General features: G+C 38.7%; 3 protein-coding genes, 1 long non-coding RNA gene and 1 pseudogene across 6 annotated transcripts; 3 read left to right on the forward strand and 2 right to left on the reverse strand.

Annotated features, from left to right (window-relative positions):
• Positions 1–13701: 13701 nt before the first annotated feature.
• On the forward strand, positions 13702–52133 carry LOC120539253 (ras-related protein Rab-1A-like). The gene is made up of 6 exons (XM_039769154.1): positions 13702–13960; positions 33465–33537; positions 40226–40321; positions 41436–41531; positions 43028–43159; positions 47111–52133. The coding sequence occupies exons 1-6, from the start codon at positions 13947–13949 to the stop codon at positions 47303–47305; spliced, it is 606 nt and encodes a 201-aa protein (XP_039625088.1). The 5' UTR covers positions 13702–13946; the 3' UTR covers positions 47306–52133.
• LOC120539849 lies at positions 45501–45619 on the forward strand (annotated as a pseudogene).
• A 4415-nt stretch (positions 52134–56548) lies between the features above and the next one.
• On the reverse strand, positions 56549–152668 carry peli3 (pellino E3 ubiquitin protein ligase family member 3). 3 transcript variants are annotated; one of them, XM_039769157.1, is made up of 7 exons: positions 152639–152668; positions 93574–93802; positions 90595–90724; positions 89998–90099; positions 87339–87536; positions 80950–81138; positions 56549–59066 (listed from the first exon to the last, which is right to left on the reverse strand). In XM_039769157.1, exons 2-7 carry the CDS (start codon positions 93750–93752, stop codon positions 58494–58496), a joined length of 1371 nt encoding a protein of 456 aa, XP_039625091.1. In that variant the 5' UTR covers positions 93753–93802; positions 152639–152668; the 3' UTR covers positions 56549–58493. The 3 variants fall into 3 exon arrangements, with proteins under 3 accessions (XP_039625091.1, XP_039625090.1, XP_039625089.1); XM_039769156.1 differs by having other exon boundaries at positions 152495–152657; XM_039769155.1 differs by having other exon boundaries at positions 152468–152657.
• Positions 152669–183492: 30824 nt separating this feature from the next.
• Positions 183493–257478, forward strand: bbs1 (Bardet-Biedl syndrome 1). The gene is made up of 17 exons (XM_039769158.1): positions 183493–183636; positions 192868–192944; positions 200219–200253; positions 206859–207131; positions 207594–207640; positions 207929–207967; positions 211687–211759; positions 225571–225702; positions 227240–227346; positions 227452–227572; positions 232028–232186; positions 232461–232530; positions 236644–236802; positions 242988–243121; positions 253306–253440; positions 254757–254843; positions 254955–257478. Exons 1-17 carry the CDS (start codon positions 183611–183613, stop codon positions 255039–255041), a joined length of 1761 nt encoding a protein of 586 aa, XP_039625092.1. The 5' UTR covers positions 183493–183610; the 3' UTR covers positions 255042–257478.
• Positions 224948–231743, reverse strand: LOC120539256. Its single transcript, XR_005635578.1, has 2 exons — positions 231654–231743; positions 224948–225473 (listed from the first exon to the last, which is right to left on the reverse strand). It is a non-coding gene; the product is annotated as an uncharacterized LOC120539256 (long non-coding RNA).
• Positions 257479–271361: the final 13883 nt, after the last annotated feature.

The raw sequence follows: 271361 nt of genomic DNA on the forward strand, positions 1-271361 counted from the left end.
GGTGATGAGTGGTGCCTGGTTTCCTCCAAACGTGACGCCTGGCATTCACACCAAAGAGTTCAATCTTTGTCTCATCAGACCAGAGAATTTTGTTTCTCATGGTCTGAGAGTCCTTCAGGTGCCTTTTGGCAAAATCCAGGCGGGCTGCCATGTGCCTTTTACTAAGGAGTGGCTTCCGTCTGGCCACTCTACCATACAGGCCCGATTGGTGAATTGGTGCAGAGATGGTTGTCCTTCTGGAAGGTTTTCCTCTCTCCACAGAGGACCTCTGGAGCTGTATCAGAGTGACCATCGGGTTCTTGGTCACCTCCTTGACTAAGGCCCTTCTCAGCCGATCGCTCAGTTTAGATGGCCGGCCAGCTCTAGGAAGAGTCCTGGTGGTTTCAAACTTCTTCCACTTATGGATGATGGAGACCACTGTGCTCATTGGGATCTTCAAAGCAGCAGTAATTTTTCTGTAACCTTCCCCAGATTTGTGCCTCGAGACAATCCTGTCTCAGAGGTCTACAGACAATTCCTTTGACTTCATGCTTGGCTTGTGCTCTGACATGAACTGTCAACTGTGGGACCTTATATAGACAGGTGTGTGCCTTTCCAAATCATGTCCAATCAACTGAATTTACCACAGGTGGACTCCAATTAAGCTGCAGAAACATCTCAAGGATGATCAGGTTAAACAGGATGCACCTGAGCTCAATTTTGAGCTTCATGGTAAAGGCTGTGAATACTTATGTACATGTGCTTTCTCAATGTTTTTATTTTTAATAAATTGGCAAAAACCTCAAGTAAACTTTTTTCACGTTGTCATTATGGGGTGTTGTGTGTAGAATTCTGAGGAAAAAAATGAATTTAATCCATTTTGGAATAAGGCTGTAACTTAACAAAATGTGGAAAAAGTGATGCACTGTGAATACTTTCCAGATGCACTGTACATTAGGGCCACACCAGAAGTGTCCACTTAGACCATGTGCAGTCATCTTCTTAAAGTAGGATGGTGGTCACAAGTTCCCCCAGCACAACTGCAGTGATACCTAATTACAGGGAGCAATTGAGGTCTGTCATCTTCAGTTATGATGGGAGATTTTGTGAGTGAGCGATGGTCGTGTACTTGTCTGTTAAGACAACTCATCAACAGCTATATCCACTGTGTATACACCAACAACACACAAGGCATACAATGGACATCGTGGTATGGGGTACTATCAGCTACACTGCTCATTCATATCTAGTGTTTGGTTAGAGGACACTGCATCAGGGACATCTTCCAGCCGGTCTTGATTCTGTACCTGTGCAACGTAGGGGAGATACTCTTCCAGTAAGATGACACTTACCCACAATCCACCCGTGTCACTCAATGTGCTTTACGTGCTGGTCACCAACTCTCCTGGCAGCACACTCACCAGACCTCTGCTCAATTGAGAAGGTGTGGGACAGGATTGGACACCATATGTCCTGCACCCAGCCATCATCGATGAACCAGTTGAGCATACAGGTTGAAATGGCATGGAGCGTGACCTTCCATTGAAGGATACTCATCAGCTGTGTGTTACTGCAGTTGGCATGCCAGAATCCAGGTTTGTAAAGGGCTGTGGAGTTGGTACACAAAATCTTCTACTCCGCCTCCTCTATTTGTAATTAGACTAATATACAGTGCTCAAAAAATAAAGGGAACACTTAAATCACACATTGGATCTTGATGAACAAAATATTCAAGTGGAAAATCTTTACTGAGTAATACTGTGTAATTCATTGAGGACAAGATGTTGTTGCAATTGTCAATCACCAAATCATGGAGAGCTGGATTCAACATCCCACTGAAAATTAGAGTCAAAAACTGAAATGACAGGCTGTTCCAACTTAGTTAATTTCATCATGGAAACTCATAACATGACTCAGTAGTGTGTATGGCCCCCACATGCCTGTATGCACTCCGACAACATCTGGGCCTAATAAGACAGCAGATTCTGTCCTGCGGGATCTCCCCCCAGACCTGGACCAGCGCATCAGTGAGCACCTAGACAGTATGTGGTGCTACTTGGCTGCGTCGGATGAACATCTTGTTCCAGAGGTTCTCAACTGGATTTCGGTCTGGGGAACATGTCGGCCAGTCAATGACATCAATGTCTTCATCATCCAGGAACTGCCTACACACACACACACTCTGGCCACATGAAGCGAGGTACTGTCCCACACCACTGCATCAGCGTATTATCTTACAATGTCCCTGAGGATTTCATCCGAGTACCTACAGTAACAGCAGTCAGGGTAACGTTGCCTAGCACATGGAGGTTTGAGCAACCCTCCAAGGATATGCCTCACCAGACAATCACTGACCAATTACCACACTGGTCAAGCTAGATAATGTTGCAGGCTGCATAACGTTTACCATGGTGTCTTCAGACTCTTTCGTGCTTGTCACATATGCTCAGTGTGAAACTGCTCTCATCTGTGAAAAGAACGGAGTGTCGATGGCGGAGCTGCCTATTGTGTATTCTCTGTCAAATGCTAATCAAGCTGCATGGTTATGGGCTGTGAGCACATGTCCCACTGGAGGACGTCGGGCTCTCATGCCCCCTTCATGGAGTCTACTGACAGGTTGGTCAGCTGGAGGTTATCTTGTAGGGCTCTGACAGTGCTCCTCCTGTTCCTCCTTTCACAAAGGAACAGATACGGGTCCTGCTGCTGGGTTGATGCCCTTCTACAGCCCTGTCCAGTTCTCCTCATGTAATGGCCTGTCTCCTGGTGTCTCTTCCATGCTCTTGAGACTGTGCTGGGAAACACAGCAAAACTTGTGATGGCACATGTGGATCTGACATCCCTGAAGCTTAACTGACTTGGTGTTAGATGTGGTTATAGGCTGTGTTTTTTTTTATTTTGTATTATTTATTAAAGTTGTTAAAAGCATTGAGTGGGGCCGAACAAAAGACAAAACTTAAAAAGTTAAAAAACAGACTGTAGTTTTATTAAAAAAGCTAGAGGAAAATATGGTTTAACCCAATTATTAACCCAAAATTAGAATTTTTAAGACATTATATTACAATTTACATTTAATTAGGGTGGGTACATTTTTACCAACTCCGACTCCAGTAGCCCGATAATCGCTTCTGAGTCCACAGCCATGGGTCTGCATTGAAGCACAATGAGGTAACAATTAATATTAAGGTTAGTGTGCTGTAACATATGACACTGTCTGACATGTGTGTGGTCACGCTCCTAACGCACTCCGGTGATTCTCCTACTTTAATCTCAGTCCTATGGTGCAGTTTCTACAGGGGGGTTTCTTTTGCCCTTTCCACAACTGTGTACTATTTATATGGGCAGCATGGTGGCACAGTGCTTAGTGCTACAGCCCATACCTGGTTGCTATCTATATAGAGTTGGCACATGAAATTTGTGCTGGATTTTTCTTCAGCATCCTAATGGCAAGCCTTTTAAGTTAACCAGAAATTCAAAGACTTGTTTCACGCTACACAAGTTTGAGTCAGAGAGCATGTCACACTTAACAAAATAAAGTTGCTGGATCTTGTTGCCTTGAGATGTCAGATTGCATGACACCCTCACAACTTCAAAGCAGTTTTAAATTCCCAAAGTGTTGTGACCTTGCTGCCTTTTAACTGCCAACTACTGCTGCTGACAGCGCTGGTGACTATATGAATCTTTTCCGGGTATGGTGAGTTCAGCCACAATTCAGGCTGTTTATTTTTTCATTTTATATTATCTCATGATACAATATACATAGAACATTCGACAAATATGCCTTTCTTCTGTTTGTGCAGTTCAAAACTTCTCCTTTCTTCCTTTCCATGCAGCTGCACTCTACTTCTGGCTGAGCACTCAATGACGGTCAATTCTTAGACACACAGTAGCATGACTTTACAATTAGCAACAAAATCAAACGTTTCATTTTGTTGTTGCTCATTGCTGACCACCATGAGTGAATCACAGAGGATGTCGCGCTGCACTACCAGCATTTGCTGTTTCTGACCACGACTCGTTAAGATTATGTAAATAAAGGTACATCTAAAACTGCTGAAAACATCATGTACTGCTGCCAGGATAGGATCTAAATTGGATTAAATACTCCACCAAAAAATATTTTTTTATATGTTATTTAGCCCATGTTGTTTGTAGTGATGGCTGCAAAAAATGTTAATCCCATGTGTTTTTGGGCAATGGCCATAAAATGCCTGATAGACTGGGACACAATGGTGACCAATGCTAGACAACAGCAAACAATATCAAAAATGTCTATGAAACAAGTCTTGTGTCACGTAACCCACATGTCAAGTTATCCATTCTTATTGTATTTTTTGTTTAAAATATTTTTAAATAAATTAAAGCAGTCCACAAGCAGGGTATTGTCCACAAGGGATTGCGCTTTTGAATCTAAGACAAGACTCTTGACCAATAAATGATGGTCCAAGGGATTTTCTCGAGTTTTTGATGTCGGTTGCATGGAAATGACCGGTCTGGAACAACAATTTTGAAGTCCAGGAACAACAGATGGACAGGGAAACAGACTGCAGAAAAATCCCTCTAAATATTCATTCACGTGGACCTTGATCTAATTGCTGCTGCAAGTAGTCCAAAAGAATTTTAACTAAAAAGAGAGTATCCGGCCACATCTCACCAGTGTTATCTTCACTGCATTGGCTGCCGGTGTCCTTTAGGATGAATTTTAAATTACTTTTAGTTATATTTAACGCTCTAAACAAACTACTGCTTTCTTAGATTTTGGACTGCTTGTACCCCCTACATTAGTAATTATAATCTTAGATCTTCTAACATTTGCTCTCAGAATTTCGAAAGTGAAATATGAATGAACTAGTGAGTTTTTTTTGCTTCTACACACCAAAAATCTGAAATACTTTACCATCAGAGGAACACTGGGCTAGTACAGCTGAACACTTGAGGGGGAAAAAAAACTACTAACACCCCTCCTCTTTAACCTGTTTTTCTCTTGATCTCTTAAATTATTACTACCACTCGCTTTCCTTCATACAGAGGGCAAAATTAAATTGGTTCTTTCCATTAAATGTAATTCTACTTGCTGTTTTATAGACTGGTCACTAGTCACTACTTTTGTCTGTTCCAGTACTTTATGGTGATACTATTATTCCACTGCCCTCTGATCCAAGTAAAATCCAGGTGCTGTACAAGCAGCAACATTTTAACAAAGGATCTGTATTCTTTCTGTTTTTCTTTTTGTTTCCCAGTCTTTACTAAGATTAGATTTGATCTGGCTTTTGGCTTGTCATTGATAGTAGCCACTAGATATCAGATAGATGGACTTTAAAATTACTGATGATCTGCACTGTATTATCATGATATTCCCCTGTACTTACCTTTTACTTATTTTCTTCAGGGATAAGTATACTCACCAGGGTCTTAAGAATAACACACATATACAGTACATAGATCTACACATACACAAAGACCCTAACAAAAAAGTACCGTATGAATTGACATATACACTGCCTGTTATTTTCTAGTGTTTAATCCCCACAAGTGCCTTACGGATAGCACATGCACAATCCATAATTCCTTAGTACAGTACAGGGGTCCTCAAACACAGCCCTGGAGGGCTATGGACTCATTCAAGCCAGTGTCCTAATTAAAGTTGGTGTTTAACTTTATGCCTTGTTAGTACCTTTATTCATCAAAGACAAATTTTAGTTACTTTGTAGATCAGAGGTCCTCAATTACAGTCCTGGAGGTCTACTATGGCTACAGGATTTCACTTTAACCAATTTCTTAATTAGAACCCTTTTATTTACTACTAAAGCAGTTTGTGTTTTGGGCTTAATTTTAGTTCTCTTGCCTGTTACCATTCAGAACCCTTATTTGCCTATTTTAGATTTTAGCAGCTGCATTTAAATTTTAATTGTTGCCTGTTTTCTTAATCAGACATTAGTTAATAATGAGATGCAGATAACCAATAAACCAGCAGCTCTCCAGCTAACGTGCTTACCGTGAAGTATCTGTGACAAAAAATGTTTAGAAATGAATGAGAGGAGAATTGGAAGGACCATTAAGTTTAAATCTATTCTGGTCCACAAAACACACGAATAATGTTCGGACAGAAGGAAACCCGACAGTGCAATTAAAATTGCTCTTGGATGAATGCAAGCACTAACAAGCTAAATAGTTCAATACCAAGTTTCATTATCAGCATGGACTGCTTTCTAATTAGGAAACTAGTTGCAATAAAAACCTGCAGCCACTGAAGCCCTCCAGGACTGTGACTGAGGAGCCCTGCCCTAGTACTTCAAGAAACCTACTTATTATAGGCATGAACAACATACGATGTCAGATACACAGTATCTCAGACCTAAATATTACTTTAGTCTCCAAGAATATATTTAAACATGCAAAGGCTCAACATTCTTGGCTATAGTCCATTTATCAACCACAGATGTCTTACTTTAACGCACTGTTCACTATTGGAAAGAGCTCTTCATCTTCAGCCCGATAAATCCTTGCAGTTCAGATCATACGGCACTTCCTTAGTGCTCTAAATATTTACCTTATTATTAAATCATTCTAGATATAAAGACAAAATATAGAATTTTAAAAGTATAAAAGAAAATGTAGATAGCAAAGTCTGGATATATATATATATATACTGTATATATATATATATATATATATATATATATATATATATATATATATAATATAGTGTTTAGTAAAAGCTTATGAAAACTGTATAAGATGAATGTCGTTGGGGAGCTTTTGATCTAGCAATCGATATTGTTCATGAGATGCTTTAGCTGACAATCAGATGAAAACAGTCTCATGTCTCTTGTTCTTTCCTGACGTCACTCTCTGGTCGACACTGTTTTTTCCTCTGATGTCGCCCTGCCCTCTGTCCCACGGACAAGCTATATTTATTTTAACATTCCACGTGGGATTCCGGAACATGTGATGTTGCACACATTTGATTGGCTGGCTGTCAATATGATAAATGACTTTGCTTAAAGTCTGATCTTTTAAGTATGTCCAGCATTTCTTCAATTTCTAATTCTAATTCTAGGGGTGCACATCTTTTCGCAATTTATAAAGTAATCAGTACAGCCTGTGGCATCATCCTGGTCTTCTACGTTGTTTGCACAGATTTTGTACAAATGAGGTACACTTCAGGAAGAAAAGATGCTTTGATGTTAATTACTTCCTTAAGTGTTAAGTTCACCCTGTCCTTATCCAACTTGAGCAAAATATTTTTTGTAAGGTGATACAATACAGGAAGAGAAGGTTTTGATGTTAACTGTCCTTGTAAGATTAAGTTAACTTATGTTTGTGTGGGCAAATAAAACATAAAATTTAAAATTCACAACACTGCACCACTCAATGTAATCCCACATGCAAGCTCATCTTTACTTCCCTTCGAATGGGCTGCAAACCTGGGAGGAGTTGTGAAGAAGACCAAGAGGCTACCTTATGTCTGCAACACCAGGGGAAGAGTAAGTAAAATAGGGTATATTAAAGACTCCCATAAGCAGGCGTAAAAATAACGTCAAGGTGAAAAGGAGTCCAAACTTTTCTGCCATCCATTGTAATGGCCAATGTTCAATCATTATCAAATAAGATAGATGAGCTGTCTGCTCTCGTGGTGAGTCACGGTGCATACAAGTACATTAACATTTGTGCTTTACGGAGCGCAGGCTTAAACCCCAATATAACTGACTTTGTTTTAATGCTGGATGGAATCAGAGATGCAATTGGGGGTGGAGACTGGAGGGGAACTGGTTATTTATGTGAATGAGGAATGGATTAACAGTGAGCATATCTCAATTAAAATTACAGTTTTGTAATTCACACATTGAAATACTGGCTTCAGAAATCATCCACAGTATTTGCCCAGGGAGGTCAGTTACATCATCCTTATTAATGTTATATTCTGCCCTCTGCAAAAGGGAAACAGGCAACGGAAATGATTCACTCAACATCAACACTTTAATGGAGAATCACTCCGCTCCTGCAATTATGTTAACATGTGACTTCAACCATGTGATTTTGAAAAGAACAAAAACAAACTTCCATAACATCCACTCAAGGAAATACTGTACAAGCTGGATCTGTACTGTTCAAAAGATAAAGATGCCTTTAAGTGTAAACTTTAGTACCTTTGGGTAGATCTGACCACAACCTGGTTTATTTTATTTCCAACTACAAGCTTCTCTTAGGTGGCATCCTGTTACCACCAGGATAATGAGGAAGTGGAGCCTAGTGTCTCAAATTGTTCAAAATGACTGCTTCCAAAAGACAAACTAGGAAATATGTGAGTCACATGGGAATGATAATAATGGATGTAGTCACTACATCACTGTCTATATTAAATTTTGTTTGGACACTGTGGTTCCCTCACAGACAGTGTGCTGCTTTCTATACAAGTCCTTGATTACTAAGGAGCTAAAAAGTCTGCTGAATGCAAAAAAGACAGCAATCAAATCCAGTGAACAAGAGGCCCTAAAGGACGTACTGTATGTGCCAAAGGAAAAACTGAGTGAAAGAAAGGAAACTTACAAAGCTTGAATAGAAAACAAGCTAACTCAGAATAACATAAAAAGATGTCTGAAAAGGACTGTGCACACTTACTGGACACAGACAATCCAAGGCTCCGTGCTAGAAGGGGATGTGGACAAAGCTTAACATCCTGAACCAATTTTCTAATTGGATTTCCCTTCCACTGCCACCTTCTTCAAATGACCAGTCCCTCCATACCATCCCTACTACATCAACATCTCCTACCGATTTACAGTTGTGTTCAACAAAATAGCAGTGCAATGTTGGTAACCTGATGAATCACTGTTAGTAGTAGTAGTGCTATTTTTGTTTGGCAAATAATTTACTTGGGGATGTAATAGTGAAATAAGCAAGCTGCTTATTCTGAGTAACTGACTCATGCATTGTGTTCAAAATAATAGCAGTGTGGAGTTTAATTAGAGAATGCATTCCTTCTGTGAAAAAGCAGGTGTCATTAATTGTCCTTTATTAAGGTAGAAGGGAAACAAATGTTTCATACATTGTTATAAAATATATTTCCTTCTGAATTACTAAGTACGAGGGGTGTTCAATAATTTATCTACCTGAGTATGAAAGAAAGTAGCAAGCATGTTGAAAGAAGTCTGGGTATGGTAAGACATGTCTCAAGGTTATTCATGCACAGTTGTCGCTCAAAGTCTAAATTCCAAGAGACAGGATGTCAGGAGAGTCCTCGTGCAAATCAAGTGAGAAAATGCAAGATTTGGAGCAACGATCAGTGATAAAACTTCTTACAAACAAAAAGAAAAAGCCAAAGGAGATCCATGAACACATGACTGCAGTTTATGGTGAGTCTGCCCCATCATCCTACAAAGTAAAAATTTGGAGTAAGCAGTTTAAGTGAGGTAGAGTGTCCATTGAAAATGACCCTCACATTGGACTGCTTATGGAAGCAACTTCCACAGAAATGTGCAAGAAAGTCGAGGATTTAATTTTGTCAGACAGACATCTTGGCTAGTACAGTTTGGAAAATAATTCATGAAATGTTGGGTATGTCAAAGGTCAGTGCAAGATGGGTTCCAAGAATGATGATGCCATAAGGCTCCAGTGCTGTCAGGAGAACTCCATGAAGACCAAGTTAATTTTTTTCATCATTTGATGACTGAAGATGAGACTTGGGTCTATCACAGAGATCCTGAGTCCAAAACTTAATCTATGCTGTGGAAGCACAAGTCATCTCCACACCAAAAAAGTTCAAGACAGAAAAATTTGCAGGCCACTGTCTTCTGGGATATTGAAGGACTTTTGTTTCTGGAATTCACAAGACAACCAAAACCGGGGAAAGTTATGCCAACACAATGATTGCTTTGAGGGAGTCAATCAAGGAGAAAAGACGAGGCAAACTCACATAAGGTGTGCTGCTTCTACATGACAATGCACCAGTTCACATGTCACGTCAATCACAGACTGCCATCTGAGAATATGGGTTCCAGCAGCTGAACCATCCACCATACCAGTCCTGACCTGGCTACCTCAGATTATTTCCTGTTCTGAGTTTTAAAGAAATCTCTCCACGGACAGTGATGAAGATGTCAAGGCAGCTGTGATGTCCTAGTCTGATGGTCAAACAGAAGATTTTTTTTCAAAGGGGTTAAAGTTTATGGAGCTAGTATCAGGAAACTATATTGAAAAAGAAAACAAAAAGTTTTTGAAAACTCTTTTCTTTCCTACTGAGGTAGATTAATTATTGAATGCCCCTTGTAAAATGGGCCATACGAAACATTGTTTGGAGGAACAATGTAAGTTGATTAAAAACTTGATTGGAAACATAAAAAAAAGTATAAAGAAGTGCAGCAACGTATAAAGAAAATATATAAAGAAGTGCAACAAATTATAGGATGCTCAGCTAAAATGATTTCAAATACTTTAAATTGGCAATAGAAATCCGAAACACATGGAAGAAAACAAGCAACTACTGTTAAAACGGATCAAACAATCGTCAGTGGCAAACATTCAGCCAATCACCGCCTCCAGAAAGTTTAAAGATGATCTAAAATTTCCTCTAAGTACTGTTATGGTCTGAAGACGTTTGACCGAAGCTAAGCTATCAGCAAGAAGCCCGCATAAAGCACCACTGTTGAAAAAAGGGCATGTGCAGAATTAGTTAAAATATGCCAAGGAACACATTAATTGGCCCAAAGAGAAATGGTGTAGCATTCTGTGGACAGATGAGAGTAAAATTATTCTTTTCAGTTCTAGTGGTCATCAACAGTATTTCAGACAACCCCAGGGTACTGAATTCAAGCCACAGTACACTTTAAAGACAATGAGGCACAGTGGCACAAAAATCATGGCATGGGGATGTGTTGGGCCCATTTATTGCATACCAGGGATCACAGATCAGTTTGAATACATCAGAAATACTGAACAATTATGAACAAAAAATTGAACAATTTATGTTGCCATATGGTAAAGAGGAAATGCCCCTGAAATAGGGGCTTCAACAAGACAACAACTCCAGACACACGAGTAAGTGAGCAACATCTTGGTTCCTGACTAAAAGAACTGAAAACTTGTAGGGTGACATTAAAAATGCAGTTTCTGAAGCAAAATCCATAAATTCACAGGAGGATGAAGAGAATTTGAGTTTGAAGAGAAAAATGTTGACACTATTTTTTTTCTGAACAGATTAATATTCATTTTCTTTGCTTCCTGTAAAATAATGATGCAGACTTGATCAAATGTTTTAATGCTTTGATTAGGAATTCCACTACATTTCAATTATAGAAATAAGCTATTTAAATATTTATCTTTTTTAACACACTGCTACTTTTTTGTAACACAACTATAACTGGACTGGATTGGACAATGACAAGTCCACCTCTGACAATCAGTGTAGGTTGTCCATTAGTGAAGACTAAGTAAAGAGACAACCGAGGAGGCTACCTGTGGTATCCTTTGTGAGCTGTTCAGTCTGTCCCTAAGGCTCCCGAAAGTGCTACTGCTGTGGAACATATCCTGCATTGTTCCTATTGCAAAGAAGGTAGGTGCCTCTTCATCTAATGACTATAGACCACTGGCACTAATGTCTCACATCATAAAGACCTTTAAAAAGACTGGTCCAGGGCTATATGAGTCCTCTTGTGGTAAACCATCTAGAGCTACTAAAGTGTACCAGTTGGACTAAGACTGTAGTGGAGGATGCACTTATCTCTCTTCTCCGCAAGGCTTATTTCTCCATTGCCTTCAGTACCATCCAGCCATCTCTGTTAAGAGGTAAACTCAGATATATGCAGGGTGATGAGCCTGTGTGTCCTGGATAATGGACTATCTGTCAGGCAGACTGCAATTTGTGAGGCTCAAGGACTGTATCTGTGATATGAATGTGAGCAACACTGAACAGTCCTGTCTCTTTTCTATTCACTTTGTACACCTTGGACTATAAATAACACCAGGTCATGTCACTTGCAGTCCAGTTACTATTCAAGGAGTGGATGTAGATGAGGTCCATTCCTGCTAGAACTTGGGGGTCAACATCAATGACAAGTGGGACTGGTCTCAGAACACAGAGGAACTGTATAAGAAAGGGCACGGCAGGCTCTTTTGCCTTAGGAGACTCTGTTCCTTTAATGTGGGAAGTGACATTCTTCACATCTTCTATAACTTTGTGATGGCCAGTGGGATTTCCTATGGTGTGGGGTGCTGGACTGTAACATCACTTCAAGAAAAACCCATCGAATCAGCAAGCTAATTAAAAGGGCAAGCTCAGTTATAGGACACCTTCTGGCCCCACTGGAGTTTGCTATGAAGGATAGAATTAAAACAAAACTGAGTTCCATTTTGAACAATGCTACACATCCTCTCTCTGACACACTAACACACTGAGGACTTTCAGCCTACAAATTATTCAGCAGAAGTGTGTCAAGAAACACAACTGGTGCTCCTTTATACCAACAACAATATGTCTACATAATGCCTCACTGTGACTATGACAGCCAAGTCGGATGTTTTTTGTCATTCTGGTTTGTGTATATGTATTTACTTTTCTATTTATTTAATGGGCTTCTGTAAAGAGCCAAATTTCTCCCTGGAGACAAATAAAGTTTTATTTGTCTATGCTGCAGCCACCTGATATGCCAAGAAAATGAGAGCTCCACAAGAGTATATTGTTAGTGGTGACACATCCATGGACTGTAGAATGCCTGGTTCAGTTTTTTTGGACTAAGAACTCCAAAAAAGGTTTTTTTTTCTTTTCCTTCCATCCTCCGTGTCCATCTGAACACACCATCAGACATATCTTACAGTCTTAAAAATTAATCTGTATATAAGGACTTTAAAATCCGCCCTTAAAACTATTGAAATCTAACTCTTTTCCATTCATCTGTTTCCTACACTCACACCTTACCTGAATGCAAACCCACATTGTTTTTGCTGACAATAGAGCAAAAAATGCCAGCCAAAAACGACTTTGAAAGACCTTCCCCAAAAAGCAAACCTATTCAATTGTACCCCAAATCTTCCACTGGCGACCCTTTGGAACATTAGGGAATATTATTTTTTTAAATACCCCCTAAGACTTAAGGCAATAAGAAATTAAAACCTCCAGGTCCATATACTGTGAGAATGAGCCAGCAGCTCAGGGGCATTTATGAAGATGGATTTTTTGCTGGGGAACCAGACTGAGTGTGCATGTATGAGACAATGAGGGTTCCTTTGCCTTCCCAGCTTAAGATGGCAGAAATACGGAGCGGAGCTATCCTTTGCACTTTTATACTTCTCTTCTTTGTCAGATCTTGGTTGCAATAAACACTTCTTTTAATAGGTTAACAATGTATAGTGATAGCTTAACATTTACCTCTATGTACAATGACAGTCTATACATAATCATAATGCTTAAATACATGGGGACCCTCACAATAACTAACATTTTCCCTTAAGCAATGCAAAATGCATCACTCAAACTCTATACATTTTTTGCTTGCACATCAACAAGCTCATAAATTAAACAAATTCTAATGGCTTCAACAAATTGAAATACCTTAAAACGCCCGCTTGGATATTCGAAATACCCTCAGTCGGCCATCTAACTTTGAAACAAGAAGAGGGTAGTGGAACTTGAATTCCCAGCATTCACCGGGCTCCACCCCCTCGCCTTTCCAGTTGGCGCATGCGTACATCTTTTCCGGCCGTCCTCCGGTAACGCCACGTCTTTTGACGTCACTGCCGCACCTGCGCAGCCATCTTGTATTTGAGGGAAAAGGAGAAAGCTGTCTTGGGAGGTAAAGGGGGGAAATAGAAATTTAGAAATTTGAACGTGCACTCAGATAGTTTGTAGTGATAACACTTCAGACAGTTCATAGGAAAGCCTAGAAAAAGGTGACATTGTTCATACGCCTGAAGACGGGACGAGGAACCGGACAGAAGAAAGCGAGACGGGTAGCCGGAATCGTTGATCACCAGCCATGAATCCTGAGTAGTGAGTAGCTGCAATGGTGTTTGGTTTTATCTCCCCCTGGTTGAGAACAGGCGGCGTTCACAATAGTATATGTCATCTTACTGATAAATCAATTATTGATGGTGTTCACGGGGCCGGCATGAAGCTGGCGCTTGTGACAGCTCTTGGCTGTTCTTGCCGAACGACGCCGGCTGTAACGCCCCGCACGCTTGCCGGGAGGCGCTGGGCTAGCGGACCTGACGCTTACTTTGTCGCTCTCAATCTCCCCCAACACGTAGCAAAAAAGTAGACACGTTTTTCGTTGTATGTACAAAATAGGACTTTGTGTACGTTTATTTAATAAGCGGTTCGTTAAGTATTTTCAAATCAAGATCGAAAAACTATCTCTACTTTTGTGTGGTAGTGTTTAACTTCAACTATCAGGGTGACGTAATCCTTCCGATGTTTCAATGACACGAAATCGAAACGATCTTGCAGCTGATTCAGCAATAATCAAAGACATGTAACATTTATTCTTTAATTGTTTTCTTTTGCTTTCTGTTTTTACGTTTTGGGTAGAGGTGACCAAAAACGAAATGAGCCCAGTGCTGCAATTACAAATACGCAAACCTGGGCTTGTATTTCTTCTTGTCGCCGCTGCCAGTTACCTGGCCTGCTCGCTCGCCTTTCGCGTTTGAAGTGCAAAATGCCGATATGCACCTCGCTCCCATGTGTGTATAGGTGGTTATGAAATGTGTTAGCCCATTTTGGAGTTTGCGTATTTCTGTAGTGATATATGAATAGTACTTAGTGAAACACGTTTGGATACGATGAATAGTAAATTATGGCAAATGTGTGCTTATTCTTAAGGACAACCTGCTCCAGTCTAAGGTGAAGCTAAGATTGGAACTAACTGTAGTTCATCAAGAATACACGAATCCGACCATACCAAACTGTGTAGAAGAAATATAAATATAATTGAGTGGTTTGGCTAAGGGCCAGACTTAAATCTATGAGTAGTCTATAAAAGACATTTAAGACTGTCATTCCTTAATGGTCCTTACCAAGCCCAAAGAACTGTAAGCAGTTTTGCAAAGAAAATTAGACACACAGTCCATTCTCCAAAAGCCCATTCAGTGTTAAAAGGCTTAACTGTCATCACTACCTAAGGTTCCTCAACAAAATAGTTGCTTGTTATTTCAATGCTCTTATGATGGTACTTGCTATGTTACCTGTTGGCGACAGGTACTAGAATAAATGTAAAAATATTTTATATCTCTTGCCCTATATATACCCTTAGCATTTCTATTACACTTTCCCTTGATATACTTGGGTGTCTCAACCTCTCTTGCCCAGTACTACTACTACTTGATCATGTTCCCAAAAAACCTGCTTCTCGGATCTTGTCATTTCGTGGTGCCTTGCACTTCTGCTGTTCACACAAATGGTAGATGGGCCCTAATTGCCAGATTTGGAAACATTGTTCATATTATCTTTTAAGGTGACTCGGGTTACGCCTTGAGGTGTTCAGTGACCAAACATTGCTTGGCACCTTATTTGCACTCTTGTCATTGAAATGCACCATTTTAAACTCCTTTTTTGTAAATAAATAAATTGCAATTTTGAATTGAATTTTGTATTGCTGGCATCCCTACCACTAAGCTACCAAAGCCAAACTGACCATTCGGACCAAAGCCAAACAAAACTGACTAATCAGACTGCATGGACAGACAGGAAACACACACAGAGACAGCAGCATTTTAGTATATATTTTTTTAAAATAAATTAACTTATGACAATTTTTTTTTTTTTTAAGAATCCCAGTACATCTTAGTTAAATGGCTAATCTATGGTCAACATAAGATATTGTAAAGTTACAATTTGTATGATTATGTTTGTTTGAGATAAGTAATCTGTATGGATTATAGAGTTGTAGCATTCATTTGCAGGTCCTGGGAGAAGCTATTGCTGATCTGCTTGTAGCCCTGTGGATCCTTATTAGTGGCACCACCTGTCCTCCATTATATTTTGCCATTAGTGAGCAAATTTGATGTGACTTACTGTATCTAAAATGTTTTGGGAGTAATACAAGTTCTCATCTTCTTGTACTTTCCTATGCTGTAATCTAAAATGAAGGCATCATAATGCTTCATTAGTTTCTTTTTATTTGTCTGCTCTCACCACATTGGTGTACAATATATTTATCAGCTTAATGCATTAAGAATACATTTTCTTTTTTTAGAAATCCATTAATAAGAGAACACTTTTACTAACAAAGCAAAAATGTGATTGAGCATGAGTGACCAGTTTGCAAGTAAGATCAGGAAAACTGTTCAAATATTGAGGTATAATTGGGGTCATCATGGTAGTTGGGTTTTTAAGAAACAGAATGCATTAAACAAAAAAAAGTTTGATAAGATTGAAATTCTTACATTTTTATTTGAAACCCCTTCATGCTGATGTCGAATGCTGACACAACCCTAGTGATTTATGAGTGTTCAGACTTTGAAACATGCTTGGCACATTTCAGCATTAAAGCATATGCTTCATCAGAGCCACACATCAACCATTCTTGATTCTACAGTGTCTTTCACAGCTGGCATCCTATTAATGCACTTAAGTGGCAAACATGATTGCAAAGTGGATAATGCAAAATACAGGATCTTCACAATTCAAGATGTCATGGAAAATAAAAATAGGAGTGATTGCAGATGTCCTATTGTCCAAGTTAAGTTAATTCTTTACTTCGCCTTATACAATATCTTGTATTAGGAGTTTATTTTTTCCCACACCCCTTGAGGGTCAGAGGGCAGGGTTAGCCATTGTACAGCACCCCTGGAGCAATTGCAGGTTCAAAGGTCCAGCAGAGTAGGATCTCTTTTGGCAGTAACAGGGATTCAAACTGGCAACCTTCTGGATACCAACACAGATCCATAACCTTAGAGCCACTTCAACACACATAAGAGACTAATGACAGTAAAATAAGAGCCAAATAAATTACGGCAGGCATTTTCAAAGCAAACTAAATATAAGAAAATAACTTTAGACAAGACTTTGAAATAAAAGGTATCTTTGAGCTTTCAGCCTGACAGGCATACTGAGAGAGTTCCACAAAGCAGAGATATCAAGCTAAAAGATTATTCTTGAATAGCTGTGTGCAAATTTGTCTTTAAAATAGTGAGCCAGCCTGTACCACAAAGTTTTGAATGCTTTAACAGTTTATATAACTTTTTATTTTATCATGTGGATGTGGTGATTTCACCTGTCTGTAGCTCAGCCTTTCAGTATACAAGGCAATGAATCTGTGGTTGTGATCGTTCAAAAAATGATTTAAATATGGCACAGATGGAACACTGTATCATGCTAGAAACCTCCTGATTTTGGGCAACATTGTTCCAGTAATTTTTGGAACCCCTTGTCATCTCTAATGAGACTGCAGTTTTGGTTGGTCTGAAAATATTGTAGGCTTGTAGCATGCACACTTTTTATCTGGAGTCATGCAACCTTTTATTTCTTTCCGGGAAACAAGACCACAGCAGTCTGCAATGTAGTATGAAAGGGTTGCCATTATCACATTTTCTTTTTTAACTTGATTCTAAAAAAAATTAAAAAGTTGAATAATATACATTGACATTCTGTATTTTGTTCTTTGCTCTAGGTTGCAGTTATTCTTTTGTGATTTTAAGCTTGCATAAAGTTTAATCATCCCAAAATAATCCTTGTAGTGCTTCTGTTGTGTCTTTATTGTATTGGGTATACTAAAAAGTTTAAATTTTTTGAATATCTGGGCCAGTCTGCAGCCACTAAAGGTTAGATGCACCATTCCACCCAACAAAATGCATAACATGCCCACTTTATTTAGTCATGTCCCCTCTTTCACACTCTTAATGGTCCTCCCTACCATTATGTCTATTATGGGAGTGTCCAGGTCATGGTCCTTAATAAAAACCAGGCCTCCAGATGACAACTAGGAACAGAAAGATAACAGTACGAACGCAACTATTGATTCTATTTTAATTCTTACATGCAGTCCCATAACATTTGCAGGTCATTGACAGTGCTGACCAATCCCTTTTTAAGACATAATTTAACTATAATTTAGAGCCTTTGTTCAAGTCGCTTTATAAATCATTCCAGTTCCGTATTGCTAACAGTAGTATGTTCTACATGAAAATCACTTTGGGAAGATGTTTACTATGGAAGGTTATATATATTATTATTATATATATATATCTCTATCTCTTTTCGGCTTTCTAGCAAAAACTAGGTTGGCATGATTTAAAACATTTTATTATTTTTAACATTGTTTAGGTGCATTCACATATAATGTGTGAAGCGCCTATTGCAAAATTCCATGTCTGTCTGTCTGTACAAATGAAACAACTTTGACAGCTGTGGACCAAATTTGTTGAGATGTGGCACACTTAATCTTCAAAGAAATTTGTTGCGACATTTAATATTTCGGTTAAGTGTCTTGAGCAAGTTGTGCTGTATAAAAAGTTTTAAAATTTCAAAATTTCTTATTGAAAAGCTGTGGCTAATTTGCATACTCGAAAATCTTAGGAATTAGTTTCAGTTTTTCAATTTTACCTTGAGAGTGGTTTCTTGAACATATTTTTCTTTTTAATTCATGTGACAACCACTTGGGTGCCCAATGCAAGTGAGTCAAATGCCAGGTAGAGCGCACTTGCACACACCCACACATACACACAGCAGCATCGTCTCCTGCTGCTTTATGTAAGTTAACTAATAAGAGTACAAAAAAAAGCAACTTCTCAGCAAATAAGTGAAAGGGGAAAACAGTTATATAAGCATATATTAGACTGAATTAATTGAATGATATTATCTGTGAAGAATGTCATCAACCTGCAGCTAAATGGTGCTTGAACTAATTAATAACACAGAAAAGGTATGACTGTCCTAAGTGATATAAACACACAGAATGGGTGTAAAAATGGACTGTGTTGTCAGGAAGTGGGAGGCTTCAGTGGCATAAGCACCTGATTCTTCAGTCCCAGTTACACACATTCTCAGCAAGCCCCTTATCTTCTGGCCCATTGTGTAGCATTCATATTATGTAATTTTAACAAAAGATTGTGTTTAAACTAATATTAATAGCTAGTTGGGGAACTTATTGCATTTTCTTTTTTCCTTTCATATGTTAATATTGATACTGATTTTGTGGTAGTATTGGTCATATTGTATTAATAGATATTTTTCTATTGCTAATTACTTTCACAAAAATTATGCTTAAGAAAATGAACAAAAATTGGTCACAGACCCTCCACAACTAACGCACATCAATCAATGCCATTTTCACATATCTTGAATTGCAGTCTGCTGTGTATGAAAGCTATTGCACCACCTACAAACCTGTTTGTTCCTTGATTTTAATTCCAATGTAAAATGCTGTTAAAAAGCACATATTTAATGTAGTCTACTAACATATATAATTGCATACTAGTGTTGATATTTCTTTTCAATATGACTCATTGTTATAAAACAATTTAATAATCAAAAATAACTTGACCATTAAATTTAAGTAAATAAATAAAAGTATGAAATGTGCCAACTTTCAAATCTGTTAACTTGGTCACTGAATGCACCTGGGTCTTAGGCCTTGCATACATTGTTTTACTTGTCTCATTTTTAAAATTTCTTTTGATAGAGGACAAAAAAAGCCATTGTGACAAAGAATAATGCTTATATTTATACGTTTGCTCACATCTGGAATGACCTTGTTTACAGTAAAACTGGCAGAGATATGGGAAATCCAGCACTATAACTTTTAATGTCAAAAATCATTATTTGGGAATGGACTCGGCTAGTTGTCAAAACTCCAGCTCTGGAATAATAGCACATACCGATTGTTAAGTGTCAGCTTTTTTTTTTTACAGTTTAGTTAGTGATCTATCTTTGCTACAAATGAGAAATACCATTTAAACTGAGCATCATTTTGGTAAAAAAAAGAAGAATAAAGTTTGGTTTCTAGTCAAAAGGTAAGATTGTTTGATATGAAAACCAATATGATGAGACATTAAGTATTTGACCTAGAAGAAAATGTAGTTATGGAATGACATGGTTAGCGGAGTAAAATATTATTGTGATACTTTATATTTAAGTAAAACTTTCATTAATATTTTGCATTGTAGCATTATATATCAAAATGTGGTTTTAAAAACATATTTTAAAACCTATTGAAGTGATCAAATCTTCACTTTTATGACTTTCATTGAAATCTCCATTAAAAAGCACCTGAAGAAAATGTGTATAATATAATCACTAATCTTTAGTTTACATAGCACCTTTCATAGTAAGTATTATGAGAATCAAAAATAATTGAAGTAAAATAATGTATCAGTTATTTTAACAATGTCTTTTTGTAACGTGTTGTGTTTTTTTTTTTTTTTAAAGACTGTAATATCTGTTTTGTCTAAAAGATCTCCTGGAGCTATATAGCCTATCATGATCATATCTAGCCTAAGGCAGTAGCCAGTCCTGGATTGGACAGCAGACATCATGTTGCAGTGTCTGATTTTAACCCACACTCTCTTGAATGTGAATAGTTTAGAGTCTTGGGGACATGGAAGGTCTCTGGAGTATTTGAGCAAAGCCTGCATAGACACATGCAGAATATGGAAACTCTGCACACAATTTCCAGAGTAGAAATTAAACCCAGATCTCCTGGAGTTTGGGAGCACCAGAGCTAACCACTGCAACACTGTGCCAACATGTGAACCTTGGGTGTTTTCCCCTATTACTTGTAACTTGAAATCAATTGAAATATATCTGCCTACATTTTTTTTCATGATTCTAGGTGAAGAAATATGTATCTAGGTCAAGATGCATATTTAGGTGTGAAAGTGCCCTATATTTCATCCTTTTCAAAAATATTTCCCAGTAGCAGTGCACAAAATGTGAATTAGCTTGTTTTTCAGATACAAATGAAGCTGTGCAGCATGTTTGTCACCCTATGCGAGTCTACTGAGAGAGGAGTGCAATACTTTGTTGTAACAGCAAGCATTGCTTGACAGTTATGGATGGCCTATGCTTCATATAATGTAGCAGACTTTTCATAGTCCTCACCCTGCACTACTAGTGGTTTACACCTGTGTCCTCAAAATTATTATCTGCAATAACTCGCTGTCCCGAGGGTGAGATTAAACTGGAAAATTCACATTGAGTTATGTCCTAATAATCAGAAAGACATCATATGCAAACTGTCTTTAGACAATATTGTAGATTAGAAATTACTGCAGCAATATGCAAGGCACATTTAAGTATGCACAGCCTATAGCATTGTAAAACAAGTAGTAGCTCAAGGAATTCAGTTAAGATTTATGCCTATATCATAAGTTTGACCAGTTAACACAAAGTCCAATTTCTTAACTACATAAATACATAAAGAACAGTGTGAACAATCAATGTTTCTTTACTAATGCTTTATAAAACTGTATCTACATCAATGGGACAGAGTGGTGGCTCTGTGGCTAGGGATCTACGCTGGCAATTGGAAGGTTGCCCTTTTGAATCCCGTAAATGCCAGAAGCAATTCCGCTCTGTTGGGCCCTTGAGCAAAGCCCTTAACCTGTAATTGCTCCTTCTTGGGTATGACATTAAACTGCGTCCAGCCCTGCAAGCACATTCTCCAACTTGCAGAGAAAACTCAGGAGTTGGAGATGGGATTAGCACTCCAGCCACTGCAAAAAACCTCACACTGTTCAATTTGAAGTAGTGTGGTGCTGAGGTGTCATCCGTTGTATGGCTGCACTCGGGGCCTAATTTTGGACCCTGAGTTGGTTTGTCGTGTGGTTGGTGTTGCAACAAAGTGTATTAGTGCATGCTCTCAACCTAAGTCATTGGATCTGTTTTGCTAGTTAACCTGTGTAGACTGGAAGCATTGCTTATTGTTGTGTTAGCAGGTAAGTACATGGCAATCAGTATGACATCACTGATAACTCATAGTCGCTTTCACTCGGTTGTATCCCTTTGACTTCTGCTTGCAGTTGCCACTTGCATGGCATAGTTAAAAAAAGCAGTACACACTACTTAAGCAAAAAAGACACTCTCTTTTTACATTTAATAGTGGTAATGTCAAGCTGAAAATGGTCCAGCAATTAAGAAGACTTGCCCACTTGATCCAAGCATTGTTTTTATTCTTAGCCCTTCCGAACTTTCTTTTGATCGTAACCAGAGAGCTTCTGATGTCAACTGGTGCATACTACTAAAGACAAAGGTGAGCCTAAATAATCAAGTTCAACTTGATGTCAAACTTGTACTTTCAGGGTAGAGCTGTGCCAGTGATAAGTGATCTCGTCTATCACCAGTTGGCTGTATGCATCATCGATGTAAATCAAAATTGTCAATTGGCTCCAAACATTTGCAGAAATTTCTTCAAAGCACCAAAAAGCAGCTGTCCCTTTACTTTTTCTTAATCTTTTGTGCCTGACAAAAAAACTGTCCGGCACACTCACTTTCACCGCAGGAGGCATGCAAGATTACTGTGCTCTGCTAGTTTAGCAGAAGTACACTGTACCTGAGGGAAGGCAGCGTGATCTATGCGTCCTACACAAAATTTGAATGAGAAGAGCGTGTGTATATTTGTAGCGCTGTCCCACCGTGCTGCTCACAGACTCTCACAGTACCCTTGTTTTCTTGCTGTTTATGTCACTCTTTTAGGTAGCTGACTGTCCTTAAAATGAGCACTCACTGTGGCTACACAAGTTGGAATTCTTTTGCAACTCTGACAGATCTATTTTTAGGTATTAAACAGAGGTATTATTTTTACTTATGCACCAAAATGAAAATTCTTGGCAGATGTCAAATTTCAGAGACTGTTAGATCGAATACATTTTTGCTCATCTGTTTTTGTGCTACAAATATAACTTTAACTAATTTCTCGTCCAGTGCTTTTAAGATAAAATTAATAACAAAGATCAGCATCCCAACCATTAAGTGTGGTGTTGAAATTTTCCCCACTCCTTGCTCTAAATGAGCAAACTGTGAATTTTGGTTTGTACCAGAAAATTCCACATGACAATATTTGGTTATCCATTAATGAGGTGAAACTTAACAGAATTTGCTTGTGTACCCAACAATGATTTGCTTAAAAGTAAATCTTTAAAAAATTAAGTAAAATGTGTTTTGAAAAGGCACAGTTAAAGATCCACTGTTAATTACATTGAGCAGCTTTTCCAGTCCAAAAATACTAGCTAGATAAAAACAATAGAGAGAAACCTCTGTTGTTCTGGTATGTGAGAATGCTCAACAAATGCCAGAATGCTAAGCAGTTGTTTTTAAAGTAGTCACTGCCATTTGATTAAATTCAGGGGGTTCATATCATTTTTCTTACATAGACAATGGATGTTTCTATAACCATTATTGTGAGGATAACCCACATTTTTGTTAAATCATGAATATAGATAATTGTAAAGGATTCAGAAAGTTGTTCTCACCACTAAATATAAACTATTTTCACACAGACAGTTGTATGTTTTGTGGGCTTTTTATTACCTATGTGTACAACTTTGTATCAATTTTGAGAGTAAATGACAGATGGTGCATTGAAATTGAATCCTAGTGTTCCATCAAGTATAGATATCCTCTGTTTCTGTTGCCAAGGAAACATTGTTCCAGCTTGACAACAACAGTAGAGGCAACCCTGAGAATTAACATGCTTATTTACATGTTGCATTCTCATTGCCCAGTTGATGATCCTGTAAATATTGACATAAAGTTTGGTTTTGGTTGTGAACTGAGGTTGTTTTCAATCACAACTGATCAACCCACACCTCGACCTTCCATTTCTACCTATTTGCAAATCCAAATCTCAAAACAACTACCAATTTACAAACACCTGAGGTTAGTGTAGGTTTGATCAGAAAATTGCCATCTTGTTGCATACCAATGTTGGACCTTATCTGAATGAACCATCCATTAGAAACTGGGCTGTTTGTTTCAAGATAGTTTGTTGTTTTTGTGGCTAGGTATTTTAAAAGATGAAGTGGTTCTTTTTACAGCTTTTGTGAACAGTGCAAATGGAGTAGCATATATCTTGTTTACTTGTTTCTTTGAATGTGTTCTACTTTTCTTCAGTTTCTCCCTTACAGTATAGTTTATGCATCAATATGTTTTAATGATTGTGCAAAATAGCAAACCTAATGAACGCAGCTGTTGACTATTTTTGCCACAGTTCATTTTCTAGCAGATAAGAAAACCTTTTGGGATTCCAGCCCCCTTACCTGGGATGAGATTTTAATATGTGATCTTTTCAGACTTTTGTCTTCCTGGCATAAATAGTCCTCAGTTTATACTTTCTGTATGTTTCTAAAAGGTGACAGGCCGGGTAACTTATTTTGTTTAGAGTTCAGATAACAGAAATGAACACTTCATCACACCTTTACATAATGTAAAGATGACATCATTCAGACAATATATAACTTTTTTTTTTCCTTATATCCTTTTTTCCTTGCACATGTGCAAGTAATTATTCCAGTGGTGTGTTTCAGCTATTGCAATATAGTCATTTCGCATGTATCCTGTATACCCTACTTGTTATAAAACTTGCAAATGCATGATATCTCTAAACAGTGCTCACAACTTCTAAAATGTCCACAAATAAAATCAGGTATAACATTTATACAAGCTGTTACTTTTGTTTAATAACCAGACTTAAAGAGACCCCTTCTTTGAAATAATTAACAGAAACTTGCACTTTTGTTTCAAATATACTGAATTTTTTACTTCTTTCTTCAGAAGTGTAGAAGCCCAATAAAATGTTTGACCTACTTTTGCTGGGTGGAGTGTTTTCCTTTTCTACATGGCTCCCTGGCTTTAACATTAATGTAGAATAAAATAGTTTTATTACCTTTTTATGGTAGGATTAAGAATCTCCAGATGTATTTAATCTGCTATATAAATATTTTATGTCTATGTTTTGGAATTTTATTTGTAAATATGTATGATATTCCATGCTTGTGTAATGAATTCCAGGCCCACACCTGGGTAAACAACCATGACACTTGTCAGGGGCCTGAGCTAGATAGGGGCCCACCCTTTTTCGAATTTTTTTTTTTTTTTTTTTTAAATATACGCACATATTTGGAACACGAAAGGGGCCCGAACTCTGTCAGTTGCCTGGGGCCCAGAATTTCCTAGGTGTGGGCCTGTGAATTGCATGCTGTGTAATAATATACTAATGTGAATTTTAATTAATTTCCCTTCATTTAATGAACTGTACTTTAATTGAAAAAGGAACCCAATAACGTAAATTTAATAAAAACAAAATGGAAACTTTTTCAGACAGAAAATATTTAAACAACTGCCAGGTTAAACTTTGTTTGCAGCAGTGTAGGGCAAAGTTGAGCCAGTCTTTAAAGTTCCCTTAACATTTGACAGTCATTACTTTGAAAATCACATGTCTAAATGATCAGTTTTTGGCACAAGTTAGCATTATCAGAATATGTAATCTTACAAACTTTCTATTGTCTTGTATTAATTTAAATGTACTTGTCTACTAAACTGTGTACACACTGGTGTTGCTTGAAGTATATTTTAGAATTATTTTAAAATGTGTCCGTTTTATTAAAATAACTATTAACACATCTACTGAAACTGAAATGCCAGAAAATGTTCCTTTCTGTTTTTTTATACTAAATATTTAAATACGCTATGAAATGCAAGTAAGAATAAAATTGGCTTTTTTTTTATCCTGAAAATGTAATTCAGCATTTGATTTCTCCCCTGATGTCCTGGAGGTGTTTATACTAAACTTGACAGTGCACACCCATAAATCCGGATGTGAGGGTTTATTTCTGTTAGTACAGTCAAGGCTTTGTCTTTCTATGCTTGTTGTATGTTGAATACTTTAATCCTTCTTCATACATTATTCTGGAGATTGTCATTTTTCTGTTTTTTCTTTAAAAATTTTTCTTTATGCTCTCAAGTGTACCGTCTCCATAATTGGTATGTGTAAAATTTAGAATTGTATGCAAAATGTTCCTAAAAATAAAAAAAATATGTAAAAATATCAGTAATAAATGGCGATACAAGGTGGATTTAGTCATGGCTCCCTTGGACTTGCTGTGTTATAGCCAAGGATAAGTTTTCAGGGTCTTTGAAACTTACATTGGTATTTGGAAACCTGATGATCCAAATGCAAACAGACTACCTAATAAAGCAACTGTTTGCTTTTAATCATATTAGTTCACTGTGACTGGCTAAGGGTGTGGATTCAGGCCTGTCTTAAGATATGCTTAATACTTTTTGTCTTATTTTTTTATATTTTATGCACCCATAACCTCAGCTTATCTACTGTAGTTTTGCTTAAATTATTGATTAGGATTGTGCTGCAAATGCCCTTCACCAGATTTTTTTCAAAAGTTATTAACATCAGTGCCCTTTTAATATTATTGCCAAAAAGAGCACCACTATCATATGATTTAAGAGTTAAAACTTTGGCCTGCTTTAGATACGTGTCTCAGTGTACCATTTGACAGAATTGTACCTCACGGAGGGTCTGCTTTACCTATTATCCCGAATTAAACGGGTTCAAAACAGAATTAGTAGATGGTAGAAAATTTTCCATCACAGATCTGACACCAACAGTATTTATTTATATAGTACATTTTCATACAGGTGTGTTTTACAAATAACAATATACAAACTGCAATAGAAAGAAAAAGTCCAATATTTCAGCAGCAAAAGTCTGTAACTGTTCTGAAAAGATATATTTTGGGCAAACTTAACCAAATTTTATATATATATATATAATTTTTTTTTTTCTCTAAACACATTATTCTCTTAACTGCATTAACCTCAACTTTTCTATAATTAATGGCATTATAACAGCCCTTGAGATGTATACTCAGAGAGCTGCAGTGCCCTCCATAATGTTTGGGACAAAGACAAATCTTTGTCCCTCTGCTCCACCGTTCAAAATTACAAATCTAACAATTCAGACATGATTAAAGTGCACATTGCAGACTTTAATATAATGGTATTTGCATACATTTTGGTTCCAGCATGTAGAAATTAACAACCCATTTTATAAGTGGTCCCCACATTTAAGGGCACCATGATACTTAGGACAATTGGAATCATAGGTGTTTATGATTACTCAGGTGTGTTTCATTGCTTCTACCCTTTTGGATTCAGCAGCTGCCACTGTTTAACATGAGGACAAGAGCTGTGCCAATGAAAGTCAAAGAAGCCATTATGAGGCTGAAAACCAAGAATAAAACCATCAGAGATATCAGTAAAACTTGAGGATTGTCTAGATTGTCTGCCAGGAATATCATTAAGAAAAAAAAAAACGCAATCTCAAAGGGACAGTAGACCATGTATGACCTCTGCAGAAGAGTCCTCACTATAAAGAAAAAGCCCCAAATGCTTGTCTGTTAGTCTTCAGTAGGCAGATGTGTATGTGTCTGAGACTACTGCGTGCGGAACACTTCATGAACTGAATTACAGAGGCCACGCTGCAAGATTCAAAGCACTAGTTAGCCACAAAAGCAGGTTAGCCAGTGTCAGGGATGCCAGGGGCCACGACCCGGCCGGGACGCCATGAGGGACCGGATGTGGGTCTGCGCCCACCCTGGATCACGTGGGGGCCGCCTTCCTGGTTGCTTTGGGGGCCATGGGTTGAGGGCATGGAAGCCCCACCCTGTAGGGGCCCGTGGTCACTGCCAGGAGGCGCCCCAATGCCTTGGGGACCTGTTACCTCAGCACTTCCGCCACACCAGGAAATGCTGGGAGGAAGAATTAAGAGGACACCCAGAGAGCTGCCGGGAGAACAGCCGGCATTTCCGCCACGCTGGGGCGTGGGCATTGGGGGAGTATTCGGAACACCTGGAGCTCATCCGGGGCTGTTATAAAAGGGGCCGCTACCCTTCATTCAAGGCTGGAGTCGGGTGGAAGAAGGACGAGGCACGAGAGAGTTGTGGAGGCGGCCCGAAGAAAGGCATTGTGAGGCCAGGACTTTGTGTATTTGGGGTTTGTGCACTATTTGAACTGTATTCTGAGTCTGAGTGACTCAATAATTGTAAATATTAGTACATAATAAACGTGTGGTGGTGATTTACATGTCCGCCTGTCTGTGTCCGGGTTGGCTCCACACCAGATAACAGTTTGAGAAAAAATAACTTATGAGCCTGCAGAGTTCTGGAAAAAGGTCTTGTGGACAGACAAGACAGAGGTGAACTAGTATCAGAGTGATAGCAAGAGTAAAGTGCAGAGATTAAAAGAACTGCCCAAGATCCAAAGCATACCACCTCATCTGTTAAATATGGTGATGGGAGTGTTATGGCTTGGGCATTTATGCCTGCTATGGATACTGGCACACTAATGTGGAAAAAGTGTTGGAATTTGTACATGGTGTGACCCAAAAAGTAAGCAAATACCCTTAAATGTGCACTTTAATCACATTCGAATTGTTTGATTGGTAATTGTAAAGTGTGCAGGTAAATCAAGGAAAAAAATGTCTTTGTCCCAAACATTATGGAGGGCACTATATGAACTTTGCCATATGTCCATGACATTGTTGTAACACTACATAGTTATGGTTGAGGCGTTTTGACTTGAAAGTAAATGTTGAAATTGTGTACTTAACTCTTCTAAATAATCATTTTCTAAAACTATTCTTTTTCTTTGACTTTCTCATAGTTATACTAGGTGCCAGGAATTATCAATGAACTGGTGAAAAAAAGTAAAATTGTGCTTACTGTACTATGTATAATTGCTTTCCAAAAAATAAAAACTAAAACGTTATGTGAATATTTGTACTTGGGATCCATTTATTTTTGGACTTTGATCATGGCAAGTGTGTAGGAAAGGCACATACGTTTAGCCTAATAAAACGAGAACATCCTGCTGCTCTTTCTTTGCTTGAAAGATGGATTGCTATCCTTTAAACACCATTCAAAGCCCCCACTAAAGGAATTTGGTGTTTGTCTTCATCCTCAAAATGTAATATTTGTAGCTAAGGTTGTTTACCTACCCATTTGTTTATTCTTCTTGCAGCTGGGTTGCTGTGAGCCAGTGCCTATCTTGGCAGCAGTGGTCACGAGGTGGGAACCAATAGAGTTTGGTCTCTCTGTCTCTTATCACAGGCCTCACAACCATGCACATATGCTTACTCATGTGGGGAAGGGTACAGTTCAGTATGTGTATGTATATGTGTGTCACAGAATTTACATACAAGCATTTCCATCTATATTGTCAACAAATTTCGGACCACATGATTTTGTCTATACTTGCTGCTAGACTACAATGATGATGAAATGAGGTACACTGGCCATTTTGCTGTGGTTGATGAAAAGGAACCACTGATGTCTGCAGTAACTTCTAATCTAGTATGTCTTCTAATCTTATATCACAGCTCCATTTGATTCAAAACTCTGCTGCAAGATTCCTTACTTGAACCAGCAACAGTGAGCACATCACACACATCCAGCTTCGCCTTCATTGGCTCCCTGTGTCTTACAGGATTGAATGTAAAAATATATTAATAACTTACAAAATTTTAAATGGCCTTGCACCAGACTACATCAGTGACCTTCTAAATCACTATGCTCCTGTTCGCCTACTAACGTCCTCTGATTCTGGTAATCTTGTTGTGCCTCACACTAACCTGCACTCTATGGGTGGCAGAGCATTCAGCTCCATAGCACCCAGACTTTGGAATGACATCCCGAAATTAATTAGATCAATTGACTCCATTCATTCTTTTAAAAGACAACTTAAAACTCCTCTATTTAGGAAGGCTTTTAAATTAACATTCTGCCCTTTCTTTCAGTTTACCTCTCTCCAGGTGCTCAGGATAATGTGTGTGTCTGTTATATCACAAATTAGGTCATTTGTTAGGTTTTTCTTTTAGTATTGAATTTAGTATTTTACTCTGGTTTATTGTTCTTTATTCCATTTAAAGCTTTATCTGTTTCATTGTTCTATTCAGGAAAAACATTTTTATCCAATGTTACATATACCCTGCTGTTTTTTCTAAGATTCTGTGAAGTGCCTTGAGCATGGGAAAGGTGCTATATGAATAGAATGTATTATTATTATTATTAGCACAAAATGCGCTTTCACATGCAGCACCAAAAACTTGTGCTATGCAACAAGAACATTAAGCCTCCCCCGAGCGTTGATTGTTAATTTCACAAATCCATTTTTATGAATTTTTTTATTGTTAAAATGTACTGCTGTCTTACATAAAAACTACAAGGATTTTCGAGTTTACAGTTATAATTGTATTACATTTTGCATAATACATTATTGAGTGTAGTGGAACCTGACAAACATTTACCATTCTGGACAACCTAAACTGACTGTATTAAATTGATGCAGACTTATTGAGCATCTGTTTCTGATTAAATATAACTTTCTCTCATACCATGACCAAGTTTAATGTATACTGGCTTGTTATAGAAGAACAAAAACATTTTATAGGAAATTAAATACATACACCAATAGTAATTCTGTATAACAATAATTTTCTATAACCGTGAACATGCATTTAAAATGTTGATTTAGGAATATTACAGTGGTACAGTTGGGTCCATAAGTATTTGGACAGTGACACAATTTTTATAGTTTTGGCTGTATATGCCACCACAATGGATTTGAACTGAAGAAATAATTACATGATTGAAGTGTAGGCTTTTAGCGTTAGTTCAGAGGGTTTAACAGAAATATAGTATAAACCATTTAGGAATGACAGTCATTTTTATACATGGTCTCCCTGTATTCGGGGGCTCAAATATATTCGGACAGTTGACTGACAAACTGTTCCATAGCCAGGTGGGAGTAGTTCCCTCATTATTTCATTAACTATTAAGCAGTTAGAAGGTCTGGAGTTGATTACAAGTGTAGAATTCACATTTGGAAGCTGTCACTGTGAAATCTCAATATTAGGTCCAAAGAGCTGTCCATGCAAGTAAAAACGGGGCATTATTATGCAGAGAATACAAAACATACCCTTCAGAGAGAGAGAGATAGTAGAAACGGCAAGGTCAAATGTACCATCTGGTACATTTTTTAAGAGAAGGAACACACTGGTGAGCTCAGCAACACCAGAAGGCCTTAACAACCATCAAGACAATTGTGCTTGATGATAGCAGAATTCTTTCGTTGAAGAAAAGCCGATTCAAGACATTTCGGTAAACCAAGCACACTGTCTGGGAGGTTGGCCTATCATTATAAAAGTCTACAATTGAGAGAGAAAATTTCATGAAAGTAGGACAGAGAGTTTACCACAAGGTGCAAATCATTGGTAATCCACAAGCATAGGAAGGAAAGATTCAACTTTGCCAGAAAATAGTTTTAAAAAGCCAGTTTTCTTTGGACAAATGAAAAAAATATTAATGTGTACCATAAGTGATTCCTTCTCTTCTCTTTCCATCATTATGATCTGTAGCATACCACATCTGTGAAACATGGTGGAGGCAGTGTTATGGCATGGGCATACGTGACTGCCAATGGAGTGTGTCACTGATGATTATTGACAATATGACTGCTAGCAAAAGTTGCAGGATGAATTCTGAAGTGTACAGGGATTTACTGTCTTTTCAGATTCAGACAAGTGCTCTAAAACTGTTAGGACGATGCTTAACAGTACAGATGGACAATGAAATAAAACATACTGTGACAGCGAACTAAGTGCTTTTCAAGGCCTTGAAGTGGGATATTCTTCAGTGACCAAGGCCTGGAAAATCAGTAGGGGGGAAACTCAGCACTTGGAGAAGGCCTTGGGTTCCAGACTTCAGGCAGTCATTGACTGCAAAGGATTTTCAATTAAGTATTGAAAAGGATTATTATATTCATGATTGTTTGTTTGTCCAAGTACTTTTGAAAATGGGGGGATGGGGGAGAACCATGTATAAAAATGGATGTTTTTTCTAAATGGCCTGGTTTTGTTAAACACCTTAACTTTAAACTAAAAGTCTACACTTCAATCATATCTTGATTGCTTCATTTCAAATCCATTGTGGTGGTGCACAGAGCCAAAATTATCAAAATTGTTTCGCCGTCTAAATATTTATGGATCTAACTGTATATGGTTCCTGGCTAGTTTGGCTCCCTGGTGTTACCGTTTTTATATGACTATGATACTTCTACATTCCAAAGGTATACTGTATGAGTTTTGGTTTGTTGGCAGCTATAAACTTGCCTGAAAAGAATTAATCTGGATGCAAGTGTGCCCTGCAATGGAATAATATCTGGGGCGCTTGCCTCGTCCTTGATGCTGCCAGGGAATGCTCTTTCTCACTGCCAACTTGTAATGGGATATAGTAATTCAGATAATGGGATGCAAGCCTTCATTTCACATAGCATACACTCCCCTCTGCCCCATTTTATTAACCACCAAGTCTTTGGAATCTAAACTACCAAATGATCATCTGTTACCAAATGATCTTTAAATGTTAGTTTTTATTCACTTTTTGGCATGTACATTTCTAACAGTGTCCGTTTTATTGTTTTATTTGTTAAAATGTTCAGGTTTATTTTATTGATTACAACAAATGGTTTATTTAGGACTAGTCAACCCGCGGCGTACCATACGCCACATAATCAGGCTGCTTTTTTCATGGTTTTTAAGCACAGGGAGAAAATTAACATTTGAAAAATCGGTAATGTAATAAATCAGCAAGAAAAGCAACATTATAACAATGCACAGAACGAACCAACACACAATCGTCCGTGACTGAAAACTGGTGGACCGCCATCACTCATGTGCCCACCTCCAACTCGTCACTTGAGTCGTTGTCATCTTTGCACAGTCCATATGCACCTGTGACTCACGTAGACTTTCCGTGTTCCTGCAGGAGCATCTAAGAAGACGCATGTTTGTCGCGGATGCGAATTGCTGTATGTAGCGTGTAAAACAGTTTGCTATGGTGCACGCGGTCGTGCGTCGTAACCAAAAACTCGGTTTTTAAAGACTGCTTACTTCATTGTGTTTTAACCTCAGTTGTAAAGGATTGTTTTAAGGATCCCATGGGATACCCCTCGCAAACCGTTTTACACGCTGCATATGGCGATTCACCTCCGTGAGAAACATGCCTCTATGAACAGTCAACGTGGCTCGGAGGTGCCAGGAGTTGGTGGGCGTGGCTCCTTCCTGCATACTCCATAGGTGTCTTACTTGTCGGCGGGCTTTCCATGGTTGTCTTGCCTTAGTGAATTATATGTATAGATTCCTGTATTATAAAACATGGATGTGTGTGGTCTGTTTTCTTATTTTGCTAGGCTCTTCTTTTGTAAATGCCCTGAAATTATTAATATTTTTGTTTTCTTAAAAGACTATCTGGTTAAAGGTGATCAACAACGTATGTTATGTTTTACTAGTTTAATGCACAAAATAGCTGAATGCCAGCAATGTCTTGCATTTTTAGTAATAACAGCTAGTTAGCCAAGTGATTTCACTTTGAGGTTGTCTTGTTTTTTTCATAAATCAAAATTAATATAGATTTTTGTGTATCTAATGTGCTTCTTGGTAATAATTCTGTATTTTTTTTTTTTAATCTTTTTTTTTATTAAATCATTTCAGTGATTACCTGTTCAAATTGCTGCTTATTGGTGATTCTGGAGTTGGGAAATCATGCCTTCTGCTACGATTTGCTGTAAGTATTATTGGTGTTTTCTGTGAATATATTGTTAAGATTTTTTTTAACTGACCAATAGGACTTACAGAACTTGATGATTGTAAACATTTACTGAAATTATTGCTTAATTTATGTACTGTATTTTTCCCTTTAAAATATGTTTGCATTTCCCCTAGTGGTTTTGATTTTAATCATGCCCCACTTTTGATGCCTTTTCCATTCCATTTTATAAGGTTGCAGCCTTCATGTTAAGGTCCTTTGAAATAATAAATATAGGAACAGCAGTTAACAGTAATAAAATCTTTTTTGGAAAGGCATATATCAAGTAATCTTATTCTTTGCACGAAGGTTACCAAAGCGCACTGTGATTTACTAGTTTGTTTTGCAAGTCATGTACTGGATACATAAGTTTTTTTTAATTCTGCTTTGTATTTTTGTTAACTCCACCCATGTATTTTTAGGCATTCCCCTTAAATTCCTCAGCTCAGTCCTGTGAGTTTTAGATGTATGTTGTTATCCAATACAGCTGATACATAGACTGTAGCTTTCTGTTGGTGTGGTATGACTTACTTGCTGTGTCTCAGTTATTTTTATCCTTAACTACTGTTTTCATGCTGTGTTCCTATTTAATTGTTTCACTTTGTACAATACAGGTTTGCTGGTAGTTCATAATTATGTTTGTCACTGGCACTACTGCTTTCAGAGTGCACCATATTGAGTGTTTTTGACCTTAGTCTACTTGGTCAGTATATGGCATTTAATGTTCAGGTTGTGTACTCTCTTGTCTCACTTAAAGTCAACACAGATAGTTCTCTTTTTACTTTATTGCTCCAAAATTTTAAGTTTGGGTACCTTATTCCTGCACAGATGTTTCTGGCTGCTCTTGAACCACATTCACAATGAGTGTGTTCTAAAAATTAAGGTATTGTTGGATTTGAGTTTTCCTTGATTTTGTTTAGGAGGCAGTGACCTTGGTTAGTAATTCTATTGTCGGGTGCACTGTATACCTCCGTAGCAGTTTCAGTTTATTCTTGCTAGCTATGTAATATTCCAGCACTCCATAATAAAAATTAATTTTTTGTTTATGTCATAATTAAGCACTATATACATACTAAACAAATATTGGACTTATTCTGTTTATTTTACAGCAGGTTCCAATGCAAAGTTGAATTTGAAATACATTTTTCTTCTAATGTTCCTCTACACCCAGCAATATGAAATGGCATTTGTGATTAAATTAAGTAAAATGCATTGATTATTCTTCTTTGATACTAATAGTTCAGCATATCTTGCATTGCTATTTTTGTAATTTGAAATGCTGTTTTGTTTAAACCACTTTTTGCATTCTTTAATTTCTTAGATGTGAGTATCTGAGATGAATGCTTCTCATTTCCATTAACTTTTAAAATCCCAAGATTTTTTTCTTTTTTCTTGGAAGAAAATTGTTTATTACTTTTACTGAAAAACTAATGGTTCGATGCTAGATTTAACATTTTTGAAAGTGTTGATGTAGCACATTATCTTGATGTCTGTAATGAAGCTTCTGTTAAATTTAGTGCTCACCTTGTTTACAGATTCACAAATAAAGTTCTGTCTGTTTCTAGGTATTTAAAATAATAAATAAAATCAGGTACAAATAGGACTAGAAAGTCTGGAATTCAATACCTTTGTAATGTTTTAAGCAGATTTAATTCTTGCCAAAATTATTACTCCCCCCACATCACAGCTAGTAAAGCTAATCTTTTGGCAGTTTCATTTAGGCACAAGAGTAGACCATTCTACTTACACTGCCTTGGTTCAAGTACTGAATAATTTTTTTCTAACGTGTGATGTTTAATTCTCCTCAGTTCTGCTTGGTTTTGCCCCAGTTAGACTTTTGACAGTTCCTAACACGATTAATCATTGTATTCTGTTGTTCTTTTTTAAACTTTTAAATTTTTAATTCTTTAAAGAATTAATATTTTTGACTTATTTAATGCCATTGTTTTGTGGATTCCTAGTAAATCTATTATAGTTGTGGCATTGTATGTGTAGTAATTGCATTAACTGCCTTGTACACTTTTTGTGTAATCTTATATTGAAATAAAAATCTTGAAACTACTTATAGGAAGTTCACATGTTGGTGAAAATTTGTACCACTTTATATTGTAAGGTCCTGTCCTTTTTATTCCCATGAGCTTTTTTGTGTAAGTGTTGTTCAAATGAAAGGGAGAGGATTTTGTAGTTCCATTGTCAAACAAAGTACTAAATAGATCTAACAAGTCCCTTGTATTGCTCTGTATTAAAAACAAAAATAGTTTTATTATGAGCATTTTACAAGGGTATATTCCATACGTTATTTAAATTCTGTGAAACTATTGGAATTGTTAGCTAATACTGTTTTAGCTGCTATAAAGAGCAAACTCTAATCTCAGCTCTAGTATTTTAACAGGTACATAGATGAGACAGTCTCTTTATTTCTTCTTGTGTGGTAGTCAAGCAGCTGCAGAAAAGGAGGAATAGTCCAGAGGGATCAAAACTGCATTCATTCCATCTTTTTTAATTATCGTGAGTGTGTATTTTCTGCAGTTATTCAACATTTTAGTGTTTGTGACCTCCGTTTTAATCAGAGTGCAAAACAGCATTTAACATATAGCAGCGCTCAGAATTTGTTCAACAGATTTCAGGTACCTGTACTTGTCTATTTGAAGTTATCACCTAATAAAGAAGTCAGTAAATCTAGTTTTACAATACTGTTTTATAGAGGGTAGTATATTGAGATGCTTTAAAGCAGAAAAGAATGCAATTTAAAACAACACAGTAATAAAATATATGCTAGTAAGTAACAGAAGTCATAAGAGTATAAAGTGAAATATTAAAAGAGTTATGAAGGAGGACATTGATGGTAAGATTTCAGGTATATTACCATAGTTTATAGTCTGTATTGCTATGGTGACTACTGATGGGTTGTTCAGAAAAACACATTGACATAGCCAATCTGAAATGCTAGAGAGAGAGAAAATATGAGCTTAAGATGCAAAATGAAAACTGAACATGAGGCACCCTGACAGAACATTTAGGTAGTAATATCTAGAGTTCATGAGACTTGAAACTTTTTTATGCATTCATTACACTTATGGTGCTTTTTATTGTTCCACTTGTTCCAGTTAGGCGGTTGATTAATGAGCTTTCTGCAGTAGTTTTCAGGATTTTTAGTCAAACAGTTTTGTAATTTGTTACTGAGGTGTAGGACTCAGGAGCCTAAAATCACAAAGACACAGGTTTAGCTTAATCATGACTGGGTATAGTGTAAAAAGCAAGTCTGGTGGATGAGAAGAATATACGTTATCCTCCCTAAAGATTTTGTTAGACCACAGAAAGTCAAAGAAGGAAACTTGGAAAGGAAACCTTGTAAACAAGGATGAACTTAGATAATACTCATTAACCTAGTTCACTTTGCTATCCATCCAGATTTCATGACAATTCATTGGCTTGGATCTATAGAAGTTCTTTAGTTCAGGACCTTATATTTGTGAGTTGCAGGGGCTAAATTGTGTAGAATTTTAGTCTCCATCATTAAATTTGTGCATAGCCTAAATTTATTTTACTTGTTTACAAAGAGTGATAAAATAATCCATCTGTGAAATATCCACTGTATAATAAAACACTTAGGTCTGTGTGTCTAATCATTCTGAATAATCTGATTGATAAGTTAGCTTTAGAGTGATTGGTCAGTTTGGCTTTGGTGACACAACAAAAGAGGAAATGTGAATGTTAGATGCACAAGGATGAGTAAAGGCATATGAGGCATGCTGAGAGAATCGCCTTCAAAGACGGGAAGTATAAAACTAGACAGGGGTGAGAATGGTGCCATGAAAATGTCAGTATCTGAGAAGCCAGCTTTAGGGGAATGTGCTGAAGAGAGGTAACACAGTTTAAAAGATGTTCACACCCGCAAATACAACGGAATGGCGCTGCAGGTACATGCAGGGCAGGAGAATGCAAATACTTTTAAATTATTCCTGTCTTCAAAAGTAATGGAGCTATTATGTGGTCACAGAAGTTTATGCCATTTAACAATTAATCCTCTTGTTCATTCATTAAGTTTATTTTTGTATAAAATGCTTTACTCAGTATGAGCATAGAGCACTTACATTTTTACAAATGTTGTGCATTAGTAGTAACTGATTAAACCATATAACATTTGTTTACATTACTACACAAAATAAGTTAAACGGACAATAAAACAAAGCTGATCTGTATTATAAGTAACTAGACATTAAGCCTGTTACAATAATGGGCGCTAGAACAGTAGTGCATAAACATTAGTAGGAACAGTCTGTATTAAATGGCATGGGACCTTGTATGTGGCTGTAATATACGTCACTGTATTGTGTGCCTTTAATTTTCTCTCTCGGTAATACTGGTTTGTATTTCCTTAAAATGCCTATAATTTTGTCTGACAGTAATACAGTGGAACCTCGGTTCATGACCATAATTCGTTCCAAAACTCTGGTTGTAACCCGATATGGTCATGATCCAAAGTAATTTCCCCCATAGGATTGTATGTAAATACAATTAATCCGTTCCAGACCATATGAACTGTATGTAAATATATATTTTTTTAAGTTTTTAAGCACAAATATAGTTAATTACATCGAATGCACAGCATAATAGTAAACTAAATGTAAAAACATTGAATAACACTAAGAAAACCTTGAACAACAGAGAAAACTAACACTGCAAGAGTTCGCGCTATAGCCTTGCGACCCGCTCGCTAAAAACACTTTTTTTTTTAATGAGTTTTAAGCACAAAAAAATGAACAAAAAAAAATTAACAAAAATGAACATTTGAAAAATCCATAATTTAATGAACAACCAAGAAAAGCAACAATGCACGTGCGCGCCTGTGTGTGTCTCTTGCGGGCCTGTGTGTGTGTGTGTCTCTCTCTTAAGCGCGCACCTCTGTGTGTGTGTGTGTGTGTGTCTCTCTCTGTCTCTCGCCTCTGTCTGTCTGTCTGTCTGTCTGTCTGTCTGTCTCTCTCTCTCTCGCGTTTGTGTGTCTGTCTCTCGCGCGCGCCTTTGTGTGTGTGTGTCTGTCTGTCTTGCGCTTGTGTGTGTGTCTGTCTGTCTTGCGCTTGTGTGTGTGTGTGTGTCTGTCTTGCGCCTGTGTGTGTGTGTGTGTGTGTGTGTCTGTCTCGCGTGCGCCTGTGTGTGTGTGTGTCTGTCTCTCGTGCGCCTGTGTGTGTGTGTGTCTGTCTCGCGCTCTGTCTCTCGGCGCCTGTGTTTGTGTGTCTGTCTCGCGCGTGTGTGTGTGTCTGTCTCTGCCTGTGTGTGTGTGTGTGTCTCGCGCGCCTGTGTGTGTGTGTGTGTGTGTCTCGCGCGCGCCTGTGTGTGTGTGTCTCTCGCGCGCACCTGTCTGTCTGTCTGTCTGTCTGTCTGTCTCGTGCGCGTGCGTGCCTGTGTGTCTCTCTCTCTCTCTGCGCACAGGGAATGCACAGGAAGAGACTGAACACCTGCTGTGTGGCCCCGCACATGCGCACTTCACCAGGTGACACGGACACCTGGACGCACACAGGGGTTTTATTAAAGAGGATGTTATATGGTCTTTTTAACTGAGGTATGGCCAGTTGACAACAGGGGAGAGGAAAACAAACTCCCAATCAGCAATAGATTTAATGATGTTTTATCAGCTGATTTATGAATTTTCATTTCAATAATGGATGATGAAAAATTGAAAAACCATCCTTCTATATAAAAGCGGTCGGAATTGTCCTTCCGTCCCGTGAGTGCTACGCAGGCGCGGAGTTTCACACACACCCTGTCCATTTTGCAATGAATGATGGGATTTGTAGTTTCGTTTTTCCAGGTAAAAGATGATTTTGGTTTTGGACTGTGCGATTATCTTCTTCTTCTTCTTTCTTACTATATAAAAGCGGTTGGGATTGTCCTTCCGTCCCGTGAGTGGAAAGCGTAGCGGTATTCTGCTTATCACAGACTTACTTCTTGCAACTTGCGGTACGAAGCGACATGATGTGAGCAGAGTTCTGGTGCTCCCATCGTTCCCTTGCTTTTGTGCGCGATGCGCTGGAAAAATAGACAAAATTATGTCTCTGGAAATAATTAATGTTGATGGAGTACAAATGCCTCACCGCGTAGTAAATATCAGGGGGGTTCAAAAGGGTGACCTCAATATAGAAAAAAAGTTTAAATTTCATTACAAAAATAACAAACTTTTTTATTAAAGTAATACCGCTCAAATGCAATATAGCCAAATTAATGAATTTGTATAAAATATCAAATTGATCTACATATTGAATTGCCTTAAGAAGTGGTCAACTTAAAAGGCGGGTCAGTCTAGTAGCTTTAATATTTTGGTTAAATTTTTCCCTTGTTATTAGATAAAGCAATAATCATACAAATTAGGAGTTTTTTACTTTTGCCTCCAAAATGTGTAATATGCCAAATGATCCACTTGATATCTAGTGCACTTGAGTAAAATAAATTATTTGTATTTATTGCTAATACTATTTTTAAGAATTTCTTAAATTTTCACAGTAATTGCTTGATCTATGCCATTTCATTCAAAAGTAGTATATACGTGATATCCTCCCTTCACTACAAATTAGAATTGAGTGTTGATAAATACATAGTAAAGTTTTGAGGCTCTTTAATTTTGCAATGGAATTGAATATAGTTTTAATCTGTCTCATCCTTTTTAATTCAGGATGACACTTACACAGAGAGTTACATAAGCACTATTGGTGTAGACTTCAAAATCCGAACAATTGAACTGGATGGAAAAACTATCAAGCTACAGATTGTAAGTAGTGCTGTTCCTTCTAGCTATATGAAATTTACAGAAACCGAATATAACTCCTTGCAATTTATTATATACCCCATTTTTTGTTTGTTTTGTTTGAGACATATCACATCTTATTTTGAGCTAATACTTAAGATAAAATTAAATTATTCAAAAATAAAGCTAATTATGGCCTTGAGTGGGCAACTTGCCAAATGATTATTTAATAACCACTCATTTTTGACTACTTTGATATATTGTATTATTGTTTTAAAAGCTAAACTTGTTTTTAGTCCAGAATGTCAAAAGCTAAATTCCAGTCCAAGTTAACTTAGAATCATCTTCATGACCTTGGCAGCTAAGCATTTCTGTGAAGTTCTTATAAATTATGAATAAGTAAACTGTTTTATGAGAAAACCAATGTGTTATGATTATGTTGTATGGAAGCTCGGAAATCAGACAGTTTACATTTCAGTTTTATTCTTTTTGAATGGATACCATTTCTAGTAGTGTTAAACTAAATGATGTTGCACAGCTGTCTTCTGTCAATGGGGTAAGGGAGGGTTTCATTCTTAAAGTGTACTATCCATGCAAGTGTAACAATAGTTTAGCAAAATGTTTTTCGAAGTATTAATTTCACACTGTAAATAGTACATAAATCAGCATTTTTTTAGTTTTTGGACATTACATTTTTGTTATTACTGTATGGCACTAAACATCAAACAGCAGTAATAATTGATCACTAGAATACATCAGTCTATTTCATATTTTTGTCCAATTTATGACATGTGCATTGACTTGCTGTACCTCAGCTTATTAAAAACAAAAGGACTGACCATAACATTTTGTGATCAGGCATCTGGCAACATAGAAAACTGGACTGCAAAATACAAAAAAGATTGAAGACACTATGTGAAATTGTTGTTTGTCCCCAAGGTACTTTGGTCTTGATTTATTGACATGGGCCCTGATTGTGTTTGATCTTGGTTCAATGAAAAGATCACAGTCTTAATATGAATATAGCTCTAAGTTATCCCTTTAACACAGCAAGGTTTTTAGCACCACCTTGACGGTTGCACCTTGAGTAAATCGCTTAAATAATATAATTTTACATTTATTTTAACGTTCTTTACAGTGGGATACTGCTGGACAAGAGAGGTTTCGCACCATTACATCCAGTTATTACAGAGGTGCCCATGGAATAATCGTTGTCTATGATGTTACAGATCAAGTAAGAGTTTTATGAAGGGTGGAATGAGCCTTGGCCATTGTGGGGGTGTTTTTTGCAGTATTGTCTAATTTCAGTAACTTAGCTATGTATAGATTTTATGATAATATGACATCCTGTAATTAAATGTATTGTTTGCACAAATTCTTTTTTTAATCACTGTAATAAATGTTCAGTTTTTTGTAAGTGTAATTGAATAATACTGGGCTTTTATCCAAACTGTACTTTTATTTAGTGTAGCTGATTAACTGTGCAGTTGCCAAAAGTGTCTTAAACTGTACAGGACAAAGTGAGCTTTGTTTACCTTAAGGATTCTTGCATAATAAAAAGATGTGATAGTCACGTCAGCCTTCATATTTGAATCCAAGATGCAATGTCCAATAACGTATTTTATCTCAAGTATGTATCATTTTTGTACAACAGAATTAAGCATAAAACATCAGAAATGTGAATTTGTTGTTAGAGAGTGGTTAATATATACCTTTTTCTTGAAATCATCCATACTTTTAGCAGAGTAAAAGTTCAGTACTTAAGAATTTAAGATTGAAAAAAGATGGGGATACATCAAAATATTGCAGTTCCTGGAGTTGATACCTCAAGAAAAAAGGACAAAAAAGCCCTGGCTTAGAGATTTCACTTGAAATTGTCAATAGCCTGCTGTAGTTAAACATTTGCTTTGATTTATAGGTCTACTATTATAACAAGTAATGCTTTGTGACTATAGTTAGCAACCAAGATCCAAGATCATGCTCTTCTTTGCATCTTTGACTTTATTTTGGGAGCCTTTTCCAGATTGTATAACATTTTGGGAGACTTTGGCGTAAAAATTTTGAAACCCCAGATCTAAGCTGTTTGTAATGGTGGCTGAGAAAGATGTTCAAAGGACAAAATTGTTGATGCTTGTAAACTTAGTGTGGGCAAATTTTAATATCATTAGATGTACAGCATCCTTGGCTTGTCACTTAAGAGTAAACCATGCATGATGCTCCCGTTAAAAACGTTAGGCAGTATAATCTGCATCAAACTAATTCATGAATGTAAAACTCAACTTGCGTCCATGAATGAAATAAAATATAAACCATTAACTACTGCTGTTTATTGCAAAATGGATTGCATCAAACTGTATTCCTCTAAATATAGCTAAAGATACAAGTGGTAGAGACATCATTTAGCGAGGTCTGATAATTCTCACACATTAACTTCACATGGAACAATTGTGTCATACTGTATATCAAGGATTTATATAGAGACACAGATCTTTACAGTTTGAGCAGCAAAGTTGCACAGCAGTCACATTCACAGCACAGGGCACTACTAGACATTCATACTTTATAATATAAATTATTAGTTTTAAATTTTCACTGAACTTTTCTTAATTAGAGCTGATTTACGCCCTATTACTCTGGATTAGATTTTGCAGGCTTGAGAATGTTGTGCTATGATCAGTAATTTTAGGTTGTCTCAACTTTTTTTTTTGTCCTTACATTCATTCTCATCAGGAGTCATACAACAATGTGAAACAATGGCTGCAAGAAATTGATCGTTATGCCAGTGAAAATGTTAACAAGCTGCTAGTGGGAAACAAATGTGATCTGACAACAAAAAAAGTTGTTGACTATACCACAGCTAAGGTAAGAAATATGCTCATTTAACACAGGCACACACATTTATTTATTACTCATTAGATTTCTGTACTACATCTTCAGCAATTTTCCAAGTTTTTCCTCTCATTTGCCTTTAACATGTAGTAGAAAATGTTGTGGTAATAACGGGCTATAGAGAGAAGTCCAGACACCCAACAGTTCTGGAGAATTCCATAACCGAAGGATGCTATTTATTCTTTGCCTGGTACACCAACTGGACAGGCATCTCTGCAGCATCCTTAGTAGATGCCAGAACCACCTTGGTTGTCTCCTTTTGATCTGGAGCAGTAACTATAGCTGTACTGCTGAGTTTTCCCAGATTGTCAAAATCTTTAACCTATCACAGAGAGCAAAACTTACGATCGTGTATAATAGTCATATTAACCTTAACTTGCTCACTTCCGTTGTACAGCTCAATGGCCACAGTACTGCTGCCTTTGTACCAATCCATTAATTGATTTCACAATACCCTCCAGGAAACGGACTCCTTCATCGGGCAGTTTTCAAGTCTCTTCATCTGCTGAGATTAAGCTAATATTTGATGGTAGAGAACCTTTACCTCAGACTTGGGAGTACCGATTGCTGTACTGTATATTCTATCTATGTCATGTGAGTCCATGAGGTGCCTTGTTGTCCTGTCCCTAAAAATCTAGAATAGGGAAAAAACTATGTAAACCTTTAGCAGAATCCTACAGCAACCTTAAAACATGACATAACGAAGTCAGTATTTCTGTTTTCCCTTTTGTAATATCATCTTTTTCCTTCTTTCACTGACAAAAGGTTTGCCAGAACTGGTTTAAGGTCATATTTTGTCTTACATTCTTAGTGCACTGACAATTCCTGCTAACACTGCATGAAAGGCAGAGGTTTACTTCATTGCTGGTTTCTACCAGTAGGTGTTAGGGAGGCCATATAGCAGGCCTCAGCCATGGATTTTTACAAATGACTACACTAGTGAAGTCTGGGACATTTACACTGTATTTTCAAACACCCTTTCACATGTTTCCTTATGCGAGAAAAGCTGTGTGTTAGGTGAGCACTTAACTCTGCCTATAAAGAAGCAGCTGAAAAGCATTCCCAGGACACTCATACTAACAAATAACCTGGCTATCTCAGTCTACTGACCATCCAGTGGTGAAAAGTAACCGCTACATATGGCCAAATATTAGATGATGTAGCCATATCCTCAGCTATTGACTTTTGAACCCAGTTGCTCTAGTACCTGGTAGAAGTTTTTAAATATAGTTTTGGTCTCTTTTAAAGATGATTTGCATATGTTTTTAATACTTGACTGCCAGGTCTGCTACAAACTTTCCTGCCTCTCAGGATATCTTCTGAAAATGAAGCGTTATGGTTTATATTGACATCATGAAATCAAAAAAATTATTTTCAGTTCTGTTAATGTTCAGTATAAGTCAGTGTTTGTCTCCTTTTTTTTATTCTGTTTATGTACATGTTATAAAATGATAAAATGGGGCAGGGTAGAAGGAGTCAGTGGAATACAGTAAATATTTTTTTTGTCAGGTGAAAGGAAAGTTAAGGTATGGTATTTTCAAAGAAAGTGTGGTGGTTGTGCAAAATTGTAACATTTGGAGCCAGTTTGACACAAAAGATGCTCCTAGTGGTTCAGTGCCATTAGGTGAAGCACAATAAAATAAACCTATTGATCCAAAAATGGAAGCTCAGGCCTATATCAGTGCACTCACTGTTTGAAAAACTGATCATTACAGCATATATGCACATTGTATGAGACTTGTTCATGCTGACTTAGGGTCCACCTTCAGATATTCAATATGGCTTTTACTGTTAATGACTGGGCTATGGCATGAAGTTAATAAATAAAAGTACACCGTAACTATAGTTGGATATGGTGGAGTTTAGGTCTTGAGTATATTAAGGGAAATTGGAGGATTACCAATGCTGTTTAGAGCAGAATATGCTGCCAAGTGTTATAAAGCCTTGATATGGTTCGAAGATCATGGGTTCTCAAGCAGAGGAATAACCCAAAGCACATATTCAGAAACAAAAGAATGGTTAAAATGGAAATGTAGACTTGTTAAACTGCATGGCAAAAATTAAAGGAATCCTACAAACATTCAAGAGCTTACAACATGTTTAAAGTTAAGAGTTGGAGAACAATGGCTGCAAGAAATGTTTGGAGGTTGGCTGTCATCAGTGCCAAATGTTGTGCAACCAAGTATTAGAACAGGGTGCTTTTAATATTATGTAGGTCTTATTTTGATTTTATTCTGGGGTGGGGGGGGATCGAAGCCTACATACAAGTTGAGCAGAAATCTTTTTGTAGTGTAACTTGGGGTATCCTGTTAAAATATCTGGGGACCATATATTAAATTGATTTTTGGAACAGGGAGATGGAATAGGGGCTTGCTCCGTCCACTCCACGCATCGACCTGGTATTGCAGTACTTCCAGGAGCGGTGCAAATGGTCAAAAGTTGATACTTTTACAGTTTTTTCTTAAGATCTTGTATAGAATATCCCAAAAATCCAAGGGTACCAGTAATATTGACCACAATTGTGTATGTATCAGATACTGTTTTGGCTCTGAGTTTAAAACTTTTGTTTTCCTTTTTTTTATTAGTTTCAGTCCTCATTAGTAAATAATTTACACTAGACATTCATCAGGCTGAACGTGAAGCAGTTAGGTGTGAATTAGGTTATATAGTAAAATGCTTCTAATATTAAAGTATTTCACCTAGATCCATTTTTTGTAAACACGCCCTATGAATTTTATTTCTAAAGAGGGACATACTAGGCTTAGAGTGTAAAAATTCTAAACTTTCATTTTGATTATGAATAACACTATTTAAAAATATGAAATCCATGCAAATTAAATCCTAATTTTGTGAAGCTACATTACATGATGAATAATAAATAGGTAAAGGATTTTCATATGGCAGTCATTAACTTTTTTTCTTAAAAATGTAACTGCTATGTTATCTCTGAACATTTTAATGTTGCGATATTATATGATATTACAGGAGTTATTGAATCATGGGTAAATAAATTCAGGATAGGAAATGAGAAGGTGTAGTGCCATATCAAAAAAGATGTACAAGTTCAAAAGATCAACACTAAAGATGGTAACATGTTGGTCACTCTGGGCTAGATTAGTAAGGAAGTAGTCTAGATATTTTAACAATTAGATTTTTCAATAGACTTCTTAAATTGTGATGTTGCTAAAAAGTGTTAAACATGTGATAAAGAATATATCTATTGTATCTAATTAAGCAGCCCAGAGCAGGATTTTTTTTTTTATTTAGAAGACAAAGACCAAAAATGAAATGTCCATCCTTGGGTTCATTTGTTGAGTTGAACAATTGGAGCAAACCCCTCACACTGAACTCCACAAAGCTTGATGACATCCAAGTTTAGCTACTGAGAATCTCTGGTGTTCTACACATTTTTAAAGTACATGCAGCATTGATAATCAGCTTGAGGCAAGGGTCATTTTTTCGACCTTTGTTAGTGTAGCAAACAGTCAAATCTTGAGAATAAATAATGGAATGCTGTGTGATTATATTGTATGCTGCAATTAATGCACCACTAGTCATTTCTCCCATTAACTTATTTTTAGCTGTAGTGCTTAATTGAACACTGGACTGTCTATCTGTTCTGTATACCACAGTATGTAATTCAATTAGAATAAGCTCTTCCCAAGTAGTTGGCACACCATCTCAAGAGACGAACTTAAAGCTGCTAATGTTTTATCATTTTTGTGAAATCCCACTAAATTATATTGCTGTACGCTGATTATATGAAATGGTAACAACAGATCACTAGCTGGGTACAGTATTTGAGTCAACATTTGTCTTCATGCTTTTGTTGGTGCACCATTATAGACATTTATTTAAAACTTCAAAAAAAATTTTGGGTACTGTTTTCAAAAAATCAATCAATTTTTATTTCTGTTTTCACAGGAATTTGCGGACTCTCTGGCAATCCCTTTCTTAGAAACAAGTGCCAAGAATGCCACCAATGTGGAACAGGCTTTCATGACAATGGCGGCAGAGATAAAGAAACGCATGGGCCCAGGAGCAACTGCTGCTGGAGACAAGCCTAATGTAAAAATTGACAGCACTCCTGTGAGGCAGTCTGGTGGTAGCTGCTGTTAAAACACAATGAAAACAGTTCCTTGCGCTCTCTCTCTTTTACCTGGAAGAATGATGGAGGAGGTTGGAAGGGTGGGTTTGGGAGAACATGGGTATGAGAAAATGTGGCTTGGACAGCATCAAACTGAAAAAAACAGAAGAGGGAAGTGACAAAATTAATGGCAATATATTTGTCTTAATTTTTTTTTCTCTTTTGGGTTATTCCTGTTGTGTGTGCATTTTTATTTTTTATTACAGTTTCCTAACTATTGCTTGTCCTTGAAGCCTAAAGCATATTATCATTGTTGTCTGATGGCTTCCTCACTTCAGGCCTTTTTGTTTCAGAAGGGAATGTGGAAAGACTGGTCTCCAAGCATGGGCCGGATATGAACTCCTGGTTCCCTTCTAGTCAGCTGTTGCTTGTTTGCAATGAAGCACACCACAGATTGTAGTTTCTGTTTTACTTTGAATTTCAGTTTGGCTGTTTTTGTCCAAAAGCATTACTACTTGTGAATTTCTCTGCATTGCTTTATGAAGCTGTGATAGTTTTTGCTTCTATAACTCATGTTCAAGCTCCTTTTTTATCTCCTTTTGGAATATCTTCTTCATATTGATGGCCTGCTGCTTACTGTAAGTATTGCAATGACTGTAACCATGAAAGAAATTCATGCTTTGCAGATCATGCTTTTTACCATCCTTCTGAAACAATTCAAATAACCTTACATCCTCTTAAAAAAAAAAAAAAGCAAAAAAAAACACCTCCACTTTTTCTGTCACGCTACTGCAGTTACCACATTTATAGGTGCTCTGCACTCAGAGCTCCTTAGTTATGTTTTGCATTGACAAAAATACACTGCTTGCCCCTTACTATTGCTTTATTTGGGTTCTTTCAATGGCTGCAGGTTTCTTATGTACAAATATACAGTTGTAAAATAAAAAGTATGTTACTTGTTAACATGATTACTAAAGGCGATTGACATTTCTTTAACAATGTTTCATTGAAGTCTGTGCAAGTATATCGTATGTTATCCAGAGGAAGCATCTGTTTTCTCAGACTCACCTTGTTTTTTTTTATGTGTGTCATTTACACACATACTTTGTTTAATATTATAGATAAACTAAGAATTAAATCTATTGGGGTTCAGCTTTAAGCTTGCAGCCAGTGGATTTTCTGTTCCCTGAATCCATGTTTGTGATTCTGTCATCCTGTATCAGAAATATAAAGCTCCTTTCTGGATACCTCTTCTATTGGTGCCTCACTGCTCAAGAGTGCCTGTGCTGGCTGGTGGACTTATTAAACACATGATTTTGAAAGATATTTATACTTTCCTTTTGTGTTGCAGTGCAATATCTGGTAATTGTTTAGGTGGCAACAGAAAACTGGCCAGCCAATCTGTAGATCAGAGTATTGCAGTGAGAGTGAAATTGAACCATTGTGACAGCTCATGATGTGCTTCACTAGTGGCTTCGGATGGCTGTAGAAAGATGTTTTTCCTGTATACTTCTATTTTATACTTTTCTCAGTATTCTTTTGAAGACTTCTGTTATGTGTGTGATAGGTTCATTGAACGTATCATTAAAAATCTTTAATTTGCCTTTATAAATTGCAAGGGAGACCCATATCTACCCAAAATCATTTTTATAAATTGAAGTCTCTTGTCTAAAAGGTAGTCTGATTTTAGTGTAAAAGATCTTAGTATGCTTTTATTTTTCCCAGTGTGACTATATGCATTATCAAAAAATTGAATTGCCTTTTGCCAGGGCTTCATAGCAACTCACTTTTATTTATATTAAAAACAAAACAAACAAAAACACACACTCTGCACCTCCTACACTAGAGTATGCTATTCTTATAGGTAGGGATACTAGTTTAGATAGTGGAACTTAATAATGCACTTAGTAGCTTAATAAGTTTCATTACCTCTCTCAGGAGGGTCACAGTATGGAAACGTAATTGGAAAAACCCAAAGTAAATTGAGCATTGGCAGTTAATTACACTCACTATTTAAAATAAACATCAAATTACAATATGTGTCCTACATAGACCCACAGAGCACAGTATGAAGTGTGATCCACTGTATAATATAGATTTTTTAACGCTTTATCGTGAATTTTTTTGTTTTGTTTTTTCTCCCAGTCAAAGACATTTCTGATATCAATATTACAAACACAATTTCAATTTTATACCTTCCATCCTCATCCTCCAAGCAAAATTTTGAGAAAAGTCTTAGTTTAGCAGATGCTAAAGTTTATCTTAAGTTGCCTGACTTAACCTTTTGAATAGAATACCAAATTATATTTTAATTCCCTTGAGAAAATAACAGCATGACACTAGTTAGGTAAGATGTAGTGATTAGAAGAGTGATTAAAATCGTTTTTACCAAAAGTATCCCTATTTCTGTCAACAAAAACATTAGTTTGCCTCGTGTAAAATGTAGTTTTGTTTATTGTTCAATTCCAGACACTGGCAATTTTTTGGCTCAGATTACGGTGGTGGGGGTCTGTTATCCAATATAGTTTTAATTTAAGATTTAATTTCTGATATTTGATTAATCTGTATAATATTAAAGTATATTTAACTTCAGATGTTCCAGTGAAGTGTTGCTATGTTCAAATGGAGCAGCATGGCTGATGGCAATAATATAACCTCCCAGGGTTAGCCTTGTCCCTAGAGTATTAAATTTACACAAGTCCAGATGTACTCTAGACCTTATGTCTTTTGCTTTTTTTACTCCTTGTTAATTTTAGTTTATCAGGTTTTGACATCCTTAGTTGGAATTGCAACAGTTCCACCTAAACTTTTTATTACATCTTTTTCTACAAGCTTTCTATCCCTGTGGGAGGGCATATTTTGTCTTTAAAGATATTATTAATTTATTTGAATAATGTCATTATATTTGGCATTTTCTAGACCAAAATTTCCTCCAGAAAAACTATGGGGCTTTTTATAATGTTCAGCAAAATATCATTTTGTTTAAGTATTCTCCCGGCTTAATATTCCATTAGTTTCTGTGCATTCAGGTTCCTGTTTTGCCTGTTTACATTTGACACGTGAAAGGAGATGCTGTGGCCTCTGAATGTTATATTTTTATATATTATTTTAATATGTTAATATATGCTGTAGTCATTCCTTTAAGTTCATATCCTTCAGTTAAAATTTACTGATTAACAAGTTAATATTTCACATTCTTCTAGGGATTTCATACTGTATTCCTCAAATAACCAAACCATTCAAACAAAGTAAATTCTATAATGTTTATTTTCACCAAATGACACTGGGGAAAAATGACCATGTAATTTTTTTTTTTTATCTCCCCAGTTAAATTTTATATACCAACATTTATTGTTAGACCTTGAGATAAAATACATTTTAGACAAATGTGTTGGAGTAAGTAGCTGCTGCTAATATTTAAACTCAAACAGCAGAGCCCATACAGACCACTTTTGCTGTTCGCCAGTTTTCCTCATTATATACAAGTTTAGGCGGTAGGATGTGTTTAACCATTTTTAATTAATCTGCAGTCTTTTTCCCTATCTGCCGCTAAGATCCTAAAATCATATAGCATTGGAGAAAAAATGGAAATAGGCAATTTCAGACATTTATTTTTAGAGAAGAATGTCAGCCATCTCTTCGACATTTTACCCACTAAGTTCTCAGTACAGTTATGTTTTTTGTGTTTGAGTTTTTGTGCGTTAACTTCTTAAAAACACTTGGGGAGCTATGTGCAAAACCTTTTTACATGTAGTTATTCTATAGCACTGTTGTGAGAATGTATTAATGTGCAGTTTGGAAGAAATTGTAATGGGAGACCACCACTTCATTTGTATATTCAAATTGATTACTATTTGAACAGTCCCCCATGTCTATTTTAAGGAGTTCTTCTTTTTACTGGCTATTTTGTGCAGCTTCAGATATGGGTCTAGCAGTGGCATGAATATTAAAATATGACTTTGGAACCATAAATAGTTTCTTTTTATAGCTGAAACAAAAAGCTGTTTTGCACTTCTGACTAGAGATTCAACTCTAGTAACTTCTACTGTTCTTTTGTACACTTCCTTCAGTTCTCTGTTTCCAGATAAGCGATGTTTCTAATGTTTTGCATTGATTATATTGGGGATTTGGTTATTTTTGTTTTGTTCTTGTCATTCAAAAAAGCTGTTTAAAATTTAAAACAAAGAATCATAAGCCTCATCCCTGGGAAGCCCTTTGTAATAGAATGTAATTTGTGCGTATTGACAAACTTTTTTTTCTTGTTTGTCTTATAAGGTAATATATATGAATAAATATTTTTTGGATTAAAACAGTACCAAATTGATTTTCAACGCTACTTTTACTGCTTTAAAAGTATTGGTAGCTTTGACATAACCCTTCGCTTCATCTGAGTGTGAACCAAGGGCTGTTGGGGTTTCAATGGACAAGGCTTGGAAAACTGTATGTATTTGCCCTAAAGTAAAGTTTATCGAAGAAAGATGCATTTTTAATACAACAGAAGACCAAATAACTTTGAAGTCTTTACAACTTATAATTTCAGTGTTCTTTGTGTGAGGGAAAATGCAGCAGTTGAATGATTTGAAATTATTTGAAGGACTGTCCTGATTTTGCATGGATTTGGAGCAGTTTTAGTAAATTTGAAGAACTGTTAATTTTTGTTCCTGGGATCAGTGGATGGAGAGGGAGGGTGAAATGGTATACCTTATTCTTAATTGTAAAGTTATAACAAATTTGTTATTGCAAAGTATTTATCTCTTTACCCCCATTTTCCGAACACTAACTGTTCATGTAAAGAAAACATTGTTGCACAGTATAATGGGTTTTAAAAATAAATACTCCTGTGATTATTACAAAGTGTTACTTTTAGCATCTGAGGTTTTCTCTGTTTTGATTTTATAATAATGTATTATGTTCTTCTCCAGTCGTCTGTTTTCTGAGTGAAAGAACCTGCAATTATGGGTATTAACAGGACAGACTGTTTGATAATGGTGTGTGGGGTGTTTTTTCCTGGCTGTACAATGAGGAGGAGAAGGTTGGGAGTCTGCGCTGATTACAGCGTGTAGCCACACCACCTGGATTGGGACCCGAGTGCAGCAGGTAACACCTCAGCACCACACTCGAACAGTGGGAGGTTTTTTATGGTGCCAACCCCCAAGTTTGGTGGCAGCCACTGTTTTTATATAATAATAATAATAATAATAAAAAAATAAAAAAAACACCTCTCACTGCTCCAGTTCAATACTCCAAACTAATCTGAATATGCAGCCCGTCATTACAACTGCATACAACACTTCATGTCACAAGGTTCTGGAATAGTTCTAGGAAAATGACAATGAATTCAACTTTATGTAGGCTGTCCATTCACCATTATCACAATATGGTCAAAACATCCATGAAGTAAAATGGAATGAGCTGTTCAGGGTGAAGAATTTACAATAACGGGGCAATATTACAATAACCTGTGATTCACTTTGGAGCATCATTTTGGTCTATACTGTGATGAGTTCTGGTTGTCCTGGGGGAAAAAAAGGGGGTGCGCGTGTGAGCGACTCCTTATAAGGTAAATAAATATATCTAACAAAAATGGCCAGGACACACTACCTATTAATAAGAACTTGCAGAGTGGCGAGTTTATACCTGCTTCACATCTTGGATTATGCCAAAGCTTGTGCCAGCTTTCTAGCAATTACAGTACCAGACTGGTCTTCCTGGTTTGGCTTTACGTACACGAGCAGTTAGCTCTGAGTGTACCCTTGTTGGGACAGCTGCAAAATGAAACGCCATCAGTTCCTCTTTCTGGATAAATCTTAATGCCCCTGCTGAAATTAATGTTGTGACATATGGTAACTTTAACAATGGGGTCTTGCATGTGGTTGTCTGTTTTGTATGATCTCATAGGGTTGTTTGAGCAGCAACTTTCATCCATTTGTTTTTTTTTTTTTAATAAGTATTTTGTATGTCAGTTTAATAATTGATTTTTCTTGTGCAGCACTTAGGCACAGTAGTTTAACATGATCTTCATTGATAGTTGTCTGTATGGAGTTTACAGTCTTGGCCGAAAGTGTTGAGAATGACACAAGTGTTGGTTTACACAAAGTTTGCTGCTTCAGTGCTTTTAGATCTTTTTGTCAGATGTTTCTTTGGTATACTGAAGTAGAATTACAAATGTTTCATAGTGTAATCTGAAGCAGCAAACTTTGTGCAAACCAACACTTGTGCAGTCATGGCCAAAAGTGTTGAGAATGATGTTCTCATTTTCATTAATTTTACATTAGTTGTAAATATTCACAGTTTAGTGTTTTTGATACACTACTGAAAGTTACCGAATCATTGATGGGAGTTTTTAAAGAAGAAATTGTATTTTTGTTTTCAGTTTTAATGTTTTTCTATAGTAAGTTCTACACATGATTTCTGTTGAGTTCTCTTTTGGTGACATGCTGGGTAAATATGGTCAAATTATTAAATAAGTAGATGAAATATGTATTTTTTATAACTCTAACTGCTTTATCTTTTCCTGAAATGCATCACTTGGTCTATACTGCAGATGGACAATTGGGATAAGATAATATGGGTTGGCGCTTGTGTTGTGTGGTCTTTATTCATAGGGCAAGTTACTGATTGGTTCACCGCACATCGAGTTGTCCTAAAAACAGGAGAATTTGATTATCATCTAGCAGTGTTTGTTACAGCCATTCAACCAGGAGAATGGAGAAGGTACTAGAAAATAACACACAACAATGTTTTGTTTTTTTTTTTTTTTTGCAAATCCTGAAGGAGCTGCAGTCCTTGAGATTCTCCCATCAAATCACCGGAACGTTCAGCTAATTCCTCAGTAATATTGCCTTCTTCAACCAAGTAAACCTTAGAACGAACATGCAGTACGATCGGAGCGTATGCTTTCACTCTGCATAGTCCGTTTCGTTTTCATCTCCTGTTTATAAAGCTATGATCCTTAGCTGCAGGTTTTTGTTCCAACCAGTTTAACAACTAGTGGATACATTTTACCTTTTAACTGATCTTTGTTTAGCTGTCATTTTCTTCCTTCTCTTAGTTTGTGTTACGAAAGTTGTAGCATTGTATGATGCAGGTATAATAAATTATTTGTAGTAGCTTTTACCACCCATCTGCAATCTAAATTCAACATAGACCACAGTGTTAATGTTTGCAGGACACCAGCTATTGGAATGGATGTATTTGGCAGTGCATATAAATAGTAAAATACATTTGACATTCCAACAGATGGTGCATCACAAACATTTGCAGTTGTGCCGCCTTTGGAATGATAAATACAGTGCATGTGTGTCTTGGTATGGAATAGGTCAAAGCATGCGTTAATGTTTATGTTGTGCCATCTGTTGGAATGACAGACACTTGTCCTTTTGTTAAGGTGGATTTTTTTCCCATTAACTTTGAATCCTTAACTCAAGTCATTTTGGTATTCTTTTTCTGTAGAGTTTGCTCTCTAATTGTATTCTAATATTGACAAAGATGACCTGAGGGGGACACCATTGTAAGTAATGAGTACTATAGAACAATGGTTTGTTTTAATATATAAAAGCTTCAGTAATAAGAATGTTAAAAAAGGAACACAAAATTATTCATTCTTGATCCATATTATACACTCAAATTCTTGCTTTATTCAGTAAAATGTTTGAAAATCCTTGACTGATGGGCTTTTGATTGGCGTGGTAGACCTTCAGATATCACTGCTTGCTTAGTTATGGTAGAAGTCCATGCCAAAAGGAGAAACTGCTTGGTTTTAGTCACAGGGGCCTCAAGACTGTTTCAATCCTGTCCCCTTGTTATACATGCTTGCCTGTCTCTGCTTGTAATCCAACACCCCACAATCTGTGCATCAGGCACATTGGTTTTCTATAAACGTTATCTGGTGCTGTTCTGTCCAAGTTGCTGTATGAAGAGAAGACCAAAACAGCCAGGATTGTCAGACATGTTGTCAGCTCATTTGCCTTGTGGTGATGCTCTCCCTTTTGGGTTTTTAGCTTCTTGTGTTTCTTGGCCACGGCTCCAGTTCCAGAGCAAGATATTACAATATAGTGTATACTAAATGTCAGTCAGTTGTAGTGCGTCTGCAAGCTCCACTATCCTGAGAAATGGAGAGATGATGTTTAGTTTCTTGTGGTTCTGTTTTTCTGAACAGAATTTAAAAATCTGATCATTGGCAAAACTAACTTGCCATTCATTTAGTGCCCAGCAGCCACGTGGAACATAATCTGAAAAAGACTTCCTACCAGAAGTGTATCTCAATTATCCACTCATTCAGTCCCCTTGCTTGCTTATTGCAGTCTTGAGTTGTTGATGGTCAGAGTCTACTCTGGCAGCATTGGGTTCAAAGTGGCAATCGGAGTTAATGGATTTTAATTCCCACCATTAATCTTGCTGATCTTATGTCCATCTCCTCTCGTGTCTCATCATTGCTTAGAAATGTTTGTAACCCAGAAGGCACTGACTGACAAGCCAAACCTTGCCCTACTGGTGCTTGGTACTAGTTAGCCTGATGCTGCCATCCATTTAAAGAAATAGATGTCTTGTACAGACCAGGCATCACTGTTAGTTGGCACCGAGTAGGATCCACAAGTGATCACCTCTGCCCGCGGTCCACTATGTGTAGTTGTGTAAATAAATGATCCAATGATCTCGATATGACAAGATCTCATTTCTCCGGTTGTGCTAACACAATTTTAAATCGGCTTTAATATCTCATCCATTATGTTTAAAAAGAGAAATACTTCTTTGTGGGAGGCAACTTGAGCAATTCGAGCCAAAGACCTCAGTAGTTCCTGCCAAACACCGGTGGCTATTACTGACGGAGTACCAGCAGTATAGTAGTGATGTCTGCTGGAGGTGAAAAGCCACATCCTCATTATGAAAGAGAAAAGAAGTTGGACAAAGTGCAACAATAACAGCCACTCCAGTTCTTGAATCACAGTATTTTATTTTTTCTAGTAAAAAAAAAAAGCAAAGATTCACGGAGGCATACGTACTGCAGCATCACTTGTTATAAATTTGACACAGCAAAGAACAAGAGAAGAGGGCAACACTAGCAGAACAGGAACCACAGAGTCGAGCCGATGGGCTGCCGGTGAGTCCTAACGGGGGGTTTGGGAGTGGGCGAGCCATTTCTGATGGGACTTGGGCTTCTGGCCTGTGTGGTCACCTCTGCAGACGGGCTGTTGGGTTGATTTTTTTTTTCTGATGATGTGAAGATCTGAAGTATTGAATTCAATTTTTAAATAAAAACAATGAAGGCCAGACACTTTTTTTTTTTTTTTTTGGAACGGCTACACCACACGTTTTCTTTACTGATGCAGGTGGGTAATAAATAATGTATATGTGAAATATATTTAATAGATGTTTTGTTCTATAGTATGCTCACATCTAAATACACAGCCATACTTCAACAGTGCTGACAATAAAAGAATGTTTGTTTTGACGGTTCAGCCTTCAGCAGATGAGGCCCCAAGTTAGGCATTTGTGAAAATTAAAGTGAGAATGGATGTGGGTGACAAGAATATTTTGGGTATACAGCAGATGTGAGGAACGTTCTGCGTTTGGAGCGAGCGAACCCACTCATCAAAATGTAACAAGTGCCAGGGAAAGCTCAGTAAAAGCTTTGGTGACACATAAAAAATGGATGTGCAACACAGTCCGGGTAGAGGATAGACCAACTCAAAGGGGAGGGCATGTTCAGAAATCACAAATATCACCCGGGTCGCCTGTTTGTCATGTCTTAATTTCTTCTTGTTCTAAGGAGACATGTCTGCCAATACACAGGCTTCTCGTACCCATGAGATGCGTTCTTAGCATAATCGGGCTTAAAGCATGGGCAGGTGTTGATATAAGCTTTGATTATTTTTGACATAAAACTTAAATGTTCTTCCGCTTCAAAATATCAAAAGTGGGCTCGCTTTCTGCTCTTTTGATTAATGGTGTGTGACATTCTTGACAAACAACTAAGAAGTCTAGACATGGATTGACACCCACCCTGTATTGTCACAGGATGTGCACACACAGATACGGTATGATATGTGTGCATATGTATATATAGAATATGATATGTAGCATTAATGGGTCAATAATTTAAGACTTTGGATGTTTATCCTAGAGGGTGACATTCGAGCCAAGCTTCTCGAGTCCCCATCCATTCCAGTATCTCTTGTTATCTTTCGCCCCTTTGTTCTCGTTCCCCTGTAAATCCTCTCCATCTTTTCTGCCTAAGTGGATTTCCAATGTCGTTGTTTCCTTTTCGGTAATTGTGCTCTAAGCTACGGAGTAGATGACCCGTTGACGTGTGGTGCACTTTGCTATCGCCGCTAACTCCTAGATTATTTCTGCCCATTGGATGTGGTCCGATCTTTAGCCCCGCCAGTTACAAGTTACTTGTATGGATATCAGATTAAAATTTCTTGACCAACATCCTCTTTCCTTGGCCACAGCCCTGGATTGCCATCTTGCCGCACAGTATGACTGGGGTGGTCCTGGGGGCTATGGGATTAAAGTCATGCTAGACAGAAAGCACTTGTGCTGCACGTTAGCCATGGCAATACAATAGTGGGAGAGTGGAAAAACAAGATCAAAAAGGAAATCTGATTAAGCATCATCTCCAAAGAATGTATTTAAAAATGTTACTAGCAGCCTATTGAAAAGTTTGAGGTACACAGGAGCGTTATTGACATTCTAATGCGTCGGCCGAAACCCGTCAGCGGGCTGCGCTTTTTCACATCTCCTCCAGCGTGGCTGTCCAGAGCAGAGTTTACATGACCACGGACGGATGAGTGCCCGGTGTGCTTTAATGGCCTGACCGCAAATCCGTAAGCGAGCAGCAAAGGGTGAGCTCTGGAAAATGCACAGTGTTTGACAGGAACTTCTCTCTTTACAGAGGCGTAATTGAATAATGCCTAGTTATAAATCCCTTCTTCAAAGAAAGCTTTTTTTTCTCATTTGATTCTTATTCTGCAGGTATAACTACAAAAGAGCTTGAAGCAGTTTTCACCATTCTGCTCTGGGTTTTGATACTTGGTCGCGTACAAGCAGATAAAGAGTTTTCCATAGGTTGGTCTCAGGCTGGACAGTGTATACGTTTTTTGTTTTTCTCCTTTTCTCCAAAATCTAAAAAAAAAGAAACACAGTTTCCCTCTCGTCTTATTGTCTGTATTTGCAAGTCATCCCCGTTGCTCAAGTCCTTCGGTGGATTCTCGCAGTTCAGTCTACGGGACCTTGAAAGATCAGTTTGATGTAGCCTTGCTCTCCTGTCAGCCACGTGCCACAAAATGGGCAAGCGGCGTGAAAGGCGTGTGTGCCGTGGGGCAAGGGGATCTGCGACCAACACTTGGCAGTCTTTTCCGAGCACACATGGCCACAGGGGCAGAAGGCGTGGGTGGGCTGTCCGGCGTCAAGGTAAAGGCCCCCTTCGCACCCCAGCCACAGGGGTACGTAAGGGCCAACCCGCCGGCACATGGGACACTCCCTCTCGTTCCCGCTGCCTCCCTTTTCTTTTCGAAAGCCCCAGTTGTGGTAGCCGTGCACGTGCCCACAGTTGACGTAGACCCACGGCTGCTTCTTATCAACAATCTCACGTTGTGCTAGACTGGGGAAGGCCAGTGTGTTGAAGCCCACGGGGCACTGAGGGCGAGCTGCATTCATCTCCTGCCTTAAGGACTCGAGCTGCTTGAGCGTGGGTGTCCGTCTCAGCCCCTCGGGCGTGCGCCAGAGCAGCGTGGCGCCACACAGATCGATCAGAGAGCCGTCCTGAAGCGTGTTCGACTCGTTCTCCACCTGCATAAAAAAAAGTGGGTGACAAGATCGGGAAGTCAGAAGCTAAGCCAGCCACACTTCTCCATCTATTTAAACACCACGGGCCAATACAAGGGTCCTCGGGTTACAACACGGTTCCATTCCTACAACAGTGATGTAACCCGAATTTTGGTGTAAGTCGAAACACACTCTAGAATAAGTCACTTACCGATCTTAACACATTTGCAAAATCATAATCTAGAACATAAAAACACAAAATCTAAGCCTGAGAAAAAAGAAAAGGACATAAATATACTGCACTGTAGTAACATAAAAAATGTGTGTAAAAAATGCTTACCTTTATTCCTTCTCATGTCTTAATTTTTTAAGTTTTTAAGAACCTGGCAGGATCTAATCAGTAATATTTTAGAATGAGCTCTTAAAGCACAGAGGAAGCAATTCTTTCCGCATTTCTTTTTCTTCTCCATTCATCTCTATTGGCTTATCAAACTTATTAATTTAGGTATGTTTACAAGCCTTTTTTACTCCATTGGCCATGCTGTCTTTCTTAGTGGTGGGGGTTAATTTGTTTACATCCTATTTTTTTTTTTTGTAAAAATTGATCTATTTGTATGGAATGAGATTACAATAAAATTAAAAATAAAAAGGGGCTGACTACTAATTTGGGGTCTCCCAGTCTGAAGGAAATGCTTATTACGCTTTGCTGAAGGGAACGTCTAGTAGACCCAAAGGCCAGATCTGTTTCTACCAATGAGGCACATCTTGCATTCAAACTGGTTTTCTCTCTCTCTCTCTCTCTCTCTCTGCTTCTGCTGCACTCATCTTTCCTGTTTCACTTTTCCATTCGTCTCTCCACTATCCATCCTCCCCGAGAGCGAGGCAGCCGGATTTGAACTCGGGACCTTTGGATTATGGAGCAGCATTTTTCACTTCTGTGCCACTCTTTAGCAAAACTGGATAAGCAATCACCCCCCTTTGACCTGGAAGCCTGGGGTTCACGGCCCCCCTTTATGTGTGAGGACATGAAGCAGTAGGACAAGGCCCTGTGGGATTTCTTGCTGGTGATAATGGAGGGTTAACTCATCAACCACACCACGCATCTCCACTGCTAGGCTGCTGTGTGCCCAAACCTGCAGCCTGTGGTGGATATGCTGTAATCCGTCAACGATAATCTAGTCCTCCAATCGACATAAAATTATCCAAGAACCACTTACCTGCATTGTGAGGGAGTGTCGGTTATGGGACGACGGCCATGCTGCGTGTTTCCTGGAGGCTAATCCAGCTCACAGAATCCTCATTGTTGAGGACCCGAGAGGCTGGACCAGTCAAGGAGGACACCCACGTAACACCTAGCAGCGCCAGATAGATGGCCATTTTTGGAGAGTGGGACTGGACTGTGCGTATGAAGCTTCAAAGGGTTCCTTGACATTTTGAAAACATTTCTACTTAATGTCACCCAACTAGGGTCTCAATCTTAGCTACCAGTCTTGATAAATCTGGTCTTTGTTCACAAATCACAACCCATTGCCTTCTTTAAACGTGTATTTCATAGTATTTTCTCTTGTGTTTACTCTTTTGTACGGACTTTTAACATCCTAATTAGCACCGCCTGGTCTCTCCAAGCAAGACTATTCCGACTAAGCGTAAGTACTTTGTACACTTCCACTGGGATTATTTTTATTCTACTGGTTAGAATGGTGTTTGAAAGTGTCCTTATTAATTTTACTGAATATATGGAATTAACACTATTATTGATTTGTCTGTTAGAGATTCTGATTGATACTTGACCTGGGCACAGAAAATTGACCGCGTGCACACTCGCGTTCGGCAGTCATTTGAATTTCATTGACGACTGGGTAAATCAGTGTCGAGAAGTCTGACTTTTTGTTAGAAAACGGCTCTCTTCATGTACCGGCAAGCGCATTGGCCCACATTTATCTAAGGCCGGGGTTATACTTCACGCGACGTGACGCATGCTCCAGCGGACGCTCCTGCTACGCAAGTGTTTTACTGTTTATACTTGCGTGCGTACTTTACGTAAATCTGGAGGAATCCACCAGGTGGCAGTGTGAGATATTATCACGGTGAGAACAGGTTTGGCTTCTCTGTGTAGTGAATTGTCTAGAACACCTATTAAATTCCGATGAATTACCACAATATCTCTGAAAAGGATGTTTAATGATTAAATCCATCAATCCAGGGATGTGTCCATTCCAGCAAGCATTGGGCACGAGTGAGAAACAATCCCTGGACGAGGCCTCGGCTCATTGCAAGGTGAATACAAGCACTCGCATACACTAGCTTCATTTTAGCAGGCACCAAATCTGCATATCTTTGGAAGGAAAGTGGAGCACGGTGTGGAATACAAGCAGGAAAACATGTAAACTCCAAGTTGGGAATACCAGTAACTCGACACCCTGCGAGACAGCAGTGCTACCACTCCGCCACCATGTCACCCCCATGTGTGTAATTATTAACAGTATTCATTATTTAAATGAAATGAACGATTTATCTGTAAGATGTAGCATACATACTTTAATGCATTTCATCATGAAAGTGATATTAAGTATAAATCTAAAGATTCTAAATGTGCAGAGAGTTGGAATATCATACATTTAATGTGTTCTGTGTGATGACCTGTTGCTGCTTGCCATAGCGATTAAAAACTGGGATGACATTTACGACGGTCTGCTTTAATGATAAACTACGAGGTTAAAATGGACATTTCGAGTTTAAAGCCGAAATTTCAACTTTAATCACAAAATACACGTTTTCACCAAGTCCTTTATTTGTTTTTTCAGTGGCCCAAATACAGCGCCGTGCATTATGTTGCTGTTGTGAAGTTGCAAAAAAAAAAAAAAAGACGGCACAAAAGATGGTATGCGAGACATTTAAAATGCATCGTGTCATTTCCATCGGGAATATGCGACGCTTGAATATAAAAGCACCACGAATGCATCTGTATGTCGCCATTTTGCTTCACCATTTCGAACCATTCATCAAACATCGAAGCCCGCACAACAATCTCAAAGGATCCGCAAAGCGGCTTTCTGTCGCATGTAGATAGTAAGCAGAGACTCTGACGTCACATTCCGACTTGGTACTGCAACTCGAGCACGTGTCGCGGTGTATTGCTCAGAGGACGTGTCAAATGAACGCTGGGAACGCGTGGCAGCCATGATGCGGGCGCGTACGCGTTCTGAGCGAGAAGTATAAGCCGACCCTTAAGGAGCCCTAACTTTAATAACTGCGGTTTCATGTACTTCAAATGGCCGCCAGTGCAATTGCGACTTGCTTTGGTTGATACATTTTATTCTCTGGATTTGACTATCGTACCATCTTATAAATAGAGAATATTAGACTTTCTGACTAACTTGATGTGAAGATTTTCTTCATAAATGTTGTTGTGTAAAATTAGGTAACTGTAGCACAAATTTTGCAGTTTGGCACTTGTTGCAATTGAACGTCAACAACGCGATATTTGGACAGCCGATATATGGGAATGGACGGCTGAATATGTGGATTTTAATGTTCACTAGTCTTCAGGTTAAACCGAAAAGAAAAATCTGTTTTCCAAACCGCATTAGCATTTTTTCTGTTTTGTATGGAGCCCCGGAGAGGACATGGGTAGTAAAAAAACCAACAGAAACTTTCCCTCTATTTATGTGATTCGCACTGATCAGCAATGACGTGAACAACTACTTCGGCGATGTCACGGCGATGTCACGGCGCTGGCGGTACAGCCTGTTAGCCCCGAGAGTCCTTTCCAGCTGCGGCCTGCTCAGTGTTGCCTCCTAAAGCAGGAGTCCCTACAATGCCGTCATAAGCAAAAGGTAGCGTTATCGCAGTATCTCTATCCACTTCAATGTCCTTCCGTATGCAACAACACACATGGCCGAGCTCTGGGGAGCGCGCGCATTAACTCAATCGAAGGAACAATTTAATTAAAACGTGCACACAAATTACATTGATAAAAGCGACAGTTTTAATTAAAACATGTGAACAAATAGTAAATCGTTACCACAATTTATGATATTTTTCTACCCATGTTCTCACCGGGGCTCCGTAGTTTTGGAATATTACGTTTAAAAATTAAAATCAAATCTCCGTTAGGATTGTCTCGTGTACTCGTTAACACTTGTATTCCTGTAAAGGAAGTCGGGTATTTTTATCAGGGAGTATGGCATAGCGGTTACGCCTTTGGACTTCAAATCCTGAGCTTGCGAGTTCAAGGCCCGCTTGCTGACACTGTGTGACGCTGAGCAGGTCAGTTCACCAGCCTGTGCTGCAACTGGAAAAACAAAAGAAGTGTCACCAGTTGTATCATAAAGATTTGTGATGTGGCTGTGGGGCTCACTGGTATGCTACGGGACGGTGCCAGTACTCTATGCTGAAATAGTCACAGGTACCACTAATGTGTGATGTGTGCCAATGCGGCCCACCTCAGGTATTGGACAGAAGTAACTGAACGTTTTAAAAGAGCTGAATAGAGCAGCATGGCCTTAAGAAAAACAATAAGACAATAGACAGCAGAAACTGAATTATTTATAAGGTCTGGAAAGCGCAGGTAGCAAACACTTTGAAAAGCTTAATGAGCTTATTCAGTCTGAGCAGTTCAAGTGACACATGTACCGCCTACTAAGTCGACACAGCAGACTATTTTTACACAGCTTCATCTTTGTAGCATATTTGTTGTTTCATAGGATAGACAATGACACCGAAACGGCATACCAGAAAGATGATGTGGAAATGTGTGGTACGTTGGAGCTAAAAATGATGTGCAGTAGCTTGAAAATGTGAAGTTTCAGTTCAGCTTTACTTCAGTGCAGCACAGCAGCCATCGTGGACTTTACATTTCCTTTTGTTTCGTTTTAGAGAATTGTCGTTGTGGTGCCAGGTGAAGAGCCATACTTTAAATAAATAAATGGCCTGCAAAGTTTCATGGCCTTTGGTTTTTAGTTATTAAAAAGTAAAAATGCAACTAACACATCTCCATAAAACCCTCACAGATTATTAGCTGCTCAGAATCTGCATCTGTTAGTTTTTATAATTTGTTTGGGATCAGAACTGCATGTTCAGCACTACATCTCAGCCCCTCAATGACTGGTGACATCATCTGACATTCATTGTCCAAAGTGGATCTGCAAGGGGAAAAGCATAACTGCATGAGAGTCATTTTAATTCTAGGTGAGGCAAAGTCTCGAGCAGTTGTGGTTTTGGACTTGGCAAAGGCGGTCTCCACCCTACTTAAAAGAGAGCACCCCTCAGGAGCAGCAGTCACAAGAATTCAAATCAAGCAAAAATTGAGAAGTTTGGGATGAACATCAATGAAAGGAGACAAGGTATGAAATAATCCAAAAGACAAAGCCCACTCACTGAGCTCAGTCAGCCCCTCTACTGCTGTCCTGCCCACATTGCACATCTCTCCCATTTCTGTGTCCCATCTTCCTCTGGGTAAGGGGTGTCAAACACAGCCCTTTGAGCTTTTTAAAGCAACCTGCCTCATTGGTATCCAACACCTGCTACATATGGCCTAGGATGACACTTTGGCAAGGGCCCTGTGCCAGGGAGTGCCCGACACTCAGTTTGGAAGGTTTACTCCCTAGTAGTTTGTAAAACCGAGGATGGACACGGCAGGATGTGAGGGTCTTTAAATAACAGGTCTTTTGGTATAAGAGCTACAGGGTTTGTGTAGGGTCAGTAAATCAATCGCTAAAATGTTCAAATTAAGGAGTGAAATGGGTAAAATCACAAGTTACAAGTCTTCTTTAAGACAAGTTTCTTTTTATAATGAACTAAGCAATCACAGACTCACTGCAGCTACGCCAACACCTGAACAGGCGGCCCATAATGTGAAATACCATCCATACGGTATCTTCAATGGTGAGCGCTCTTCTCTGCTCTAGTCGGTCTCGCTCCGCCATCCCTGTAGTCTTCAAGGGATTCCAAGCAGCATCTACCACTGTGCCGTGGAGCAGCAGACTCCCTCACCTCACCCATGTTGTACCGCCACTGATTACTGACTCTTGTTGACCTGTCCCTGTGCCACATTCCCAGTAGGATTCCCACACCTCTCCCTGCTCTTCACCTCCTATTCTGATTGTGGTCTTCCATCACCACGATCACACCTGTGGCACTCCTCTTCATCTCAGGTTCTTCTCGAAACCTCCAAACTGACCCCTCACTGCACCTGCTGCTGCGCTTAACAAGGCATTTCTGTCCACGTTGGCCTCACCTGCTGGTTGTTAATTACTAATAACCTGCTCCCGTCCCATGGTAATCATTCAATAATAAATACGGGACTGCTAGGGGCATTGCGCCTTCAACACGATGTGCACCTCTTTAAATTTGCTAAAAGCAAAATGAAAAACGTTGCTGATCCCATGATGCAACTTGCTACATACATTGCTTGGAAATGCTTGAATTCTCCAGTGTCCAGTAGCATTTATCGGAGAACTGTAGCTACTGCCCTGTAGTTAGAATGGAAATTGGCTGCTTATGATGACCGAACAAGAAAATGTGAGAACTAAGAATCCATACTAAGCCCTACTTTTCTCTGCTGTTCTTTTTCCAGTTTTTCTGTGGTGGTGATCTGCTCGGCCACCACCATCTGATCAGGGCACCCTACATTGATGGATTGAAGGCCGGAAGTCCACATGACCATCATCAAGTTCTTCCACATGAAGCCTGAAAACCATGAGATCATTTATGTTAGGTAGAATGCCTAGTGGGGGCTGAGTGGTCTCGTGGCCTTGGAACCCCTGCAGATTTTATTTTTTTTCTCCAGCCCATCTGCAGTTTTTTTTTGTTTTTTCCGTCCTCCGGGCCATCAGACCTTACTTTACTCTTTGTTACGTAGTATTGCCTAATCTAATTTGTGTTTTTTCTTTTATAAACTTTTCTTTCTTCATCTTGTAAACCAGTGGTTCCCAAACTTGATTCTGTGGACCTTCTGTGGCTGCAGGCTTTTGTTCAAACCAACTTCCATTTGTCATTGGACTCTTAGCCTAATTAAGTGAGTCATTATGTGTCAGTTTCTGTGTTTTGGAGTCGATGTAGAATTTTATTAAAATGTAATATGTACTTTTTTTAATTCGTTAACAGTATTTTTAACCTAATTTTCATTCTGCTTCTCCGGGTGTTCTGGTTATTTAACTGATTATTTGTTAATCTGACACTGAAGTCGTTGCTGCTTTCATCATCCTGGGTGTCTGCTGTGCTGGTTGTCACTGTTAGGGAGCAAACTACACAGGAAAAGGGGAAAACAACAGGAAAATAACAAAAGAGAGGTAAGCATTTATAACTTTAGAAAAAACCGAAGTATTTCTAAATGTCTTATAAATGCAAACACCATGCTGTTGTGTTTTTCTGAATGCAGAATAAGAGACGAGTTAAAAAGACCAGCTTATTAAATGAGATCAGTTGTTATCGGTTATTATGGCCGATTGTGAATCTGGGTGGAACAAAAACCTGCAGCCACAGAGTTTGGGAACCATTGTTGTAAAGACTTCGAGCTACACCATTTGTATGAAAACGTGCTATAGAAATAAACGTCGTTGTTCCACAAAGAACTTTAGTGTTTTCTTATCATGCCAAATATATGATCGTCAAACAGAAGACATGGCTCAGCACACACTACGGCCACTCGGGTCACTTTTTAAGGTGTCGGTCCTGGTCATCCTTCCGCAGTTTGCCTGACGGCTGCCACCACCCTGCTCGATTCTTTCGTATTTTCTACTGACTTGATTGTTGCACGTGGGTAGAAAGCACATTTGCATCTCCACGTGTGTTCAATGTGATCAGTAGCAGTGCGGTTTGTGTGCGCCATCAGCAGCGTGTTTAAACATTTTTTTTTGACATGCAGCTGTAAACAGATGCAGATTACTTCACCTACAAATGTTCTCCTTTATCCCGACTGCTATTCTCAATTGACTTTTTGTACCGAGTGTAATTATTTCAGTCAATGCTCATGTTGGATTAGTGGCGGCTGCTGGTAGCTTTTCTAAACTACTAAAAAGCCCAGAAGGGGAAAAGCCGATAAAGAAAGCAGAAAGTTTTTAAGCAAAACATGAGGCAGAATATGAGATTGTGATGAGCAGAGGGGTGCCTGCACGGCTGTAGTTGTTTGCTGATAAACCTAAACAGTGAATTCATGGACAGACTTTGCTGGGCTTCATTTATATGAACAGTTTGAAATGTTGTTGTTTTCCTGTTAGTTTAAATGAATCTGTTTCTTCATGTGTACTCCTCATATGACTGCTAAAGTTTTACAGTTAGGAGACCCGGGTTCGCTTCCCAGGTCCTCCCTGCATGGAGTTTGCATGTTCTCCCCGTGTCTGAGTGGGTTTCCTACCACAGTCCAAAGGCATGCAGGTTAGGTGCATTGGCGATCCTAAATTGTCCTTGGTGTGTGTGGGTGTGTGTGTGGGCCCTGCCCTGGGATTTGCTCCTGCCTTGCGCCTTGTGCTGGTTGGGATTGGCTCCAGCAGACCCCTGTGTTAGGATACAGTGGGTTGGAAACTGACTGACATTTTACCTAAGAAGTTGTCACAGCACTCTGGAATTTGCTGTACTAAAATAAACAGGACAGAACAGAACTGAAGATTCCAGCCCTCACCCGGTATGTAACTGTGGTGTAGCGGGTCCACAGCTCATGTAAAGAGCCGCCTTTTTAAATTAATAATCACCGTGCTCGCGGCTTAGAGAGGGAGCATGGAGCCAAACCCGCATCGTCACACTTGGTGGCAGCAGTGGGATGAGCTAGAAGTGGGGACAGAAGAGGGGACTGAGCAGCAAGCGGGATTGGTGACAGACTTATAAAGAACCCACTGACCCAAGCCGGAGGAAGACATTTAATGGATGGAGCTTTTTATGACATTTATTTATTGATGGTTTTATTGGTCTTTTAAAAGTTCTTATTCTTTTAATGTCCTGTTTTTACGAAAGGGGGGCTTGGGTTGGTTTTACTGTGGGGATTGTTTTAGTGCTTTTATTGTTTTAGTGCAGTGTAGGTGTAGTGTGGCCGAGCTGTGGACCTGGGCCGCCAGTTGCACTGGGTTGGCAGTGGCATGGAGCCTTCCCGTGTAACTGGTGGCTTATGGGGGGTGGAATGTGGTGTAGCGGGTCCACAGTTCACGTAAAGAGCCACTTTTTAAATAAATAATCACCGTGCTCGCGGCTTAGAGAGGGAGCATGGAGCCGAACCCGCATTGTCACAGTAACGTGTTATTTTTGGCAGTTTGTCACCCCTCTAGGCCAACTCAGGTTCTGATTCCAAACCTAACTCTACCCCGTCAGTGTTTACTTCAAACTCTTGAACATCTTGAGTCCTCCTTCACTTGTGTCCTCCACCTACGCTCAGTCCGGACTCGTCAGCTCCCTACGGGGCTCACTCTTCTCTTTACTGGGCAGTGGGGTCTTGTTCACCTGACCTTTGCAGGCTACCTCTGCCCACCCAGGGAACTGGAGGAGCTCCATTGAATTTCTGCAAGTTCTTCCTGGCTGCTCTTCCTTCTAGGACCCAACATTTTAACTGTGGATTTCAGTCTTTCACTGTGGCCCAAGGCAGGTGTCAATGCTCTCCTAGGCTCAGTGACCCCTGAAACTTCACAGAGAGACTCCCCAATTTCTTTTTTATAATCATAGAAATAAATCACAGGTGGGTGCCAAAACTATGAAATGCCTACTCGTTAATTGTCCCAAACGTGACAAAACTAAAATAGGGTCGTCACATCTTAGTCATGAAGCTGTAAGCACACAAAAGAAACACAGACGGATATGCAATTACCTGTTCTGGCTTTGGTTCCTAAGAAGCAGCTGGAAACCATGAGGCTTCAAAACCTGAGCTGTAACCCGAGCTGACAATGAGGGAAAGAGAAAAAAAAATAAAAATGGGCTGCAGTTACAGCCGCTGCCTTCAGATTAGGCTGTCTGTCTACAGAGGAGTCCACACCAGCTGCTGTAGTGACAGTTTCACAATGTCCACGGTCACCTAACCACTTCACACTCGTTCAGCTGCTTCATTTTCTAAGATCTACTCACTTAACCAGCCCCGGATGGGACTCCATCACAGGAAACAATGACACTGTCTCAAAAGCAGCAGAGTGCACTAGCTGGCCTGTGCTTGTGTTTATTATTATTTTTCTTACTAGGGGGTTTGTGCCCTCCTCGTTTTGCTCACCAACCCCACAGCCCAGCCTGTTGTACGCGTGCCAGCCACTTTGTGTCTCTGCCACTCGTGTTGTGAAGAGGTTGGCTGAATGCACCCCAAAACCCCCTCTTGAACGGTGATACAATGGCAAACAAAGTTTTTTTTTTTTACCTCCTCTTTGCACAATTAGCTGCTGCCGCCGTGCCGCATGATCTGCATTTTGTGTGGCGCTTTGAACGTTTAAAAGCCTATACAGCAGTTGTCCTACTCTTTGTCTTTTATTTCCGGCACCGGCCGTGGTTAAATCTCTTGGCACAAACTCTCATCTCATGGTATGTGAGTTCTTGATATTTTTTAGTTTATAATTTCAAAACGGAATCTTCTTCTTTCGGCTGCTCCCGTTACGGGTCGCCACAGCGGATCATCTTCTTCCATATCTTTCTGTCCTCTGCATCTTGTTCTGTTACACCCATCACCTGCATGTCCTCTCTCACCACATCCACAAACCTTCTGTTTGGCCTTCCTCTTTTTCTCTTGCGTGGCAGCTCTATTCCTTAGCATCCTTCTCCCAATATACTCAGCATCTCTCCTATACACATGTCCAAACCAACACAATCTCGCCTCTCTGACTTTGTCTCCCAACTGTCAAACTTGAGCCGACCCTCTAATGTACTCATTTCTAATCCTGTTCATCCTCGTCACACCTAGTGCAAATCTTAGCATCTTTAAGTCTGCTACCTCCAAATCTGTCTCCTGCTTTCTGGTCAGTGCCGCCGTCTCCAACCATTATAACATAAACTGGTCTCACTACCATCCTGTAGACCTTCCCTTTCACTCTTGTTGATATCCATCTGTCACACATCACTCCTGACACTCTTCTCCACCCATTCCACCCTGCCTGCACTCTCTTTTTCACCTCTCTTCCACAATCCCCATTACTCTCTACTGTTGATCCCAAGTATTTAAACTCATCCACCTTCGCCAACTCTACTCTTAACATCCTCACCATTCCACTGACCTCCCTCTCATTTACACACATGTATTCTGTCTTGTTCCTACTAACCTTCATTCCTCTCCTCTCTAAAGCATATCTCCACCTGTCCAGGGTCTGAAAATCTAACAACATCACATTAAAGTTCGATAAATTCTGAAAAGAATGATACCAAACATATATATGTAGGTTTTAAAATAAGCCCAATTTAAAGCGTGACAAAAAATGTGACATAAAATCGTCGAACTTTTAGGCTTAGGATTTTATATATAGAGTAGATTTAAATAGATACCTTTATGATGATATACAAATCACACCACAATATACGCATTCAATATAAATTATATTTACTGCATTGTTGACCACACAAAAGCCAGAGTGTGTCCATTGAAGACTGAAATATGCAGGAGAGTAGGAGTCTTAGGTACGCTTTTTTTGGAAATCAAGCCGGTCGACCATCCAGTGTTGTGTGTGCACTCATTTATGTCTCTTTTACAGTAAAGCTTTTTGGGAGCAAAACCTTTAATGGCAGAAGGCTGAAACTCATCCATTTGCTTTCTACCCATTTTATAAGGAGCCAGTGCTCCTGTGACATTTCTCATACAGTCTTCCCTTGGCAGTTGTTCTTCTATTCCTTTTGTCACCACCAGGGGTCAATGGTGCATAATGTTAGGCACACTGTGCTGAGGTGGCCGGCTTTATTCTCACCCAGACATTTTCTTCTTTTTTTTGGTGTGGTAACAAATGAGAGAATGCACTGTAGGCTACTTAATTTGCTAGTAGGCCACTAAAGTTTGTAGAATATGATAAGAGGACCGTCTATTTCTCCTAGTGTGACAGGGTGACTAGGGATGTTAATGATCTTTTTGTTCTATTACTTTGATAAAAGTTTGGTGAATTAAATGTAAGCAGGCAAATGGTGGCTCCGTGGTGCAGTGGTTAGTGTGCAGTTCCCTGCTTCGTTTTCTTCTGTCCGTTGCGTTTTCTCCATGTCTGTGTGTTTTCTGTTTTTCTCCTGCATTCTGGAGACTTTTAACTATAAATTAATATGACGTGAGTGTGTGTGTGTGTTTAAGAAAGTGTCTTGTGGTTGTGGTGGTGAGGATAATTCATTTTACTTAATGTACAATTAAGAATTGGTTCACTTCCTAAATAACTCATTACTGATGAAGAATAATTCTTTTATTTTGTGCTTTAAAAGACATTTTTTCCAAGTGCATTCCCCTTCTGTGTCTACCACTATAAGAATAGTAGGAGGTTTAAAGACCCGGCCTCGCCAAAATGAAAGCCTGGCTCCTCAATCAGTATGACTGTGGTTAAGAGAGCACTAACAAGTTCAACCATAATTTGGATCCGGTATTGTAAATTACAAGCATCAAAGTAACACTGAAAGCAACCCAGCCCTGCAGCAGTGATTAATGTGAACCTTAAGAGCGTGTTTTTATTCTCACACATTCACTTCTAATTCCCACAAGTAGAAAATACAGAAAGTAAAGCAAATCCTCTACCCTCTACCCTTTATAAAGTTGTGATCTGTCAGTTGAGACAGTTTAATTACACCTTCACAGTTCCATGAAAATGTCTGCAAACATGTCAAGAGTCACCTGGATATCTGCATTAATTACTCATAAAACTTGTAGTTGTTGAGCAAGTCTGAGGAGCAGCTAAATGGACTCTTTTATGGATGTGTATTGCTGCTAAAGAGTGCTCTACCAATTACTAAATTAAGTGGTTCATATACTTCAGACTCTGAATGTTTGAAGAGTGTGCTCCCTTTTGACGAGAAATAAAATTGGTTTGCTCTCACGACAAAGATGTACGAGGGTGTGAGATACAAAAAACACAAATCGGTGCAAATGTCACTTTGGAATAGTTTGGTTAGTACCGTGTGGTCATGTAGGCACAATACATAGAAAAACAAGGCAGTGTGCTCCGTGGTTACTCTCTCAGGTGGGCATTAGAATTTCAATCTCTTGGATCAATAGCGTGAGTTTTCTGCATTCGACATATACAACGACATTATAAAATACCGGAAATTATACGGTAAAATCAAGCCCCGACTTATCTGCGGGAGAACTTTAAAACGCAAGTATACACTCACCTAAAGGATTATTAGGAACACCTGTTCAATTTCTCATTAATGCAATTATGTAATCAACCAATCACATGACAGTTGCTTCAATGCATTTAGGTGTGTGGCCCTGGTCAAGACAATCTCCTGAACTCCAAACTGAATGTCAGAATGGGAAAGAAAGGTGATTTAAGCAATTTTGAGCGTGGCATGGTTGTTGGTGCCAGACAGGCCGGTCTGAGTATTTCACAATCTGCTCAGTTACTGGGATTTTCACGCACAACCATTTCTAGGGTTTACAAAGAATGGTGTGAAAAGGGCAGTTTGCGGCAGTCCTGTGGGCGAAAATCCCTTGTTGATGCTAGAGGTCAGAGGAGAATGGGCCGACTGATTCAAGCTGATAGAAGAGCAACTTTGACTGAAATAACCACTCGTTACAACCGAGGTATGCAGCAAAGCATTTGTGAAGCCACAACACGCACAACCTTGAGGCGGATGGGCTACAACAGCAGAAGACCCCACCGGGTACCACTCATCTCCACTACGAATAGGAAAAAGAGGCTACAATTTGCACAAGCTCACCAAAATTGGACAGTTGAAGACTGGAAAAATGTTGCCTGGTCTGATGAGTCTCGATTTCTGTTGAGACATTCAAATGGTAGACTCAGAATTTGGCGTAAACAGAATGAGAACATGGATCCATCATGCCTTGTTACCACTGTGCAGGCTGGTGGTGGTGGTATAATGGTGTGGGGGATGTTTTCTTGGCACACTTTAGGCCCCTTAGTGTCAATTGGGCATCGTTTAAATGCCACGGGCTACCTGAGCATTGTTTCTGACCATGTCCATCCCTTCATGACCACCATGTACCCATCCTCTGATGGCTACTTCCAGCAGGATAATGCACCATGTCACAAAGCTCGAATCATTTCAAATTGGTTTCTTGAACATGACAATGAGTTCACTGTACTAAAATGGCCCCAACAGTCACCAGACCTCAACCCAATAGAGCATCTTTGGGATGTGGTGGAACGGGAGCTTCGTACCCTGGATGTGCATCCCACAAATCTCCATCAACTGCAAGATGCTATCATATCAATATGGGCCAACATTTCTAAAGAATGCGTTCAGCACCTTGTTGAATCAATGCCACGTAGAATTAAGGCAGTTCTGAAGGCGAAAGGGGGTCAAACACCGTATTAGTATGGTGTTCCTAATAATACTTCAGGTGAGTGTATGTGGTAATCACAAAACAAGTAAGAACTGCAGCTATGGGTTTAAATTCGGACTTCTCTGTATTATTAGGATTTGTATTTTTTTGTTTAACTCCAGATGAAAAAGTAAATATGCTAGGGCTGAACGATTAATAATAAATAATAATACTTTTTTTTTTATATAGCGCCTTTCCCATGCTCAAGGCACTTACAGAATATAAGAAAGAACAGTAGGGTATAAAGTATATAGCATTGTACAAACCAAATAAATAAATAAAGAAGATTACGACAGTGAATTCAGAGAAGAAAAAAAAGCCTAACAGACAACACAATTGATGGTTTAGCACACACACACACAGGTTACATGAGCATCTTGACAGAGAGGTAAACTGAGAGAAGGGTAATAAAGTCAAGTAGAGCTAAAAGCCTTAATGAACAGATGAGCTTTGAGTTGTTTTTTTAAAAGAATTCATGGAGTCAGCTGATCTGATTAATTTTGGTAGGTCATTCCACAGTCTGGGAGCTATACAGCTGAAGGCCGTGTCACCCATGGAGTGTAGATTAGTGCGGGGCACAACAAGATTACCAGAATCAGAGGACCTTAGTGGGCAGACAGGCACATAGTGATGGAGAAGGTCACTGATGTAGTTTGGCACGAGGTTATTTAAGGCTTTGTAGGTTATTAGTAGGATTTTATATTCGATTCTGTAAGGTACAGGGAGCCAGTGAAGACGGAGCAGGATGGGTGTGATGTGCTCGCTGCTGCTGGTTCAATTAAATGATTTGAACCCGAAATAGCGATTTAAAACAATGCGATTAGCAAATTGCAAAGGCTTTGATTTAGGACATATGTTATCCAGAGTGTCTGACCAATAGGGCCGTTAGATTGATTGTTGCTATTCAAATGTAATTTGAATTTATTATTAAAAACGTAAAGGCAAAAGCTGACATTCAACTGTAAAAGAACGGTTGTTTAATTTTATCCCCATTATTTTTGGCATAATTTTACATAAAGCTGCAGTGTTTTACAGATGTTTTTGCATTTCACTTCCACAATCGGCCTTTTTTGTCATTTTGAATAGTTAGCTAACTTGTTTTCTTCATTAGTAAAACTCACAGCTAGACCACTTCAAAACATTTGTTTTCCCTGAAATGCTGTGTTCTTTGATCCACAAGACACACTCGTCACTGTCGAAGGGCTTCCAGACCGCAAGGACTATCCATTGATATTTTTTTTAATGAGGAAAAATACTCTTTTGTATAAAATGTACATATTGTACGTAGTTGTAGATTCACAAAGAACCGAATAGGTGATTTTTTTTTTGTGTTTTTCTTTTTCATTGATGGATGCCCTTCTAGCGAGTATGATCACATATCATACCCAAACTGGTTAACTGGCGCAGACATTGCCTTCAGCAGGAGGTCATCATTGTGGACCATTTATAATGACAAAGTATTATGCATTACTTTCAAAACATAATGTTGCAGATATTGCAAAACACCGGGCATTGCCCTGCTCCTTAATTACAGGTCTACGTACCTGATTTTCATATTGGCAACAGAGTTCAGCAAACAGTATGAGCAAAAGTACTAAACAGAGTCGGGACTGAATAACGTGCCAAGTTTGATTACTGTAGTTGAGCTGGGCATGGACAATCCTAACCAAGTTGTAAGGAGGCAGCTCCATATGGGAAACAGTTTTAGTTTGATCTGTGGGCCTGTGTCGCACAGTTGCTACATTGTCTCTTCTGTTTTATTCTGTCTGGCTTGGTGATGATGTACTGTTCTGATGTCAAAGTGTTATTAGTATAGTCTGAAGCACTCGGTTAATATTCTAAAGCCTGCAATGCACTTATTGGCTGGTTTTATTATTTTCAAGGCCTTATTGCTGTTCTTCTGTTAACTCGATTGTGTGGCGTCTGAGCGAGAGGTCTGCTCTGTTGATGTGGGCTCATCTGCTGCTCAAAGTGGCGCCAACCTCTCCTTATAAATCATCTCTTCCAACTAGTGGTTGATTGATTAGCACATCAGCATCTCTGCTGTTCACTTATTTTGAAATCAGTGCTTTCTTTTTTTTTTAAAAAAAAAGTGCAATAGATTCTCTATATTTAAAATTACAAATTCATATTGACTAGTGCATTGCCACAGAAATGCAAAGGCCCACCTTAAGATCAGTCTGGGTGATGGGTTCAAAGGTTTTCCTTTTTTCTGAATGCTGTGATATTAAATGTACCCTGCCGCTGCCTACTGTGCAGTGGGCACCTCCGAAATGTTAGAAGTCTGCTTTCAATCTGCCTGCTGTTTTAATTCTTTCACTATTCTCACACTGTCATGGTCTTACTAACTGACTTGTCTTGATCCTCAGGACATCAAGCATAAAGGCAGCCATGAAAAGGAGCCTAAATCTTTACAAAGCGCACACACTGGGTGAGGGATAAGATTGTGCTTTCACGCCAAACAGGCTCTATGTGCAGCTTAAGCTTGTACATCTAGCCGTCAGTAATAGACTAAAAACTACATGGCGGTGCTGATGCTTCCCTTTTATAGGATGCAGCTACTTGGGATTTTGATTGCTCGTTTGATTTCTTGTCCAAGTACCGCTGGAATTTTTTTTTTATTTTTATAAGTTGGTGTTTGTTCTTGCTGTAGCTGCTGCCATTACTATCGTAGAAAAGTATTAAAAAGTAAGCACAAGCATACATGTTACGCCCAGCATCGTCAACTTAAGTTCAAATATATTCGAATATTTACTTATTTTTCATTTCAATATTCAAAACTTATTTTTTGGCTAATTTGACACCTCTTGTACACAATGTTAACTTTCCGATGCTGACCAAACTGGCTGGCAAATTGTGATGCATTTCAGCCACCAGACTGTTTAGTGCTGTAGTCACGTGTCAGCATACATGTCTAAAACCAGCAAAGGTTGACATGCTGGTGTTCTTGACAAGAAAATCTGTAAAGACCACAATGAATTTTGAGAAGAAGTTGAGATGTCAGTAAAACAAGTTGTGATGGACGGCCGGCAGCTCATCCCGACCAACACATCCAGGCCGCTAGATGGCGTCTTGCCTGCAGCATGGAGGTGCCCCGTATTCCCACCGGGCACAATGGGAGATGGAGTTTGGCTTCACAGCCCTGCTGGGAGACGTGGGGATTTTTATTTTTATTTATTTATTTTCCCTGTACTCCCAAGTCACGGGGATGGAAGAACAGAAGTACTTCCAGGCTGAAGAAAAAAATATAAGTCTTCATCTGACCCGGAAGTGCTATTGAATCACATGGACAGACGGACAGAAGCACTTCCGGGTCAAGGACTATTTAAAGGACTATGGGAAACCCAGCAAGCTGAGTCGGAGTTGGGAGGTAGAGTGACGGAGCTGCTGGGAGAGGAGGATTGATTTTTTGTAATTATTGATTATTGATTTGTACATTGTGGTGGTGGAGGTGCTTAAAGCACAATATATCAAGAAGAAAAGAATTAAAATTATTTCTAGTGCTTTTACTTGGTGTCTTGGATGTTTGTCTGAGGGGTTTAAGGAGCAACAGTGCCCTCTAGTGTCACAAAGTATTATGTTGTTTGGACTCTTCTGCACTATATCTTATAGCGGAAGTGTTTGTGAAAAAAAGTTAAATGCTGTTACTCTCCGAATGAAAGTTTTATTTGAATGTGCAATATTTAAATATTTTGTGTAACATTTAGATTCTATTTCTATTATACAGTATTTATTGATCACTTTTTGAAAATTATTCTGTGGTTTGTCAAGTTATATGTGTACATGCTGGATGTTCTATTCATTACAAATTGTGCAATATGTATGTGCTGCTCCTGAGCCACAAGTCACAGCTTTGGTGACAATTGCTCCTTGTTTGATTGTTCTAAGCTCTTTGCCAATTAAATATGCCATCCTTGCATTAGAATTTAAAACATTATTTTGATGATATCTCTTGTGGTAATGGTCCATCATGTTTTAAATCTATTACACAGTGAATATTGAACTGAAGCTTGACTTTAAAAAATGTACCACAAATCAAATTACAATCGCAGTATCTGTTAGAAAAATTGCATTTACATTTTTTTCCTCAAATCGTTCAGCCCTACAATACTCCATTAGGAGGAGGAGGTTAGGAGTATGCGCTGATCTCCATTAGCTCTAAATCAATAACTTGAAAGGGAAAAAATTAGCCTAGCCTTCTAACCATTTCATTTCTATTAGCAAAGGCTTACTTTTAATTTCATTATTAACAAATCACACTTTTGTTAATCTACATGTATTAATAAATTTCATTATTAATACATTTGGTATCACTTTTATGCAATTTTAATTTAATGTTCATATAAAATATTTCAAGTTACTGTTGCATACAATAAGCGCTTTCACCACCATATTTTGAAGCCTTCCCAGGGCGGATCCGGAGTTGATCCAAGTATGGCATTAAAGCATAGGAGGAGGAAGAGGAGGAGGTTAACATTGCTTCTCACCTGTAGAGGGCCAAGATGGTTTGTTTGGGTGCACTGCAGGTGAGAACTGGTTTAGTCTGGAGCTGCAGACTTGAGCTCCATCCACACTACTATGTCTTCGTTTAAAAACATAAGATATCAGTCCCCTTTGTTCACATAACCCTGGCATTTTAAATCCAAGAAAAATGAGACTTTTGAGAACACTTCTGAAAATGCTAACATTGCAATGTGTGCAGGCAGAAATGTAGTTTAGAATCATGCGTGGATTTCTTGTGCTTATTAAATAGGCCTTTGATGAGTGGATCCTTCTCTTTCCGTGTAATTGCCTGATTAGTCATCCTTCACGGAAGAAAACCACATACACCAGTATAGCCGACATACAGTGGAAGAGTTGCTTTCCATGGTGCTAGTTGTGTTGCTTACCTGTGTGCATCTAAGTTGGATTTTGGACATTTCGAATGCTGCATACATGTGCAAAAAGGCAAATAATTTACCAGTCGCTTCAAGGATTTTTCTGCAGATGCATGCATGCCAGGTGTAGGCAAACATCTAATGTCATATACGTTTTCACTCATTTTTGTGTGGATTCTTTTGTAAGCTATGTGAAATGCTGTGTGGGTGAAGATGAAAATGAGGTAGTGTGGATGTAACCTTAGCGAGTTAAGGTGGAGCACAAGTTTAGTCTTCAGTTGTGTACTAACCATAGGTTGAATTCCTCGTAGTATGCAATTTTCAGGTCATTGCTATTGACTCATTATGTTCATTATTGTGGCTCTTTGAAGAATAGACCTCGCTTTTATACGCAATTAATGCAGAAATCCAGGTATTTGCAAAGGAAATAACATTTGAATGGCGGAAACAATTTATTCACAAAACATACTTCATATGTGCAAGATGATTTACAGGAATGTCTCAACCTGTTCGCCATCATGTTCAACACATGTACCATCTGTGGCACATACATTGTCCACAAAAATGGCATATAAGTATACACATAGCAGTACCATTAGTGTTAACATAATTTTGACTCACCCTATACTCCTGTGCTTTCTAATGAAGTTGATGACATTATGGAAAAGCAAACAAAATAGGAAGGCAACATTAAGCCATTAAAACAAACAAATATTTATTCAACCATGGCCAGGAGCTATGATCTGGAATGAAACTGTTGGTCAATCCTTCACAACTACTCCTTTCTAATGAATCCTATCCTTCCACATTTTCATTCTGTAACTTGGCAGAAGCTGAAATGTTGATAATGTCGCGGTCAACCCAGAAATGCCTGATGGGTTTTTTTTTTCCTCCTTTTCTTTGCCTGGCTTTTATTTTCTGACTTTTCAAAGGTGTGTCTGACATCATCCTAAAAACACCCAACGCCTTAGTCTGAAAATATGCGAGGAAAGAAAGCATTCCCTTTCGAAAACAGTTCAAAACTATGGAAGCCAAGAGAGGACGTGCATTATCGTTATTTTTAAAAATTGTTTCCTCGAGATAAAGGACTAATTTTATCGAGATCTCAAGAAAACGAAACTTAACCTTTGCTCCTGGCATCAGGCTCGCTTAGTTTGCGACGCCTATACAGCTAAAGCCTTGCTAACCGTCTTCTTAAATGACAGACACTAACGTTATTATTTTCTAAACTAAGGCATAAACATATTTCAGCCTGCGTCAGCCCTTGATTGAACAAAAATGTGATGCGCTGATCAATACAGTCCTGCTCTTCTGCCATTTCAAACAGGATGTGGCTTCAATAAGCGAAACATTAAATGTTAGATACAATTATTTCATCATTTTGAAAAAACAAGATCTTTTGTTTAATTGAGATCTCAGTTCAATTATTCAGTTATTTTGAGAAAACAAAGTTTGTTTTCTCAAGATCTCGATAAAATTAGTATGTTATCTCGAGGAAAAATTAAAAAAAATAACGATATTGCATGTCCTCTCTTGACTTCCACAGTTTTGAACTGTATGGCTGGTTTTCTTATAAGGGAATGCTTTCTTTCCTCGCATATTTTCAGACTAAGGCACTCACCTTGGGTGTTTTTAGGATGATGTCAGACACACCTTTGAAAAGTCAGAAAATAAAAGCCAGGCAAAGAAAAGGAGGGAAAAAAAAAACCCATCAGGCATTTCTGGGTTGACCGCGCCATTATCAACATTTCAGCTTCTGCCAAGTTACAGAATGAAAATGTGGAAGGATAGGATTCATTGGAAAGGAGCAGTTGTGAAGGATTGACCAACAGTTTCATTCCAGATCATAGCTCCTGGCCATGGTTGAATAAATATTTGTTTGTTTTAATGGCTTAATGCTGCCTTCCTATTTTGTTTACTTTTCCATAATGTCATCAACTTCATTAAAAAGCACAGGAATACAGGGTGAGTCAAAATTATGTTAACACTAATGGTACTGCTATGTATATACTTATATACAATTTTTGTGGACAATGTATGTGCCACATATGGTACATGTGTTGAACATGATGGCGAATAGGTTGAGACATTCCTGTAAATCACACAAATGTACATTATTGCTAGTAGAATCATTTCATGAAACAGTAATATGTGTGAATGCTACAAGTCTGGTCCTCACTATAACCTGTTCTGTATGCAGCTGTTCTGAGAGGTTGGGTGACATTTGATATGCACAGTGAACACCTCTACGTCTCTCCGTAGCTCCAAGAGCATGTGAGGTCTTCTGAGATGTCTTCATATACTGTATGCTCTAAGCAGGTGATGTGCTTATGTGGACCACCTTGTCTTTTCAGCAACGTTCTCAGCTAAACCAGCAACATATACCATTGTTTTCACCAGGTACAAGAGACTTAAGGGTCACCTACTTCCCTCAAATGCACAAGTCTGACATTAGCACAGCCAATTAAACAAAACATGAATGCAGACTTTATGTTCAAATTCACCAGAGGAAACACCTGATGAGTTTCATTTTCTGCTTTGGCACTGCCTGGTTAAAGGATTAACTCTTATGAGACCATATCCTCCAAAGCACCCAAACACTCACCAGTTTTCCCCTTTGCTGTGCCGAACGGGTCTCTCGAAGGGCGTACACATTCCCACAAACAGAGATCTCGCGCCACACACCCGGGGAGGGGTCATCACTGAACCCACCAGTGGGGTGCATTACCAGGACGCCATTCGTAGTCAAGCCATCCATCAGGCCATCTGAAGTCCGCCACTTTGCTGCCCGTTCCTAGACAGTAGAAGTGAAGAATTAGAGGATTACAATTAGTTAGGAAACAGTGCGCTACCTTTCTGACTGGACACCCATTAGGATAAAACTCTCTTTTGTAGTGGAGTCTGACCCATGCTTTTTTTTACATTCCATATGTTTTTTTTAATGATTTTGAATGTAAGAAAGCATATATTTATATACAGAAAGTAAATTTTGTTTAAAAACACACATATACAAAATGTTTACCACAGTCCAGAAATATTGTGATGCCTTTATTCAAACGTTTCTCATTTTTTTGGCTACTTGTCCTTGTGAGATTACATGATGCTGGCATCACCTCATGCAACCCGACACCATTTCTAGTCAGACAAGAATTCAAATGTACAGTGGTGGCTGAATCATGTTGCCTCTAAACTATAAAATAGGAATTGCCAGGGGGTGACTGATGATTCAGTTACAACTTTTTAACTTAGATTCAAATTTCACATTATATCACAAAAGTTTACAGGATCATCTCATTTTTGCCAGCCAATCACCATGAACATCCATAGTTAGCCTAGTGACTGAACCAGTGCTTACTGGGTATGTTGACTTCAATTGCAATTTCGGCTCATCTTTTTTTTTTATCTTCGCTTTGTGCTGGCTCCAAAGTTTGAGCCTCTCCTCCATTTGCATACTCTGAAACACTTTCATAATATTCTTGCAGCGACTCTAAAGGCTGATAGGGCTGGAAAATATTTATAATATAATATTGATAATATTTTAATTTCAATATTTAATAAAAATTAATACGTAATAGCCAATGTTGCAACTTTCAGCACTTTTACTTCATTTTCCATAACTTCTCCTGAACTTTAAATAAAATCCACTCACTCTCCAGTGCTCTTTTCTAAGCATGTCTGCGTCGACATGTAACCTGGTGATGCCAAGCATGAAAAAATAAAAATAGAGGATCAGAAGAGGCAACGCTTAGATGTACAGCATCTAAAGATAACATATGTTATGGCACATGCAGCGCTTGCAGTGTGCTCTTATGCGTCCTTGGCAAAACAGGTCCCTGCTAAGCAAGGTTCCATAAAATATTCAGCAGTAGAGGGTTGGGGAGTTAAGGAACTGCAGTGACTGCCATATTTCTAAAAGCACGTTTGCCTGCTTAAATTGTGCCCAGAAAATACTCATACTTTGTCAGTGTCAAATCACCACACAAATGGTGTTAGCAGTTCACCCTAATTCACATCAACCAGTAGTGAGACATCCGCGAAACGTCTTAAGATCCCATTCCTTCATTTCACATACTCCCCACTACTAGAACATTACAAACAGGAATAAGAACAGCATCCTTCATTGTGTTTTTCTTTCCTCAAAGTTATGGGGTAAACTGCATTATTTTCATATTGATTTTGTATTTTTGTTTAGTAGGTGAATTTAGCTTTGACTGTGAGAAAGTCTGTCCTTAATGATTAAGTTACGGTGCTGTGTTATCTTGTTTAGTGGTTTTTTTTGTCCTTCTGTACTCACCATTACTTTGCATTTGCCCCCTTAAGAAACAGCACTTTGCAATGTTTAACTTATAAAGTTTTCTAGGTAGAGTGCATCAGTGATCAAATGCAAGTATATCCGGAGTTAAATAAAACACACAACTGTTCCAAAAGATTAGTTAATGTCTATACAATGTTTATCTTTATTTATATATTACCCTTCCTAGCAAGCATTCTTTCACATCTTTAAACTCTGGCATGTGGCATTTGTTTGGGATACAGCAGTGAAAGGCAACCTTTTTCGAGTTGCGGCGCACTAAGTCCAACAATTTTCTTTCGTGGCGCACCTGAGGGACTGCCCATAAATAAAGTTGTGACGCCACAATCTATGGACAATCGCCAATAAAACCAGTTAATTTTACAAATTTGAAACACATTGTATTAATAAAGGAATCAAAGGATAAATCTTAAAATTTAATTCATGTGAACGTTGAGATTGTTTTTCAGCACATATGAGATTGATGCGAGGATCAATGTTCGAAAGACATTCGCGCATTTCCTTGTCAATCATTTGAAGTCTCTCTCGTTTCTTAGACTTCATTTCCGTAAGTGTTTCGTTATCTGTCTTTCCAACATAAAATATATATTTTTAAACATTATCTTTTTAATCAACCAAAAGTTCAAAAACACTACCAATTTTAAATACTGTATTTTACAAAAGTTTTCACGGTGCCCCTAGAAAATTTGCCCAACAATGGGATACAGCGATCCTTCACATGCCATTGTAGATAAATGCAAATTTTTTTAATATACAGTAGCTTCTGTTAATTGTTAATAATTGTTTTGTAATTCTGTTTTAAGAATTGGTAAAAGCTTTTTCAAAATTGTTAACCTGAGCTGTCAAAAGCACTGTAAAGATATTGCATTTTAGTCACCATTTGGTTCTGTTTCATTGTTTATTTTACACCACTCATGCAAATGTCTTCAAACTGAAGAACTGGATTATGTTATTTTAGTATTTGGCATTTGGCACACTGTATTATGTTTATAAAATAGCTAGCAAAAGGATTAGATATACTGTCGTCCTCTGTGACTCTCAAATCAGTCAGAAAAGGCAAGTATATGCAAATACATAATTTGCAACAATTACTGATGATGTCAATTAAAAGAAAATATATTTATAATGTGCACCATGTACTGTACATGTATTATGATCAGTGCTTTGCAAGGAAATGAATTAAGAGCTTTGTCTTTCTTTATATAAAACAGTCAAATGACGAAAAAGAGATAGCAATATTTACTGACTGACAGACACTGATGCCAGCAATGTTCTGAACGCAATGCATTCAAAGGAAAGTCAAAATTAAGTGAAGACCAAATAACATGCTATTTGAGGCATGGCTATTCATGAAATTGTTACATTGTGTGTTTTTAAAACAGTTTCCTTTGCTAGTCTTATATATAAACGTCTACGAGTGGAAGTGTGTGTGTCTCTCTGGCCCGGAAGTGAGAGGCGGAATGGGAGTAAGGGCGAGCACATCGGCAAAACGAAACCGTAGAAGAAAGACAAAGTCGCTTAGCTGCTAACATTGGCAAAACGGTATCCCTTTTACTTTTCCTTCCGCCGCTAACGCACAAGTGATGCAAGCACATCGGCAAAACAAATCCTCCTAGGAGAGAGATGCCCAGAGTAGTTCCTTTCAATTACCTGACATCTCTACATTTCAGTTTTTTTTTTCTGATGATTTCAATAGTTTCTAGGACCCTGGGATTTTTACAGCATGGGCTTACACAGCTAGTATTTTATAATATTAATGTGTCTATAGTAAATATGGTGCTGAACTTTAGTCTTTAAGGTGTTTTGAAAACATATCAAGATTTATCAAATAATGCAGTTTTTTAACTTTCAACATAATCCTACATATCCAGATTGTCGTCACCACACCGTCCTGTCTATGTCAACTAAGCCTGCTCCAGACGAGACACGGGCTCAATCGAGGAACAGTTGTGTGAAGTGATTTGATGCAACAGTCATCTATACAATCCAATATTAAAAGCACACAGAGATGGGCAAATGTGTGCAAATTCATGGGGAGAAATCATCCACACCCTGGGCAAAGATGAAGTTTGTGCAGGCAGAAATGGAAATATCTGTGAGATCGATACATAAAGGCAAAGAAAAAAACAGGGGGGGAAAAGACTACAACTGCACAGTGCTGCACACTGAATGCTTGAATTAGAAAAAAAGCAAGTGCACGTCCTCTGTGCACGACTATAAACAGGCCTTTACTCTTCACTGTGTTTTAGGCATTACAGGATATTCATTGCTTTTATGTTTGTGTGTTCGCTGGCTATCAACTCTTACGCTCTTAAGCAGCCACCACTATATCTAGTGACTTTGATATAATTAAGTCATAACCGTTTGCGGTAAAACTTTACATTAAGTGTCCATAATTACACTGTAACTACTATGTAATTACCTGTATAAGTACAGTGTAACTATGAGTTATTACTCCATACTTACTGTGTAATACAAAGTAACGCTATAGTTAATTACTCAGTTGTCATTGTTATTCCACAGTTAATATAATTACAATGTAACAATTTATCACTGATCCAAAAACAAGTGTACTTACATACTGTAGTTACATTGTATCTGTACTTTCAAAATGTAATAAAAACATCAGGGTATGTAACTACAACTATGTAACAGATGTTCTATGGTCTGGGCAATTGTAGCGGAAAATTGTAGTGATAACTGCATAGGTTTTCAATGATATTTCAAAATCTTTTCTAAATGGTGAAAACGCCTTTGCAAAATGGTTAACACTTTTTCCCAGAATCTAGAGGGGCACCACCTTCACATGTTTTGCTTAAACAAGCATTTGTCACATTCTTGTACTTGTGTTACACTATTTATTGTTGAATTTTTTGGGCTATTATTATACCCATCCCTAACATAATACTGCCAAACTCGCATCATTCAATCAAGGTACACAGGGTCGCAGAGCCATTACGAGCATCACCAGGCACAAAGCAGGAAACAGCCCAGGATGGGGAGCCATCCCATTGCAAGGCCCACTGACAAACATACTAGCATTCACGCTATCACACATATGGCCATGTAACCCAACCTACATGTCCCTGGGATGTGGCAGTAAAATCCATGAAGAAGACATAGGGGCACATGGGTAGAATATACAAATTTTACACACATATCCATGCATCCATTATCCAACCCATATATACCAACACATAGTCACGGGGGTCTGCTGGTGCCTCCAGACAGAATTCCATCTCAGGATAATGGATCTGAAAAGCGTTAACTATTTTGCAAAGGTGTTTTCACCATTTAAAACAGATCTTGAAATATCATTGAAAACCTATGCAGTTATCACTACAATTTTCCGCTACAATTGCCCAGACCATAGAACATCTGTTACATAGTTGTAGTTACATACCCTGATGTTTTTATTACATTTTGAAAGTACAGATACAATGTAACTATGTAAGTACACTTGTTTTGCGATCAGTGATAAATTGTTACATTGTAATTATATTAACTGTGGAATAACAACGACAACTAAGTAATTAACTATAATGTTACTTTGTATTACACAGTAAGTACGGAGTAATAACTCATAGTTACACTGTACTTATACAGGTAATTACATAGTAGTTACAGTGTAATTATGGACAATGTAAAGTGTTACCCAGTTTACTTTCAACTCTTTATGACAAAACCAAAATGCTATGACTTGGTCACTGGAGGTATCACAAGAAGCAGCTGACAATCACGGGCACGCGCCACGACTGTCCACAACTCTCTGTACTTTTCTAAATACTATGTAATTGAAGGCTGTGACTTAAGATCATTACAAAAGTCGTGAAGTGTGATGGTGACTTAAACTGAGTGAGGTTTACCAGGCCTGTCCCATTCCAAGCAAAAGACAATCTCACCCAATGGCATTCCTGAAGAGGTTCATTCCAGGATGTTCTGGTCTGCAATTTAGTGACGGGCCCACAGGAGGGACTCAGAGGCACCCTAACTAAATGTAGAAAGCAGGCCATTTTGTTAAGGATTATCAGCAGCTCTACTCTGAAAACTGTCTTGAATGTTGAACTTTTTGCTGTCAAGTGTGTTAAGCTTTATTAAATAAAAAGATGTAAAATGTGTTTTAAATGAACAAAATAAAAAAAGATGACAATAAATCAATATTTGAGTATGTAATTGTTACAGTAGTTATGTTAAATGATTTGTTAATTTTTTTTCCATACTTCGGGAAAATTGTTAAAGACAGCCAAATTTGAGATCACGGATGGCTCACAGTTTACTGAAAGATGAATTAAAATTTTTCACAATAGCACATGAATTAACTTAATGGGACAACAGGAATTGGACAAAGGATATATAATAACTAAGATTCACTTATTTCAGGCCTTTTTTTCACAATTCCTTCAGTGTTTGTGAGGCAGCAGCCTTGACAACTGTCAAGTCGGTAAGATTCTAAACATTTTTTAATGCAGCTAAAAACACATGAATGAGATCACTTAGCCTTTCACTCACCCATCACTCTAGATTTCAAAAATTAAGCATTTAGGTGTTTTCTATTAAATTATCATGTAAAATAAATTGGCAATCAGCTTTGGTGGGTATTGGGAGACATTAAAATACTGTTCTCAGGACAACACCCCAAAGCATATTGGTGATCACAGACTTGACTCTTTGTGGCAACTCACCCCAAGGAAGATGTTTTTCGACGAGTCAAACCCAGCAGCGTAGATCCTTGTAGTGTAGGGTGGGTTGCGTTCACAGATGATGCGGCAGGCATATCGTGAAATGGTACTCTGGGCTGACTGGCCCTCATTAGCACCCTGGCTATTCGGGGATGTGTCTGTCACCACAAAGTCAATCATACTTTCTGTAGAACGCCCTATCTGTGAAGAAGAAGAACACAATAGGATAGTATCAGTCCTTGAAGTCCACTGGACAAGGTTTTCATTTTGTTTTTTATTTTGGAAGTTTATCAGGCAAAGTCTATACCGGGGTCCTCAATCACAGTCCTGGAGGGGCGCAGTGGCTGCAGGTTTTTGTTTTAACCCGGTTACTTAACTAGAAAGCAATTCTTGTCAATAATTTAATTTCATGGCTTGTTAGTGTTTTAACTCTGCTATGTCAGGTCATTCTCATATCCTAGATTTTCTTCCCCTTTCAAAGGATATCATCCAAACGGTCTGAAGGCTAAAATGGAGGAGTAATTCTCAGTCCTTCACTTTTTTCTCTTCATTTTCTTTCCAAGTATTTAATTAAACCCAAATGTGCATGATAAATACACACAGGTATCAATGGTAACAAGTTAAATGGAGAAATGCTGGTCTCTCTTGTCATTTGCATGTTATTGCTAATTAGGAGCAATTAAAAACCAAGAATACAGAGGATTAAGACTAAAATAAGCAATAAGGGTTGAAAATCTTAACGAGCGAGACAACTAAAGTGAAGCAGAAGTGTTACTTGAGCAATAAGTGCTTCTTATTAAGCAATTGGGTTGGAGCAAAAACCTGCAGCCACTGCGGCCCTCCAGGACCATGATTGAGGACCCCTGGTCTATACTCAAGAAGACACACTCACAATGGATCAATTTAGGGCCTTCTGAGGGTCTCTGGGATATGGTAGCTAACCATCATCCAGACAGACATTGATAGGGAGCAGAATTCAAACCTTGGACTCTGGAGGGATGCTGGCCAATGATGATGAGAATAATAATTTGGTAGTAACTTCGGAAAAAATGTTACCCAAATAAATGTACTGCATGCACAGCAAATGAGTAGACAAAAGAGCCGACCACTTCCCAAATCTTTACAAATCTTGCACTACTGTTTTTGACACTTTGGCATTAATCCAGTCAGCTAGCTGGAGAATTTCATCTCCACACTTGACTAGCCTCCCTGAAGAGCAGTAACTGATGATATTAAACTGACCTTGCAACCTGTATCATCATGTAAGAAAGGCATTGATGTGTTCTGAGGGTTCATCAGTAACTTTAAGGGAGTTTAAGCTGATGAATACGGATACTGTATATCTCAGGGGATGCCAACAGCTTCTCATTTCCCATCACCCTCTCCAGAATCAATAAACCAGTTCTTTAATTGCGCCCCTGGTGAATATCCTTTTCAGTGACTCTTGGTGCCTCTACTACCCTCGCGACTTTTAAATGGTTGGGTGCTGTAGGGGACCTTCTGAAGTACTTTTATTGGTGGAACCACTGGATTGGATTATTATTAAGTTAACAATACTCATCTTTTAAAACATAAGTATGTTAAGGTTACTTGTATTTTATAAAGAAATACATTTCCTTAGTCTTCCTTTTCTTGAGTAGGGTGTCAGGGAGTTGAAGCCTTTGCAAGTGGCATTGGGCAAAAAGAATGAACCATGGAGGCTGCCTGAAACATCCAGCCCTTTAAGGGCCATGATGAAGGAACAGCATGGAGTGCTATAGGGATTTCTCTGTTGGTGTCCTTGTAGTAGGAACACTCTTTAACAGACAAATGAGAAACACCAAGTAAGCAAGAATATTAAATCCTTAGATGTGTGTAGGTGAGTGTGACACTGGGGGCAAACACCATGTTGCAAGGTGTGGGTAAGAAGCAGGACACATCAGCCACTTGTTGTGTAGCATTTGTGTGTTTCAGCCATATACTATAAGGGTGTCCATTACAGCATTGCTGCCTGCCTTGTACCAGGTGGGCTGCAGCTGCATGTAAAGAGTAAATTCATAAAATGGCTACCTGGACATTTTGGTTGACTTGCTGAGATGAACAGACATGCCTCTCATATTAATTTCTTATGCTCCGCTATCAGCCAGACTAAAACATTTTGATCACTACCTGCCCCTTCCCACACTAAAATGGTTTCGGTCTATTATAGCTTAAATAGACAATCACATCCTTTGTCTTTGAAAACTACAGATACATTCAGTTATTTACAGTATACCAAGATAAAACTATTGAACTAATCGGTCCGTGCCAATTATTCTAGCCAGCACACCTCAAACTGTTATGATGATGATGATGATGATGGGATTTTAACAATCTGACTACCAATACAATCATCACTGTTCAGTAGGAATTTCCAGCAGGTGGCATTCTCTTACCATTTGTCTGCAGGCATTTTGTGTCAAGACCATTGACAGTAGGTCTCATCGTTTTTTTAAATGGTGTTAGCACACTTGGCACAGAAGAATAACAGTAAAAGAATTGCCATTAAGTCTGCTTGTCCATAAAGATAGTGACCCAAACCCAGTGAATGTATCTTATCTCATAAGAGGTAAATCCTAAAGCTGTGTCCGGCTCAAGTACAGGGTAGCCCTATCTAGTTCAGTTTGCCCAGCTTCCCTTTTACCTGGAACATGTCCGTGTTGGTGTCATGTGTGTACTCCACGATCACTGAATGGCTCCTTGATAATGTATACGAAATGCTGTGCTGACTCTTGTTGCTGAGCGCCTGCAGGTAAAAAAATGGCAATAAATACAACCAAATGAGAATGGCAGTCATGAACAATGGAAATACAAACAGGCTTTCTGGTCATTAGGACTTGGGTAAGACACTGAAAGATTGCTTACTGGAAATGTTTTTCCAAACAGAAGGGAACACTCAGCAACAGCTGGCAACCTTTCATGGGCCCAGTAATGAGACAGTCATTTTCTTTTGTGTGTTTTCCCATAAGAATTCAAATGCAGCGACACCCCGGGGGATGGGGGGGATCACCTTTAATTCCTGTTGGGAAATACAAGGGATGCTTCTTCCTGGAAGAGCTTTAGCTGGCTGTGGTTTAAGATATGGTTGAGGTACAGGAAGCATCAGTCAGCCATGTAAAGGTACCAGGTGATCAGTGCTTGACCATTTAGGACTCAGAAGCATGCTTTAAAGGTTAAGGTTCTTGCTTTGATCAATATTCTCAAATCATATCTACCAATTCCAGCTATCTCCTTGACCTACCTTAGATACAAGTGGGGTCGATATATTGTGAATAACGTCTGGCTTCACGCCATTTGCCTTGGGCCTCTTGTAAAGCGCTAGTCTACTCCGGCGTCTTCCTTTATCTCCATTAGCTAGAGAACCGTTGTACCTACAACCAAAGAACATAAGTCTTATGATGAAGTCGATTCAGACCACTGCCGCCGCAGCTGAGCTGCCATCAGTAAATGGTTTGGCAAGCTCTCCTTTTACCTTACTTCACTTTCCAGCGTGCAATCTTTGTGCTAAGTGGAATTTGAAGCAGCATTTTAACTGATGGAACCATGGGCACATCAGCAAAGAAGGATATATGACTGACTTCGAAATTATAAAGGAGTGACAAAGTGCCACACCTCAAAGACAATGCCTACAGCTTTTATGTACAAACTGGACAGATGGGGTGAAACAATCAGGGAAGATTTTATTAGAGGGTGAAACAGATGAGCTAACGCCTTAATAAGTGGAATAGGGAAAGGAAGGGTTGCTACATATTAGGGGGATTTTACACAAAAAACAGGCAAATTCGGTAAATAAAATTTGCATTAAATCTTTACAGTAAGGTCTCAATGTTGTTTTTTCTATGCGTATTAAGTCCAGGGAATTTCTTTGCGTGTTGGGAACCTGGAACCTTTGGGTTACAAAGAAGCTTCTCCATGAGCAAACTTTCACCCAGTTCCCCAACTGCTACTTGTGCCAGAAGCACATGACTGGCATGGATGTCATTGCTATAAATATGGCCATGCTCACAGAAAAATAACCATAGAAAACAGTGACCTGATGACATAGGTCTAAATAATGATGAAATTGTCAAGTTTTACTGTATTCCGCTTTTTTCTTTTTTTTTTAACACCACATATTGTCTTTCAAGTCTTCTTGTCAATACTGTAATTACAGAAGACCAGAAAGACATTTTAATTCCTTCAAAAACTTTTGTTTTTTCTTATTTCCCGCATCATGATATTTTCACTTGTCATTCAGATCTTTAAGAAGCAATGTAAGTTCTAAAACCTGTCAGCCAAAGAAGACTTGATGGGATGTAAATGGGTGGACGTTAATTATTGGACATTTTTTTTCTGATTCAGTTCCCTGTTAAAAACTAGCTTCAAATGTTTAAATTAATATAATATCTTCTACTGTTATGACTGCAAAACAATATGAATCCTGAAGGCTCAATTTTGGAAGCTGTTAGCTCAAATGTACTGCTTGTTTTGTTAGTTTTTTGACAGATGTGTTCCAGTTACCTGCAGTGTGCTGTCGCCCTGCCCAGGGTTTGTTTCCTGCCTTGCGCCCTGTGTTGCCTGGGACTGGCTCCAGCAGACCCCCATGACCCTGTAGTTTGGACATAGCGGGTTGGATAATGGATGGATGGTGTTCCAGTTACTTGTTTTAGATGTACTCTGCTGTTTTTTGTAATAATTGTTAATACTGCAGTGGGTTTCTTTAATGAGATAGACAGTGCTATATTAGTGATATTTTCACTGTCAGGACATACTGATTTGAATAGCTTTAAGTCAGATTTTTATTCAATATTGTTAGGGTTTCAAGTTTTTTTTTAGAATTCATTTTATTTAAGATCTGTGCAGATAAGTTTAGTTTTTCACTTGAAGTATTTTATTGTTATTCAGTTATTCTGGTGGCATCACCATGTTGCCATTCTGTTTAATTGTGAGCATTCATGTGTTATTTTGCATAGGTGCCAGCATATTGTTTATAGCAGCAACTAACTATAGGGTACTGATCATCACGTCACCATTATAAAACAGGAGCAGAACACAATGTCAGAGGTTTTCAACAAAAGGGGAAGATTCAACTAATAAAAGCAAACAAACCAATTGCAAAAAAATGAAATCGGGGTTTGATTTTAGATTTGTTCCGGTTTCTGATTTTGGCATTCATGTTTATGTTAGTTGATTCTTTGTGTTTCAGTCCAGGCTACAACTGACCATTTTTTTTGTCATGCCCCGTAAACTTGTTTGCATCTCTGCCATTTACAATCCCTTTCTTAAGAAACATAACAAGTTATGACTTCTGAATGATTTTAATCTTCCATGTGTAATGATGGCAACAAGCGGGGTAAAGCCATGTATGAATATTAAAAACTGCTCTGGATTTTACTCAGGTGGTGGAGGAAAAACTAAGAGTGAAACAGAAACAGAGTTTGGTTATTAGTTAACACCAACATTAACTAACATCATTTTAGTTGTACGTCTTAACTGCAGATAAAAATTGAGAATTTACTGCTTTCTGCGATTGCAGCCATTCCCAGTAATAGATACTAAGAGGACAGCCTTGCAGAAAGCCTCATTTCTCACCACTAGCTTGACCATAACTGGCTTACATATCCTTTTGTTTCTACGTAAGTGCAGAATATAATGTGGAGACAATAATGTTAACTTGGCACATAATAGATAAACCATTTTTTTAAACAGTGCACATTTATCTGCATACAGTGAGCAGTGCTTATTATAAACATCCATCCTCTCCTGTTATCTCCTAAACTAACCATAGATACAATATGTAACCCATCCAACTTTTTGTTGAGCTGTACTGCACCCTGAGTGTGAATGGAAGGACAGAGCAATTAAAATATAAAAGAGGATAAGGGGGTTGAATATAGAGAACAATAAATCATTCTTGCCCCTATCTTGTAGAGTATGGGTCAAATCTTTAATGCAAAAGGACCTCAGTTGTCCTAGCAAATCCATCTGCCTCTTTCTCTGAGTCCTGTGGGTTGTGGTGTTTTCTGCTAGAAGGCAAATTCATATTCAGACATACATTGCAAACAGCGAAAATAGTCAAGAGTGAATAGGTAGTGTGTGTGTAATGGATTCATTCATTCATTAAACCATCATCCCACTGCATCATATCATGGATCAGTTCAACATAGATCATTCAGATAGCTAATGTAATTCAGAAAGCTGTCACTGAACTGCAAAGAGATGCAAACTGCTCAAGTCTTACCCCAGTACAATGAGCTCCCCATATTTGACTGGATCCTTGTCATTGATGATGAGGTTGTCGTGGTGCTGGGAGGCGGGCACTAGAGGTGACGAGGAAGAAGAGGTCGTCTTTTTGCAAGACTGACGCAGATCCAGGGAAGAAGGGGGACATAGTGCCTCGGAGCTTCCCTCGAGAACCATCCCGCCCAGGGCCCAATCAGGGCAGGGCACCACAAGGACAGCCTATTGCTCTGCAAACAGAGAGAGAAGAGAGACACGGTTAACCTTATGTGCATTGTATGACTTGCAATTACCCCGTTAATTGCTGGAAAAAATATCCATCCATCAATCCATTTTCAGACCGCGCTTTAACCATTGTGGAATGGCAGTGCACCAGAGACTCCATTAGCAGCATGATGCACAATCCGGTATCAGACACCAGTCCACAACAAAGCATGTTAGAGTCACAAAAAAACTGCATGTCTTTGAGATGTGAAAGGAAGACACCAGACTAGGTTCATGTACGTGTGACATAGCACTGCATCAGCGAGCATCAGTACTACAGAAGGGAGCTTTATAAAATGACTGCCTTGCTAACTCTTGAAGAAGCATGGTGATCCAGTGAGTCACGGCTTCAGGAACCCTAGGTCCAATTGCCAGCTTGCACATTTCCCTCCAGTTTCCACACTCATCACAAAGATTGGCGAGTTAGGGTTAATTGAGGTGAGCTTGCAGTATGAAGGACTGGTGATTTGTTATAGCGAAGCAGGAAATGGACAGATGAATTTATGGTTTACATTGATGAATATTCAAGGTTATAGTGCAGTCATGTCCAAACCTATTCCCTGTGGATACTGGTTTTTGTTCCAACCAGTTTCACAATCACAGCCTCATTTTACCTAGAATTGATCTCATTGTTTAATTTGCTGGTGTTTATAACAGAGCAGCAGTTGGAGATTTACATTCGTAAGACATTTAGAAATATTCATATTTTTGGCACCATTTAAAATTCATAACTCACTTTCTTCATATTCCAAGTAATTCACCTTTTTTTACTGGTGTTTGCTCCTTTAGTGGTATTATAATCAATGACAATTACCAACCAATGAGTGGAGCAGCTTCAATGACAAATGGCACAGAATGATGACCTGTTCCCTGTCAGAGCCACTATAGGTAAGGGGCTTAACTGACCAGAACACCTGGAAAAGGTGAGGGCAAATGATAGTAGTGGCGAAGACAAAATTCTTAAAAATCAAGATAAAAATGGTAAATTATCTTCATGTAACACAAATTGTTGCTACATTCTAATAAAATTATTTAGCTAACCCAGGTTTGACATTTCTGGTATCAAGCCTTTCAACATTCTGTGTCGTTTGCTACTCTGTCTACTCCAGTCACAGAATTAATTGGACAGTAATAAAAAAAAGAGTTGAGACCTTAAAACCTTTAGAAAGTATGAACATTTCTAAATGTCTTACAAATGTAAACGTCCAACATATACACACCATGCATTGAACAGGGCTAATTTATTGTTATTTATTATTTGGCTGTTGTCTTTTGTATTTCCGGTTGGAGCACAAGCAGGTGACGTGACTTGCTCACGATCACCCAGCATCACTAGCGGGATTTAAACCCCAAATTTTAACCACTGCACCATATTGCCTACCATATACAGCTTGTGCAATTGTTAAGCAACCATCCTTTAGGGAACAACATGTCTTGCAGAGTGTGGCTGTGCTGGGATTTGAACCCAGTACTCTGAAAATGTAAGTGCTAAACATGCTGCCACTGAACTGTAAAATTCATTTGAGTTGCTTTGTAAGTACTCTTGGGAAATGCTTTTGTATAAGGTGATAGTGGGAGATTTTAGTTGTGAGGCTTTCCTGAGCCATTGCTCATGCATTCTGTACTGCAGTGTTGTTAAAGGTGTTATACAAATGAAAACTAGGCTGTTTGTTTGGTTTTGCTGTGTGTTTAAATTAGATTGTGTTTTTGTGTGTGCATTATGTAATTTGCAAAGATTGTAATTGTATTTACCCTTAAATCTGTTATACTGCTGTAAGCCTGTGCTCAGTGAAGACTGCTTTACAAAAAATAAATTGAATCAACAGGAACTAGAAGAATAAGCACCCTGCTCTGGCTCACAAAGCACCAAGTCATCCCTTCTGTCTGCAAAAGCTGCCATGACTGATTTACTTATTCCCACAATGCTTTGTTTTGCTGAAATGACCAAAATGGAGTAGAAGTGCATTACACGCCCAGGTGAGGTTTAAAGTTGTCTGTTTTTTGTATCAGTTTCACTCCATTCAATGTTGTGGGGTGCCTGTGCCTATCCAGCTCGTTTAGGTGCAGGAAACAATCTTTGTTGGAATTATCAGTTTGCCAATGGGCAATCATAATCATACCCTGGCATGTAAAACTGGCAATTGAGTAAAGAATAAAAGGCACCCAAAAGGAAGGAATAATGAAGTGGATCATGTTACGCAAGATCCCTGAGGGACGGGGGATTAAGCAGTAGCTGCATCTGAGAAACAGAACGCGGTGTCTCTAATCGCCTCTCTATCTGTCTCTCGCTCTGCTAATGACTCGCACAGATGCTCTGCTGGATAAGCCACCCGGAATCTGTACAGCGCTGGTTCTCTCCCACTGTGGATGAGCACTGCACATTAAAATTTGCAGAGAGAGGGTCAGTTTACTTTCTTCGCTCACAGGAAATTTAAAAACCAAAAAGAATGCCCCTCTCATATGGAGGGTCCCAAAACAGCAGCAGCCCATCTAAAGTTGTCCTATCAGAGCCACACTACAGCATGACACAAGCTACAAGCGCTCACGCTCTGGTTATGGCTCTGGTGCAAGAGGCAGGTGACACAGAAGCTCCTCTCTTTTCAGAGTTAACCTCATTACTGACAGAGAAGCAGCTGTGATAGTCGGCAGGATCCTGCCTGAATGTAATGAGCAGAGCTGGAAACAGCCAGTTTTATTTTTCCTAGTACACTCATTACCCACGAGGAGGGGGGTGGGGGTGCCGGGTCAGTCTGTAGGTGTGAGTGGGCTGATAAGCCCTTGTGTTGAGACAAGTGGTGTACTTTGCTCACCAAGTTCATTGTGAGCCAGCTATTAATAGCTTGTTGCTGGCTGGACAATTTTTCCTCATCTTTTTTTTTTTTTTTATTTGGCAGAAAATAAAACTCACCAGCTAGAGTGGGAGAGAATTGGGGAAGCAGCCAATTTTCAAGCACTTATTAAAAATATCTGAGCCCTGGATATTTTCTTCCGCACTGATAACATATAACAGTGCATAGATGAGTGTAGAAATGGAGGACTCCAGATGGTGCTAATCCTCACCCGCAAGGTCAAGGTAAACATCAGCAAGGCACATGCCATAAAAGGGACTGCACCAGGAACAACCTTTTCTGAGCTTTAATAAACTGTTTTATATAGTGCCGTGCACCAAGTGTATTACTAAGAAATGTCAATGAATTAATTATAAACAGACTGGATGGACTAGATTTGCCTGTCTAGACAAAAGGGAGGTGACCATGTTTCAATAGCCAAAGGCCAGTATTCATCCATGGGGGGTCTGGTGCCAGTGTGGAAAGAAACACATGGAGTCTGTGAATAATAAAAGTGCTGCCAGCTGCTCAGGTCAAACCGAGGTTATTAAAAAAAAAAAAAAAAGACGCAAGCCCAAGTAACATGCAGTTCTGTTTTGTAATCTGATAAAACTAGTGGACGTTTCCTGAGGGCCAAATTGAATGGAGGTAGGTAAGGGTTAATGAACGATGTCTTTCACTTTATTCTGTTATTTTAGGTCACACTGCTTGGAGATACAGCCAGAAAAATACACTTGTGCAGTTCTGAGGCCCATCGTCTCCAAATGCTGCAGTGTGACTCTGAATCATTCCCATCTGTCAACCATCAGCCATAAATCCCTGTAAATAAGTCCTCACACATAGTCCTCCTTAGCTATTTGCTGAATCAAAGACTTCAAAACTGTTCTATTTATTTTCTAGATCTGCTTTTGTTCACACTGAATCAAAGCCTCTTTCACCAGTGTCGTGCCCTGCAGTTCATGAAGACCTCATGAGTCAGACAGTGCAGTGCCCCACAGTCCATGAGACCCCATGAGTCAACATGTAGGTCCAGCTTGGATTCTCCCAATTGACTCAGAAATCTGTATCTGAACACAACACATTCATCTCATCCATTATCAGACATTCATAATTCATTCACGGATGCAGGGGTGGGTAGGAACCAATTTGGAATAGGGTGCCAGGTTTGTCAGTATTAATAAAGAATGGGGTACTGACCTGTAAAGGCACATCTTAAGAAACACTACCAGCAGGTCACCTTTACCTGTTCTTTCCCACCCACTTCCAATGGCAAAATGATTCCGTCCATTGCTGTTTCTCTCTAAACGCTTAGCACAAGATGGAAGGCACTGTGTATTACTTGCAGACAATCAACCAACATCTTCAAGCCCACTCAGTGCCAAGCACAACCTCAACAGGCTACATCAACCAATGCAAACCTCAACATTCACATTTGAATAATGGCTATTAACACCAAGATCTGCCACCAGGGCAGGTCCTCTACTATTATCCCCCAAGTGTTTGTGCCTAAAGCAGCAACCAGCCTCCTTGTCTTTGTGTAACCAGTAATGGCACCTATAAAATGGACTTTTGACGGTGTAGAACTAAATATTTGTAAGTAGTTTGTTAATTTACCACATATTGTATATCGTAGTGATGAATAGATAACAGAGTTGTTAGTGCTAAAGCCTCACTGCTCTGCAGGACTGCATTTTGGTTTTACTACAGTAACTGTACTTTGCATTCTTCCTCATGTCTTTGTGGGTTTTTCTACAGATTCTATGGCTTTACTCCACATCTAAAGAGGTGCATGTTTGGTTAATTGCTGCATTTCCCAGTTTGGTTCTGCCCTTACATCCAGTGCTTCCCACAAATTAAAATGGATTAAGTGGGAAATAAATATTAGATATTGTTTTTATATTAGTTAATATAAATTGTTTTCTTCTGTGCTTGGTGAATAGTGCAACACTAATTGACTCTGCTGTTCCCCAACCTTTTTTTAAAGTAATTCTGTCCAATCGTTATGTGCTGCTGGGTTTTCCCATATGCACTTAGTGATGGTTATGTGAATCATTAAATACAAGAGTGCTTGATGTCCCATATGCTGAATAAATGCAGCCCACACTAAACAGGGGCTTCTATATGCAGACTGATTTGTAGTGGATAGATTCTGCTCTGAAACCATTATCATGCACATGCTATGACAAGCATTTTTTTCCTACAGTATATAGTCATCTTAATTGCACTCAAAAAACCTGCAACTTTCTAAGCCATCAGCTAATGTGTCTATATATTGACTTAATACTTAAGTGACTGTGATCTGTCCTCTGTAATTAAGAGCTGAAAAGTGTACTTCATCCTCTTTCCGCTGCTCTAATATCATGCCAACCATCATTTTTCAAAAGTACCCTTGTCTTTGAGGCTCCTCACACTCTTTCAGCCCACCCTAGGCTGTGTACTGTACTGATAGCTGATACCAGTTTAGGTCACGTGTGAACTAAAAACAAAAACTTAATTTAGCTACTTCCCAGGTCAAGACCTATCATAGTACCAAGGAATCTACTGCATCAGCTTACAGTATATGTGAACAAAACCATAAAACTTCATAATGCATGAGTGAATCAGTTGATTGTGTTTACAAGTCGAGTTTCAAAAACCAAGTGCAGACCTAGTGCTGGTTGGTTTGTTTTTTCGAGAACAGCTATTTGAATAATGTCTGGCCTCTGGTCTGCCTCTGCAATTCAGTAGCTACTGACTTGTCTGAATCAAATTATGCAAATTCCTGGAGCAGTAAAAGATACAGTGGTTTACACCAATTTTATAATGTTCCTTATTACACAAGGCATACACAGAGATAGAGTCTCTGATTATAATCATCATCATAAGAGCTGTTTATGACGTTCTTCCAACCTCCGAAAATCTAAATCATTGGCTTGGTAAAGACCCTGCTCATCCACTGTGTGGAGCAACAGAAAACCTCAAGCACATCATCTCATCTTGCAATGTCAGCCTCACTCAAGGAAGATACACAGCCAGGTCCTTAGATGTTTGGCATCCATTATGTAGAAGCAGAGCCTGAAGAACAACAAAGTGCCCCTACAATTGGAATAACTGAAATCTCCTTTGTCCAACAAAGACAGTCACTTCCTCCAAGAGTGACACAACTGGTATCAAGCATACTGAAACCAGCTAATGACTTGAATATGACGATTGACCTTAATAAAGGGCTAAAATGTACACCAGATATAGCTACTACAAACCTCAGACCAGACTGTAGTCTAGTAATCTGAAGGCTATAGTAATCTCAGAGCTCACAGTGCCCAGTGAAGAAGCACTATGCAAGGTATATGAGCTGAAACATCTAAGATATGCTCAGCTGGCTACAAATGCTAAGCAGCATGGATGGAAGTGGTAGATTCTCCAAATATAGGTTGACTGCAGAGGGTTTGTGGCTACTTCCATGCTAAGACTGCTAAAGGGGTCGAACGTCTAAGGCCATTACTATCAACAAGCTATGAAGCAGGTTGTGGTGACAGGTAAGTGAAAGAGCCACTGAATATGGATGATAGCTGGGCAGGTGGGTAATCTATGGGTACCTATGGTTATTCAGATGTTAACGGTGGTGCACCTGGGACTTCATGGTACACAGTTTAGCACCCTGGAAATGTAGAGAGGTACAGTCAATAAACATTTAAGAGGGCAGTGTTCAACGGATTATCCCTATGTAAGCATTTGTCACCCTTTGATACCCACATCAAGATCCCCATGCTTGTAACCCATGTTACGATCTGCTCATTTCAGGGAATGAAACATATAGTCCTATGTGCTTGAAGATATCTTGGGCACTGTTACTTATGGACCTTTAATATATATACAGTATATATATATATATATATATATATATATATATATATATATAGATAGATAGATATAGATAGATATTTATAGGCATATATTATATATAACTTCTTAGATCCCTACCCTACAGACTGGGTTGAACAGGTAGAAAATTAGCTTTTATAGGTACAATGCCTATGACACCATGTGGGTACCAGTGCAGCAATGCATCTTACAACTCTGTTGGAGTTAAGGCCTTCATTCTTACAAGTTATGTTTGTTTCCTGGTGTTCCATTTGATATACCCACTGTTGGCATCTGTGTTTCATTCTGCCGCCTTTGCCAATGGTCAAGAAATTAAAATAAGCCAGTGCATTTACTGTACGAAAAATGAGGGTGCATTATGTCTTCCCATTTTTCCAGTGTCACACTACACAACTTCAGGTCAGAGAGCATGCCACATTAAGTAACTGCGATTGATGGATCTTGTTGCCTTGAGTATGTCAAATTACATAACAAGGAATCTTAATCAATAATGGATTATATGACTCAATCTCAACTTCTAAGTCGAAATTTCTTCACTGCCCAATTAAAGCCTGCTTTATACTAGATTAAAACACTCAATTCAAGATCTGCAGGCTCAGGTTTTTCCTTATTTTACAGTTTAACAACTATAGGTACTATAGAAGTTCAGACCATCAGGGTCAAAAACCATGCTGACACCCAATAGTACGTGTAACAAATTGCAGGCTTATTGCTACCTGTTTTCACCCTGACTGTACACTGCTGTACACTATTTCTTTTCTGAAGGTCACTCCATATTTTGGATATTGTATGATCTTCACTTTTCAGAAGTCATTTTTTATGATTGCTTCATATCCCTTTTGATTATTAATTTTTATGTATGTGTGTGAATACTGAAAATATGATCCAATGGGAAAAATAGGGTTAGGTTCCAACAGGAACCCAGTTTAGAGAGAGGCCCAGAGAGGGGAGACACTATTGGACGGATAAGCAGGCCCTAAGTTGTCATCTCTTAAGGCTTGGTAATGATCGTTCCACAGGTTCACCTATGGAAACCTTAAGACTTTTTCTTCCTCTATAGTCAAGTTTGATCATCTTCTAGGTGCTTTGCCAGAGGCTTCGAGTGACTATAGCAGGTCGATTGGAGGACCTCACTAAACCATCTAAGCAGTAGTAGCGAGGGGTGGTATGTACAAAGGGCAGGCACTTAATCAATGCAAGCTTATAACCCCTCCTTACTGGGAATTCCTCATTTGTAGGGAACAACTGCAAGCCCCGGTTCTCATCCCAAATGGGGTTTGATGGCTAATTCAAACTTCTAGGGGCCAGGTAGACGCTCATTGTTCCATTCAGTGTTGCCCATGTACAAACACGGATATCTAAGAGGCATCACAGACCTGTTATTGCTCAGTCTCACAGGTCACTAATGCACGATAGGTCCCTCACAAATTCTTTTTTCTGCTGTTCATGGCTGCAAATACAACCACTGATGTCTGTCCACAATCCATTCTGTAGCTTACAGCAAGACCTTATCTATGAACTGCAGCAGTTAGACCAGAGGTGTTGCAAAATGGGTTACGCTTTTATAATAGTGAACAAATGAATCCATAGGAACTGAATCCACATTATTTTTACCTTAAATTATGTATATTTGCTGTTTAAGATTATTGAAAGGTATTGTTTAGGGTCTGGGATCAGATTAATTCATTTTCCATTATTCCTAATGGAGAAAATTGATTTGGTCTTCGAACAATTCAGAGTTCAAACAGCCTCCTGAAACAAATTAAATTCAATATATGAGGCACCACTGTATTTAATTTATGCTGCTGAAAATTTTTGTCTGGTTGCACTTTTGTTTTGGTGACTTGGCCTTAATGCTGTTCTTTGGTTAACTCAAGTTTGGAGAATGAGCAAGTCTAATCTGTTGACATTATTTGGAGTTTAGAATGTCTGTTCCTAGTGGTGCTGATCTCTTGTAACAAACCCTTTCTTCTGCCTAGTGTTTAATTGATCCATAAATCAGTATCTCTGTCATTTACTTAATCTAAAATCCTATGACACCAGTATTTAAACAGTTCTTGGGACCAAGATTTGATGATGCCAAGATAGGTGGATTAGCAGATAATTTGGAATCCATCCATCCATCCATTATCCAACCCACTATATCCTAACTACAGGATCACGGGTGTCTGCTGGAGCCAATCCTAACCAACACAGGGCGCAAGGCAGGAAACAAACCCCGGGCAGGGCGCCAGACCACCGCAGATAGCATACAGGCTTGGGTAGATTTGTGGCAGATGAAATTTAATGTCACTAAATGTAAAGTATTACACATAGGAAGTAAAAATGTTAGGTTTGAATACACAATGGGCGGTCGGAAAATCGAGAGTTCACCTTATGAGAAGGATTTAGGAGTCATAGTGGACTCTAAGCTATCGACTTCCCGACAATGTTCAGAAGCCATTAAGAAGGCTAACAGAATGTTAGGTTATATAGCACGATGTGTGGAGTACAAGTCCAAGGAGGTTCTGCTCGACCTTTATAATGCACTGGTGAGGCCTCATCTTGAGTACTGTGTGCAGTTTTGGTCTCCAGGCTACAAAAAGGACATAGCAGCAGTAGAAAAGGTCCAGAGAAGAGTGACTAGGCTGATTCTAGGGCTAAAGGGGTTGAATTATGAGGAAAGATTAAAAGAGCTGAGCCTTTACAGTTTAAGCAAAAGAAGATTAAGAGGTGACATGATTGAAGTGTATAAATTATGAAGGGAATTAGTACAGTGGATTAAGACTGTCATTTTAAAATGAGTTCATCAAGAACATGGGGACACAGTTGGAAACTTGTTAAGGGAAAGTTTGCACAAACATTAGGAAGTTTTTCTTTACACAAAGAACAGATGCTTGGAATAAACTACCGAGTAGTGTGGTAGACAGTAAGACGTTAGGGACTTTCAAAACTCGATTTGATGTTTTTTTGGAAGAAATAAGTGGAGAGGACTGGCAAGCTTTGTTGGGCTGAATGGCCTGTTCTCGTCTAGAGTGTTCTAATGTTCTAAAGACTAGGGCTGTTTGATTTTATATTGGAAATTTATATTGACTAGTGCCCATCCACGGAAATCCAAATCTCTAGCTTAAGATTTCTTTGGATGATGTATTTTTATCTCAGGCGCTTTGTGGGGACAACTTGCATGTGGGGTGTGCTGCCTGAACAAAAATAAATGTGGAGACACTTGTATAGAAAGAAGATTGCTTTCTCAGCTGAAAGCTTTTACTTACTTTGTCGCTTGAGTGAATTCCAGTGTCTGCCATTTTACCCAACGTAACTTTGCTGGTCAGATATGTCTGTAATGCTATTTTACCCAACGTAACTTTGCTGGTCAGATGTGTCTGTAATTTTATAAGTGTATAGTATCTTTGCCCAGATCCAAGGCAAGGGGCAAAGGCCATCTACATAGTCATCAGACAGGTTTCCTTCTAAAGCTAGAAAAATGGCCAAATGCAAAACTTTATGGCTAAAACTAACGTAACAGGCTTTCACAGAGTCAAGAGCCCCTATTAATAGAACTGAAGTAATATTATGGATGTGGTGATCCTCATCATCAGATTTGATCCTTTATGCACAAGAATGACTCCCCATATCTAGTTCTGGACAACACTTTACAAATTCTTTCAAGGGAACGACTGCTTATTTGTTTGTTTGTTTTTAAAGTCTATTTGAAGGCATCCCGGATTTAGAAGAATCCATAAGAATGCCTGAAAGTGCACTCAAAGGGGGGTTGTTTAAGATAGATCTTGATGTTTTCACAACCATAATGGCTGACTTTAAAAACACTGAATTTTGTCTACTATGTTGACACACTGACAGAAATGGCTTCCTCAGTCAAAGTGCCCTGACATACTTCTTACAGGGAATCTGTGTGGCAAATGACAGTTGACCACAGACAGGGTAAATAGCTTCATGAGAACTTGAACAGATGGTCTAGGTCTCAACCTTCCGCCCTAATAAAATGTCAAACGATCAGGATGCTGTTCTGACATTTTTCTGCACAGATCAGGATGGACTGGAAATACTTCAGACCAAGCACTCTGCATAGAAGTCACTTAAAGAAAAAAAAATACGGTTTCGGTGTCTGAAACTTTGAAAATCCACTGCACATTGGTTATTTCAGAGAATAAAATTTTCCATAATGAAGTTTTCATAAAAAAAAAATCTGTGAAATGATAGACTGTGTAGGATTGCTGCACTCTCTCCTGGTTTATCAGTCACGTTCTGAGGTCATCAGGGTTGGTTGTTTGCCCCTCTCAAAGAGGGTATTTCAACAGAAATTTTATGGCCAGATGCCCGTTATGACGTCAGCCTCTTCCAGTTTCCTTTTAGAATACGTAAGAAGGACAGTGGCCTTATTCTAACCCCAGGTCACATGGGTGAGAATTTCTGCTGTGGTGCTATATAATATCTTTTATAATAATTTCTTATTAGATCACTGTCAAAGTGGAGGATGTTGCACAATTTAGACTTTTAATGCCAGCTTCAGATTGCCAAACAACCAGAATGTATGACAAAGTCTCTGACATCAATCCGGCATGTTAAAAAGATTGTGAGAGATATCAGGGTCATAGTCTTTCAGCCAACAAACACACAACTATACAGATAAAGAGTCACTCATAGTGAGCCAAACAACCTTAGGACTTAGGTGAGTATTAATTCTCACCATAGATGCTGTCATGCATAGTTGATTTTTGAGTAACAATTCCACTGAAACTAGTTTAGTCACATAGCTCATCTATATCCAAAATAAGGGTACCGCAAAGTAAAAAAGACCTTCTCCGAATCTTTAAGGTGCAGCTTGTCAGTTCTCAGCCAAACTATGGTTGCCCCATTTCCCATTTCACAGGCAACAGCAGCCACTCAATTTGTCCCATGGTGGCAATGCTAAAAGTTTTTCTGCAACCCCAAAATGTGAGAATAGAAGAATTCCCAGTTTTGAATTGAGTATCGGTTCTCCCATTAATATTTAAGATTGAATTTTTAGTAATTGTATACTTAGCCTTTGACACTCAACATAAAAAGCATTGGAGATCCAAGGGACAACCATATAATCTTTAGAATATAAAACAGAAAAGAAAGAGTTTAAACAACAGCAAAAAAAAAAAAAACAGAATTACTTGCTACATACTAACCTACACATCACCAAGGTGTTTTTAAAATAATGGATACTTTTTTGTACCCATCAAATGAAGTATCTTTCACCTCTTAATAATAAAAAAGCAAAGAAGAGTAGCCTGATAGTAAAAGGAAAATTCATCCGAAATTAACCATTGAACAGCAGATCTCTGTGTGGTTCCCACTGTCTATATAAAGTAGGATACATAATTAGTATATAAATTGTGGAATACTGGGGTGCACCTGCCGCCCCAACCCTGACATAGACAGTGAAAGACACAAGTGCAGCACACAACACACTTTTATTTGTACACTTGGAGCTCTCTTTCCTTGCTTCTCAAAGCACAACACAGCAGAATGCTCCTTTTGTAGGACACCAGGAAGCAAGCCAGGTGTCCAATGAGCTTCTTCCTGCAGCACTTCCATGGGCCCCAGCAGGGTTGAGCTTCTGTGCTCCAAACCTGTGCCAGATGGGCTGCCCTCTAGTGTTCCGGGGAAGGTAATGTCCTGAATAAACTCTCTCCCCCGGTCCTTCCACTATTGAGGCATCCCATCCGTGTAAGGGCCCCAGTCGTCCTATACAAAATGTAATTAATTAATTATTAATTGTAGTCCCAATGTCCTTAAACTGAAAAATGCTCCAGGGGTGCTTTACAATGGCTGACCCTGTGCTCTGAACTGCAAAGGTCATGCGAAAAGACAATTTGCAGTAATACAATAAGTACAGTTCACTAAATAGCAAAAAAATATATACCATTACACTAAAAGAAAACTTTAAAGTATCCCAACTGACAGGAAATCTGGGGAAGACCAAGTTAATGTGAGACAATAACAAAGAGAGTTAATAAGCTGTGTGCAGAATACTCCATTGTAATCAGGGAGGCCCATTACTGCTCCATTGTTAGGTTAACACTGAAATCTTACTCTGGTATTAGGGAACATGCAATAAAATAACTATGGGGAATGCTATAATTTAGGATATGCATATCTAATGTACAGTAGACGACTCCCATTACACATTGATGTATAAAATGCAAACAGAGTCATAGCACCTTAACTGTCTGACCTGCATCACGCTGAACAGCCAATTTAATGACATCCTAGAAACTAAAATGGCTGTTTCATCAGGCAGATTACGATAACTGCATGCTGTGAACTGATTTTCCAACCTACCACATACTATGGTTATTTAATAGCACAGAATGCAAAAACGTCATGTAAACTTTAGGTATTACTGACATTTGGTAAAGTTTAAGTAGCAGGAGGGGTGCTTTCTGCAAGGATTTTACACATAGGTACCCATGGGTTTGTTCCAATTTCCTCCCACTGTGAAAAGACTTGCTGGGTAGGGGAATGGGTGATGCTAAATCGCCCCCTGATGTGTTTGTATATGTATGTATGTTTGTGTATGCATCCTGCAATGGGCTGATGTTCTGCCCAGGGGTTGTTTCTGCCTGTGCCCTTTGCTTACTTGCTTGCTGGGATAGGCTCCAGCTGTCCCCTACCCTGGATAAGTGGGTTTAGAGGATGGATGAATCAAAGATATAATCTGTCCTGCCCACATTCTACAATGTACAATTTCAGTTACTATTTAGTTCATTATTTTAGATTTAGCTCGAGATGGGTTATTTCAGCTTGATTATTTTCCACTTTTACATGCCCCAAAGAAGTTCCTGCCAGCAAGCAGATCCTTAGTAGTCAGCAAGAAGGATTACACTGTAGTGCACGTGGATGCAACTTTTGCCCTTCTGTACAAACAGAGCCGTGGGGGAATGTGCAAATCTCACTTGGGTTGGGTATTAGTACTGATGTCTCAATTTGATTTCTGTTCACAATTTCCTGATTCAACTTAGCATTAATTTTATTGTTATTTAATTAGCATGCATTGATATATTTGAAGTATTTGCTTTTTTAGAGATTACTTAACCATGCATAAAAGAACATTAATATAATGTGACAAATTTCAGTAACACTTTATTTGAAGGGTGTCTACATAGCGACTTCATAACGTTCAGGTATGCATAAAGCATGAAATGACAATTAAGAATCAATAATTGATTAGTAATGAACAGTTAACATCAGTATTTCCAAGATGTGGAACAAAATATTACTGCTCTTTAAAAAAACACTTTTGACAGCACTGCACTCGTGCAGAATTCACCATAATTTAGCAAAAATATCTATTGCCATATCAAAGTCCACATATATTATTGGGGGGGGGGGCTCCTTGTTTTAATACAATGCAATGGCATTTACTTTATAAAATATCTACATAATCTATTGAATAATATTATTAAACATAATGAAATATTGCTTCTTAAATAATAAATGTTACTCAATAACTTATTTATTAGCCAAATGTATTCCCCTATTGGAACATTTAAACTAATCTTGAATTAGTTGAAATTAAAGAGACCGCAGGAAGACTCATGTCTTTCTATAATTCTTTCAGTTACATATATCTTCAGTTGGTCACGTGCAGCAGTTGTGTTAATCAGCCTCAAAAATGTGTCCTCACAGATCTTCCTCAAACAAAACAGGAAGCGTTTAAAATGAGGATATAGTGCAGGTGCATGTTGACAGCAGTGTTGGATGGATGGAATACAAAACACAAAGAACCAGCCACCGCGACTGACAACTCCGCTAATAGGATCCGTGCGGTGCAGCTTATGGAGTTACTTCATGCAGCTTGCTTTGTGCACATGCTCAATTTGGTATCACAGGCTGCTCTGGACATTCCAGCAGTTGCCCGTTTACAAGGCTGGGTGACGCTTGTTGCAAACTTTTTCTACCATAGCAGTACAGTTAGCCACGGGCTAAAAGAGAAGTAATGTTTATTGGACATTGGCGAAACACAAACAAGTAATTGATGCGGTCATGCAAAAGAACAGCCCATTGGAAAAGCTGGATAGGTTTTAGAAACAGCAGCCAGTCATCTCAGCAGCTCTTTATATAGGCAGCGAGGCTGCTCCCTGTGTGACTGACATGCAGTTCTCTTGTCGGCAACACATCCGCCACAGGTGCCCGTTTCTGTAGTGACATGTTAGGACTATTCTCTCCCCTGACCTGAGAGATGGGGAGATGGTTTTGCTTAAGATCTTCATTAAGCATAGGTACAATTACTTTACTCATTTGCTTTCTGGTTGGTATAGCATACTGCAATTCCAAAACATGTATCATTTGTCGAAAGCCTTCGTTTTCAACCAGAGTGCAGGGTCTCATATCTTTACAGATAAAAACTGCTATCCATTGTTATTTATTGGGCAAGAAGCACATTAAATTATGTAATTTAAACTATGGAGCTTAATGCCATCTCCAGTGTGAATTGTTAAGGCTCTACTCATTTGGATGTCAACTGTGATAACATTTCTGGGTGACGTTGGGTTAAATGATTTCTCAAATTTGTTGTGTTACAACAATAATTAACATCTGAGTTGCACACCTTACATATGGCTTTGCTTTTATGCAATTGTTCTTTACCAATGTACTATATGAATCCATAGTAAGTCCACTCATCTGATTTAAGCGTTGAGAAGTTTCTGGAAGATTAAGGAAGATATGCCATTTTGTGCGAGATAGTAAGGCACTTTTTCTGTAGAAAGCCTTAACAGGGGGCATTAGCAACATCTACTGGATCGCATGTCAAAAACAAAGATAAGCAAAAATCTACATATAGTAATACAGCACTAGATCCACTAGATTGATCTTGAGACTTTGAGAATCAATATTGAAAAACAACGATAAATCGGAAAAATCGATATTTTTACCCAGGCCTACTCATCACACATAACCCTGTTGCAACTGTCTCATTGATGAAGCAACTAATTAACAAAAAACGCTCCTGAATGTTACGCAATGCGTAAATGTTCTAACATCTAAAACTAAGAAAGTACTTATTTTACCACAATTGCAATATGTAGACAAACAAACTTAAAAACATGTTTTCAGTCTTTTAAACATCATTCATGGTATTTTTGTCCTTTTTTCGTGATGATTGCTGACTTGTAAGCCAATTTAAATATCCTAGCGCTGTCGTCTTGCTGAATTGGAGCCAACATTACAGAAATCACATGATCCCTGTTCCAATTTATAGCAGATAGTTTTAGAAAATGGATGGATGGACGGACATTAAAATGATGCGTTATTGAAATATGTAATTAAAGAAGATTTCCTGTTCACTTCCTTGCGCTGCCACCTAAATCGCTAAAATACCAACACTTATAAAGTCTTATGGCACTTATGGGTGTATCAAACCTTTCTGTAACTTTGTGTTTCATAAAGCCTAACTTTTGTGTAAGAAATGCCCGATTCTTATTTATTCTTGTATTCTTATATCCTTTGAAGCCTACACCTGCTTTCTTGCATCATCATAAAGTTTGTTAAAGGGTGCACTTCCTTCCCTGTTGTATGGGTGGCCGCCACTCAAGCATCTGACTCTGTCCATCTTATCAGGAGTTTGTCGACAACAGCCTTCCTGCCCAGTCTGTATAGTAGTATTAATATTATTGTGTGTACAGAGTACAGTAAAATTGTGGACTTGTCTGTCCAATCAACATGTAACATGTCACCATTCTCCATTAACACAGCAAATGAGAATTTACTAAAATACAAAATTCATCTTAATTGGCAGAAAATAAAAAATTATCTGGAATATTTTCTTTCAGACAGAGCAATGGACAGTAATGGGCACCAAATGATTTATAGCACCATCAACAGTAATTAATATTTCTTTTCAGGTCTCTCCCTAATTTTGACTTTTAAGCTTTCAGTCAGTTCAAACAATTAATAAGAGGGTTCCAGACACCATGGGACCCTCTCCAATTACGGACACAATTAAGTCTGCACACCCGTTCTTGAGGTCAAGGATCTAGGGCTGAAATCACTTATGACTCACTCCAGGTAATACTTTCAATATTTATTGTAAATTTCTACATTTAGGAAGGATTTTTTGATTTCATCTGAATGATAAAAGATAATCAATTAGAGTAAGATAAGCCTCATTGTTGTTAGTAGTGTCCACATCTCACTTGCACTCAGCAGACAAGTATTCACCCAGTTGAGAGTTAACATGGCCCATTCCATAGTACTTTTGGGAGATGGAGAGGACAACAAGGTGCCAGAGAATGACTGAATGTCACAGGAAGGGCTGTTCTGAGGGTTGCTTGTATCACCCTTGTCACCCCACTGTTTTATTCTCCAGACTGAATCACAGGGCAGCTACGTGATTCATGCTGACGATGGATGGCTGGGTAGATGTTGGAATTAATTTATCATTTGGTCATTAAGCTGCCTTTGCATTAAATAGTGCAGCATCTTGGGCTCTTTTTAACATATGAACAAGAGTCATTTGCTACAGTTTCCTGGCTCAGACACACCCAGCACCCTCCACCCCACATTTATGGCAGCATGTGGTTTACAAATACAGGGTTAGCAGCTCTGCTGTGTCATTAAGTTAAAATGGAGCCTGGAGAATAGATGCTATTGCACAGCAGGTGGGAGCTTAAAAAAGCGGTGCCTGAATGGTGCCCGAGAAAGAGAGAGAGAGAGATGGCAGGAACAGCTGCCAAGTAGAAAGAAATGGGTGACTGATGACCTCCATCTCTGTCAATCACTATTTAATAGGGGGTTGCTGCTACTGAAGCCAAAGCAGGCACCTAAATGTGTCGTATATGCCAGCATGCAAAGATTAGGGAAAATAAATACGATCATTTCTTTTTGCTGAGGGTTGGTGTAAGAAGGCACAGAAGCCAGGCCATCAGTCTCAAGGGGAAGGCATTTTGTACAGTGCATATCCATTTAGCGGCTGTGGCACTCAAAGAATTAGATTATATTCTACTTTACCGGGTCCAGAAAGCATTCTGGAAACGCCCTTTATGTAGGCAGCCATCTTTCTTGAGGACGCTTGCCTTTTCAGCAGGCTCACTCCCTGCCACCAGCACCAAGAACCCCTGCCCCCACTTCCCTCTTGACTCCATCTCTCCCTGTCCTCTTTTTCAGCCTTGTCGCACAGTAGACCATCATATTTCACTTAGCAAGCACCATTCTGGCACACGAGAGGAAAAATCAATCTCCTCTTTCCCATTTACAGTCAGTAAAAAATTAATAAACTACTAAATATACATTGATCTGCAGATCACTGCAGCTTTGGCTTGGCCTTCACTGGACTCGGCAAAGAGGGGAAAGAGCAAGGTGGGGGCTTGATTTTCATGAATCACACTGACATCTCTGTTTTCACAGCACACTCTCACACAGACCTGGGAGAGCATGGCATGTTGAAGACGTGAAGCGGGTCAAGTTTCCATTTCATTCATAAATGGCTAATTTCTCCTCATCACAAATACGCCCTTCCATGTCCTGGGGGTGAAAATGGGCCTAATAACTGGTTCAAACTTCCCATAAAGCATGGAGAAGAAGCTGAACTGATTTGAACCGTAACTGTTTTGACCTTTAGTGACATAACTTGTACACTTTGTATGCGACACAATTACTGTAAGTGCTGAATTACCCTGATCACTTTGCTATCTGCCTGAAATGGCTCCCCAGGAACCAGCCTGACCAGTGTGTTGAACCCACAACATTGGCTAACACAAACCAGAACTTTCCTGTTATCATTAAATTTCTCCTTGTGTACATGAATTTAGGTCTTAGAAGTTGCTTCATATTAAAAACTAGCGAAACACACTAACCCACAGCCCTAAAATAAAAAGCAAATACAAGCAAAGTTAAAGAAGCTGTTGATACATCTTATATTTTTGAAACTGTTGCTTCTTATCACTTCTTGTGGCTCTTCTAGAGCCAGCAGAACCTTTCTATTTTGACAACACATTCTTTTGTTGTAAACATGAAAAAGTACAGCTTGACACTGATCACATATCATAGTCTTTGTCTATATTCAGGATTACTTCTTGCTTGTGAGCGTGGTTTATACTCTTGTCTTATGATAGGAAGCTGCTTAGATATAAACAACAGCTTAGATATAAAATCTTCATACAATTGTTGGTATGCTTATCCTCATTTTGTTATTCTTGAATTCTGTATTCCACACTTGAAACCCAGCAGATGACACTGCTCTTATTGTTATTTTTCCTATTAGGGTGTTCTTCGTCGCATTATCAGCCTGATTTTCTTGACGCTCAGCAGATGTTACTGCTCTACTTTTTCTTCCCACCATGCCAATTGGTTTTGTGATAACTTTGCCATTATAAATCCACCACCTCAGGTCACTTTGCCAAGGTTGATGCTACTTGAATTTAGTTTTAATTTTCCAGAATAGGTCATAAGCTACCAAAAGGACTACGATCAAGGTTCTTGACCCAGTACTTCACAAGTAATGGTATGACAGACGAACAGACCTAAGCATTCTACAGTGTGTGTGTGTGTGTGTGTGTATATATATATACACACTAGGGGCTTTGCTTGCCAGCCCCACTGCCTGCGCTACACACCAGCAACTTCGCATATCTGCTGCACGTGTATGTGGATTTCACTTTCAGCAAACAATAAAACTTTTCATTCTCGCGAATAGGCCTCTTCATTGGGAAGAAACACTACTTTTCCATGATGGCAATATGAATTAGACAATCTACAAGTCTCCGACTTAAAGTTTAAAGCCAAACAATATCTACATATTTCTGTCATATCACCTATGTCCATATATTCAATCTCTTTTCGTTTTTACCTTTTCATCAATGTATACACACACACGCACACAGGGAGAAAGAAGCTTGTGACTAAAACAAGTTAGCCTCAAGGAGAATCTTTCTTAGTCTCTGTGACTATTTAAACTGTTACATCCAAGTGTAGACATTCCTCAGACTTGCTTGAGTCTACAGTTTCCTGCAAAATGTGCTTTATTGCCAGAAAGGGCTCAACAGCAACCAGCTGAGGCAGTCAGTTCACTACAGGTTACAGCACTGATGTTGCGGACTTGCACATGTCTTGTGCTTCTTTGTCACCAGTTCACTGCTTCTTGGAGATGTTAACACAGGCCCTAAAGGTTGCATGCATAGACAAGGAGACTCTCCCTTAGACTGTGGAACTATTTGAGCTGACAACTGCAGGCCGTGGCATCAGTTGTATAGACCTATGGACTTACTGGTCTACGTGGAAGGGACCATACTTGGTTATGAATTATAAATTAATTTCTCTTTTGGAATTTGTGACTTGTAGAGTTCTTTTCTCCTTATTTTCTTGGAATTGTATAATGGAAGATATAGTTGCTTTATTGTGTATTTCTAGTCACTACAATCATTAACACCTATATCAGCCTCAGACTTGATGACCATCCAAGTAAACATGAAAATATAAGGTAGAACATTTAACAGCCTACTTTGGACAATGGGAACCAAATTGGAAATGGTTACATAGAAAGACTATGAATGAACAGTCCGTCACCATCCAATAACCCAGCGTTAGAGTCACAGTGACCACTGACAACTGTTCTATCATAAGGTGCTATAAAAAGTAAAGGGAAATGCACAATTTATTTACATAACGGGAGGATTCATTGTGAGCTTGTTCTATGAATATCACACCACGGCAGAAGCCTCCCAAACTAAAAATCTGGTTCTTCAGTCCAACAGGCCTGTCATTTATATTTGCCATCCTTTAGCCAATGTCACATTACACAATGTTTAGTAGTAGGATATGTCAGACTTTCTGACTGAAATTGCTCATCTTCTTGTCAGACCATGTCAATTTAAACAACTGAAAATCATTGGGCATTTCAGATTTACTAACTGCATGCTGACTCTCCAGCACAGTCATGCTTGCACCTTTTTGTGACAGTCAATACTATGCAGTCTGTCGGAGCTGGCACAGTTTGAATGGTTAACAGCTATGGTGATTTAAGCCATAATCCGTTCGCTTGTGGAACGTAAAACATCTGCTTGTGAGGTCCAAAACATCTGTGTTTCTTGTTACTAATTTGTGCATTATAAGCATTGCACTTCTAAATGAGCATTTATTGTTTGTCGCCTTTCATGCATACAAAGTCATCCCTACAACTACAGATCTTTGGTTTTTGACCATGTCTATCTTCTGGCCCCTACTATCTTTAAAATGTACTGCATTCTGAAGACATAACAGCTCAGAAACCACCAGCCCTACTAAAACTTACAGATCTGGGCTGAACTATCAGACTAAATGTTGTACATGCCTTGACAGGCAAGAGATTATCAGTGGTTGAGTCATAAACTCCATGTTTCATGAGTAATTATGAGTAATTAGTGGTGTTCTTATATAAGAAGGCATTGTGGGGCTGGCTTCATAAAACATCTAATGTAGGAAATATCATTGGAAATTCTAAAATATCTCTACTAGAGCTTGGGAGATGTTATGGTTGAGTGGTGACATTAGGTTGTACTCTTTCTCCCCGAAAGACTTTTGAGTTTTCTTGGGTGTAGCATAACATTACAAATTATAACAACCACTAGATACCCTCAGTTGAATCTCAGGCACTGAGTGACCAACAGAACCTAGCAAATAAAGGACATGTGAACAACAGAGAGAGTAAGCACTAAATCTAAATCTGAATGTGAGACACTTGAAAAATAAAAAAATAAATAAATGAGAGATAGCAAACAAAGTAAAAAAAAATAAAAATAAACACATGTCAGAAAATAAAGTAGTGGTTAAAACATAAGCGAAAAGTGGCAAGGGTGGGGTGTCTATGAAGAAAGAGCTCACATGAGTAAGAACTGCAACTGTCATGCTAATGCAACAAACACAGCCAGTTTTGTCCAACTGTGTGCACAATTGGATACGAATGAAACTGGCAAACTACAGCAACTGTTAATCAAATTGACATTTTTTCGCCTAGATATGCATATGAGTAGCACACCGAAAAAGCACAAGCTGGATGGATGACCAACCACTTGTTTCACCACTTCCCCTTCCCCGTCATGCAATATTTTTGGTTTTGGTTTTATGTACTCTTGAACATACGGAGCATCTGGCTAGTACAATCTACACCGTTCAGCGCTCCTAGCAATGCCCAAAAGACCTACTGCCCAACAGCTACAGATTGAAACAAAGGGGTCATGGGCTGGGTCTATAACTGTGGTCAGATTCAGTCCAAAGCGATTAGGCAGCTCTAACTAAGTTGAAACATTGCCCAGTAGGGTGCAAAATAAATCACCTGCTGCTGAATGTGCTCAATAATGTAGAATACTTTTTCCACTAGATGTTTCTTTGTCTTAAGGTGACTTCATGGCTGTAAATACATTTATAAGGGTAATAAAAGAATGATACAGGTAGGCCTAAATTCTATATCACACCTCAGAGAGGTGGAGAGAGTGCTTCACTAACAGCAGAAAAGGGCCTACACATGCCAGTGTGGGAAAGCAGGGACTTGATAGATAGATAGATAGATAGATAGATAGATAGATAGATAGATAGATAGATAGATAGATAGATAGATAGATAGATAGATAGATACTTTATTAATCCCAAGGTGAAATTCACATACTCCAGCAGCAGCATACTGATAAAAAAACAATATTAAATTAAAGAGTGATAAAAATGCAGATATAACAGACAATAACTTTGTACAATGTTAACGTTTACCCCCCCAGGTGGAATTGAAGAGTCGCATAGTGTGTGAGAGGAATGATCTCTTCAGGCTGTCAGTGGAGCAGGACGGTGACAGCAGTCTGTCGCTGAAGCTGCTCCTCTGTCTGGAGATGATCCTGTTCAGTGGATTCAGTGGATTCTCCATGCTTGACAGGAGCCTGCTCAGTGCCTGTCGCTCTGCCACAGATGTCAAACTGTCCAGCTCCATGCCTTCAATAGAGCCTGCCTTCCTCACCAGTTTGTCCAGGCATGAGGTGTCCCTCTTCTTTATGCTGCCTCCCCAGCACACCACCGCGTAGAAGAGGGCACTCACCACAACCGTCTGATATAACATCTGCAGCATCTTATTGCAGATGTTGAAGGATGCCAGTCTTCTAAGGAAGTATAGTCGGCTCTGTCCTCTCTTGCACAGAGCATCAGTATTGGCAGTCCAGTCCAATTTATCATCCAGCTGCACTCCCAGATATTTATAGGTCTGCACCCAGTCATCTCTGATAATCATGGGCTCCATGAGGGGCCTGGTCCTCCTAAAATCCAACACCAGTTCCTTGTTTTGCTGGTGTTGAGTTGTAGGTGGTTTGAGTCGCACCATTTAACAAAGTCCTTGATTAGGTTCCTATACTCCCTCCTGCCCACTCCTGATGCAGCCCACAATAGTAGCACACGTGTGTGTAAGATGGACTGAACAGAAGCATGCAATGTTTCCCCAGGCTGACTAGAAAGTGACCCAGCATCGTGCATATCTTTATATCTGAATAACATTAACAAAGGAAGCCAAAAGCAACACTGACTTTAACACACTACACTTGAAGTGAAGCTTATACTGTACTTGTCAATTAATAAAAGCTGTGTGGGGATATGAGCCATCCAAGAATTGTCTTCACTGTGAGTCCTCTAAGTTTTCTAATATTAGTACCTCCATAGAAATGTCAGGCCTTTTGAGTTTATTTACTTATTCTTATTACCTCTTAATGTATTTATTAGTTCATCAGTTTGATGGCACAATAAAAGTACATAAGTGAAACGCAACAACTTTGCAATGTTAACCTCGTGCCATAGTCTTTGAAGTCTGGTATGAAGGATCATCTCAATATAATCTTTAATGGGGACTTTTATTGTGTTTCCATGATGCCTGTAACATTCAAAGGTTACATTGGGACAACAGCTTATGCTATTATGTGGCAACGTTTGCTCTTTGTATCTTTTAAGCTGAGCAGTAGACCAAGGGTATGTAAAGAGTAATCAGAGAGAGACAATTAAGGGAACCTTTACTATTGTTAACAGTCAGTGTCTGCCATGCAGTTTGATTGAGAAGCACCTCATGTAACTTGTATAGGACTTTCAAGTCCTCCCTTCAGAAAATGGGGATGGCTTTATGGTGGGTATACTCCAAACATGATGGTGTAGAATTTTCTGGGTATTTAAAGAGAGTCAGGTTTGGACTAATCCATTTAGAAATTTATATAGGAATGTGGGTGCCATTTTATGCCATGTTTACTTTGTAGCGTCTTTGTGGTACTTCCTAAGAGGAACTTTCAATTTACTTATTTTGACAGAAAATGGACACATCACTTTTGTTTTAACTGACATTGCCTTAAATATTTTGCTGAAAACATGGCCGCTTTTTATGATTGAATTAGACTTGTAGTGGAGAGGGAGCCCAATGTATTCTCCACTCACCTGCGCTTCACTTCTGCTATGACAGATGCTGCGAGAAACCCAAAGCGTCAGAGGCTTCACCACAGAGGACTGGCTGCACTGTTTTTTTTCTCCATATTTTTACACATACTGTACCTCCCACCCATTGCCTGCATTTGCAAAAATAATTGTTTTTATTCATCTTTCTTGTGGGGCTGCTTGAATATCAATGTACAGCAGCACTGAGAATGGGCAAGTGGGGTAACACCCATCAATCAGCAAGCCTAGGATTGCTTTTCAAGTCTGTCACAGTATATGGTTTCAGACTACTGCTGTAATAAGTTGTTTTTAACACTGTAGTCTTTAAAAAGTAATAGAGATACACCAGCAGCATGTGTTTTGTTACATGTCACCTTTTGCTGATACAGCCTCTTTAGACAATGCAGTATTGTGAAGACAGAATCACTCAGGAAAGACCTGTGTGATACATACATACAGTGCCCGTTGTACACTATATTGTTGGCCAGGGTTTATGGAACAGGACAGAAGGGCAAGAAACCAGCAGGCAATTACATTTTCTTTCTGGGATCTTATCTTTTTTTCCACTGCAGGCTCATTCCCCCAAACTAGTAATAATTAAGCCAAGAAGACAGTGATTGAGGGAGGAGTGAGAATAAACGGCTGCTTGGATTAAAATGCCTTTGAAAAGCAGAATGAATGAACCAGGGTGCTGTGAATCACAATAGCACAATGGCTCTGCTACCTAGAAAACACTTTCAGATTACTGCAACACAGCGTTTGCTCCTAGCTGGCTCATTTGCTTGAATGTTTGTGGCCATTAACTTAGCACTTTCCTGCATGGTTTTTACAGGGCGGTCGTCTTATGTGTTACTCCACTTAACTGCCTGATCTTTGCACTGTATACTGCAGCTTATAAACCTCTTAGTTTAAACAAGTAAATGTCCAAATAAAAACAAGAAATGATATGACTTAAAAATATCACCTATAAGCTGAACAAAATATATATAATTATGTGTCTAAAGTCAGGATATATACAAGTCAGTCTATCCATGGGAACAATCTGTATACAATCAGTACCACTAGTGAAAACACGATTTTCCTTTTAAACTGACTTCCACTGGTATATATATGTTTGAATATCCAATATGTATTAACACCCACATCACCATTTTTGGAATGCCCAGGCCACTACTAAGATACAACACATTAAACACTATTTACAAAATGGTGTCCCTGTATGCTCATATAAAAAAGGTCCACAGTGAAATATCTTTTGCAGTTCATTAATGACATAGAAACATAATACATCTGACAAAAAAAGTGAGCCATTTAGCCCATCAAATGTGCTTGGATAGCTAATAGCGAAGTTGTCCACATACTTTTAAGAGCTGTTAATGCTTTTACTTCATCTGTGTGATTCTGTTCTTTGTTTTAGATTCCCAAATTTCTTTCTGTGAACAATAGCTTCCTGGATTTTGTCTTTCCCGTAATTTATAAAAAGGATCGTTAAGTGCTTTTAATATACAGTATGTAACAGTTTCTGTAATTCTGATGATCTGATTTGTAGACAGATAGAAGCTTCACATCACATGAAAGTTGACAATGATATGTCATAACGAAGACAGGTTTTCTGACTTTTCTTAGATTAATGTGTAAAAAATAAAGCATTAATGTGGCATCTGTTTCAGGACTCAAGTGTGAATAAATTACATGTTTTAAGATTATAAGACTGTGGTGGGCTGGCGCCCTGCCCAGGGTTTGTTTCCTGCCTTGCGCCCTGTGTTGGATGGGATTGGCTCCAGCAGACCCCCGTGACCCTGTAGTTAGGATATAGCGGGTTGGATAATGGATGGATGGAATACTCTAAGAGCTTTCACTCCACAGCTCAAAAGGAACACATACCAGTGACATGTTGATTTACAGATATGTTTTTTTTTTTTCTGTAACATCCAGTAATAACAGGCCACTCGATTACTGTGTTATTGAAACACTACAGTTTTTCCTTGGGGTGTGCACATAATACTGCATTACTCCAATGCTGAAAGGCCACTTTGAATTTTTTCTGGTGTCACTAGATTAATTGTACATCACTTTGAAACAACCAGTTTCACTGTACGTCACTTTCTCATCACTCATCTGTCTGTCTCTCGTGAACCCCCAGTCACTTTTATATCTTTTTGACCTCATCCACCTCACTTTTGCATCGTTTGAGCACTACAATAAATATACCAAAACACACTGTAAGCCCTTCATCACCCCAGGATGACCAAATCACTACATCAATCCCCTAGGTCCACTATATCATTCTGCAAATCTCAGAGGTCACCAGATTACGTCAATAATATTCTGAACCTACAGATCTAGTTTTGATTTCTCCATTAATGCCACCTCCCTCTGGGGACAATACATCATTTCCGCACCCTTTCCTGTTATCATTCCATAACTGGTAATCTTCTACCTTTCGATTTATTTCAATTTATTTCTAGTGGCATAACTTCTAAATCCTGAAGCCATCAACTCCTGATGTTGCCCCTTCAAAACTAGCATGTCACTCCTGAACATCACTGGTGTCCCCACCCATCATTTGTGAAGTAATGGAACTATAAAATAACAATAATGTGTGGTCTGTGGATGTTCACATCATTAATGGTCTCCTGTTGTCATGATTCAGCACTAAGACAACAGCTGAATAGCTAAAAAAAGAGATGAGTGAAAGAGACGGACAAAACAGATAAAAACAGTCTGCGGTGTCAAATCCTAAATGACCCTAAACACAGCTGAAAAAGGGAAGCTGAAATGGGGCCTAACTGCAGATCCTGTGGAAGATGGTCATGGGTGCCTGTCATAAATATAAAAATACCATGGAATACCTAGAAAATGACAAACACAAAAGTTGTTAATTTATAATAGGAAATTGTCTGATGATAGTGGATGTTTTACACAGAGCAGAAGTCTTAATGTGGTTGGTTTATTTAGAAATCTGGGTAGTCACATGCCAGAGTGTGCCCTTACATGAGTACAGCATGCCATGCAAAAAGACAAATTCTGAAAAGTGAGAAATACAAACAACACACAACAGTATGAGAACACACTCCGCCAACTGCTGATGCCAGTTTTTCCATTAATGAAAGCCAACTAAGGTTAACGGGTTGGGTTGAGTCAGTGGACCTGGTCACTTTCAGAATAGAATTGATAACCCCACACTCTGGCAACTCAGATTTTAATTACTAAAAGGGCCACAACAGTGATCAGATCATCAGAATTTCCAAGCAAAGAAATGGTAATTAACATTGCCAGGAATTTTTAAAGCTAAATAAAAATTTCCAGGATCTGAAAGTGGCCATTCCAGTTTAGGACTTTCAGAGTCATTCAGATGGTGGGATGGATACTTGGGAGAATTAGCTGTCTCAGGTTTCATGCTTTTAAAATTCCTTCAGGCAACAGAAGAATGTAACTCATTAGGACACACACATTCACAAAAGCTTTCACACCAGCTCTAATACCAAGAAAGAGAGCAATTGCTGCAGGTTAAATTTCTTTCCCTCTAAAACAAAGGACAAATGTAACTATAGTAACATCTTTGCAGTATACAGCTGCCTGTCGTAAATCTTTGATCGTAAATGACTCTCAGAACTGTCTGCTCCTAATCAGGGTTCTCCTGTGGGGGCAGTGAAGCATGGTCAGACCAGGGTACATGTACTGCACATACACAAACACCAGAGGATAAACCAGCAACACCAACAGCAAATAAAAAACCATTCCCAGCTTATTACTCAGTGCAGAACTCTACTGCACCAGATTCAGGATCCGCAACGTAGAAGTTCTACTGCTTTCTAAATGGGTGCAGACCAAACTGCAGTTGTTGCATCTTCTCTCTTCTCTCTCTCTCAAGTCTTATTTATTTTCATAGCTGCTTTAGTCCTTTCCTTTGACCCAAATAAAAACGTCCAGTGTTATGAAGCTCAGCAAAAGTTACCTTTCAGGTTTAATCATCTCTGAGAAATTCCAAGGTAGAGCTGTAGCTGTTAATCCAATAGATGACAGGTTCTAGTGGTACAACCTTTAGATTTCAACATATTCATGTCAGGTTGAAAACTGGGTGATATTAGGAGATTTTATTTGAGGTTTGTGATCAGCTAATGAAAACAGGAACTGTGGAGGCCATTGCTTGCATTGAAAGAATATAGATCTGGGCACAATATTAGTATATTAGGAAAAGACTGCCTTGAGTGGCAAAGCTTATGATAAGGTAAGACATATAGGTATTTACAATGAATAAATACAGACTTTATTGTAACTGGGTAGCAGTGGATGACAGGATGGAAACCTTGTTAGACAGGGCAGCAGTCATGTATATCTATGGTATTCTCACACTCACACCAGGCCAGATAACCTAGTGCACACATCTTTAGGGATGTGGTAGTAAGTCAGTGTAAACAGAGAAACATTGTGGCCACAGAAGCCAGGACTCTGAAGTCAGCAGCAACTGCTCATTATGCAGCTATGCTGCTCATACCCAGAAGCAGTAATCAAACTGGTCTTACTTAAAACTGGAATACAGAACATATGACACATGAGTAAGAAATTATTCTAAAACCAGGGTAAACACACATTTTATTATCTGAAAAATTAGGCTGCTCATCGGTGTCATCAGTGTTGGGTAAAACATCAGGGTTGGTGATACAAAGAACGTGTGTTGCAGTATGGAGTCATATAAGTGACAGATGTTCTGTGGACCTACCAAGGCATCAACAAACCAAAGATAGTTGGTAGTGGACTATTGATACCTTCCCAGAATGATCTACTCATGCTCTATCAACAAGATGGAAGGATGTGTCTCTCATGTAGGCATTTGTACAAGAAGAAAGCCATGTGTAATAAGGCATTGTAAAGTTTGAAAAAGCACTGGATAGACTTTCCCTAAAATGCTGTTTTACGTGTTCACGATCTCTACAGAGAATCTTCACATAATCATATTGCTTCTAACAAGATGTATTCTAGATGATAGCAACACCTACCGTGATACCATCTGTGAATCCTCTAGTCAACAGCTCTAAAAATGAAGGCAAACTTATTACTCACTTCAGTTCACTTCAGGCTGGAAAGCATCATAAAAGAGGTAGAAGTGGTGCTTATAAAATGTATTCATTCAGTAAGGCTTTTTTAGTCTATAACACTAAATCTTAATATATTTACCTGAGATTATACATTCATGTTAAAGGGAAAACAAACTTTTAAAGATATTTCTAAATGAAATTATAAAAAATATACAATTTCCCATTTGCTATGGCACATCTTTAAAGTCTCTAATTGTCCTTGGAGTCTTCTAATTGTTGTGTTCAAATTGAGTGGACTGAGTAATCCAGTCAAAGAAGTTTTACATTTTTAGAGCATGACAGAGGTTAGCCAACATCTACTGATGTGGAATTAGCAAGGAGTTTTTAGTAAACAGGCTGAGGTCTGTGACACGCAGAGTGAAATCTTTTGTCAAATCCAAAATGCAAACAGAAAACAAACTCAAAAAGTGATATTGGAATTTATAGTTGAAAAGCTTCCTAAGTAGTCCAGCAGACCCCCGTGACCCTGTAGGTAGGATATAGCGGGTTGGATGATGGATGGATGGATAGCTCAGTTTCTTTTTCATAATCATGTTGTAACAAGGGTTTGGTCTTCATGGTTGGGACACTAGACTGTGTACCACTAACTTTTTAAAGTGTAATTGCACCAAGGTCACACTCTGCACAGTTGCATACCAATTTCCCAGGTAACACTCTATGGCTTCAAAACATCACCACCAACTGAAAAACATGGGCAACGATAAAATATTTCTAAAGGAGAAAATAAAAAAAAAATGAATAACATTAGGACACACAACAAAATGAGCGATACATACATTTAATGTATCCTTAATACTAATTAGCTGAATGGAGTCCCCTATGTGGAATTAGGTGGTCTCACACATCGCCAGCCTAAACACACACATCTCCAGGAAGTCACAAAGCCGTTTTAGACAGCACCAAACAAAAAACAGGACTAAAGAATATTCATAGCAAATTATTGATGCAAATACTGAAAAGTAATCATCTCAAGAATTGGAAAAAAAATCCAAGACCTTCTTCATATCTCAGTAACACCGATAAAGTTTGTGTATGTATGTGTGTCTCCGGAACATGGCAGAAGTAGCTGGGTGGTGGTAATAGTAGTAGTCGTAGGAACATTGTCAGGCATGCACTTAGAAGATCAATAACCACTGAGGCTCTAAAGAAATTGTACATACGGCATAAATCAATTCTACAACACTTATTACTTAAAACATTAAAGAAGCTGTCATGACATAAAGATAATCTTCTAAGAATTACTGAATACAACCAAAGCCAATTAACTAAACAGAAGAATAATGGAAATGAATACCTTGTTATATAAAGAAGACAACACAAAATTAGAAAGATCAAACCAATTATTAAATCAGAAAACTTAAAACAAGGCAGAAATTCTAAAAATGTCCCAAATTTAAAAACACATTTTCCAGAGAAACTGAGATAAGTTCATTGCTATAACCAAAATATCTAAAGAATGGGAATATTTATAAAAAGATATTAAGACTAAGGTAAAAACAAAAAGAGTCAAATATAATCAAAAAGCACTATTACAAAAACTCAAACACATAGATAGAAATATGTGAATTCTTGAGAGTGGAGGAAGTGTTTTATTGAAAATTTGTTAGGGACAAGAACACAAGCCAAAAGAGCCAATGCCACCACAAACTGCAGTGGCCAAGAGAGCTACTGAAACAGTCCTCTCATGTGACAGCTGTACCCGGCATTAATTGAAAATAATTAAATGCTAACAAAAAAGAAAATGAGGATAAGGGAGTACAAAAAAGGATAAAACTTAAACCATGTATTACATATGGTGTGGGGATTAAAAAAAACAAAACAAAATTACTACCCTAACAACCGGGGCCAATGACACTCAGAAAAACTGTACATATGACTACAAATAATTATGCACTTACAAAATGTGCCATTTTCTTTTGAGGTCATAGTACTACTGATACATTTAGGTGAATTCACTGTTCCTTACATTTGATCAAAATCTGTTACATGCAAGTCTTTTTTTCTAATAAAAATGAAAAGGAAAAAGAAATGAATGCCTTCATTCTAAACCAAAGCACAGACATCATCCATCAATGCCTCTTTGTCAAAATCTGCTCTTCCTGGCCAAAGTCATGGAAAACCAAAGTCAGCTTGACATGTGGCAGGTCAAGGTAGTAAATGGTGGGGCCAGCAGTCGCACTGGGGTGGTTAAGTAAACAGCGGCTCAGCACATGGTGTACTTGTGGGTGTGAACGGGGTCCTCACAGTAAACCACAAAGTGTTCAACCAAGACATCCCAGCCTGTAACCAACACAGGAACATGCAATGTGAGAGTGCAACATTTATTGAAACAAAAACTGCACACCTATTTTCTAATGAAAATATATTACAGCCTTCTACAATTTTGATTTTTATTGTTGAACATTAGAGCAATGGTTTCCAAGTTCAATCCTGGGGGATCTAAAGTCTGTGGAGTTTTTATTGCAACCAGTGCATCCAGTTTAATTGATCGCATTGTTTAGTCAGCTGTCCTTTCTTTCTTCTCTTATTCTAACAACATTTGAAGTATATGTATTTGCCAAAAGTTGAAATGCTTACATTACAAATACACTGTATTTGTAATTCTCCTTTTTCGATATAGTTTGCTCCATTAATTGTATCCAAATGCTGACAACACTGAATGCTAAAGGGGAGTAATTACTGTGCTGCCATTTTCACTTGTCTGCTCATTTGTAAGAAATGTTTTTTAAACAGCTGACAAGTGACCATGCCGGTGAAGTCATTTATCCCTTTTAGCATTCAGTCTTGTTTGCACCTGCGTCTGCACAGCTGATTCGCATCCTGAACATTTGGGCAGAATTAAGGTAGTAAATCTAAAGAGGAGGGCAAATAAAAGAAAAAACAGTAAAAGAAACAAATGCATTTAAAGTGTTGGCAGAGAATACAAATATATAAGTAAACAATGAGATCAAATAAAAGTAAGAATGACACACTGATTGTGAAACTGGTTGGAATGAAAACCTCCTGTAGGACTACATTTGAAAACTACTGATCTTTCACTTATTAAATATGATATATTAATGTCAAAAATCCAAATGTACATGGACATGTTCTTTACCAACTTAAATAATCAGCATTACTTTGCAAACAGGCACCTCCAGAACGAGTCACAGAGCACAGATAACTGGTGCTACATAACCTCTATTTGCTCAGGACACATTAGCACCTGTACAAGTTTCTTAATAGTAATAATACATTTTATTTATATACTGGGATACTTGCTGAGGTTTTTGTAAAAAAGCCATCTATTTTCCAACCCAGCTTAAGGTTGCAAGGAACCACAGCCAGTCCAGTGAGGATCCACTAACATTCGTGAGGTGCTAGTGTAGAGTTACCAGTTAACCTAACATACAAGTCAACTGAAAGTAGGAACAAAACTGAATTACCTAGAAAAAATTCCATACAGACACGGGGAGAATGTGCAAAACACACACAGGTGGAGCAGCACTACAAACCACCAGACCTAATCCTCCTCTAAAGATCTGATTCATATCTCCAAGCCACATTTTATTGATGATGCATTCCAGCAAGTGCATCGTCATCATCCTTTTTGACCTTGTATAAGCTAGGTCACCTACAAACTGACACCAGTGGACACCCTGCATAGCACCACTTCACCGAGTCCTGCAGCAAAATGGAACATCTAGAAGACAGTCCAAACATGTGTATGACTTGCGACACGTTCCAATTGAATGTCATCTGGATTGTGAATGACTGGAATCTGGAGAGTGAATGTGTTTTGAATCTATGTTTGGTATCTAAAGGATTAAGTTGGCGGCATAATTTTGTTTATTTTTAACAAAATAAAACACTTATTTTTTTGTAATTACTTTGGAAATGTCACAATTTTGTGTTTGCAGTATTCTTTCTAGATTTTGATACCAGTATTGGAATTTTGTGGGAGCATGAATTGTGATATATGTCACAGATATTTAAGATGTTTTTTTTTTTAAAAGTCAGGCTCCATTGCAACAGCTAATTTTCAACTGTGATTTTAGGTTATGCATTGTACTTTAGCATTCAGCCTTTCTGGCATCCCATTTTGACTGTTTCAACAAATAATCTTTTGTGCTCTGTTTCCCAGTTATTATTTGTCCTATTCACAACAAAATGAATGCCAAGTTGGGGCAGCTATCACAATGTGCCGAAAGCACAGCAGGTGCCCAACTCCTACTGTATATACGTAAATAAGAGGCATATGGTTAAAGGGGTTCATTAACTTTCTCTTTCATCTTGAAACATTGCCAATTTAGAGGACTCCTCAACATCAATTAAGAATCAACTACCAACAGCTGCCTCTGTGACAGTATAGGGGACAAAAGAGTGGCAAATGAGGGTTCAGCATCTGTCATGCCAAAACAGAAATCAAATTGAACAATGCAAGGGCAAATCGAACAAGGAGTCTTTAAGGACAACTGGCTATAAGTGAAATAGAAAGATGGAGGCAGAAGAGATTAACTGAGCCTAAATGTACAGCCACTAACAGACTCTGCCTTCCTTTATGTGTCTCTTCTGCTTTGGTCTTCCAAGAATTACTCCATGGAACTAAAACCCAACTTGTTATCATGATGCAGTTATTCCAGCCACTAGTTGAAGCACATAAGAGGCAGATTATTTCAATCAAACCTTTTTTGTTAGTTGTTCATTTTTAAAACAATTTTGTTCTACCTGTCCTTGTACAGTTTTCCTACTGAACCCCTAATATCCACATAAAATTCAAAATATATGTAGTCACTCTGAATGCAAACAGTTGCTTTTGTGCACCTACGTGAGTAAGCCCTGGTACAGACCCATCTATAATGTCCCATTTATACCTGCTGTGTCACAACTGGCCCTGGTACACTGCAACCCTGACTACTTTTCATTACTATTCATACTATTCATTCTCCAAACCCAATTAACCCAACAAAGGATTACAGTGGCTAAAACTGTCCAATTTGTACTGGGCATCAGTGCATCACAGGGCACACTGAAGGGGTCAATTTACAGCAGATGCCTAGAGTGATAAATATCAACCTAAACCGCATGTTTTTGGATTTTGAGAGAAAAAATGGGTGTACAGTAATCCCTCGGTATATCGCGCTTCGACTTTCGCGGCTTTACTCCATCGCGGATTTTAAATGTAAGCATATCTAAATATACATCACGGATTTTTCGCTGGTTCGCGGATTTCTGCAGACAGTGGGTCTTTTAATTTATGGTACATGCTGCCTCAGTTTGTTTGCCCAGTTGATTTCATACAAGGGACGCTATTGGCGGATGGCTTAGAAGCTACCCAATCAGAACATGTATTACATATTAACTAAAACACCTCAATGATATACGATGTGCTTCCCGCGCGATGCTTGATTGTTTGCTTTTCTCTGTCTCTCTCACTCTCTCTGCCTGACGGAGGAGGTGTGAGCAGAGGGGCTGTTTGCACAGAGGCTGTTTGCCTAGAGGATACGGACGCTCCTCTACAAAATGCCGCTTTATCACGGTGCTTCGGCATACTTAAAAGCACGTATTGATTTTTTGATTGTTTGCTTTTATCTCGCTCTCTCTCTCTGACATTCTCTGCTCTTGACGGTGCTCCTTTGAAGGGAAGATATGTTTGCATTCTTTTAATTGTGAGAAAAAACTGTCATCTCTGTCTTGTCATGGAGCACAGTTAAAACTTTTGACTAAAGGGTGTTATTTCATGTCTAGAGGGCTCTAATAATGTTAACAGTGTGGGAGAGTTTATAAGGGCTTAAAATATATCAAAATAACCATACAAACATATGGTTTCTACTTCGCGGATTTTCACCTATCGAGGGGGGTTCTGGAATGCAACCCCCGCGATCGAGGAGGGATTACTGTACCTGGAAAATGTGGTACTTAGCCCAGTCTCTATACAGAGATGTCATCTCCCCAAGTCCCCATATTCGCAGTCCTCTGGTACTCCCACATTCCAAGAATGTGCAGGTTAGACTGATTAGTAACTTTAAACGGGCCCAATACAAAGTGGGCATATGGATAAACATGTCATGTGGTAGTTTTGGTTTGTGCACTGCATTTTAATGTCACTAAGTTATGGCAAGGGACCTGTGCAGTTTTGAAATTTCAAATGGACCAGGAGATGAAATCAAAGTGTAAAGCCAGAAACCACTCGTTAACCAATAAATCCAAATTACTGACCTAAGCCCAGATGCTAAGCCAAAAGGGATTTGTAAAGAATTCAGTGAAAAGCATCATATAAAAGTAAGTTGTATTTTATTCATGACCTGCATTCTCTATAATCACAAGCTCTTTGATTCAAATGTATCTGTTGCTGCGGCTTATAAAATATCAGGCAGGTGACATCACCCACCACAATTTCCAGTACCACACCCCTAATAACTGGGAATTGCATCCTAAAAACTACAGTGCCTACAAGAAAAACAAGATGGCATTGTGATAAATTAAAAGAGAAAAATAACTTATTAGAATTGGTTATAATTTGATTCGAACAAAACAGTGTCAAATTATTCCCTGAAATTCACAACATTCAAAATTGCAGAAGGATAGCTTAGAAAAAAATACTAAATTCTTATTGCATGTTTATTGGCAACTACTTTGTAACAACTGAAGCTACAGTGATAGGAACCAGTTCTTTATAAACTTGTAGTGGACAAGCTGAAAGTAGTATGTGCCAGCATCGTTAACCACTGTGCTAATGTACTTTCACTAGCAAGCAGGCACAGACATGGCTCGACTCCATCCCTGGGCACACTCACGAACACCCAGTTAGAATCTCCTACCCTAAACCTTAAGAGAGATTAGATAGATAGATAGATAGATAGATAGATAGATAGATAGATAGATAGATAGATAGATAGATAGATAGATAGATAGATAGATAGATAGATAGATAGATAGATAGATAGATAGATAGATAGATAGATAGATAGAGTGTAAAAGCTAGCCCAGCCACAGACAGACACGATGACGCTGTGTCCACAACACACATGTTCATTTGTACAACGACTATTGACATATGTTTACACAGTCCAGTCCTCAGTTCTTCTGGCCGCCTGCACTCCTGTCTTGCAAGCTCTGTCCTTCTTCCACCCGACTCCTGATTCTGGCTCCTGGAGTGGTGGCTGCTGGCCCCTTTTATAGTTCACCCGGAAGTACTCCAGGTGCTTGATTGCCATGTTCCAGCTGCACTTCCGGGTGTGGTGAATACGTTGCCCATTGGGGCTCTGCCTGCGGGACCCAACAGGGCTGCACCCAACTCCAATTCCCATGGAGCCCTGCGGGAACCCGAGGCACCTCTCCAACCTAGGGGGAGGGGGCATCTAGCGTCCAGGGGGAGATATTGCACCGTCCAGGGCTGCTCCCCCTGAAGATACAGTGCAGGGGCGTCCTGGCTAGGCATGAACCCCTGCCGCCTGCCACAATAGATAGATAGATAGATAGATAGATAGATAGATAGATAGATAGATAGATAGATAGATAGATAGATAGATAGATAGATAGATAGATAGATAGATAGATAGATAGATAGATAGATAGATAGATAGATAGATAGATTCTTCTCTGTCTATTCCAGGCTGCCTGTATTTCAAACAGGGGCATGGTGTTTCAGGCATTGCTAATGCAAAACTGTTTCTCTGTTCAAGCCACAGTTCCACACACAACTTTTATACTGAATGTGCATTTCATATGTATATGTATATGACAAATGGTAGGATGATCAGCCTGAATGCACTGACAGACTCTCTTTTTGTGCCTAGTCTGGCATGCACTGCACATATTTTTGTACTTTGTTTGCCTAAAAACTGGATACTCCAAATGGAAGATACCTGCTCTGCATTCATATTATGTGATGAATGGGCAAAAGGGTATATTTTGGAGCAATGCAGGAGACAGACTGTGTCCTAAAATCTTTTTTTCTCCCAAGGACTTTTTTTTAATGTTGCTTATTGTGGGAGACTCTTTTTCAAGGCTGCTGCTTTCATTCAGTAAGGCAGGGAGAGGCTGCAGGTCCTTTATGCAACCCAAGTTGTGAAAATTTACCACAGTATCACAAGAGTCCATGACCCCCAACAGTGATAAAGCACTCTAGGCAGTAAACTCTTTATCAGCATTTACTCATCTAGCTGCCCATGCCATGCCCTTTACCACTCTATGTATCTGCAAACTGTCAAATGCTCAGCCGTGCTTCTTTCTGCAAAGCTCTGCAACAGTATAGACATTGTTTCTACACTGACTGAAATGCTTATAATAAGCAATCAAAACAAAAGCTTTGCTGAAGAGGTATCAGTCATCTCTGCAGGAAAATGATCTAAAGGAAAAAAATGTGTTTTCAGCTTAGAAAAGAGAAAGAAAATCATGGTTTTCTGCATGCAATCTATACTCCAATTTTGAAGATGAGTAATTACGGTCGGCAGAGCAAGCCTCTATCTAATATCGCACCGCACCAAGTCTGGCTGGTGCAGGGTGTGACACTTTTAATTACATCCACTCTGTCTGGCCAGCACGCGGGTGAAGCAGAGTTCTCCAGCAAATGATTCTGGCTGCTCAGTGCCACACAGCACAATGCAGACAATTTGAGGTAGCCTCTCTCTTTTAGGCAACCCATCAACCGGCTGTGCCCTCTGTCCAGGTCCACCCAGTTAGGCCTACAAGGTAGACACATATACATGGTGTATATGTCAAGAGTAGAGACAGTGTGAACCTCTTCAACCTAAGGAGCTGATCATCACATTAGCTATGTAACTGCCAAAGCCAGACTACACTGAAACTGAAAACATCATTCTGCCACTTCTTACAAGCCCCTAACCTTGCAGTAATATGTTGGGTTGTCATTTGACCTCAGGTTGGCACCTCGGTCAGCCATTCTATGAGGAATGAACACATCACTAATCTCACATAAGTCCTAGAAAGGAGGTTAGAAGAACAGAGGAAGTAGACGGGATATACTGCAGAGGAGTAAAGTGCTGTCATTTGCGTACTTAACTAATCCTTAATCGGTAACATTGGAGTTCATTGAGTAGCACGATCAAATCTTACACATGGTCGCTGTCAGTTTGAAGTTTGCATGTTCTCCCTGTGTTTTTTGTTTTTCAGTTTTGTCCAGTTTTCTTCCTAGATCTAAAACATGTACATTTTAGATTAAATGATGATTCAAAAGTTACTCGTGATTGTCTTCATGAATGAGCTCTGAGAAAGGCTGGCGACCCGCCCAAGGTTGGTTTTTGTCTTGTACTGGTGCTGAACTTGATTAACTGGGTTTAAAAATATGACGTTACTAATTTCTTTTTATTGCCTAAAAAGGAAGAAGAATCTGAGATAGAATAAACAGAAGTACTAATTCATTAGTCACTTGCTGAATTGTAGCCCTACATAACAGGAAATTTACAAAGACTTCCATAGAAACTACAGCTCAAAGAAGAGGCCCACTAGACATTAAGGTGGGCGGTGGCCACTCACACAAATCCAGATTACATTTGCCTAAGTACCAGAATTGTGCAGACACATCAGGACTGTCTTCAGGCAGATAATTGGTATTGTTCTTGTGGCAAGAAGGGGCAAGATGATAGTTGACATCAACATCAAAACCAGTATTCAAATGTGTCTGAAGTAGTGTACGCTCATTGCAATAGAAAACCACCCAACCAGATTCATCTCCTCCGGCAGGTGTTTTAGTGTGAGAATCCTCTTGTTTCCACAGGCTTTTGCTCATTAAATTAACTTAACTTTATGGAACTCTTTTCTATAAGGCATGCCATCCCCAGACAATTGATAGATTTGCAGTCTTGTATAGCACAATTGTTTTCATATTTTTTGCAATTGGACACAAGGTGGGTTAAGTAACTGGCTCAATTTAATACAGAGAGTCAGAAGAAGCAATTGAACCAGTGGAAAGGTCCAAAACTTTAGCCAAAACACACCCCCAGCACATGACTATATTAATCCAGCTATATCTTTAAAATGTAAAACTGATGGCCATTCATCACTGATCAACAGTTTTTTTAGGCCAGACATTCACCAGAAAACATCTCCTTTGATGTTGCTTACCAAAAACAGCTTCCTAGCCACTTAGTTCATGTATACATTAATCATTTTTACTTTCTTCTGAAGTAAATCCATTTCACAAACAGTTGCATGGCGAGGAGCATTATATGAACCATACCCTCCACAAAAGACTTCTAACACACTTCTAAATTATTCAAGTCTATTGTGAGTTAGTATGTCCACATCTGGATTTTGTGTGCAGTTCTGGTCACCACCCAAACAAAATAATAGAACAGCAGCAGCAGCAGCAGATGAAGTGCCTGACTGGATAGAAGGGAATGTCCTACTCTGATAGAACCAGCAAGTGACAAGTGCTATAGGACAGAGGTCAGCTCCCCACAGCCCTAAAAAACTGGTGGCTTGCAGGGACAAGGGTTGGCACTGCTTACTCACAGCTTGGTTTAAATCACAGTCCAATTGCCGTATCAATTTTGTATGTTTACCCAGCGTCTATGTGGGTTTTTTCTGTGTATTCCTCACAGACTTGTTAATGAACAAACTCTGAAATGGCTCTTTCTGCTTGAGTATACATGATGACCGCCTGTATTTAACTGGTATCACACTCAGTAATAGTGGTAGAAATTCCAAAGCCACCTTGTAACTCCTAACTTAACTAATAGGGTCCAGGAAAGAGATGGATAAACTGTCACTAAAAATACTAACAGTTTAAACATGTAGCAGGATTTTCAACGCAATTTCTGACACAGCACTTCATTTAATCGAGTGACAGAGATTTTTGGGTTGTTACTAGAAAGAAGGCAGACATACTGTAACTAAGGTTGAACTGTAAGACAACAGATTTAGAGTCACATTAAATGGAGTGCACTAAATTCATTCAACTGGAATTTTCCCAACCAAAAGCAATGTTTCTGAAGTCTTTCCTTTATGTATTTTTCACAAAGTCCACATATTGTTTAATTTGTGTGGTCATCTTTTATAACACGACCACCACACGCAACAATACAGCCAGAAAACTCGAAACACAAAATGCCAGCACCTTTATAAACAAATACAAAAATTAGTAGCATCCAAATAAAAATATTTTCTTTCTAAAAGAGATAAAATGGCATCACTAAATTAACACAAAACACAGTAAGTATATTATTAAACTAAAGGGGGATGTTTTATGTACAATCTTGATATATTTAAATTCGATAGATGCATTTTTCTGGGTTTACTTGACGTGTTTTTAGATCTTCTAAATTCTGACAGTCAGAGCCATTGATACCTGTCAGCAGTGATTTTTCTATTATGTCAAGATGACAAGCTTTTGATTGTGTGCATATGCTAAGTTTTATTGCTGTTGATCTTTGCACTGCCGGTGTACTTCCAAGATGGCTGCACTGTGGTTCATGCAGCCAGTCACAGGCACACAATCAAATATTGCACCATGCTGTGTGTTCACCTGTCATCACAACAGTCAGTAAAATATGCAGAGGTGGAAGGATTGGATTTATCTATAAGGCCTATGTAAAAAGATATTTTGTTTTATATTGTTATGAACACATTGTGACGTGGAGTTGTCCTGGAGAAAATAGTAGTGAGAAAAATGGCTGGCCAAGAGATGGAACTGAAGCAGGCAAAAGTGTAATCTTTAAACAAGCTAAAGTCAGAATACTAAAAAAAAAAAAGATCATCAAAAGCCAAAACACTAAAACCAAAGTTATAGTCGGAAAATATGTTGCACAAAAAAAATCCTAACTCAGTCTCAAAACATTTAGCCTTCACTCCAGCTGATAACTAGTACTGATTCCAAAGACTTAATGCGTGAAGCCATGTGCTGCCATCTTAAATAGGCAGAATGCGATGACATAATGCATTATGTGGCTTATGTGCCACATGCCTGGCAACTTGCATAAAAGCAGTAAATAATTTGGTTTAAGCCATGCAAGAAAAGATACAAAATGATGGTAAAAAAAGATTAAACAAAACATCCAAAAATCAAACTGATATGCCAGAATAATTGATAAAAAGGGTAAACAACCAAAAACAAGTCTAATAAGTTCAAAAATGATTTAAGCTTGTTATAAGGATGTCAAAACACAAGTTTATCACAATTTGCAGAAATATTGAGCCACTAACAGAAAAACGAATTCAGAGATGTTTCCAGGAATCAAACTAAATATGCCAAGGTCAAAACCAAAATTACATGTGAGAAAAGCAATCCTCCAAAACAAAATGTAAAACAAACATTGTAGTCAAAAGCCGAGGCAGACTCCTAATCTATTGAATGTATGCCTAAATAAACTAAAGACATTCATAAATTCTTTGTTTTAATTCAAACCTTGGACCTGGGGAACGGGTGTCATCATCATGTAACACATTATTGTCAAGATGTCACACAATGCAATATGTAGACGTTAAATTATCAATGTGAACTGTTTCTACAAACAAAGTTGGAGGTGTTCCCACTAGCAAAAATACCAGTGCTGGTAATCCATCCATCGATTATCCAACCTGCTATATCCTAACTACAGGGTCACGGGGGCCTGCTGGAGCCAATCCCGGCCAACACAGGGTGCAAGGTAGGAAACAAACCCTGGCCAGCCCACCACAGCAATGCTGGTAAAAAAATCATATTGATAAAAATAAACCACTATAATAAAAACAAAACTGCACTCTGCAATCCGGGAGAAAACTGCAGAGTGACAGCACCAGAGAAAAAAGATACAAATATACATATAACAAGATTTATAATAATCTCCAAATAAACATACAATAAAAATTACCTATATTAAATTAACAAAGTATAGGTATTTACTAAGTGTAAAATGACTAAGTTTGCACATACTTATTAATTTACCATACAGGATGTCAGTCACTGGTACAGTATGTTGTGTTATTGATTGTTAGGATGTCTGTTAGAACAGCTCAGTACCCTATAGCACGCTGGAACAATACCACCTTGGCCGAGGGGTGACTCATTATAGAGCCTGTTGGCCGAGGGTAGAAACAACCTCACATTGTTATCCTTGGAGCAACCCAATTGTTTCAGTCTATTACTAAATGAGCTACTCTGTTTAGGCAAAACTTCATATAGGGGGTAAGAATCAGTGTCAGCAGCTTTCTGATTGACCTCAGTTGTACCACTTTCTAAAGTTAGTCCAACCTGACTCCCAAGATTGAAGTAGCCTTTTTGGTTGGTTTATTTAGCCTGTTTCCATCACTAATGACATTTCCCCAGCAAACTACCGCATAAAAAATACACTGTCCACTACAGAGTGTTAGAAAACATGTAAAAGTGGCCTACAGACACCAAACAACCTCATCCTCCTCATGAAATAGAGGTGACTCTGACACTTCTTGTATACAGCCTCTTTATTGGTACTCCACTCAAGCCTCTCGTTCAGATGCACCAAAGTATGTGTATGTCCTCACCATGTCCACATCCTCACCATCCATGAGAACCAAGGGCAGGGCAGACCCTTTGTCTTACTGATGTTAAAGTATGGGTGCTTTAGTTTGCACCAAGACCTTCACTAGTGTCCTGTATTAATTTTACTGCCCACTGCTGTAAAATTTAGACTGAAATGATTCTTTGGATGAGAAGGTTCAGATTCATAACAGACAGGTCCTGTCAGGGTGTCTTGCACCATGTGTTTTTATTCTGTTCATGTCTTGCTTTGTCTAGGTAAAGAGTGGAAAGTGTTTTATATATATATGTACATATTCTTTTAAGTGCCCATTGGGCGAGACACATTATCTACTTTAAGAACATTTTTTTAGGACACAGTAAATATACTAAGACCTTTCTCTCATACAGGGTCTGGCCTTGATGTGAAATGATCTGTATAAGAAGATAAACAACCTCTGCTAGGCCTTATAATGTCACCTTATTTTTCTCCTGATCCTGCTCTGCACATCACTACATAAGATTTTACAGAAAACAAAAACACTGAATTTTTTAATCAGGTTTCAGCTGAAGAAGATGACCAGTATAAGCAGATATTAGAGATGAGAGGATAAAGTAGGTGAGGTACCAGGCTCAGTTTCATGGCACTGCTAGTGAAGTACGGTATCTGATAAAAGTGATGTGGCAATGAAATAATAAGGTAACTGATAGTTCGTAGTTGACACAACCAAACTGCAAGCACCCAAAAGTGCAAAATAAATTATAGATGAACCTGTGCCCTTTTGTCTGGTCTTCAGTGTAATAGGTCATCTTGTCAGGGCTGCTTAATAACAAAGGCTTCTAAAGGATATGAGTGAAGTTTACTGTATGAAACCAGCACACATATTGGATTGCAGATCAAGTGGCAGCCATGAATAAAAAAATGACAAGAGAAACGAATGGGAACCACTAGGGAGGACAAGAAAATATCTTGGGGAGCACATACACAGCTTCACAAGAAAACAAAGAGATGGAAAGCTAATGATGCACTCATGGATGATCTGGTGTATGTTTACCAATGGTGAAAAGCAAGTCAAAACTAGCAGATCAGTTTGTATGCAAATGATCACATAATCAACAACTAATCCAAACAGCCAATGTGGTAGACATTGCTGTTATAGGAATGGGTGACTACTAAATGACCCTTCCACAGAGTACTGGATGGCATTGTTCATTTGCAGCTTGAGAGATTTTCACAACCCACTTCATCTATTATAGATTTGTGTGAACTGGGTCTAAACCAGATACAAACCTGAAATGTGACACCAGTCCAGTCACTCCCACTCATTTACACTACATTTACTTGTCAATTTACTTCACTTGAACATTTCTGGAACACAGATTGCCAAAGGAGAACCTAAACGAACACTGGGAGAGCATCCAAGCTCCACATAGTTCCTTTACCTTTAAAGCAGATGGGCTGTGCCATAATATTGCCCGTACAAGTGTCAAGTCTTTTGCTCCCTCACCATAATTCACTCAGTGTAATCTTCTCTGGATATGGCAGTGAAATAATTGAATTTTCAGCCATCTGTTCCATGATGGGAAGTGCTTAAATCAGATTTAGTGTAACAAGAAATGCTATAGGTGGTAGCACTGCTAGCTGATGGATCCAGCATTGTGGGTTCAAATCCCACACCCAGTTGGTGTCTGCATGAAATCTGCACAGTCTCCTTTTGTTTTTCCTCCCACATCCCCAAAGACATGTAGTTTAGGTTGTCTGGCAATTCTAAATTAGCCCTGTGATTGTGGGTGTGTATAAATCAGGTTTATTAGAGACTGGCACGTTGTCCAGAGCCGGTTCTAGCTCTCGTTACCATGAATAAAATTAAGCTGATTTCAGAATGTTAAACAAGATATCATTTTGAGTCCAACAGTCACTCATTGGCTGATCTTCCCTTATCTTTTCCAAAGCCTATCGTTTACAAAGTTATTGGTGGAGGGGTGGGTGGGTGTGCAGCGAAACTGTCAGATGAACCCTAACAAGCTAATGTGATTAACTTACCGTAATCCTATCTGCACACTGATAGCCATGACAGGTGACTCGGCACAGACAGTGTTTTCTCAGTCATCTCACAACAGAAAGCAGGCTTGAGCTGTTTGGAAACTTTCATGACTAAGAAGCCCTCCCAAGTAACTTGGTGGGACTGGCTGCTCATTCCTATATTTAAAATATTAATAACAGTAAACTGATGGTTAGATAAAGGTTTGTTTTTATATTCAAATTCAGTTTCTACTCCATACGACTATACTATGCTATACAACTCTGACCTAAACTTTAAATCACACATTAATCAGATTACTAGGACTGCTTTCTTTCACTTAAGGAACATAGCAAAAGTTAGACCTCTAATAACTTTACAAGACATTGAAAAATTAGTTCATGCTTTTGTTTTTAGTTGACTAGATTATTGTAATGTTTCCTAACAGGATTACCTAAGAAAGACATCAATCGGTTGCAATTAGTGCAGAATCTTAATTAGAAAAAGAAAATTTGAGCACATCTCACCAGTTTTAGCATCATTACATTGGTTGCTGGTGTTATTCAGAATTGACTTTAAAATACTATTAATGGTTTATAAAGCCTTAAATTATCTTGCTCGGTCCTATATTTTGGAATGCCTGTCTCCCTACGCTCCAAGTTATAACCTCAGATCCTTAAATAGTGTTCAGCTAATTATTCGTAGACCTAAGCTTAAAAGAGGTGGTGAGGCAGCCTTTTGCCATTATGCACCTAAAATCTGGAATTCTTTACCTATAGAAATTCACCAGGCTAACTCTGTGGAACATTTCAAAAAACTGCTAAAAACTCATTATTTTAATATGGCTTTGCCGTGGCTACATTTTAGTTGTATTCCCAGTAGAATATATTGGCATAGACTTAGCGTATTCTTTACAGATCTGCACTCTGTCATAATATCCACTATTTTCTGTTGTTTTCTCTGGTTTTTCTGTGGTGGCGATCTGTGACACCACCACCTAATCAAGGCCTCCCAAGATAATGGAATGAAGGTGGGTCCATCAAATCCCATCATGTGCATCATGAAATCTATGAGATTTGATTTAGGAATAATTATGTTAAGCAGACTGCCCAGTGGGGGCTGGGCAGACTGTTGGAGGTGGAACCCCTGCAGATTTTTTATTCCAGCCTATTTTGTTTTTTCAGTCACCCCAGTCATCAGATCTTACTTTGTTATGTTGTTATTTATTCTTTAATATTACTGCTTATTTTTAATTGCTTTTTCTTCGTGTAACTTTCTTTTTGTCATCGTGTAAAGCACGAGCAGGCTACACTGCTGTATAAAAATGTGCTATATAAATATGTTGTTGTTATTGTTATCTACAACAGGCTGTCAAAAATAGAAGTGCTCTTCCTGTCAAACACTCTCATTAAACTTGGAAAGAATACAAACAAAATCAGCAGGACTACATAATAAAAAGCCATAACTGACAATGTTGTAGATTTTTACTTTTGTGCTTCAATAAGATTTTCACATGCTATTGTTAGTGACAGGCACTACGCTTACAGTATGCACATGTTTGGAGTTGGAGTAGATTACTCCAGGGATGGCAACCTAAAGCAGTTCTCTGCCTCCATCTGAAGACTTCTGCTCCTCTTCTATGTTAGACCTGACTATCGATCCAATGCCTACTCCAGTTCCTTATGTGGTCCTTTAATGCTTCAAAACGGTCACATACCTGAGGATCATGGAATCCATCAAAACTGGTGGATAGTTTAAAGGTATTGCATTCAGCAGCTCCCTAATGTCACACTGCAGTGTGCCTGTTTCGCTGAACTGTCTCACTTTTGAGGGTGATGTGCCTATCCTCTCCCTATGATTTAGCTTTGCAAGTAAATGTGCAGAGAGACGTTATGCCAGAGAAGAGATGTAGGATGCCAATAATGATGTTGAGGTGGTGCAGGTTTTTTGATTTTTTTTTTTTTGCATTTCCATCTAATACGACGGCATATCCGTTAGAACACTCCGATGTGGATGTAGGCCTCAAGGTGCCCTTTATCCCCTTCCCCTTTTAAACAGAATGCATTAGGCAGGACAAATGAATGGACACACAGATAGCTAGACATGAAGGTCAAGTCATTAAAGGTTTTCCCATCTAAAATGATAAAAATTCGGACGTGAACATCAGTAGGCTTTGCGCCCTAGGAACCAAGTTACATGAACTATACTATAACACTTCATTAATTATTTACTGCTCTGATGATGATCTTTCTGATCATAAAATAGGTCATTATGATAGCAGTTGATTTCATAAATAATTCCAGAATTACAGTATTTGAGGGTTCCTCTAGAGCATTGGTTCCCAACCTCTTTTGGGTCAGAGCCAACTTTTTAAAAGAGTGATTCGATAGCGCCCCCCTTGGGTGAACAATACTATACTATATATTGAAAAAAAAGGACAGATTTTAAAAATTATTTTATTAGAATATATTAACAATATTGGTGTATTACTCAAAGTATGATTAAAAATATATATATTATTAAAAAAATGAATATAATATTATTAGTGAGAGGGCTGAGCTTGGTGTGATGACACTAATTTTTCGATGTTTGGTACCATTTTTGTCATCAGCAATATTAAATCACCGCATTTCATTATTGGCAATCTGTTTCTTTTCTTTGTTAAAAGATTGTTGACCATGCTAAATCCTCTTTCGGCTAAATATGATGATGGGAGACTTGTAGATTGTCTAATTTGTGTTGCCATTAGGAAAAAGTAGTGTTTCTACCCAATGAAGAGGCAGATCTGCAAGAATTAAAAGATTTGTTGTTTGGTGAAAGTGAAATCCACATACGCAAGTGGCAGAGACGCCAGGGGGTTGGCGAGCGAAGTGAGCAGGGGGCAAACCCCTCTAGTTTTTAATGAGTAGGTCCACGCAAGTTTTCCTTTGAATGTGACCTGTAGGTACCGCACTGTAATTTTAGATTTACACTTGCATCGAAGGAATTCCGAAACAATCTGGTATTGATAAAAAACTTCTCACATATTTATAGTAATGTTCAATGAACTTGTCAAAACATGCATAGATTCAGTCCTCTGCAGGTGCATTAATCGTGTAAGGACTTGCATGATCAGAGAATGCATGCCTTGTGCAAACTTTTAAATATAATGTACCAATACCTACTATTTAATACGGACAGGTCCTTTTTAATAGACGTTTAGAATAATTGGTTGAAACATGTGTTCGATGATTTTTAGTATTAATTAAACTTTTTAGTGTGCTCTTCAGAGTATTGCCCAAGGGGGCGGCGGCTGGTCCTCAACGCCCTCTTAATATGTCTTGGACCAGAATTGCCCCCTTAGATTTCATCAGCGCCCAACCTAACCTCTAGAGTGCCTCTTTCTTTTGCACGATTTGGCACAAAAACTAGTCAGCACATCGTCATCTCAGACTTAAGTTTAGATCAAGACCATCCTCAATAAACTGTGACACACAGACAGACATACACCCATCATTGAGATATTGCTGTTTTTGGTATCAGGGGACCCAAAAACATCGAGATTGGTTGAAAACCGGTGATGAAAACTTTTGACAAATCTACAGCTTTTGCTCCACCCCCATAGATAACAGGCTATGGTGGGGGAGGGTGCAAAACAAAAAGCAAATATTTTACATTATCATAATGCTACTCTGAACAATTTTTCCTACATTTACTGTTATAGCTTGATTAGAAATTCTCATTGTTCAATTTTTTTTTGTATAGCGCTCTATACTGAGTGCAAGCTCAAAGTGCTGTAACAAGTTCACAAATAAAATATAGGTATAGATTTTATACATTTCTAAATACTGAATTAGAATACATAAAGGCATGGATTAGTTTAAATACAAATAAATGGAGCTCAGCAATATCTATATCCATCCATTTTCTGCTGTTTATCAAGGTCATGGGATAAGCAGTCTAAGCAATGATGCCCAGACTTCCCTTGTCCCCATCACCTTCTCCAAATCCTTCAAGGGATATCAAGGTGTTCCTAGGCTAGCTGAGATATACATTGACTCCACCATGTCCTAGGTCTGCACCAAGGTCTCCTCCCAGTTGGATATGTCTGAAACACCTCCCCAGGGAGTCATCCGGGAGACATCCTTATCAGAATAAGGCTCCTTTTGATATCAATAGCTGTCTGTTAATAAATTGTTGAACTATTGAATCAGTGGATGTAATATACAAATATATAAAGGTCAGATTTCTGTACAGGAGGAGCAGTGGTGGCCTGATTGACTCACTCCAGATTACCCAGTAAGTCAGTGACAGCCTTCTGGTTCACAGTTCAACTCTGCTCACTAGGGCATGTGTGCATGCAGGCAGATTAGTCATGTCAAGCCATTTTAGTTTTGTAGAGTGGCTCAGACTACAATAGCCACCCCACAATTACAATATAAATTGCATGAACAACAAAGAAGTTAAATTCAGTCATTACAAACTAGGCAATTTCAAGTCTGTAAACCAAATCAGGTTCTGACTATATTAAGTCCATTAATTTTATAATTGAGATTAAGCTGGCTGATGATGGAGGAAAGGAAAACAAGAAGTCCAGTCTAAATCATTTCTGGGGGTCAGTTTTAAAAGTTAGAGTCACAATTAAAGTCCACTATTTATATTAAATTATCACAAACAAGCAGCTTGACACTGCCCCTTTCTCTAAGAATAATTCACAGCTCCTTTTAATTCTTTGTCATATAATTTGTTTATATTTTCCTCTGTTATTTTATGACTCCTAGCACAAGTTATTTGAAGAAAGTTCTCAGCTCATATTTGTGATGCCATTATCAAGTATGCAATTCAATTTTATCTACTTTGATGCTGGTCAGATTATTTACATCAAAGCAGCTTGCAGACAGATGGGCTTCTATGTGCCCATTAGGACTAAAAACACTTCTTGATTGCAGTGCCTCAATTTATGAAGCCGCCCGGCCACCTGTGGAACCCACAGCTAGCTTATCTCTTCTGAAAAGTACTACCAGGCAAGCACAAGGGTGGAGCAGATTTGGAGGGTATACCATGTGAGCACAGAGTACCACTAGAATTTCATTCATAGTTATACCAGACTTGGCAACAGTGCCATTTCTTCACTGAGGGTGGGTGGCACATCAGATGCTTAACAGATGTTGTTGTGCAAAATAAGTAATAATCTTCTCACAGTAGTTTAAACCATTATTAAAATGTTTATAACAACCCCTAAAGATGCTATTTTTTCCACTTTACCTATCATGTGCTCAATGTAACTTACTGTTTAGAAAAATGTTGCTTTTTGTATTATGTAAAATTGTTTTTACATCTGATGCTACAAACCTGTTTTTAGTGTCCTTTGACCATCTGGACATGCAGTATTCATGGCCTTCTCTGGGTGCCTTTGTACACGTGCAGCCTGAACTTTCAGCATAATGTTAGGTCTTTCTTCTTATTTTTCTCTTTTTTTATTGCATATTTGTACTTCCGTTTTTTTCCCTGTCAAAGCAGCAAAGATATGTAAAAAAATCAAGTACTGTTTGCTCTATTAAACGCACTTGCCAGTAGTATATTACCCTGATCAGAATGGGACTGAAAAGAAGCTTACTGATCTTCACTAATTGCCAATACTGAGAGAGGCCACCACCTGTGCTACACCGCACTATATTTGAAAAAGCCACCATGTACTCTTTCTGTTTTCAGGAGCAAGCGGATGACTACATCTACCTAGAAATGTCTTGCCAGTCGCACACTGTCCAGCAAGCCCGTGGTCACAAGGTGGTTAGTGCTGCTATTGGACAGTCTCAGAGTCTCGTGTTCCAGTCTTATAATGTGCTTATTGTTTATATTTTCATTCTATGTCATTGTGTTTTTGCCTTTTTCACCTCAAATCCACTTGATTCTAAACTTGAGGTGATACTGTTTCAACTTGGGCAATCCATGGCCAATTGATTTTCCTGGGCAAAGGGTGGCTGCCAGACTTAGACTTAACTAGATTAAAATTTAAATCTATACTGTGTATCTTGTGAGATGATAATGACAGTACAGATTACAATGGCATGATAATCAAGTCAGACCAGGAACCAACATCGTATGATTGTTTTTTTTTTGAGACACTACGTTTGTGGAAACCTGCACATCTCACTAGTCATTAGCAAGAGAAGGATGACAAGAGATTATTAGTTAGGTAAGTTAAATTTAGAAAAGTCTGCACACATAAACGACTGGTGGGCCAAACTTCTCTTCAAAGTGTAAACTTAAATCGGTGATTTTATTCTTATACTCACAGACTGATTGATGTGCTGGCTGTTATGTATGGAAATTGAACCATTTACTGCATGAATACTAATTTGTGTTGGGTGTCCTTATGGTATTGAGAATTTGATATTGAGAGAGCTTTTGACATGTTGCTTTGGTGGTTGTACTTTTTATATTCACAAGATGCACTGATTGATCTACATCGTTTGTATTATTCTGTTAAAATTTAAATTTTGCAATCATGGGTGCTGGTAGTCTAATCATTTGGTAATACAGGAATGCAGTGTTTCTCTATCCCTTGTCACTAGTGTTTGGTTGTTTCCTGATTGTGATTCAGCTCAGTGGTGTAAGTTCTAAGTTTGGTTGCATAATCAGATTTTCTTATGTGAATATTCTGCGGTCCCTTTTCATGCCAAAAAAAAGCCACAGACCAGGAAATCCCCAAAAAGAGGGATGCCCCAGTGTCACTTTCAACAACCAATGTCAGTTCATCTTCTTTTAACTAAGATCAAACCAAGACTTCTGTGGGTTTGCTGTGAAAAGTTCAGAAGGGTGAATGGCAGAGCCCACCATTTCTAGGCCTTAACACAAATGGCGGTGCAAGAATTCTAGTGGTCTGAACAGAGGAAGTTATAGTGCCTCCACAGCCCACCACAGTGTCTCGCTAACTGAACTGGTTAAGCCAACTTGTGTATGTGAGATACAACCCCCCATTAAAAGAGCCACACTTTGTTTAGGCTAAAAACGCATAAAGAAACATAAACCACACAAGTGTGAACAAACGTCTGCGGTCTCAAAGCAGCTTGTGAAAAGGAACAGCAGTAAAGGAGATGCAAACTGAGATGTCAGGCTAACTTTATCTATCTTTAGACAATAAAGAACTTAAGGACTATATACAATGCAAAAAAATTCCACCCTTAATATCTGTAAAAATTTGAAACATGTGCAAACTCATTAAAAATAATATTTTGAACATTGCACATTCTCTCTGACAGTACTTTCAGCCAATGAATTTATCAGCAGAAAAGCGTTAAGAAACACTACTGGAGCTCCTTTATTATCAATGACAGTATGCCTTCAAAATGCCTTGCTCCGATTGCTCCCTTATTTTTAACCAAGTCAGAAGTTTTCTTCTTTTTTATAACTCAATGTGCTTGAAGGGTTGTTGCTGCTGTTTGTTAATTTTTTTTTATATTTCTTGCAGGTTCTGTAAACAGCTAAATTTCACTTGGGACAAATCTGTCTATATACACTATATGGCCAAAGCATGTGGACACCTCTCCAAATTATTGGCTTCAGTTTTTTCAGCTGCACTCACTGTTAGCACGTACATACAATCAAGCACATGACAATATCCATTGACAAACACTGGCAGTTGAATGACTCAGTGACTTTAAACATAGTACTGTCATTGGATGCCACCTTCGTCACAAGTCAGCATGTGAATTTCCTGCCCCAGTCAACTTTAAGTACTATTATTGTGAAGTGGAAGCATCTAGGAGTAGCAACAGATTTGCCATAAAGTTGTAGACCACACAGACTCACAGAGCAGTGTCACCAAGTGCTAAAGTGTATAGTGTGTAAAAAATCATCTCTCAGAGTTCTAAACTGGCCCCGAAAGCAACATCAGCACAAGCACTATGCATCTAGATCTTCATGAAATGGGCTCCCATGGCTGAGTAGCCCCACACATGCCTAAGATCACTATGCGCCATGCTAAGCATCAGCTGGAGTGGTGTAAAGCACTAGACTCTGGAGCCATTAGACTCTGGAGCAGTGGAAATGTATTGTCTAGAATGATAAATCAGTTTCACTACCTGGCTGCCTGATGCCAGATGCCAGTACCACACTACCATCCACAATGTATAGTACCTACTGTAGATATTGGTGGAGGAAGGGTAATGGCAATAATGGTCTTTGGCTGTTTTTCGGGTTTTTGGGGTAGGCCCCTTGGTTCCAGTGAAGGGTACAGCATACAGAGATATTTTAGACAACTGTGCCCTTACACCTTTGTGGCAACAGTTAAGGAAAGGCCCTTATTGCCAGGTCCATACAGACATGGAGGCACTTGAGTGGCCTGTACAGACCCTTGATCTCAACCCTATTGAACACCTTTGGGAGGAACTAGAACACCCATTGTGAGCCAGTTCTTCTTGTCCATCCTAACCTCACAAATGCTGGTTTGGCTAAAAGAGCACCAATTCCCTCAGACACACTCAAATATCTTGTTACAATCCTTCCCACAAGAGCAGAAGCCACAAAGGAGGAGGAAACTACATATTAGTGCCCATGGTTTTGGAATGGGATGCCCAACAAGCTCATATACTGTAGGTGTGATGGCCAGGTGATCCACAAACTTTTGGCCATATAGTGTAGCTCAAGTAAGAAAAAAACAGAATTGTTTATGAGCTAACCATATCATCACAATCACTTTTTGTATGTGTTTTGTTATATTTTATGAATAGTTTTAGATTGATTTTATGTGGAAAAAAACTGTAAAGAGCTTTGTCATCAGACCAAAAGAAATCCTTACGTCAGCCCAGACTGTACATGTGATTAACAGCATTTCATATTGGCCCAAATCATTTTCATTTACTTTTAATTGAAAAGTAAAAAGTGCAGAAAGGTATTCCACATGTGCACATTGGCTGTATTAGATAAAGGCACTTGCCAAATACATCTATTGACATTTTATTATGACTGATGAAATCAAAGCAAATAATACTGCTTTACTGGTCGCATATATTAAATCAAACCTGAACTTCACTAGAGCAAACTTATGGGTACTGCTTCTATATTTGGCAAAACATTTCAAATGATTCTATTGTATGACATTCCTTGTGAGGACATGGGTGTTAAGGTGAAACTGTCTTGCATGTTGTGATCCCTAAATCAGTGTTATTATTATCCACGCATCCATTTTCTAATCTATCAGTCCATGGTCACAGGAGATCAACTGATATTCTGGCATTATCAATCAATGGGCATACTCACATTCACAAAGCCACACCAGGCTAGAATTCAAAGTCTGAAACTGTCAGTCCATGTACGTGAAAGTCCTCGGGAAACAGGGCAAAAACTGGAGTACTAAAGAAGGAATGGGGATAAAAAGCCAACTGACTGGGCCTCAGTTTGAATCTAGAGCTCTGATGCTGTGAAGCACCACCACTAGACATCATTCCTGTGCTGTTCTGTTATTGTTAACCATTATCATTCAAGGATATGGTAGCACAATAGTGCTGCTGACTGGAAAATCAAGCATCCTGAGCCAGTAAAGTGTCCGTATGAACTGTACTATCTTTCCGCTTGCCCACGTTTTAAAAGATGTGTTAAGTTAACTGGCGATTCTAAATTGGGTGTGAGTGAGTGCGGCTCATGACTGACTGATGCCCTGTCCAGGGCTATTTCCAGTCTTGTGCCCACCATAGCCGGGATAATCCTTGGCTTTCCACAACCCTGAATTTGACTAAGCAGGTCTGAGAATGATAGAGTATCATTATCATCCATTACTGAATGTGCCCTGTCTTATTACTGGCATCTGGATAAGGTCCCAGCTCAAAGCAGATTATTATTTTTGGAACAAGAAGGTTTAAAAAAATGAATGGATGGATGGATAACATTGAAACCATAGCTGATGAAATCGCAAAAACTAGTGATTCTACATGTAGCCCACATTTTACACATTCAATTAAAATAATAAATACTGAAAACAAAGCATATTGACAATCGGTAATGTTTCGGGCCACATGTCCCCAGAAGAACACCATGAAAAGAAGTAACAATTAGAGAATGCACTTCTTCACCCCAATGCCTCTGTGTGCAACCCTCCTGAAAAGACCATAAAGATCCTAACTGTCATTTACTCCAACTTTTACAGTGCAGACCGACCTTAAAAATCGTATCAGTCACTCATTTTGACTTTTAGTGGGCAGAGCATATCGCAGCCTCAGCAGATACACACACATTATGGAATGGATAAGCGGGCAGAAGTCGGCCGCGGTCGCCCCGTCCAGCGAATGTAAAGCGTCGTGGGCTCCTCTCCCGCCTGCCCTTGTAAGTTTCTTCATTTTGCTACAGCAGCCACGAGCCGTGAGCAGACACGAAGATGAGACGGTGTCGAGCTCAGAAAGGAGTTGCTTGTGAAATGAGGAAGCAAGCGCTTCGTGACATCGATATGGAGGAAGGGGCGGGGAGCGTTAAGTCTTCGAATCACGAGATAGCGACAAAGGAAACTTAAGCTGTCGAGGACATAAACTACTAAAGGTGAAGGATTTGTCATTGAAATCTGGTTTTGCGCGGCGTTCACATTTTTAATAGTACCTTGTACAAAAAAAAAATATTTTAAGGCTGACTTCAGTCTTCTAAAGTTTTCCCTTTAATCATCTTAGGTTATTATAGTAAATAGTGGACGAAATAATAAAAAAACATTAATTAAAATTATAAATGCACTATTACTTTTCACAACCTCATATGTAATACTGTGCGGTGTATTTACATAAATGATATTTCTAACATATTTAAATAATTAATAGCATAATGGAAATATAATGACAACTGTGCAATCTAGTACTGTATTATACCGTTTATGCTTTGAATGTATCATTGGCAATGAAAACTAGCATAAGTTTAAAAACTACATAACGTATGTTAAAATCAGATTTACACTATTTCCATCTGTATTTTCGAACATGTAGCTGAAGAACAGACGACGTGTTAACTTTTCTTGTGTAATGAAATTCAACTCTGCAAAAATAAAATTGTCCGAGTAACTGAATGAGGGGTCCAACAGAGCAAGTGGGTACTTGGAGAACATCTTGACATTCAGTACTGCAAGATGTAATTATCTTGACCATTGGCGACAATTAACTTTAAATGAAAATGGAATATCAGGAGCTGTTTTTCCCGGTGCCAGGTTTTCCTTAATTGATTAAGCTTAACTTTTTTGTCAGTATTTGTGTTTTGGTTAATACGTTTGTCCATGTTCCTTATACAAATACTTTCCTCGAAAAACTGTTTGGGGTGCTGCCCTCTTTAGGCACCCCATTCAATATAAAACTGCATAATCAATACCAATAATGAAAGGAAAGTAGTGTGTACATTCTGTGACAATCCTCGGTAACCAGTCAATCTGACAGCAAGTGTGATGACTGGGAGAAGAGACTTAAAGCCTCAGATGAAGCTCCCCAAAACACAGGAAGAATGTGATCAGCATTTTTAACAATTGACATAAGGAGTTTCAATTAATATAATATTTAATAATACAGATTTAGGAAGTATCTGTGTACAGTACTATGAAAAATTAACAGTACACATCTAAATGTGCAACGTACTATGACAATAAAAAAGATAAGCATTTAAAACACCATTCATAGTAGGCTGGATGGATGACTTGAAGCTGCAACCCTCTTATTCATAAATAATGTCTCTTTAATGGCACTTTACTGGGTTGTGTGATTCCTCATAGAACCAATCTTGACAAAGAACCACGTAATTCTATGAAGGGTTCTTTGCATATGAAATTGATTCTTTGGGCTTTAAACAAACCTGACATCTTTAATGTATAGTGGCCTACCTAGCAGGATACTGACAGACCATGAAAACCTGAACCAGAGGTATTTCACAAATCTGTTACCATCTATTCATGATTATTTATGGAACCATTTACTGATCTAAATAAAGGTTCTTTCTTGAACCTTCATGTAGTGGGTACTTTTTGGAACCAAAAGTGGTTCCCCTATGACACTGCTCTGAAGGAACACTTTGGCACCTTTATTTTTAAGAACATTTTACAAGAGTATGGTCAACAAATAATCTAATTTTCTTAAGTGCAAATATAAAATATTCAGTAACGCCATAAAAGGTTAATAAAACTAACTTCTGCTTCCAATTAGTTGCATGTGTCCAACTGCTCATCCCTCCATTTTCTGAATCCACTTATTTTATTATGAGATAGATAGAATCAAAATATATCTAGAATGGTGTAATACAGTATATCTAGAAAAAAACAGCATTTGCTTAAAATTTATCATCATCATGCAAGGACCCCTCATATTATTAATAATAATATATCGTCGCCCCCGCCATCATGACATCATATACGGTACTCTACCAATATGATTCACTGTGAGGTTGGGTCATCCTTATTCTTGTATATTCGAAATATTTCGTCTCAGCCGTGATTCATTATATTCAGGCAGCTCCTGATTGTTACACAGGATAGATAGAAAAAAAAACACAAACTGAGAAAGCACGTCAAGATCGGCGTATCATAAGCAGTCGTGTGGTCAAGATAACACTGGCGGCTGTCTGCTTCCTGTTGTTATTATCACTGCTGCTGCTTCTTTCTGATTTACGAAGATGCTCCACGCCTTCAAGGGCGATACGCTAACGGGTCACATGTCACACCACACGGGGGTCTCGGCGAGGACAGGGGCTTCTAAACAGTTGTAATGGCATTCCTATACACAAAGAAAGTGACCAGGGCTCGAGTGCACCATAAACAATCCCGGCACTGCCTCATCCCCCAGTTTGCTCTCCGCCTAGCTCACGCACACACATTAGTCTGCCACCGGACGCGTCTTGTCTCTGCTCTGCTCTGGCGGCCCGGTCGGGGGTGCTGATGCGTCTTGGCTGGTACAGTAGTCATCAATCTTGCTGTGTCCTATCCCGCTAGTGCCGTAGCCTCCCACCCCTCCCTAAACTTCTCCATCCTCCCCAGAAAGCTCTTCCAGACACTTCTCTCCGTTTTCAGACGCGCCGCACGCGTCACACTCTAGCGTGAGTAAAGTAAATAATAACCTAAAGACTGTACACAGTACAAGCTATCAGAGAATTACGCGAATACATGAAAGCACCGCAACTGAATGAAAAAAAACACGAGGAAACAGAGCTGATCACCCAAGCCCAAAGAGCAGCATTTCCGCATCACGTTAAATACGCCATCAGCAAATTTCTCAACATGAAATCGCACAGTCTTGGTTCGGATAAAAAGCCCACCGCAGACCACCACCACCAGGCTCGGCTTGAACATCCATTACCAGCTGTTTCTGTTGCACCCCAAACCAAGCAGGTCTACGAGACGAACTGCAAACAAACAGTGCGCCTTCCACCGGCGCCTCTAAACGCGCAAGTACTTTTAAAGTGCCGCAGCAGAAACAGGTGATGTGAGCACTTGACACGCACCCCGACATGCACATATAAAGGTGGCCCATTTATCTACATGAGAGTTCATCTTGCCGTCCTACGAGCAATCGGTCGAAACGCAATAAATACAATGGAGACGAACGTGATGTAACATTCGGCAATCGTGCCCTGCTGGTTATTAATTGCTGAACGATATAAAAAAAAATAAACGGTAGTAGCTGTACGTACAGGTGGCCACATGGTTATTATGGTTGTAAAGTGGTGTTACTCGTGCCATCTTAGAGTTAAACCGGAGCAGGCCGTCAATATGCAGTGCAAAACTGTCCTATGCATGTTGAGTCTGCAATGAGCCTTATCTATATTGATTAATATAAGCTCGACAACTCGATTGTATTGCTTCGTTTTATTCGCTTTCATATAGCCTTCATGATTCGCGATTTTTATTATACGATCAAAACCATAAGTTACCGATGCACCGAACAAAGCAACAAGCTCATGCTATGCTCAACAGTACATGACTTCTTTGGGGAGTACACGCAAGCCCACATTTACTCCTCGTCTCCACAGTCTGCCATTCCATTTACAATTATAATGCGGTGCTATTGAATCTGCCGTGGTGGATAATAAATACCCTTTGATGGTTGCCAAAAGACGCTACCTCCCGGTCAGTCAAAGATCTCCTCTCCCGTCCTCTTCTAAATGTATTCCGGACGAGGTATTATTGGGTCCCTATTGATATGTCTGATTGCAGCATCATTGGAATGAATAGCCTCTGCATTGCTGTTTCGTTGTCATCACTTACATTGTTACAATGAGAACCTCCCCGGGGATCGACGTGATCCAGACTACCTAGCGCCGCCCCGTTATTTTTAAGCCCCGCCTCTTCTGCAGTCAGATTTCACTCACTTGTCTGCGATTGGATGTTGCAAGTGGTTGTTCTCGTGAGGACCGCCCCCACCCCGCCCCTCCACGCAGCGCTCTTCTCGAGGTAGTTGGGTGGAGGCGTGCGTAAAGCAGGGCTGCGGCTTGTGATACACAGATGAAGGGCTATGGATTTTGTATTTAAACTTACATTCAAACATACATAATTCATGTTGGTGACCGTATGTATTTGTGAGAATAGTATTCCGTGTCATGATGTGCATAGTAAGAATGAGGTGTGTTTTCCTTTAGAAAGTTCTTGAAAAGTGTGGGTATATGGTAAAATCCGGCACAGAATACTTAAATGGTTTATGAAGCGTAATTCACGATTATTGACCAAGAACGTATCGTACGTGCACGTTTCGTGTTGTTATAATTGGTGTGAATGCAAACAAAAGAAAACTGGAAGAACAACATTAACTACATTAGAATTATAATCCTTTAAATACAAAAAATCAGGACCAGGACTCATTCCTTCCATATGCCCAAAGATAAAACTATAATCTTCTTGTATCACAACTCCAGAACACATGGTTCATATCCTGGTTTTGTGTGAAGTTTCCATGTTCTTCTCATGTCTGTAGGACTTTTCACAAGAGCAGACTGGTAACCCTAAGCTGACCTGGTGCCCGTCAGTGTACTTTATCTGATATCCCCTCCAGATTGGGTTCCTGACCAGTGCTGCCAGTATTTCAATAAAGTTTCATCAATGTCTATTTGCTATTTTACTACTCTTGATTTTTGTATTAAAAGGATTATAATTTTAATGTAGTTAATGATGATGTTCTGGAAGTTGTGATGCAGCAAGCTGACGATTATGCCATCATACTGCTCCTTGTAAAAACTCAAAATTTTGCAAAGGCAGTAATGGTGCAGGTTCTGTTTTGGATCTTCCATAGCATTAATGATTGAATTTTAAATAAGACAGCCGTTTATTTTATTTCATACAATGACAGTTATACTGTATACATCTTTTACAAAACACTGTGAAATATCTCACAGTCTTAGATATGTACTTCTAAATAATCATACAGTAAATAGTTGAATGTAACCAAAAAACAGGTTAAGAGTAATATGTTTTGTTTACTATGAATTACCATAATAATAATAATAATAATCATTTACAACTTGATTAACATTTTGTAAAGTTGAAGATGCAGGCAGGAACATCACAGTGTACCAGTCCATTGCAGGGTAAACACATACACTCACACACACAAGAGGGTCAGTTTAGCATCTTGAATCAACTTAACCTCTATGTCTTTGTACTGAGGGAGGCAACCGTTATGGATATTGGGAGAACATGTAAACTCCACACAGTGAGGACCAGGGGCATTTACCCCTACCTCCCTGTTGTGAGACAGCAGCGCTACCACTGTACCACCATGCCACCTCTAGTTCTGATATGGATCAAAAATAAACTTTTTATATTACGCCTATTTGAGAAGTAAAAGTTATTAACATTTATTATCCATCTATTTCTTTAATCACAAGGTCACAGGAAGCTTATATTTTTAGCACTGGGCACATGGAAGGAATGAGTCCTGGTCTGAAAACATTCTGTGGTATGTTTCATCATGATGTTCAATAAAAAAAAAAAGATAATTAGGTGGCACGGTGGCGCAGTGGGTAGCGCTGCTGCCTCACAGTTAGGGGAACCGGGTTTGCTTCCCGGGTCCTCCCTGCGTGGAGTTTGCATGTGCTCCCCGTGTCCGCGTGGGTTTCCTCCGGGTACTCTATTTTCCACCCACAGTCCAAATACATGCAGGTTAGGTGCATTGTCAAACCTAAACTGTCCCTAGTGGGTGGGTGTGTGTATGTGTGTGCGCGCGCCCTGCAGTGGGCTGGTGACCTGCTCAGGATTTGTTTCCTGCCTTGTGCCTTTTGTTGGCTGGGATTGGCTCCAGCAGACCCCCGTGACCCTGTCTCTATCTATCTATCTATCTATCTATCTATCTATCTATCTATCTATCTATCTATCTATCTATCTGTATGTCTGTCTGTCTATCTTTCTCTAGTTGGCTTTTTCTAAATTGGTGTAGACAGAATGTGAGAGTGTTTGCCCTGCCAAGGTAGCTGGTTGCCAGTAGGTTTGCCTTGTGCCCAATACTCCGGGGATAAACTGCAGCCATTATAACCTTGAAATATGATTACATGTCTTCATTCTGTGTACTTTATAGAATATATGTACAGTATATATATATATATATATATATATATATATATATATATATATATATATATATATATATATATATATATATATATATATAATTTGTTTGGCTGTTTTCTTTCCATTTCGAGCCTTAAATATATCCAACCATGTCAAGTGCAGGCAAGTTTATTTAATGACAGGATCACTGAAACCTGTATTTAAGCAACACAATTTTCATTAAATTTTCATGCTCCCTTTTCATTACAGACAATTAGCATTAAGGTATCATTATTTGTTAGTTATTTTTCTCTTCAAATAGTACCCTGAAAAGTTAATTCACATATAAACAGCATAATTACTTGAAAAATAAAAGTACATTTTTAATCTTATAGTTAAACTCAAGGATTAAAAAACAAGAAAATGTACACATAGTGTAACATTCAGGTGCATTTGGGGCCTTAAGTTAACTGATGTGAAAGTCGGTGCATTTTACATGAGTTAGTTATATTTTTGGTTGTTAAACATTTTTTGTAACAATAAATCACATTCATTTAATATATGGGATTACATGTGTTAGCAGACTACATTATATGCAGGCTTTTTAACAACACTTTACAATGTCATGTAGCTAAAAGCACAGCCCGAATAGGCTTGTGGTGGCTCACAGTAGAGTCCAATTCAAGTGATGTCAAAGTGACACTAATTGATGTCCTGTTTTTAGTTGTCAATGGTGGAGGGTCTGTGACTAACTGTTGTTCAACTTTCTTAAACATAACATTTTTAAAAGAGTTACCCAATGAAGAGTTTAAATCCATGTTAAAGTCTCAAGGTAAAATTGTCAGCTGCTTTAGACCAGGATTTAGAGCAGGTATGGAACTTTGCTAACAAGTGTAATGTCAGAGAATACTGGATTATTATGTAATGTAAGCTATTTTATTTAAACATATGAAAGTTTTTTTTATAACCAAAGGGATCCCAAAAAATAAAAATAAGAGTTCTTTTTACCAAAAGAATTAAAACTAAAAATGCGAAGTGAATGATACTAGCGTAAAATCACAATCAATATTACTCCATGAAAGGAGAAAAGCAACTGCACTATGTTCAACTATTAATATTAGTTAAAAACCCTATAATTCATTAAATTGATCCAAATAACCAAGAACTTGGAAAGGAACTGATTTATTGTCAAACGCAGAAAGCAAAGGTGACACTAATCCTAAAGATTTTTATTTCATTCACAAGATACAGTACACATAAGTTAAGGTGACTCTTCAGGTATGGATAAGCCATAACCCCAACTCACTTTTTGTCATATGTTTTACAACTAAGTAATTCTTCGTTTCTAATTCTGCTCTGTCCTTGCTAGTTGTGGTACAACCAGCACCAGAGGGCACAGGATAGGGTGACAATTAATCTAATATGTATAATTTGGGAGAAAAAAATGTACACAAACATGGTGGTTTGTGCCAACTGAACACAGTGTCCTAAACATAGGATTTGAACTCTATAGCTGCGAAGGAAACAGTGCTAGTCACTCTGTCACTCCTTAAAGTATTCTTTTAAATAACAGATTTGAAAAGAAACAAGGTGACAAAAAGTAAAAGTCCAAAAAGTACAAGGTGCATTCAATAATTTATCTACCTCAGTAGGAAAGAAAAGAGTTTTAAAAAAATGTTTGCTTTATTTTTCAATATAGTCCCCGATAGCTCCATACACTTCATCTACTTTTCCTGCAATGACTTTAACCCCTTTGAAAAAAAAACTTCTGTTTGACCTTCAAACCAGAACATCACAGCTGCCTTGACTTCTTCTTTACTTGTAAACCATTGTCCACTGAGAGATTTCTTCAGAACGTGGAACAGGAAATAATTTAAGGGAGCCGGGTCAGGACTGGAGGGTTGATCGTTCAGCTGCTAGAACCCACATTCTCAGATGGCAGCCTGTGATTGATGTGACATGTGAACCGGCGTATTGTCGTGAAGAAGCAGCACGCCACTTGTGAGTTTTCCTCATCTTTTTTCCTTGATTGACTCCCACAAAGTGATCATTGTGTTGGTGTAACTCTTCCCTGGTTATCGTTGTCTTGTGTGGCATGGACTCCAGAAGCAAAAGTCCTTCAAAAAATCTTAGAAGACAGTTTCCATGACTTTGCCTGCAGATTTTTCTGTCTTGAACTTTTTTTTTGGGGTGGGAGCTGACTTGTACTTCCACTGCATTGACTCCATTTTGGATTCAGGATCTGTGTGATAGACCCAAGTCTCATCTCTAGTCACCAAAAATTCACCTTTTCTTCACAGAGCATCTCAAATGTTCTGACAGCACTGGAGCTTCGTGACCTTCTGACATGGAACCCATCTTGCACTGACCTTTGACATTCCCAACTTTCATTAATATTTTAAAAACTGTACCTGCCAAGATGCCAATTTCTTCAGCTATTCTGGAAACCTTAATTCGTCTGTCTGACAAAATTAAATCCTCAACATTCTTACACATTTCTGTGGAAGCCGCTTTCACAGGCTGTCCAGTGTGAGGGTCATTTTCATTGGATTCTCTACCCCACTTAAACTGCTTGCTCCAAAATTTTACTTTATAGGATGATGGGACAGATTCACCATAAACTGCAGTCATTCATTCATGGACCTCCTTTGGCTTTTTCCTTTCTTTTGTGAGAAGGTTTATCACTGATCTTGCTCCAAATCATGCATTTTCTTACTTGATTCGCATGAGGACTCTCCTGACATCCTGTCTCTTGAAATGTTAGACTTGCACTGAGCCACAACTGTGCATGAATAACCTTGAGACATGTCTCACCTTGCCCAGACTTCTTTCAACATGCTTGCTACTTTCTTTCATACTCAGGTAGATAAAATATTGAACACCCCTCATGCTAATCTGTTCCAGGCCAAAGACATATTTCAGTGATGTTCTCAGAAAAGCAAAATCTATAGTATTTGAAACATCTGATGTGGTAAAATGAGAAAAATTAAAAGGCAGTGAAAAAAATAGTAAATCTAATCAACAGCATCAATTGATGGAGCAAAACCGTGCACTTAATGCAACCTTTTCAAAATTATTTGTTAACAGCAGGAAGCTCAGTTTGGCTGGAACTGATTTTGTTTAGCATAGAATAATATATTTTATATAACAATATATTTTGTTTAATAGAGAAATTATCTACTAGCTAATAGGGAAAGCTGTAAATTGGACATTTTGTCTTATATGGACAGAAGGTGGGGTGCCATGTATGTGCATTGCCCCCGATTTAGTACTGTAATAGTTTATATGTAATTAAATTTTTATCTTTTGCATACTATACATTAACACACACACGCATATATATATATATAGTATATTTATATATATATATATATATATATATACACATATGCATATATATACAGAGTATATACATACCTATAATAACTGCATCCACATCTACAATTATTTTCATGTGTGATCTGACAATTTTATTGAAAGACAGACTGTTGGTCAGTAAAACATTGTGCTTGCAGTGGGCGCATACATTAACTGTGGCCATGTGTACCATGGCCATGCAGTGGCTAATGTGTTGTCACATATTTGTATACTATCACCTCAAGTTGTACTATTTAAACTTTTTTCTGTGCCATGCAACAAGAATTCAGAGACTGTGTGCTGAGGAACAGCTTTTCCTACCACTCAGTATTGTACAGACTATGTCCTGACACCCATGCACACAGAGAAATCCAGGAGGCTTGAATCATGTGCTGCATGAAAGACACCTTATGGTTTGCTAGGTATTGCCTTGTGTTAATGGGTCCAGGACTGCTGTTGGTTTATTAATAGCCTCCTCTGAGACTACTCCATCTTGGAAGACTCAGAGAAAGAAGAGAGCTAATCCCTTCACACTCTACCACCTTAACTATCAAAATATTTGGGCCAGTGTTTCCCTATCCCATCCCGACACACGCAGCTTTGCTGTCTAATGTTTAGTGCTATACTGTATGCTGTATGTAAAGTTTTGTGCTGTATTGTGGACATGATGTTTTAGAATGTGCTGTCTTACAGCATACAGCATGTTTGACTGTCTAGTGTGTGTTTATTTAGCTCTTATTGAACCCTTTACTGTTTCACAACTTGGCTTACTTTCATGGGTGGCATCACTGCTTGAAGTAAATGTGCTGCCAAGCATTAATCGGTGAGCACCTACTAGCCTTTCGCATACACTTGCATGCATTTTGCATAAAAGTTGATACTATATTTATATTGGGAAAAATGTTTAAAGGTTATTTCCACTCTGAAAATGAAAGAATGTTAAAGACACGACGTTTTCGTCTGTATAGCCTTCATCAGCTGTGCAACTGAAAAGGAAAGAGCAGGTAACATACCTAGGTAACATACATAGGAGTGAAAGAAAGGAAAAAGCCAGGGAAGATGAAAGGAGAAAAGGCAAGAGTAGAAAAACCTGTCATTATGATGGGAAAGATTAAAAATTTAGTCTGTCATTTAGACCTGGTGAAATGTGTGATCTGATATATTTATATAGTACACCATTCACAATAGTTTTACCGTGTGTTTTGGCTATCCCTCTGAAGGACTGCTGCCTTGCCCGTGGCCATTTTCTGCAGGGATAGTCTCCAGCTCCCATGACCCTGAAAATGTGCCTACTTTGAGAATTGAATGTTATGTTATCATTCATAATAGCCTTACATTCCTTCATACAATAGTCCTCATTATTATACTGTATATATTTCTTTCAATTTGATTCAGTTCTACTCTCTCACAGTTAAAGTTAATCAGCTTGTTACAGACACTTGGAACTCTTACATTACATCATGGAAACTTCTCAGATTCTATCTGATCTGAATGTAGCATTTCCACCTGTTCCTCTTTAAAATCTGTCATACTTCAACGAACGTGTCTGCTTTTGTTAATAATCTGACTGGCTGTTCACAGAGCTGTAGCCCTTTGTAGCACATAAGTCATTTTTTCTGCCTGCTTCCATGGTTATTCAGCTGAGCTTTGGAATGACCACATTGTACAAGTAAACAGCTCTTAACCAAAATAATGTGATCTAATGTAAAATTAAAAAGTGAGTAATCTTGTCTTGCTGAGTTTAAGCAAAATATCAATGTTTTGAGAGTGTTCTTTAAATTTTCTGTGTGCTTCGATTATTCCAAATACAGTATTCACCAAGCTACTTCATGGAGCACTCAATGCCTTACCAGTAAAATAACATAATATAACATTATCAACATTTATCTATTTTCAAGTCATGAAGGGCTGGAGCCTATCCAAGCAGGATCAGGCACAAGGCAGGACAAGCTCTGGAAAGGGCCCATCCAAGCATACAATTCCAAAATGGAATCTCTGCCTAATTAGGGATGCAGCAGGACTACCAGAGTACTCCAGGGAAAACCATTGTAAACAGGACAGAGAGTGCAATCCACGCAGGCAAAGTGCCAGTGTGACATTCAAACTTGGGATGCTGCGCTGACCACTACTCCAGTGTACCATCGCACAGTAATAATATGCATTACATAAATCATACATATGAGGGTATAGTTGCATAAAACTAGTTTCATAAATACATCTATTTCCAAACACAGTAAATAGTGGTGACTGGTAATTATCAGCTACATAAGGTCAAATTAAAGTCATTATGTAATTTAGCATGCACATTTATAGAATGCAAGAGGAAAACTACAAAGATCCTGGTGGACATGCAAACTCCACACAGTCACTTAACAGTCAATATTCACATTTGTGCAGTAAAGACTGCAGTGTACCCTAATTCTGAAGGGTGCACCTGATTGGAGGTGCCACTCGTTGCAGTGTTGGGAATTGACAAGTGTTTATTTAATAAGAGTGTAAAATCCATTTGGCAGGCAGTCTGCGGTAGGTTCAGAGGAAATGGAATATATGGATGTTGAGGGACATGTTTTTGTTTATAATAAAGTTTGCCATTTTCCATTTCAGCACTACTCTTTCTGGTTTTTTTAATTTTCCTCAGTCATTAGAAGAACCTCCCAGGCAGGACACAAGAGTGATATTAAGCCAGACAGATTTTCTCCACAGTAAGGAGCTTGCTGCTCTCTAGCGTAAATACACCTTTTGATGCTATCCCAAGGAAAACACTTTAAACTCATAGCAATTTGAGTGTTCTTACTTGGGAAATCCAGAAAAAATGAAAGCATAAAAAGTTCACATTGTCTTATTTTATCTCATAAAAGTATGCAAATCCACGACGCTCCACATCTCCCTTTAGATATTGTCATACTGTTACCATTGCTCTTGACGTTACAGCGTTTCGAGTGAAGCTTATCCCTTGTAGTTTCTGGAACTGGTATCTAAATTAAATGACTGATATGTGGGAGTGAAAAGTCCAAAGACATGCACTTAAGCTAATTGGTGACACAACACCATACAGCAAGCTGGCATTTCATCACAGGCTGCTTCTGGCATTGCACCTACTGTTGACAGGATAGATTCTGGCTTCAATCTATCCCAAACTAAATAAAACAGCTTTTGAAAATGGATGAACAGAGAACAATGTCGCTTTTTAAAAGATGAAAAGAAATCCTTTAAAGCAATAGCAAATCAGTGCTTGTATTTATTATGCATCTTGGAATTAATTCTAGGAATTTCATTAAAAGTCTGACTAGTATAAGACTTTGTTCCACCTCAGAGTAGGATATGAGAAGTAGTTATGAAGTGTCCTACTCACTCTGTCATTGAGAAGTTGGAATTTACATTTGAGAATGAATGACGTTACAATTTTTCAGCACCCCAAGCCACATGATGAGATTCATGAAGACATTTTATAGTTTTCTGACACTGACTCTAAGCCTTCAACACAAAGATAATAATAATAATAATAATAATAACACAAACCTGTAAGTTCCTCACACAAACAGCATGCAAACACATTAGAAAAGTTCATTAGAGGAACTTGCAGACTTGGGTGCGACTGCTGATCCTAATGTGATGTGGGAGACATTCCATGACAAGACCCTGAAAGTTGCTGAGGGTTGTGTTGGTGTTGCTAGTGTTCCCAGAAGGAGGTGTTTCATCTCACAGGGCACCATGGATATCGAGAGGAGTCACAGTGCACAGCTTGACAGCAACTCTGGTCTGCACTGGGAACTGAGAAAGACAGCTGTGACGGCTCTGAGGGCAAATAAGGAGGCGTTAGTTAGAAGAATCTGTAAGTAAGTGACACATCATCTATAGTGTAGTGACCCACGTCCTGCTTACAGAAGAATCAAAGTAATATGCACATCTGAATCTGTTCCTCGGAGAGTCGCAGTCTTGAAAGGTGATGGAACAGTCCTCACAAATGACGCTGCAGTTGTGACCCACTGGGCTGCCTACTTTGAACAGTAGTTTATAGCTAAACCTTATGCTAGAATGTTGAATGTCTCTTGGTCCATGGTCCACTGTGAACCACCCAATCTCACAGAGATTGCACAGGTTGTGAACCAGAGTTTATGGAAGGTTGTGGTATCCGGGATGAACTTCTTCAGACTGGTGATAAAGCTGTTCTCCTGGCACTATAAGCTGTCTTTGCTTCCATTTGGGAAATGGCATCATCCCAATTGACCGTAAAATTAGACTTGTCGTCCCTCTCTGGAAAGGGAAGTGTGATGGCCTGGATTGCAGCAATTACAGGGGGTAACACTACTCTCAGTGCCAGGTAAGGTCCTTGCTAGGGTTAACTGCAATAGGATTTGTGATCACTACCAGTGACAGGAGCAGTCTGGTTTTATGCCTAAGAAGTCTACTATAGACCGCATCCTGGCACTGAGGGTTTACATCAAGCGCAAATGCGAATATCATCAGAGTTTTTTTACAGCCTTTGTTGATTTTGTTAAGCAGTAAACTCAGTTGATCAAGCTGCCCTGTGGGACATCCCGAGACTTTGCAGGATCCCCACGAAGCTGCTGGACATCAAGGTCAGCCTATACACTGATACTGTGAGTGCTGCACAGAGTGGAGGCAGAATGTCTGCGTTTTTCCAAGTTGGGGTTCGTCAGGGGTGTGTTTTTGTTCCTACCTTGTTCCATGCTTGCATGGATCAAGGTTGGGCAGGTTCATGGGCTCCAATGGTTGTGGAGTATCTGTTGGTGAAGAAAAATTGACTGATCTTGACTTTCACAGAGTCAATGGGAGCTCTGATTGGGGCTCTCAAAAGACTAAGCGAGGAGGGCTTGGGCTTGCAAGTGTCTTGAAAAAAAAACAAGATCCAGGCCTTTAATGACCTCTTGGACACAGTCATCAGCAGTGTGTCTATCTGTGAAGAGAGTGTTGACTACTTTGAGACTTCTACTTACCTTGGCAGCGACATTCATGTCTCTGGTGACTTTTCCTATAAAGTCAGTAGACAGATTGGGGTGAGCATGGGGAGTCATGAGGTTGCTGGAAAGGGGTGTGTGGCACCTATGCAAAAGGATGAAGGTCCAAGTCTTTAGAGTCCTGATCCTGATGCTTCCCTTCCTGTTTTGCTATATGGTTATGAGATATGGATGCTATCCATATGCTATGCTAACCTGAGAAGAGGACTGGACTCCTTTGGTACTTTGTCTCTTCAGTGAAATCTTGGGTACGACTGGTTTGACTTTGTGTAAAATGAGCAGTTGCTCATGGAGTCTCGAATGAGGCACATTACCTGCATTGTGAGGAAGCGTCAGCTACGGCACTACTGCCATGTCACATGATTCCCCAAGGGTGATCCGGCTTGCAGGATTCTCATTGTTGAGGACCCGAGCACCTGGACCAGGCCAAGGGGATGGCCATATAACACCTGGCTGCAACAGATAAATGGCCATTTATTCAAAGTAGTATGAGAAGAAAATGAAGATGAAGAAGGAATACATAATGAATTAGGATATTGTGCAAAGCTACACATAATTGTTGCCACTTCACAATATCATCAAGAATTACACATACTGTAATGAGCACTACGATGGAAATACTGAGACATACACACCAAATGAGAGCAAAGCCTGAGAATGGCTATGTTTATTTAAAAACAAATGATCCACTGCCGTACTTTCAGAAGAATTGCTCTCCCATTGAAAACGCTACAGCCATTTCAGCATTGTTTCTGAAATCACATTCACTCTTCCAGAGTTCCAAATCATCTCCCATAGTTGTATGTCTTGTCTGTCTCCATGATCCCTCCTTATCTTCTGCAAGGGTCTGTTTATCCAATGCCCAAGGCGTCTGTCTTCTTGAAGCTTCCTAGGCTTGTAAACTGTAACACAAATGTTCCAGGGGTTTGTGAAATGCAAACTCAGCATACCTGTGTGACATTTCACTGTCAATCACCCATCCAGCCCCATCTGTCTTCAGGGTGATATGCTGGCTGTTACCGTGCAGTTTGTATCTATGATGTCCTATATGTTGATGATGTGATATCACTTGCAAATCTCATATGTGTGCTCATCTACACTTGGGGCAATGTGTGCATACTGTCAATCACACTAACAACTCCAGGAAAAGCAGTAATTTGCATGAATGCAGCTTGCTTTAACATTGCCTTACTTGGAATGGTGGGGAAATATACTGTATGAATCTGCATATTACCTTAGGCTTTGTAAGAGCATTCAAATTTTGGTTCACAATTCGAGAAAGGGCTGGTTGTGATAAACCCAAATCATTGCTGTTGCAAAGCTGCATTCTCCCCGTGGCCAAAGAAACGCAACATTTCCAACATTTTTATTTTGGCTGACAACATGCAGCTTCTCTATATAGATGGAGCAATCACGTTAAATACATGATTTGTTACGAATATTATTTTGTCTCTGTCAGATCAATATCTTTTTACAACGTCATTGTTGTCCATTGTTTCCAAAGCATTCTGCCTTTCCCAGAATGTGTGCACTGTAGTTTCCTAAATTAAGAAAACTGAAAAAATGCTTTTACTCTTACTCCGAACAGAGCAGGATCACATTTGAATCACTTTGAGATTTTTAAGCCAATTAGGACCGTTTTCCGATTCTAAGATGTCTGATAAATATGGGCACAGATGTATTCCTTAACATTTCTTTCATTCTTAACATGGCACACTCAACCTTGCTTATTCTAGTAGGGGTTGTAGCTGGCAGCACTGGGCAGAATGAATTAAATAGTCCTGGACAAACCCATGAGGCCAACTGGACATGCCAGTTCAACTAAAATCCATTACCTTTGGATTCTAGGAAGAAACTGGAATACCACAGGGGAAAAACTGACACAAACACAGAAAGGACATGCACGCTTCACAAAGACAACTACCTGGTGTGGTTATTAAACCCTGAATGCTGGATCCATGACGCAGCAATGATAATAATGCCACTATCATTTCATTCTTTTTCTTTTATTCTGATATAGAAGGCACATACAGTACTTTTTACAGATACAGTACTATTTTGCTCATAAAATACTATTTGGGTCAACCTATCATTGCTTTAGGAACTCTTAACTCCTAAACCAATAAATCTAGTATATCTAATTAGGGTTGCCCTGGTGAAGAGAGCATCAAACTGTGCCCTCTCCAAGCTGGCAGCCTACAGTCATTCTGTTCTCTTTATTCTCTGTGCACAACAATCATCTTTCACCTAAAGACCATTAACAAGGTTGAATACATAGTTGGGTGTGCACTCATTTTTCTGCATGCACACATTGTGATGGCATTGTTTACTTTGATCCTTTTAAAACCATTTATATTATTGCTGAAAATGTTCTTGTACAATTATAGCTATATAAAGATGTTTTTATCATAGTCACTGTTGTTAAGGAAAGAAGTACACTCGGAGTATAAATAAAAAAGAGACTATTTTAGTTTGCTAGTGGGTGGCTTACAGCCTTATTATGAACTACTTGTTTTAACTTATGAATTAAAGCAGCAAAAAAAAATGCCCACACACATGCTGCTCTAGGCCAAATTTTAATCAACAAAACAAATACACTGCCAGTCTCTCTCTCCCGTGATCATTGTCTCTGATGAATGGGGTTATTTATTTGTTTTAAAAGTAACTGAAGAATGAACATATTGTGTGAACATCTCAATGTTATTTATTTACCCCACCCAACTAGGACATGAATGAGACAAAGAAGACATATTGCAGGCAGGAGATAAATGTGCTTTTACTGGACGCTTCAAAATTTCATCTAGCTCTTCCAAGCAGTGGCTGTGTAGTTGAATTTGAGGCCTTACACTTAATCCATGACACTATAGGTATGCCGCGAATAATAACGGGTATGATGACAATGTGTACAGAAAACTCTTGGAAAAAAAGACAGAACTTCTTGAAAAACTGGGGTACCCCAAATTATGTCTGTTTTTGTAATCCTTATGCTACATACAACTCTTACTAAAGCACAGAAATGAACAAACTGGCACCCGCAATTGGCATCTCATAAAATAACAGGATACATTAGTATGCATTTTATTATAATTTTCAAACTACTTTTTTGGAGCTATGAATGAACAGTAATGCAGCAATCTATGATTGATTCTATTGCTTTGAATGTAAACTAACATTGGACAAATGTGGCAGGTCTACTCTAAATATATTTGACAGAATAGATGATTATAGAGTTTATTTTCTTTTTTTTTTTTTTTCTTTTACCAGCCTGTCAGTAACACAGATGACACATGCATATGTAATGTATGTGTAGTTGTGCTGTCATCATTCATGGCTTTTTTTTTAAATATATATATATATTTATTTTTCTTTTAAATAGGTTTGTTATAGTCACAGACAGGACCGGGGGAAAACAAAAACAAAAGAAAAAGGAACAAAGTGGGGAAAGAGTCAGATGGTGGACAATGGAAGAAAAGATAAAAAGGAGGATAGAGAGAGAGGGGGAGACAAAACAAAACACCGACAATCTGCTTCAATACCTGTTGAGAGGAGAAAAAAAAAAAAAACAGGCAAAAACACAGCAACCAACATCTGTATCAATCACAGTGATTAATAAATATTAAATGTTATTGAACAGCACATAGTACTAATATTACAGGATAGGATTAGAGGGAGCCACTAGGCAAGACAGTGTGTGTCTGTGATTACCTGATTATACACACGTGTTCACCTGTGTGCACACCCGTATATGTGAGCGCACTTGTATTCATAAGGTTCTTCCATGTAAATGTCTAATAGTGTAATAGTGTGTGTGGGGAACAGCAGCCCGCTCCCCAGGACCCAAGCAGATATGTAGGAGACCCGTGCCCCAGACATCCAGAGAAACTCCCGGACACAGGAGTCCTAGGTGGATCCACGCAGGGATGACTGCAGCCCCCACTCAGAAAAGAGCAGAGGAGAGCCCCGGAGGAAGGTCATCCAGCAGCCACTGTGCCAAAGCCCTGGGGGGCCATGGTGGCGAGCCCGCGGGCCCCGTCGGCAGTCGGCCGCACCAGGGAGGACCGGGCCCTGTGCCCCGGGATCCAAGAGCCCCCCGCCCACCAGCAGGGGCCTGACACAGCTGTGAGGTCCAGGTCCCGCCAAGCAATCGCCGGGAGTGAGCCAGCACCCACCTGAGTATCCAGCCCAAGACATCGAGAACCGCCAACACAACAGCGGTAGGGGGGATCATCCACCGGCCGGGAGTGGTGGGGGATGAGAGTAAGGCCCCCTCCCCTGAGGGAGCTGGCGATGTTTTGAGTGAGGTGGAGTCTAAGATCTGACCTGACACAAAGACATAGACATACAGGCACACGTATACACAAGCATACGTTCCCACCTTCATGTGCACGTATACAATCGCTCACACACTCATCCAACATGGAGACATACAAAAATGAACACTGTACACACACTTCCACTCCCCATGTATACTTTACCTCTGGGGTGTAGACCAGGAGGACCGCCCCAGCTCCTGCAGTAGTCCGGAGGTCCACCAGCCCAGATCCTGACTCGACGGCCAGCTCCTCCTCTCAGCCCCCAGCCCCAGCCGGCGAACAGAAAGAGCGGGGCCCCGCCTCCCGCTCTAATATGATGATGGTGAGTGTTGTTCTGAAGTGCTTTTAAAACAGGAGGAGGATATGGCTCTGAACACCTCTCCTCCCGAGAACCCTCACTGTCTATGTGTGATTTAAAATTGAGAAGTAGACACTGGCGCCAGAGGTAAGGCTGAATGAACAGACCGCCCTCTTGACACCATTCAGTGTGTCCACCCCCAAGGCCCTATATGTATGTGTCATGAAAGGGTAGGTAATGGGAATGTCTAAGTTGTGAATTAAAATAGAGATACAGGTGGTCACTAGGGGACAAAGGAGGAATACCTTCCCTGCACCCCAGCAACTCACCTGCACCTCCAGGCCCTACATGAGTGTTGGTGTGATGGAGCGGGAGAAGGGGAGCATTAAGGGATGGGAAGGAAAGGAAGAATGGGGGGGAAAGCCACCCCCACCCCGGTGCCAGCTCCCCTGCTGACCCCCATAGGCACCCCCGCTCCCCAGAAACCATCCAGGGCAGGGGGCCCAGGCCCAACGAGACCAGGGCCCACGCCAGCGGTACCACCAGGCGACCCGGAGAACGGCGCAGCCCTCCGGCCCCCACCACCATGCAAAAACTATGCCCATCCCAACATTCAGTCAACTCCCAAACTACATATGACAATAGAAACCCAGGCCGAGTCCATCCTCCACCTCTGTTGGCTCCCCCCGCCTGCAGAGTGGGCACCTCATAAGCTGGGACCACCTGCAGAGTTTATTTTCTCTTGTTTGGTTCACTAGTAAGAATTAATTATTAAGGAAAAAAGTGCCACATAATTTAGTTTTCATTTACAGTATACATTTCTTTTGAAAGATCTGTTTGGGTTTCTGTTATTTTCAGAACTACATTAATGTTCATTCTTGGACAATCATTTACATTCAACCAATCAACTTAAAGTTTGATTCCAACTTCATAAAGTGGGCAAGAAAAAAAGACAACCCTTAGTTCATCATCTGTGAAAATATAAGCAAATTCTTCCATGCTAGAAATAAAAGAAAAAAGTGACATAATTTCAATTTCTGAGATAAGATTTTTTTTGACTGTTACTAAAGGATGTGTAATGATGTGCCTTAATGCATACAGTATCTACTTTATGATGTCAACTAACCTGTTGAAGGTAAATGATTGTCCTCTGTGCTGAGGTGATAAATTGTGCTTTTTACAGTTTGTTAAATAAGACTCATAATATTTTATTTGTGTGGATATTAGGATGATTTTAGAATTATTTATGTATTATGTAGCTTTTGAGTGAATGAACTGTTTACACAACACTATATTGTAGAGCTCATAAGGGAAAGTTTGCATTATTTTTAATTGTGTATATATAAACAGTAGTTTAAAAGACAAGTGCCTGGGCAGCACATGAGGTAGAACATGACAGTAATTCATGCATAGGATGATAATGGAGACAAAGAGTTCTGGGAGTTATGTATATAAGATGGTAAAACACTAGAGGATATGCAAATGTAAAAGCAAACACTAAAAAGAGCGTTATTATCTCTCTATTATAAAAAAAAATCTTGGAAGGAGACGAGACGTGAGTTTCTCAGAGAGACACTTTCACGTCCCACGAGACAAGTCTTTGTGCCGGGAGATTTAACCACGCCCATGGCCGGAAATAAAGGAAAAAGAGCAGCTGACAAAGTAGAACGTCGTAAAGAATTAAAAAATATTGGCACGGTACAGTTGCAGAGCAGGTTAGAGATAATGGAAGTTAGCATGGGAAAGGTGCTATATTAATGTATTATTATTATTATTATTATGAAAATTCGAAAGTCTCAAAAAAAAGGATAGGAAAGATCACATTAGCACAAACAAACGGAAATTATTACTCAGTGAAATAACGAAACAGTGAAAAGAGATTGAATATATTGTTTGGATTTAAACTTTAAGTCAGAGACATGTACATCATCTAATTCGTGTTGCCAGCGAGAATTAAAAGATTGCAAAAATGTTGGCGCAGTATGAAGTCCCATGAGACGGGAGAGTTTTAACATTAAATCCTTTCAAGTAACACCCTGCTTACAGCTATTTTCAAACAAGACCACAGTCATCTAACCTCAGTTGTGTGAATGCTTTTGTCAGACACACTGTGTGCTCTCAGCTCTTAGTCGTGTGAATGCTTTTGGCAGACACACTTCCTGTGCTGTCAGCTCTTATACATTTTTCAGGACAATAATTTTATATGTTCTAGATGACACGTCAACGACTAAGTGAAGAAGAAATAGCATGGGCAAATATTCAAAAAAGTAATCTTATTTATTAGAGAGGAAGAAACAATATTCACTCACAGGCAGTTGCGTTGTCACAATGTAAGTCCAAACATGGAATCAAAATTCAATGCGATCTTGAAAAAAAGTTAATTCCAAATATTGTTTTTACTAAAGTTCTAAAGTAAATGTAAAAAAATGCATATTGTGGTTCCCGGCCGGGGCTGGAGCCCGGCCAGAACGTACAGGAGGACCGGAGGAGGGCTTGTGAGGGGGCGTCTGTCCTTGTTATGTAGGGGGCCTCGGGTAAAGGGCTTGGAAGCCCAGCCTTGTAGGGACCCCTGGCCACCGCCAGGCGGCGCCCCAATGCCTGCATATCCCTGGAGCCCAGCACTTCTGCCACACCAGGTAGTGCTGGGGGGAAGACGACAGGGGACACCCGAAAGGCTTCCGGGTGCGCAGCCGGCACTTCTGCCACACTGGGGTGTGGCTATGACTGATTGCCGGGAAGCAGCTGGAGCCCATCCAGGTTGCCATATAAGGGGCCATCTCCCTCCAGTCAGCAGTGGATATCGGGTGGAAGAGGACAGAGCTGGAGAGAGGATGAGAGGCGGCCAGGAGAAAGGCATTGGACTTGTGTGGCCTGGACAGTTGGGGGAACGGTGCAAGAGGCACTGGGGGTGCACGTGAGCACAACTTGTAAAATATTGTTGTATAATAAACGGTGTGTGGTGGAACTATGTTGTCTGTCTGCCTGTGTCCGGGTCCCAGTTCACAATATATAACAATTCCCATGAAAATAACAATCTCTTTAAATTGTATATCCGGTTAACCAAACCCGGGGTGGGTGACTGTGGGCACAGCACATTATTTATTACATGTTTCACCTCAGACAAACTAACTGGTGTGTATATGTGCTTGTAAGAAAATATGAAATAGGGGGTTGTTAAAAGTAACTAAACTGACAAGTAACCAGACCATCGGACATTGTCAAATGTCCAATTTATATTGTTGCAACTAAATCTTGCATAATCAACTACCAAGGTTCTGTTTTTAAGAATGGATTTTGAGAGTAGTTGAAGACATACAGCTTTTGACAAGAGAGAGAAGACACACATTTTTTAAATCAAGAGAGGCAAAACACAGTGTTTGGTATGAGAGAGAGAAGGCGTAGGAGATAATGTGAGAGAGACAGTTGGGAACACTCATCAAAACATCATGCTGTCAGAGGACAAAAGTACAGCACCACTTACAGAATTAAAATGTGCTCCAATTGAGAACCTTTTTAGGCTTTTCAATGGCTCACACTTTCAAGAAATGGCTCTCAATTTACACAGACATCTCTTTTGGTTTTATTGAGATAAAGCTTGCTATATGGTCATTGATTTGAATCATTCAGGTTGCATGTTTTCTTCTGTTTTAATTTCTAGTATTTGATATGTAAAATTGTGATTTCTCTGCAAATAAACATGGCACCAGCCACCTGGCCATAAAAACATGAAAGAAAGTTTGGGTATTATCTCACAGGAACTGCTCTGTTTACTGACATCAGCAATTCTACCCCAAGTGATGAGTGTTAGAGAGTTGTGCTTGTTCAGGTTAAACTCTTTCAGAGGTAACCTAAATAATGTGTTTCTGACATACTCAATTTACACTTTTTAAGGTTAGCTCTTAAACCAGCCTGCCTCGAGCTGTCAAGCACAGCTTATAGGCATTCCGGATGTGTCTGCCATTCATAACTGAAAATGACCACATCATTGAGATATGCTCCAGAATATTTGGAACAGGGGTTAGTACAACTTTGTTAGATCCAGGGTAGAGATATATATGAAGCTTTACCGAGTTTCTCCAGTAATTCATCTACAGATGGCATAGGATATGCATCAAATTGCATATCTGTATAAAATCAAATAGAGTCATCTGGTTTGGGCACAAGAACAATTGGGGCCCTCAATTCACTTTTATTCTCACAGATCACTCCTAATTCGAGCATCTGCTTCATCTCACCACACACCATATTCTTCTTTGCCTCCGGTATACGATATGGGTGCATTTGCACTTTAACACCAGGCTCAGTTAAAATTTTATGTTCAGCAAGTTTAGAAAGAGCAGGCATGGATGAAAAGACATCAGTGTTCCTCACAATCAGAGTCAGCAACTCAGCCTTCTTGAGTGTCTGTTAAATCATCACCAATAGCAACCTCAGTCTGAAAGACTGCAGCAACAGTGGCTAACACCTCATTAGGGTCATTCCACTCCTTCACAAAATTAACATGTAAGATCTGAATGGGCTTTTGCCAGCCCAGTATCCCAACCTTGTAATTCACAGGGCTCACTTGTTTCTCTACTAGAGCTGGACCATGCTGTTTCGCCAGAAACTTGTATGGGTCAGACGGGATCAAAGCAAGTACTCAAATACCTTTTTTGAATTAATTTGCTTTTCCTATCATAGTTAAATTTCTGTGCGTCCTGTTCACGCTGTTGATGCTCCACAGCAATAGAGGACAATATAAAAATTTGTTACTGCAGTTATACAACCAGATTGACAAATTTCAGACTCCAAGTTTCTGCATGAGCACCCATCCATTCTTCTCGAATAATAGCCAACATACCTTGCAGTCACCTTAAGCCAGTAGAAGCTTGAGGTAATTCTCAAACAGCGAACATGAAAAAGGGTAACGCAATCTCCCAGGACATCAGGTCATTATGAGCCACACACCTCATCATCTGCTTTAAAGTCTTGTTAAATTGTTTAGTCAGGCCATTTTTTAACTGCAAGGCTCTCACATAGCTTTTCACTACTCTGGAAGCAAAGGGCATAACCTGGTCAGTTACTGATAACCATTCTTACTTTCGGGAAGTGGACCAACAATGTTCAAGCCAACTCTATCAAAAGGGAAATCCAAAATAGGCATTGGTGAAGAGGGAGCCCTAAAGAGTCTGTTAGCTGAGACAACCTGACAGTTGGGGCAAGAGTTACAGAACTGCTCCATATCTCTGCCAATATTCAGCCAGTAAAACCATTTTGAGATGCAATAACTTGTCTTTACTGCACCAAGATGACCCCCAAAAAAAAAACATGTGTGTGAGCAATTTTCAGCACTGTCTCTTTATGATCATTCAGGACCACCAGGTGCTCAATCAGACTGCCCTCTATCCGATTGAAAAATTAGCCGATACAGGAAGCCAATCTTGAGCTTTGAAACTATGGGGCAACTTTCTTTATAGTAGCAATCATGTGTAACACATGCTTGTTTAGATGCAAAATCTAAGCTGCTGTTGGCTTGTTCCAAGTATGCAAATTCCATCTGTGTGTCAGCCAGTGTTTCCACTGAGCTTGAACTAGCAGCTCCAGTCGAGGAGGCTGAAGACACGTGTCTGCTGCAAAGAACCTGGCAGCTGTTTCGGATAATTGGTTGAGGGACTGTTTTCCCCATCCACACTAGACAAATTGGGTTCAATTTCCAAGCCGGCTTTCTGACCAACTGTCAGTGACAAGCCCCTCACTTTCTACTAAAGAAAGAGGTGCTTTACAGGAGGCTAAGGCCCACGGGAACAGGACATTCCTCTTCCAAACAAAGAAAGGCCATGGTGAGAAGTCTAATACTGCAGTCCAAACTCTAAAGATCTTCCCCTTATTTTTCAGAGGAAATAATACAGTCTAATACTCCTTAACATCCCCATTAACACAACAAATGTTCACTCGCTCTGTGCTTGTGCAGGGAATCATACAAGTCACACCGGACTACACAGAGGTCACTACCTGAGTCCAGTAGGAAAGGGATCTCACACCTGGCCAAGCCGATAGAGACTCTAAAGTTAATCTTCTTTCAAGGATTTATAGGAGACCTGAGAGCAACACACCTCGTCCAAGTTGATCTCCATGGACTAAGCTGACAAACAGGCGGCAACAGTGGCTACACTATATATGACTATCCTCAAATTTAACAGAGAAAATTCCTGTATGGAAAGGAAGCAATTGGAAAAAACATACATCGACTTTTCCAAACATTGTAACATCTTCAGAGTTCTGGGTACAAATATCAGCTCGGTCACCTTCTTTATTATGTTTGGCACATGCATTACTCTTGGCACTCTCATGCAATGTTTCTCAATGACTAGCTAAATGAAGCCTAATAACAGACTACCGTTATGCAGTGATAGTCTTTTTATAAAAGTTAATTACCGGTGACAGAATTATTAGCTGTTGAAAAACTTTGAAATGTCCATAAAACTCAGCACTTCGTACCTTATGTGGAGAGCTGTCAGGCGACAGGGGCTTGACAGGAGTGAAAGTGGCACAAGGGTGACACAGGCAGGGATTAGAGACCAGCATGAGCCTAAGAAGGCACCTTCAGAAAGCAGCAGTGATGTATGTCATATCCGGCACAGGAAGACAAGCATTGCCAGTGCAGGGACAGTGGGTGCCCTGGAAGTAATTTGTCTGTGTAGGCGCTGAAATAGCAGGGAGACAATCTCACCAGAGGAAATGGAGGAGATTCCACGAGGACAACATACAGCAGGTGATTCAGCATGAGTCAGGGATAACTAACACTTTAATTGGGAGGAGAGAGCTAGATAGAGACCATGGGGAGGGTTAGGCAGACACAAGAGACAGCACAGGACCTAAGCTCAGAAAGATGACACCATGATACTCGTTTTAGAGTATAATAAGTGAACATAGGAAGGAAGCTATTGTGATTCTTCTTCTTCTGATGAGAAGGCCAAAGCAGTAAATTCCTCTCAAACTCAAAGCAGCCACTTTAATAATTTGTCAATTTTGATTAGGTCAGATAAACAGTTATCCAACAGTTAACTTATAATAAAAGGATAATAAAATTAATTATATAAAAATCCCTAAACAAAACATCATAGAACAGGAATAAATACAAGGAGAATAATAATAACAAATAAGTAATATTATATATGCTGAAGAAAAAACAAGGGACAAATAGCAAAACAAAAAGTATACTAAATAAATGTAACTATATCACGGTCAAAGCACAATCCAAAACTGAAATCCTAAATCAAATCAAACTAATTTCAAATATCCTAAAATGCAGTTTGCTTTTTAAGATATCTGAAACATGTTAATTTACATTCTAGGATATCTGCAATACATTTTGAGATATCTCCAATGTATTTCAAGATATCTCAAGTATATTTCCAGATATCTCAAAATAACTTTGTATGCATTTTAAGATATCTCCAATACCTTTCTAGATATCGTAAAATAGCTTCTTGTCCACTTTCAGATATCAAAAATGCATTTCAAGATATCACAAAATAACTTGTGCATTTTGAGATTTTTATTGACTACCTTGGACTCCTTGGCTTTATTCTTCATGTTCAGACACAACAGAACAGGGCTCTCTTTTTATATTGCTAATAGTAACTGTTTTAACTGTTTAAGTACTTAAAGTGGGGTTTATATTTTAAATAGCTTGATTCTTGTAGGGTTAGTTTAAATTTTTAAATTAAACTGCAACTTTAGTAGAAATTGCAAAATATCATTTAACTGTTAAGTATTCACTCAGTGGCCAATTTATTAGCTACACCTGCTTGCTAATGCAAATGTAATGGTGCGATGCACAAAAAAAAACATCCATTGAGCAGGTGTTTTATGGATGAAAGCACCTTTTTAATTAAAAAAATCATATAAGAATGGCCAGACTTACTCATGTTAACAGAAACAGCTCTTCACCACTGTGATAGATAGAAGGGCATTTCCGAATGTACAACATGTCAGACCTTGAAGCTGATGGGCTAGAGAAGCAGACAAGACATATCAGATTCCACTCCTGTCAGCTAAGAACAGAAAGATGAAGCTACATTGAACATACGATCACCAAAACTGGACGACTGAATGTTGGAAAAATGTTGACTCATCTCGATTTCTGCTGTGGCCAGAGTGGGCTTTACCAATTAGATGAACTAGATGGTTGTCTGAGGCAGCAACATTTTTCTGAACAATACAGACATTAACTTAAGGACACCCAGACTCAACAAAACTGTCCAACTCCCACTGACCCCATTATATTGTTTTTGTGTACTAGCAATGTTTGGTCTTCACATCTGATGACCTACGTAAGCCCCTTTACAGGTGGTCTTCCAAATACCAGGATGCATTGTACTCAGCTTCACAGAGACTCTCTTTAACCTGAATGCCCTTGTTTCTTTATTTTCTTTGGGTCTGTATTTTTACTTTTGTTTTACAACTGTTTTCCTTTCAATAACTTTGTTCTTTATATTATTTTCCATTCTTTTTTTAACATTGGGTTGATACAGATTATACATAATACATATAGTTTTTCTTTCCATTTCTCCTTTATTTCGCAAGCACTAGTCAGCATACAGTTGATTCAGTAAGTATCCAGACCCCTTAACTTGTTTTAAACTTTATTGTGTTGTATATTTTATTTTAAATAGTGTGACAGATTAAGGGTTTTGCTCGCACCCTCAGACCACACGTCAGACACCAGATAAAAAGTCCAATAATTATTTATTATAATAATAATTGTGCACAAAGCACCACCACTCCACTATTCTTCAATAAACAATCACAAATAACCAATAAATCACAATCCTCCACTCCCAGATGCTTAGCCACCCTGCCTCCCAACTCAGCTCATTGTCTGGGAGTTCCCATGATCCTTTTATACTCCCTGACCCGGAGGTGTTCCTGCCCAACAGTCCACAAGTCCTTATTCCTTCCGGGTCAGGGTAAATAGTCCTTTTCTCACCCCGGAAGCACGTCGCTCTTCCTATGACGAACTTCCGGGTCATAGGGCACGAAGAACTCTTCGGTCCTCCCTGCAGCTCCCTCTCGTGGCCCCCATGGCATCCAGCAGGGCGGTGCATAAAACTCCATTGTCCATGATGTCCTGCTGGTCTTCAGGGGACCTCCATGCTGCAAGGAGGGCTCCACCTGGCGGCTTGGGGGTATTGGCCGGGATAAACAGCCGGCCATCCTCCACAATAGGTAAATATGCAAATAACCCATAATGACAAAGTGAAAATATGTTTTCAGAAATGTTTGCTAAGATATTAAAAATCAAAAACTGTAATTTCTCTTTCATGTAAGTATTCAAACCGTTAATTTGGTGCTTAGTAGATGCCCCTTTGGCAGCAATTACAGCTGCAAGTGTTATCTCAAGATCCTCTAGATTGGATGGGAAGTATCTGTAAACTGCCATCTTTAGATTTCTCCACAGTCTTTGCTTTGCCTGGGCCACTCAAGGATAGTCAGAGACGTGTCCCAAAACCAATCCAGCATTGCCTTTGCTATTTGCTTCCAATCATTTTTTGTGCTGAAATGTTAATCATTGTCCCAGTCTGAGGTCACATGCACTCAGGAGCAAGTTTTCTTCAAGGATCTCTCTGTATTTGGTTGCATTTATCTTTCCTTCAATTCTGACTAATTTTCCACTTCCTGCTACTGAGAAACACCCCCTTAACAGAATGCTGCCACCACCATACTTTCACGATAATGCTAGTATTAGGCAGGTGATGAGCGGTGCCTAGTTTTCAGCAGACATATTAGTTGGAGTTCTGCCCAGAGAGTTCTGTTTTTGTCTCATCAGACCAGAGAATTTTTCCCTCATGCTCTCAGAGTCCTTTAACTTTTCATATGCATTTTACTTAAGAGTTGCTTCTGCCCAGACACTCTACCATAAATCACTGATTGATGGAGTGCTACTGAGATGTTTGTCCTTCCAACAGGTTCTCGCATCTCAGCAGAGGACTTCTGAAGCTCCATTAAAGAGTGACTATTGGGTTCTTAGTCACCTCCCTGACCAAAGCCTTTCCTGCTTGGTTACTCAGTATAGCCAGATGGCCAACTCTATAGTAGGAAGAGTCCTGGTGGTTCCAAACAAATTATATTTCTGAATTACTGAGGCCACAGTGCTCCAGGGAATACCCAAAGAGTCTTTAGACTTCATGGCTTGTTTTTTCTCCCGACATACACCGTTGTGAACTATGTGCAGTCAATTTGTCAAGTTCTAAACACATCTCAAGGATAATTATGCCTATGGAATGCACCTGACCACAATTTGGAGTGCCACAGCCAAGAGAATGAATAATTAATATAAATGAGAGAAATTAGGTTTTGATTTTTAATGAATTTGAAAACCTCTCTATAAACATGTTTTCACTTGGTCAATTGTCGTTATGGGTTATTGAGTGTAGATAGTTGAGCAAAAATGTCAAATGTATCTATTTAAAGTGAAATATACAACACAATTAAGTGTGCAGAAAGTGAAGACATCTGAATACTTTGTGAATGTACAGAATGTATACTTGTATTCTGTCTGTCTCAGACTTCCACCAGAGAGGAGGAGGCGAGTCCAGGTTTCCCAAAAAATAAAGCAGATTTATTGTTGTCAATACAGGAATATTATCAAAGCAATTATCCAAACAGAAGCGGTCATTTCAGCACACACAAACACAGCAGGCATGCAGTAGTTTTGACGTCACCCTGCACAAACCCCCTTCTTCTGATTAAAAGAACAGATAGCCTTCCTCAGAGAGAAGACAGGAAGTGAGTATATGGCCAGGTCAGTGGCTGGCATCAACCAGTGGGCGACAGAGACGTTACATGAGAAGCCTGTGAACTTGCACCTCGCACGGCACAATTGGGGGGTGGGGGTTGTTGGGGTCTGAAAAATCTCACTATATATACGTATATAAAACTGCTCAAAAAAATTAAAGGAACACTATGGGAAAAAAATCATGCTGGATATCTATACTGATATGGACTGGGTAATGTGTTAGGAACGAAAGGATGCCAAATCATTTGATGGAAATTAAAATTATCAACCTACAGAGGGCTGAATTCAAAGACACCCCAAAAATCAAAGTGAAAAAAATGATGCGGCAAGCTAGTCCATTTTGCAGAAATTTCATTTCAGCAACTCAAAATCGTACTCAGTAGTTTGTTTGGCCCCCACGAGCTTGTATGCATACTTGACAATGTCGGGGCATGCTCCTAAAAAGACGACAGATGGTGTCCTGGGGGATCTCCACCCAGAACTGGAACAGGGCATCACTGAGCTCCTGGACATTCTGAGGTGCAACCTGGTGGCATCGGATGGACCGAAACATAATGTCCCAGAGGTGCTTTATTGGATTTAGGTCAGGCGAGCGTGGGGGCTAGTCAATGGTATCGATTCCTTCATCGAACTACCTGCATACTCTCGCCACATGAGGCCTGGCATTGTTGTGCACCAGGAGGAACCCAGTACCCACTGCACCGGCATAAGGTCTGACAATGGGTCCAAGGATTTCATCCCAATACCTAATGGCAGTCAAGGTGCCGTTGTCTAGCTTGTAGAGGTCTGTGTGTACCCTCCATGGATATGCCTCCCCAAACCATCCCTGACCAAATCAGTCATGCTGAACGATGTTACAGGCACCATAACATTCTCCACAGCTTCTCCAGACCCTTTCACGTCTGTCACATGTTCTCTAGGTGAACTTCCCCTCATCTGTGGAAAGTACAGGGCACCAGTGTTGGACCTGACAATTCTGGTATTCTATGGCATATGCCAATTGAGATCCATGGTGCTAGGCAGTGAGCACAGAGCCCACTAGAGGAGGTCGGGCCCTCAGGCAACCCTCATGAAGTCTGTTTCTGATTGTTTGGTCAGAGACTTTCACACCAGTGGCCTGCTGGAGGTCATTTTGTAGGGCTCTGGCAGTGCCCATCCTGTTCCTTCTTGCCCAAAGGAGCAGATAACAGTCCTGCTGATGGGTTAAAGACCTTCTACAGCCCTGTCCAGCTCTTCTTGTGTAATGGCCTGTCGCTTGGTATCTACTCCATGCCCTTGAGACTGTGCTGGGAGACACAGCAAACCTAATAGCAATGGTATGCATTGATGTGCCATCCTTGAGAAATTGGATTACCTGTGCAATCTCTGTAGGGTCCAAGTATCACCTCATGCTAGCAGTAGTGACACTGACTGTAGCCCAATGCAAACCTAGTGAAAAAACATTCAGAAAAGATGAGAAGGGAAAAATGTCAGTTGCCTCAACCTGTTAAAACATTCCTGTTTTGGGGGTCATCTCATTGTTGCCCCTCTAGTGCACCTGTTGTTAATTTCATTATCACCAAAGCAGCTGAAATTGATTAACAACACCTAACAACTTAACAGACCAGATCAATATCCCAGAAGTTTCAATGACTTGATGCTATTCTCTGATTAAAAAGAGTTCCTTTAATTTTTGTGTGCGGTATATATATATTTATACAGTATATATATATATATATATACTGTATATATATACATAAATATATACTATATATAAATATACATCTTATATATAAACATCTATGCGTAGAACTGTGTCTGTATGTCTGGCCCAGAAGTTAGAGGTGGAGCTGGGGTAAGGACTCTGCCTCCGAAGAAACAGACAACTCGCTTAGCTGCTAATAACACAAGCGAGGCCACACACTAACATTGGCAAACCAGTATCCCTTTTATTTTTCCTCCTGCCGCTAATTCACTAGTGAGGCAAGCACATCTGCAAAATGAAACCTCCGAAAAAAGACAAAGTCGCTTTGCGAGCACGTTGGCAAATCGAATCTTCAGTGGAGAGAGTAGTTCCTTTCAACTACCTGACATCTCTACATTTCAGTTATATATATATATATATATATATATATATATATTTATTGCATAAGACAGGGGGTGCCACTGACCCCTAAAACCCCAGACACAACACTCTAAGCAGTCCCAGGTGTAAAATAAAAGATTTATGTTCACAAAATACCTTCTTTTTACAGATAAATCCACAGCCTTTCAAGTGTACTTGCAAGTGTCTTTATTGACTCCACACCAGCAGAGCACTGTCACCTACTGTACTTGGAGAGGAACTGCCCTTGATGCACCAATTCCCCCACATTATCCATTAATTTATCCCTTTGTGTGGGACATTGCTACATAAATATATCAATTTTAGAGACATTTTCTAGGTTTTTCAAAGATTAAGTCATGAAAAAAGTAGCTGTAATTTATATTTTTATAATTGGAAAGAACTTTAATTGCACATATTATTATTGTTTACTTCTTAAAACTTGTATTCTATATGAAAAATGAAACTGCCATCAGGCAATTAACCTATTTATTATTTAGCTATATTGTTATCTTTAAATATTTTTATATTTGTGTTTATATCTTTTGTAAATAAAATATACTCAGTTCTTAACTTCTAAGTCAACTTTACATTTACCTAGTACCTTTAATAAACTGCTAGTTTTCTTTGGCATCATTTACCAAGAATTGTGAAATTCATTAAAACAAATACACACCTTTAGTCTACGTAGAAATGCATACATGAATGATCATTTATAAATTAATTCTTAATCAATTTTAACTGCCAGATTGCAAACAAAATGTTATATGGGTAATACTATATTAAGGGTAAAAACGGCAACAATCTTACATTCTAAGACATGAGAGTTTCATAAAAGGGTCATGTGGTTGGCCAGGGAAAGGGGTCAAGGTGTGCAGTGTCACACATCAAACCAGCACAGGATCCTAGATTAGGACCCAAGCACAACCATGCCACAGGTGACACCTCAGTACTGCACTAGTTCGAATGGGGTGGAACAGTCTGAGTTTTTCTACAATGACTAGAGTGCCAATTCTGCCACCAACCCCAGAGTTTTCCCAGCAAGTTGGAAGACCCACTTGCAGAAATAGAGAGTAGGTTTAGAATGTGGTATAAACTGTGTGAATCTATAACTACTTTCTGTGTTGGTTCAGCACTGAATATCTAAGGATTGCTGCTGACTAAGTTCATCTTTTTATGGCCACAGCCTAAACTTTCTCAAATAGATACTTCCAGAAAGGGTAATGCAGCATGTCACAGTACAAGCATCACGTCAAGCTGGTCCCACTAACAATATACTTCAGTTTACTCAAAAGACCTGTACAGTCCCTTAGAGATCACTTCAATACAGCACCTTTGGTATGAGGGGAATGGGAGGTTTGTAGCATGAATATACTGTATGTCTGCAGAAACTACAAAATGTTATTGAGTTGGAACAAGAGAGTAAACAAAAAAATGACAAGAAGATCTTGAAGTTCTGCATACCACATCAGCTGACTCCAGGGATTCACCTCCAAATGGTATATGAGGGTTCAAAATTACTCCTTTTCAGAAAATTTTGAAAAAAATGGACATCAGAAATATAGGTATGTAGAGTACATTTTATGCTACTTCTAGGTTTCTGATCATTAATATGATACTTTTAAGATTTGTTTCTTTACTGATGGTCCTAGCCCTCTACCAGCTAATCCTAGAAGGTTAAAAATGACAAATTTCAAACATAATAATGTGTGGTATTGTTTCAGACTATTCCAAGGTCAGTGATTACAAATATATTATTTTTGATATCTGATCCTTTTCTAGGGATCTGTCCCTCTATGGACATCTATCAGAGGGCAAAAAGTGACAATTTATTTGACAATTGTACAATGAAGCACATATTTTAATATTTCAAATAATTGGCTCATCTGTTCTTGTTTATTATGTACTTCTACCTTATGAAGTACAGTATATCATTACATTTATTATTATCACTCAGATTTAGGGTGGCTTATGCTAATTCAGACTTTTTATTTTTGCTTTATCAAATTATATTTGTGTCATTATTTTAATGTCTGTTTTTATATCTATTTTGTATGTAGTATTTCACAACCGTGTATTATTTGGTACAGCGTGTTATATATTTTTTTAAATTGCATGGTGTATTTTATCGTTCTGTTAGAAGACTGTTGTCGCATGTTGTATGCATTACAATGACAATAAAGTATCTTATTTTATCTTATCTCACGACCACAAAGCAGTTTAGAATTAACCATTTCTTCTTACCGGCATGCCTCTGCGGATGTCGAAGCAAACCGGGGCCGAGAGAGGAAAACTGACGTGCACACACAGCGAACATGCAAACTACACACAGAGAACGAGCCGAAGCTGGCACACGGCGTCGCCCCGCCTTCTTAGTGACGCCTGGTGTAACAGCTTTTGGGGCGGTACCTTGGGGTTACATTTTTTTCTGCCTCACACCTTCAAATTCCGGATCGGTCACTGTCTGTACATTTTTTTTTCCTATAGTCTAATTTTCCTTTCCACCCCCTCATAGGCGTGCATATCACTGGTTTATTGACAACTCTGCATTAGCCGCGTGTGAAGATGTTTCACCCACGGACGATCCCTTCTCGTGCCTAGTACTATTGGGTTAGGCTGTCTTCCCTTTGATTTGAGTAAACGGGTTCAGGCAATCTATAGAACTTTAAAATAGGAATATGATGATGACAGACATAGACTATGTAAACATTGCTAAGAAGGCGGAACCCAATGTGAGTGCACATGCTTTCTGTATCCCCGGGAAAGGTTTAATTGAGGGACCAGATTGTTGCTGCTATAGAGACGAAGCTAAGCTTATCTAATGAGCGGCTTACTGGGAAGGCATATTGAAAGAAAACTGTCTACATAGAAGGAAGTTCAAGTAGCTTGCAATGTCTGGGTCTGAGAACAGGGATATGTAAGTTTTTTTTGTTTTTTTTTTTCTGCACAACTTGACATTTTCGGAAAACCTTTACATACTGTTTGACTGCAGTAAATTTGACGACGCTGCAAAGATTACTGCCCTTTCGAGCATTGGTTTAAACGACAAACGACTAGTATGTTTACTGTCATAATCCAAGTTGTTATATTTTTTGTTTTACTCACGCTTTCGTTGCGTATTATCCTCATATGCTTACATCGCAAGCAGTTGTGTAAATGCAAGTAAGCACTCAGTGTGCCAGTCTATTGACATATCATTGACAGATGTTCTTTACATGGCCGTTATATTTAACATAAGCGGGAAAATTTATTTTTGTATTCGGTAAAAATCCAGTGTAGCTTCACTGACAGATAAAGATTCTATAAAATATTTATTTATGTTAAGTCATCAACGGAAAAAGCAAGAATAATCTGTTTTAGTATACATATATAGCTTATACTCCTGCAGATATGCTTATGTCTAGAAAGTGTTTACTGTACTTGTTTAGACATTTCTGTTCCTGCCTAAACTGCAAGTGTCGACAACCTCGCTTGCTCAATTCTTTAGTTGCAACTAGCTATGTTACTTGTCGAATGTTGGTAACAAAATACATTTTAAAATATTTGATATTTAATATCTCTTGTTCTACATGTACCTGCAGTGTTTGTGCTACACCTTTCCACCGTATCCTCATGTGTCTCATCCTCCCTCAATTGCATTCCAGTAAAGCCTGCTTCTCAGACACTGTCATTTCGTGGCACCTTGCTCACCTTCTATCTGCTATTTGAATACCACCAAGGGAAGATGGGCCCCAATTCCCCCTTGTGAAGACCTCATTTATAACCATGTGAATACTTAACTTCTTTAACAGCGACTCAGTCCAACATCACTTGGTGTGTGTGGTATTCACTCCTTTTTTTGTAAAATTAAAGAAAAAAAAAAAAGGTCACAATCAGGAATTGAAGTTTACACACCCAGTGTAACCCAACCACAAGCCACAAAAGCCAAACTAACCAAGCTACTAGAGTGCTCAGAGGGACCACACACACACACACACACAAACAGTAGTGTTTTATTATATAGTAGATAGATAGGTACCGTACATTTGTGCTGAGTGAGTAGCATGTTGGCACTGCATAGATACAGATACAGCATGCCGAGTTTGAATCATTTGCCTAATCATTTATCGATGTGTAATGTGCATGGTTTCTGGGTTTACTTGGGTTTCTATATATATATATATATATATATATATATATATATATATATATATATATATATATATATACACACTAGCTGTCCCCCGCGTAGTCGTGAAACGGGACAAACTTGAAAAATCTAAAAAAAAAAATTTTTTTTTTAAATTGTATTGAGAAGAATTTATATTGATAGCTTTTGTATCCGAGGGCCTCTTGATATACAATATTTTTGGTTTTCCTATCAGGGCAGAGAACGTAGCTGTGATCATTTTGCAAAAAATGTAAAAAGTTGGCAAGGTATCTCGGGCCAAGTGGAAGGTAGGTATGCTCCATCGTCAAACTTTGTCAGTGTATCCAAATGTGTTCAGCTCTGATGGGAGAGCATCTCCCGTGTAGGGAGGAAAGCATGTGGCCGTGATATCTCTGCCAAAGAGCAGGTACTGTCTAAAACACACGTAACTGTGCTCTCTCTCAAAAACGTCAAACGTTACTCTTTAACAATCTCTAGATGATAATGTCTGCTGAACAAATGGGTATCACTAGCTAAGTGGAAGCAAGGTATGCTCCAACATGTGGCGAGAGGTATAGTGACTCGAAAGGAGGCTGGTGCGTGAGTGAGGATGGCCTTGCCTGGCTCCCGACTCCTGTCGTCCCACCTCCCCCTCCCCTCGGCCCACAGCCTGTCTCTCAGATTCGCACAAATAAATTGGTGCCACAACCGAACTATAATACTTAGCACAATGAGAGGAGTCGCAAAATCATCCAGAATGTTCAAGCAAATTATAGAAAAAACCCAATCTAAATCTATTAAGTAGTTCTCTTGTGAAAGCGGCAGACAGACAGACGTTCTGGTGGAATTTTATCAAGAATGAATTAAAATGTATGACTTTAATATTAATAAATATCACACATCTGTATACCCAATGTTTTCCTTACACCATTTCAATGCTCATATGACCTGAAACTTAGTAGTTTGCATGCTTCAATCACTCCAAATATGTAATATCTCATAGTGTTTTGGAAACATTAAGTAAAAGGGACTAACAAGTAATGTATTTGAACCTATAGGAGAACCTGTTGCTTTTTTCACTCCTTTTAAAAGTCATCTTAAAACCCACCTGTTTGAGATGGCATTAATTTGTGTTATGTTGGTCATATTTGCAAGTAAAGTTCAAATGTCACTATACTGTACTCTGTGCAGGTGACCATACAAATACTGGTAGTAGATATTCAATACTGAGGGCTGCAGGTGGATAAATAAAGGATTGTTAAAATGTATAGTGAGTACATAACATTTTTGTTTTCTAAAAAAGTAAAAATGTTGGGCAAACAATGAATTCATGGAATTGGCAGATTGCCTTTTATTTGTCTATGCCAAGTTTAAATAAAATGTGCAAAGACTGATTCTGAGCAGAGGAAATAAAATATGCATTCTTCAGTGTTCTTAGAAAGACTGTTTTTCAATTACAGTTGATTTTGCACTCCAAATTCATTAATGTATTGTCAAAAGCTCTATTAAATTTGTATAAGAAACCATTTACCGATTTTTAGCATATTGGCACCCTGGCTGGAGATGGTTTTTTTGACTTTTATCATTCTACAAGAATTATTTTTTGCTCTGAACAGCAGGATCATAAAACACTTGTCACAAGCAGAGGTGGCTTTATGGGTGTGCGGGGCCTAGGGCTGACCAACCGCACATGGTGCCGTTTACGTCAACTGCTGTTAGAGGTATATGTGAACTTGCATGCAAATTTAATAAAAACTAATATTAATATACACTGGATTTTCTCAGTACAGTATTCATCTAATTTTTTGCAAGATAAAATGCGGACTTTATCAAAATATAAAAATCTCTTTTAAAAGTGCAATACATAATTCATGACAAATCCAAGACAGTGTGAAATGAGATGCAGTGTCATGCAGAAATTATCAGGGCCTCTTCTAGAACAGTACCCAAATAGCAAGTATACTCTTGAGTCTCAATATGCAGGATGTCATAGTCATAACTCACGTAGATGTCATGTCAGCCGGTTATCATTAGTGATACATGTTTTTGTACATTAATATTCGGATATGTTTCAGTGTTTTGACAGGAAGTGTGAAATTATCGTAGAGGTATCCTCATGAAATCCACTTTTCTTGCCTTCCAATTGGAAGAGTCGTTGATGACATCTTCGTTGTCTAATCTGGATGCAGTGTCTTTTTCTATAGATAGGATAAGCCAACCCAGAGATTATTGGGGTATACCTATTTTAGGAAGGGATTATACTGGCGACCCTTTTTGGGAGATGAAGTTGGACTTTGGAATGTTTTCAAAGATGTACATGTATGGAATTTGACCTTGAAGAGGGATTTTAAAAGGGTTCATCTTAGAAGTATCTCAAATATATATTTACTGGAGAATATAACTTGACAAATCCGCTCGAACGGGACACGTGGACCTCAAAAGTGGGGCCCCCTTAGGTGCAGGGCATGGGACGGTCACCCCACTTGCCACCCCAAACATTACACTTGGTCACAAGTCAGATCCCTCTTGAATTTAAACATATGACTTTGTGCTGATCAGGCTCCAAGCAAAAAACAAAAAAAAAAATAACTTTCGTTAAATGCTGGCAATGTTGGATTTGGACACTGAAGCTAATCGTTTGAACAGCTGAAACACATTTCGGTGAAGCATATGACTTGTTATTTTTGGGTGTTTCATTCTTTAACGATTCATTTTTCCAATTTAATATATGGTCTTCCAATAAATGGAGTAAATCTTGCATGTGGTTTCTAAAAAAATGAAACATTTCTTCTAATATTTTTTACCCATACAGGAGATGTTCATCCACTCCTGTCAAGTCTGGCCCAGTCTTCTATATACATACTTTCATCACTGGGTTGTTTGCATGTTCTTGTCTGTGTCTTCTGTTTGTCCTCCAATATCCCAAAAACGTAAAAAGATAACTGAATTGATGTCATTAAATTAGCACAGTATGAATGAATACAGGACTGCAAGGTGTAAGTATACAAAGAAGGATTAGAAGAAGATGAACCTTTTCAGGGGTTGAGGGGTGACCTGAATGATGTGTTTAAAATTACGAAGGGAATTAGTATGGTGGATTTAAGATGTTACTTTAAAATGAGTTCTTCAGCAAGAACACTACAACAAAATGGAACAGGTAAGGAAACATTTCAGAGTAGCACTGGAAAAGTTTTCATAATGCAGAGAACCATAGCCACAAGTGAGTTACCAAGTAGTGTGACAGATATTGAAACTTTGAGGATCTTTAAAACTTGACTTGATGTCATTTTGAAAATTTAGGCAAATCGAGTTGATGAGCTTTGTTAGGCTGAATGGTCAGGTCTTGTCAAAACTGATGATATTCTAATGATTGATATGGCCAATGCCACGTCCTGTGATAATTTGCCCCAGATAATGGCCTGATTGGCGTGATCTCTAAGTGATCTTGAACTGAGTCAAGCCTATGTCTCATTAAATTTATTTTTATGGTGATTTTTCAATTGTAGCGATCATGTACATAATATTTTATTTATTTATTTATTTTTATTTTATTGGAGAAAAATAACATTCAGAACAATCAAGTTAAATGTTATACAACAAAGAAAAATTGTTCCATACAATCAAGTTGAAGTTAACAAAAAACAGTATTCAACCCCCAGCCAAGAGAAAGAGAGGAGAGCCAACAGCATGGGCAAAAATAAAAAAAAATGTAATTTTTTACCAATATAAATGCTTATTCTAAAAATGTATTTATTAGATCTTGCCATATTTTAAAAAAGTCTTGAACACATCCTCTAAGTGAGAATTAGATTTTTTTTCTCATTTTAAATTGTATAGAACATCAGTTACCCACTGACTTATATCACGTGGGTTGGGATTCTTCCAGTTAAGCAGGATAAGTCTACATGCTAGTAGTGCAGTAAAGGCAAATGCTATCAAGTTGTCCTTCTCGATTTTAGGTCCATTTGTGAGTACATGACACATGACTGTTAATGGTTTAGGAGTGATTGTGACAAGTCTGTCTGACAGGCATTCAATTATTTTTGTCCAGAATGATGTTAATTTGGTGCACTCCTGAATTATGTGGCCCATTGAAGCTCGAGCCAGATTACAATGTTTGCAGGTTTGATCTTGCTCTGGATACATTTTAAACAATTGTAAATAAGATAAATGTGATCAATGAAACATTTTAAGTTGAATGATTGAATGCTTTGCACATCTTGAGCTTATATTCTATGCATGGCTGCCTTCCACCCCTTCTCTGAGATATTAAGTGAAACATCCTTTGCCCCACCATTTTTGTATATTTTTGAGGTGCTGTCTGAGTCTTCAAGACTGATCAGTATTTGTTCTGGAATAGAAATGGGTAGAAAAGTTGGTTCTTTTTAGAAAAAATTCTGATTTGAAAGTAGTGTAAATTGTGATGCTGGGAGGTTAAATTTGAAGGGTAATTGTTCATAACATGCAAAAACATTATCTATATACAATTCTTTAAGTGTTTTCATTCCTGACATTTTCCAAAAATTAAAATTGTGTATGGTTTGTGAGGGTTGAGAAATGTGATTTTCGTATGGAGGAGAACACATAAAAGTTTTTGTCTTGAAGTGCATTCTGCATTGGTTCCATATACTGAGTGATTGATGGACAGTTGGATTATTGATATGGCATATAAAAAAGTACAGCAAGATTTTATTTTTATTGCAGACCAGGCTTGTGTACATTCATCAATTTTTGTCAATTTCCAGGACTTATAGTTTGTATATTTGCCTCCTAATAATAAAACTGAAAGTTAGGTAGTGCCATGCCACCTTCTGCTTTAGATCTTTGTGGAGTCGCCTTTTGAAAGTGTGGATGTCTCAAATTCCATGTAAAACAGGTTATAATTGAATCTAATTTCTTAAAGAACGATTTGTTAATTTTATCTAGAGATGTTCTGAATTAAAAACAGAAGCTTAGGCAAGATGTTTATCTTGACAGTATTGATTATCCCTGCCAACATGAGATGGAGGGTAGACCATCTGTTGATGTTGTCTTTGATTTTTTTCTAAGCTTATAGCGAAATTATGTTGAAAAACATCTTTATGCTTTTTATGTTTACCCCTTGATATTTAAACTATTAAACATCCAGTGTAGTATTCGGTGCTGGAGAGTTCACTGGAAAAAGCACACTTTTATTCAAATTGATTTTAATTCCAGATATCTTTTGAAATTCTTCTAATGCATTAAGAACTACTGTAAAGATGCTTGTGGGTCTGATGTATACAGTACCATATCATCTGTGTATAGCAAAATTTTCCATCATGTACATAATCTTAGCAAGTCAATGTTCGTTAATGTTCTGCTCCTATGAAGCTAACCACATAATGTGACATACCGAATGAACTAGCTGTGACTAGCTACGATGGAATCAAACAGGTTTGATTTTGTTTTTAGACAGAGTGGTGGGGTGTGTGCACTGGAGAGCTGACAACCATTTATTAGTCATCTGGTAGTTCAATGCATAGACTGTAGCTACGAGGAATAAAGAAAATATGTGTCTTGAACCTCACAAATAGAAGAGAACCTTGTTTATCTGGTTGGTGTCTTCTGTTTTACATGCTGTAACAGAATAGAAAAAAATAAAGTATGAGATTGCTGCTGAACTCACCAAAGCTGTTAACCCTTTGAACAGCTCCAGCTCTGTCAGGCAGCATGGTTTTGGCTTTTGGAAAAAGGGGCGAGTATGACTGCACTGGAAGATCAGCGCTCGACTGGTAAATGTGACATGGGCTGTGATGTTTAGTCATGTAATTTGACATGGTGCAGCAACAAGATCAGTGAGTGTGATTGACAGACGTGGCATAATCCAGGATAAAAACTTGTGTAATGTGACATCAGCTTAACCATGTTAGAAAATGAATGGATAGAAAATGGTGGTGTTACACTCTTGGAAGTGAAGGATTGTCATTGGAACAAAGTAAAACACAAAATTAGCATGTTGAAAATGTGACATCAATCTGGGCTACTACTGGTGTTTATGATTTAAATAACTATAATTACAAATTTGCCACATATCTCCTAAATTTAATTAATTTTAAATGAAATGTGCCAAAGAGCTGGATATTTGTTACTGGGTACATGCAACCCCGCTGGCCATGTGAAGTTAAAAGTTTAACAAAGGCAGGGTTTCTTTAGCCACTACAAGAAAACTGGGCCATCTGGTAAAAGATCACACATAAACTTCCCAAAGTGAGCTGTTGGCACTAAAGGAAATGATTAACAAAATGCTTATCTCCATGCCTTCATTTCTACCTTATTGAGTGGCTTACTGTATCTATTTGCAGAACAAGTAGCAGTGCATCACACACTAAAATGAGAAGCATGAAGCAACAAACAGAGAAGCTGAAAAAATATTTTAGTTTTGAACAATAATAATGCTTCTAATTATTGCTGTTAATGGTCATATTTACAAGACATTACTAAACCAAGACATAAAAACCATAATGCATATATTATGCCACTTCAACGGCATTTAATGGATGAGTCACCCTTCTGATATTAATGGTGAGCATATTAATAAGTAAACTCTTGGCTTACACATCATTCTTGTGTTTTTGTCACACTTTATAAAATGTCTACATTCTCCTCCATTAGTTGTTAAAGGAACTGACCAAACCTACATTTGAGTTTGTCTACTCTAATTCTTTTGTAGTGTTTGTGACTGTGGCTACCCGGAAATTCCTGTTTCGGCTGGGTTTTGATACATCCAAGCTGTTATTTTGAAGCTAACCACTGAATTTTTTTTATTTTTTTTCCTAATTACTAAGGGCTTGCTATTTAACTATTTATGAGTTCCGTCAAGAAATACTTTGCCGTATAATTTTTTTACTATTTTAAAACAGAAAAATATACACCCTGTTAAACAGTGCTCAACCATGAATGTTTACTAGAGCCCAGATGGTAAGTATCTATAAGGCAGGCTATCGAGCTAGGGACAGGAGAAAATATATGATTATTACTAGGAGGTGTTCTCCACTGTATTGCCTCTGGCTTACATACCATAGTGAAAATGCCTAAAGTAGAATATTGAGTCCACCCATCCTTATTCACAAAAGGTTAGACGGCACAGAAGCAGCTTTGGTACCTACCAGTTTTAATGGAATTCAGGACTTGGGGCTATTGACAGATTATGATTTGTCAGAGAGTTCTGTGCCCTGGTAGCTTCAGGACTTTATGGAGAAACCATGACATAGTACGTGTCTTGAGGTTGCCACAAGTATATGCTAAAAATAGAGGAGGCAAAGCCAACAGTTTCTGGGGTAGGAAAGTTGTCCAAGAGCAACACAGAGAGATGAAAAGAAGACAAGCCGGGAAATGCACTGAGGAAAAGAGTCATAGTGTTGCAAAGCCACAATGCTGGTAATAATAACAAAAAACAATCAAAACATAAATCATAATTTGATTCTTTGTTTATTAAATTATTCTGATTACAATCGTCATTAGGCTGTCCAAGGAAACCCCAGTTGAAATTCAGGGAAAAGAATGCTATTCCACCAGTTAGAATGCTCATCCTTTCTTTCCCCCTCTATGCTAGCTGATGTGCTCTGTCCATTATCTTCTCCAGGTACTGTCAGAGTGTGCAGAAGTTTGGGTTGTGGAAGGTTATGAAGTCCACAATTCAATAGGCCCAAGGCTGAGCAGCTCAGCAGCTGAAATGAACCAGTGTGTCTAGGGCCCAGTTGTTTTTGGGTTCTCAAAAGCCAGGGTGTTGTAATGCTTCTTTTGGAGCTTTGAGATAAAGTAGGTTAAACGGAAACTTTCAGTGCCAGTTGACGTTAAGAACAAAGGTCAGTAATAAACAGTCTGTTGATTTCCAGAAACAAAAATAAGTGTTTAAAGTTTCCAGATTGAAGTGGGTCCCGTGCCTTCTTAAAGTATATTGAGATGTAGGCTTTTGTTGATTAGATTTTATTTTCCAAGTTTTATACTTTTTCCATCCCTGATTATCAACGACTGATAACTTTATTTTTTGTCTTTCAGTAGTGAAGTCAACTCCAAATGGTTAGATGCTCATTACGATCCAGTGGCTAATCTTTATACTTTCTCCTCATGTGTAGGTAAGCAAATTAATGTAGCTGTAATATCTGAAGGATATCTGGTCTGTATAGAGTCTGCACATTCTCCACATGTCCGTGTGAGTTTGTGTCTGGGTAATTTGGTTGTTTTCTCACATTCCGGTTAAGTGTATTTTAAGTGTGATTGTGACTCTAAAGTAAATGTGTCCTGCAGTGGTCTGAAACCCCGTTCAGTACTGGTCCCAGCCTTGTTCGTGTTGATGCCAGTATATGATGCCCCATAACCCTGCATCATAGGAGCAAATGGTGAATGGATATCTCACAATTAACATGACACATTTTATGTACCTATATTAGTTTTGTACAAGAGGCAGATACTACAGTATATGTTTTTTTTAAGCTATCATTTAGTTATAGATGAAAAGTTTAAAAAAATCTGTGTTCCTCCACTTTATGTGAAGATTTCTTTATATTGAGTGGCTGCCTCAAACCAGAGCCAAAATGTAAAAGCTTTAAATAGAATTGTGCAGAAACACAACTGCAGCTGGATGTGGACGTTTGCTTTATATGCATGAAACATCACATGTGAGGTGCAGTGTAAAGGATCTGCAAGAATGATAGGTGCTCAATAATCATTAATTTTACTGTTCAGAACTTATGTCAAGGAACTTGTGTGCACAGATCCTGGTTGCATACTGCCAGAGGTGCAGATTATAAAGTATCTGTATATCTATGTATCTATGTATCTATGTATCTATGTATGTATGTATCTATGTATGTATGTATCTATGTATGTATGTATCTATGTATGTATGTATCTATGTATCTATGTATGTATGTATGTATGTATCTATGTATCTATGTATCTATCTATCTATGTATCTATCTATCTATCTATCTATCTATCTATCTATCTATCTATCTATCTATCTATCTATCTATCTATCTATCTATGCTGTTAAGCCTGAGAACTAAAACAAAAGGTAGACATTGTGAGTGGCTACAAATTTAAAATGAGCTACATTACATTTTCTGCTGTAAATTTAATATGCATATCCTTGTCAGTCCACACCTGCTTACCATAGCTTATATCTTTCTTTGAGTTACACAAGGTAGTGTTTTCCTGTAAATAAATTCAGTTGACATCTACAGAAGGTGGGAACATGCAGTTTGCAACACAAGCCTTCGTGTTTGCAGTTATACAATAAGGTTATTTTGGAAAATTCTTATAGCAACACACCCCTCTCCCTCTCTGTGAAGACTTCTTTTTTTGCAGAGCATGAATCTCCTTGACAGAGGCATGTTAAATGTTTAGAAGATTTGTTACAGAAGGTGAAAGGGTGTAACTGTCACCTGAGGTTTAGACTGTTCATGGCTGTAACCTGCTGTGACGTGTAAAAAGAGGAGTTTAAGAGCAAGGTATCAATCAGCTGTAGAGCATTGAATGTAAGAGGGAATTTATTTTTACCTCAAAACAATGCAAACACAGAAAGATGGTTTGGGAAGCAGTTTACGTATATGCGTAAACTTGGGCAGCTATGCTAAAAAACTAAAATGGTGCCATATAACGCTGAAAATGTCAAGACGTATACTTTCATATTTAATATTTACAATGGGTTCTCCTAGATATTCTGGTTATCTGTTATCTAGCCTCGCACCACTTCTGAAATATATATTAAGACCAGTTTAACATGTTCAGGATGAGGTAGCCCCCATTGGTTATTACTTGAGTTACATCAGTCCAGAGAGAGCCTTTGATTGTGCATTGGATTAGGAAATTCTACTCTAGTACATCATATGTTATGTTTCCTACAGGTACTTCAAAAAAGAAAACATTGTAATAAAATTATAGTTAAAAAATTGGAAACCTTTTTTATTCATTCATTCCCTGACTCAGTACTTTACTGGCTGTTCGATATCCTCAGTGGATCAACTTTTTGGATATGTCACTATTAAGTTATCACATTATGTAAGTAATATTTACTCCATTTTCCCTTCAAAATTGCTCAAGCCATTTAAAGTTAGTCTTACTTGAAATGATAATAAGCAGGGTTTTGACCCTTACTATTTTTAAATGATATTTAAAGGCAGTACTTTGACTTGGCTCTTCAAGGAGACTTCTGTTAATCATAAGCCTCTGCATTGTTGCTGTGGCAGTTTGCTTTCCTTGTAAAATGCAAATGTCTCCACCAGTTTTTAGAGTGCCCTAATGAAATGTGTGTCACTATTCACAAAAGTTGCCTACTCTCTTGCCCATTTAAAGGTCCATTTTTGCAATGCTGATCTGTGTTAGGATAGAACGGGTTGGAAAATGGATGGATGATCTGTGAACTTCACCTTTAATTGAAGTCACTAACTTTGCCTTATTCAGAGTCACAGTTCACCCAGTGCATCAAATAACACAACCTACCTTCTTAATTAGTAGATTTGATGGGCCTCTCATGAAATAATATTTCCAGCCCAGCACTTCATGACATAGAAAATCACACTGGCTATCACAGAGTTGTAGGACATGTAAAGGATGTCATTACCCACGTTAAAGAAACACAATCCTCTATGGGAAAAAAACAGTCTGCTTTGCCCTTTCTTATGTAGTTCCTGTTTGTTATGAGACCCGTCCTGCCTGTCATAGACATAGACCCCCAAGTACTTGTAGTAATGTACTACCTCCACATCCACTCCCTGAATAGTGACTGTGCATTAAGAACCTTTTGTAAAGTAAAATTCAATAGATGGTTCCTTGGTTTTGCTGATGTTAAGTGGCAGACAATTCTCCTTTTCACCAAAAAAAACAAAATTAACTTAACTCCTGGACTCTGACTGATCCCGCTTATCAGTACAGTTTATTAATGCAGGATCCTCTCTGAATTTCTAAAAATGTGACATGACTTGGTGTTATATTTATAGTCTGTGGTATACAAAGTGAAGAGAATAGGAGACGGGCCTGTTTCTTGTAATGAGCCATTGTTTCTTACATTCATATACGTGACACAGTCCCTGAGCCTCATATACAGTACTGTGGTCTAAACGATAGATAGTCCCAAGACACCAACAGCTGCATATTTGTTAGTTTCCTCCCCTTGACAGGCATGGCTCGATGGCATTGTAGGTACCGAAGAAATCAAAAACATAATTTTCACTGTGCTACCAGTTTTGTCCAGATGGGAATAATCCTCGTGGAGCAGATAGATAATTGCTTCTTCCACTGCAATCTTTGTCCAAAAGGCAAACTGTAGTGGGTCTTGCTCAAGAAGACTTGTATAGTTCAGAGCTAGTCTCTCGAAGGTCTTTATAATGTGGGACTAATAGGCCAATGATCTGAAATCAGTGGGTAAAGAGATGCCTGCCTTACAAATGTGATTACATCTAGTCTTGTGGCTTTTTCTGTGTGTAACCTCCTCTGTTGTCTTCTCACTTGGTCATCGGTTATGCATAGCCTATAATGATGGTTATGGGTGAACTAATCACTATCCGTACCAGTTGAAGTGGTAGGAGATGTTGATATAGTAGGTGTGATGTGGAGGAACTGGCCATTGGAAGAAGGTTGTGATGGAAAAAGGTAGGGTTGTCACAATACCAAAATTTCATACTTTTATATGATATGAAGAGAAATATTGAAATTTCATACCATTTTTGATTCCCAATAAAGTATAGGTTGGTCCAGATCTAATTATGCAATTCTCATTACGCTATAACTTACTAAGTTTATTACATAGAAAATCATCCGAAAAATCCTGGACCATCAAGATGTGCGTGAACTGACAACATGAAGAATAGTCTTTGCGCCGTAACTGGAATCGTCCCCTCATAAATCAAAGTCATCCAGAAGTTCTGGATCTGCATAATTAGATCTGGACCACACTGTATATAATGTAACAAAAAAAAGAATTTAAATAAATTGCAATTTTGTATGCATCGAAATCTTAACATTGATGGAACTAAAATTTCTATTACTTGGTTAGTAAATGTAAATATTTCAAGTAGTGCAATCTTTTATCTATATATTCTGTATAAAGGAGAGTTGGGATCCGAGAGACTGTGTTTGTGTAGGGATTGAGAGTTAAGGCGAGTGGGGGAGTCACGTGATCATCTCCCCTCCCATTCACGTCATTTCATTCACTTCTTTCGCAACAAGCTGAGCTCCACAGTTGACGCGGTCTTGCCGTTCTTTTTCCTTAGTGTTTAGTCTTTTCTCCTTTACTAATTTACTGTTTAGTACATGCGGTACTTACACAGTCACTCATAAAAGGGAAGAAGACTCTGTACAAGAAATGGGTATTGAAACTACTTTGGAAGAAATGCAATCAACAAGGCCATTAAACGGATCTCAAGAGACGTCTTCTAGGTTGGAAAAAAAGCGCTTGGCTGCCAAAACCAGGCGATTAAACGAATCTCAACAAGAAATGACTTCTACTTTGGAAAAAAAAATCGATTCGCTGCCAAAATCAGGCGGTTAAACGAATCTAAAGAAGACAGGATCTCTAAATTGGGATAAGGACGATTAGCTGCTGAAACCAGAATCTGAAAAAGACAGGACGTCTAGATTGGAAAAACCACGATCCGCTGCCGAAACAAGCCGGTTAAACGTGCAGCAAAGCGCGCCAGATCTGCTAGTAAAAGATAAGAGTAAAGTTCTGTAAGCAAAAAAAAAGATAATAAAGTTTAAATCTGGTCAAGAGCTTTTTTACATTGATTAAAACAAATACTGTTACTAAGGTTGCACTATGAAGTGTTACAAATGACATTAAATGTTAAATGAATAAGTCTTGCAGTCTTTTGCAAACAGTATACAAAACAAATACTAAAAACAAACATTCAATAAACATTAAAGTAAAAGCATCAATGTGGTCTTTTATAAATAACTGTCCATTAAAGTAACACACAAACAGATCATTAACACACTTTCAGTACTCGCAGTACAGCCTTTAGAGCCTCTTTGTCACCAGATTTGAGTGCTTTCTTTTTCTCATTAAGGAAAGTTTTCAGATCCTTAGTAATCCAGGGATTGTTATTTGGATAGCTGCAGACTGTTTTTGTGTAAAGTAATGTCAACACAGAAGGTAGTATATAGTCTGTGATTCAGTGACAGAATCCCTCAGCATCATCCCTATGTGTCTTGCATGTTATTTCCCAGTCCATCTGTTGGAAGTAGTCATTCAGAACCATTTTAGGCTCTATGTATCTTTATATATTTGTATGCATAAATAAAATGTTTTATATACAAATGAAATTCCTAAAGCATTGTTATCTTAATTAATAAATGGCAAGATAGAAGAGAAAAACAAAATTCTACTTACAGGTTCTAATAATGTTAGGTCAGCCACCTGTCAAGGTACTCTGTATGCACCCCATAATGCAGTTGTAATAAAAGTATGCTATTCTTGAGACTAAAGGATATCTCTGATATTGGAAAGGAGATCATTCTTGAGTTACCTAAAAGCTCTGCCTCTTACTGTAGTTTTAGTTATACTTGGAAGAGTAGGCATTTCAAAACAGGATCTAAGCTTCCCTAGAAGCCAGCGTAATGATACTGGAGCTGTAGACTTTTTTGATCATTAAATTCTATTAATGATCTTTCTTAACTTATTAACTGTTTAACTAGTACAGAAAGATTTCAACGATTTACCAATGAAGTGAAACAGTAGTGAATTCCGCTTGGTGCAAAGTAAGTGATCTTTTTAGACTACTGAGATAATTTTCCAGTAGAAAACTGTTCTGAGATTGATTGTGTGTGGACATAATGCAACTAAAACTAAATAGTTTCAAAGATAGTACTTCAGTTTCATGTGGGTTTAAAGTACAACTTTCTCAATATTGCTTTGCAATTTGTAGAATTAACTACTAAAACAAATTTTATCCTTTTGTTAAGAACAATTAATTTTCAGTCCTCTTCTGTTACACTGCAGTAAAGTGACTGATGTAATTTGAGAAATATAATTTAGTTTTATTGATTAACACATCTGACTGTCCCCAGCATGTTCCCCATATAAATAGAAAACCAAATTGGTCCCAGCAGAAACAATGGAGTACTGTTGTCAAAATTCTACAGAAGAGAGTCAAAATTATATGTGTGAAGGAAACCATATAAGATCAGTGCCTGGCAACCCAACTAAATAGTCAAGCCTCTGTAGTAGTTTATTTATAGTCCATATTATGAAAAGCCAAACTTAAATAAAAAAGAGGACATTGTCTGCATTGCAGAATATTATGTTGCATTCATATGCCTTGGGACAGATGGTAAAGTTAATGTGAATGCCCTTAAAAGAAGATACCCAAAATGGTAGAATTATCATTCAACATTAACCTTTCACCTCAGTGTAAGATAAAAAAAATAATTAACAGCTCAGGAAAAAATGAAATTTTTGTTTTCAAATTGTATTTAGAGTGATTACACATTTAAAACATTTAGTATGCTTTTTATTTTGATAAAAAAAACTTTTGTGGAGTTGGCAACCGATCAGCAGTAACATACATTTATCCCAAAGCACAGACCGTAAATTCATGTAAGTACAGCAAAGTGGAAAAATGAGACATTACAAGTGGAGCTCCAAAAATTGCCATAGCATGTAAACACAGTATTCAAATATGATTTATAGCACAAGTTTAAACTATTTTTGTGTGGACACTGGACCTGCCGTTAGTGGCAACCATTTCAAGGTTGTCCGTGCAAGGTCAGGAGGAATAACTTGATCTGAAAAGCAGTTACACTGTTTGACACATAGAAGTTTAAGTGAATGGAAAAGGCAATGTATATCAAAAGTGTAATGAGCTCTCCGGTTTGTAAGTAAGATGAAATTCATTAACCCAGACTGAATGCTTGGCAGTCTATTTTGACTCCATGCTATGTTTCCCTTTAATTAAAGGTTTTTAGCATTTGGTTTCAGTTTTATACCCACACGTGTTTCATTCAGTTGGGTAACCACTTCAGTCCACACAGACGTTTAGTGTCAACTTCCATATGTACCATAGAAACAGCGCCTTTGCCTTTCTCTCTAATCTGTTTCTTTCTGTTGTACTTGCAAATCTGGTGATTGGTTAAGTGGGCACTTCTTTGCTTGCATGATTTCTACTTGCTTTGTGGTTTTCTCTAAAAAAACTTCTTAAATTTTAAAGATGCTTAACAGTTGTGGTGTTTATGTACCAGCTATTCCCCACCTCCCTCCATTGTATAACCATTACTCTCTGTATTAAAATATTTTGCTGTTTATTGTGTGTGGTAATAATTGTGCACAAAATATATTTTGTTTCTTTGAAAATCTTCTGTACTAAGATATTTGTGTGTTTTATTGCTAAAGTTACTTGTTCTTATTTCACAGCACTTGCGGACCTGCATGGAGATGGAGAAAGTAAGGTAAGATAAGTGTAAGCTACTACTAAATTCTAGAAAAGTGATTTGTATTAATGAAGTGACCACTCCGCTCTTTCAGTGTAGTAAGTATCATTAATAAGCCAGACTCCCTTTGTTCTTATTGCTACAATTATGTCCTTAGAGCAGAGAACTCCATGACAGGACAGAGACAACAGTGCATGAGGCAGAGAGAATGACTGATTTGAACTGGTTTAGAAGGCGTGTCTTTTGTAATCTATAAACCATCTATTTTCTGAACCGGTTCCTTTTCTCACAGAGTTATGCTGGGCCAGACTGATAGTTAAAAAATCTAACATGTACATTTTTAGGCGTTGGGTGGAATCCAGTGCTCCTGGAAGAGAACTATGGACGCCCACATAGACAGTGAAAGCACCAGGAACTGAACCCCAATTCTTTGGAGCTGTAACTCATCAGCTCCACCATGTTCTCTGTGTAAGCATTTCTATGGCCGGTAGTGCTAGACAAATACTTAATCTACAGCTGAAGTCAGAAGTTTACATACACTTAGAGTGAATTCTTTAAAACTCGCTTAATAATCCATACATTTTATACTTACAAACTGTAAATGTGGCATATTGTTTAAGACATCTGCTTTGTGCAGGGCAAAAGTAATATTTTCCAACAATGTTCAGATTATTTAACTTTTTTTTGAATATATCACAATTACAGTGAGTCATAAGTTTATACTTTGTTAATTGTGCCTTTAAATAGCTTGGGAAATTTAAAAAAATGTTGTCAAGCATTTAGGCAATTAGACAATTAGCTTCTGTTGGCCAATTAGCCTAATTGGAGTCAACATGTAGATCTATGCTAAAGCCTACCATCAAACTCACTGGCTTTTTGGCGATTTATGTGGGTTTCAAAATGACTATCCTTCCTGATTTACTCAAGTTAAGTTCTATATGTAATGGATGTCTATCATCATTTGAGATGATTTCCAGTTTCTTTAGCATTGTCCTCTGACACATACCTGCCAGATCATCTACATCAGCCCCAATAATTTGAGCAGCATGGTTGGTAATCTGCTGGAGCTTTTTAAATTGTGGTTTGTCAGACTACTAAACCAGGCAATGAAACTGAACGTGATAACAGACTGGATTATACTGCGATAAAAAAGGACAACATGAGGTCCTTGTCTACTTTAAATAGTTTGAGTTTATGGTGGAGAATAAGCGCTGATTGCATTTAGAGAATATTTGTTTGTATTTATATTCCAGTTAAGATTGTTTTTTAGGTTAGTTCTTAGGTATTTATATTTAGTCACTATTTTCTAATAGTAATCTGGTTTTACGCCTAAGAAGACCGCATCCTGGCACTGAGGGTTCTCATGGAGCGCAAACGCGAATATCGGCAGAGTTTCTTTGCAGCCTTTGTCAATTTTCGCAAAGCTTTTATCTCAGTTGATCGAGCTGCCCTATGGGATATCCTGAGTATTCACGGGATCCCCTCGAGGTTTCTGGATATCATGGCCGGCCTGTACACTGGTACTGAGTGCTGTGCAGTGTGGAGGTAGGACCTCTGCGTTTTTCCCAGTTTATTCTGGGGTTCGTCAGGGGTGTGTTCTTGCTCCTACTCTGTTCAATGCATGTATGGACTGGGTGTTGTTCAAGGTCGTGGGGTCCAGTGGCTGTGGGGCATCTGTTGGTGAAGAAAGGTTCATGGATCTTGACTTTGCTGATGATGCTATGATCTTCACAGAGTCAATTGAGGCTCTGATTGGGGCGCTCGAGAGACTGAGCGAGGAGTCTGAGTGTCTGGGCTTGCGAGTGTCCTGGATAAAAACCAAGATCCAGGCCTTTAATGACCTCTTGGGCACTGCCATGAGCAGTGTGCCTGTTTGCGGAGAGAGTGTTGACCTTGTTGAGAGGTTTACTTACCTTGGCAGTGACATTCATATCTCTGGTAACTCTTCCTATGAAATCAGTAAATGGATTGGGAGAGCATGGAGTTCATGAGGTCACTGGAAAAGGGGTGTGTGGCTCTCCCGATATCTATGCAAAAGGACGAAGGTCCAAGTCTTTAGAGTCCTGGTGCTTCCTGTGTTACTATATGGTTGCAAGACATGGACGCTATCCAATGTCCTAAGACGAAGACTGGACTCCTTTGGTACTGTGTCTCTCCGGAAAGTCCTTGAGCACCATTGGTTTAACTTTGTGTTGAATGAGCAGTTGCTCATGGAGTCCCGAATGAGGCACATTACCTGCACGGTGAGGGAGCGTCAGTTTCTGCACTACAGCCATATGGCGCATTTCCCAGAGCGTGATGCGGCTCGTAAGGTCCTCATTATTGGGGACCCGAGTAGCTGAACCTGGCTGCGGCAGATAGAGGGTAATTTCCAGAGGTATGGACTGGACCACGTGTCCGCCTGGGGATCCCGAGTTGTTTCGTTGTGTAGTGGTTGTGGCAACGCACTGTATCAGTGCATGCTCCCCAACTTGACTTGACTTAACTATTTCTACCTCCTCACCAGAACAACAATTGGTGAACATACAAATTTCTGTCTCAAAATCAAATATAATTTCTTTGGTCTTTTTTTTTTTTTACATTCAGTGTGAGAGAGTTCTTATTGCATCAGTTTACCATATAGTCCACTCGATTTAGATAGTGGCTTTCATCCTTCCCAGATATGCGTCCTATAAGTAAAGTGTCATCAGCGCTCTTGATACTGGAGCAGCGGTCATTGGTCTGTCTCAGGTCACTTGTGTATAGAGTAAACAGTAATGGTGATAAGACACACCCCTGCAGACTTCCTGTGCTTGGACCACACAGCCGTCATACCGCTAAGGATGGATATGTATTCTTTCTCCTAGAGAAGAACATTCTTTGGCAAAAAAAGTGCAAATCAATCCCAGAACAGCAGCATAGGACCTTGCAGGAGGAAATGGGTAGTCCGGTCTTGATATTCACAGCAAAACAATCCTATATTGACATAACCAGAAAGGTGGCTCAGCAAGGAAGAAGCCACTGCTCCAAAGCTGCCATAAAAAAGTCAGACTGCAGTTTAAAATGACACACGGTGACAAAGATCTTACCTAGTGAAGAAATGTCCTAAAGAATCCAAGATTGAACTGTTTGGTCGTAATGGCCATCATTATGTTTGGAGGTTAAAGGGTGAGACTTGTAAGCCAAAGCACATCTCAACAGTCAAGCATGGGGGTGGAAGCATCATGTTGTGGGGATGCTTTGCTGTAGCAAGGATTGTAGATGACATCATGAAGAAGGAAAATTATGTAGATATACCACAGCAGTGTCTCGAGAACTCAGCAAGGAAGTAGAAGCTCAGTCACAAGTAGGTCTTCCAAATGGACAATGGCCCCAAACATACCTCCAAAATTGTGACAAAATGACTTAAAGACAACAAGGTCATGGTATTGTGCTCAATCGAAAATTTGGGGGCTGAACTAAAAAAAGTAGAAGTACTCTTTGGTCTGTGAACATTATTGGAAAAAATTACTTTTGCCCTGCACAAAGAAGATGCCTTAAACAATATGACAAATTTACAGTTTGTTACTATTAAATCTGTGAAGGACTTATAAAGTGAGTCTTAAAGAATTCATCCTATGTGTATTTAAACCTCTGCCTTCAACTGATATTCCAGGTGTACAAAATAATGCCATAATGACAGCAAAAACTTCATGTCTTCCCAATTAATCTATTTTTAGTTAAACTGGAGCTTTGTCTGTCAATTACAACATCATATTTCTACAAAACTTTGCTGTAATTTTCAGTATAGTGTAACTTTGATTATAGGCTAAGAGAATTTTAGTTGTTCCATGTACAAACATCTAAAAAAAATAAAAACTCTAAAACGCTAAAAGTTGCCATTTTCTGTAAAGTGATTTGTTTTACTTCAAATGAATTGGAAATGATTTAGTAACAAAACAATGCCAATTGCAGGTATTTATCTTGACCACAATAATTATTGAGAATTGTTAATTATTTAAAAAAAAAAGAATGGGATTTTTTTACGCTTTCTACTAAGTAACTCTATAACAGCTTATTATATCAAAATCCATTCCCTCTTTACTAAATTTTCATTTTGTAAGATAAAATAATTCAAATAATAATTGAGCAAATGACCCATTTATGATGAGATCTGTGCCTGAGCTGGAGTATGTGTGCCACTCAACCCTCATTTGTCTTTCAGTGATTGATTAGTATGTTATAATCTACATACTTTATATTATTTTGAATCTATTTAAATATTTATTATTATTCTTTGAATTATCCATCCATCCATTTTCCAATCCGCTGAATCCGAACACAGGGTCACAAGGGTCTGCTGGAGCACAAGGCTTCCTGGCAGGGCGCCAGCCCACCGCAGTTCTTTGAATTATTCTTTGTAAAATTACTTGTATTTATCTAAATCTTACACTTGATTTCACAGTAAAATCTTGCTAAGGCTTAACAAGCCAAGAAGCACAAGATTGTAAAAATGACTGAAAAATACATTTCTTTCTCCCACCATGGGAAATTTGTGTCAGATCTTATATTTTACACATTTAATTTGCATTTTGCCTTCTGTGTGAGGCTGGGTTGAACAGTTGTTTTAATATACCGTAGTATTTTATTAGTTGTATGTTGCTTTCAGCATTAGACCGTGGTCACAGCATAACTTTTCATGGTTTGTAGAAATCTTTATTTTTGTGCATCTTCTCCCATTTCTTTCTAAATTCCAAATAAAAGCTTTTTAGGTGATTGGCAACTGTAAATTGGTCCATTATGAGTGAATATTGGTATGTGCATGAATGGCTTTTATAATGTCCAGTGCTGGTTTGTGCCTTGCTACCATTCCTCCTGGGGTGGGCTGCTGCTTTCTGTGGCCCAGTAATAAAAAAACAATGTTCAGAAAATTAATGAATGGATATTATTTTTACCAAGAAAACAAACAGGTGTATCCATAGAAATTGGTGTTTGTACAGCTGTTGCCTAAGAGGAGGTAACTATTAACCAGCTGTGGAATCTTAAATTACTATTTGAATTTGGAGCAGTTTAATTAAGAGCCACACCATTTTTCCAATAATACAGATTTGCACTGGATAAACTATGTAGTATTTCAGTCTTATCTTATCCTATTCTATGTTTATGATACTCAAAGGTCTTTTAAATTTTACTTTTACTTAAATATATTTATTAGCTAACTTTATGTTATTTTGCAATGCAGTAAGAATGATATTGCTGGAAAAATCTATCTGTCGACTGATAACTTAAGGTGGAAAAATGGTTGGTGCTACAGGCTTGCAGTTCCAGAGTCCTGGGTTCCGATTACACCTCTGGCACTGGGTGGAGTTTGTACGTTTTCCTTGTGCCTGTGCAGGTTTTCTAAGAGTACTCTAGTTCTCCTTCAGTATCCCAAAGACATGCATGTTTGGCTGACTGAACTTGCTTTATGTGAGTTAGTGTTCCCTTGTGCCCTATATTGCCTATATTGTATTATTCTTTTCTTGAGTCTGTTTTGGAATAAATGGATTCAGAATTAATGACTTTGTAAATTAACCAAAGAATAACGATTTTTACTTTGTTTTGAATTATCCGGTCGTGTTAAGTTGGATTTGTAAGTGAAACATACAAGCTAAACAGTCAGCATTGGTAATAATTCAGCTTATTGGAGGGTGGGGATTGGGCTATATAGAGACAAAGTATACTGTTCTGAGATTTTATTGGCTGCTTTAGTTGTAGAAAAGCCCAGGAAGGATAAATATGTTGGGTCTGGCTGAAGTTATCATTTGAGAGGATCCCTTCTTCCTATCTTAACAGTGAAAAATGACTCCTAAAATACAAAAGCAGGTTAATCTGGATTGTTCTATACATTTTGTTACCTGGAATGCCATGGATCTCAGTAACAATCATAAATTGACAAAAGAGCGCTTTCATGCCTTTCCTCCTTGAGAGCAGAGATAGTATTTTTATAGAAGACTTACTTAAACAGTAAAGCTCAATATCAGCAGAAGGTCGTAATTTAGGTTACATGTAGTATTGGAATGTTTATTTTAAAATTTCATCATTTATTTTTTCATTAGTTATATACAAAATAAAATTAGAAGACACTTTTGGAGAAATAAATACCATTGGTTGAAATTCATTCATTCATTTATTTTAACAAGACTTGTATTCCAGTATAGGGTAAAAAACTATCTGGATAGTATCAAGTACAACAGCAAACAAACGCAGTGTGATATACCAGGCTGCCAAAAGGCACTTGCATACATACTCCCATACTCACACACTCACTCACTGATGGTCAGGAATGTAACAGCATCAGTAAATACTGCACCACTGTACATCAACTACTCCTTCACATTAAACAATATTAACTATCTCCTAGTAACACTATGGGTTTTTTTCTCATCTCACACCCTAAATACATATATATTATGATAAGTGGAGACACACTCACACCAGCTCATAATGTGCCAATTTAGTAAGTGCATCCTACAATGGAAATGTCCTGTTTAGGATTTCTTCATACATAAGGTTTCTGCATGCACCCAGTTCTGCTAGTAAGGCAAGTACTGCCTTACTGTGACTCTGAACTGGATGATCAAGTAAACAAATGAATCGTTTATGATCTTTCTTTTTTCCAAAAGCTGGTGGTGGGAGACTTGGGTTCTGGAGCCTCCAATATGAAGCTAAAGGTTTTCAAAGGAACAAGCTTGATGACGGAGAACACCCTTCTGGATTTACCAACTGGGCTGGTGGCATTTCACATGGACCAGAATGAGCCTCGTACTCCAGCTATTGCTGTGGCATCTGGACCCTTTATCTATGTATATAAGAACCTAAGGCCATATTTTAAATTTACTCTGCCTCCTCTAGAAGTCAATGAATTAGAACAGGAGGTCTGGAGTCAAGCCCGCGAGGTAAATTTTTCATTCACTTGTTTAACAAAAATTGCATTGTACATATGTAAAGAAAAAACAATAAGCCATGCAAGAGGGTTGTATCTACAGTTAGCTGCAAACAAAGTTGTTTATTTAAGTAAGAAAATATATTAGCTGTTATGAAAATAAAGGAATGAACGATTACAGCAATGGAAAAGCTAACTTCTCTGCTAGACCATCAAGAAGGAAGTAGAGACTCACAATTTTGGGTTACTTTACTTTATAGATCAAAATCTTATAAATATGATTTCTTTGAAAGCATATATCTGTAGTATTGAATTTCTCAGTGCAGTGTTGGCCTGCATTTCATCCAAACTGTAAAATAACTGTTCATCTTGGATTAGGGCATCATGTGAAACATTTCATTTTCAGTTATGCTGTGTAAGATTACGTTTTCCACTTACTATATATGTTTCTTTTGGTTTACGTTTGGTTTTTTAGGATAAAATTGATCCAATGTCCCTAAAAGAAATGTTGGAAGGTATCAGGTAAGGTGAAGCATGGTTTGATTATTCTTTTTTTGCAATGTATTTTTAGAAGTGTAAATTATTATACAAAGTCATTTTCAAATATATGCCAATATTTACTGTTACAATGACGTTTTTGAGTATATTCACATTGGATTAATTCATTTTAAGGTTCTTAATATTTTTTGTAGACTGATGTATAACTTGCCAAATTTGGCTTTTCTATAAAATGAAATCACTGTTGTTATTCCAATAAATCTATTTCACACTGCTCACAAACTTTTTGGTCTACCTGCTTTTTAATTTCAGAAACAAAGCTCAAGTCCCACTGTCTGTCAGATCCTTGAAGTAAGTTTTAATGTTCCTTTGTAAGTAATGATGACAGTAATTATTATAAACATAATAGCATCATTGACTCACACTATGAATCATTCAGAATTCCAATATAACTTTTCTTTGAGGTATACATATTCATTATTATTGTTTATAATTATTAAATGAAACTAAACATAATTAACTACTTGTCTGTAAACTACAGTTTCTTATATTTAATGTGTCTTGAGGAGATGCTGGATATTCGGAGTAACACCCAGGAGAAAGTCTGTATTGAACAAAGAGGACCATTTTCAACATCTGATAGATTCCATCTGCGAAACATTGTGCTGATAATAATTTTTTTGTCTCTAATGTGTGTAAAGGGCAGCATGGTGGCACAGTAGTAGTGCTCCTGCCTCACAGTAAGGAGACCAGGTCTCATATCCTGGGTTTTCCCTGTGTCCACATAGGTTACTTCCAGGTGCTCAGTCCAAAGACATGTAGGTTGGGTGGCTGACAATGCTAAATTTGCCTGTAGGTGTATGTGTGTATGTCTGTGTGTTCACCCTGTGATGGACTGGTGCCCTGTCCAGGGGTAGTGCCTGTCTTGTGCCCTTTGCTTGCTGTAATGGACGTTAGCTTCACTGCAACCCTGGCTTGGATAAAGCAGGTTTGAGAAAATAGATGGATGTATGTGAAAATGAGATTATCCCATTACAATGGGGGGCCTACAAAAAGTATTAGTAGAGAGACATAAGACAGATTACCTACAGTTTTCAATACCATTGCTGCAGCCAAGATAGGTTAGAATTAGAAAGGTCACAGTGATGTCTGTGAGCTCTGGAAGTTAACAGTGTTTGGTAAAATATAACCACAAATTCCAAAGAGGTCAGATGAAAGACTGCTGCTCACAATGAATCACAAAGTGTAGAACAGGAGGTAGCACTGAGGCAAACATTGTGTGAATGCTCAATATTTAATTTTCTTCTTTCTTGACATTGATATATTTGTGAATGTACATGTTTCATTGATTATAATTATGACCAAAAGACATGCCGACTTTGAAAGACACAAGATATTGTTGCAGTATCAGTGAGAAAACTAGTGCAGCTTGTTGATGCTTAATTAAGGGCAATGGCAAAAATGACACGAATATGGTACATAGTGGAAATGATAGCACAAAGTAACTGTGACAATGATGTGTAGTTAAGTAATATAAGCAACAAAATACTTCTTTCAGCCCTGAATATATTTACCTTATCATGTGAATCACTTTTGCCTTATATGCCTAAATCATAACATCTCTATTTAAGTTTAGGATGCAAGGCTAGACATTCTCTAATTCAGTTGCAGATGAGGGAACAAAATATGTTTTTTATTTCTCAAAATAAGACTTCAGGAAGATTAAATTCACCATTGTTCCTTGTATTTAAATTGGAATGTACTGCATGTTCATATTTTGATGGGCCGATACTCTACAATTGTTGGTTTGTTTTTTAGTATTCCTTTTGTATATATGCTGTAATATTTCAGCTGATAATACTGATTTTGTCTCATGTGGGTGTTTCTGTAGCAATTTTGGCAAATGGGTTGATGTGTGTGTGTGTTTTTTTTTTTTAAAATATAACTACATTGAGTCTGTTTTTCTTTATTTTGTTCCCGTTCTGTTTCTTGGTTTATGACACTTGTTGGGATATGTCATATTACTGTAATCATCGTATCAGTTATGTCACTTGTTTTGACCTGTTGTTGATCACATTGAATGTGAATGTGAATTGTGATGTGAAGGTAGTTTAAACATCTTGAATCTAGAATCTTAGTGTAGTTAGCTTTTTGAACAAGTAGGACCTAGTGTTAGGTTTCATTTTAGCTGTTTGATCTCCTTTTTACATTTAACTTTGATTCTTTTTTTTTTTTTTTCTTCCTCATGCTTTGGTTGCATGATGAGTTTACTCTTTCGGCTTTGACTTGGTTTAACCTCATTACTACGATTCTGGCTGCATGTTCTCATCTCCTGGTTATGTTTATATCACAATAATCCTTTAAATGGGCATATCATAATAGTTTTCATGTTATGGAAGGCAGAATATTTCAATGAATATGTCATCAGTAGTGTCCTATATTTTTGTGAGGTAGTTTCATTATATTAAAATAACTGACTTGCTTCACATTTTGTCTTATGTTGGAAAAAGTGTCTGTGGTATTCTTGGCATAGCACCACTTGAAATAGAAATGCTGCGCACAGAACCTCTTGACCTAGAGATGCTGCCTGCAGTAGCATCTCTTACTGTAACTCATTTGTTTCAGTTATCCAGTAATATTCTTCTAATTTACCTGTACCCTGTATTGTAACAATCTTATATCTTCAGCAATTTTTACTGGACAGACAAACAAACAAGTAACAAAAGTACTTTAGAATGACATTGCCTGTAATTTTATTGCAACGTTTTTACATAAGTATTTTATCTTCATAGAAAATAGCAAGGTTTTTGTTACTATAAATTGATATTAGTTTTCAATATGTTCTGTATATTTTCCTGTGTTCAATGTTGCCATAGACTTAATCCTATAAATATGTTAAAATGATATCATCTATTATTAGTAATTTTTGACAATGAATGTTTCAAGAGCAAATAAAATATTTTTTAACTTATTTAATTTATCTAAAAACAAAGTTGGCCACACCAACACCTGGCACAGTTAAATCAACCCAAATAAAGGAATAGTTAGAGGCAGTTGATGGAACCCATTTGATTACAAATGGGTCTATTCAATTTAACTTAACTCAAGAGATAAGGGTCAAAACAACTGAAATTTGTGTAAAAGTTGCTACCACAAAGACCTCAACAAGCACGTAATACCAGAATTATAGGAAATTCAAATAAAGATTAAAAAATTTGCTGTTTTATCGGTTTGAAAAGGGCTTTAAAATCATTTCTAAGGGATGTCACTGAGCCATGGTGATAACTATAATCTTCACATTGAAGGAAGTCATAGAGAATCCAAAAATACAAATAACTGCGTGCTTCTCCTTCCTCAGTAAAGGTCACTATTAATGACTCCACAATCGTAAAGACTATAGGCAAAAATGAGCCTAATTTGACAGTAGCATAGTCAAAACCACTGCTAACCAAGAAGAATGTGAATACTCACTTCTTATTATCCAGGAAGCATCTGGATGAACTCTAAGCCTTTTGGGTGAATGTTTTATGGGTAGATGAAGCAAAACTGGAACATTTTGGATAAAATGGTTCCCATTATGTACAGTGTAAAACAAACACAGCATTCCACAGTAATAACATCATACTAGTAGTCAAACATGGTGCTGATAGTTTAATGGCATGTAGATACTTTGCTGCCCTAAAAACGGATGATTTCCCCTAATTGAAGTAAATGTGAATTCTTCTCCAGATACTGAAAGCAAAGGTTCACATACTTTTGCCACTCACAAATACGTAATTTTCGATCATTTTCCTTAATAAATAAATGACCAAGTATAATATTTTTGTCTCATTTGTTTAACTGATTTCTCTTTATCTACTTTTAGGACTTGAGTTAAAATCTGATGATGTTTTAGGTCATATTTATGCAGAAATATAGAAAATTCTAAAGGGTTCACAAACTTTCAAGCACAACTGTAGTTAAACCGTAAAATGGTTTTATATTATACTGTAGTAGAGACATTTAGTTTAGTGGGCTTCAACAAACCCTTTAAATCTAGAGTTTTGATCATTTTATTTCATTTCTATTAGATTCTTGATGCTTGAACCTCAAGATATGGAGTCATTTGTTAATATGCACAAGCAACAACCAATCAGGCGACAGGTAATAATCACCTCCTCTTTGCTCTGTTTGTATTTCATTAATTAAATTGTTATTGAAATTCTCATTTTTGAGCCTTTTTGTAGTGTTGCATAAAGTATAACGCTTCTATAAAAGCACCATGGGTACAGAATGGTTCAGTTGCTCATGTACAAAGGATTTTAATTTGCAGCCTGCAGACATATTCTTGTGCTCTTGGGAATCCTTTTTTTTGGTGTACATATTTTGATTGTGTCTTTGTTAGAAGTGGTGTCACATCAAAGTTATTTTATTTATGTGATATTTTGTCATTACTGTATTTTTAACCTCATAAATGAACTTTCTATTAGTTAAAAAATAATAATCAATGATAGGCATCTTCGATATCACATATGTTACAGCCATTACTGATAGACAGTATTTTTATCTCAAGTAGATCCCTTTATATAATTGACTGACAAAAAAAGTAACAACAACAACAACATTTATTTATATAGCAGATTTTCATACAAATAATAATGATGAAGAAAGAGAAAAAGGACAAAATAAATAAGAATTAAAATTAGGGAACACTTTTTAACATAGAATAAAAGTAAGGTCCGATGGCCAGGGAGGACAGAAAAAACAAAAAAAAAAAAAGAACTCCAGATGGCTGGAGAAAAAAATAAAATCTGCAGGGGTTCCAGGCCACGAGACCGCCCAGCCCCCTCTAGGCATTCTACCTAACATAAATGACCTTAATCAGTCCTCATTGTATTCAGGGATCTCATGGAAGAATTTGATGAGGACGGTCATGTGAACTTTTGGCTTCGGGATGCACCTGAGCTCAATTTGGAGCTTCATGGCAAAGGCTGTGAATACTTATGTACATGGGATTTCTCGGTTTTTTGATTTTTAATAAATTTGCAAAAATCTCAAGTAAACTTTTTTCACGTTGTCATTATGGGGTGTTATGTGTAGAATTCTGAGAAAAAAAATAAATTTTATCCATTTTGGAATAAGGCTGTAACTTAACAAAATGTGGAAAAAGTGATGCTCTGTGAATACTTTCCGGATGCACTGTATAAGAGAGACTTAGTAGTGCCCCTCCTTAAACCGGGGTTTGCGTGTCCCAATGATCCTAAGAGCTGTATTGTCCGGGGCTATATGCCCCTGGTAGTGCCACCCAAGGCAAACTGGTCCTAGGTGAGGGATGTGACAAAGAGCGGTTCAACAAAACCTCCTATGAAGAATAAAAAATTTGGACAGCGTTTTCCCTCGCCCGGATGCGGGTCACCGGGGCGCCCCCCTCTGGAGCCAGGCCTGGAGGTGGGGCTCGATGGCGAGCGCCTGGTGGCTGGGCCTGCACCCATGGGGCTCGGCCGGGCACAGCCTGAAGAGGCAACGTGGGTCCCACTTCCCATGGGCTCACCACCTATTAGAGGGGCCAAGGAGGTCGGGTGCAGTGTTAGTTGGGTGGTGGCCGAAGGTGGAGACCTTGGTGGTCCCACCCTCTGCTACAGAAGCTGACTATTAGGACGTGGAATGTCACCTCTCTGAAGGGGAAGGAGCCTGAGCTAGTGCGCGAAGTCGAGAGGTTCCGGCTAGATATAGTTGGGCTTACCTCCACAGCTTGGACTCTGGAATCAATCTCTTTGAGAGGGGTTGGGCTCTCTACCACTCTGGAGTTGCCCTCGGTGAGAGGCGACAAGCGTGTGTGGGCATACTTATTACCCCCCAACTTGGAGCCTGTTTATTGGGGTTTACCCCGGTGGACGAGAGGGTACCCTCCCTCCGCCTTTCGGATGGGGGGGACGGGTCCTAACTACTGTTTGTGCATGTGCACCGAACAGCAGTTTGGAGTACCCACCCTTTTTGTAGTCCCTGGAGGACGTGGTCGAAGTTCTGCCGGAGGCGGGAGTTGAAGCTACTTCTGACAGGGGACTCTACCAGAAGCAGTGTTAGAGGCCATACCTTCTGGTGACTCCCTCGTACTGCTGGGAGACTTCAATGCTCATGTGGGCAATGACAGTGAGACCTGGAAGGGCGTGATTGGGAGGAATGGCCCCCCCGATATGAACCCAAGCGGTGTTTTGTTATTGGACTTCTGTGCTCATCACGGATTGTCCATAACGAACACCATGTTCAAGCATAGGGGGGTTCATATGTGCACTTGGCACTAGGACACCCTAGGCCTCAGTTCGATGATCAACTTTGTGGTCTTGTCGTCGGACTTGTGGCCACATGTCTTGGACACTCGGGTGAAGAGAGGGGCAGAGCTGTCAACTGATCACCTGAGCAGGCTTTGATGGTGGGGGAGAATGCCGGTCAGGCCTGGTAGGCCCAAACATGTTGTGAGAGTCTGCTGGGAACTTCTGGTAGAGTCCCCTGTCAGAAGTAGCTTCAACTCCCGCCTCCAGCAGAACTTCGACCACGTCCCGAGGGAGGTGGGGGACATTGAGTCCGAATGGGCCATGTTCCGTGCCTCTATTGTTGAGGTGGCTTACCAGAGCTGTGGCCGTAAGGTGGTCGGTGCCTGTTGTGGTGGCAATCCCCGAACCCGTTGATAGACACCGGTGGTGAGGGATGCCGTCAAGCTGATGAAGGAGTCCTACAGGACCCTTTTGTCCTGTGGGACTCTGGAGGCAGCTAATATGTACCGGCAGGCCAAGCGGAATGCGGCTTCGGTGGTTGCTGAGGCAAAAACTCGGGCGTGGGAGGAGTTTGGGGAGGCCATGGAGAATGACTTTCGGACGGCTTCGAGGAGATTCTGGTCCACCATCCTGCATCTCAGGAGGGGGAAGCAGTGCAGTGTCAACACTGTATATGGTGGGGATGGTGCGCTGCTGACCTCGACTCGGGATGTTGTGGGTTGGTGGGGGGAGTACTTCGAAGACCTCCTCAATCCCAGTAACATGCCTTCCAATGAGGAAGCAGAGCCTAGGGACTCGGAGGTGGGCTCCCCCATCTCTGAGACTGAGGTCACCGAGGTGGTCAAAAAACTTCTTGGTGGCAGGGCCCCAGGGGTGGATGAGATATGGCTGGAGTTTTTCAAGGCTCTGGATGTTGTAGGACTGTCCTGGTTGGCACGTCTCTGCAACATCGCATGGACATCGGGGACAGTGCCTCTGGATTGGCAGACCGCGGTGGTGGTCCACCTCTTTAAGAAGGGGGACCGGAGGGTGTGTTCCAACTACAGAGGGATCACACTCCTCCGCCTTCCCTGGAAAAGTCTATTCGGGGGTCCTGGAGAGGAGGGTCCATCGGATAGTCAAATCTCAGATTCAGGAGGAACAGTGTGGTTTTTGTCCTGGTCGCGGAACAGTGGACCAGCTCTACACCCTTAGCAGGGTCCTGGTGGGTGCATGGGAATTTACCCAGCCAGTCTACATGTGTTGTGTGGACATGGAAAAGGCATTCGACTGTGTCCCTCGAGGAATCCTGTGGGGGTTGCTCTGGGAGTATGGAGTACCGGACCCCCTGATAAGGGCTGTTTGGTTCCTGTACAACCGGTGTCAGAGCTTGGTCTGGATTGCCGGCAGTAAATTGAACCTGTTTCCAGTGAGAGTTGGTCTCTGCCAGGGCTGCCCTTTGTCACCGATTCTGTTTTTATCTTTTATGGACAGAATTTCTAGGCCCAGCCAGGGTGTTGAGTGGGTCCGGTTTGGTGGACTCAGGATTGGGTCACTGCTTTTTGCAGATGATGATGTCCTGTTTGCTCCATCAGGCCATTATCTTCAGCTCTCTCTGAATCGGTTCGCAGCTGAGTGTGAAGCGGCTGGGATGGGAATCAGCACCTCCAAATCCGAGACGATGGTCCTCAGCCAGAAAAGGGTGGAGTGCCCTCTCAGGGTTGGGAGCGAAATCCTACCCCCGAGTGGAGGAGTTCAGGTATGTTGGGGCCTTGTTCACGAGTGAGGAAAGAATGGAGCGTGAGATTGACAGGCGGATCGATGCGGCATCCGCAGTGATGCGGGCTCTGCATCAGTCTGTCGTGGTGAAAAAGGAGCCTAGCCGTATGGCAAAGCTCTTAATTTACCAGTCGATCTATGTTTCTACCCTCACCTATGGTAATGAGCTATGGGTAGTGACCGAAAGAACGAGATCGTGAATACAAGTGTCTGAAATGAATTTCCTCCGCAGGTTGTCTGGGAGGGGCTCAGAGTAGAGCCGCTGCTCCTCCGCATCGAGAGGAGTCAGATGAGGTGGCTCGGGCCTCTGATCAGGATGCCTCCTGGACGCCTTCCTGGCGAGGTGTTCCAGGCACGTCCATCCGGGAGGGGGATTTGGGGAAGACCCAGGACACGCTGGAGGGACTATGTCTCCCGGCTGGCCTGGGAGCGCCTCGGGATTTCCCCAAAAGAGCTAGAAGAAGTGGCCGGGGAGAGTGAAGTCTGGGCATCTCTGCTCAAGCTGTTGTCCCCGTGACCTGATCTCGGGTAAGCGGAAGAGGATGGATGGTCTTAGTAACGTGGATTGTGGTGCTTCTTGGGAAGCAGTGTTTAGCAACCAGGCAAGGCCTTTATGCAACCCGTTGCCAAGAATTATCAGATAGATAGATACTCCCATGGCCATGTGATGGACTTTAAAAATTTAATGGACAAAAATTTTCTCAGTCAAGGAAATGCAGTTAACACATGCATGAACATAAAGCTTGAAATTTCATCTTTCAAAATATGAAACTGTCATAAACTGAAAAAAATGATCTAAAATTTTCTAATGGGCCAGCATAGTTGTGGATTGAAATTGATGTGTACAGTGATCCCTCGCTATATCGCGCTTCGACTTTCGCGGCTTCACTCCATCGCGGATTTTAAATGTAAGCATATCTAAATATATATCACAGATTTTTCGCTGGTTCGCGGATTTCTGCGGACAGTGGGTCTTTTAATTTATGGTACATGCTTCCTCAGTTTGTTTGCCCAGTTGATTTAATACAAGGGACGCTATTGGCGGATGGCTTAGAAGCTACCCAATCAGAGCATGTATCACGTATTAAATAAAACTCCTCAATGATATACAATATGCTTCCCGCACGGTGCTTGATTGTTTGCTTTTCTCTGTCTCTCTCACTCTCTCTGCCTGATGGAGGGGGTGTGAGCAGAGGGGCTGTTTGCACAGAGGCTGTTTGCCTAGAGGATAAGGACGCTCCTCTAAAAAATGCCGCTTTATTGCGGTGCTTTGGCATACTTAAAAGCTCAAAAGCACGTATTGATTTTTTGATTGCTTTTCTCTCGCTCTCTCTCTGTCTCTCTCTGACATTCTCTGCTCCTGACACGCATTCTTTGAAGAGGAAGATATGTTTGCATTCTTTTAATTGTGAGAAAGAACGGTCATCTCTGTCTTGTCATGCAGCACAGTTTAAACTTTTGACTAAAGGGTGTTATTTCATGTCTAGAGAGCTCTAATAATGTTAACAGTGTGGGAGAGTTTATAAGGGCTTAAAATATATAAAAATAACCATACAAACATATGGTTTCTACTTCGCGAATTTTCATCTGTTGCGGGGGTTTCTGGAACGCAACCCCCGTGATCGAGGAGGGATTACTGTAATGAGTTTACTGCCTCAAAAACTATCTCATTGATCATGAGGATAGAGCTTGCAGAGACAACCTAAAGAACTGTGGTGCTGAAAGGAGGGACTGATAAGGATATTCTGATTAATTTTTTCTCACTCATTTTACTCGAGCACCTCTAAACTTTGACCTTGAGATTTTGAGGGCACAAGCCATGTGAATTCAACCATTATGTGTTATGTTCAAAATACACTGTCTTGATTGGTCTAAGCTGGTGTGTTCAAGTGGAGGCTGAACTTAAGATCTTTTCCTTTCAGGCTGGAGACTCACCAAATAATGTTATTGTTGTCTAAGGAGTCCTTCTGGATTCTGTCTTTATTTCCTTTCAGATATTTAATAGACTATAAGGTCAGATACAATGTATATGCACCTACAGTAATTTGAGGATTTGATGTACAGTAAGTACAATGTTCTGAAACAGTATTACCCTTTCATTTAATTGTTTCTGATCTCCAAACAAATTTAGTATTATGCAAAAGACAACCCAAATAAGCACAATACACGATTTTAAAATGAAACGTTATCCCAAAGGCTTTAGGGGATAATCAATGTATTTTTTTGAATGCTGACATCAGCTCAGCTGAGAGAAGCCTACAGTTCCTTACCATTACTTATAATGTTTCCAAGGCAACTTACAACTTTTCAGACACAAGTGATTACATTTCTTTTTCTTTTCCATTTGCAGCACAAGCACTTGAAGAGATTTGCTTATGGTCACACGATGTCAGTAGCAGGATTTGAACCCACAAACTTAGGGTTTGAAGTCTAAAGTCTTAACCACTACACCACACTGCATCCCACATGTTAGTCTGTTAGATGTTCTTCTGTGACTTCCCTGGATGAGTTTTCTTATGCACTGTTGGAGTAATTTTTCGAGGTCAGACACTCCTGGGCAGATTTACCACTGTTCTAAGTTTTGTCCACTTGGAGATGATGGCTCTTATGGTAGCTCACTGGAGTCCCAGGGTTTTAGAGATTGCTTTGTAACCCCTTCCCATCTCTTTTCAGTAACTTTCTCTCTCAGGTCATCTTGAATTTCTTTTGATTAAGGCACAGTGTGCTGCTTGTTGAGGCCTTTAGCTACCATCATATTGCTGTAAAGGTTCTGTTTAAGTGATACTTAGATACAATAGAGTTGGTAGCAGTCAGCATTGAGTGTGTCCAGTCTAATTTAACCTTTCATCTTTTAAATTTATTTCATTAGTTGGCGGAGTGTCTCATAATTTCTTTTTCACATGGGTGATATAGGTAGTGTTGAACTTTTTTCCTTCAATAAATCAAATGATCCTTTAAGTTATTATGTTTACTCAAGTTATCTTTTATATTATACTAAATTTGTTCAGAGATAAGAAACAATTAAGTGTTATGAATAAGCAAAAATAGAGAAAATCAGGAAGGGGTAAATACTTTTTCGCAGCACTGTATCAACATTATATTCATCTGGTTTGCTGGTTTCTTGTGGATGTGTGACGACAGAAATGTTACATTGTTAATGTCATCAATCAGGGTTGCCAGATGCTGCATTTAATTGTCTTCCTCTGCTCTGTTGAATTTTATTCCATTATGGGATGGGGTTAAAGAGGGAAGTAGTTTGGTTGGGTGCCAGAGCTGAGCAGGCTTTAAGAGATTATAATTCTGAGACTGCCAATCTCTGTGCTGCTATATGCCAGTGTATTGTTTTCCTGTTGTTTATGACTGCCTTCCTTTTTCTTATCGAGTAAGGCCAAACTTAATATAATTTCATGGAAAGAATGGGCATTGAATTCATTATCAGCACTCAAGCATGCTGAATCTTCTTAAACCCTATCCTCCAGGTTAGGAGCTTAATAACAACAAACTTTTTTGTGTAAAGTTAGCAGTCAGTCAGACTACATGTGTTCCTGGTGTTTAGTCTAGGCACTCTAAACAGATGCATAAAATATATTTGGGAGGCATGATTCAGAATTTTACTATCACTTTCTCCTCATATTTTGCAAGATCCAAACTACACAGACTAGCAGAACTTGCATGTCAACTCTCATCACTGGAAAGGGAGTGCCCCCATGTGGACAATAAAGATTATGTACTCCTAGTTGCCAATATCTGTATTTTAAAGAACAAAATTTCTAATTCACCATACTAGAACCTGGTTTTCATGTATCTGGAGCAAGGTCAACCATACTACTTATGTTCAGAAAGAATAACTCCTTTGCAACTATCTCCACTATCCACACTACATCTGACTTTTTTTTTATTTACTGAGTCCTCCCGTGCCACTTATTCTGATTTCAGAAAATTTTCTGATAACCTTTCCTCCCTATTTCACAGAGGAAGTTGCTTCTTCTTTACATGTCCCCATCTCTTCATCTTAACTTAAGGAGTCTTTAGAGTCTAAATGTGCATTGGGATGATGCCAAGTTTGGATGGGCTTCCTCAGATACTCACAGCCACTGTCCCATCTTTCACAACTCCATGTACTCAGCATTCAGTTTAAATAATTAATTTCATTTTTCTTAGCACTTTCTTCTGCTTCTTTCAACAACTCCAATCTGGGCATAGGACATGAGGGATTCTTTAACTTCTCCTTTACCTACTCACCCTCTGTATTGTCTTTCTTACTTCTCCTTACCCAAGAAAAAAAAAAAACTGTCTCCACTCATTTTATTTATTAATTTTAAAACCATCTAACAAATCTCAGTTCTTAATTGTACTCTGGTCCAGAGAACATTTTCCTCTCTTTTGAACTCTTCCTCTCTCTCTCATGTATTTTTGAAAGTTGGACACAATTCAAAAACTCAAACTAATACAACCGTCTTTATAAACTGTACTACCTTCTGCAACAGCCAACTGTATGACCTTTTCCCTGACACATTCTACTATTCATGTGCTACTCATATACCTGGTATGTTTCTCCATATATTCAGGTACCACTGTCCTGTTTTTAGTTTTTGGTCTAACATATGTAATACACTGTCTTCTTTTCTTTCTGTAAATATTCCTCTGTCCTTTGTTCCCCCAAACCCTTCTTCTCTATCACCTCTCTTTTTTACATTTAACCATTCACCAATATTAGCTGTTTTTTCTGAGTACTTTGGCAGCTGAACTACTTCTGGAAGGTTTCAGAGCTCAATATTGTTAACAGCTGGGCGATATTCCTGCTGCAATTTAATTTAGTATGAACTGTTTGCAATGTAGATCAATAGAGCATCCAAAAGATTAATGGAAAACTGGACTACATCAACTCCATTATTCAAATTCTAACTCCTTACTGCTCCATGGTGCGTCTTTCCTTAACTACTGCAATTTGAATTTTTCATGTTGGGGTTTGATTGTGATTCCTTTTTTCCTCATTTTCTTCCAGGACTGAATTAACCTAAAATATGCTCTGTGGTTCAAGTTGGGGTCAGGTTGTCACGGGTTGATTGTTTTTCATCTTTATGGTTGTATTCCTCCTTTTATCTCCTGTTATCGTTTTGCTAGTTAATTCAATAAATAACTAATTGCAAAAAATTAAACAGGTTATATGGTTATACTTCCTTTTAGAAGTAATGATTCTAGCTGCATTATTTGGAATTAGCTACAGGCTAGAGGGTGAATGATTTAAAGCTATTGTGAATAAAACACTGCTGTCAGTTCTTCTTGAGATAAATACATGAACTAATGTTTGTGTATCTTGTAAAGTTAGAAAACACCATAATTTTCATATATTTTTATTTGACTTGCATAGTGGAGTAATGAGAGAGATGTATAGAGTCAAAGGTAATTCTAAATCCAAACATTGATTCAACAAAGCTAATATTCTTGTTATTGTCTTCAGCATCCCCATTAACTAGTAATAGAATTTTTATTTATTTCTATTTCTAAAGACAAGTAGCTATTGACAATTCAGTGTCTTAATTCACCTCTATCTCTCTGGATCGAGATGATTCAGATGAAGTGTTCTGATAAGGTAATTCAGTACTTCCCTTGGAGGGTGTACATAGCATGGCCCACTGTGAGAAAATTCAGGGGTAGATTCTGCACATGCTGGAGTGTTTTATCTCCTAGGTTATACATCATTAGCCATTTTTTTTGATAATGTAGCAGAATGTCAACTGACTAAAACTGAACAATAGGTTTTTGAGCCTTATATCTGGAAGGTACGATGCCATAGCTATAATGATTCCTGTAAAGAGCCAAAAGGGGCAGTGTTTCTTCCTGTAGAACATAATGATAATCATCACATTCCTGTACATATTGAGAATTGTTTGATAACTATGAACTGCAAACCACGGACATGGTTTGACTGTTCAATGTAATTTTAAGCTTTTTGTAAAATAATTGAGTAGTCCGTAATGTCAAAAGTTTTGCTTGATTCCAAAGGGTGACAAATGATTTTTTTTTATTTTATTAAAAGGTATTGGAGTGTTCAGATATTCTAAGCCTTTCAAAAATTGCCATGCTCTTATCAAGGGGGTGTGTATTCCACAAAAATGCACACCACACCATTGCTTCCCCTCCAGTATTTTGCATTGCTCACACCTGGAAGAAAGGAACCATTTATCTCGTAGGGTTTTGATCCTCCGTAAATCACTGTCTTTTGGGGCATTAGCTGTTATTTGTCTGTGGTAAACAATGAGTTTTTTATTCTGGTGTAAATCTTTTCTCACCAACGCTATGTTCTGTTGACTGACTTGCCTTTGTACTGCTGTGAATAAGTCATGCCAGCTTTCTTTTGGCACTTTCTTCAATTGTTTCACAGGTGCTTTTTTCAGTTGTAGTGATCCCTTCTAATACAGGTGGGAAAATGTCGCCATTTAAGATGAAAACCCAGCAAGTTTCCTCTCTGTGGTATATTCATCAGGCACTTAATTCCAATACTCTTGCTCATTCTCTCTCTTTCTTTGAATATTACACACATACATCTGTAACTGCATATTATTAGCCTTGTACCATGTCACTGAGTAATTTGTTTTATGGGAAGGGCAGATATAATTAATAAAGTGACTTCTCACTATATACTGTCATTTAAAAGTCATTATTTACTCGGAGATTGCAAAACAAAATGGTACTTTTTTCATATTGTTTTTGCTTTTTTCATATTGACCTTGGAGATAAGATCTTTGTCTCCATGCACTATACATGATTCTATATTTTGACTAGCCATGTGCGCCCAACTACGTTGCGCGTGTTAAAGTTGTCTGTGCAGGGCTCCCTGTTTGAACGCGGCTGACAGTCGTGAACTGGGCCCTTCATCGCACAGCATTATGATTTTTTATAAGGGAAACAAAATTACAAAAGAAAACTCTTGGATATTGATTCGATAGGAACGGCCTACTCGGAATTACTGTCCGAATAGTAATTATGTGGTGGTGTAGGAGCATTTCTGCTTCTGTCCATTCACAGTCCGTCTCGTTTTCATGACGCTGTCGTTTCCTCTCACGATCTCTTCTCAACCTTTCTGCAATCTCACAGGTTGCTTTGTGGCAATCCAAAGAGTAAAGCAATATACACGGAGCAATGGTTATAAAAGGGGGACACATAGATATCCAGGCTCTTTAAAGCATAAATAGGGATCGCTTCACTGACATGTGAGCAAGCCACAGTACAACTGTGAGACGCGCAGCACTCGCCGGCTACAATGTAACAATAATAATTTCCGGAACGTGCTGTTACGTTGTTATTCATTTTACCCACTGTCTTTCTTTCATTCATATGTTACGTAGGCACATACCTTTTATCTTCGGCAATCTCATTCTCTAACCAGGTCTCAGGAGCTAACCGGTGTAACACTGTCCAGCACCCCTTTCGTTATTCCGGCACATTGTTGACATCCGTGAGTAAGAACATCGTACTAAACTGGAAGGTGGTCTACGCATGTGTGGAATTCGCGGACAAACAAAGATCAAGATCTAAATGAAGATCTCTTTAGTTAATTTAAAGCACAACAATTTGTTTAGTTTCAATGTCTGTGTTTTGAGGTGTGTCTGGAGTATTACAGTCTTCAGTAGTATAAGCCTGGAGGAGATTCTTAATGCAATGCCTAAGTTTTAGCTGTCTCTCTACTGCCATCTAGTGCTTCTTTTTCTAATTCATTCACAGACAAACAAAGATCAAGATCCAAATGAAGATTATATATAGAGTTGATGATTAGTGTTAATTATTGAAATTCTCCAAAGCATTTTTACATTGAATATGCTATGTATGAAGGTGACCTTGTTTGTGGAATATTGTCTCGTCATTGTGCAAACACTTAAACAAATATTTTTCCCCAAGCTTCCCATAATGCCCTACATGAGCAGTGAGATATCACATAGCTAGTCATGTACAGAACTTTCACACATGCTTGCTGTCCAGTCTGCTTTAGACATACTTGATGTCACAACCCTATCCAATCAGATTTGCACCCACATGCTTTTAAATTCTAACAATTTGCAATATTTTCATTTGAGGGGTACATTACAGGTAGTCCCCAGGTTACGGACACCCGACCTACAATATACGAAAGGGGCCGCAGCTGCGACGCATGCGCCTCCGTGACTACCGCTCCATCATCTTCGGCCCGGGGACGCTGCAAGCAGTGACTGGACGGAGGCTGGAGGGGGTCGATTAAGCTGCGCAGTGTAGTGTACGTCGGGTGACTCCCGGCGGCAAGCGGTTTCACTGCCAATCCACCGCTGCAAGTGGTGACCCTTTTGTGGCTGAACTGAGGCTATTGAGGGTGAACGGGGAGGAGGGGTTTAGAATTGTAGTGTGCCTTGGATGGTTGCGTGTTGAATGGGGGCGGTGGTGCAGCGGGACACTGCAGGCAGCATACTGTAGTGGAGGTGACTGTGATGTGGGCTGGTGATGAACCGCCCCTTGCTGCCCCCATTCATTCTCAATAGCAAGCCTGCTTGTACTGTTATGCAAATAGCAGGAAGTTGTCTCTTGTCAGTACAGGGTGGTCCAGATCTAATTCTGCAGATCCAGATCGTCTGGATGACTTTGATTTATGTGGGGATGATTCTAGTTCGGCGCAGAGACGATTCTTCGTGTGGCCAGTTTGCCCACTTCTCGATGGTCCGGGATTTTCCGGGTGATTTTCTATGTAATAAACTGAGTAAGTTATAGCGTAATGAAAATTGCATAATTACATCTGGATCACCCTATACATCAGACGTGTTGACGACTGGTGCCTAATCTGCTGTGATAGCATGTACAGTGCTGTACAGAACAGCTCATCTTAACCTTTTCTCTTCACCCTTCAAGAATGTCTCTGAAACACAAATCTGATGCAAGTGCTGGTGCTACAGTAAAGAAGAGAAAAACCATCACCATTGAAAATAAAGTAGAAGTAATAAAAAGGTCAGAAAGAGGTGAAACTCTATCATTCATTGACAGAGCACTTGGTTACAGTCGGTCAACAATAACATTTATTAAAGTAATGTACCTGTTCCGACTTACATACAAATTCAACTTAAGTACAAACATACAGTCCCTATCTCGTACGTAACCCGGGGACTGCCTGTAATTGGCCATAATGAGACTTTTATGTGTACTGCCACCAGATATATAACACTGATCCCTGTGCTGCAGTGCTGCATGGCTAATTTGCATGCATAATTAGCCATGTGCTGCCCTTAGAGTCTAAATAAGCTTTAAGAAACCTTCCTCATCCCCCCACCTCAAGTCAGAAAGAGACACTGTGAAATAATAGTAATAATAAAATGTTTATTACTGTTTACAAGGTTTGATGGAAGAAAAAAGTGCAAAGTATCTACAGAGATAAATCTGAAACAAAGAAGACATTATAGCTGCGCCTAGAGTCCTGACTTTAAATGATGGAACAAGCCAATCCCGTGTTGCTGCTTCTTGGCACTGCCAGTGTGTAACTTTGTGACAACCTATATATTTGTTAGTTTGTGGCTATTTGTTGTACTTTGTCACCATGCCTCAAATAACAAAAGACACAGATGAAAGGATAATGACACAGTGACTGCTGCTTCACAGCTCAGATAACATTTGTGACCTCAATAATCAGTTGGCAGATGCTTCCCTATCCCTGAGGAACACTGAAAAAAACATTGCACCATTATAATCCAGTCACAACTAGTTAAGGTCCTCCTTCCCTATTGACTTCAGTGCATTTTGCAGGATTTGATGAAATTGTTGAACAGTTCTGTGATTTCTCCAGTCCTAACAGTGAAGAGAACTAATGATGATTTAGGATGGTACTTTCAATTCTGGAAAGCAAAAGAAATATTTATTTAATAATGCAGTTGGTTTGTTTTCTTAAATGTTGTTTAGTATATCTTAAGCACTGTTCATATTCATTTTCAGACTGTGATCACTTGCATTGGCACTTTAAAGAAGAACATGGCAGATGAGGATGCAGTCAGCTGTCTAGTGATAGGCACGGAAAATATGGAAATCTATGTTCTTGACCCAGAAGCTTTTACCATCCTGTCTAAGGTATTAAGACAATGATAATTCCTCAACATCAGTGAAAGGGCTCCTTTATAAGTTTCCTGAAGCACATTAATGATTATGTATTTATCTTTGAAAATCTAACATTGTAATTTCACTTTAATCCCAGTCATTGAAGGTGAAGACAGTTTTAACCATCTATATAATCATGTTTATGATTTATATTTAATTAAAGAGTAATTTTTTGGTTTCTGATACAGGTAGTCCACAAGTTACGGACATCCGACTTACGAATGGGGCCGCAGCTGCAACGCATGCGCCTCAGTAACTGCCGCTCCGTCATCTTCGGCCTGGGGACGCTGCAAACGGAGGCTAGATGGGGGCAGTTTCACTCATGTGCAATTATTGCTCGTGTGCAGGACATTGGCTTGATGGGGGGCGATTCGCTGCCCGCCCACCAGGCCTCCGTAGCTACTGCTCCTAACTGGACACAATCTGGATGGAGCGGAGGGGGGTGTTTCACTACCTGCCCGCCGCACACGGCTGCTCTGTTCGTTCTCCGTGGGTGGCTGGTAATGCTGCAAGCGGTGACCCAGTTGTAACTGAATGGAGGCCATTAAGGGTGAACAGGGTGGCGGGGGGGTAGCATTGTAGTGTACCTCGGGTGGCTGCCTGTTGAATGGGGGTGGTGGTGGGCTATTCACTACCTGCTTTTGGCCTCACCGTGTTCGTTCTCGGTGGCTGGACGCTGCAGGCAGCATACTGTAGTGGGGGTGGCTGTGTGGTGAACTGCCCCTTGCCGCCCCCATTCATTCTCAATAGCAAGCCTGCTTGTACTTCGCACATAGCGGGAAGTTGTCTCTTGTCCATACATCAGACGTGTTAACAACGGGTGCGTTCCTGCTGTAATAGCGTGTACAGTACTGTGTTCACCCTTCAAGAATGTCTCTGAAAGACAAATCTGATGCAAATGCTGGTGGTACAGTAAAGAAGAGAAAAACCATCACCATTGAAATAAAGTAGAAATAATAAAAAGGTCAGAGAAAGATGAAACCAGAGCACTTGGTTACAGTCAGTCGACAATAGCATTTATTAAAAATAATGTACGTGTCCCGACTTGCATACAAATTCAACTTAAGTACATACCTACAGTCCCTATCTCGTATGTAACCTGGGGACTGCCTGTATTTACCGGAGACTTCTTTGGAATAGCCATAGAGTGAAATCAATTAATTTCGGAATTCTGCATTGCTGTGTTATTTTGCCAAAAATCGTATCCATTAGCAAAATCTTGTTATTCCACAGACAGCATACTCTGTTTATAAGTAGAATGTGCCCTCTTTACCACTCTGATACAGCTTTATTTTGAAAGTAATTATCTTTTAAAAACCTGCTGCTCCTTAATTTTGCTAAGTTTACAAAGATGCCTGCTATACACATTTATTGGAGATTGCATTTGCTTTTGTCAGTTAGATTTTACCTAATCTGTATTGTCATTGAATGATTTTTTGTATTGTCTTAATGTAAACTTGATGTAAAGTTAAAATGCCCTTTTCCTGTATCTGTTGAATTCCTCCTGTAGATAAGCCTTCCTAGCACTCCTGCATTCATGGACGTGACTGGACAGTTTGACGTTGAATTTAGGATTACTGTAGCCTGTAGAAATGGCAATATTTACATTCTTCGACGGTAAGAAATTTTTTAATTGGATTTCTTTGGGTACAGTATTGACATAATATCTTAATGGCCATCTTTTTTGGTCAGATTTTTAAGCATGCTTTATCAATTCCACAGTGATTCCAAGAAACCAAAATACTGCATAGAACTGAGTTCCCATGCAGTTGGTCTGGTGAGAGTTAACAAAAACATTGTAGTTGGCTGTACTCAGGAAACTTTGCATGGGTGTACACAAAAGGTAAGGAAAGGTAAAGTATTAAAGACAGTATGCATGATTTTATGGATAACATTTTGCATTTCAAACACACACACATTTTCTCAATGCATTCTGAAACCAAAAATTAAATAAGAAATATTTATTTATATATTTTAATTGGTTAACTAAACTAGTTAACTTTACCACATTGAAGTGTTGCTTCCCTGTTTTCATTATTTTTTAAAATAACATGTAAAATTCTCAAACATCTTTAAACAAATTTGGGGTCACAGGGGAGCAGAGCCTGTCCCGGCAACATTTGGCCAAGGGAGGGAATTGGAGGGCACACACAGTCACAGAGGACCAATTTGGTACCAGCATTTAATCTAGAATGTACATTTTTGGTCATGTGGGAGGTAAACAGGAGTACCTGGAGAAAATACAATCACACAAGGATTGAACATGTAAACTCCACATCTGAATGATGATCAGAAGTGTTATTGAAACCCAAGATGCTCCGAACTTAACACAGTAGCGCTACCTACTTCCCCTGTGTACTACCCATTAATTATTTAGCACTCATAGTTAAAAGTTCTTTGGCATTAAAAACAAAGGCCACTAAAACATGATGTTTATGTCGAGCAGGATCACCATTTAGGCAATGATGTTGCCTAAATAAAACCAGTGTGAGTGGGGCAATAGGAAACCACTGCAGTATTCTCAGTGTTCAAGTCATGAAAGTGGGTGCTAAAATATTCAGAAATTACATAAAAGTGTAGAATACAAAACAATGTATAGTGCTGCATGTGGCTGTAGAGTTAGTAGGCCCTGCCAGTTCATAAACATATAAAACTATTGGGACTGGTGCATGAAATGTTAGAAGATTATTGCAACCTGAAAAGTTTTAAAACCTCAAAAGAGTTATTGAGAGAAATAGGTTGAACACACTTAAGAATAACCCAGTTAGATGGAAAGAGAATGGAGAAGGTTTAAGTGGCGATTATAAACTTTTCTACACAGGATAGTATGAATCCCAGAGAGGAGTGTCTTTGATACACAACAATATTCATAGACAGTGTGCCAGAAAAATAGAATATTTTTGTGACACACAGATGATAATTTGATTTTAGGCACACTACATATTCATGGTGATAATAGTAGTTTATGCGCTAACAAATAACCATAAATAGGAAGTAGAGCTATTTCTAAACAAACTGAATAAGTAATTAAAAAAGAAAAGAAAAAGAAAATGTGTGCAACTTCCACGCAGTGGTTGGAAAAGGAAAAGACTTTAACTAACTAGGGGAAATTTGGTCTAGGTGGAAAAATGATAGAATAGATATTGGTTGAGATTTGTAAGAGAAATAGGCTCTGTCTAAAGAAGACCTGCTCTCAAAAGAAGAAATTTCATATATCAAATCACTATGAAGAACGCCTGCTGCCTTTCTAGTGCTGATGTCAATACAGGAATAGATTGCAAAGATTGAAAACTGTCATTGGTACAGTATATGGGACAGACAGCAGGGGTAAAAGTCTTACAACAAACCCTTGTATCATTCGACAATGAGTTAGGCAAGGTTTTTTTTGGCTCATGATGACTGTTCTGTGTTTATGTGAAAGCAACTGGGAGAAAAGCACTAGAGAATATGGACATAGAAATACAGTGGTGTGAAAAACTATTTGCCCTCTTCCTGATTTCTTATTCTTTTGCATGTTTGTCGCACAAAATGTTTCTGATCATCAAACACATTTAACCATTAGTCAAATATAACACAAGTAAACACAAAATGCAGTTTTTAAGTGATGGTTTTTATTATTTAGGGAGAAAAAAAATCCAAACCTACATGGCACTGTGTGAAAAAGTAATTGCCCCCTTGTTAAAAAATAACCTAACTGTGGTGTATCACACCTGAGTTCAATTTCCGTAGCCACCCCCAGGCCTGATTACTGCCACACCTGTTTCAATCAAGAAATCACTTAAATAGGAGCTGCCTGACACAGAGAAGTAGACCAAAAGCACCTCAAAAGCTAGACATCATGCCAAGATCCAAAGAAATTCAGGAACAAATGAGAACAGAAGTAATTGAGATCTATCAGTCTGGTAAAGGTTATAAAGCCATTTCTAAAGCTTTGGGACTCCAGCGAACCACTGTGAGAGCCATTATCCACAAATGGCAAAAACATGGAACAGTGGTGAACCTTCCCAGGAGTGGCCGGCCGACCAAAATTACCCCAAGAGCGCAGAGACGACTCATCCGAGAGGTCACAAAAGACCCCAAGACAACGTCTAAAGAACTGCAGGCCTCACTAGCCTCAATTAAGGTCAGTGTTCACGACTCCACCATAAGAAAGAGACTGGGCAAAACGGCCTGCATGGCAGATTTCCAAGGCGCAAACCACTGTTAAACAAAAAGAACATTAGGGCTCGTCTCAATTTTGCTAAGAAACATCTCAATGATTGCCAAGACTTTTGGGAAAATACCTTGTGGACTGATGAGACAAAAGTTGAACTTTTTGGAAGGCAAATGTCCCGTCACATCTTCCGTAAAAGAAACACAGCATTTCAGAAAAAGAACATCATACCAACAGTAAAATATGGTGGTGGTAGTGTGATGGTCTGGGGTTGTTTTGCTGCTTCAGGACCTGGAAGGCTTGCTGTGATAGATGGAACCATGAATTCTACTGTCTACCAAAAAATCCTGAAGGAGAATGTCCGGCCATCTGTTCGTCAACTCAAGCTGAAGCGATCTTGGGTGCTGCAACAGGACAATGACCCAAAACACACCAGCAAATCCACCTCTGAATGGCTGAAGAAAAACAAAATGAAGACTTTGGAGTGGCCTAGTCAAAGTCCTGACCTGAATCCAATTGAGATGCTATGGCATGACCTTAAAAAGGCGATTCATGCTAGAAAACACTCAAATAAAGCTGAATTATAACAATTCTGCAAAGATGAGTGGGCCAAAATTCCTCCAGAGCGCTGTAAAAGACTCATTGCAAGTTATCACAAACGCTTGATTGCAGTTATTGCTGCTAAGGGTGGCCCAACCAGTTATTAGGTTCAGGGGGCAATTACTTTTTCACACAGGGCCATGTAGGTTTGGATTTTTTTTTCTCCCTAAATAATAAAAACCATCATTTAAAAACTGCATTTTGTGTTTACTTGTGTTATATTTAACTAATTGGTTAAATGTGTTTGATGATCAGAAACATTTTGTGTGACAATCATGCAAAAGAATAAGAAATCAGGAAGGGGGCAAATAGTTTTTCACACCACTGTAGCAGTTGGTGGACACTACCAGATTTATAGAAGGGTAGAGCTACAAACTGTGTTGGACACTCTCAGTACCACAGTGGAGGTTTGGAATAGACAAGTTGGAAAGAACAGACATGATGAATTGCAAGTATTAATGGAAGTGCATTGGAAGAAGTGTGTCAGTTTAAATTTCTTGGGAACATAATCACAGAAAATGCTTATTCTGAGAATGAAGTGAAATCAAGAAATGCTATAGCAAACAAAGTAACAAAAGAGAAGTGCATTGCACCAGCTAAAATGAACTAAAACAATTGACGGTAAAATCACTAGCGCTTTACATTTTGAAGTAAAGACTTGGGTGCTAATGAAAACATATAATAAATGTTTGGAAAAAATGAGTTGTAGTTTTGGAGGAGGATGGAGAGAATAAGCTAAACAGAAAGAGTGAATTAGAAGAAACTTAGAAGAGCAGGAAATGAAAGGAGACTAATTAGGATAATTGTAATAAAACCAAGGAAATGGCTAGGCTGCTAAGAGATAATAATTAAGGGAATAAGTCATGTGGAAGATGCTATTGGACAATTCTGAAGAGTTCAAATCATACCGGAGTGTGAAAAGAAAGGCCCAAAATAGGAAAAGCTGCAGTTGGTATTCCATGACAAGAACTTGCAACAATCAGAAAACTATTGAATGAATAAATGAATTAGACATTTGCTTTATCACCAACAAGCTTTTTTAGTACAGTATAGCACATTTTTATACAGATGTGTTGCTCAAAAAAATATAATGGTTATAATGGTAAAACTTGAAAATATTAACTATGGTCTAATGGCAAAGGGAAGAAAGAAAAACAAAAACTTCAATCACCATGGATCCTTGAAAAACTTCGAAGCTTCAAGGCCAAAAGACCACTTTGGAAAGTTTGTTGTTTATTAATATTTAGATCTTCCTACAAGAATTGTTGCAACAGGTATCTTCTTAGCTGTAGCATCCTTAATACTTTTCAACAATGAAGTAATTTTTCAGTTGGCAGTGGCATAGGATGGTATCACAAAATATCTGGAAGAGATAACCACAAGAGTAGTAATTAGTAACTGGTAAAATTGAATATTAATATGTAGAATTAGCCTGGCACTGATAAAACATGCAAAGCTTAAAAGGTGTGATGATGTAGAATTGCATACAAGAAATTTTTAAATATTTAAAGTCCCGTTAGTATATTTAATATTTTCTTTGTTCAGGGTAAGAAACTGTGGACTACATATTTGCCGGCCTCTATCGTTACAATGGGACTAATGGATCACAAATCTAGAGGCTTCCAAGCTGTACTTGTTGGGCTGGCAAACAGTGAAGTACACATGTATCGTGACAAAAACTTGGTGAACATTATCAAAACTCAGGTAATTTTACCCTTCAAAGTGCACAAATAATGTAGTTTTGAATGGAGAACTACTTTTGATACATGTAAATTTGTGGTTATAAATGTGTAAAGTAGTATGAGATATAAATTTACACCCTAGCACCCTTAAACTAACTTGACCCTTTTCAGTATAATGAGGAGATTTTGGCATCTTTCCCAGCATTAAAGGGCACGTGAAAGCAAACAACCCTGGACAGAATGCCATTCCATCACAAAATATTAATAATTCATAATATTTTTAATTTGTGTTTCAGGATGTGATTACTAGCATTTGCTTTGGCAAATATGGACGTGAAGATGGAAGCCTTATAATGACAACAAAAGGTAATGATCACAGCATAGGCAAGCCATAAGGTCAACGTTGAAGGGAGATTCCATATTTTTTTCAAGTCCCAATACACAGTCTTAATTCAAATATCAGAAACAAGCAAATAAATACAAAAAGAATGAGTGAATCCAAGGAAAAATACCCACAGTGACTCCAAAAAACAATCGGGTCCACTACTAGATTTGTCTTTTGGAATGACCTGAATAGATAGAGGGGAGGACCCAGTAGCAGTGATGTCATGGCGGCCCTGCCTTTTGGGGTTTCCCCCCCTTAGAACATATAGAATGGACTCCACTTCAGAAACCTGACTGCAGTACAACTTCAAGTTGTGCTAAAATGCATGCAGATTTTAGGTGAGGTCAGGGCCAGATTTAGATGAAAAGAGGCCCTAGGCTATTCCACTTATGAGGCCCTTTCACCTCCCAGTTTTAAGTTTGTAAATTACATGAGAGATAATAAAATACATCATTACTGTGATATATATCAATATGTTAATAATATAATCATGAAAATATAAAATAAAGCACGTAATGTACATTTTAAAATATACAAATTAAAACATATGTTAAGAACTTACCTAGAATTCCGCGAAATGAAGATACTGTCACAAAAAATTTTTCAATAGTCTATAAACACTTCACTAAAGTATTGAACCTACTGAACTGAAAAGGAGAGAATCAAATGATCGTGTACGCAATCCTAAAATAAGAATCTTTTCTAATAACATTAACACGTGTTTCATATTATCGAAGTAACACGAATATAACCGAACGTCGGGATATCAATAAGTCTGTTCGTCTGTTCCAATCTGCACCAATCTGCACTTTATTTATGCAAGAACAAACCAGAGCTTAGTAGCATAAGGCACGTCAATATTTGCCATAGCAATCAGTGAACGTATGAACTATACTTTGGTGCAATCTAGTATATACAAATGAACAGACCCAATGAGCGAACGCGTTGATCTTAACCAATACATTTTTATGTTTGTTTATTAGTCATATGCGTAGAATTTCTCCTTATTTTCGGTTCAGTGTTTTAGTGTTCACTGTTTTTAGAATACAGTAATCCCTCCTCGATCGCGGGGGTTGCGTTCCAGACCCCCCCGCGATAGGTGAAAATCCACGAAGTAGAAACCATATGTTTGTATGGTTATTTTTATATATTTTAAGCCCTTATAAACTCTCCCACACTGTTTATAAATATTCCCCGCAGAGTTATACAGCATAATCCCTTTGTATTCTCTCAGATATTAGGTAAGATTCATTGAAATTATGTATATACAGTAAAACCTAAATATTATTTTAAAGATATTGAGTGTCTCCGATATCACATATGTTACAGCCATTACGATAGACAGGCCACCAGTAATAAATACGTACAACGCAAGAAAAATAGTATACAGTAAATGTGTGTACAGTGACACTAAACGTACGCACATGTACTAAGTACTGTAAGTAAAAAATTAATTATGGTTACTCACCAACAATGACACGATGACTTGTCCGATAACAATGAGTTTAATTTTACTGCACAACAAAGAAGAGCGTTACAGTTCTTCCAAAGTAGCTACTTCAGGCGATTGTGTAGCACTGCCGTTGTTCTTCTGGCAGTCTTCAATGCAAATCCCTAAAGCAGATTCCATCCAGACTACTGCCTTATTATATCCACTTACAGCTCGTTTTGCACCCTGGTTAAAAGGACACTGCGGCCGTAGATCTTATATTCCTTTCCTACTTTTTAAATAAAAAGAATCGTAGCCTTCAACAAATCCAAAACGTTTACCTTTTCAGCAATCGTTAACATCTTCCATTTGCGCTTGGGCATGGCCCCTGAAGCAGTAGCAGATCGTTTTGGAGCCATAATGAAGGGCTTGACTATGCACAAAGATAAACAGCAGGCAGGAACTTAACTGCGTGCTCTGATTGGTTAGCTTCTCAGTCATCCGCCAATAGCGTCCCTTGTATGAAATCAACTGGGCAAACCAACTGAGGAAGCATGTACAGGAAGTAAAAAGACACATTGTCCGCAGAACCCGCGAAGCAGCGAAAAATCCGCGTTATATATTTAGTTATGCTTTCATATAAAATCTGCGATAGAGTGAATCCGCGAAAGTCGAAGCACGATATAGCGAGGGATTACTGTAGTGTAATTTTAATTTTGCTAACAATTTGAATGTAGGCCCCTCTTGATCTTGAGGCCCTAGGCTGAAGCCTAGTTAGCCTATAGGAAAATCCGGCCCTGGGTGAGGTTATTCAAAAATGTCCATGTGTACAAATCTAGTAAGTTAAGCTGACTATTTTGTTTAAGAGAATAATAAATCTGTTTATATAGACAGATTGGTCCAACAATTATGCCAAATACTCATCATGAAGACCAAGAGCAAAACTGAGAAAGAGAACATCAGTGTGACAGAATTGTGTAATAGATTTGTGGAGTAGGACACAGCGTTTTTGGGCGTTGGAAGTTCTCAGGTGCACGCTCAAGCCCATTATTTAGTAGCAAATAGAAAATGGAACTACCTAGACTTTTTTAAAGGAGTCTGTCTTTACAAGCTAAGCAGACAGGGAACAAAAACCTTAGCTATAAAACTAGTCAAAATGTATTGACCATTCTAGATGAACTACATATTTCTTTTGGTAAGATGAGAGACCCCATGAAACGCATTATCTTCAACAATGTTACACAGAAGCCATTCCTCAGAAAGGACACATAATTGTATATCTGGAATTTGAAAGAAGGACATGACAAACATAAATACCATGTGCTAAAGAATTCTCTGCTATGGTGAAACAAAAATTGACTTCTTTAGCTTAGACATAAAGTTCAAAACAAATGTTATAACCCTTGATGCACATTGATTCATGATGGTGAATTATGTTATATAGTTGCTTTTCAGCTGCAGAGCCTGTGAGTACAATTAACCTTGACTCTTGTCTCTTTTTGTGAATACAGATATTAAGGTTTGTGTCCACATATTTAAAAAATATTTTCTCTAGTAATTAGGTTTTTTCCTTTTTGACATATTTAGTGGTGGGTTATCTAAACGTGACATCTTCCTAGCACTTAAAATGTATTTCTACCTCAGCAGGTATTCCCGTTGTAATCCTTATACTCTTATTTGTGTGCAGTGTAGAGCAGTATTATATATCTTTGTAGTGGGTAGAGCACATGTTAATTGATTTATTGTAATCTTTTAATTATTTTGCTTTTACTGAGTCACAGAGTCTGCAAAACATGAATTGATGGTTTATGTAATGAGTCGCAAAAGGTGGGCAAACATAATTTCCCTCAGTTTATAATGTAAATGCAGCATATATAAGGGGGGCCATTTGTTGGTAAACTGCTTGATGTATCTTCTTTGATAATTTGAACAGCCACAACCCTCCCCAGGAAAAGCAACTGGGAAAATGAAATGAGTTGATTAGAACATTGCAACCTCTTTTCAGTGTCTTGTACTTGTACCTGCATTGGCAATTTTGTCTTTCATTAAAAATATAACACATATTGTGGTAATCCCTACCCACTTGCAAGTTATCCGTCAATCCATGCATTTTCCTCATTGCATATCCAGTTAAAATGGCAAGGAGTCTGTGACTGTTTTGGCAACATCAGGTGCAAGGTGGGAACCAGTCCTGGACAGGTCACCAAACACATCACATATCACATTTGCAGCATCCATATATTTAAAAAAAATGTTTTTATCTTCTGTCACTTATTTTTCACTATTCACCATAAATGGGAATTCAGTGAATGTGTAATACAGCTTTATGGTTTACCAAATTATTCTACTCAAAACAAAAGTCACTGTTGTATGATTTGTGAAGTGATCTAAAGCTGATTACCAATGTTGCATGCATCAACCCCATATCAGTTCTCTACCTTGCTCTTTCTCAAAGCCTTTTTTTCTCTGATTAAAGAATTCTATCATTTTGCACCACATTGAAAAAGTAAAGCTATGAAAATGAAGCTAAGATTATTCTCATTACTACTGCTACTATCTGTGCTTTCCTGAACTCAATGAATGGATAGATCTTGACATTTGATCTTGTAAATAATTACTAGAACTAAGTGGAAATTCAGAGAATTTTTTTTGTATGATTGTCTAGGAGGTGGCCTTATAATTAAAATCTTGAAAAGAACAGCAGTTTTTGATGAAAAAGACACAACTCCTGGGCCTCCAGTTGCTCAAAGTGTTAAGCTGAATGTTCCAAAGAAGACCAAACTATATGTGGATCAGACAATGAGGGAGCGAGAGAATGCAGTAGGTATGTTACAAAAATGTTTCAAGTTATTTGGACAAACCAGCATAATTTACTGTTTAAACCATCAAATATTAAAATTTTAATGTTGTCACACCTTCAATAAATAAAGTAAAATTCCAAGAACATGTGGAAAATGCTGCAGCCTTTACTTGTAAGAGTCTATTTGTGATTCCACCAGTAACTGCACATTTGAGGTTATTTCGTCCTGATTATATAAGAAAGTAGTAATGCAGGGCTACTTTAAAACATATTTATTAAAAATACTGCATACATATCAATAAGGAATACTTTATTAGGATGTCTCTTGTTTGCATTTGTTCTGATGTACAGTACAATTAATATTAAGTTATCTATGTTGGCCCATTTTAACTAAAATTGAAATTTCCAGTTAATGTTTTTTTTTCCTTTTAGAAACCTAATAGATCATAGATTTGTGTTCATTACCTTTGTTACATTACATTTATAAATGACTCTCAAACAAATCATGCTCATAGATTATATAACTTGGCTTGGTAAACACGAAAATAATATTTTATAAGAGAAGAAATCATGATCTACTTAGATTATAAATAATAGTAAATAAATATATAATAGTATAAATAATAGTAATAATAATACAAATTAATATTTTCATCTAAAATATATATTCTTGCTAGTATTTTTATCTCTGTAGTTATATACAGTGTATTATTAATTTTGTTATTAATTGTCTTAGTAGTAGTAATATACAATTTGTTAGCCACATCAGAAAATATTCATTTCTATCTCCCCTACAGCCAGTAAATCTTACTTGTCATGAACATATTATTATCAGCACTTTCGTGCACCTTATTTGAATATTTACCACTTTTATTTTGAAATTTACATTGATTTGGGCCAATTTTTATAGATACAATGTGAACTATACAGTACAAGTCAAAAATCAAAACCTGGTTTTAAGAGAGTATTTAATTAGTTTTTCATTTTAGTCTTCATTTATATGGAGGTTATTGCTGGTAGTTTCTTTATGTCATCAAAGGGTATTATGATGCATAATAATGTACGTACTAAATCTATGTATATTATTTACATGTTAGTAAATCTTTACATTTATAAAGTTTGGACAAAAAATGTGTTTGTTGCCACTAGTCGGGCAATTAACATGTTGGATGTAAATGTGATTCATTAGACGTGTCTCATGAGAAACTGCAAAGTTTCAGATGTGTGACTCATTTATTGTATATGCATGACTTGTCTTTGTCATGGTGCATATATGAGCATAAATCAGTACTACATGTTTATCGACATACTATGCAGAAATAAAACAAAGTTCTTCAGGCCCTAAAGATAGGGCTTCTTCCATCAATTACTTTCTTATCTTGTGTTTTAATGTTTAAATCACTGACTGAAAACCTGTTTTCCACAAACCCTTTGTTTTGTTGTAATTTGCTTGACTTTTTTTTTTTTTTACTGAATGAGCTGTCCCATCATATCTTTGTAAGAAGCACACTGAGTGTTGTATTTTAATGAAATCCATTTTGTTTTTTTTATGAACCTTTTACCTCAAGATAAATATTCCAGTCCTAAAAATAAATGATCCTTGCTGGACAATCGCACCTTAATGTTTTTATAGTAATATGGACTCCAAGTAATGAAGGGAAACAGTTTCCATAAAACATTAATCTTATGTGGGATTCCCTCCCTTGTTGTTTTAATACTTTAGCTATATGGTTTGTACTGCACAAATTCAATGTAATTTATCTAACTGTAATGCTATCAGTCATGTAATCTTTAATACAACTTTGGGTGTATGGTTTTCTGTTTATGGTACCCAATAGGTGTGTGATGTCTAAAGTTCAACCAGTAGTAATTATCAAGATTTACACATGATAACATTTAAAGTTGACTGAGTCATACAAGAATGAGATTTCCTAATTAATTAACATAATGAGAACTCTGCTACAAGTACGGTATAACAGGCAGGAGCACATACGTTGAATAAGCTAGCGCATAAGGGGACTGGGCGGTCTCATGGTCTGGAATCCCTACAGATTTTATTTTTTCTCCAGCCATCTGGAGTTTTTTTTGTTTTTTCTGTCCCCCCTGGCCATTGAACCTTACTCTTATTCGATGTTAATGCTGATTTATTTTGTTTTATAATTGTGTCTTTTCATTTTTCTATTCTTTAATATGTAAAGCACTTTGAGCTACTGTTTGTATGAAAACGTGCTATATAAATAAATGTTGTTGTTGTTGTTATAATGTATGCAACAAGTCAAAGTTGTTATAGGTGAAAAAAATGTCAAAAACACAGAAAGTACAACAAAAAGAGCCAGACTAATCTGAAAAATAAACTAAAGCAAAACTTTGATAAATATAACATTTTGTAGACCAATTATTTTGCAAAAATAAACCTTAAATAAATTGTGACAAATGGGGGGGTGGGGACACATACTATGCTTTTGAAGTTTTAATACATGCAGAATAATTCCCATAGAGATTAAATAAGTAAACAAGGGTTCTTTACTAATGATATTAAACACGCAAGGTGTTGATCAACTAAGGGAGAGCTCAAAGTACCAAACAAAAGGAACCAAAATGATAAATCTGTGCTCCTTCGACCTGACTAACAGGTCTTGAATCTAATTAGTGGGGTGTTTTACTCACTTACCCACCTCATTATTTTCATAAAACACATTCTTCACTTTGTATACCTTTCTTTGGTCTCTGCTGCCACTTCCAGTCCGCTCTTGCCTCTCCCTTCACCTCTGACTCCAAGCTATCTGTGGTCACATCTTGTCTTGTATTCAGTTCAGGAGTCAATTTTCATTTGATCCAAGGACACCAAGCTAGGGCTTCACATAGCTGCTACTGGAATCCCTGCAACCGCAAAGAAAATATTGGCCATAAATGGCCAGATCACTAGTTACCTATTAGTTGTCTGCTTCTGAGGGACAGGCTGGTTTTGCATAAAGACATTTGGGACCAGGTTGCTGCTTCCATTTGCCTTGAACAGTAATTCCTGTGTAACTGATAACCAGGGGCCTCATGTATAAACAGTGCATACGCACAGAAATGTTGCGTAAGAACGTTTCCATGTTCAGATCACGATGTATAAAACCTAAACTTGGCATAAAGCCACGCACATTTCCACGGTACCTCATACCCTGTCATACGCAAGTTCTCCCCTCGGTTTTGCAGACTGGCAGCACCCAGCGTCAAAGCAATGCTTCTGTTCCTGTGTGGTTTATCTTTCTTTTTCAGATCCTCATCCCTGACGGGTTTTATAAATACACTGATATTAACCGCATATTGTTTATTAGTTTAATGCATCTGATTGTAATTAACCTGTAACAATATAATGGTCCACAGAATGGTCAAACTATTCTAAATACCATAGCTGCTTTAACATTGTTGCTCTCACTGCACCACTCGGAGCAGCTGATCGGAAAGAGAATTATTGGTATACAGCATCAAGCACACGCTGCCTCAGCCATGCTTCCTATTTGAACTGGCTTCTCACACGGCAAACACTTCAAAACCTTTGCTGTACGGACCTCGCGGTTCAGAAACAGTTTCATCCCAAGAGCTCTAAACGCAATCAATTACTCCATCAACTGCTCTTTGTAGAACTGTTTGTATTTATTAGTGCAATCACCTCACTGTAAACTTGCGATACAGTTATAATATTGCACAACCTGAGCCACTTTATAAAGCGCGTATATACATATGATGATGATATCATTTTTAAGATGAAATGCAGCAAAATATGTTTATTATACAGATAAAACTTTAACTTTATTTAAATAATCTATATTGTTAATAATTAAAGGACTCTGTGTCGCTACACTAGCAAGGATCTGGCGCTCCATTCACGGATTGTTCCTGCCTAGCACTGTATGCTTCACTGGGACTGGCATGAAGGATAGAATCATTAAACATGTACTACAGAGATATTTCAATGTTCCTTAAATGTTTGGAAGAATCTGCGTTATAAGTTTACAGATGGCTTAACGTCTATTACAGAGCTAATTATGTGGCGATTGGGTATTTGGAGAAAGAAAAGAAAGGACAGGAATTGGAGGTTAGTACGTTTGAAAGAGACAGTACTGCTGCAATAAATTATTTTATCGAAGGTCGCGCACAATCACTGCGCCACCGTGTTCCCATGTTTAATAACATGCTTTAACTCTTATCATCATGAAAATGATATCACGTATACATCTCAGTATTTTAGTTCTTCAGAGAGCTGTAATAACATGAATGTAATGGATTCTGTGTCCTGTCAGAGGAAGGGAAAGCCGGTTTAAGAAGCACGTAGTGATTCACATACACAGAGCACATAGAAGATCAAATACAAAACAAAGCATTTAACGTACTACTTTAGTTACAATGGGATTTGAGAAACTAGTAAATTAAACGATTTTAAGATTAAGTTTATGATGTTCTGCTTTAATGACAAAATAAACTACATGATTAAAGTGGAAATTTCGAGATTAAAGTTGACATTTTGTGCTTTTTTCCCCACTGCGTGCCTTTTTTTTTTTTCCTCTGTACCCTAATAAGCTTTCATATGACACTCAGACGGTGGGCTACGAGTTGCCTTTTCACGGCGACTTTGATATGTGACTTCTTTTTTATTTCGGGCACTGTACAACTTTGTGAACTTGAGCATTCGAGTTTCTCCAACACGCTATGTCACTCGATTAGCTTCCTTTTTTTCTTGTTTATACCACTGTTTAAACCAACAAATAGTATGTTTTTCCTTGCCTCCACTTGGTATTCGCTGAAATTGTTCTATTTTTCCTCGTGGTTTTGCCATTGTCTTTTCACAGAACGCTGAGCTTAAGGGCTGTTTATATTGATTTACATATTCAAAGAGGCATAGTTCTGGGAGGAGTTGGGATGGGGCAGCAGGCGCGTGCACGTGTGTTACTTTTCACGGTGATTGGGATTTATGTAGCGGAAGAACGTGGAAGTTTGCGTATGCACAGATTCCTGCATCTGGATTTTTCTGTGCGTATGCACATTCCCACTTTTGTGCTTACGCCATGTTATAGTGTGAGTTCTATGCACGCCGTTATACATGAGACCCCAGGACTTTGCCCACTTACCTGTTATATACCACAGTGTTGGTCCCTGCAGTATTATCAATGACTGTAAATCCAATTTCTGCATCTAAGTAAAATGAATTCACACTCACTCAAGCGTCAAGCGTATCATTCTTCCGTTCTAAGGTGTTTGCTCTTGTCCTGTATTGATAAAGTGCATTGCATTTTTCTTTCCAAAAGATGGTATGTACATTCAACACCATCACCTAATAAAGGGAATTTTAGATAGAAAAAATGATAGGAAATAAAAAGGCAGACAGGGGAAGTACGAATCCTACTGAAGCCCATTGACTGTCATGCAGAGGGAAGTAACTAAATGTATGGCTGCAGGGGTCTCAGACTTGGTTCCTGGGAGGTCAGCATGCTGTCTTTATAGCCATTAAAGGAATTTGTTATTAATTTATGTGATTTATTCTTTATCTAATTTTTCTACGTTAATGAACAAACTGACTGAAATGACATTTCTACTCCCGTTGTCATCATTTTTCCCCCTATATTTTTTTCCAATTTAAATTTTACTGTATTAATAAGTGTCAATTTGTCCTTTGGGATGCACCATCTGCTGAAATGAAAAATGCAGTGTACCAGTATACTTTACAAAATACATTTCAATAGATGTCACATTGGTAATGTTAATGCTGAATACACCCAATAAATTAATATGGTCAGGCAGACAATGCAGTCTGTGCATAGCTAGATATAGATATACTGTGTATATATAGATACATATGTTTTCCCAGTAATGTTTAAAGCAAATAGATACTTTTTGGAAACAAATAAGTAAATTACCAACAAAGTGAACTGAAAGCAATGTGGTACTTTAAACACTGCCAGCAATTATTCTTTGCACAGGACTATAAGCTAATTTTCAGTTTTGATGGGTGCAAATTGGCTTTCATTTAGAGTTATGCATTTTTCTTGGAGTCCATTGTTTTCCCATTCACCTTGTCAATCTGTTGCATTTTCTTGCTTTCTTTCTTGAGTATTACCATTTGACAAATATAAACAGTTTATTAAGATAATTTTCTTCCTAAACTCTTAGAATTCAGATTTTTTAATATGATTCTGTCTCTCTCTATCTTTATTTTACTGTCTCAGCGATGCACAGGGCATTTCAAATGGATCTGTATCGCCTAAGACTAACAGCCGCCCGAGCCTATGTCAAAGCTCTGGAGTCCAACTTAACTCCTATGTCTTCAAGTGCATCTGAGCCTCTCAAGATGAATGCTGTGGTGAGTTTAAAATATGAAGTTTAACTGACATTATTCTGAGCCCATGTGAACCCTTTTAGTATTATTCTGTTTAATATGTGTACTCATATTACAAATAAACTATTGTTTATTACTAGTAGTTTTTTTTCCTTTTACAAGGGATGATTGCCTTACTAGGAGTGCTTATGTGATATAGCAGGTCTGCTGCTTATAAAAAGAGGACCTTTTTAATAAATAATTAATTGGCCATGTCACTCTTCGTTGGTGAGACACCTATTCATGAGGGTATGACCTGTATTTATTGCTTTCACGCCTTCCTGCGTTGCGCAATTGTAACGCTGCGCTCATGGCGGCCTATAAGAATGAGCTGGCACAAGAAATATGGGAGAACTGAGAGAAAAAAGAATGGAGGTTAATGAAAGGAAGAATAGAGGCAGGAGCGACAGAGAGCTGGTGGTTAAAGAGAGAAGCACGTGGACGGGAATGGAGCCCCAGGGAGTAGTGTGTGGCCAGCACTCGGGAGCGGGCTCGGGGATCACTCCAGTTGAGTGATTTGAGAGCAGGAGTGATCATAACACTCAGGAGTGTCCTCTCGCCAGGGGGAGCCAATGATCGGCAGAGGTGGGTGACCATGCACTTTCGTCAGTTAGAGCTATGATCGGCAATGGAGGGTGCAAAGAAGAGCAGGCTCCTGTGCCTCCCTGTAGAATGAGAACTAAAGGGTGTCTACACCTGTTGGTTGATGTCTCTCTGTGCTGCAAGGTCCAAGTAGGATAATTCGGAGAGGCGACACTTTTTAATGGGAAGCAGCGGGGGCTGAGAATTTCAAAGGAGACTCCTGCGTTGTTTTAACCTAATTTTTATTGGATTATTTGCTCAATTTTTAACCTCCACAAGGACACTGTTCTTTTTTTTATTATTTATTTATTGAACATTTGGATGCACTACACTTTTTGCACAATTTTGTTTTGATTACTTTTTAATAAAAGCACTGAGCACCTTATGCACCTACCCCTTCCTATTTTTGTGTGTTGTCCTCATCTGCCAGTCTCATTAGGTCATAACTATTGACAGTGTCGGGTTCAAGAGGCTCCCAAATAAGAGGTGGAGCATGGAGCCGACCCGCACTGTCACATTCTGTAGTTGCTGCAAACAAATACGCAGATACATTTAGAAATGATTTCACAGACATTGAACCTCTGCTCTGACAATACTCAAATAGCTAGAACCCACACCCTGTCTGGGTCCAAATAATATAGATCCAACACCTATAGAATCTTCTTCCCTGGTTGTGCAGCATAATGTGGACCACCACTCTTTGAACTGCGACATGCCAAGATATTTTACATCAGACTTTTTAGTAAGGTTCATCTACATAGGAAAGTTGCTAAAACTCCTCATTTCTGCAAGGCTAAATGATCTGTTCCATTGGCATTGCCTCTTTTCATGAACAAATGCCTGCAGTGTTGATCCTGGTCTTGCTTATTGAATAGAACATCCCATGGTATCCTATACAATGAAACTTGGAGTAAACTTCAACCATATCTATCAGTTTTTAACTGTGTTAATCATATTCAATGTGATGAGAAAGTGGGGACCATGCAAGAAGGAACCATACTATGAAAAGTAAACTTTACAATGTAGGATCTCCAGCTCAGAATCAAAGCTGGGTCCAAGAACTGTGACATTTCCATTCTGCCTCATGCACCTTTTGAAGGATAATTATGTCAAGTGCATGCTCCCAACCTCTCTGTCTCTCTCTCTCTCTCTCTCTCTCTCTCTCTCTCTCTTTCTCAAACTAGAGTAGAGTTTGCACTCAGATCATTATGACTGTTATTTAAGCAGCAGTGAATAATTACGCATAAAACCAAAATCCATACAATAAGATTGTAAATTATTTAATGTAAAATCACCATTTGCGATTAGCTCCCTCCCCTTTTTATAAAAATGTTTAAGGTAGAATGTGTTTGATTTTGAGCCTAACTAATTCTGTATTCTGTTCTTTCAATACTTTGAATTTGAGTTCTTTAGATTTCCTTCTCAAATTGCTTTACATTTTACACTTAATGTGATTCATCAAATTAATACAATATCTTGTCAGCATATTAGTGTAATAGTACTAGAGGAGAAAAATATCTAAATATAACAGCAATTTACAGTTTTCTGACAATATAGAACTGCTGATACAATGTATATTTCTGCTATATACCATATATATATATATATATATATATATATATATATATATATATATATATATATATATATATATATATATATATATATATATATATATATATGGCTGAAATAGTTTTACTGTCAAATAATGCAAAGAGTACGCGACACGTGTTTCGCCCTAATTCTGGGCTCATCAGGCGTACACACTTACTGCACCCCGTCTCGGGAATCGAACCTCAGCACTAGGGGCAAAGCCTCTTGCGTTGCGCCACGGCGTGTGGTTTGTTTATAAGACCGTATGTAGAATGGGGTAATTACATTCAAGGCATTCGCAGTCTGAATCACAATATGACTGTATGGGTGGTTACCTACAATATATTTTTTATATATATATATATATATATTTTTATATATATATATATATTTATATATATATTTATATATTTATATATATATATATATATATATTTATATATTTATATATATATATTTATATATATATATATATATATATATTTATATATATATATATATATTTATATATTTATATATATATTTTTATATATATATATATATATTTATTTATTTTATATATATATTTTTATATATATATATTTTATATATATTTTATATATATATATATTTATATATATAAAAATATATATATATGACAGCTTAATCATTTTGTCAGTGCCTCGCAAATGACTGTTATCTCAAGGACACCTTGGCCCTATATTACCCCATATTTAAGCTGAAACGGTCACTGTTCCTCGGTGTAAGTGAACTGATCTCATCTCCTGCATCTACTTAGGATCAAATGTCAGTTTAAATCCTTATGTGCTGTCAAATAAAAAGTGTGAGCATCTAATATTGCCAAGATTTTTCATCAGAGCATAGTATAGTAACTATGCATGAACTGTGTAGTAAGTTTCTAATCTATACTAACTCCAAATAGCATTATTTGAGTCTTTTGTAAATATTTGTAGGCTAGATAACTAAAGTTAAGAAAATGGCTGGATAGTGTTTTACTTTTCCTTATTAATGCAAAAAAATAGAAATGGTTCATCTATAGTAAATGTACAAATATTATATGTAATGTGTGAAATGCTGAGAGCCTCTATGAATTTCAGTACAAGTAGTTAATCCTAAACTTCTGTCTGTCTGACATTACTGTACAAATTTACTTGGGGACCAATAGTTTCAAGCTGTATCCTACCAAAGCTGCTTCACCATGATTGTCTCACCTGTTCCACTCTACTCTTAAAAGGTTCTAGAATTCTTATGTGTCTAACAGAAACAATAGGTTCAGAAAATGGCTATTTTATTTATTTATGTATTATAAGGATATCTTGGCATACAGTATATAAAAAAAAAAATTGGAACCTTCAAACCATTTTATCTGGTGAGATATTATCATCTGCAAAAGCCAAGTTGCTTGCAAGAACAGTTTACCTTTGTTTTAATGACAAGATTTCAACAACTTTGATTCTTTTCATCTTATTGTGTTCCTTATCTTTTCAATAATAGTTTTCTAAACATCCTGTACAGTATGCCTGAAAATCATTAGCTTTATGGTATGTGACAAAATAATGTAACACAGTGTTGCAAAATACTATCTTTACAAATTTAAATGTTTCTATTAATATTTAGCACATATCTTACAATAACCTGCTTAAACCATTTAAGGGTTGGAAAGGGCCACCGTTTATCCTGGACTAGACGCAGGGCTTCTAATGGCTGTGTGCCATATCATAATTAATAAGTCAGAAGGACAATTCAGCGTTGACTATGCAAACTGAATTGACAGTATGAGTTATCTTTAACTCATGTTCAGATATCTTGAGTCACATTTGAAGTATGAATTTCAGGTTTTCAGATCGCACAAATGTTTCAAGATAATTTGACAGACCTTCACATAAAGATATCTATATATTCATCCATTTTCAGTGTTTCATAATCAGGTATAAAGTAGAAGGACTGGTGCCTATTGTAATACTGAGCACAAAGAAACAACAAGCCATTACTGTGGCACCAGTCCACTGCAAGGATACACTCAGACATAATCTCTCTAAAGTATGGTGTTGCTAAAATTTTGGACCAGTACTATCACTGCTCAGGTTTTCCTACAAGTCCTTGCAATATTAATAAGCCTAAAAAAACCCAGATGTCATCACCAGCTACTGGTTCCCACATTTTTGAACGGGTTAACTGCTTAGGTGTACCAGACACTGTTCAGCATATCTGTTCGTCTCGACAACAAATCTATCCTGTCAATCATGTCATCATCCACGAATAACTTCAGGTAAGTGGATCTTTGCTGTCTATGTTCACTTTTATTTCTGGCTACCCCACAAACTTAAAACGAGTTGCTGTTGGTTCATTTGAAGCAGGGTCAACAGAAACCCAAACGTGAGCGTCACTTTCAGATTCACCAGAATTACTTTCGTGCTCAATGTTTCAGTTTCACCAACAGAAAACAAATTCACTTTGTCATCACTGCTGACGAGAAGCTCCTCAACATCACTGCTCACCTCACTAGCAAGAGCATGCAACACTTGGGCTGCTGAAAACCGTTTCTTACGAGATGCCATTATTACTGAGGAGGTTACAGGTCACACTTACAGGTGAGAGGAGAAGACATGCCTATACCATTGCCCTGGTCCACATAGAATTTACACATTTCTTCCAAGTCGACATGAGTTTTCTTCCCACATCTCCAAAGACATGCATGTTATTTAATTCTGAAAAGGGACTGCAATCGACTGACATCCTCTCCAGGACTTCAGGTGAGCTTGTAAGTGTCATGTTATAAATCTGTGGGGCATGAAATATGCCAATAAACTCCAGATGTCTACATTATAAATCTAAAAAGTTTTTAGAAGCTAAATATAAGATTATGGATAATATTGCAACACCATTTTGAACACTGCTGACAAATCAACCTAACAGTATGATTTTGGACCATGTCATGAAAATAGTTATACAAGATGCAAGCTATACACACGTTGGGGAACATTGTTTAAAAAACAGAATGCCCCTCTTCCAGAAATAATTCCATTTCCAAGATGTTGTACTAGCCCTTTCTTGTCTATTTTTAAAGTTTAAAATGTATGTTAAAACTGAATATTACCACAAAGTCTGCATTTGAACAAAGGACAATCAGAAACCTTGAGCAAAAAGACAATTATATCTTGTTTTTCTTTCTTTGTTTCTATTATGATATTCATTTGTTGTATGATCCATGTTAAAGTTCATTGTCTGTGAAATGATGCACATGACACTGCAGCCACCCTGTATACTTGAGAATTGGCTGTAAAAAAGGCAAAGATTTGAGCAATGGTCTTTACAGATATTAGTCCAAAGCAGAAATGAGGTGACTGACAAAACATGATGGTTTTAAAGCCAACCGGGGAAATGACGTCATCTGGGTAGGAACCGGAAGTGTCATCATTGGGCCGAAGCGGAATTTACCATAATTGATCTGCAAAGGAAAAAGAAAAAGGGTCAATGCACTCTGCCACCCCCTGGTTTGGCATGGAATTATCCTCTTTTGAGCCCTTTAGCTCCCTCCCATGCGCACATGTGTGACACGTCTTATGGAGTGATTTGAGATATACTCCATTCTTTCAGGCATTTTATTTTTGCATTATCTGAGTGGAAATAGTGAATTACATGGTTCTCAGATATACTGTTTGAAATTGTACTGGCACATTATATGTTATCTAGCTGGGTAATCTCGTAGCTCATGAATATTCAAAACCCTCTGATCCATTAAAGTGAAGGTGAGTGTTTTATTGACCAATTACTTACATTTGTCTTAAATGCAAGAAATCTGTGAAAAAGATCGATGATTTAATTTCAGTGTTCTTTTCTAATACATCCACTTGCCCATTTAAAATGTTTCTTTTTGAATTCAGCTGCAAAAATCAAAATGAAATCTTCCTTGTATTTTAAAATTATGTAAATTCTAAATTGGGATATTTTAGAAAGAATACCAACTGCAGACAAGAGAAAGCTATTTAATTCATACAGGTTCACCCAGTATTGAACAGTTAGGTCCCATTTACCCGTGATTGTATGACATTAATCTGCATCCAGCTCTGCAAGCAGGTCCTCCAACTTACAGGGAAAACTTGGGGGTTGGTGGCAGGACTGGCATTCCAGCCACTGTAAAAAACCTCACACTGTTCAGTGTGGTGCTGAGGGAAAAAAAACAGTCACTTGAGAAGCCGAAGTCAAACTTTTTTTTATAAATTTGTTACGTAAATTGACTCCCGGTGTATTCACCAGTGATAAGGTACACATATATACTATCTCCTGCTTCTCTGTTTTGAATCTAATCCCAACCAACAGTTTCATAGCTTCATCGTGTCTCTCCTAGTGTACCCTAAAGAAAAAATACTGATATTGAAGGTAATTAATTAAATATGTATTTGTCTTGCTATGTACTCACTAGAAGACTATACTCTTAAAGTCAAGGGCATGTAATAGTAGTTGATACACCTAGATAATTTCTTCTCAAGTCTTGTAATGGTTTCTCTCATGATTTTTAAAGAATGTGGCAACTCGGATATTACTTACTCTTCTAAAACATTTACAATTTCATTTTTCTAAAGCAAGTCATAAAATGGAACAGTGTTCCTTTAAGAGCATGAACATTTCTTGAGAGGATCCTCATCTTCATTAGTCTGGTTTGCTCAGTGAGCTGACTTGATAGGTTTCTTGACAGCTTGATCAATCACCCTAATTACCCAATGAAGTGGCCAAGATGTTTTACAAGCACTTTCAAGGTTAGCCTTCGTTGTTATAAAAGTCTTCAGTCACAATGTGTTTTACAGAGATGATTCAAGAAACTGATCAAACAAATACAGTAGATGTATGTTTGTAAATAATGAAGAAACATTTGAAAGGACAGATAACAGGGTGAAGTTAGTTTCTAGCAGATAATGGTTTAAATAAAAAAACCTCTAGTAATTATTTAAATTTTGGTTTTCAATTTTTTTTTTTAATCTTTAAAATTAATCTGTGGAAGGACTTTTCCTTGTGTCAGTACATCAAATTACTTGTCTTAATGTTCTCGTGTTAAGGTTCTATAATCACCAGACATACTGTACAATAATTATCCTACTGATGTCTTTCTTTTAAATACTCCTATTATGTCACATGTTAATTTCTGTTTGCTCAGCTGAAAAAGATTCAGCTCCTTCAGTCTGTCCTTGCAGATCATACCTCAAAGCCCAAAAATCAGTCTAGTTGCACTTTTCTGAAGTTTCTTTAACACTGTTAAATTCTGGTCATATGAGGATTACAGCAGCACATAATATTCCAGATGAAGCATCATGAGTGCATGGTATAAACTTAAGATTCACCACCTTTAACATTTAACACAGCGTGTGCCTATTTAGCCAACATAATTTTACCTTACTAGTCTCTTATGTACTTTCTTGGTTATGAGCAGTGAACAGTACAATAGGTCGTGGAAGTTTTTTCTCGTAAGGCATAATTTGTGAACTAAACTATAAACAAAAATATTTACAATGTGAAGTCAATAAACTTTAAATGCAGGAGAGTTTGTCATTTTAGAAAGGATTCTGTATTTATTTGTATTTAGTTTTATGTTATTGAAGTGTTTAGATATTTGAGCACATATAACTGAAAAGTGTACAGTTTTTAAGAAGCCAGGTATTATCATTTATTTATATAGTAAGGATAATAAAATCAAGCTATATGTTGTAGCAGGAGGCGATGTCCATCCTCACAAAGGATTAATAACAAGGCACCCCTAAGCCTTCTGTTACCCCAAAGTGCTTTCTGTCCAGTTCATCTTCTGACCTGCCCATTTTTCCAGTTGGGTACCGGTTTCCTTAGGAGGCATTAGCACTCCGGAAATGTGTTCTTTTGATATTGCGGCATGTTAAGTAACCGAAAAATATAGAAACATGACAGAAAAGGTGATATCCCTCCCATCGTGAGTATGGCGGTACAAACATCACATCAGAGCAACAGATATACTTTAGCTTACTTTACTGACGGTTTTTACACAGTTACAGACGGGAAGCTTATGACAGACTTTATCAAGGTGGGAGTCTTGATCTACTCAGTCTGCCATCTTTTGTCACCATGCTGAAAGGGTTTTCCGGACGGAGGATATAATCTTCCGCCCGACAGCTTCAAAGGGTTTGACTGCTTGTTCCATGTATTTATACTGACTTCTCAACATGCAGGGCCCTCTCTAGTCTCCAAACAAGGAAAGTAAGGATTCAGTTCCATCTCAGGAATAGTACAGTGCCCCTCTCTGGTCTCCAAACAAGGACAGTAAACACAAACCCCACCTCCAACAAGAATAGCAATATGCTCACACTGCAGTTTGTCCCATTCTACAAACTAGGAAAGAAGATTTTGTGCTGACAGAGGACAGTAGTATATTGTTCTGTCTTTTAGGCTGACTATGTAATCCTCCAGTTGTCTTTGGCTATCTAGTCCTATGATTGGCTATCAATTCTAAATGCCATGACCCTGTGTACCATACTAGGCCTGCCTGCATGAATGGATCCATAATCGTGTGCATAGAGACAGTGACATTAAACTTGATATATATAACAAACTGAGTATAACAGTACCGTGCGCTGCCACTTAAAAGACTGAAAGTTTGTAAATGGCTTTTGACAGTCCGAGACTAGAATCTCAAAATATTCTCCCCTCCTAACAACCAAAAGTTAGTCCAATGTAAAATCAGTTTCAAAGTTCGTTTTCATGGCATAGGAAACTGCACTCCCTGACACCTTGGCTTTCTTTACAATTTCTCTAAAGAAAAAACACACTTTTGGGGTATAATTGTCTGTCTTTCTTCTTTTGTTAAATTATAATTTTATCCAACTAACGCTTCAGAAGGTGTGGCAGCAATTTGTTTCAACACTGCTTTTATAAAGACAGAGGGTTTGTAAGTAATCAACAAAGTTGGGACACCTGTATGAATTGTATGTATTGGCATTTAAGGTTTAATTAGCTTTCATTACATTAAGAAAGCTGTAAGTTGTTACCTTATGTCTCTGTTCCCTGAAAAAAGGCCTTTTTATATAACTGTGACAATTACATTATTTTTCAGGTTTTGGTAACTTATATTTTTATTTTATTTTTTAAAAACCCAGGCAGTTTACCACATACCTCTGTACCATTTCAAGATATTCTCTGGACTTGAGCTGTTTAACCATTAATAAAAACTGAAAAAACAAGAGTTTTCTAAACCTTTTGACCAGCAGAGAAAGAGAGTGAGTGTGTATCTATGTATACTAGACATTTACTGATCCCTGTTTGGCAGCACTTCCGCCACACCCGGAAGTCATCGGTGTCCTCAAGTACCTTAAGCTGAAAGAGTTCTGCTGGATCAGCTTTATCAATTCCGTTGTGGATTTTGGAGACTTGGATCTTAAGTCCTGGGATGTACCTGGTTGCTCTCCTCTGCACAGCTTCAAGTGCTGCCATGTCTGCTCAGAATACTCCAGATGCATTATCTAGTTTTGATATTAATGGTCTGTTTTTAAAGTTCCTGTTTTGGCAGCAGGATACTGGCTTATGCCTAGTTTAGGTGATTAATGTCCATAATAATAGTGTCCTATGACATTTTTTTAAAAGCAAAGCTTCTTCAAAATGTAGTGGTCAAACCCCAATCCACTATTCAGCAATGGAAGGTAGATGGAGCAGGACACATTTTTCCTTGTGAGTTATATACATAGAGATTGTGCTTCCTATAAGACAATGCTATCCATTAAAACTACTGTTTTGTAGTGCTACCCTCTGTAGTGAAACACTTCTGGATATTGGATTTAATACTTCATAGGCCCGTAATTTAGAGAACATATAGGCATTTGTTGTAATATACACCTTCATTGAAGGAGACCTTTACCTTGCCATTTTCTATTTAAAGTGTGATAAATTGTTTGTAAACATTGTTTTAAGTTTATCAAAACAAGTTTTGCTTTAAATATGTATGACTCACTGTTTGGGATCCCTTTTCTGTCATCAATTAGGTCCAAGGCCTTGGCCCATCTTTCAAACTGACTCTGAACATCCAGAACACATCAGTGTGCAGACCATCAATGAATCTAGCCATCAGCTTTTGGTATGATGAAAAGCTTTATTCTTTGAAGACATCCTTCTTTAAGGTATGAATACAACATAACTAGAAATGTACTTTACCTTTTCCTGCTTTTCTGCTTTCTGAATAACCATATTCATTTACTGTATAGGTACCTAGCAGCATCTGTCACAAAACAGAAAGCTACCCTGTCCTTTACAGTTCATGTTCATACATACACCCACATTCACTAATGTCTGGTAGATGTTAAAGTCTCGATGCAAAGACATGAGCATTATCCACAATTTTCAAGTATATAAATGAAACAGATGTACAGACTTGACATGTGAAGCATTTGCGTCTCGCCTAATTCTAATGGCCCTATTCAATAAGGGCGCGCACAAAAAGGCGAGCTTTAAAAGGGCGACCTCAATTGGGCGCGGCGAATAAAGGCCCGCGTAAATAAAGGCAAGCTTCAAAAGGGCGGCCTCAATTGAGCACGGCAAATAAAGGCGTTTGTAGATAATTTGGTTCAAATGGCTCTGGAATATGTAAAGAGCAACAAAGGTGCAGATCTACTCGTAGTCAAAGGCTACACATTCAGAAAGGAGAAAACTATCAACGGGAAACACATCTGGATTCACTTCGGAGCGAATTAAATCAGTTGTCCTTGATTATGCTAATAGACCGCATCTCGAATATCTACGTGGCATTGCACATAATCTACAGCTTCAAGTGTAACACAACAATGAGGAAGAGCAGAAAACAACGAAATACTGTATAAAGAGCTTTAGAAATAGTTTGTTAGAAGTTCATGCATTAATTAATTGGATGGTTTAATATTCTTGCTTTCGCCTTTTTATACGTTCAATCATTGCCTTTATCTAATACATTTTCTATAATAATTTTGTTGCGTTTGACTTTATTCGCTGCTCCCAATTGAGGTCGCCCTTTTGAAGCTCGCCTTTATTTACGCACCCTAATGTGCCTTCTATAACTCCATGGGAAGGTCTTGTCATATATTGTCTAAAATTGGAACAAAATACAATTCTTTTTATGTGGATCCTGTCAGATGTTTTTCAGAATTTGGTGAATTTGTTCCTGTAATTGTAAAATAAGCACACTGGCCTTGTGCTGAACCTTTTTATTTAATTTGCAACTTATTCTGCTTAAAAAGACACCTTAAATGAAGGCTGCCTTGTCATATAGATCTCTGATTTGGATTTGTTTCTGATTAGTTGTGTTTCATGGATTGTATTCAGAACCTGTTTTTATATTTGCTATGCTTTTTTTGTTATGATTTCTTATTGAATTTAATTCTTTAAGAAAAAAAATTAAAAGTAAAATGTCCTCCATATACAATAAATAAATATGTTTATATGTTCTCCCTGTTGTCTCCTGCAGATTCCACTCTTAGTTCCAGGGCTCAACTACCCGATTGACACTTTTGTGGAGTGTCTTAGTGACAAGGGGATATCCGATGTCATTAAGGTAAGCTTAGAGTTATTCTTATGATTCTACAGTTTGCATCCTCTGCTTTGTTGTTTTCTGCCCTTGAGTGTTTCAATGAATTTACCGTGGCTTTTTGCTGTCTGATTACAGGTATTTGTCCTTCAAATAGGAAGGGCCAACCCTTTGCTGACTGCTCATATCAACATGCCAGTTAGTGAGGGACTGGCTTTGTGCTAATTAAGAAAAGAGCACCTGCAAAAGAATTTCAATAGACTGTATAGTGAGTACCAAGGATATCATTTAATGACAGTAATAGAGAGCTATGTTTAACTCTGCTGCTTTAGAGGAAATATAACTTGTCCCAAAAGAATTACAGGAGCAAGTGAAGTGAAACAATTATTTCATGAGACAATACCAAGGACTAAACATAATACTGTGTAACGTTTAGATTGATGTACATGTAAATGTGTATCATTTTTAATTCCTAAAAGTGTATAGTATATATTTAAAGAAATCTGCACTGTTTTGCTTTTACAATATGTGTGTGTGTGTGTGTGTGTGTGTGCGTATGTGTGTATGTACATATATATATATATGTAGATTAAATTATATCTTTTGAAAGTGTTTCGCTCTTTTCTAAATAATATGGAGCATCGGCTGATTGGTGGATGATAAATATTATGCTTTTTTGGTAAATAAAAATGTCCACATAATATATTTCTGTATTATCTTAGGATAAACTGTGTGCTATTGTGTAAAAAATACTCCTAATTACTTAAATTGGATTCATCATCATCACTTTTAAGGTCCAATGGCATATACACCAGCTCTGCATGTCTTTCTAATTTTGTTACTGTGCCCCTCGTGTGGTTTAATTTCTTGACCTGTGCTTCCACTGTATATCACCATTTTATTTTAGGCCTACCTTATTATGGTGTCCCGTGAAGTGCTGCCTTCTTGACTGAGTCTGTGTCATTCTTTAACACATGTTTAGTTCACCTTTATCACCTTTGCACTGTGATGGTTGCCATTTCCTTTAGGTGACACCAGGCAAGAAACTGTTGATTTTCTGCAGTCAGAATCTTTGTCAGACCTGTAGTATTAAAAAGAAGACGGTTAGGCCAGGTCAGTTTCTGTCATTCACCAATACTCTGTAACATGTAACAGTGCTAACAGGTCCAGGGCTACATTTAAGTGCCACCATCTTTATGGACAGTACTGCCAAAGTAAGTAAAAGTTTATGTGAATAGGGTAGGTTTTGGCCATTAATCTTTACAGATGCTGGTGCATAAGGGATTCAGGTCAAATTTTTGGTTTTCATTTGGCTGACCTTATATGCTGCCTATTCCAGAAGATGCACAAGCAAGTGGTCTTCCTAAAGCATTGCATGGAAAGCCAACCTCATACATCTGGGTGAATCAATAGTAGTTTGCTATATAATCCACTTGATGACTGGATTGAAAAGCACTGAGAACATTATACATCCCTGTCTGACAGCAGTTTGTTTATTTAAAGTGCAGAGTGCTTTAACCTGTGCTACCAAAGAAGAAAAACAGCAAACAACAGACCAGAGGTTTAGACCAGGAGATTGATGGGAAAACAAAGGTGAAAATGGTGTGAGGATCAACGGTTAAAAGATGAAAATAAAACCAATTGCCAAATCTCATAACAAAACTCATTGTCAATAATAGCCACACAAATAGATTTATTGCTAGCTACCACTTGTATTTGTTCTCAAGAATACAATGTTCCATCGTAATGAGGAAAAGGCACTTTTTTAGTGAAATGGACCAGGAAGTGAAGCATAGTGTGACACAGGCCAAAGTTCATTGACAATATATCTATTAACCAATACATCTGCCCTTAATTACTAAAACAAAATCATAGTCAAAATTTAAAGCTAATGGTTTTATTTCAGGAATACTGTTACACTAATATATTACAATAGCACACAAAGGTTTTTCCATTTGAACCTGCAATCTCTGACAATTTAGAAGAACATGGTACTTACTGACCTTTGTATAGTCATGTCAGTGATTTCATGTGCCTCTCACTTCAGGTCTCTTGTCTGTAGCAACAGTAAACAAACAACTGAAAAAATAGTAGTGTCAGTGTAAAACTACATGGTGTTACTGAGTACCATGAAAGTAAACTAGCATCCTTTGTGAAAACATTTAAAAATTTAATCACAATATTTAAATAAATTTGAAATGAAAGAATGACCTCTGACTATAATGAAAACACTAGAAAAGTATAAAATTGTAACAACCTATACTGCTAGTAATGTTATGTAGTAAATGGCTTCCAGTCATGCTTTCGCAAGGGCACAGCAAGAAATTAGCTAAAGCCTTAACAAGATACTGAGGCAATAGGTAGTTTTACACTCAGCTCTTCAGATAACACTACAGGTTTTTGTTCCTATTTTTGTAATTACGAGTCCAATATTATTGCTAAATTATATTTTATGCCTGCTTGTTAAGATTGTGAACCCTTAATTTCTTTTTAATCTTAAATACCAGCACTCACTGTTTTTAGTTGCTTCTTGTAGTTTTAATCAGCTGCCAATTATCAATTAACCAGCTTTATGTCTGACATGGCTGTATTTACACCCGAGTGTGTTCATCATGAAGCTTCTGTGTTAATAAAATATTTGGAAAGAAATAGAAGAGAAAAACTTGTCAGACTAGGAATTATAATCTGCTCTGGGTCACAAATAATGTGTGTGATTTCCTGGAATAGAAATATCTATTCTACAATATAAGAATGTCTTGATATGGCAAAATGAAAGCACTAACATGTCATAAAATTAAGTAACATTTCATTATCTGCACAGGTGTGCCTCCAGAAGATTTTTAGTGGGGTGATCAGTTAGGGACAGTTAATATCATGTGGGGTGGCATAGGCAAATTACAGAGTATAACAGATATTAGGACCATAGTAGTTTAATGTAACGGCGATATTATTTTAAAGAGAGCAGAAATGGGATCATTCCTTGGCCTATTTAAATGCCTCTTCTTCTTTTAGCTGCTTCCATTAGGGGTTGCCACAGCAGATCATCTTCTTCCATATCTTTCTGTCTTCTGCATCTTGTTCTGTTACACCCATCACCTGCATGTTCTCTCTCACCACAAACCTCCTCTTATTCCTTCCTATTTTTATCTTGCCTGGCAGCTCTATCCTTAGCATCCTTCTCCCAATATATACAGCGTCTGTTCTCTGCACATGTCCAAACCAACGCAATCTTGCCTCTCTGACTTTGTCTCCCAACCATCCAACTTAAGCCGACCCTCTTATATACTAATTTCTAATCCTATCCATCCTCATCACACCCAATGCAAATCTTAGTATCTTTAACTCTGCCAACTCCAGCTCTGTCTCCTGCTTTCTGGTCAGTGCCACCGTCTCCAACCCATACAACATAGCTGGTCTCACTACCGTCCTGTAAACCTTCCTTTTCACTCTTGTTGATACCCGTCTGTCACAAATCACTCCTGACACTCTTCACCACCCATTCCACCCTGCCTGCACTCTCTTTTTCACCGCTCTTCCACAATCCCCATTACTCTGTACTGTTGATCCCAAGTATTTAAACTCATCCACCTTCTCCAACTCTACTCCCTGCATCCTCACCATTCCACTGACCACCCTCTCATTTACACACATGTATTCTGTCTTGTTCCTACTGACCTTCATTCCTCTCCTCTCTAGAGCATATCTCCACCTCTCCAGGGTCTCCTCAACCTGCTCCCTACTATCACTACACACCACAATGTCATCAGCAAACATCATAGTCCACTGGGACTCCTGTCTAATCTTGTCTGTCAACCTGTCCATCACTATTGCAAATAAGAAAGGGCTCAGAGCCGATCCCTGATGTAATCCCACCTCCACCTTGAATAAATCTGTCACTCGCAAACCTCACCACAGTCACACTTCCCTCATACATATCCCGTACAACTCTAACATACTTCTCTGCCACTCCTGACTTCCTCATACAATACCACAACTCCTCTTGAGGCACCCTTTCATACGCTTTCTCCAGGTCCACAAAGACGCAATGCAACTCCTTCTGACCTTCTCTAAACTTCTCCATCAACACCCTCAGAGCAAACATTGCATCTGTGGTGCTCTTTCTTGGCATGAAACCATACTGCTGCTCACTAATCATCACCTCACTTCTTAACCTAGCTTCCACTACTCTTTCCCATAACTTCATGCTGTGGCTCATCAATTTTATCCCCCTGTAGTTACTATAGTTCTGCACATCCCCCTTATTCTTAAATATCGGCACCAGTACACTTCTTCTCCACTCCTCAGGCATCCTCTCACTTTCCAAGATTTCATTAAACAATCTGGTTAAAAACCCCACTGCCATCTCTCCTAAACACCTCCATGCTTCCACAGGTAAGTCATCTGGACCAACGGCTTTTCCATTCTTTATCATCTTCATAGCTGTCCTTACTTCCTCCTAGCTAATCCATTGCACTAACCTGATTCACTATGTCCACATCATCAAACCTCTTCTCTCGCTCTCGTTCTCTTCATTCATACGCCTCTGAAGGTACTCTTTCCATCTGCTTAACACTCTCTCCTCGCTTGTATGTTTCTCTCTGACTGTCCCATTTCTTCTTTGCCATCCTCTTCCTCTGTATACTCTCCTGTACTTTCCCCATTCCACCACCAGGTTTCCATTTCCACCTTCCTCTGTCCAGATGTTACACCAAGCACCCTTCTTGCTGTCACCCTTACTACATCTGCTCTAGTTTCCCAACTGTCTGGTAATTCTTCACTACCACCCATTGCCTGTCTCACCTTCTCCCTAACTCAACCTTGCAGTCTTCCTTTTTCAACTTCCACCATTTGATCCTTGGCTCTGCCCTCACTCTCTTCCTCTTCTTGATCTCCGACGTCATCCTACAGACCATCATCCTAAGCTACTTAACTACACTCTTCCCTGCCACTACTTTGCAGTCGTCAATCTCCTTCAGATTGACTCTTCTGCATAGGATGTAATCTACCTGTGTGCATCCTTCTCCACTCTTGTACATCACCCTATGTTCCTCCCTCTTTTTAAAATATGTATTCACCACAGCCATGCCCACCCTTTTTGCAAAATCCACTATCATCTGACCTTCTTCACTTCCTCTCATTGACACCATACCTACCCATCAGCTCCTCGCCTCCACTGTTCCCTTCACCAACATGTCCATTGAAATCCGCTCCAATCCCCACTTTCTGTCCCTTGGGTACTCTGCTCATCATTTCATTCACCTCACTCCAAAAATCTTATTTCTCATCCATCGCACACCCAACTTGCGGGGCATATGCACTAACAACATTCATCATCACATCTCCAATTTCCAGCTTCATAATCCTTACTCTGTTTGACACTATTTTCACCTCCAGAACACTCTTGACATACTGTTCCTTCAGAATAACCCCAACTCTGTTTCTCCTCCTATCCACACCATGGTAGAACAATTTGAATTCACCTCCGATCCACCTGGCCTTACTCCCCATCCATTTAGTCTCTTGCTCGCACAATATATCAACTTTCCTTCTCTCCATCATATCTGCTAACTCTCTCCCCTTACCAGTCATACTGCCAACATTCAAAGTTCCTACCCTCGGTTTCACTCTCTTTACCTTCCTCCTCTCCTCCTGCCTCCGGACACGTATCCCCCCTCTTCTCCTCCTTTGGCCAACAGTAGCCCAATTTCCGCTAGCACCCTGTTGACTAGCAATATTGGTGGCTGTCGTTGTTAACCCGGGGCTCGACCGATCCGGTATGGAAATTTGGATTGTTGTCCCCATATTGATTTGGCAAAGTTTTACACTGGATGCCCTTCCTGACGTAACCCTCTCCATTTATTCGTGCTTGTGACCAGCACGAAGAAACACACTGGTTTGTGCATCCCGTGACTGGGTTTTAATTTGCACATTCAAATTTGAAGAAATCATCTGCAGTAGCCTATTTCTGGTGAATATTGCACCAAATAATTTATAATCTGATAGGGGCATGTTTTCTACAGGGTGCGCACAAAGTCCATATACCCCTATCTTTTGGAGGATTTTGAAAGCTAAAGGTTACCTCTTAGGAATCCAAAACATCTGTATGGGTCCCTCCATGATCTCTGCTTAGCCGAATGCGCTGCCAGGTTCTCCTGCTCATGTTCTGCAACATTTGCGGTGTGACTTTCTGGAATGCTGCGCGAACCGCATGTTTCACTTCATCGTCTGATGAATAACTACGCTTCCGCACGTCTTCTTTGATAAACCCCCAGAGTGCATTATCTGGAGTTGTGAGATCAGGGCTTCTCGGAGGCCACGGAAGAGGAGCGGGATTGTTGTTTGATCCTCGTCCGATCCAACGATTCCCAAAAACTTTGTTGAGGCGATCACGCACGGTGATTGCGAAATGGGCAGGTGCCCCGTCTTGTTGAAACCAAACACTGTCAAGGACGCCCTGGTTTCTCAGTTGCGGGATGAGCCAGCCATTCAGCATTTCCAGATAACTGATTTGGTTAACAGAACCATCAAAAAAATAAGGGCCAAACAAATGCTGTGCTGTCATTCCGGCCCAGATCTTCACGTGTGGTGGGTTATGCTCAATTTCTTCAAAGAAATGTGGATTTTCTTTTCCCCAGAAAAACACGTTTCGATTGCGGGAGCTGCGATAAATTGCGCACTTGTCAGAGAACATAACCTTTTCCTTCTCAGCATTTGTTGGAAATTGGTGCAGCATCAGATCACAAGCTTGCTGACGTCTGTCCAAGTCAGCATCCAAACGCTCCGCGATCGTGAAAACACTTGTGTCACCCATCGCTTCGTCTTGGAATGACCGCCACATTGTTGCGATTTCTTGAGCGGCAGCAGGTGGCAGCACCAGACAGGACGTCGGAAACACATACGAAATACCGGGAAGACTTGGGCTGATGTCCACAGGAACCAAATTGTCATGGTTATTCCTGTAAATGCTCCTAAAGATAGGGGTATATGGACTTTGTGTGCACCCTGTATATATATATATATATATATATATATATATATATATATATATATATAATTAAAGAATTATGAATTGTAAAATGTTAATGGCCTGATGCAACTAAAAGGTAACACAAACCACATTTAATTTTCATTTTATTCCTCAGGAAGCCATGGCAAACATTTACACCTGAGTAACTGGAGTATACTAATATACAATCTTGCTTTAAAATACACGTTTTCTGTACATCTCCCTGTCAGTTGATTTGCCAGCCATTCGTAATTGAATTGGCGATTGCATAATTACTTTATGCATGAAAAAGAAGATTAATATAAGCTTATATTAAAGGTTAGGTGACGCTATATTGCATGCTGCTAGTAATCCGCATGCAGTGTACTTAAACGTACGAGCTTGCCAGTTACACTAATTGACTACTGAACTAAAAATGCGTTACGATACTTACTGTATCTCTTCTGCAGCCGTAGTTAGCGTCCCAAGTAGCCAACGTTTAAACACATCCGCCCTCACAGAAGAACCGTCCATCATTTGCAGCTGCACGAGTGTGAAACGCAGGACTGCTTAAACGTTTTGATCTGAGGACCCAAATCAGCAAGTCGGTACAATACTGGAACTCAAGAAGAGATGTATTACCGTAATGACAGCAGAGCCATCACAGACAAAAAAAACAATGGTCATATAATAAAAAACCATCAACGTTTTTGTTACCATTAAAGAAAATGTGTCATACAAATAATACTAGGGTAAAATGGTACGCAAATATATTGTTCACAGATAGATTCCTGGGGTGTAACACTGCCAGTGTTAGCTTTAGCCAAGCAGAGAGAAATAAATTCTTTATAACAGGTGGTATGCTATAAGGATATTCTTTTTTGAAAAGGCAGTACGAATGAACTTAGACTTGGTAAGAAATGAAGTAATCGACGCAGTCCATACCTTGTCTTAAATAATATTTTTTTATAAAATTAACGCTCAAATGAGATCAGGTTTAAGAAAGCATTCTTTTAAATTACATTCATAAATTGTCCCCTTTTATCTTATAACGGAGTAAAAAAAAAAAAGTTCATTCATGTAATATTAATGGGGAAAAATGATGCGCTATTTGTGTTTTTTTCGGGTTACAGCATACATCTTGATGACGGCGATTGGTCGGTGAACAATCCCGTTAGAAATGACGTTATAGGCGAAGTTTCAGATTGCGTACCACCGCAGTAAATAGTACTGTAAACAGAGGACAGTCTATCGCTTGTCACAGAATTCGCACTTGGACAAACTTGATATGATGACCCATCACAAACAAGTCCAGGCCCCACATTTAAAAAAAAATGCTGATGAAACGCGTAGTCGGGGGAGGACACGAGACCAAAGGAATTGGAACCAGTAATACCGCGGCTAATGCCTCGAAAGTTTCACCTTTCAGTGTCAGTTTATCAGATTTTTTTAAAAGGTTCAAACTGTAATGACTAGCGTGGTGGGCAGTGTTTTTGTGTGGTGGGTGGGGCACGAACACCACTTGCCACATCTTGGAGGCGACATTGTAAATTGCCATGATTAGCTTTTGTTTAAGAGTTTGGATTACAGTAAAAACCCGCAGCCTCTGCGGCCCAACAGGACTGAACTTAAGTAACACGGTCGAAATAGTAAAGACTCACCAGTAGGTGGCAGCAGAACACCACACTCTCTCATAACGGGACCCTCTCATAAATGTTTAAATAAAATAATGAGCACTCAGTACTGCAAACATGAATTAGCAAAGATTTTTTTTTTATTTTCACTCATCAGATTTTCAACAGAAAAGTAAATCTTGTAGTGCTTATTTTGCACAGCTGCAGATACATGAAGCCGTGACAGATGTTGTGGTATTTGTGTACTTAGTCACAAGGAGCGAACGTTCTTTTTTTAAATGCAATGCACAAAATTGAAAATTCATTGCAGCTGGGTAGAATTTGTATGACTGCCATCGCCTGTATTCTGAATAACATTGCTAATATCTATTTAAATGCCATTTAGATCACATGAATATTTTTACTCACATCTCCGGCACCATTAATCTCCCAGTGGGAACATCTCTGAAAGTAATTTCACAGCTCATTGTTTTTGAAACTTGTCATCTAAAAATTAGTACAGTAAAGAGGTCATATCAGACTTCCTAAAAGGAACCGTTCAATAATTTATGGTAGATTATTTACAACTAAATGGTGTCTGTTTCTGCTTGTAATGGCAAAATACAGACTCAAGATAAATGTGGACATAAAAATGACACTGATTCTTATTACCCTGTGTCAGTTGAAGAGGATTCTCCAGATGTTTTCCTGACTTTTGTTTTCAGGTGGAAATGACTAAAAATAGATTTGTTGTGTTGGTGCTTGTCTGGACTCTAGAGGTATCGCAATAATATGGGAGCCAAGCATGACACTATGGAAGGTACTATATACTATAAATATACTTTTTAAAATGTGAAACATACTACATTGGCTATATTTTTGTCATGTATATGTTTTAAATTACATGAATATTAAATAGTGTATGATAGGCTACATAACAAAATAATGACAAGTAAATGGCCAGCCTTGAGGCTGTCTTGGCCAGGGTGCATGAAGCAGCCCTAGAATGCTCAAGCTGGATTACTTGGGCCGCATCTGCCTCTTGTTTTTTTAAGGAATTGAAACCATTCTATTCTTTCCATTCCACCTAATGTTTTAATTAAGTTTTCTTCTTTAACACAACAGGCAAAAAAGCAACTGGTATGTACATCAAATAAATACAGTATTTTAGGCATAATAATAAAACAATTTTATACAGAAGTTTCAGTCCCTATGGCTGTTGTGCACCTACTAGACCCATCTTGCTGGTACAAGAAAATCAAACAAATGAATTGCTTTGATGCCTGACAACATGCATTGGCTGAGGATTTAACAGTTTATTATGTAACTAGCTGGGCTACCCATCTAAGACGGGTTGAAATCTAAGTGATAAAGTAAATGTTTGCAGTTCACCATGCAATGCATACTGTATGTCTTTGTTATATGTCATATAAGATTTGTAAAAGCAGTGTTAATGTTTGTGATGCACCATCTGTTGGATTGACATGTGCAATGCGTTTTATTACTACAAATGTCTGTGATTCACCATCTATTGAAATGGCAGAGACACAGCAACCCGAACTGACACATAGACCATCACATAGACACTTATTCTTTTGTTAAGGAGGATGGTTATAAACCTGTAAGAATGAGGGTCAGAGCCCATGGGCAATATTTAATGACAATGTTAAGTTTCTCTTTAAAGAGTTAGGCTTTAGCTGCAGGTTGTAGTGACACACATGTCCACTTTGTGTGCTCAACCAAATCTAATAACATATTGCTGTTGCAGTGCCATGTATGTTTTGGAAGGATTGGCCCAGGCAGGCAACGAGGAGATTCTTGGCTGACATCATGGCTCGTCTGACTGCCATGCTGGGCTAACAGCTCCATCAAACTGCCCTTCTTATCATCGGTAATTGCTCAACCCCTTCTTCAATGTACCCTTTATGGCACACCATATTAGAGGTAGGCTTTTCTCTCTTTGCAACTCATAATCACATTCACCCAACTCTCTCGTACATTGGAACAAACTCTAATGGTTTGGTATCCACACTTGCCCAGGGCCTCTACCACTCCAGAGCAGATCAGAGACCACCATTAGTGGAGAAGTCTGGATTGAGAGTCAATCCTGTGAGGAGTGAGTCCATCTATATCTAGTCAGTGTGGTTCAATGTTCAGAATGACTTCCAGCTCCTTCACTCCCAGAGATGTTAACATTACACATTTTTAACAGCCAATCTCCATTATGAAGATCTAGTATGCCTAGATCTGTCCCACTTTTTGTCTGACTGGAATTGCAACAGACCCTCCTCCTTCACCTTGTGGAAAGTGATTCCACAGAACTTCTCTTTTTGACTTTTTTGGACTGAGCTTGACTGGATACATGACAACCAGGCCCGGTCTTAGGTATTATGGGGCCCTAGGCGAAAGGGGGGTCCAGGGGCCCCCTGAGGGGGGCTCCCCCCTGGAAGCTCTGTGAAATGCATGAAAATTAGACCAAGACGTTTTCTTGTAACGTTACGAGGTCATCACCCTGCGTCCCTTTTTCGCCCAGAGTAGTTAGCTGCGAGGTGGAAGGATTTATGAGATCTTGACTTCTTCTTTCTTCTTCAACGAATGATGATGAGGGCTAATTCACTGATGTGAACGTTCGACCCATACAGATCTTGACTCAAACCACTCCGCTTTTATAGACAGCCGCCCACGCTGGCCCACGTGATTTTAAACATGCGAGGGGAGGGGCGGGCCGGGGGCCTGGCCGCCGTTGATCTGGGGCCCCCCGGACGCTGGGGCCCAAGGTGGTTGCCTACTTCGCCTATGCCTAAGGCCGGGCCTGTGACAACTCTACCCTCAGGCCTAGCTCTAGAAGTGAGCTCCCAGTATTCCTGCATGGGACAAGGTCCTCGTTGATTTGCCAGTAATATGAGGGTGATTAATGGACTGTTCTTTGTCTGGCCCCCTCCTCTTATGTTTACACATGACAAATTAACCTTTCAGGGGTACACGTAACCAGAAAACACAGTTTAAAGGACCACAAAGGCACACAAGTCTCCTTGCCATCATGCTGTGGCCCCAATCCTATGTATGTTTCTATCAGGGTCACAAGAGAGACATGACAAGGGGTTGGAATACCAGATGACCCTAGTTATTGCCATTATCTCACTGCATGGAGAGGGGTTTGAGTAGTGAGAAAAGTGCTATATAAATGTAAAGAACTATTATTATGCAAAAGAAAAATGAAGATCATAGTGTAGTGCATCAGGCCCCAATATGTATTTGTCATCAGTCTGGTTACAGAGCTGGCAGCAGGAAGAGATGGAGACACAGGTGATGGAAGTACTTGTGCTGAGTCAAAAGCCTCCTAAGCAGATATGGAGACAAACGGGTAAGCTGCAGTGTGACATAAAGTCTTTCCCCTTTGTTTCCTGTAAATCGATTCCCATAAGGTTTATGCAGTAGTCGCACATTTAACACTCTCTCAGAGGGTACTTGTATGAGATTAGTGTTTAGGTCTTATGAAGTAAACACGCTCTTCCTAATTTAGAAACACCACAATAGTCTTCATTTTATGCCCAAATATATTGTAGATATTTGATACTTCAAAACCTTTTGTTGTCTGGTTTTCCCCAGTTATTATATACTCCCATATTTAGTTCTCTGGCTGAGTATAAAAAAATCTGACAAATGAGAGGAGAACATTCAGTCCATCAAGGCTGGTTATTCAGCTAATAGCTAAGTTGTCCTAATATCTCATCCAGATTCTCCTTAAAGGTTCTCAAGGTGTCTACTTTGTACTTCAACTACACATGTCTTTACTTTGTTGCAGAGTCCCACAACTCTTTGTGTAAAGAAGTGCTTCATGGCTTCAGTCATAAATGCACTTCTTCTTAATTTCCACTGATGTCCTCGAGTATGTGAATCACCTTTACGCTGAAAGAGTTCTGCTGGATCTACTTTTTAGCCTTTGAGAATTTTGAAGATCTGGTTTAGGTCCCCACACAGACTCCTCTGCTCGAGACTGAAGAGGTTTAATTCTCTGAGTTGGTCAGGGTAGGACATGTCTATAAAATTCTTACTGTATGTGCTTGTGCTAATCAACATGCAACACGTTGCCACTCTCCAAAACCATGATTAGTGAATATATCAGCCTTGCATCGAAATGTTCATCATCCTTTCTTGAAAAAAATCTCAGAACAGGTTGTCCAAGAGGAAGTAAAAGACACGACCATATTAGCTCGACAAGTGCATATTGCTATTAGCTTTGATCTGAACGGCTAGTTGCTTTGTGAACAGACAAAAGGGAAGATGAAATATTTATGAGACCAAATGTCCTCTAAGCCTAATACAGACCTGTTTAGCAGGAAATGATATCCCTTTTTAACTAACAGTGGTAAAATGGAAGAATATACTTTGGCTGACATGCCAAATGGTTAACCAGATGCTTCCCAAATTTAGCACTACTAATTCACCGCTCCAGAAGTCGGAGTGTAATCCCACCATCTTGTGGCATTTGCACATTCTCCTTATGTCTGTGTGGGCATCCTGCTGTGCTCCAAAGACACACACAGACTCTGTTGATTGATTTCTGCCTTGTGTTTAGTGCAGCATCTCCTTAAGTCAGGACTGAATTAAAACACCTCAGAAAATGAACATGAACGAGTTACTGTTACCCGACTTTAGTGTGAATAATCCGCTCCTGACGGTAATTTCTGTACACCTCCTGTTCTTTCAACTCACTGCTGCTTCAGATAAAGGGCATTAGTTAATCAGTGAGTCATCAGAATTTGAGACAGAGAAAATGTTTTCTGAAGACAGTGCACTTCAGCGTGTAACTACTACTACACACACCTATTCATTTTATAAATTAAAAGGTAATAGGAGCACATATTTGTGAATATGTTTCCGTGACATCAAACACATAAATTCAGAATGCTTGTTCTTGTTATCAGTGTCTCCTGGCCATTTAAACCCATGTCATATCCTGCTGTTTTGGATCTTTTCACCGTTCGAGCTGCTGAGTAATGGCCATTCATTTAATGAGCTTGGAGAAATCAAAGGAGTCACAGTGCACTAATAAAGAAGAAACCCGATGACTGCTTTGTTAAAAGGCCATCTGGGGTGGGATGGGTATTGTTTTGCAGGGTTTTGTTTCTGTTTGGTTGGAGGGTGAAAGATAATGACAGACAAAAGAGGGGCGGAGGAGGGTAATGCTGCCCTTAGAGATGGGATTTTACAAACCTGCCATCTTACCTGTCTGCACTTCTCTGCACTTCCATGGAGTTCGATTGACTTGTAAAATTTAGTAACATATTTTTTGCTTTTGCTCTTTCCAATCATTTCCAGTGCTCCAGGTGAAAATTTATCAAATTAATTGTAGGACATGGAAAGGAGACAAGATGAACCCAACAAGAAGCCTGCGTTGAGCGAGCAGAACAGTTAAGTAATTAGTGTAGAAATGTACAGTACATACCCGTATATAGGCCACTCTCACCATAGGTGCACTTTTAAGGGTTACTTTAACAATATAATCTGACAAGTTAATTAAATGCTGGGATCTTTACTGTGAAGAAAGGAGAAGTCAACATCTGAATGGGCAGGTGCAATGACAAGGGGTGGGAAAGGCATAAAAGGAAGGCCACCCAGGGGTACAGCAAGGCTTTGAAAGACTGACAATGTCATTGTTCATTGGGTCCCAGCTGTCACATACATTGACATGAGAGCCCCAAGGCTTGATCAAGATGACAGTGTGGTCAGCTGAGCACTTTACTCTGGGCACTCGAGAAATAAGAGGTCCATAATTACAAGCAAAGCTTTTGAGAAACTCTCTAAGCTTAAACAATATCACGCAACATGTGATGTGCTGTGTGAGCTTTCTATCCCTTCATCACTCAGAAATTTACTAAATTGTATAGCGGTTTTAAAGCCCTTGGTAAAACTTTAAACGATGCAGTCTTAAAGTCGTCTTGAACCTTCCATTTTCATTTTTTTGAACTCAGAGGAACTACCTGTCTCCACTGCTACAACTGTGCACTCCTTTTAATCTGTTAATCAATTAGATGTATGTTATTGTGTCCGAGGTACGGTACCTATCGAAGACAGGTAATAGCAAATATTTTTATTCTGTCTCTTGCCCTACGTGTACCCTCAGCACCTTTCCTCTGTATTTGCGTGTGTGAATGTGTCTTCACCAGAGCTTCCTTTCTCAAGAGTGTTCCTGTAAAGCCTGCTTCTCAGACTTTGCCTTTACTTTCGAGGCACCTTTCTCCCCTCCTGTTTGGTTTTACACTTTCCATTTCTGAGGGCAACTCCTTCTTGTGCACCTCATACCTGCACTTCCTCTTTCGGCACGTCACCAAAGCCCAACTGAGTGATCACACCAAAGCCAAACTAACCAATTGCATTGCTCTGTGGGACTGGACACACAGGCCATAGTGTTTTATTTGTATCGTAGATTACAAGTGGCTGGCACAGTCAGCACTGTTGCCTCATAGTTATGAAGTCCATGGTTCAGATTCGCTCTCAGTGTGGAGTCTGCATGTTCCCCCAAAGGATCCTGGTTCTGTGTGGGTTTAGTCAATTTGTGGTTCTAAATTAGCTGTGGAAGAGCTGGCACTCCATATAGGGTTGAGATCTGCCCAGTGCCCAGACTTAATATCTTGAGATTAAATTGAACAGACACAGCATTTGAAGAGTTGTGTTGTTTACCAATGCTAAGATGATAACTTAAAGATAAGTCAGAGTGGGAACGTTATGGGGAAGCATACACAGCAAGCCACCTTTCTGTGCTTTTATACTCTTTTACAGCAAAAATAAAAGATAAGCGTATAAATATATTGTGACATAGGATTGGAAGCTGTTGTAACCATGAGGATTTTGGCATCAATATCTCTTCTGACTAAATCAAGGACACATACGGTGGTTGTCATGCCAAGGTAATGCCTACAGGATAGTTACACCCTTCTTTGTTTTCGTTGAAGCCGGTGTGAGTCACATGCTATGGCAAGCGTCTGCCAGGGCTTCGCCCAATACTACACAGTTTTTCCCAGTCACCTCATACAGCACCATTAGGTTGCATCATTTCTTACATGTGTGTCCTCTGTTCTGTATGCTGCTGTTGAACCACTGCCTTTCTATTCTTTCTGATATTTTTTTTATTGACCCTTTATGTTGTACGGTGGGGCGGCACGGTGGCGCAGTGGTTAGCGCTGCTGCCTCACTGTTAGGAGACCCGGGTTTGCTTCCCAGGATCTTCCTGCATGGAGTTAGCATGTTCTCCCTGTGGCTGCGTGGGTTTCCTCCGGGTACTCCGGTTTCTCCCCACAGTCCAAAGACATGCAGGTTAGGTGAAATGGTGATTCTAAATTGCCCCTAGTGTGTCCTTGGTGTGTGGGTGTGTGTGTGTGTGTGTGTGTATGCGCGCCCTGCGGTGGGCTGGCGCCCTGCCCAGGGTTTGTTTCCTGCCTTGTGCCCTGTGTTGGCTGGGATTGGCTCCAGCAGACCCCCCCCACGTGACCGTGTAGTTGAGATATAGCAGGTTGGATAATGGATGGATGTTGTGCGGTTGCTAAGAGTATATATTCAAGTTACAATTGTCATAAAACTGTTGGACCTGGCTTCAAATACCATCCCTATCTGTCTGCAGTTTATGAATACCTCCTCCTGTGTCTGTCTGTGTTTCTGAATACTGCAGCTTCCCGCCACATGGTGGTACTGAATGAGTGGGTGAGTTATGTGCTGGGATGGTATTTGTCCAGGATTTATTTCTGCTTTCCCCCCTAAGTATATTGGAATAGACTGTGAACCTCTCTGACACTTAAATTTGATTAAATGGGTTAAAAAATTGAAAAGCTTTTTATAGGTACTAGCAGGAGTTGACATTGCTGTCCCAGAAGTCCTGATATGTGTGATGTTTAGTCACATAATTTAGGTTATTTGGTTTGATGTGAGGTAAATGTAAGCACATGCTTA

This window comes from Polypterus senegalus, chromosome 11 (assembly GCF_016835505.1).
Source record: "Polypterus senegalus isolate Bchr_013 chromosome 11, ASM1683550v1, whole genome shotgun sequence".
Taxonomy (NCBI): domain Eukaryota; kingdom Metazoa; phylum Chordata; class Cladistia; order Polypteriformes; family Polypteridae; genus Polypterus; species Polypterus senegalus.

What these genes read in the sequence shown, in the direction of transcription:
- peli3 (XM_039769157.1), bottom strand. Translation starts at nt 93,752, where the DNA reads ATGGTTCTCGAGGGAAGCTCCGAGGCACTATGTCCCCCTTCTTCCCTG. An exon ending in CCAACACGGACATGTTCCAG is followed by an intron (nt 87,537 to 89,997) that starts GTAAAAGGGAAG and finishes TCTTCTTCACAG; the next exon opens with ATAGGGCGTTCTACAGAAAG. An exon ending in CGAAAAACATCTTCCTTGGG is followed by an intron (nt 81,139 to 87,338) that starts GTGAGTTGCCAC and finishes TCTACTGTCTAG; the next exon opens with GAACGGGCAGCAAAGTGGCG.
- bbs1 (XM_039769158.1), top strand. Translation starts at nt 183,611, where the DNA reads ATGTCTGGGTCTGAGAACAGGGATAT. An exon ending in CCTTATAATGACAACAAAAG is followed by an intron (nt 232,531 to 236,643) that starts GTAATGATCACA and finishes ATGATTGTCTAG; the next exon opens with GAGGTGGCCTTATAATTAAA. An exon ending in CTCTCAAGATGAATGCTGTG is followed by an intron (nt 243,122 to 253,305) that starts GTGAGTTTAAAA and finishes GTCATCAATTAG; the next exon opens with GTCCAAGGCCTTGGCCCATC.
- LOC120539253 (XM_039769154.1), top strand. An exon ending in GCCTTCTGCTACGATTTGCT is followed by an intron (nt 33,538 to 40,225) that starts GTAAGTATTATT and finishes TTTTTAATTCAG; the next exon opens with GATGACACTTACACAGAGAG. An exon ending in TCTATGATGTTACAGATCAA is followed by an intron (nt 41,532 to 43,027) that starts GTAAGAGTTTTA and finishes CATTCTCATCAG; the next exon opens with GAGTCATACAACAATGTGAA.